The following is a 288,358-nucleotide window of genomic DNA, read 5'->3' as shown; positions in this document are numbered from 1 at the left end:
AAGTAAGTGAATGATGACAGGAGAGTGGAGTTGTGGAGGAATGCCTAGAAGCAAGTATATTGGCAATGCAGGTCAATGTACTGGGGTCTGGAGCCCCTGAGGACTGACCCGGCAAGATGGGAGGGAAATAGGTAGGTGGATGTGTTGCAGCATTTCTGCAGTTGGTCAAAAGGTGAAGGACCGCTGGGGGGGGGGGTCCTGCAAAATTTCAACTTTGAAACAGATTTATATTCAGCATTGGGGGGGGGGTGTCGTAACTTCGAACTTTTGTTGAATAGCCTGTTGTACCTCAAGGATTACCTGTACTACTTCTTTTCAAATCTTCTGCAACCATTTTGTAAACAATAAAACTTACACTGTCATTTGAATTTTACAGACAAAGATGATGTCAATGTAACAGTGGACAACAAACAACATTGAAAAGCAAAGCAAATTAAAGCAGAAATAAAAAATATTTTCCAATTCCTTCAGAAAGCCTATTGTGGGAAAAGCACAGAATTCAAATCAAAAGAGGATCCACACTGGAGAAAAGCCATATAAATACTCTGAATGTGGCAAAAGCTTTGGTCACAATAACTCCCTTGTGATTCATAGAAGTATCCACATAGGACAGATGTCCTACAACTGTTCCCAATGTGATAAATGCTTTAGCAAGCATGGCAACTTTGTGATACATCAACGGACTCACACCAGGGAGAAACCATACGAGTGTCCAGATTGTGGGAAAAGTTTCACTGAAAATTCCAGCCTGGTGAAGCATCAGAGGACTCACACAGGAGAGAAACCCTTTGAATGTTCTGATTGTGGGAAACAATTCAATCGCAATTCCCACCTAGAGATACACAAGAGGACTCACACAGGAGAGAAACCCTTTGAATGCCCTGATTGTGGGAAAGGTTTCAGTCTCAATTCCAGCCTGGTAAAACACCAGAGGATTCACACAGGAGAGAAACCCTTTGAATGTTCTGATTGTGCGAAACAATTCAGTCAGAGTTCCAGCCTGGTGAAACATCAGAGGACTCACACAGGAGAGAAACCCTTTGAATGTCCTGATTGTGGGAAAAGTTTCAGTCTCAATTCCAGCCTACTGATACACCAGAGGACTCACACAGGAGAGAAACCATTTGAGTGTCCAGATTGTGGGAAAAGTTTCCGTCATCATTTTAACCTGGTGAACCACCAGAGGATTCACACAGGGGAGAAACCGTACAATTGTCCAGAGTGTGTAAAAAGTTTCAGTCAGAGTTCCAATCTTGTGGATCACCTGAGAACTCATACAGGAGAGAAACCCTTTGAATGTCCTGATTGTGGGAGACATTTCAGTCAGAAATCCTCCTTGGTGAAACACCAGAGGACTCACACAGGAGAAAAACCTTTTGAATGTCCTGATTGTGGGAAAAACTTCAGTCTCAATTACAACCTGCTGATACACCAGAGGACACACACAGGAGAGAAACCATACAAGTGTCCAGATTGTGGGGAAAGTTTCATTTACCGTTCTATGCTGGTGAAACACCAGAGCACTCACAAGGGAGAGAAACCATATGAGTGTCCAGATCAGGCATGTCAAACACAATTTCATTGAGGGCCATATCAGGGTTGTGACTGACCTTGTGGGTGGGAGTGGCCAAAGTGTGGGTGGCTGAGGTGATGTCACATGGCCAGCTCGACATCTCTTGTGTCATGGGGCGCCTGTGGCGGCTCAGGCAGATCTGAGAGGATCCATTGTCTCCAGCACTGGAAGGCGAGACAATGGTGAGCACCAAATCCTTGTTCTTGCTGTCCTTCTCAGGCCATGCAAAGGACACCCATACAGCAGCACAGGCTGCCCAGCGCCCTGGGACCGTAAGCGCCCAGCCTAGCCCTCAAGCTCCCATTGTACTGGGACCCCACAGTCCAGCTCTGCTTCCCCGAGGGGGTGCCTGGCTGCGCTTACCTCCTCCTCAGGGCTGCTGCTGCTGTGTTCGCTCTCCTTGGGCACATTGCTCATGGTGTATGCAGGAAGGCAAAGTCAGAAGGAGGCCCACTCCCTCTCCATGCGAGGAGACCCGGCTTTGTAACCAAAGCATCCACACAAATAGGATGGGAGACCACCAGGAGAGGTCAGAAGGAGGGGACAAGGGGATGGCAAAAGGGTAGCTAGTGGCCAAGTGCTAAGGCAAGACTTTCCTCAGAATTTGACTCCCTCTCATTATAATCTCTCCTTTTCCTTTTCTTTCCTTTCCCTTTTTCCCTTTTATTCTTTTTGCTTCCATCATTTTTTCCTTTCTTTCTTCTTTCTTCCCCTCTTTCCTTATATTCCCTTCCTTGCTCTCTTTCCTTCTTTTTCTTTGTATTTCCTGTCCCTTCTTGGATGCTGAAATGCAAAAGGGGAAACATTTCTCAATGCCTCCTTGCCTTGTGATCAAACGCCACTTTTGCTAGTAGTTTGTCGCCAAAAACTGAGAACAAACCAGGCTCAGTTTATCCCGTGCTTGCATTTAGTGGGAGAGTCCACAAACAACAGCAAAACTGTCAAAATGTTGGTTGTGATAGTTGATCAGAGCTCCTCTGTTTTTTATGTACAACAGCTTTAGCATTTAGGAACAGAGGTAAGTTAGTTGTTTTTCTACTAATACATAATCTTTAAAAGGGCTATCCTGTAGGAAGCCTGCCATGGTCTAATTCAGACTGGAAATATAGCAAAGGAAAATATTTTCCTCACTCTGCTTTGTCCTGTTTTTCCCACTGGAAATGGCTGTTTGCCACACACAAGGAAGGGATACTCATCTGCGCAGGACTGGACTAGATTTTAAATTTAACTTGGTTTTAATGGATTTTATCATGTATATTGTCATTTTTAATTATTTGGCCATTTGGAATAAGTTTTTTAACTGATGTTTTATTTTGTATTTATATGTACTTTTTTATCTGCCTGTGAACCGCCCTGAGTCCCTAGGGAGATAGGGCGGTATAAAAATATGAAAAATAAATAAAAAAATAAATACTTTCCTAAGAGCTCACAATTCAAGAATACCAATGTTAACTTGGATTGCCAATTAAGTTCTGTCTGTGACAAAACAGAACACAATATTTCTTTCTCCTTTGAACTGAGGCATCTCCAACCAAATTGCCTCTCCTTCCTTCCTTCCTTCCTTCTCATTCACAGAGTAGGGCATGGAGATGTGGGTGCAGCCGCAGCACTGATCTGTCATCTGGTGGCAGCAATCCGGGCTGGACCGCAAGGGCTGATGTTCCGGATGAAGGGCAGCACTCAGCATGCAGTGTCCAGTGATGCCAGGCCCTGCCTGCTTGCTGCCTCTTGTGCGCACATTGGGGGTGGGTGGGCGAGACAGTGCCACAGATCTAAGGCTGGCCGAGGTCCAGCCCGAATGTCTGCCACCAGGTGGCAGATCAGTGGTCGATCAGCTTGGGCCAGGCCAAGGCGCCGCAGGCCAATCCTTTGATATTTCCAGGGCAGACCCACAGGCAGGATCCAGCTTTGCATTTGACATCCCTGGTCCAGATTGTGGGAAAAAGTTTCAGTTATTATTCTAGCCTTGTTAGACACCAGAGGACTCACACAGGAAAGAAACCCTTTGAATGTCCTGATTGTGGGAAAAGTTTCAGTCAGAATTCCTACCTGGTGATACACCAGAGGTCTCACACAGGAGAGAAACCATACAAATGTCCGGATTGTGGGAAAGATTTCAGCATTAGGTCTAACCTTATAAATCATTTATTTTTACACACAGGGGAAAAACCTTTCTAATGTCCAGCCTATGAACAATGCTTTATGCAGGAGGAACCAGAAGCGTTGCAGCGAGACTGGCTGGAAAATAGCGAAGCTCCAACGAGCTTCGGGAAAGTCCAGCCAGAAAAACCGCTGTCGGGGAGTCTTTGAACCAGAACTGTCTTGGAGGGATGGTGAAGAAAGAGAGGCGCCTCGGAAGACGAAGAGGAACAGGCAAGTTCCTTGAAGGGTCGGAGGCAGCTCTTTGATCTGGTGGCTGGAGTAATGGTCATTAAAATGACCACTCTAAACTGGGGTAACCAGACTAAGATTTGTGCAGGAGCGATGTGTGAATGGAGTATTGTTACAGGATGAGTGATTTGGCCAATTTAAAGGTTAAAAGAAATTCCTTGGAAAAAGTTTAAAATAGGTCCCAGTGTGAAATGAATGGCTAATTGGCACTTTGGAATGTTAATTGGAGGGAAAAGAACAAAGAAGTAGTTAAAATACTAAAGCCCAAAAAAGAAAACTTTCTACCTGGATTTAAAATTGAATTTGGAGAAATTAGAAATAATTAAAAAAAAAGAAAACAGAGAAAATATTTTTAACAATAAAAGGAAAACAAATTGAAGAGAAAGTAGTAGGAAAATAATTAATTGATGTTGGAATAAGAAATTAGGAACAAATGAAAACAAGAGGTGGAAGGTTAATTAAGTTAAAAGTTTCAATGTAAAAATGCAATGAGTTGAAATACATAGTTAATAATTTAAAAATATGATGGGGACTTTGAAAAATATAGTTAATAAGTGGGGGGGAAATTGGGGTTGCCTGGATGCCACTGTGGAAAATATTGAATTGAAAATGAATACAACAATGGAAAGAAAATGGAAGGAGGAGTAGAGGGAAGAAGGAGAAGAGAGGAAGGAGAGAGAGGAATAGAAGGGAGAGGAAATAAAGAGAAGGAGAGAAGGTTAGAAAGGGAGGAAGGAATGGAGAAGAGGGGGAAGGAAGAGGAAATAGAGAAGGAGTAGGAGAGGAGGAAAGAGGAAAGTAGAAAAGGAGAGAAGAAGGGAAGGAACGGAAAGAGAGGAGAGGAGAAGAAGAATTGTTGTAAAACTAAGATGAAGAACAAATTAATATGAAAGTTAAAAGGGAATATAGATGATTAACAATGGATAAGATAACTAATTGAAATAATGTTAAGAAACTAGGATTTGAGGGTGAATGGTGATGCTGTTTATATAGTAAGTATAGAAGTATTAAGATAAGATAAAAATATGGAAAAAGAATGTTTTGGCAAAAATGGTAACTATGTAAAATGAAATTGGATATGATAAGTTGTATAAGATATGATACGGTCAATAGAAAATATGTCCTCTGTGTGTGTGAAAGAAATAAATCAATAAAACTTGGATTTAAAAAAAACCCACGTTTTATGCGTAAATCCTCTCTGATTGCTCACAAGAAAACGCACATGAGGCAAACATGGAAACGTTTTAGAGAAAGCTTGAAATCCATTTCTGATTTCCCATTCAGAGCGTAGATGATTACTGATTATTTAAATTGATTATTTGAGAAATTGATTATTTAAATTCTGGCCTTTTTCAGTCACCAGATCTCAGGATTAGACCTGTAGGTGGAGAGAGAGAAAAAATGGAAAATAGTAGTTTGATAAAGGCCATTTCTGATTATCAGCAGATGTTTCTGGATGGGTTTACGTTTGCAGAAGTGGTGGAATTTCTGCAAACAGGCTTTTGGGGTGATATTTTTTTATTATTGATTATGGAATTCCCACATGTGGAATTTAGGCCTTCTGGGCAGGGGTGGGTTTTACTTACCTTTACTACCGGTTTGCAATGGGATCCCCAGGACTTTCCTTCCCTCACAGAGTCTCCCCAGGCCTCTCTTTCCTAAAACAGGGCCCCTGTAGTCCTTAGGTCGAAGACCGACCCCACCAGGCCTCATAGCCTCCTCCTCTGTATCTTTTCAAGATGTCTGGACCTTATATTGGGGGAGGAGGGTAGGACGCAAATCTCTGGGCTGTATGACTATTTCATGGAAGCAGCCGTTATTTCCACTGTGCCTGGGATTCCTCCCTGGGCCTTGAGGTGGACTTGTGGAAGCGGCTGCCATTTTGTGACAACTGCCTCAAGGCCAAAATGGCTGCCGCTTCTGGGTCATTGTCATGCGGGAGAGAGAGAGAAATTGCTCGGTTTTGCTACCTTAACACTGTGCAGACCGCCTTAAGGAATTGTGGGTGCACTGAAAATGATGGCTGCTTCCATGAAAATTTAAGTGTTCGATGGGTGAGGGGCTTGTGGGGAGTAGGGCTGAGACCCAGTGAAAAAAAGCAGTGTAAAATTTCACATGTAGAGGCTGTTCTACCTTGCAGGTCAACCTGATGGAGAAGAGCGGTAGGAATATTGAGTTGAGGAGAAAAGGGATCGTCACTTTGATCACAGGATCTCCAGGTTTATTAGCAACTCTTGCTATGATCTCCTTTTCTAGAAGTTATCTGTTTCAATCGCTTTGATGGCTGCTGGGTGATAGCAGCACCATTTGCCGACGTATTTGTTGCATCCCCCTTTGTGGTGGGGATGTGAGAAAAAAATGTACAGTGGAAAACGTTTTATTTTTAAAAAATGCATGGTACAAGAAGAATAATTTTGACAAGGAAAAAATGGGTCGTGTCAGTATTGCTATTAGGATAAGGCGAGATGCTCAGACTCGCCTCAAATTGCGAGATGGGCAGCAAATAAGTTTATTAACAAATAAATGTAATAATAAAAAGGTAACTCTTGCTCAGTTGTAAGGTCTCCACACATACAGTAGGTTTTTAAAACACTACAATTGTTAACCTACTTGTACTCTGTCTCTTGTGCATTCTGCATCTCTAAATACCAATCTGTCTTCCTCAGCTTCCCTTCCCACTTCGGCGTAAATAAAAATTTTCAATCGTACATCAGTTCAGCCACGCTGTGGCTGTGATGATTTGAAAGTAGTGCCTAAATTTAGGATAACTTAGAATAGGCAGCGCAGAGACGTAATGCGTAGTTAATGATCCCTTGTGGCGCTGAATGAGGGAAATTTATGACCAGTCCTCAAAGTTCCAACCATCCCAGAATCCCCTGAACATTTGATTGCAATCCAATATATGGCAATCCATTCATACGACAAAACAACTAGACCCAAGGACAGTTTTTCCGCCCATGCCATCACTCTGCTAAACAATTCATTCCCACAACACTATCTTATGCCCTCAGATGTCAAATCACATAGTAGGTCTGTATTGCTATTATCCTTTCTATCTATTATCCTATTATCTATTTCTTTAGCATCTTATGACTATAACTTTCTTGTTTGTATCTTATGATTTATGTTGATTGCTTATTTAGTATCCTAATATGAGCCAGCAGGATGCGGCAGCAGCCAAAAAAGCTAATACAATCCTTGGTTGTATATACAGAGGCATAGAATCAGAATCACATGAAGTATATTAGTACTGCTTTATAAAGCCTAAGTAAGGCTACACTTGGAATACTGCATCCAGTTTTGGTCACTGCATTACAAAAAAAGATGTTGAGACTTTTGAAAAAGTGCAAAGAAGACCAACTAATATGATTAAAGGCCTGGATAAGGTACGAATGAAGAATGGTTGGAGGAGTGAGACATTTGTTAATGAGTTTTGCCCCATTTTAGGACCTTCCCTGCCTCGTTGTTAAGTGAATCACGTGTCATAAGCTAGTGACACAGTTGTAAAAGGAATCTGGCTTTCCCATTGATTTTGCTTGTCAGAAGGTTGCAAAAGGGGATCACATGACCCCTGGACACAGCAACAGTCATAAATACGAGTCAATTGCCAAGCATCTGAATTTTGATCAGATGATCACCTCCATGGGGAGTCTGCAAAGGTCATAACTATGAACAATTATCATAAGTCACTTTTTTCAGTGCTATTGTAACTTTGAATGGTCACTAAATGAACTGTTGTAAGTCAAGGTCTACCTATATTTATTGTCATGCACACTGCTGGAAAGTCCTTTGTACCTGAATCCAGCTTAAAGACATATTTTCAAAACCAGTTTAGGAGCAGTTCTGAACACTCTTTTGGTTCCAGTCATAACAAAGGCTAACTAAAGTTAATCCCTAGGAGAACTTATTCCAAAATGGAATTGTTATTGCAAATCCTTGGTTGTATATACAGAGGCATATAATCAAAATCACATGAAGTATAAGTACCACTTTATAAAATCTAACTAAGGCCACACCTGGAATACTGCATCCAGTTTTGGTTACCACATTACAAAAAAGATTTATTTATTTATTTTATTTATTTTGTCACATCATACAAAAAGATTATATAGTATATAAACATATATATGAGTAAATATTAGAAGGTATAAGCATATATATATATAGGAAGAAGAAAAGAAAAACAATAGGACAGGAACGGTAGGCACGTTTGTGCGCTTATGCACGCCCCTTATGGTCCTCTTAGGAATGGGGTGAGGTCAATAGTAGGAAATTTTTGGTTAAAGCTTTTAGGATTATGGGAAGAGACCACAGAATCAGGTAAAGTATTCCAAGCACTGATGATTCTGTTACAGAAGTCATATTTTCTGCAATCTAGATTAAAGCGGTTAACATTAAGGTCAAATCTATTGGTTGCTCTTGTATTATTGCAATTAAAGCTGAAGTAGTCTTTAACAAGAAGGACATTACAATAGATGATTCTGTGAGTTAAACTTAGGTCTTGTCGAAGGCGATGGAGTTCAAGTTTTCTAAGCCTAGGATTTCAAGTCTGGTGGGATAAGGTATTTTATTGTTTTCAGAGGAATGGAGAACTCTTCTTGTAAAATATTTCTGGACACGTTCAATTGTATTGATGTCAGAGATGTGGTGAGGATTCCAAACAGGCGAGCTGTATTCTAGAATTGGTCTAGCAAATGTTTTATATGCTCTGGTTAGTAGTGTAGTGTTTTTGGAAAAGAGGCTACGCAAGATTAGGTTTACAACTCTTAGAGCCTTTTTTGCTATGTAGTTACAGTGGGCTTTGGCACTTAGATCATTTGACATGAAACTCCAAGGTCTTTAAGGGATGGGGGTCATCTGTAAGGTAATGTCCATTAAGTATGTACTTAGTGTTTGGGTTCTTTTTTCCAATATGTAAGACTGAGCATTTGCTGGTTGAGATTTGGAGTTGCCAAGTTTTAGACCAAGCGGTTAGATGATCAAGGTCTTTTTGGATGATAGATGTATTGTCTGTGGTGTTAAATAGTTTGACATCGTCAGCAAAGAGAACACAATTACTTGCGATATGGTCACAAAGATCATTAATGTATAGTTTGAAGAGTGTTGGTCCAAGGACGCTGCCTTGAGGAACGCCACTCTTGACAGGAACAGGATTTGATAGAGCATTGCCAATTTTGACCACTTGTTGTCTGTTAGACAGAAAAGCAGATATCCATTTGTGAAGGGGTCCTGAAATGCCATAGGATTTTAGTTTCAGGAGAAGTTTATGAGACTTTGGGAAAAAGTGCAAAGAAGATCAACTAAGATGATTAAAGGCCTGGAGAATAAAACATACAGTATGAAGAATGGTTCAGGATTTGGGTTTGGCTAGTCTGGAGAAAAGAAGGACTGGGTGTGTGTGACATGATAGCAGTATTCCAGTATTCCAGAGGCTGCCCCAAAAAGGAAGGGATCAACTTATTTTCCAAAGCACCAAAGGTCAGGATAAGAAACAATGGATGGAAACTAATCAAGGAGAGAAGCTATCTGGAATTAAGGAAAAACTTCCTAACAGTGAGAACAATTAACCAGTGGAACACTTGCCTTCAGATGTTGTGGGTGCTTCATCACATCTTTTTAAGAAGAAATTGACAATCACTTGTCTGAAATGGTATAAGGCAGGGGTGTCCAAAGTTTTTTGAGTGAGGGCCAAATACAGAAAAATAAGCAAAGGCTGAAATTTTTTTGTACCAGTTCTTTGGGCGTGGCTTATTTTGGGGTGTGGCTTGGTGGTCATGTGACTGGTGGGCATGGCTAACTGCTCATGTGACTGAGTGGATGTGGCTATGGGCATAGAAACTACTCAGAGGGCTAAAAAAAGTAATTTTTGACCAGTCCTCACACTTATAACCATCCTCACGTTTATGCCCATTGCAGCATTTTTAACAACCATATCACTCATTTCACAACTGCTTCTCTTCACCACTGTTACAAGATAGGGTGCAAAATGTAAAGATAGTTGTAGGTGTGAGGACCAGTCAAAAGTGTGAGAACCTGTCAGAAATCACTTTTTTCAGCCGTCTGGGTAGTCCCTATGCACAGTTTAGGTTTAAGTATACTATATGTGTGTGAGTTATATATATGTGCATGTGTATCTCTATGTTTGTGTACGTGTGTGTTTGTGTTATGTTGATTTTTAATGTAATATTTTTAAATATAATTATTCAGAAAGGCATGCGGCTGGACAACAAACAGTATATAAGCCTAGTAAATTCATGTGTGGCCCGGGCCACACACAAGAGGTGACATATTGACACATGACTACTGTGTGTATTTCTAACTCGCCTATAATGTGAAGAACATTGCTCTCAGTGGGAGCAGTGATGCTGTCCTTTGGATTGAAGGATGGCTGGGATGTCAGGAGAAAGTTTGGTGGTTGAGACACGAAGGACTTCACAGAGATGGCTATCAGTCATTCTGGATCTCAGTCTGCTTTTGTTCTGATTTAACAGAGAAAATGTTTGTTCACATATGTATGTTGAGCGAACAGGCTCATCATTCTTTTGCATGGCGTCTCATCAGAGGAAACTTGGCATGATCCAAACTCTGATAGAAGTCAGGGAGAGAAGCTGGTGTTGACTCTTCAGAGAATCATCACATTGCATTTCAATCAGTTCTAACTGCAGACTCTCCTCCACTTCTTCTGCATCCACCAGGAAGGGGGTCGAGAACAGCTTGATTTGTTTTTCAATGACAGAAAAATCTTGAAAACGCTGGTTGAATTCTGTCACGAGAGATGTAATTACAGAAACATATTTCTCCTTTTTAGCAGAAAGGTCTGCCTTTGGAAAAGCAGACTTGATTTCAGACAGCGAGGGAAGTGTGCAGCATTAAAGCTTCAGAGTTGTGTCTCAAACAGGCGGAGCTTTACACAGAAGGCTTTCATGTGCGCATACAGGTGTGACACCAGCTGTTCTTTGCCTTGTAGGTTCTTGTTCAGTGTATTCAGATGATGAGTAAGATCAACTAAAATGCCAGGTCTGCCAGCCACAGAGGGTCACTCAGTTCATGAAGAGGTCGGTCCTTCTCTTTCAAAAAATTGTCGATTTCTGATCTCAGCGAATAAAACCGCTGCAGCACAGAGCCGCAGCTGAGCCAGCGCACATCAGAGTGGTAGAGTACATCCCCGTATTCAGCATCCACGTCAGATAAGAAAGCTTGAAATTCCCTGTGGTACAGTCCTCTAGCTCGAATTATGTTGACAGTTTTTACAACAGTGTTCATCACATCGCCCAGCTGCACAGTCTTGGCACACAGTGCTTCTTGGTGGATTATACAGTGCATCCTAACAGCCTCACCTCCGCTCTCTTGTACCTTGACGCACACCATGGATGCCATTCCTTTGCGCTCACCCGTCATGGCCGGAGCTCCATCCGTTGTTACTCCACAGAGCTTGTCCCATTTAAGCCCCATCTTTTCAACTGCCTCTGACACAGCGTCAAAAATATTTCCACCCGTCGTTGTGCTTTTAGGCTCATCATATCAAGCAGCTCCTCCGACAGCAAAATTATCATCGACTCCCGCAAAAAATTAAAAGCTGTGCGGTGTCTGTGGCGTCTGTGCTCTCATCGCATGCTATCGAGTAAAATCAAAAGCACAAGCTTTCTCTCAGCTGAAGTTTCAGGTTAGCTGACAAGTCCTCGATTCTCCGCACCACTGTATTTCTGGATAAGGTCACGTTGTTGAAATCCTGCACTTTTTCCGGGCACATTACTTCTGTGACTTTGATGAGGCACTGCTTTATGAAATCACCGTCTGAGAACGGTTTGCCATGCTGGGCAATAAGTTTTGCGACTTCATAGCTTGCTGCTGTGGCGTTTTCCTGTATTTTGTTAGCACGAAATAAAACTGTTGTTGAGCTTGCAGGCTAGCTGCCATTTGCTTGAATTTCTGTGCTCGTTTGGCACCTGTGTACGATGCGTAGCTCTGATGCTTGGTCTCATAGTGCCGACGGACATTATACTCTTTCATCACGGCAACATCTTCATTGCAAATCAAACAGACACACTTTCCGTTGATTTCTTTAAAGAAATATTCATTTTCCCACCGTGTTTGAAATCTTCTACACTCACTTGCTATCTTGCGTTTCTTCGGTGCTGCCATTTCTGATGACTCGTGGTAAATATTTAGGACTATATCAGAGGCCTGAAAACCTGGGACATTACAATACAGATGGATACAGTCAGTCTACTAAAAAGCAACAATATGTGGATATCATCTTCATTTAAGGGGGGAAAATGTTTCATATTCATTCATCTTGGCCAGGGGTGTCCAAACTTGGTCCCTTAAGACTTGTGGACTTCAACTCCCAGAGTCCCTCAGCCAGCAAAGCTGGCTGAGGAACTCTGGGAATTGAAGTCCACAAGTCTTAAAGAGACCAAGTTTGGACACCCCTGATCTTGGCTTTTGTTTTGTATTTGGTATGAACTTGAAACTCCCTTCGTTATTCCCTGCCCAAGGGGTGGAGGCGTGAGGAGCCTCACCAGGCGGCCCGAGGAAGGCGAGGATAGAACTGCTGGGGTCGGGCATGGCCAGCAGCCTCTTTCCCGCTTGCTGCCGCCTCCTCCGCCCCCTCCCTTCGTTATTCCATGCCCAAGGGGTGGAGGCGCGAGGAGCCTCACCAGGCGGCCCGAGGAAGGCGAGGCTAGAACTGCTGGGGTCGGGCACGGCCAGCAGCCACTTTCCCGCTTGCTGCTGCCTCCTCCGCCCCCTCCCTTCGTTATTCCATGCCCAAGGGGTGGAGGCGCGAGGAGCCTCACCAGGCGGCCCGAGGAAGGCGAGGCTAGAACTGCTGGGGTCGGGCACGGCCAGCAGCCACTTTCCCGCTTGCTGCTGCCTCCTCCGCCCCCTCCCTTCATTATTCCATGCCCAAGGGGTGGAGGCGCAAGGAGCCTCACCAGGCGGCCCGAGGAAGGCGAGGATAGAACTGCTGGGGTCGGGCACGGCCAGCAGCCTCTTTCCCACTTGCCGCCGCCTCCTCCGCCTCCCCGTTATTCCATGCCCAAGGGGTGGAGGCGCAAGGAGCCTCACCAGGCGGCCCGAGGAAGGCGAGGATAGAACTGCTGGGGTCGGGCACGGCCAGCAGCCTCTTTCCCGCTTGCTGCCGCCTCCTCCGCCCCCTCCCTTCGTTATTCCATGCCCAAGGGGTGGAGGCGCGAGGAGCCTCACCAGGCGGCCCGAGGAAAGCGAGGCTAGAACTGCTGGGGTCGGGCATGGCCAGCAGCCACTTTCCCGCTTGCCGCCGCCTCCTCCGCCCCCTCCCTTCGTTATTCCATGCCCAAGGGGTGGAGGCGAGGAGCCTCACCAGGCGGCCCGAGGAAGCGAGGCTAGAACTGCTGGGGTCGGGCATGGCCAGCAGCCACTTTCCCGCTTGCGCCGCCTCCTCCGCCCCTCCCCGTTATTCCATGCCCAAGGGGTGGAGGCGCGAGCCTCACCAGGCGGCCCGAGAAGGCGAGGCTAGAACTGCTGGGGTCGGGCATGGCCAGCAGCCTCTTTCCGCTTGCCGCCGCCTCCTCCGCCCCTCCTTCGTTATTCCATGCCCAAGGGGTGGAGGCGCGAGGAGCCTCACCAGGCGGCCCGAGGAAAGCGAGGCTAGAACTGCTGGGGTCGGGCATGGCCAGCAGCCACTTTCCCGCTTGCCGCCGCCTCCTCCGCCCCCTCCCTTCGTTATTCCATGCCCAAGGGGTGGAGGCGCAAGGAGCCTCACCAGGCGGCCCGAGGAAGGCGAGGCTAGAACTGCTGGGGTCGGGCATGGCCAGCAGCCACTTTCCCGCTTGCCGCCGCCTCCTCCGCCCCCTCCCTTCGTTATTCCATGCCCAAGGGGTGGAGGCGCGAGGAGCCTCACCAGGCGGCCCGAGGAAGGCGAGGCTAGAACTGCTGGGGTCGGGCATGGCCAGCAGCCTCTTTCCCGCTTGCCGCCGCCTCCTCCGCCCCCTCCCTTCGTTATTCCATGCCCAAGGGGTGGAGGCGCGAGGAGCCTCACCAGGCGGCCCGAGGAAGGCGAGGGTAGAACTGCTGGGGTCAGGCACGGCCAGCAGCCTCTTTCCCGCTCACCGCCTCCTCCGCCCCCTCCCTTCATTATTCCCCGCCCATGGGGAGGAGCCATATTAAATAATACTTTCAGAATTTGCTGCGGGCCAATAGAAACTGACCCGCGGGCCGCAGTTGGCCCGCGGGCCGTAGTTTGGACACCCCTGGTATAAGGTCTCCTGCTTGAGCAGAGGGTTGGACTAGAAGACCTCCAAGGTCTCTTCCAGCTCTATTCCGATTGATTGACTTATTGACTATCACCGAGAGTTGTATCTTATGATTTATGAGCATTATATTTTATTATTATGATAATGATTTATCACTTGTTACTTGTATGTACACTGAGAGCTGATGTACCAGATAAAAAATTCCTTATGTGTCCAAACACACTTGACCAATAAAGAATTCTGTCCCGTCCCGTCCCGTCCCATCCCATCCCATCCCATCCCATCCCAACCCATCCCATCCCATCCCATCCCATCCCATTCTATCCTATCCTTCTCCCATAGGTGGGGAATCACAATTTGCAATCTTCCCTGCTGACTTCCCGCAAGCAAGATCAATGAAGAAGCCAGCGGGAAAGTTCAAAAGTCACTCACACTCCTGCCACAGTCTCTCTTAAGGAGCACCCACAGCACCCGCTCTGCCCTCACTCCATAGTGCAGATCTACCTGCCTAGCCATGTGCTGGTGGTACCACAGTAGACACTGGTGGACACTCATACAGCAGGCGGCTTGCAGAACAATAGCCACTTATCTGCTTGCCAGTCTGTTTGCCAATTGCCTTAAGTCGGACTTGTGACTTCCTGTGACTTACTTGTTGCCTTTGCTTATTAGAAGCCAGCAGGAAGCTGCAATGAAGTCCTTGCTTAATGACAGCAGCAAGGACTCTTGAAATTGCCTATTTGTGGTCATGTGATACAGGTAGTCCTAAATTTACGACCACAATTGAGTCCAAGATTTCTGTTGCTAAGTGAGAAATTATTTAAGTGAGTTTTGCTCCATTTTACAACTTTTACTTGGCACAGTTAAGAGAATCATTGAACTTGCTAAATTAGTAACATGATTGCTAAGTGAATTTGTCTTCCCCATTGACTTTGCTTGTCAGAAGGTTACAAAAGGTGATCACATGACTCCAGGGTACTGTGACCATCATAAATATGAACCAGTTGTCAAGTGTCTTAATTTTAATCACATGACTATGGAGATGCTGCAAAGGTCATAACTGTGAAAAACAGTCATGTCATAAGTTTTTCAGCGCTGTTGTAACTTTCAAAGATCTAAACTAAATGAACTGTTGTAAATCGAAGTCTACCCGCATTTATTGTCATGCACACTGCTGGAAAAATCCTTTGTACCTGGATTCAGTTTAAACACACTTCCTCAAAACCACTTTAGGACCAGTTCTGAACAGTTTTTTGGATACAGTTATAACAAAGGTTAACTAAAGTTAATTTCTAGGAGAATTTATTCCAAAATGGAATTGTTATTGCAAATATATTTTTTGTTTCATGTTGCTTTAAATCTGTGCTGTAAAATGCTGTTCTGGTTGCTGAATTCTGCATCAGGAAGCAGGATTGGTTGGGAGATCATTTTACAACCGTGTTAGAGTGAAACTTCCCCCAAAGCTGAACGGGTTAAAAGCACAAAGTTCAGCAGCTAGAGTAGATCCATAAATGTAGACTCGCCCCCCCTCTTCCTCTTCCTGAATTCCTTTTCCTGTAGCTCCTTTGGATAAAACTTTTCGTTTGGTGTTGTCGTTGTAATTTTGCTGGGCGAATCTCAACAGTTCGGAAAGGGTAAGTTACATTTGAAACGTTCAGAAAAAGAAAAGATCAGAGAATAAGAAATCCAGGAAGGGGGAGGGGGGGGAGGTTAAAGGGAAATTATCCTTAAGTAAATAATTTATTTTTTTAAAAACCTGCACTTATTTAATTCTCTCCTGGTAAAGGAGAATATACAACAGTTGGTCCTTGCAGAGCTCACTATTCCTGTAGAAACTTGAACCTCCATGTTCAAGCATAGCACACAGCTCCGCAATGCAGGTGCGGGGAAAGGCATAAAAAGGGCGGCGTGGAGGCGTCACGAGTGGGGGAGACAAAAAGCGCATCGGGGCCGTTGAGTTGCAAGCGGCGTCTCTTCCTTCCCTGAATCTTGAGAAGGATCCCGCGGAGGTTCGAAAGGGGCGGGGCTGGCGGGAGGTCACGGCGACGCCTCTTTTGTCCTGTCCGTCAAAGCCTCGGATTTTGCAGAATAACAAGAGTTGGAAGGGATCTTGGAGGTCGTCTAGTCATTTAGCCTGACTAGGTGTCGATCAGAAAGGTCGGCGGTTCGAATCCCTAGTATAGGTCGTCTGCGTGAGCGGTGGGTTGGACTAGATGACCTCCAAGGTCCCTTCCAACTCTGTTACGGTTAGTCCAACCCCCTGCTCAAACAGGAGACCCTATATCATTTCTTTTTTTTTAATTGAAAAAGTTTTACAATAAATTTTTTTTACAATTATCTCCCCCCTCCAGCCTCCACCCTCTCCCTTCCCCTCCCCTTCCCCTTCCCCGACTTCCCAGAGCAAAATATAGAAAAGAATAGAATAGAATAGAATTTTATTGGCCAAGTGTGATTGGACACACAAGGAATTTGTCTTGGTGCATATGCTCTCAGTGTACATAAAAGAAAAGATACGTTCATCAAGGTACAACATTTACAACACAATTGATGATCAATATATCAATATAAATCATAAGGATTGCCAGCAACAAGTTATAGTCATACAGTCATAAGTGGAAAGAGATTGGTGATGGGAACTATGAAACGATTAATAGTAGTGCAGATTCAGTAAATAGTCTGACAGTGTTGAGGGAATTATTTGTTTAGCAGAGTGATGGCCTTCGGGAAAAAACTGTTCTTGTGTCTAGTTGTTCTGGTGTGCAGTGCTCTATAGCGTCGTTTTGAGGGTAGGAGTTGAAACAGTTTATGTCCAGGATGCGAGGGATCTGCAAATATTTTCACGGCTCTCTTCTTGATTCGTGCAGTATACAGGTCCTCAATGGAATATAGGGTATAACATCTAACAAGCATACGCTAGACTACTACAAAAATCATAACCCATGATCTCTTCTCTCCCTTTGCTCCTTTAACTCCCCTTTCCCTTTTAAAAAAATACACAAATACATTTCCTACCATCACTCATAAGCTATTTGATACTTTTTAGTCTGATACTTATTTTGAATATAATCAATCCATTTTCTCCATTCTACTATATATCGTTCTTGTGAATGATCTTTCAGGTACGCAGAAATTTTTGCCATTTCTGCTAAATTTGAAACTGAGTGTCCATTCTTCAATTGTAGGCCATTCTTCTTTCTTCCAATGTTGCGCCACCAAAAGTCTCGCTGCTGATATTAAGTTCAATATTAATTTAGTCTCTATTACTGTACAATCCGTAATTATACCTAATAAAAACAGTTGTGAAGTAAACTTTATCTTCTTTTTCAAGATATTCTGCATAATCCACCATATTTTAATCCAAAACGGTTTGATTTTTTTACAAATCCACCATATATGATAATAAGTAGCATCATCACAATCACATCTCCAACATTTAGGTTGCATATTTGGATACATACATGCCAGTTTTTTAGGATCTAAATGCCATCTATAAAACATTTTGTAAAAATTTTCTCTTAAATTTTGTGCTTGAGTAAATTTAACGTTCCTAACCCAAATTTTCTCCCACGTTTCCATCATTATAGGTTGTTGAATATTTTGTGCCCATTTTTTCATACAATCCTTAACTAATTCCGTTTCTGAATCTATTTCTATCAATACATTGTATAACCTCTTAATATGCATTTGACCTTGATCTCTAATTTGTTTTACCAAATTTTCCTCAATTGGGACAATACCAATTTTCTGGTCTATACTCCATCTAGATTGCAATTGTCCATACTGAAACCATGTATAATTTTTCCCTTCTTGTTTCAATATATTCAAAGATTTCAATTGTAATTTACCCTTTTCTACAAAAAGAAGCTCCTTATAAGTAATTTTCTCTTGTTTTTGTTCTATATTTATATTCTCTATCGCATGTCTAGGGATTGCCCATATAGGTGTCTTATTGTCTAACTTATATTGATACTTTTTCCAAACCCTTAACAAAGCATTCCTAAGAATATGACTTTTAAAAATATTATCTATTTTCTTATCATATACTAGATAAGCATGCCATCCATATAACAAATCATAACTTTCTATATTCAAAATTATTTCTTCTGTTAAATTAAACCAATCACTAATAACATAACATAACATAACATAACATAACATAACATAACATAACATAACATAACATAACATAACATAACATAACATAACATAACATAACATAACATAACATAACATAACAACAGAGTTGGAAGGGACCTTGGAGGCCTTGTAGTCCAACCCCCTGCCCAGGCAGGAAACCCTACACCATCTCAGTCAGATGGTTATCCAACATTTTCTTAAAAATTTCCAGTGTTGGAGCATTCCAACATAATCAATGACAAAACAACTGCTTCATAATATAATTTCAAATTAGGCATTTTTAAACCCCCTCTTTCATGTATATCCTGCATTATTTTTAACTTTATTCTCGGTTTTTTACCCATCCAAATAAAGTTGCTAATCCCTTTCTGCCACTCCCGCAAATTTACATCCTTTTTAAGTACTGGTATCATTTGAAACAAGAATAAACCTAGGCAAAACATTCATTTTTATTGCTGCTATTCTTCCCAGCAAAGATAATTGTAACTTCTTCCAATTCTCCATTTCCTTCTGTACCTTCTGCCACACCACCTCATAATTATTTTTATATAATTTCACATTTGAGGCTGTAATATATACTCCTAAATATTTGACTTTTTAAACTATTTCATATCTAGTAACTCTCTCTAATTCTTCTTTTTGATGTATATTCATATTTTTAGTTATCATCTTTGTCTTCTGTTGATTCATTTTAAAACCAGATACCTTACCATATTGATCAATTATATCTTTCAAATATATAGCTGACTGAATAGGTTGGGATAAAGTAACAACCAAGTCATCCGCAAACACTCTTAATCTATAATTTTGCTGTTTAATTTTTATTCCCATAAATAAAATACCACGTAATAAAATTTCTAAAATTTCTAAAATTAATATAAACAATAATGGAGACAAAGGGCATCCTTGCCTTGTTCCTTTTTTAATTCTAAAAGATTCTGTTAAACTACCATTAATTATTATTTATGCTGTTTGTTTCTGATATATTGTATAAAATAGTCTCCAAACTGCATCCTTTCTATGACTTTAAATAAAAATTGCCAGTTCAATCTATCAAAAGTTTTCTCAGCATCCAAAAAAAAGAACGCTGCGGGGACTTGGCTATTCCTTTCCAAATATTCCAATAGATCTACAATCTGTCTCATATTATATCTCATTTGTCTCCCTTTGATAAACCCTGATTGATCACTATGAATCGTTTGACTCATGACTGACATTAATCTATTTGCTAATACCTTAGCAAAAATCTTATCATCAGTATTTAAAAGCAATATTGGCCTATAATTTTCTGGTTTACTACAATCTTGTTCTTCCTTCGGTATCAGCGAAATAAAAGCCGTTCTCCTTGATGGAGGCACTTCTCCTCCAGATTGAATTCTGTTAAATAATTCCTTAAGCGGCTCTACCATTTCTTCTTGTAACTTTTTATAATAAACAGCCGTTAGGCCATCTGTACCTGGAGCTTTACCCATTTTCAACTGTTTAATTGCTAAAATTATTTCCTCTGTTGTTATAAGTTGATTCAATTCCTTTCTTTGCTCTGATGTAATTTCATAAATGCCTTCCTCTTGTAAATATCTATCTATATCTATTTCTTTAATTGAATCTCTAACATATAACTTTGTATAAAATTCCAAATAAACTTTTTGAATCAAATTCTGTTGATATACTTCTTTACCTCTATATTCTACCTTACCAATACTACGTAATTTCTGTTTTTTTCTTAATATATAAGCTAGCCACCTACCAGATTTACTGGCATTATTAAATGTATTATGTTTAGCATATTGTAAATTAGTTGCCACCTGATCTGCCACCATCATATTAAATTGCCCTCGTAATATATTTATTGACTCTTTTATTTTCTTATCTCCAGAACTTTTTATAAGTAACTGTTCTCTCTTTTTAATTTCCTCCTCTAATTCCATTCTCTTTTTCTGTAATTTACATCTATATTTGTTATTCATATATATTAAAACTCATCTCATATAGGCCTTGTTTGCATCCCAAACCATCTCCACAGAAGTACCCTTGTGCATATTCATAACAAAAAATTCTTTCATTTGTTTTTTACATTCTTTTACATTTTCTTCATATCTAAACAAATTTTCATTCAACCTCCACGATCTCCTAACACCTTTTCCCTGATCAAATTCTATCCACAGAGGACTATGATCAGTCAAAATCCTTGGACATCTCTTAGTCTTCTTCACCCTAAAAAGCAAATCATTGATAATTAATATAAAATAAATCCTTGAAAAGGATTGATGTCTGTCTGGAAAAAAAGTAAAGTCTTTTTCTTCATTATTCCGTTCTCGCCAAAAGTCTATTAATTCTAAGTCATCCATCATATCAAAAAAGACTTTAGGTAATTTCGCACGACTTGAAATATTTTGAGATACGCCTCTTTTATCTTTTCAAGTATTCAAAACTCCATTCCAGTCTCCCATTAATATATGCAATTTATATTCCCAATGTATTATTCTATTATGTAAAAAAATTTTAAAAAAATTCTTGTTGTTGATTGGGTGCATAAACTCCAATTATAACTATGTTTTCCTCTTCCCTTAAAAGTTCAATTGCAATATATCTTCCTTGAGTATCGGCCTCAATTAACTTTGCTATTAAGCCCTTCTTTAAATACACAACTATACCATTTTTTTTTCTCTGGAGTCGCTGCAACAAAATGTGTACCAAGTCTTGAGTTTATCAGATATTTTTGATCTGACGTTCTAATATGTGTTTCCTGTAGACAAATTACATCATTTTTAAATTGTTTCAAATAATAAAATATCTTCCATCTCTTACATGGTGAGTTTAAACCATTAACATTCCAAGATAAAAATCTAATTGCCATTTTTGGCAAATGGAAGCTTTTGGAGCATCAGCTGCCAATCCTTCCAGATCTTGAGCTGCCCTTGGAGTTTGTTGAATCTTTGCTTCTTCTTGCATACGCTTAGTGGCAGCTCTGGTCTGCCTTTGTTCTTTTGGACTTCCTGAAACTTGCAACAAATCTTCCTCCATGACTATAACCACAGAGTCATCACGTGCCATCTCTTTCCCCTTCTTTCTCTCATCAGAATCCCTTCTACTTCGTCTTTCTGGTGATGGTGGGCTTCCAGCTTTTAACACATTAACATAATAGTCTCTTGTTTTCGAAACTGTATTAAGTCGGTGTACTTTCCCTGCTTGAAAAACTATTATCCCAGCTGGAATGTCCCATCTGTATTCGAGCTGTCGTTTTCTAAGTTCATTTACCAGAAAGGCAAACTCCTTTCTACTTCTCAACATTTTAGGAGGAATTTCCTTCAATATTAAAATTTCTTGGCCAGCTACTTGTATTTTCCCTTTATAAGATGCCTGTAAAACTTGATTTCTGACTCTCCTAGTAGTAAAGTTAATAACCACATCTCGTGGCAGCTGTTTTTGTCTAGCAATCCATGAATTAACATGGTAAATTTTATCAATTTGAAGTGCCAAATCTGCTGGTTGTTCCCCCAAAATCTCTGCAAAGGCCTCTGAAAATATTTCTTTTAAGTTTTCTTGTTTATTTTCTTTCAGTCCTCTTATTCTTAAAGCAAATGCCATTGCCCTATATTGTACCAAAACAATTTTGTCGTCTGCCTTCTCTACCTTATTTTGAACCTCCATTTTATTTTCCAACTTGAAATTAGCTTGCTTAACTTCCTCCACACTTTCTTCTAACTGTATCATATTTGATACCAGACTTTGAACTGCTATATTAATTCCTTCTCTTATTACACCGCCCTGAGTCCTTCGGGAGAAGGGCGGTATAAAAATCAAATAAATAATAATAATAAATAATAATAAAAAAAATATTTTCCTTATTTCCTTCCTTAATTTCTGAAATCTCCTCTTTAATTTCAGAAATTTCCCCTACCATCTCTTTAAATTTCTCCTCAATAAGGGAGGCTTGTAAACCTAGAGACTCTTTCACAAAATTCTTCAGGTTGTCTTGTAATGTCTCTAAGCTTAATGTTTTTGTTTCAGCTGCATGAGCTGGGGATACCCCAGCACCCTTAGCAGAGCTTGCTTTTATTTGTTTAGTTGCCATCTCTAAATTTATATTTTAATCAAAGTCAATAAAAGTTATTAAAAATTCTTCAGTCTTCAACAACTATCATAAAGTCTCTCCTTTTTTCTTTCTTTTTTTATTTTTAAAAGCCCTCCGACAGTCTCTGGTGACACAGCACTTTAGACAATAGAAGTTTTCCCACTTTCATTTTCAGCCTGTTATTTCAATTGCTGCATTTCCGTTCTTGACTTTAATGAAAAACAAAGTATCTGGTAAGCTAAGGATTGTTACTTGCCACAGCTCGTCCTCCTGATTCTGCTCCTCCTGGTAAGCAATCAATTTGTAATCCAATATTGGTCCCAGGAGTGGACGTGGTGATTAGTTCTGCTAACAAGCAGAAAAGCCTTGGATCCGGAGTTCTTCGGGGTTTCCGGAGGGAGCCCTCCCCTCCAAACCCCTGGAATCGTCCCAGGGATTCTTGGAGTGCTCTACCTCTACCCCTTAACTCATCTTCCCCTGTTCTCCCGAGGGGAAGTTTTTCCGAATCGCTAGACAGCTGATTGGCGCTGTCTTAGCAATTCCATGCAATCCAAAGGCTGGCGGTCTAAAAGACCATCGCCATCACGAATGGAGCCACCCGGAAGTCTCTATATCATTTCTGAGGAATGGCAGTCCAGTCTCTTCTTGAAAACTTCCAATGATAAAGCTCCCACAACTTCTTGTTTTATTTATTTATTTTTATTTTAAAAAACAAAACAAATATAAAACATTCCTTCTTTCCTTATGCAGTGTGTCATATCTCTGTGCTACATCATTCATCACATCTTTCACATTAACATTTTATAATATGTTAAGTACATTACATATTTAAATATTGTAAAATTCCCCATTTTCTTCTTAGCATCTTTCAATAATAATAGCCTCTTAACAGCAAATATCATTATTCTCTTCATACATATACTAACACTTTTCATCTTACTTGTAACTCTTTCTTAACGTACTTTTTACTTATTTTTGGTCTCCTTCATTTCCAAACTCCATTTTTATTCTCCAACCATTGATAAAATACTTCCCATATCATATAATATTCAGTTTGCTCTTTCTCTTTAATAGGTAACGTTAATCTATTCATTTCTACACATTCTAATATTTTCCTTATCACCTTCTCTTCAATGGGAATCTCTCCACTTTTGGCCCCGAGACACTGCAACCATCATAAATATGAACCCGTTGCCAAGCATCTGAATTTTGATCACATGACCATGGGGATGCTGCAACGGTTGTGTGAAAAACGGTCATAAGCAGGGGTGAAATGCTTCCAGTTCGGACCAGCTCGCTCAATCCGGTAGCGATGGTGGCAAAAATTCCTGGCTCCGCCCCCCTGCCTCTGCTGAGCTGCACCATCAGCAGAAGTTTTTTTTTTACTTTTAAAAGCAGTTTTTCTTCAGCCGAAAACATGCCTTTAAAAGTGAAAAAAGCCTTTGAGGATCCCGCCCCTCAGCTGAGATCAGCAGAGCCTTTAAACTTAAAAAAAAAAAAATTAAAGGCTCCTCTGGCGATCTCACCTGAGTTCCTCATCAGCAGAATCTTAAAAAACATGTTTTCTACAAGTAAAGAAGAGATTCTAAGGCACTTATCTGATTACTGATCTAACACATGGCTTTCCCATCCCGAAAGCAGCAGTTTCACTTTCACCACCAGATAGAATCAGTTGCTAACTAATCTAATTCTTCAGCGAGCAACTATTGCTGGCTGGCTTTGGTGGCTGAGGAACTCTGGGAATTGAAGTCCACAAACCCTAAAGTTACTAAGGTTGGAGACCCCTGATCTAAAAAATATAAATAAAATAAAATAATAAAATAAAATATTTGTGCAGCTTTCTGATATTTGGTGTGTTTCTGTAGTGTTTCACTCTAACTACACAAACACACAAAATCTCACAAAGCTGTATGTGGCATTTTGTGTGTGTGTGTGTCAGTTGTGTTGTGTTATGTGTGTGTAAAGTATGAAAGTTGGTTTTTGAGCTTTTTGTGGCTGTGTGAGGTTCCTGCTTGTTGCAAGGGCCATTTTGTGTGAAGTGCAGCTGCTTTTGCATTGTGTGTGTGTCAGTTGTGTAGTGTTGTGTGTGTGTAAAGTGTGAAAGATGGTTTTTGGTACCACTTATTGTTTTGTATACTTTGTTTATTAGTTTTATTATTTATTGTTATCGGCCGCGCCCACCCAGTCATCTGACCACCAAGCCATGCCCACCAATTAAGCCACGCCCACAAAACCAGTAGGGAAAATTTTTAGATTTCACCCCTGGTCATAAGTCACTTTTTTCAGTGCAGTTGTAACTTGACCATTTTTCACACTTACAGCTGTTGCAGCATCTCAGTGGTCACCTGATCAAAATTCAGATCCTTGGTCATTGGCTCGTATTTGTGACAGTTGCAGAGTCCCGGGGTCACGTGATCACCTTTTGCAAACTTCTGACAAGCAAAGTTAATGGGAAGGACAGATTGACTTAACAACTGTGCTATTATCTTTAACAGCTGCAGTGACTCACTTAACAACCGTGGCAAGAAAGGTTGGAAAATGAGGTAAAACTCACTTAACAACTGTCTTGCTCAATTATGGATGTAAATCAAGGATTACCTGTATTGAGAACCTCCCATGTGCACAGAAGGTCTATCCCAACATTTCAATTTTGGGGGAAAGAATGAAACTGCTTGTTTACTGATTACAAAGGAAAACCTGATGCTAGCCGAAAGATGGCTTCTTAAAACTCCACTCCTATTTCACTATATTTGCCTATTTTCTAGGGAGGTTTCTCCGCTTGATAGCTTAGCTGTAACAAATATTTTTGATAGCTTAACAAAGGCTAGTTTGTTTTAATTTAGGTATAATAGTCTTAAGATGGTTTAATTATAGCTTACTGTTGCCTGCAGTGATAAAAATATGTATATGTATATGTATATAAAAGACATTCACGACAAACCCCTGGCTCAAGCTGATAAAGGGAGGAAAACTTGTGGCTCAGAGGTTAATACAACTGCCTAATATGCAGGCAGCCCAATCCAAGTAAGTGTATGGGAAAAAAAGAAAAGTTGGAGACTGAGAAGGACCTGGGAAATATAAGCTTTGCAAAAGAGGAAATCAAAAAATGCTTGATCAGTGTAAATTATGCTGACTGTGGAATTCTGGCAGTTGAAGTTTCCACATCTTTAAATTGCTAAGAATATAGAATCATAGGGCTGGAAGAGACCTTGAAGGTCTTCTACTCTAACTCCATGCCCAGGGCAGGAGACCTTATAGATCTGTCAAATAGTTGTCCAATCTATTTTTGAAAATCTTCAGTGACCCACAACTCCCCAGAGGCAAGATATTCCATTGATTAATTCTTCTCACCATCAGAAAATTCCTCCTTCCTTCTAGGGTGGATCTCTCTTTGACAAGCTTCCACCCATTACTTCTTGTCCTGCTCTCTGGTGCCCTAGAGAATAAGTCAACCCTGTGACAGATCCTCAAGGGTCCTGGAAGAGGAGTTATCACGTCCCCCTTAACCCTTCTCTTTGAGTCTAGGATACCCCTTGCTCTGCTTCCTGCCCCTTGGTTTCCCCAAAGCCCTATGGGTCTCCTCCATACTCCACCCCATCACCATTCGCTCACTTACATTTTGATGAGCTCAGGAAGTCAGAGTAGAGAAGGCCATTCCCTCGGTGGGCCATGTGGCACAATCAAGAAGAAGAAATCCAATCTCTTGTTTCCATGGCAAACCTTTCGCCCCAGCCAGCATAAACTACTATGATTTCTTCTTAGCTCCGCTGGCTCTAGTTTTATACTGCTGGCACTAAAAAGATATCAGAGTGGTTTACCCTGGCTGGGGAGGAAAGGATTGGCATGGAATGACCGGGCAACATGGGAGGGAAATAGGTGTGTGTGTGTGCTGAAGCATCTCTGCAGTTTGTCGTAAGGGTGAAGGACTCCGGGTTGGGGGGTTGGGGGGCTGCAAAAAGTCAACTTTGAAACGGATTTGTATTGGGGTGTGTATGTTGTAACTTCAAACATTCGTTGAACGGCCTGTCGTATCTCAAGGATTACCTATACTACTTTTTTTTCCACATCTTTTGCATCCGTTTTATAAACAATAAAACTTACACTTTCATTTGAATCTTACAGACAAAGATGATGCCGATTTACGCACACTGGACAACTGAGAATAACAAGCAAACCTGAAAAGCAAAGCAAATTGAAGCAGAAATAAAAATAGTTCCCAAATAAAAATAGTTCCCAAAAATAGTGGGAAAACACAGAGTTCAAACCAGAAGAGGATCCACACTGGAGAAAAGCCATATAAATACTCTGAATGTGGCAAAAGCTTTGGTCAGAATAGCTCCCTTGTGATTCATAGAAGGATCCACATAGGACAGATGCCCTACAACTGCCCCCAATGTGGTAAATGCTTTCGCAAGAATTGCAAATTTGTGATACATCAGCAGACTCACACCAGGAAGAAACCATACAAGTGTCCAGATTGTGAGAAACATTTCAGTTGCCATTCTAACCTGGTGCTACACCAGAGGACTCACACAAGAGAGAAACCTTTTGAATGTCCATATTGTGGGAAAAGTTTCAGTCACAATTCCAGCTTGGTCAACCACCAGAGGATTCACACAGGAGAGAAACCCTTTGAATGTTCTGATTGTGGGAAACATTTCAGTCAAAATTCCTGCCTGGTGACACACCAGAGGACTCACACAGGAGAGAAACCCTTTGAATGTCCTGATTGTGGGAAAAGTTTCAGTCACAATTCCAACCTGGTGACACACCAGAGGACTCACACAGGAGAGAAACCCTTTGAATGTTCTGATTGTGGTAAACATTTCAGTCACAATTCCTGCCTGCTGATACACCAGAGGATTCACACAGGAGAAAAACCTTTTCAGTGTCCAGATTGTGGGAAACGTTTTAGTCAAAATTCCTACCTGGTGCTACACCAGAGGACTCACACAGGAGAAAAACCTTTTCAGTGTCCAGATTGTGGGAAATGTTTCACTCAGAATTCCACCCTGGCAAAACACCGGAGGACTCACACAGGAGAGAAACCCTTTGAATGTCCAGATTGTGGGAAAAGTTTCAGTCAGAATTCCCACCTGGTGAACCACCAGAGGACTCATACAGGAAAGAAAGCGTTCGAGTGTCCAGATTGTGGGAAACATTTCCGTTACCATTTTAACCTGGTGAACCACCAGAGGATTCACACAGGGGAGAAACCGTACAATTGTCCAGATTGTGTGAAAAGTTTCAGTCGGAAATCCTCCTTGATGATACACCAGAGGACTCACGCAGAAAAACCTTTTGAATGTCCTGATTGTGGGAAAAGTTTCAGTCAGAATTCCCACCTAGAGATACACAAGAGGACTCACCCAGGTGAAAAACCATTTGAATGTTCTGATTGTGGGAAACATTTCAGTTACCATTCTAACCTGGTGATACACCAGCGGACTCACACAGGAGAGAAACCCTATGAATGTCCAGATTGTGGGAAACGTTTTAGTCAAAATTCCTACCTGGTGCTACACCAGAGGACTCACACAGGAAAGAAACCCTTTGAATGTCCTGATTGTGGGAAAAGTTTCAGTCAGAATTCCAGCCTGGTGACCCACCAGAGGACACACACAGGAGAGAAACCCTTTCAATGTCCTGATTGTGGGAAAAGTTTCAGTCAGAATTCCAGCCTGGTGGCCCACCAGAGGATTCACACAGGGGAGAAACCCTTTCAATGTCCTGAGTGTGGGAAAAATTTTAGTCACAGTTCCAGCCTGGCGATGCACCAGAGGATTCACACAGGAGAGAAACCCTTTGAATGTCCTGATTGTGGGAAAAGTTTTAGTCGGAATTCCCACCTAGAGATACACAAGAGGACTCACAAAGGAGAAAAACCTTTTCAATGTCCTGATTGTGGGAAAAACTTCAATCACAATTACAGCCTGCTGATACACCAGAGGACACACACAAGAGGGAAACCATACAAGTGTCCAGATTGTGGGAAATGTTTTGGTTATCGTTATACCCTGCTGAAACACCAGAGGACTCACACAGGAGAGAAACCATATGAGTGTCCAGATTGTGGGAAAAGTTTCAGTCAGAACTACAGTCTGGTGACCCACCAGAGGACTCACACAGGAAAGAAACCCTTTGAATGTCCTGATTGTGGGAAAAGTTTCAGTCAGAATTCCAACCTGGTGACCCACCAGAGGATTCACACAGGAGAGAAACCCTTTGAATGTCCTGATTGTGGGAAACGTTTCAGTCAGAATTACAACCTGGTGACCCACCAGAGGACACATACAGGAGAGAAATCCTTTGAATGTCCTGAGTGTGGGAAAAGTTTCAGTCAGAATTCCAACCTGGTGACCCACCAGAGGACTCACACAGGAGAGAAACCCTTTGAATGTCCTGACTGTGGGAAATATTTCAGTCAGAATTCCTACCTGTTGATACACCAGAGGATTCACACAGGAGAGAAACCGTTTGAATGTCTTGAGTGTGGGAAAAGTTTCAGTCAGAATTCCAGCTTGGTGACCCACCAGAGAACACACACAAGAGACAAACCATACAAGTGTCCAGATTGTGGGAAATGTTTCGGTTACCGTTCTAGCCTGGTGAACCACCAGAGGACTCACACAGGAGAGAAACCACATGAGAGTCCAGACCTGCGGGGTCAAACTATTTGATTGAGGGCCACATCAGGATTGTGGTTGACCTTGTGGGTGGGGGGACATCACATGGCCAGCTCGACATCTCTTGTGTTGTGGTGGCCCAGGCAGGTCTGGGAGGTTCCATTGTCTCCAGCTGAGAAAGGCAAGACCATGGTAAGAGCCAAAAACCTTGTTCTTACCATCCCTCTCCGGCCATGCAAAGGACCCCCGGACACCAGCATAAGCTGCCCAGACCCCAGGGAGTGTAAGCACTGAGCCTGGCCCTCAAGCTGCCATTGCATTGCGACCTCACAGCCCAGGCCCGCTTCCCGAGGGGCAGCCCGACTGCACTTACCTCTTTAAGGCTGCTGCTGTGCTCGCTCTCCTTGGGCACGTTGCTCATGGGGTATGCTGGAGAGCAAAGTGTGTGTCAGAGGGTGGCCCATTCCATGTGAGGAGCCCCAGCTTTGTAACTAAAGCATCCTCAGCAATCGGATGGGAGACCATCAGGAGAGGTCAGGAGGAGGGGACAAGGGGATAGTGAAAGGGCAGAAGGGCAGCTGTTTGCCAAGTGCTAAGTTAGGACTTCCCTCCGAATCTGACTCCCTCATTATAAACCTTCCTTTCCTTTCCTTTCCTTTCCTTTCTTTCTTTCCTTTCTTTTCTTCTTTTTCCTTTCCTTTCCTTTCCTTTTTTTAAGCTGCCAGAGGCTCCCAACAAAGGCTTCTCATTTTGACGCCTCCACCATCGCTTCACCATGGTTTTTAGCTCACATCTCCCAGACTGGTGCATGTGTATGGTTTTGTGTGTGTGTTCCCCTTGCAGCCCAGCCAGCGCTGTGATATTGGAGAGAAAAAGAAGATCGTGACAGGCTGGGGGTCGAGAAAAAGAAACAAGCATTGCAAAAAAAACAGCTTTTGTTATCTTTCAGCCTACAATCAGCTTGCAGGCTACAAGTGAGTGAGTGCAAGTGAGTGAGAACACCTCCCCCTGCGCCCCCCCTTCCACACACACACACACACACACACACACCTGTGTACAGGCAGGAGAGGTGAGCTGAGAGTCATGCAGCAATCCGTCAGGCGCAGAGGCAACAACAGGGGAAGGGGATCCAAATGGGAAGCCTCTGCCCATTTAAAAAAAGAAAACCCTGGGGAGCTTCTCTTTTTGTCCACCCTCCCCTCCGTTGCCTCCATGCCTGATGCTAAAAGGGAAATTCTGTTTCCTCCCCCACCCTGCAATGCCAGAAGCTGCAGGCCACCGTCGTTTGCCTTCCACGTCCCCCACAGACCCTGTGCAATATCCTACCGCCCATGCATGACATGCTGGCCGTACCGTGACCAGCCTTAGATCTGTGTCGGCGCCTTGGTCCAGCCCCCTGGCTCGGAGCGTGAGAAGGCTGGTGTCCTGGGTGAAGGGCAGTGCTCAGTCCCTAGGAACGCCAGGCCCTGCGCGCTCGCTGCCTGCTGTGCTCACACCCAGGGGGCTGGGCCGAGGTGGCGCCACAGGTCTAAGGCTGGGTGAGGTTCGGCCTGAAGGCAAATCGCACCTGGTCAACCTGGGCCAAGCCAAGGCATCACAGGCCGGTCCTTTAATGTTTCCAGGGCAGACCCAAGGGCCAGATGAAACCATCTTGCAGGCCGGATTCAGCCCGCGGGCCTTGACTTTGACACCCTGGTCCAGATGGAGGGAAAAGTTTTGGGTTGGTGATTGTTGTTTTTTTTGAATATATGTTTGAGTGGTACATTTTTCTTTTAAAAACATAAAAAGTTCCATGTCTATCTGAGCAGCGTGTTGTTGTTATTGTTAGTTGCGAAGTCGTGTCCAACCCATCGTGACCCCATTGAGAACGTTCCTCCAGGCCTTCCTGTCCTCTACCATCCTCTTAATGGACTTAAAGGAGTCCATTTAAGCTCACGCCTACTGCTTCAGTGACTCCATCCAGCCACCTCATTCTCTGTCGTCCCATTCTTCTTTTGCCCTCAATCTTTCCCAGCATTAGGCTCTTCTCCAGTGAGTCCTTCCTTCTCATTAGGTGGCCAAAGTATTTGAGTTGATGATTAGGCAACTCAGCTGGGATCGCCAGAGGAAAAAAAAGCTTTTAAAGGGTTCTGACGATCCCCGCTGAGCCGCGTGATCATCAGAGGAGGTTTTTTTTTACTTTAAAAGCATTTTTTCGGCCGAAGAAAAAATGCTTTTAAAAATAAAGGAATAAAGGCAGGGATTTTTGCTACCGGGGCTCCGAACCACCCGCCACCATCGCTACCAGATCGGGCGATCCGTTCCACACTGGGAGCATTTCACCCCTGGTTCAAAGGTCTCAGTTCTTTGGCACTCAGCCTTCCTTATAGCCCAACTTTCACAGCCATACATTGCAACTGGGAAAACCATAGTCTTGACCATACGCAGTTTTGTTGGCAGGGTGATGTCTCAGCTTTTTAGTATGCTGTCCAGCTTTGCCATAGCGTTCCTCCCTAGGGGCATACTTAATTGTTTCCAGTGTCTTTCTCCCCACATTGAACTGAACCCAGATGAATATTTCTTCCAACAACATTGTTAGTTTACAATTTCTATCCCACAGTGTCTGCCATTTATCTAATTGTATTGAATAACCAAAGTTTTTATCATTGTTTCTTTCACTTGCTCTTCTTCCATTTTAATACCCAGTAAGTAGCTATACATTTTTAAAATCAATTTTTCATCTGTTCCTAGTAATGTCTGGTCTAGCTCTGTTGGTTCTTTATAGAAACCATACATTCTTATATCTTCCTCATATCTTAATTGTATTTCCACATGTGGCCACCATGCTAAATCCCTTGATTAGTCCTTATTTAGATTTAAGTTCCCCTTTATCATTCAAAGTATTTGTATATGTTACAGTTTTTCCATATTAATCACATTTGGATGCCTCCATCGTGGAGAACCAGGCTGGTATTTTCATATAAGGTCTTTCTTTAATTTCCCCCCATACTAATAGTAGTGCATTTCTAACAAGGTGGTATTTTTTGTATATTGATTATGGATTTCCCACATGTGGAGTTTCAGCCTTCTATCTTGGTGAACTCCAGATGTTGAACCTCACAATTTTCCAGCCAATGTACAATTAGTCCTCGAGATATAACTGTCACCGGGCCTACCAATTACGGTTGCACCTTGCAACGGCTGTTAAGTGAGACTGCTTTGCTTAATTTCCCCTGAACCACCCTCGTTCTCTTTCGATGCAGCTGTTAAAGAAATGTGCAAGTTGTTAAGCGGAACACTGGCTACCTCAGGTTTAGGGGAAAGTCTTAGAGGCCTGGCGCAGGCCCAGGCTTTCCTTCCAAAGGCCACCCATAACCCATCTCTTAGGCCTCTCCTTCCTAAAACAGGGTCTGTGTAGTCCTCTGGTCTAAGTCTGACCCACCAGGCATCACAGCCGCCTCCTCTCTATCTTTTCAAGATGTCTGAACCTTCCCTTGGAGAAGGAGGGTAGGACGCACATCTGTGGGCTGCATGACTGTGTCATAGAAGCAGACGTTATTTTCAGTGTGCCCGTTATTCATCCCTGGGCCATGTGGTGGACTTGTGCAAGCGGCTGCCATTTTGCCACGACTGCCTCACGGCCAAATTGGCGGCTGCTTCTGAGTCATTGTCATGTGGGAGAGGGAGAAACTGCATGTATTGCCCCTGTCAGTCTGACTCTGAGATGGAGGAGGAACAGCTGACAGAGAGAGAGAGAATGGCTCCCTTGGCTGTGGAGCAAACTGGGGAAGGGCAAAGGGAGGCTGGGCAGAGCAGGGGAGAGTTAGAACAAGGGAGACGGGTTCTGATGAAGACCAAAGCCCACCCCCTCCTCATCCTAGGGCACGCAGGGAAGAACGGAGAGGAGGAGAGAGCAACGTGGGTTGCGTGCAGTGGTGGGATTCAATTGTTAAACAACCGGTTCTGTGGGCGTGGCTTATTTTGGGGTGTGGCTAGCTGGTCATGTGACTGGGTGACCATGGCTATGGGCATAGAAATTACTCAGAGGGCTAAAAAAAGTAATTTCTGACCAGTCCTCGCACTTTTGACCAGTCCTTGCACTTATGACCATCCTCACATTAATGCCCATTGCAGCATTTTTAGCAACCATGTCACTCATTTCACAACTGCTTCTCTTCACCACGGTTACAAGATAGGGGGCAAAATGTAAAATGTGAGGACAGTCGTAGGTGTGAGGACCGGTCAAAAGTGTGAGGACAGGTCAAAAATAACTTTTTCAGCCCTCTGAGTAGTCCCTATGCACAAAATGCTGCAAACAGGCATAAATGATGACCGGTCATAAGTGTGAGGACTGGTCAAAAGTGCGAGAACCGGTCAGAAACCACTTTTTTCAGCCCTCTGGGTAGTCCTTATGTGTAAGGGACTACTCAGAGGGCTGAAAAAGTTATTTTTGACCTGTCCTTGCAATTTTGACCAGTCCTCGCACTTATGACTGTCCTCACATTTTACATTTTGCACCCTATCTTGTAACCGTAGTGAAGAGAAGAAGTTGTGAAAGGAATGACACGGTTAAGAATGCTAGAACAGGCATAAATGTGAAGATAGTCATAAATGCTATGTCTGTTCAAAGGTGTCAGAACCTATCAGAAATCACTTTTTTCAGCCCTCTCAGAGGACTGAAAAAAGTGATTTCTGACAGGTTCTCACACTTTTGACCAGTCCTCACACTTATGACCAGTCATCATTTATGCCTGTTGCAGTATTTTTAATAGCCATGTCACTCATGTCACAACTGCGGTGCTTCATGTGACCGGGTGGGCGTGGGCAGGTGGTCATGTAACATAGCTTCTTTGCCCTAATGACAGTTTGCTGCAATGTTCGTAAGTGTGAAAAACGGTCATAAGTCACTTTTTCAGTGCCATGCTTGTTAAACCAATTACCAGAACAAATCCATTCTCCCTCCCTCTTTCTCTCCATCTTTCTCGCCCCCTTTCTCTCCTTCATCTTTCTCCCCCCTCTTTCTCTCAATCTTTCTCTCCTTAAACTCTCCTTCTCCCTCCTTCTGCCTTCCATTGAGGACCTGTATACTGCACGAATCAAGAAGAGGGCTGTGAAAATATTTACAGATCCCTCACATCCAGGACATAAACTGTTTCAACTCCTACCCTCAAAACGACGCTATAGAGCACTGCACAACAGAACAACTAGATACAAGAACAGTTTTTTCCCAAAGGCCATCACCCTGCTAAACAAATAATTCCCTCAACACTGTCAAAATATTTACTAAATCTGCACTACTATTAATCTTCTCATCGTTCCCATCACCAATCTCTTTCCACTTATGACTCTATGACTGTAACCTTGTTGCTGGCAATCCTTATGATTTATATTGATATATTAACCATCAATTGTGTTGTAAATGTTGTACCTTGATGAACGTATCTTTTCTTTTATGTACACTGAGAGCATATGCACCAAGACAAATTCCTTGTGTGTCCAATCACACTTGGCCAATAAAAATTCTATTCTATTCTATTCTTCTCTTTCTCTCCATCTTTCCCCCCCCCTTTCTCTCCTTCATCTTTCTCCCCCTTCTATCCTTCATCTCTCTTTCTCTCCCTCATCCTTTTCTGCCCCCCTCTTTCTCTCCATCACTCTTTCTCCAAATGGGGTAGGGTAGGCTGGCCCTGCCCTGGTATTCTAACATTTCTTGTCTGAGAATTTCCTGTATATAAATCCTGTTGTGGGGTCTCATAAAATGACACTGTTTTCCCAATCAAGCAGTTATGTACGATTTTTTATTTAAAATGCATCACAGTAATTGTCAATTACACTTGCCCAGAGAGTCATCTCAGTTCTTCCACAATTGGGATAGAGTTATCATATTGATTTGTGCTTTGTTGTCTTTGCAGTAATTGGTAAATTAGCCATTAGCTTTTGGGTATAAAAACGTATCTCAGAGTTATGGCTGCATTATAACCAAAAGAAATCTATGCTGCTCCTAAAAAAAATTCTCTTTAAAATTGGAGGGTGAGAGGTTGCATGTCCCATCTTACATTTGCTGGCAATATGGTAATTCTATTCTTTGTTTTGGGGGAAAAGATTGTCTTCAAGGTTTTTTTCTTTTCATTTAGCCATGGTATGAATGGGAACTGGAAAAGAGCAGTATATTTTTGATGCATACTTAAAACAGTTGAGCAAATGAACTCAAAATTAGGAGTGCACTATAGGCGTTTTGAGAATGAGCTGTGTCAACTTTGACACAGAAAGAGGATGGCACTATGAGCAATTTTATTCAGCTCAATATATTAGAAAAATAGAAGGAAGGAAGGATGGATGGATGGATGGATGGATGGATATTATTAATACGATGCCCAGTGATATTTTGGATAAAGCTCAACAAGGTGTCCATTTATTTAGGATATATATCCCAGAGGCTGGTTTCATTTCTGTATCTAGGGGCTATATTAATAAACCAGGATCCAAAGTCTGCCTTCTGTCTTGCAGCCCCTTTGTTGCAACTTTAAGATGCTAGTTTATTAGTACAGCAATCGTATTAAGTGACAGAGCCAGTGAGAACAAGGCTAAAACATTCAATCTTTTGCAGGGAGCTGGATTTTGGGCAGAAGGTGAAAAAATAGCTGTAGGGAGTCAAGTGTTGGCTGAATAAAACTATCCAGCGAGGTGCTTCAATGGGCTGGCTACAGAGACGCTTGGATGCAGGCAGGCTTCGGCCGGCAGCTGCGTGGCGCTCGGATTGGGAGGGCAGCCGAAGCCTGCCTGCATCCAAGCGTCTCGCTGGCCAGCCCATTGAAGCACCTCGCTGGCCAGCAAGACGCTTGGATTCAAGCAGGCTTCGGCCAGCAGCCGCCTGGGGCTCGGATCGGGAGGGCAGAGCTGCATAGATAGGTTGGTGGCCTCACTGTGCACCGGATCCAAGCGCCACGAGCCGCGGACAGACACTGGTAAGTAATGGAGGGGAGGGGAGGGGCATGGGGCGGGGTGAACCGGCAATTTAACAAATGGTTCTGCCGAACCGCCTAGAACCGGCAGAATCCCACCACTGGTTGCGTGGCTTATGACGGAGGAGGAGAGGGCCCCAATCCCCTTCATAAGATACACCTGGAGCTGGAGTTTAAAAGGAGAGGCAAATGGGAGGGGCTGTCATAAATATGAAACAGTTGCCAAGCATCTGAATTTTAATCTCATGACCATGGAGAAGCTACAAAGGTCATATCTCTGAAAAATGGTCCTAAGTCACTTTTTTCAGTGCCCTTGTAGCTTTCAACGGTCACTAAATCAGAGGTGGGTTTCAGCAGGTTCTGACCAGTTCTAGAGAACCGGGAGCAGAAATTTTGAGTAGTTCGGAGGAAAAAATTCTGTAGTAAAAATTCTGAACGCCCCCCCCATCTATTTTCTGCCACCCGAGTCCCAGCTGAAATACCGATTTTATAGTATCCTTCCCCTGGAGTGGGGTGGGAATGGAGATTTTACAGTATCCTTCCCCAGCCACGCGCACCAAGCCACACCCACAGAACAGGTAGGAAAAAAATTTGAAACCCACCACTACACTAAATGAACTGTTGTAAGTGGAGGTCTACCCGTATTTATTGTCATGCACACTGCTGGAAAAATCCTTTGTACCTGGATCCAGTTTAAACACACTTCCTCAAAACCACTTAAGGACCAGTTCTGAACCTTTTTTTGGATACAGTTATAACAAAGGCTAACTAAAGTTAATCCCTAGGAGAATTTATTCCAAAATGGAATCGTTATTGCAAATACACTTTCTGTGCTGTAAAATGCTGTTCTGGCTGCTGAATTCTGCATCAGGAAGCCGGATTGGTTGGGAGATCATTTTACAACCATGTTAGAGTGAAACGTCCCCCAAAGCTGAACGGGTTAAAAGCACAAAGTTCAGCAGCTAGAGTAGATCCAGAAATGTAGACTCTCCCCCCCTCTTCCTCTTCCTGAATTCCTTTTCCTGTAGCTCCTTTGGATAAAACTTTTCATTTGGTGTTGTCGTTCTTTAATTTTGCTGGGCGAATCTCAACAGTTCGGAAAGGGTAAGTTACATTTGAAACGTTCAGAAAAAGAAAAGATCAGAGAATAAGAAATCCAGGAAGGGGGAGTGGGGGGGGGAGGTTAAAGGGAAATTATCCTTAAGTAAATAATTTATTTTTTTAAAAAACCTGCACTTATTCAACTCTCCTGGTAAAGGAGAATATACAACAGTTGGTCCTTGCAGAGCTCACTATTCCTATAGAAAATTGAACCTCCATGTTCAAGCATAGCACACAGCTCCGCAATGCAGGTGCGGGGAAAGGCATAAAAAGGGCGGCGTGGAGGCGTCACGAGTGGGGGAGACAAAAAGCGCATCGGGGCCGTTGAGTTGCAAGCGGCGTCTCTTCCTTCCCTGAATCTTGAGAAGGATCCCGCGGAGGTTCGAAAGGGGCGGGGCTGGCGGGAGGTCACGGCGACGCCTCTTTTGTCCTGTCCGTCAAAGCCTCGGATTTTGCAGAATAACAAGAGTTGGCAGGGACCTTGGAGGTCATCTAGTCATTTAGCCTGACTAGGTGTCGATCAGAAGGGTCGGCGGTTCGAATCCCTAGTATAGGTCGTCTGCGTGAGCGGTGGGTTGGACTAGATGACCTCCAAGGTCCCTTCCAACTCTGTTACAGTTAGTCCAACCCCCTGCTCAAACAGGAGACCCTATATCGTTTCTGAGGGATGGCAGTCCAGTCTCTTCTTGAAAGCTTCCAATGATAACGCTCCTGCAACTTCTTTTTTATATATATATATTATTTTTTAAAAAACAAAATAAATATAAAACATTCCTTCTTTCCTTATGCAGTGTGTTTTGGGTACGTACATCTCTGTGCTACATCATTCATTTATCACATCTTTCACATTAACATTTTATAATATGTTAAATACATTACACATTTAAATGATCTTTGTGACCATATCTCAAGTAATTGTGTTCTCTTTGCTGACGATGTCAAACTAACACCACAGACAATACATCTATCATTCAAAACGACCTTGATCATCTAACCACTTGGTCTAAAAATTGGCAGCGCCAAATCTCAAATGCAAATGCTCAGTCTTACATATAGGAAAAAAGAACCCAAACACTAAGTACATACTAGATGGACATTACCTTACAGACGACCCCCACCCCGTTAAAGACCTTGGAGTTTTCATGTCAAATGATCTAAGTGCCAAAGCCCACTGCAACTACGTAGCAAAAAAAGCTCTAAGAGTTGTAAACCTAATCTTGCGTAGCTTCTTTTCCAAAAACACCACACTACTAAACAAAGCATATAAAACATTTGCTAGACCAATTCTAGAATATAGCTCGCCTGTTTGGAACCCTCACCACATCTCTGACATCAATAGGGCCGTAATAGCTCAGGCTTCTGAAGCCTGTTATTAGAACACAGTAGCCTGCAATTACTGCAGGTTCAAGCCCGGCCCGAGGTTGACTCAGCCTTCCATCCTTTATAAGGTAGGTAAAATGAGGACCCAGATTGTTGGGGGGGCAATAAGTTGACATATACAAATAGAATGAGACTATTGCCTTATACATTGTAAGCCGCCCTGAGTCTTCGGAGAAGGGCGGGGTATAAATGTAAACAAAAAAAAATGTAAACAAAAAAAAAATACAATTGAACGTGTCAAGAAATATTTTACAAGAAGAGTTCTCCATTCCTCTGAAAACAATAAAATACCTTATCCCACCAGACTTGAAATCCTAGGCTTAGAAAACTTCGTCGCCTTCGACAAGACCTAAGTTTAACTCACAGAATCATCTATTGTAATGTCCTTCCTGTTAAAGACTACTTCAGCTTTAATTGCAATAATACAAGAGCAACCAACAGATTTAAACTTAATGTTAACCGCTTTAATCTAGATTGCAGAAAATATGACTTCTGTAACAGAATCATCAGTGCTTGGAATACTTTACCTGACTCTGTGGTCTCTTCCCATAATCCTAAAAGCTTTAACCAAAAACTTTCTACTATTGACCTCACCCCATTCCTAAGAGGACCATAAGGGGCGTGCATAAGCGCACAAACGTGCCTACCGTTCCTGTCCTATTGTTTTTCTTTTCTTCTTCCTATATATATATATATATATATGCTTATACCGCCTTATATTTACTCATATATGTGTTTATATACTATATAATCTTTTTGTATGATACCTACATATATTGTTGTGACAAAATAAAATAAATAAAATAAAATAAATAAAATATTGTAAAATTCCCCATTTTCTTCTTAGCATCTTTCAATAATAATATCCTGTTAACAGCAAATATCATTATTCTCTTCATACATTTACTAACAATTTTCATCTTATTTATAACTCTTTCTTAATACGTTTTCTACTTATTTTTGGTCTCCTTCATTTCCAAACTCCATTTTTATTCTCCAACCATTGATAAAATACTTCCCATATCATATAATATTCAGTTTGCTCTTTCTCTTTAATAGATAACGTTAATCTATTCATTTCTGTGCATTCTAATATTTTCCTTATCACCTTCTCTTCAATGGCAATGTCTCCACTTCTCCAATGTTGTGCAAATACAATTCTAGCTGCAGTTAATACATGAATAATTAAATATACATTCTCTTTATTATAGATTTCCAATAAAAGTCCTAACAGAACTATTTCTGGTTTCAACTCAATATGTTGTTATATCATGTCTTCCAACCATGTCTTAATTTTTTTTTAATACCTCTTTGCTTCTTCACATGTCCACCACATATGATAGTAAGATCCAGCTAGTTAGTGATACTTCCAACCTTTAGCTGATTTATCTTTAAACATGATGATTAGGGGACTGGAGGCTAGAACATATGAAGAACGGTTTCAGGAACTGGGTATGTCTAGTTTAATAAAAAGAAGGACTAGGGGAGACATGATAGCAGTGTTCCAATATCTCAGGGGCTGCCACAAAGAAGAAGGAGTCGGGCTGTTCTCCAAACCACCTGAGAGTAGAACAAGAAGCAATGGGTGGAAACTGATCAAGGAAAGAAGCAACTTAAAACGAAGGAGAAATTTCCTGACAGTTAGAACAATTAATCAGTGGAACGACTTGCCTGCAGAAGTTGTGAATGTTCCAACACTGGAAATTTTTAAGAAAACGTTGGATAACCATCTGTCTGAGATGGTGTAGGGTTTCCTGCCTGGGCAGGGGGTTGGACTAGAAGGCCTCCAAGGTCCCTTCCAACTCTGTTATTATTATTATTATTATTAATATCTTTGGCAACCTCACCGGAGGTAAATCCCATCTGTAAAACATCTCATACAAATTCTCTTTATCTCAAATTCAATCCAGGTTCTTTTCTTGAAAGCTTCCAGTGATGAAACTCCCACAACTTCTGAAGGCAGTGTTGTGTCTGCGCCCACTGAACCGGCCCTGCTGCCAGAAAGTGACTTGGAGCCGGGCCTGCTGCCAGAAAGTGACTTGGGCAATGAGGGGGAAGGGCCGTCAGGACTTAGCTCAGGAGCACCAGCTTCCCTGGCTCAGCTCCACGAGCCAGAAGCAGGCCAAGTGAAAGAGATAACGAGGCCTCCTTCCCCTGACTTCTCCCCCCACCCAGGCCACGCCTGCAGACCCAGCTGACGGCAATCAGGCTTGATTGAACCCTAGGTTTTGTAGGCAGGAGAGGAGGGAACAACAGAAGCAAGGGTGGGGCAGGCCTTGAGCCCAAGTTTATGTTGCCAAGTGAAACATTTGTAAAGTGAGTTCCCCCCCCCCATTTTATGATCCTCCTTGCCACAGTTGTTAAGTGAATTGTTGCAGTGATTAAGTTAGTAATGTGGTTAAGTGAATTTGGCTTTCCCGTTGACTTTGCTTGTCAGAAGGTCACAAAAGGGGATCGCATGACCCCGGGACACTGCAACCATCATAAATATGAAGCCGTTGCCAAGCAACTGAGTTTTGATCACATGACCGTGGGGATGCTGCCACAGTTGTGTGAAAAACGGTCATAAGTCACTTTTTTCAGTGCAGTTGTAACTTGACCGTTTTTCGCACTTACAGCTGTTGCAGCATCTCAGTGATCACCCGATCAAAATTCAGATCCTTGGCCACTGGCTCGTATTTATGACAGTTGCAGAGTCCCGGGGTCACGTGATCACCTTTTGCAAGCTTCTGACAAGCAAAGTTAATGGGAAGGACAGATTGACTTAACAACTGTGCTATTAACAGCTGCAGTGACTCACTTAACAACCGTGGCAAGAAAGGTTGGAAAATGGGGTAAAACTCACTTAACAATTTTCGTGCTTAACAGTGGAAACTTTGGGCTCAATTGTGATTGTAAATCAAGGATTACCTGTATTGAGAACCTCCCATGTGCACAGAAGGTCTATCCCAACATTTCAATTTTGGGGGAAAGAATGAAACAGCTGGTTTACTGATTACAAAGGAAAACCTGATGCTAGCCGAAAGATGGCTTCTCAAAACTCCACTCCTATTTCACTATACTTGCCTATTTTCTAGGGAGGTTTCTCCGCTTGATAGCTTAGCTGTAACAAATATTTTTGACAGTTTAACAAAGGCTAGTTTGTTTCAATTTAGGTATTATAGTCTTAAGATGGTTTAATTATAGCTTACTGTTACCTGCAGTGATAAAAATATATATAAATATATATATATATTAAGACATTCACGACAAACCCCTGGCTCAAACTGATAAAGGGAGGAGGGCTTGTGGCTCAGAGGTTAATACAACTGCCTAATATGCAAGCAGCCCAAGTTCGAATCCGAGTAAGGGTATGGGAAAAAAGAAAAGTTGGAGACTGAGAAGGACCTGGGAAATATAAGCTTTGCAAAAGAGGAAATCAAAAAATGCTTGATCAGTGTAAATCATGCTGACTGTGGAATTCTGGCAGTTGAAGTTTCCACATCTTTAAATTGCTAAGAATATAGAATCATAGGGCTGGAAGAGGCCTTGAAGCTCTTCTAGTCTAACTCCGTGCCCAGGGCAGGAGACCGTATAGATCTGTCAAATGGTTGTCCAATCTATTTTTGAAAATCTTCAGTGATCCACAACTCCCCAGAGGCAAGATATTCCATTGATTAATTCTTCTCACCATCAGAAAATTCCTCCTTCCTTCTAGGGTGGATCTCTCTTTGACAAGCTTCCACCCATTACTTCTTGTCCTGCTCTCTGGTGCCCTAGAGAATAAGTCAACCCTGTGACAGATCCTCAAGGGTCCTGGAAGAGGAGTTATCACGTCCCCCTTAACCCTTCTCTTTGAGTCTAGGATACCCCTTGCTCTGCTTCCTGCCCCTTGGTTTCCCCAAAGCCCTATGGGTCTCCTCCATACTCCACCCCATCACCATTCGCTCACTTACATTTTGATGAGCTCAGGAAGTCAGAGTAGAGAAGGTCATTCCCTCGGTGGGCCATGTGGCACAATCAAGAAGAAGAAATCCAACCTCTGTTGTTTCCATGGCAATTCTTTCGCCCCAGCCAGCATAAACTGCTATGATTTCTTCTTAGCTCCGCTGGCTCTAGTTTTATACTGCTGGCACTAAAAAGTTATCAGAGTTGTTTACCCTGGCTGGGGAGGAAAGGATTGGCATGGAATGACCGGGCAAGATGGGATGAAAATAGGTGTGTATGTGTGCTGAAGCATCTCTGAAGGGTGAAGGCATAAGTGTGAAGGACTCCGGGTTGAGGGGTGGGGGGCTGCAAAAAGTCAACTTTGAAACGGATTTGTATTGGGGTGTGTATGTTGTAACTTCAAACGTTCATTGAATGGCCTGTCGTAACGTAAGGATTACCTTACTACTCTTTTTTCACATCTTTTGCAACCATTTTATAAACAATAAAGGTTGACTCAGCCTTCCATCCTTTATAAGGTAGGTAAAATGAGGACCCAGATTGTTCGGGGCAATAAGTTGACTTTGTATATAAATATACAAATAGGATGAAGACTATTGCTAACATAGTGACCGCCTGAGTCTTAGAAATGTAAACATTAAAAATAAAACTTACACTTTCATTTTAATCTTACAGACAAAGATGATGCCAATTTAAGCACACTGGACAACTGAGAAACCTGAAAAATGAACCAAATTGAAGCAGAAATAACAATAGTTTCCATTTCCTTCTGAAAGCCACACAATTCGTAGCTATTGTGGGAAAACACAGAGTTCAAACCATAACAGGATCCACACTGGAGAAAAGCCATATAACTACTCTGAATGTGGCAAAAGCTTTGGTCAGAATAGCTCCCTTGTGATTCATAGAAGGATCCACATAGGACAGATGCCCTACAACTGCCCCCAATGTGGGAAATGGTTTCGCAAGAATTGCAAATTTGTGATACATCAGCAGACTCACACCAGGAAGAAACCATACAAATGTCCAGATTGTGGGAGACAAACAGAGGAGACAAACCCTTTGAATGTCCTGAGTGTGGGAAAAGTTTCAGTCGCTATTCCAGCCTGGTGATACACCAGAGGATTCACACAGGAGAGAAACCCTTTGAATGTCCTGAGTGTGGGAAAAGTTTCAGTCAGAATTCCAACCTGGTGACCCACCAGAGGATTCACACAGGAGAGAAACCCTTTGAATGTCCTGATTGTGGGAAAAGTTTCAGTCGCAATTCCAACCTGGTGACACACCAGAGGACTCACACAGGAGAGAAACCTTTTCAGTATCCAGATTGTGGGAAACTTTTTAGTGAAAATTCCACCTTGGTGCGACACCAGAGGACTCACACAGGAGAGAAACCCTTTGAATGTCCTGATTGTGGGAAAAGTTTCAGTCGCAATTCGAGCCTGGTGATACACCAGAGGATTCACACAGGAGAGAAACCCTTTAAATGTCCTGAGTGTGGGAAAAGTTTCAATCGCAATTCCAACCTGGTGACCCACCAGAGGATTCACACAGGAGAGAAACCCTTTGAATGTCCTGATTGTGGGAAAAGTTTCAGTCGCAATTCCAACCTGGTGACACACCAGAGGACTCACACAGGAGAGAAACCTTTTCAGTATCCAGATTGTGGGAAACTTTTTAGTGAAAATTCCACCCTGGTGCGACACCAGAGGACTCACACAGGAGAGAAACCCTTTGAATGTCCTGATTGTGGGAAAAGTTTCAGTCGCAGTTCCAGCCTGATGATACACCAGAGGATTCACACAGGAGAAAAACCTTTTCAGTGTCCAGATTGTGGGAAACGTTTTAGTGAAAATTCCACCCTGGTGCGACACCAGAGGACTCACACAGGAGAGAAACCCTTTGAATGTCCTGATTGTGGGAAAAGTTTCAGTCAGAATTCCCACCTGGCGATACACCAGATGATTCACACAGGAGAGAAACCCTTTAAATGTCCTGAGTGTGGGAAAAGTTTTAGTGTGGGTTCCCACCTGGTGAGTCACCAGACGATTCACACAGGAGAGAAACCCTTTAAATGTCCTGATTGTGGGAAAAGTTTCAGTCGGAATTCCCACCTGGTGAGACACCAGAGGATTCATACACGAGAGAAACCCTTTAAATGCCCTGAGTGTGGGAAATGTTTCAGTCACAATTCCTTCCTGTTGATACACCAGAGGACTCACACAGGAGAGAAACCCTTTGGATGTCTTGAGTGTGGGAAAAGTTTCAGTCAGAAGTTCAGCCTGGTGACCCACCAAAGGACACACACAAGAGGGAAACCATACAAGTGTCCAGATTGTGGGAAATGTTTTGGTTACCGTTCTAGCCTGGTGAACCACCAGAAGACTCACACAGGGGAGAAACCATTGCAAGCATTGCAAAAAAACAGCTTTTGTTATCTTTCAGGCTACAATCAGCTTACAGGCTGTAAGTGAGTGATGCAAGTTAGAGATACCTCCCCCTGCCCCCCCCTTCCACACACACACACACACACACTCAAACAAACTTCTGTGATGGCAGGCTGCAAAATGCAAAGTAACGAAAACTGGTTTTTTATAACGCTTGTTTCTTTTTTTCAGCCCCCAGACTCTCCTGATCTTTCCCTTCTACAATGTCACAGCACTGGGCTCCAAGGGGGGAGACCTTATGTGGTCATGCGTGCGCGCACGCACACACACACACACACACACACACACACGTGTACAGGTAGGAGAGTTGAGCTGAGAGTCATGCAGAGATCCGTCAGGCGCAGAGGCAACAACAGGGGAAGGGGATCCAAATGGGAAGCCTCTGCCCATTTAAAAAAAGAAAACCCTGGGGAGCTTCTCTTTTTGTCCACCCTCCCCTCCGTTACCTCCATGCCTGATGCCAAAAGGGAAATTCTGCTTCCTCCCCCACCCTGCAATGCCAGAAGCCGCAGGACACCGTCGTTTGCCTTCCACGTCCCCCACAGACCCTGTGCAATATCCTACCGCCCATGCATGACATGCAGATCACCAGCCTTAGATCTGTGTCGGCGCCTTGGTCCAGCCCCCTGGCTCGGAGCGTGAGAAGGCTGGTGTCCTGGGTGAAGGGCAGTGCTCAGTCTCTAGGAACGCCAGGCCCTGCATGCTCGCTGCCTGCTGTGCTGACACCCAGGGGGCTGGGCCGAGGTGGCGCCACAGATCTAAGGCTGGGCGAGGTTCGGCCTGAAGGCAAATCGCACCTGGTCAACCTGGGCCGAACCAAGGCATCACAGGCCGGTCCTTTAATGTTTTCAGGGCAGATCCAAGGGCCAGATGTAACCATCTTGCACGCCGGATTCAGCCCGTGGGCCTTGACTTTGACACCCCTGGTCCAGATGGAGGGAAAAGTTTTGGATTGGTGATTGTTGTTTTTTGAATATATGTTTGAGTGGTACATTTTTCTTTTAAAAACATAAAAAGTTCCATGTCTATCTGAACAGCGTGCTGTTGTTATTGTTAGTTGGGAAGTCGTGTCCGACCCATCGTGACCCCATTGAGAACGTTCCTCCAGGCCTTCCTGTCCTCTACCATCCTCTTAATGGACTTAAAGGAGTCCATTTAAGCTCACGCCTATTGCTTCAGTGACTCCATCCAGCCACCTCATTCTCTGTCGTCCCCTTCTTCTTTTGCCCTCAATCTTTCCCAGCATTAGGCTCTTCTCCAGTGAGTCCTTCCTTCTCATTAGGTGGCCAAAGTATTTGAATTGATGATTAGGCAACTCAGCTGGGATCGCCAGAGGAAAAAAAAGTTTTAAAGGGTTCTGACGATCTCAGCTGAGCTGCGTGACCATCAGAGGAGTTTTTTTTTACTTTAAAAGCATTTTTTCGGCTGAAGGAAAAATGCTTTTAAAAATAAAGGAATAAAGGCAGGGAATTTTGCTACCAGTTGTCCGAACCACCCACCCCCATCGCTACTAGATCGGGCGATCCGGTCCGCGCTGGGGGCATTTCACCCCTGGTTCAAAGGCCTCAGTTCTTTGGCACTCAGCCTTCCTTATGGTCCAACTTTTACAGCCATACATTGCAACTGGGAAAACCATAGTCTTGAGTATACGCAGTTTTATTGGCAGGGTGATGTCTCAGCTTTTCAGTATGCTGTCCAGCTTTGCCATAGCGTTCCTCCCTAGGGGCATACTTAATTGTTTCCAGTGTCTTTCTCCCCACATTGAACTGAACCCAGATGAATATTTCTTCCAACAACATTGTTAGGTTACAATTTCTATCCCACAATGTCTGCTATTTATCTAATTCTATTGAATAACCAAAGTTTTTATCACTGTTTCTTTCACTTGCTCTTCTTCCATTTTAATACCCAGTAAGTAGCTATACATTTTTAAAATCGATTTTTCATCTGTTCCTAGTAATATCTGGTCTAGTTCTGTTGGCTCTTTATAGAAACCATACATTCTTATATCTTCATAATAGATGTAGATCTTCATAGTAGATGTACATCTACATCCACATAAATACATCTTAATTGTATTTCCACATGTGGCCACCATGTTAAATCCCTTCATTAGTCAGTTCTTGTTTAGATTTAAGTTCCCTTTTATCATTCAAAATGTCCGTATACCTTACAATTTTTTCCATGTTAATCACATGTGTGCCTCCATCGTGGAGAACCAGGCTGGTATTTTCATATAAGGTCTTTCTTTAATTTCCCCCCCATACTAATAGTAGTGCATTTCTAACAAGGTGGTATTTTTTGTATATTGATTATGGATTTCCCACATGTGGAGTTTCAGCCTTCTATCTTGGTGAACTCCAGATGTTGAACCTCACAATTTCCCAGCCAATGTACAATTAGTCCTCGAGATATAACTGTCACTGGGCCTACCAATTACAGTTACACCTTGCAACGGCCCTTAAGTGAGACTGCTTTGCTTAATTTCCCCTGAACCACCCTCGTTCTCTTTTGATGCAGCTGTTAAAGAAATGTGCAAGTTGTTAAGCGGAACACTGGCTACCTCAGGGTTGGGAGAAAGTCTTAGAGGCCTGGCGTAGGCCCAGGCTTTCCTTCCAAAGGCCTCCCATAACCCATCTCTTAGGCCTCTCCTTCCTAAAACAGGATCCGTGTAGTCCTCTGGTCTAAGTCTGACCCACCAGGCATCATAGCTGCTTCCTCTCTATTTTCTCAAGATGTCTGAACCTTCCCTTGGAGAAGGAGGGTAGGACGCACATCTGTGGGCTGCATGACTGTGTCATAGAAGCAGACGTTATTTTCAGTGTGTCTGTTATTCATCCCTGGGCCATGTGGTGGACTTGTGCAAGCGGCTGCCATTTTGCCACGACTGCCTCACGGCCAAATTGGCGGCTGCTTCTGAGTCATTGTCATGTGGGAGAGGGAGAAACTGCATGAATTGCCCCTGTCCGAGTCTGACTCCGAGATGGACGAGGAACAGCGGACAGAGAGAGAGAGAATGGCTCCCCTGGCTGTGGAGCAAACTGGGGAAGGGCAAAGTGAGGCTGGGCAGAGCAGGGGAGAGTTAGAAGAAGGGAGACGGGTTCTGATGAAGACCAAAGCCCACCTCCTCCTCATCCTAGGGCACGCAGGGAAGAATGGAGGAGAGATGAGGAGAGAGCAACGTGGGTTGCGTGGCTTATGACGGAGGAGAGGGGGGCCGATCCCCTTCATAAGATACACCTGGAGGTGGAGTTTAAAAGGAGAGGCAAATGGGAGGGGCCGTCATAAACATGAACCAGTTGCCAAGCATCTGAATTTTAATCACATGACCATGGAGAAGCTACAAAGGTCATAACTCTGAAAAATGGTCCTAAGTCACTTTTTTCAGTGCCCTTGTAACTTTCAACGGTCACTAAATCAGAGGTGAGTTTATTTATTTATTTATTACTTACATTTCTATACCGCCCTTCTCCGAAGACTCAGGGCGGTTTACAGCCAAGTTAAAAAGACATATACAAAAATTAAAACACAATATTTGAAATTTAAAAATTTGAAACCATAAGGCCGAATATTAAAATAACAAGAAATAAAACCACTCAATTAAAAATTACTCTTAGGCCAACCCTGCTCGTTGAAAGAAAAAAGTCTTGAGCTCGCGCTTAAAGCCCCGGAGGTCGGGAAGAAGGCGTAGCCCCAGAGGCAGTTCGTTCCATAGGGTAGGTGCCCCAACAGAGAAGGCTCTACCCCTGGGGGCCGCCAGCCGACATTGTTTAGCTGATGGCACCCTGAGGAGACCCTCCCTGTGGGAGCGCATAGGTCAATGGGAGGCTATGGCGGCAGTAGGCGGTCCCGTAAGTAACCTGGTCCTATGCCATGGAGCGCTTTAAAGGTGATCACCAACACCTTGAATTGCACGTGGAAGACCACCGGCAACAAGTACAGCTTGCGTAGGAGAGGTGTTATATGGAAGTCCGAGACGCTCCCTCTATCCCCCGCGCAGCCGCATTCTGTACCAGTTGAAGTCTCGGTGCTCTTCAAGGGGCCCCATGTAGAGCATTGCAGTAATCCAGGCGGGAGGTAACGAGGGCATGGTGACCGTGCATATCCCGGTCCAGGAAGGGCGCAGTTGGCGGATCAGGTGAACCTGATAAAAGCTCCTGGCAGCGGTCAAGTGTTCTTCCAACGACAGCCGTGCATCCAGGAAGCCTAAGCTGCGAACCAACTCCTGGGGCCAGTGACTCCCACACAGAGAACTAGCTGACTGTACCGGGACGCCGGCATCCACTGCAGCCACTCCGTCTTGGATGGGTTGAGTCGAAGTCTGTTCGTCCCCATCCAGACATGAACGGCTTCAAGGCACCGGGACATCACATCAAGTTTCAGCAAGTTCTGACCAGTTCTGGAGACCCAGAAGCAGAAATTTTGAGTAGTTCGGAGAACTGGTAGTAAAAATTATGACCGCCCCCCCCCCATCTATTTTCTGCCACCCGAGTCCCAGCTGAAATACTGATTTTATTTTTATTTATTTATTTTATTATATTTATTTTATTTGTCACAACAGTATATATAGGTATAAGTATGTAATAACTATACGAATTGGATACAATCAAAGGGAACATTAGGACAGGAATGGTAGGCCTGCTGGTGCTCTTAGGCACGCCCCTTACAGACCTCTTAGGAATGGGGTGAGGTCAATAGTAGATAGTCTTTGGTTGAAGATTTGAGGATTTTGGGAAGAAACCACGGAGTCAGATAGTGCATTCCAGGCATTAATAACTCTGTTATTGAAGTCATATTTTCTACAATCAAGATTGGAGCGGTTCACTTTAAGTTTAAATATATTGCGTGCTCGTGTATTGTTGCGATTGAAGCTGAAGTAGTCTTCAACGGGAAGGACATTGTAGCAGATGATTCTATGAGTTAAACTCAGGTGATTCCCAAGGCGGCGGAGTTCAAAATTTTCTAAACCCAGGATTTCAAGTCTGGTGGAATAAGGTATTTTGTTGTGATCAGAGGAGTGGAGAACTCTTCTTGTAAAATATTTCTGGACATGCTCAATTGTATTAATGTCCGAAAGGAGGTGTGGGTTCCAGGCAGGCAAGCTGTATTCGAGAATAGGTCTAGCAAATGTTTTGTATGCTCTGGTTAGTAGTGTAATCTTTCTGGAGAACAAGCTACGTAACATTAACTTTACAACTCTTAAAGCCTTTTTGGCGATGTAGTTACAGTGGGCTTTGGTACTTAGATCGTTTATATTAATAATAACAACAGAGTTGGCAGGGACCTTGGAGGCCTTCTAGTCCAACCCCCTGCTCAGGCAGGAAACCCTGCACCATCTCAGACAGATGGTTATCCAACATTTTCTTAAAAATTTCCAGTGTTGGAGCATTCATAAATTCTGCAGGCAAGTCATTCCACATATTAATTGTTTTAACTGTCAGGAAATTTCTCCTTAGTTCTAAGTTGCTTCTTTCCTTGATCAGTTTCCACCCATTGCTTCTTGTTCTACCCTCAGGGGCTTTTTTAGCAGCTGCTGCACACTGCTGGCTCATATCTAAATGGTTGTCCACTAGGACTCCAAGATCCCTCTCACAGGTACTACTATTGAGCAAGGTACCACATATACGGTACCTGTGCATTTTTTTTTTGCCTAAATGTAGAACCTTACCTTTTTCACTGTTCAATTTCATTTTGTCAGATAGCGCCAATGTTCAAGTCTGTCAAGATCCTTCTGTAACTTGAGCCTATCTTCTGGAGTGTTAGCTATTCCTGCCAGCTTGGTGTCATCTGCAAATTTGATGAGTTCCCCATCTATCCCCTCGTCCAAGTCATTGATGAAGATGTTGAAGAGTACTGGGCCTAAAACAGAGCCTTGGGGTACTCCACTGCATACTTCCCTCCATGTGGATGTAGTTCCGTTGAGGACTACACGTTGAGTGCGGTTGGTCAGCCAGTTACGAATCCATCTGTTGGTGATGCTGTCTAACCCACATTTTTCTACTTTATCTAGTAGTAGGTTATGGTCTACTTTATCAAATGGTTTACTGAAGTCCAAGTAAATTATATCGACAGCATTCCTCTGGTCTACCAATTTTGCCACTTTGTCAAAGAATGCAATAAGATTAGCCTGTCATTTGCAATAAAATGATCTGTTTTTGACAAACCCATGTTGGCTTTTGGTTATTATTTTGTTTGCTTCTAGGTGTTCAGTGATTCGTTGCTTGATTATCTTTTCCAGAATCTTCCCCGGTATTGAGGTCAGGCTGATAGGTCAGTGGTTTCCTGGATCTGTTTTTTTTCCTTTTTTGAAGATGGGAACTACATCAGCTCTTTTCCAGTCCTCTGGCAGTTCCTCTGTGCTCCAGGATCTTTGAAAGATATAGTTAAGTGGTTCTGAGATCTCGTCTGCCAGTTCCTTCAAAACCTTGGGGGGTAATCCATCCGGTCCTGGTGATTTGAACTCATCTAGGGTAGACAGGTGTTCACTTACCATTTTCTTCCCGTTTGATATGAAAATTCCAAGGTCTTTGACGGGGTGAGGGTCATCTATAAGGTAATGTCCATCAAGCTTGTATTTAGTGTTCTGATTCTTTTTTCCAATGTGTAAGACAGAGCATTTGCTGGTTGAGATTTGGAATTGCCAAATTTTTGACCATTCTGACACAAAGTCAAGGCCTTTTTGAAGGGTAGCCGTATTGTTGGTAGTGTTAAATAGTTTAACATCATCAGTGAAGAGGACACAATTACTTATAATATGGTCACAGAGGTTGTTAATGTATAATATGAAGAGTGTTGGTCCTAGAACGCTGCCTTGGGGGACACCGCTATTGACAGGAGCAGAATTTGATAAGGCACTGCCTATTTTGACCACTTCTTGTCTGTTTGACAGGAACACTGTTACCCAATTATGGAGGGGTTCAGAGATGCCGTAGGATTTTAGTTTTAGAAGACGTTTGTCATGTACCACTGAGGCAAAAGCTTTACAGAAGTCTATGTAAATTGCATCCATTGCTTTGCCCTGATCAAGATTTATAGTCCGTATGTTTTTGCAGTGAAGACATTGTAAATTACAGGATAAATTTTTTCTGAAACCAAATTGTTTATTAGAGAGTAGGTTGTTTGTTTCTAGGTGGAGGGTGATGGATTGGTTGATGATTGATTCCATTACTTTGCAGGTGTCGCAGCATAAGGAAATTGGTCTGTAATTTTCAACTAGGCTGGGTTGTCCTTTTTTGAAAACAGGGATGACCGTGCCTAGTGACCATAGTTTGGGGAGGGAGCTGGTCCTAAAAGCTTTTTCAAAGATTATGCTTAGGGGTTCTGCTATAACAGTGGAGAGCTTTTTGAAGAAGTATGCACATAGACCCTCAGGTCCAATAGATAGAGATGGTTTCAGTTTGGGAAGGGCCTTTTCAACATTATCTTCTGTGAAATCTATTTGTGTTAGATTGTTGAAATTATTGTTGGTACAAATGGGGAATGTTGGGTATGAGCCATTACTCTTAACAAAGACTGAGCCGAAGAATGTGTTAAAGAGGTTTGCTTTAACTGTTTCATTTTATAGTAGATGAAGCTAAGGTGAAGCTAAAGTGAAGCTAAGCAAGATCACATCAAATACCTGTACAATTAGCACAGGGCCCCCCCAAGGCTGTGTGCTCTCCCCACTTCTCTTCTCTCTGTATACCAATGACTGCATCTCCAACGATCCATCTGCTAAGCTACTGAAGTTCGCAGATGACACAACAGTGATTGGTCTCATTCGAGACAATGACGAATCCGCATATAGACGAGAGGTCGAACGACTAGCCTTGTGGTGCAACCAAAACAATCTGGAACTGAACACACTCAAAACCGTAGAAATGGTGGTAGACTTTAGGAGAAACCCTTCCATACTTCCACCTCTCACAATACTAGACAACACAGTATCAACAGTAGAAACCTTCAAATTTCTAGGTTCTATCATATCACAAGATCTAAAATGGCCAGCTAACATCAAAAACATCATCAAAAAAGGACAACAAAGAATGTTCTTTCTGCGACAACTCAGTAAGCTCAAACTGCCCAAGGAGCTCCTGATTCAGTTCTACAGAGGAATTATTGAGTCTGTCATTTGCACCTCTATAACTGTCTGGTTCGGTTCTGCAACCCAACAAGAAAAACACAGACTTCAGAGGATAATTAGAACTGCAGAAAAAATAATTACTACCAACCTGCCTTCCATTGAGGACCTGTATACTGCACGAATCAAGAAGAGGGCCGTGACCCCTCGCATCCTGGACATAACATAAACTGTTTCAACTCCTACCCTCAAAACGACACTATAGAGCACTGCACATCAGAACAACTAGACACAACAACAGTTTTTTCCCGAAGACCATCACTCTGCTAAACAAATAATTCCCTCAACACTGTCAAACTATTTACTGAATCTGCAGTACTATTAATCGTCTCATAGTTCCCATCACCAATCTCTTTCCACTTATGACTGTATGACTATAACTTGTTGCTGGCAATCCTTATGATTTATATTGATATATTGACCATCAATTGTGTTGTGAATGTTGTACCTTGATGAACCTATCTTTTCTTTTATGTACACTGAGAGTATATGCACCAAGACAAATTCCGTGTGTCCAATCACACTTGGCCAATAAAATTCTATTCTATTCTATTCTAGTATTCTTCCCCTGGAGTCAGGTGGGAAATCCTTCCCTAGCCACGCCCACCAAGCCACACCCACAGAATAGAATAGAATAGAATAGAATAGAATAGAATAGAATAGAATAGAATAGAATAGAATAGAATAGAACAGGTAGTAAAAAAAATTGAAACCCACCACTGCACTAAATGAACTGTTGTAAGTGGAGGTCTACCCGTATTTCTTGTCATGCACACTGCTGGAAAGTCCTTTGTACCTGGATCCAATTTAAACACACTTCCTCAAAACCACTTTAGGACCAGTTCCGAACCTTTTTTTGGATACAGTTATAACAAAGGCTAACTAAAGTTAATCCCTAGGAGAATTTATTCCAAAATGGACTCGTTATTGCAAATCCATTTTTTGTTCCATGTTGCTTTAAATCTGTGCTGTAAAATGCTGTTCTGGCTGCTGAATTCTGCATCAGGAAGCAGGATTGGTTGGGAGATCATTTTACAACCATGTTAGAGTGAAACTTCCCCCAAAGCTGAACGGGTTAAAAGCACAAAGTTCAGCAGCTAGAGTAGATCCAGAAATGTAGACTCGCCCCCCTCTTCCTCTTCCTGAATTCCTTTTCCTGTAGCTCCTTTGGATAAAACTTTTAGTTCGCTGTTGTTCTTTAATTTTGCTGGGCGAATCTCGACAGTTCGGAAAGGGTAAGTTACATTTGAAACTTTCAGAAAAAGAAAAGATCAGAGAATAAGAAATCCAGAAAGGGGGAGTGGGGGGGGAGGTTAAAGAGAAATTATCCTTAAATAAATAATTTTTTAAAAAACCTGCACTTATTCAACTCTCCTGGTAAAGGAGAATATACAACAGTTGGTCCTTGCAGAGCTCACTATTCCTGTAGAAAATTGAACCTCCATGTTCAAGCATAGCACACAGCTCCGCAATGCAGGTGCGGGGAAAGGCATAAAAAGGGCGGCGTGGAGGCGTCACGAGTGGGGGAGACAAAAAGCGCATCGGGGCCGTTGAGTTGCAAGCGGCGTCTCTTCCTTCCCTGAATCTTGAGAAGGATCCCGCGGAGGTTCGAAAGGGGCGGGGCTGGCGGGAGGTCACGGCGACGCCTCTTTTGTCCTGTCCGTCAAAGCCTCGGATTTTGCAGAATAACAAGAGTTGGAAGGGACCTTGGAGGTCATCTAGTCATTTAGCCTGACTAGGCGTCGGTCAGAAAGGTCGGCGGTTCGAATCCCTAGCATAGGTCGTCTGCGTGAGCAGTGGGTTGGACTAGATGACCTCCAAGATCCCTTCCAACTCTGTTACAGTTAGTCCAACCCCCTGCTCAAACAGGAGACCCTATATCATTTCTGAGGGTTGGCAGTCTAGTCTCTTCTTGAAATCTTCCAATGATAAAGCTCCTGCAACTTCTTTTTTTATATATATATATTATTTTTTTTAAAAACCAACAAATATAAAACATTCCTCCTTTCCTTATGCAGTGTGTGTTTTGGGTACGTACATCTCTGTGCTACATCATTCATTTATCACATCTTTCACATGAACATTTTATTATATGTTAAATACATTACACATTTAAATATTGTAAAATTTCCCATTTTCTTCTTAGCATCTTTCAATAATACTGTTAACAGCAAATTTATTTATTTATTTATTCGATTTTTATACCGCCCTTCTCCCGAAGGACTCAGGGCGGTGTACAGCCAAGTAAAAATTCACTATATACACATTAAAAGAGATTAAAAAGAACATATTATAATGTGGCCGAAAATTTAAAACAATTTAAAAACCTTAAAATATAAATAACCCCAATAAAATTTTAATCCAGTTATCATTATTCTCTTCATACATTTACTAACAGTTTTCATTTTCTTTCTAACTCTTCCTTAATAACTTTATTTTTTATTTATTTATTATTTAAATTTTTATACCTCCCTTCTCCCGAAGGACTCAGGGCGGTTCACAGCCAGATAAAATAAACAATAATATTACAATATAAATACTATTAAAATACAATTAAAAGACTTATTCAATTGGCCGAGATTAAAAATTTAGAATAAATGATAAAAACCCATTAAAAACCCACAAATTTAAAAACTAATCCAGTCCTGCGCAGATGAATAAGTGTGTTTTAAGCTCGCGACGGAAGGTTCGGAGGTCCGGAAGTTGACGAAGTCCTGGGGGGAGTTCGTTCCAGAGGGCGGGAGCCCCCACAGAGAAGGCCCTTCCTCTGGGCGTCGCCAGACGACACTGTCTCGCTGACGGCACCCTGAGGAGTCCCTCTCTGTGAGAGCGCACAGGTCGGTGAGAGGTATTAGGTAGCAGTAGGCGGTCCCGTAAATAGCCCGGCCCTATGCCATGGAGCACTTTGAAGACGTTCACCAAAACCTTGAAGCGCACCCGGAAGGCCACAGGTAGCCAGTGCAGTCTGCGCAGGATAGGTGTCACACGGGAGCCACGAGGGGCTCCCTCTATCACCCGCGCAGCCGCATTCTGGACTAACTGAAGCCTCCGGATGCCCCTCAAGGGGAGCCCCATGTAGAGAGCATTGCAGTAATCCAGACGAGACGTCACGAGGGCGTTAGTGACTGTGAACAAGGCATCCCGGTCTAGAAAGGGGCGCAACTGACGCACCAGGCGAACCTGGTGGAAAGCTCTCCTGGAGACGGCCGTCAGGTGGTCTTCAAAAGACAGCCGTTCATCCAGGAGAACGCCCAAGTTGCGCACCCTCTCCATAGGGGCCAATGACTCGCTCCCAACAGTCAGCCGTGGATTCAGCTGACTGTACCGGGATGGAGGGATTGAGCTTGAGCCTGTTTCTCCCCATCCAGACCCGTACGGCTTCCAAACACCGGGACAGCACTTCAACGGCTTCGTTGGGGTGGCCCGGTGTGGAAAAGTACAGCTGGGTGTCATCCGCGTACAGCTGGTACCTCACACCAAAACCACTGATGATCTCACCCAGCGGCTTCATATAGATGTTGAACAGAAGGGGCGAGAGAATCGACCCCTGCGGCACCCCACAAGTGAGGCGCCTCGGGGTCGACCTCTGCCCCCCCGTCAACACCGTCTGCGACCGGTCGGAGAGATAGGAGGAGAACCACCGATAAACGGTGCCTCTCACTCCCAATCCCTCCAACCGGTGCAGCAGGATACCATGGTCGATGGTATCAAAAGCCGCTGAGAGGTCTAATAGGACCAGGGCAGAGGAACAACCCCTATCCCTGGCCCTCCAGAGATCATCCACCAACGCGACCAAAGCCGTCTCAGTGCTGTAACCGGGCCGGAAACCGGACTGGAACGGGTCTAGATAGACAGTTTCATCCAGGTGCAGGGGAAACTGATGTGCCACCATACTCTCTACAACCTTCGCCGCGGGTTGGAGACCGGACGATAATTACCTAAAACAGCCGGGTCCAGGGAAGGCTTCTTGAGGAGGGGCCTCACCACCGCCTCTTTCAAGGCGGCCGGAAAGACTCCCTCCAACAAGGAAGCGCTCGTAATCGCCTGGAGCCAGCCTCCTGTCACCTCCTGAGTGGCCAGCACCAGCCAGGAGGGGCACGGGTCCAGTAAACACGTGGTGGCATTCAATCTACCCAGCAACCTGTCCATGTCCTCGGGAGCCACAGGGTCAAACTTATCCCAGACAATATCACCAAGACTGCCCTCAGACGCCCCGTCTGAATCGCCGCAATTTTGGTCCAGACCGTCCCGAAGCTGAACGATTTTATCGTATAGATAACCGTTAAACTCCTCAGCACGTCCCTGCAACGGGCCATCCCGCTCCCCCTGGTGAAGGAGGCGGGTCACCAAACAGGGCGGCTGGGCTGCGCAATGAGGGAGGAGGCGTAGCAGCCTCCCTCAGTGCCACTAGGTAGGTCTAGTATAGGATCTAACTAGTGTCCGATCAACCTCTGAGCGGCTGGACCTCCAGGAACTCTCTAGGCGTCTTCTCCGGCGTTTCATCCCCTCAGCTCCTCGGAGAACCAAGGGCGGTTGGGATCTGCGCCGGGTCAGAGGCCGCAGAGGCACGACACGGTCTAAAGCCCCAGCCGCAGCCCGTTCCCAGGCTGCGGCTAGTTCCTCTGCCGTGCCATGAGCCAGACCCTCAGGAAATGGCCCAAGCTCCGTCCGGAACCTCTCCGGGTCCATCAGGCGCCTGGGACGGTACCAACGTAATGGTTCCGTCTCCCTGCGGTGTTGGGTAGCGGTCAGAAAGTCTAGGCGAAGGAGAGAGTGATCTGACCATGACAAAGGTTCTGTGACTATATCTCTCAAGTCCAGATCCTTCAACCACTGACCAGAGATAAAAATCAGGTCCAGTGTGCCTCCCCCGATGTGAGTGGGGCCATCCACTACTTGAGTCAGGTCCAAGGCTGTCATGGAAGCCATGAACTCCCGAGCCACTGTTGATGACGAGCCTGCAGATGGCAAGTTAAAATCCCCCATGACTAAAAGTCTGGGGGTCTCCATGGCCACCCCAGCAAGCACCTCCAGGAGCTCGGGCAGGGCAGCTGTCACGCAGCAAGGAGCCAGGTACGTGACCAGCAAGCCCATCTGACACCTATGACCCCATCTCACAAAGAGGGATTCACACCCGGCAATCTGAGGTACAGTGGTCTCCCTCGGCTCTAGACTCTCTTTAATAACAACCGCCACCCCTACCCTGGGCCCTCGGCTGATGAAATGCACGGAAGCCCGGTGGGCACATTTCGACCAGGGGCACGCCCCCTTCTGCGCCCAACCAGGTCTCCGTAACGCCTATAAGATCCGCGGCGCCCCCCTGAATAAGATCATGTATTAGGGGGGGCTTATTTGCCACGGACCGTGCGTTGCATAACATAAGCCGAAGGCCCAGGCTCTGAGGGTCTTGACCATCCGGGGAATGGGAAAAGTCAGAGGGATCGGGGCACGCGATCGCCTGCAAACATCGAGCGCGTGCCCCCCTAAACCGTGATCCCCCTTCCGCCATATCTGCCCCTCCCACTTACCGTGCAAATAGAACCACCCTCACAGAAAGGAACGCGTTCTCCCCCCTTAACCTCCAAACCCATTAAATAGTCGCTTGACACGCAGCAGGAACTGGTCTCCCTCCCGGCAGGCTACCCCAACCCTCCCCCGCCCCCACCCAAACCCGTCGGTTTCCCTCCCCCCCTTAAAATTTCCATTAAAACTCCCACTTAAAAAACGGTTAAAACAATTAATTAAAAATCCCCTAAGCCTCCTAGATTTAGCATGCCAACTCTCGGGGTTCCAAAACCCGTCCTCAAGGTGGGCCCTCGATACTGAGGAGGGCCAAACCTGCGAGAGAGGGGAGTCTCGCAGGGCAAGAAGGTCTGCAGTAGAAAATCTCCGCATAATAAAATTATGGTGCGATTAGCAGCCCATCCAGCCGGTCCAGATGTCATTACAGCAGAAGTTCCACGACCAGCAGCGTAGGCCATGGCTCCAGATAAGCTAGCCACTCTCCTCCAGTCCGAGCCAGTCCGTTCAGCCTAGATGTTAAAAAAGTTAATGTAGGCCTTGATGTTAAAAGACGATATGGACCAAAAACTCCATACCGAGCCACTCTGGTTCTTCAGGATTTGGTCTTAGTCTTAGTCTCAGTCTTAATGAGGGCCACCGCTACCACCATCTCGGGACAAACGGTAGAGGGTCTAAAAGAGGGCCAGCCACGCCTCCAACTCCCTCCTCAACGGGCTGGACCCTCCAGATGACTCATCAGACCCTCTACATCTACTTCTCCCACGTCCGATACTCTCCTCTCTGGTGTCGATGGAATAGCCCTCCGGCGCTGGTGAAAACACCTTCAGCCCCTGAAGTGGGGGGGGGGAGTCTGCGGCCGCCGCTGCCCCCGAACCCAGAAGCCATGCCGCGACCGCTGCGACCACCCCCCCAAACAGAAGGCCAAGGGAAACGCCGAGGGAGCACCATGGGAAAGTATCCAGCCATTTCCTGTCCGGCGACGCTGGGAAAGCCCGCAGCTCCTGGGGGGGCCCCGCAGCTCCTGGGGGGGGCCTCTGCCACCGCCGCCGCCGCCAGACCCAAAAACCATGCCATGCCGCGGCGGCCGCCCCAGCAAAAGCCGAGGGCAGCACCGAAGGAAACATTGTGGGGAAAGCGTCTGCCCATCCATTCTCCGGCGCCGTTGAAGAACCTTCAGCCCCTTCAACTCTTTCTTCATTTCTTCATTTCCAAACTCCATTTTTATTCTCTAACCGTTGATAAAATACTTTCCATATCATATAATATTCAGTTTGCTCTTTCTCTTTAGTAGGTAACGTTAATCTATTCATTTCTGTGCATTCTAATATTTTCCTTATCACCTTCTCTTCAATGGGAATCTCTTCCAATGTTGTGCAAATACAATTCTAGCTGCAGTTAATACATGAATAATTAAATATACATTCTCTTTATTATAGATTTCCAGTAAAAGTCCTAACAGAAATATTTCTGGTTTCAACTCAATATGTTGTTATATCATGTCTTCCAACCATGTCTTAATTTTTTTCTAATACCTCTTTGCTTCTTCACATGTCCACCACATATGATAGTATGATAGTACGATAGGTAGTTAGTGACACTTCCAACATTTAGCTGATTTATCTTTATTGGCAACCTTGCTTGGAGGCAAATGTCGTCTGTAAAACATCTTATACAAATTCTCTTTATATCTCAAATTCAGTCCAGTTTCTCTTCTTGAAAGCTTCCACTGATGAAGCTCCCACAACTTTTGAAGGCAGGCTGTCCAGAGTCTCGACATCTTGTCTACAGTGTGGCCACAAAAACTGGATGCAGTACTCTGTGTGTGGTCTTACTAAGGTTTTCTAGATTCTCTGCAAGTCTCTTGAGACGGAGTTGCAGGATGGACTTAAAAGAAAATCTAAGGATTTCCAGCCTCTGATTTCACTTGTCTGCCAGCCCGTCTTCCAAAAGCACACATGGTCAGAACGCAGCTTTTAAAAAAGAAATTGATTCCCCCACTTATGAAATTGTTCTTGGGAATAGTCTTGGACTTGTAACCACACTTGAGCCCAAATTTATGTTGCCAAGTGAAACATTTCTAAAATGAGTTCCCCGCCCCATTTTATGATCCTTCTTGCCACAGTTAAGTGAATCATTGCAGTGATTGTTAGTAACGTGGTTACTAACTTAAATAATTAACAATTACTTAATTGCTAACATAATTAACAATGTGGTCACACATTGCTCCTAGAAGCACGAAGCAGTAAACATCAGGCTGAAGATGACGAACGAGACTTCGTCGAAACGTTGCCAAGACAGTTCCAATTTTATGTGGGAGAAAACCTGAATAACCAAAGACCTACATACAAACCCCTGCGAAAACCTCAGAAAACAAATGTATCTATCTATCTATCTATCTATCTATCTATCTATCTATCTATCTATCTATCTATCTATCTATTAAGACATTCACGACATTCACGACAAACCCCTGGCTCAAGCTGATAAAGGGAAGAGAACGTGTGGCTCAGGGGTTAATACAACTGCCTAATATGCAGGCAGCTCAAGTTTGAATCCGAGTAAGGATATGGGGAAAAAAGAAAAGTTGGAGACTGAGAAGGACCTGGGAAATATAAGCTTTGCAGAAGAGGAAATCAAAAAATGCTTGATCAGTGTAAATTATGCTGACTGTGGAATTCTGGCAGTTGAAGTTTCCACATCTTTAAATTGCTAAGAATATAGAATCATAGGGCTGGAAGAGACCTTGAAGGTCTTCTACTCTAACTCCATGCCCAGGGCAGGAGACTTTATACATCTGTCAAATGGTTGTCCAATCTATTTTTGAAAATCTTCAGTGATCCACAACTCCCCAGAGGCAAGATATTCCATTGATTAATTCTTCTCACCATCAGAAAATTCCTCCTTCCTTCTAGGGTGGATCTCTCTTTGACAAGCTTCCACCCATTACTTCTTGTCCTGCTCTCTGGTGCCCTAGAGAATAAGTCACCCCTGTGACAGATCCTCAAGGGTCCTGGAAGAGGAGTTATCACGTCCCCCTTAACCCTTCTCTTTGAGTCTAGGATACCCCTTGCTCTGCTTCCTGCCCCTTGGTTTCCCCAAAGCCCTATGGGTCTCCTCCATACTCCACCCCATCACCATTCGCTCACTTACATCTTGATGAGCTCAGGAAGTCCGAGTAGAGAAGGCCATTCCCTAGGTGGGCCATGTGGCACAATCAAGAAGAAGAAATCCAATCTCTTGTTTCCATGGCAAACCTTTCGCCCCAGCCAGCATAAACTGCTATGATTTCTTCTTAGCTCCGCTGGCTCTAGTTTCATACTGCTGGCGCTAAAAAGATATCAGAGTGGTTTACCCTGGCTGGGGAGGAAAGGATTGGCATGGACTCACCGGGCAAGATGGGAGGGAAATAGGGGTTTGTGTGTGCTGAAGCATCTCTGCAGTTTGTCGTAAGGGTGAAGGACTCCGGGTTGGGGGGGGGGAGCTGAAAAAAGTCAACTTTGAAACGGATTTGTATTGGGGTGTTTATGTTGTAACTTCAAACATTCGTTGAATGGCTGTCGTAATGCAAGGATTACCTTATTACTGTTTTTTCACATCTTTTGCAACCGTTTTATAAACAATAAAACTTATATTTTCATTTGAATCTTACAGACAAAAATGATGGCAATATAAACACACTGGACAACTGAGAATAAGAAGCAAACCTGAAAAGCGAAGCAAATTGAAGCAGAATTAAAAATAGTTTCCATTTCCTTCTGAAAGCCACACAATTCGTAGCTATTGTGGGAAAACACAGAGTTCAAACCACAAGAGGATCCACACTGGAGAAAAGCCATATAAATACTCTGAATGTGGCAAAAGCTTTGGTCAGAATAGCTCCCTTGTGATTCATAGAAGGAGCCACATAGGACAGATGCCCTACAACCGCCCCCAATGTGGTAAATGGTTTGGCAAGAATTGCAAATTTGTGATACATCAGCAGACTCACACCAGGAAGAAACCATACAAGTGTCCAGATTGTGGGAAACATTTCAGTTACCATTATAACCTGGTGATACACCAGAGGACTCACACAGGAGAGAAACCTTTTCAGTGTCCAGATTGTGGGAAAAGGTTCAGTCACAATTCCAACCTCGTGACACACCAGAGGACTCACACAGGAGAGAAACCCTTTGAATGTTCTGAGTGTGGGAAAAGTTTTAGTCTGAGTTCCAACCTTGTGACACACCAGAGGATTCACACAGGAAAGAAACCCTTTGAATGTCCTGATTGTGGGAAAAGTTTTAGTCTGAGTTCCAACCTTGTGACACACCAGAGGATTCACACAGGAGAGAAACCTTTTGAATGTCCTGAGTGTGGGAAAAGTTTTAGTCTGAGTTCCAACCTTGTGAGACACCAGAGGATTCACACAGGAGACAAACCCTTCGAATGTCCTGAGTGTGGGAAAAGTTTCAGTCACAATTCCAGCCTTGTGAACCACCAGAGGATTCACACAGGAGAGAAACCCTTTGAATGTTCTGATTGTGGTAAACATTTCAGTCACAATTCCTGCCTGCTGATACACCAGAGGATTCACACAGGAGAAAAACCTTTTCAGTGTCCAGATTGTGGGAAACGTTTTAGTCAAAATTCCTACCTGGTGCTACACCAGAGGACTCACACAGGAGAGAAACCTTTTCAATGTCCTGATTGTGGGAAAAGTTTCAGTCAGAATTCCCATCTGGCGATACACCAGAGGATTCACACAGGAGAGAAACCCTTTGAATGTCCTGATTGTGGGAAAAGTTTTAGTGTTAGTTCCCACCTAGTGAGACACCAGAGGATTCACACAGGAGAGAAACCCTTTGAATGTCCTGATTGTGGGAAAAGTTTCAGTCGGAATTCCAGCCTGGTGAACCACCAGAGGATTCACACAGGAGAGAAACCCTTTAAATGTCCTGATTGTGGGAAAAGTTTTAGTCTGAGTTCCACCCTGGTGAGACACCAGAGGATTCACACAGGATAGAAACCATATGAGTGTCCAGATTGTGGGAAACGTTTTAGTCAAAATTCCAACCTCGTGACACACCAGAGGATTCACACAGGAGAGAAACCCTTTGAATGTCCTCAATGTGGGAAAAGTTTCTGTCAGAATTTCAGCCTGGTGACCCATCAGAGGACACACACAAGAGACAAACCATACAAGTGTCCAGATTGTGGGAAATGTTTTGGTTACCGTTCTAGCCTGGTGAACCATCAGAAGACTCACACAGGGGAGAAACCACACGAGTGTCCAGACCTGCGGGGTCAAACTATTTGATTGAGGGCCACATCAGGATTGTGGTTGACCTTGTGGGTGGGCATGATGGGGGGCCGTCACATGGCCAGCTCGACATCTCTTGTGTCGTGGTGGCCCAGGCAGGTCTGGGGGGTTCCATTGTCTCCAGCAGAGAAAGGCAAGACCATGGTAAGCACCAAAACCTTGTTCTCACCATCCCTCTCCGGCCATGCAAAGGACCCCCAGACAGCAGCACAGGCTGCCCAGACCCCTGGGACCGTATGCACTGAGCCTGGCCCTCAAGCTCCCATTGCATTGGGACCCCACAGCCCAGCCCCACTTCCTGAGGGGCTGCTCGGCTGTGCTTACCTCCTTAAGGCTGCTGCTGTGCTCGCTCTCCTTGGGCACGTTGCTCATGGTGTATGCAGGAGAGCAAAGTGTGTGTCAGAGGGTGGCCCATTCCATGTGAGGAGCCCCAGCTTTGTAACTAAAGCATCCTCAGCAATCGGATGGGAGACCACCAGGAGAGGTCAGGAGGAGGGGACAAGGGGATAGTGTAAGGGCAGAAGGGCAGCTGTTGGCCAAGTGCAAAGGTAGGACTTCCCTCAGAATCTGACTCCCTCATTATAAACTTTCCTTTCCTTTCCTTTCCTTTCCTTTCCTTTCTTTTTCCTTTCTTTTCTTTTTTTAAGCTGCCAGAGGCTCCCAACTAAAGTAAAATCCCTTATTATAAACCTTCCTTTCCTTTGGTTTCCTTCTTTCCTTTCTTTCCTTTTTTTCCTTTCCTTTGCTTTTCTTTTTTTAAGCTGCCAGAGGCTCCCAACAAAGGCTTCCCATTTTGACCCCTCCGCCATCGCTTCAGCATGGTTTTTAGCTCACATCTCCCAGACTGGTGCATGTGTATGGTTTTGTGTGTGTGTTCTCCTTGCAGCCCAGCCAGCGCTGTGATATTGGAGAAAAAAAGAAGATCGGGAGAGGCTGGGGGTTGAGAAAAAGAAACAAGCATTGCAAAAACACAGCTTTTGTTATCTTTCAGCCTACAATCAGCTTGCAGGCTGTAAGTGAGTGAGTATAAATGAGTGAGACACCTCCCCCTGCCCCCCCTTATACACACACACACACACACACACACACACACACTCTCACTCAAACAAACTTCTGTGATGGCAGGCTGCAAAGTGCAAACTAACGAAAGCTGGTTTTTTGTAATGCTTGTTTCTTTTTTTCAGCCCCCAGTCTCTCCTGATCTTTCCCTCTCCAGTGTCACAGCACTGGGCTCCAAGGGGGGAGACCTTATGTGCTCATACTTGTGTGTGCACACACACACACACACACACACCTGTGTACAGGTAGGAGAGGTGAGCTGAGAGTCATGCAGAGATCCGTCAGGCACAGAGGCAACAACAGGGGAAGGGGATCCAAATGGGAAGCCTCTGCCCATTTAAAAAAAGAAAACCCTGGGGAGCTTCCCTTTTTGTCCACCCTCCTCTCCGTTGCCTCCATGCCTGATGCCAAAGGGTAAATTCTGCTTCCTCCCCCACCCTACAATGCCAGAAGCCTCAGGACAATATCCTTTGCCTTCCACGTCCCCCACTGACCCTGTGCAATCTCCTACCGCCCATGCATGACATGCTGACCATAGCGTGACAAGCCTTAGATCTGTGTCGGCGCCTTGGTCCAGCCCCCTGGCTCGGAGCGTGAGAAGGCTGGTGTCCTGGGTGAAGGGCAGTGCTCAGTCCCTAGGAAAGCCAGGCCCTGCGCACTCGCTGCCTGCTGTGCTCACACCCAGGGGGCTGGGCCGAGGTGGCTCCACAGATCTAAGGCTGGGCGAGGTTCGGCCCGAAGGCAAATCAGCACCTGGGCAACCTGGGCCAAGCCAAGGCATCACAGGCCGGTCCTTTTAATGTTTCCAGGGCAGACCCAAGGGCCAGATGAAACCATCTTGTAGGCCGGATTCAGCCCGCGGGCCTTGACTTTGACACCCTGGTCCAGATTGAGGAAAAAGTTTTGCATTGGTGGTTGGTTTTTTTGAATATATGTTTGATTGGTACATTTTTCTTTTAAAAACATAAAAAGTTCCATGTCTATCTGAACAGCGTGTTGTTGTTGTTATTGTTAGTTGTGAACTCGTTTCCGACCCATCGTGACCCCATTGAGAACATTCCTCCAGGCCTTCCTGTCCTCTACCATCCTCTTAATGGACTTAAAGGAGTCCATTTAAGCTCACGCCTATTGCTTCAGTGACTCCATCCATCCAGCTCGTTCTCTGCCGTCCCCTTCTTCTTTTGCCCTCAATCTTTCCCAGCATTAGGCTCTTCTCCAGCGAGTCCTTCCTTCTCATTAGGTGACCCCATACTAATAGTAGTGCATTTCTAACAAGGTGGTATTTTTTGTATATTGATTATGGATTTCCCACATGTGGAGTTTCAGCCTTCTATCTTGGTGAACTCCAGATGTTGAACCTCAGAATTTCCCAGCCAATATACAATTAGTCCTCGAGATATAACTGTCACCGGGCCTACCAATTACGGTTACACCTTGCAACGGCCCTTAAGTGAGACTGCTTTGCTTAATGTCCCCCCAGCCACCCACCTCATTCTCTTTTGATGCAGCTGTTAAAGGAATGTGCAAGTTGTTAAGCGGAACACCGGCTACCTCAGGCTTTGAGAGAAAGTCTTAGAGGCCTGGCGCAGGCCCAGGCTTTCCTTCCAAAGGCCTCCCATAACCCATCTCTTAGGCCTCTCCTTCCTAAAACAGGGTCCGTGTAGTCCTCTGGTCTAAGTCTGACCCACCAGGCATCATAGCTGCTTCCTCTCTATCTTTTCAAGATGTCTGAACCTTCCCTTGGAGAAGGAGGGTAGGACGCACATCTGTGGGCTGCATGACTGTGTCATAGAAGCAGACGTTATTTTCAGTGTGTCTGTTATTCATCCCTGGGCCATGTGGTGGACTTGTGCAAGCGGCTGCCATTTTGCCACGACTGCCTCACGGCCAAATTGGCGGCTGCTTCTGAGTCATTGTCATGTGGGAGAGGGAGAAACTGCATGAATTGCCCCTGTCAGAGTCCTGATCCCCTTCATAAGATACACCTGGAGGTGGAGTTTAAAAGGAGAGGCAAATGGGAGGGGCCGTCATAAACATGAACCATTTGCCAAGCATCTGAATTTTAATCACATGACCATGGAGAAGCTACATAGGTCATAACTCTGAAAAATGGTCCTAAGTCACTTTTTTCAGTGCCCTTGTAACTTTCAACGGTCACTAAATCACAGGTGGGTTTCAGCAGGTTCTGACCAGTTCTGGAGAACCGAGAACAGAAATTTTGAGTAGTTCGGAGAAAAAAATTCTGTAGTAAAAATTATGACCGCCCCCCCGCCATCTATTTTCTGCCACCCGAGTCCCAGCTGAAATACTGATTTTATTTTTATTTATTTTTTTTATTTTATTTGTCACAACAGTATATATAGGTATAAGTATGTAATAACTATAGGAATTGGATACAATCAAAGGGAACATTAGGACAGGAATGGTAGGCACGCTGGTGCTCTTAGGCACGCCCCTTACAGACCTCTTAGGAATGGGGTGAGGTCAATAGTAGATAGTCTTTGGTTGAAGATTTGGGGGTTTTGGGAAGAGCCAGGTAGTGCATTCCAGGCATTAATAACTCTGTTATTGAAGTCATATTTTCTACGATCAAGATTGGAGCAGTTCACTTTAAGTTTAAATCTATTGTGTGCTCGTGTATTGTTGCGATTGAAGCTGAAGTAGTCTTCAACGGGAAGGACATTGTAGCAGATGCTTCTATGAGTTAAACTCAGGTCATGCCGAAGGCGGCGGAGTTCAAACTTTTCTAAACCCAGGATTTCAAATCTGGTGGAATAAGGTATTTTGTTGTGATCAGAGGAGTGGAGAACTCTTCTTGTAAAATATTTCTGGACACACTCAATTGTATTAATGTCCGAAATGAGGTGTGGGTTCCAGGCAGGCGAGCTGTATTCGAGAATAGGTCTAGCAAATGTTTTGTATGGTCTGGTTAGTAGTGTAATCTTTCCGGAGAAGAAGCTACGTAAGATTAAGTTTACAACTCTTAAAGCCTTTTTGGCGACGTAGTTGCAGTGGGCTTTGGCGCTTAGATCGTTTGATATGAAAACTCCACGATCTTTGACGGGGTGAAGGTCATCTATAGGGTAATGTCCATCGAGCTTGTATTTAGTGTTCTGATTCTTTTTTCCAATGTGTAAGACAGCATTTGCTGGTTGAGATTTGGAGTTGCCAAATTTTTGATCATTCCGACACAAAGTCAAGATCTTTTTGAAGGGTAGCCATATTGTTGGTAGTGTTTTTAGTTTAACATCATCGGAGAAGAGAACACAATTACTTATAATATGGTCACAGAGGTCGTTAATGTATAATATGAAGAGTGTTGGTCCTAGAACGCTGCCTTGGGGGACACTGCTATTGACAGGAGCAGAATTTGATAAGGCACTGCCTATTTTGACCACTTCTTGTCTGTTTGACAGTAACGCTGTCATCCAATTATGGAGGGGTCCAGAGATTCCGTAGGATTTTAGTTTTAGAAGAAGTTTGTCATGTACCACTGAGGCAAAAGCTTTACAGAAGTCTATGTAAATTGCATCTATTGCTTTGCCCTGATCAAGATTTGTAGTCCATATGTTTTTACAGTGAAGAAGTTGTAAATTACAAGATAAGTTTTTTCTGAAACCAAATGGTTTATTAGAGAGTAGGTTGTTTGTTTGTAGGTGGAGGGTGATGGATTGGTTGATGATTGATTCCATTACTTTGCAGGTGACGCAGCATAAGGAAATTGGTCTGTAATTTTCAACTAGGCTGGGGTGTCCTTTTTTGAGGACAGGGATGACTGTGGCTAGTGACCATAGTTTGGGGAGGGAGCTGGTCCTGAAAGCTTTTTCAAAGATTATGCTTAGGGGTTCTGCTATAACAGTAGAGAGCTTTTTTAAGAAGTATGCACATAGACCCTCAGGTCCAATAGCTAGAGATGGTTTCAGTTTGGGAAGGGCCTTTTCAACATTATCTTCTGTGAAATCTATTTGTGTTAGATTGTTGAAATTATTGTTGGTAAGACTGGGGAATGTTGGGTATGAGCCATTACTTTTAAAGACTGAGCAGAAGAATGTGTTAAAGAGGTTTGCTTTAACTGTTTCATTTTATAGTATCCTTCCCCTGGAGTGGGGTGGGAATGGAGATTTTACAGTGTCCTTCCCTAGCCACGCCCACCAAGCCACACCCACAGAACAAGTAGAAAAAATTTGAAAGCCGCCACTGCAGTAAATGAACTGTTGTAAATTGAAGTCTATCTGTCTTTCTTGTCATGCACACTGCTGGAAAGTCCTTCGTACCTGTATCCAGTTTAAAAACAATTCCTCAAAACCACTTGAGGGCCAGTTCTGAACCTTTTTTTGGATACAGTTATAACAAAGGCTAACTAAAGTTGATTCCTAGGAGAACTTATTCCAAAATGGAATCGTTATTGCAAATACATTTTTTGTTCCATGTTGCTTTAAGTCTGTGCTGTAAACTGCTGTTCTGGCTGCTGAATTCTGCATCGGGAAGCAGGATTGGTTGGGAGATCATTTTACAACCATATTACAGTGAAACTTCCCCCAAAGCTGAACGGGTTAAAAGCACAAAGTTCAGCAGCTAGAGTAGATCCATAAATGTAGACTCGCCCCCCCCCCCTTCCTCTTCCTGAATTCCTTTTCCTGTAGCTCCTTTGGATAAAACTTTTCGTTTGGTGTTGTCGTTGTTTAATTTTGCTGGGCGAATCTCAACAGTTCGGAAAGGGTAAGTTACATTTGAAACGTTCAGAAAAAGAAAAGATCAGAGAATAAGAAATCCAGGAAGGGGGAGTGGGGGGGGGGAGGTTAAAGGGAAATTATCCTTAAATAAATAATTTATTTTTTAAAAAACCTGCACTTACTCAACTCTCCTGGTAAAGAAGAATATACAGTATTTGGTCCTTGCAGAGCTCACTATTCCTGTAGAAAACTGAACCTCCATGTTCAAGCATAGCACACAGCTCCGCAATGCAGGTGCGGGGAAAGGCATAAAAAGGGCGGCGTGGAGGCGTCACGAGTGGGGGAGACAAAAAGCGCATCGGGGCCGTTGAGTTGCAAGCGGCGTCTCTTCCTTCCCTGAATCTTGAGAAGGATCCCGCGGAGGTTCGAAAGGGGCGGGGCTGGCGGGAGGTCACGGCGACGCCTCTTTTGTCCTGTCCGTCAAAGGCTCGGATTGAGAGAATAACAAGAGTTGGAAGGGACCTTGGAGGTCATCTAGTCATTTAGCCTGACTAGGTAGCTCAGTGGCTAAGACACCGAGATTGTCGGTCAGAAAGGTCGGCGGATTGAATTCCTAGCATAGGTCGTCTGCGTGAGCAGTGGGTTGGACTAGATGACCTCCAAGGTCCCTTCCAACTCTGTTACGGTTAGTCCAACCCCCTGCTCAAACAGGAGACCCTGTATCATTTCTGAGGGATGGCAGTCCAGTCCCTTCTTGAAATCTTCCAATGATAAAGCTCCTGCAACTTCTTTTTTATATATATATATTATTTTTTAAAAAAGAAAACAAATACAAAACATTCCTTCTTTCCTTATGCAGTGTGTGTTTTGGGCACATACATCTCTGTGCTACATCATTCATTTGTCACATCTTTCACATGAACATTTTATAATATGTTAAATACACATTTAAATATTGTAAAATTCCCCATTTTCTTCTTAGCATCTTTCATTTCCAAACTCCATTTTTATTCTCCAACCATTGATAAAATACTTTTCGTATCATAAAATATTCAGTTTGCTCTTTCTCTCTAATAGGTAACGTTAATCTATTCATTTCTGCACATTCTAATATTTTCCTTATCACCTTCTCTTCAATGGGAATCTCTCCATTTTTCCAATGTTGTGCAAATACAATTCTAGCTGCAGTTAATACATGAATAATTAAATATACATTCTCTTTATTATAGATTTCCAGTAAAAGTCCTAACAGAAATATTTCTGGTTTCAATTCAATATGTTGTTGTATCATGTCTTCCAACCATGTCTTAATTTTTTTCTAATACCTCTTTGCTTCTTCACATGTCCACCACATATGATAGTATGATAGTACGATAGGTAGTTAGTGACACTTCCAACATTTAGCTGATTTATCTTTAAACATCTTTGGCAACTTCGCCGGATGTAAATCCCATCTGTAAAACATCTTATACAAATTCTCTTTATATCTCAAATTCAGTCCAGTTTCTCTTCTTGAAAGCTTCCAGCGATAAAGCTCCCACAACTTCTGAAGGCAGGCTGTCCAGAGTCTCGACATCTTGTCTACAGTGTGGCCACAAAAACTGGATGCAGTACTCTGTGTGTGGTCTTACTAAGGTTTTCTAGATTCTCTACAGGTCTCTTGAGACGGAGTTGCAGGATGGACCTAAAAGAAAATCTGAGGACTTCCAGCCTCTGATTTCACTTGTCTGCCAGCCCCAGTCTTCCAAAAGCACACATGGTCAGAATGCAGCTTTTAAAAAAGAAATTGATTCCCCCACTTATGAAATTGTTCTTGGGAGTAGTCTGGGACTTGCAACCACACTTGAGCCCAATTTTATGTTGCCAAGTGAAACATTTGTAAAATAAGTCCCCCCCCCCATTTTATGATCCTCCTTGCCACAGTTGTTAAGTGAATCATTGCAGTGTTTAAGTCAGTAACGTGGTTAAGTGAATTTGGCTTTCCCGTTGACTTTGCTTGTCAGAAGGTCACAAAAGGGGATCCCATGACCCCGGGACATTGCGACCGTCATAAATATGAACCCATTGCCAAGCATCTGGATTTTGATCACATGACCGTGGGGATGCTGCAACGGTTGTGTGAAAAAGGGTCATAAGTCACTTTTTTCAGTGCAGTTGTAACTTGACCGTTTTTCACACTTACAGCTGTTGCAGCATCTCAGTGGTCACCTGATCAAAATTCAGATCCTTGGCCACTGGCTCGTATTTGTGACAGTTGCAGAGTCCCGGGGTCACGTGATCACCTTTTGCAAACTTCTGACAAGCAAAGTTAATGGGAAGGACAGATTGACTTAACAACTGTGCTATTATCTTAACAACTGCAGTGACTCACTTAACAACCGTGGCAAGAAAGGTTGGAAAATGGGGTAAAACTCACTTAATTGTCTTGCTCAATTATGGTTGTAAATCAAGGATTACCTGTATTGAGAACCTCCATGTTCACAGAAGGTCTATCCCAACATTTCAATTTTGGGGGAAAGAATGAAACAGCTGGTTTACTGATTACAAAGGAAAACCTGATGCTAGCTGAAAGATGGCTTCTTAAAACTCCACTCCTATTTCACTATACTTGCCTATTTTCTAGGGAGGTTTCTCCGCTTGATAGCTTAGCTGTAACAAGTATTTTTGACAGCTTAACAAAGGCTAGTTTGTTTTAATTTAGGTATAATAGTCTTAAGATGGTTTAATTATAGCTTACTGTTGCCTGCAGTGATATATATATATATATATATATATATTTGTTTTCTGAGGTTTTCACGGGTGTTTATATATAGGTCTTTGGTTGTTCGGGTTTTCTCCCGTGTAAAATTGGAAGTGTCTTGGCGACGTTTCGACGAAGTCTCATTCATCATCTTCAGGCTTCAGCTTCGTGCTTCTGGGAGCAATGTGTGATCTTGGCGATTTTTCTTCCTTTTAACTGCTAGTGGGGGTTTGAACTGATTGGGTGGGAGCTTGGCTGTGCTCTGATTGGGTGGGGGGGGGTTGTGCTCTGATTGGCTGGGGGGATGTCCTGTGTTGGTGGGGGCTTGGTTGTGCTCAGTTTAGTCTGTGTTGCAGGGGGATTTGAGCTGGTGAGCTGCATAGCTGTTGTTTGGCTTTGTGGTCGTGCTACATCTTCATAGTGGGTGTCAGTCTGCTGCATGTATGGATTGGAGGGGTTTGAAATGGCTAATGTTGCAGCTGCGGTCTGGCTTCTGGTCCTTGGTCGTGCTTCATGATCAGTGTGGGTTTGGGTCTGCTTTCTGGGTGGATGTGCGGTGGTGACATCCTGTGTGGACCTCGTGAGTGTGGGTCTGGTGTCATTCCTCGTGTTAGGGACTCGTTTGTCAATAAGGGCGGGTTTCCAAATGGCTGGTAGGCGGGAGGTGTCATCTCGTTTGTTCATGCTGCGTGGGCGTTTTTCTATCTCAATGGCTTCTCTGATTATTCTGTTGTTAAAGTGTTCAGTTTTGGCGATAGTTCTGGTCTTTTTAAAGTCAATATCATGTCCTGTGACTTTAAAGTGTTGGACCAGGGAAGAAGTTGGTTCCTCTTTTTTGACTGAGTTGTTGTGTTCTTCAATGCGTGCACTTATTCTTCTGTTGGTTTGTCCGATGTAAGTGGTGGGGGAGGCGGTGCATGGGATTTCATATACTCCTTGAGGATGTAGCACGACCACAAACACAAAGCCAAACAACAGCAATGCAGCTCACCAGCTCAAATCCCCCTGCAACTCAGACTAATCTGAGCACAACCAAGCCCCTACCCAAACAGGACACACCCCCAGCCAATCAGAGCACAAAAAAACAAAAAAAAACCCCCATCCAATCAGAGCACAGCCAAGCTCCCACCCAATCAGTTCAAACCCCCTCTAGCAGTTAAAAAGGATGAAACAGCTGCAATCACACATTGCTCCCAGAAGCACGAAGCTGAAGCCTGAAGATGACGAATGAGACTTCGTCGAAACGTCGCCAAGACACTTCCAATTTTACGCGGGAGAGAACCCGAATAACCAAAGACCTATATATATATATATATATGTATATATATAGTCCTGTTTCCCTCCCCCAATACTCCCAACAAAGAGTCAGTCAAAGGCCTTCTTTTCTAATTTATTTACATAGATAAATGTTCTGGCCACGTCTACCCACGGGCCTGCCAAGTCTCTGGAGATAACTAGGAAATTATAGATAAGGCCAGAGTTACTCACGAATATATTCTTCCCTCCATTGATAGAGTTTGCCCTCGCAAATTCACTGCTTTGTTCAAGACAAAAAACCAGGAAGTTCTGCCTCCTTTTTATAGTCACTGCAGATGTAACTGCATGACCATCATTCTTTGGCTTTGTCCCAACACTTCCTCTGCTGCGCGCGCCAGTCACGTCTGCGCAGTCTAGCATCACTCCAAAACTGTTCTTGGGGCGTTGCCAAATCAGAAGAAGGCCCGGGAGAATCAGGCCTTGCCGGCCCCTCCTCCTCCCTTTGGGTGGGTGCCAGGGAGGGAGAGGGCCCAAGAAAAGCAGGCCTTGCCAGGTCTTCTCCCTCACTTTCTGAATCATCCGAGTCCAGGAGTCCGGGTCCAGGAACCTGGGTCACAACACTATCCCTCACCGCAGGGCCCTTCCCCTGGGGCTGACGATCGGGATGCGGTCGGGCTGGGTTCTGCTCATGGAAGGCCTGCACCAGGTCAGGGACATGAAAGTCGGAGGCATCTACCCAGGAGAAATCAGTCCCGTATCCCTTCCACGCGATCAAGTATTGGAAACGACCCTTCAGCCAGCGGGAGTCTCATACACTGTGGACTTCGTATTCCTCCGACCCGTCCTCGGCAACAGTGACGGGTGCTGTTGGGCACCGAAGGGGACTCGGTGTGGCCTCAGGAACCAGAAGGGACCGGTGAAATACGGTGGTGGATCTGCATGGATCGTGGCAGGGTCAGTCGGTAGGCTACCGGGTTGATGACTGCCTCGACAGGGAACGGGCCGATGAATCGGTGATCCAACCTCTTTACTGGCCGGTCGGACGGGGGGTGTTTGGTGGAGAGCCACACCCGGTCTTCGACCGCCAGTGTGGGCGTTGCCCGTCGGGAGCGGTCGGCGGACCGTTTGTAGTCCTCCTTCGCCCGATCCAGCTGCTGACGTACCAACTGTTGGACCGCATGCAATTCCGTCAGGAAGGTCTGCGTTTCGGGAACAGGAGAGTCCGGTGGTGCCAGAGGGAAGATCCGCGGATGGTACCCCACATTGGCAAAGAACGGGGTCATCTGAGTAGAGGTGTGCTGAGAGTTGTTAAAAGCAAACTCCGCCAGGGACAGGTAATCGGCCCAGTGTCCTGCTGCTGGTTGATGAAGCAACGGAGATACTGTTCCAGGATACTGATGACCTTCTCTGTACCCCCGTCGGTCTCCGGATGGTGCGATGACGACAGACACACCTGCACCTCCAATGCAGCCATCAGGCTCTTCCAGAAGCGAGCTGTGAACTGAACTCCGCGGTCCGAAACCACCCTGTCCGGCAAACCGTGAAGGCGGAAGATATGCTGCAGGAAGAGATGGGCCATTTTGGTGGCTGTGGGCAGCCCGCGGCACGGGATGAAGTGTGCCATCTTGGTGAGCATGTCCACCACCACCAGCACCGTGGTGAACCCAGAGGATGGTGGCAGGTCCGTCAGGAAGTCCATGGAAATCGCCCCCCAGGGTCTGTCGGGTGTCGGCAAGGGCTGGAGGAGCACGGGAGGGGCCCCCGTGGCGGCTTTGGCTTGTTGGCACGGTACGCAGGATGTCACGTATGCATGTACATCATGCCGCACTCGGGGCCACCAAAAGGCGCTGCGCCTCTCACACCTGGGCCCACAAGTCCACCGCTTCCCGTGCTGCAGCCAAGGCTTCTGCCAGCAGCACCGTCCGTGGAGGAAGGGGGTCCTTGGCGCAGAGGTACTCTGGCTTGCGGGACAGGGCATCTGCCCTCCGGTTGTGACCGATGGGAATGTAGGTCACGCGGAAGTTGAACCGGGCAAAAAACAACGACCACCGGATCTGCCGCTGGTTCAACTTCTGAGCTGTGGTGAGGTGCTCGAGATTCCGATGGTCCATTTGGACCTCCACCTGATGTCGGGCCCCCTCCAGATGGTGTTGCCAAGCCTCGAATGCAGCCTTGATAGCCAGCAACTCTTTTTCCAGATGGTGTAGTTGCGCTCGGAAGGATTGAGTATCCGGGAGTAGTAAGCGCAGGGAAAAAGTGTGCCACCATTCGTCGGAGCCTGTAGCAGCACCGCTCCAAGAGCCACATTGGACGCGTCCGTCTCCACCACAAAAGGCCGGAGTGGGTCGGGATGCCTCAGGGCGGGTTCCGTGAGAACGGCTTTCTTGAGGGCTGTGAATGCTTCTTGCTGCGGGGGACCCCACCGGAACGCGACCTTCTTCCTGAGGAGCTGGGTAAGTGGAGCCGTCAGTGTGGCGAAGCCTGGGATGAAGGTCCGGTAGTAGTTGGCGAAGCCCAGCAGGCGCTGAATATCCTTCACCCGACGAGGGGCTTCCCAGCTACACAAAGCCTTTGCTTTGCGTGGGTCCATGGCTATGCCCTTGGGCAAGATGATATGCCCGAGGAATTCTATGGAAGTCCGGAAGAAGACGCATTTCTCCAGCTCCCGCAAGCGTTGCAGAACCAGACCGATGTGCCGAAAGTGGCTTTCCCTGGACCGGAAATAAATCAGGATGTCGTTGAGGTAGATCACCACGAACCAATCCAACATGTCTCGGAACACGTCGTTCATGAAGTGCTGGAAGACGGCGGGGGCGTTGGTCAACCCGAACGGCATGACGGTGTATTTGTAGTGTCCGTATCGGGTGCCGAATGCCGTCTTCCATTCGTCTCCCTCTCGCATCCGCACCAGGTTGTAGGCCCCCCGAGATCGAGCTTGGTGAAGATCGTGGCCTCCCGCAACCTCTCCAGCAGCTCCGGGATGAGTGGCAGAGGGTATCGATTCCGTACCATAATGGCATTTAGCTGGCGATAATCGCAGTACAGGCGCAAGTCCCCTATCTTCTTCTTTACGAAGAGGACCGGGGCTGAGAGAGGGGACTTCCAAGGCCGGATGAACCCTCGGGCCAGATTTTTGTCCAGGAAGTCCCTGAGGGTGGCCAGGGACTCCGACATGGAATACAGGCATCCCACAGGCAGCGGTGCGTTGGGCAGAAGGTACACGGGGCAATAGTAGGGCCAATGCGGGGGTAATCGGTCCGCCTCCTTCTCGCTGAACATGTCGGTCACAAAGGCCTGGTCCATAAAGTTTGTTGTGGCCCCTGAGTCCACCAGCGCATGCGCCTGGAGCCCGTCCGACTGGTTCCGCAACCATACCTGTGTGTCCAGAATCAGATGCCGAGGGGGCCCAGAGTCTACTTCCGCAACGTCCAGTGGGGGCTTAGTACGTGCCCGACCTAGGGTTTCCCCGAGATCAGGCCTGCTCCGTTTTCCGATTGGTCACGCTGTGATTCGGGGACCGGCGTGCGTGCCCCACTTCGCTTTCTGGGGCAAGAAGCGGCGAAGTGGCCGGTCTCCCCACAGCACATCCCCCTTGGCGCCTCCGGTTCCGCACCTGGGCTGTCAGGCGAGGTCTGGCCGCTCCCAACTCTATGGGCTCCTCCGCAGCGGTTACAAAGCGTGGGGCAACCCGGGGTGCTGGTGGCGCAGGAAGCGGGGATGCAGATGTTGTCGGCGGGTCCCGTGGGGGCGCGACGCGATGGTCGCTGTTGCAGACAGGCGTCGAGGTGGAGACAAAGGGGCACCAAGTTGTCGAGGGTCCGCGGTGCCTCCACCCAGTCCAGCTCGTCTTGCAGTTCCTCTGAGATTCCCTCCTGGAATACGTCCACCAGCGCTGCATCATTCCAGTCAGAGTCCTGGCACAAAAGACAAAATTTGGCGATGTACTCCTACAGGGGGCGGAGTTCTTTAAGGCGCCTGGTTGCTATCAGCGTCCGAACGGGGTCCTCGTACATGATGCGCAGGTGCTGCCAAAAACGCTGTTGGGCCACCAGCAGGGGGCTGTCCTGGAGCAAGAGGGGCGTGGCCTATCGGGCAGCCGAGCTGGAAAGAAGGTTAATCACGAAGGCCACCTTAGCCAGGTCGTCTGGAAAATCCTCTGGCCGCATAGCCATATAGAGCTGGCACTGTCTCAAGAACGTCGGGAACATCTCAGGCTGCCCACAAACTTATCCAGCACAGTTATCGGGCACTTGCGACGAGGAGGAGGAGTGGGAGGACGGGGGGGGGGGCTGCAAGCACATTCCCGGCAGCAAGTTGGCCTGCCAAGTGAGCCACTTGCTGCTGCAGCTGTTGATTAGCCGCTTGTAGCTGCTGTAACTGCTGCTGTACCTGCTGCTGATCCATCTTTGGTGGAAGATGGTTTAGTCGGGGTCTTGGACAAAATGTTCTGTTTCCCTCCCCCAATACTCCCAACAAAGAGTCAGTCAAAGGTCTTCTTTTCTAGTTTATTTAGATAGATAAATGTTCTGGCCACGTCTACCCACGGGCCTGCCAAGTCTCTGGAGATAACTAGGAAATTATAGATAAGGCCAGAGTTACTCACGAATATATTCTTCCCTCCATTGATACAGTTTGCCCGCGCAAATTCACTGCTTTGTCCAAGACAAAAAGCTAGGAAGTCCCGCCTCCTGCTTTTATAGCCTCTGTGTGTGTCACTGCGTGACTCATCATTCCTTGACTTTGTCCCAACGCTGCCTCTGCTGCGCGCACCGGTCACGTCTGCGCAGTCTTGCATAAAGCCAAAATTGTTCTTGGGGCGTTGCCAAATCAGAAGAAGGCCCGGAAGAATCAGCCCTTGCTGGCCCCTCCTCCTCCCTTTGGGCGGGTGCCAGGGAGGGAGAGGGCCCAGGAGAAGCAGGCCTTGCCAGGTTTTCTTCCTCACTTTCTGAATCATCCGAGTCCAGGAGTCCGAGTCCAGGAACCTGGGTCACAACATATATATATATTAAGACATTCATGACAAACACCTGGCTCAAACTGATAAAGGGAGGAGGGCTTGTGGCTCAGAGGTTAATACAACTGCCTAATATGCAGGCAGCCCAAGTTCGAATCCGAGTAAGGGTATGGGGAAAAAGAAAAGTTGGAGACTGAGAAGGACCTGGGAAATATAAGCTTTGCAGAAGAGGAAATAAAAAAATGCTTGATCAGTGTAAATCATGCTGACTGTGGAATTCTGGCAGTTGAAGTTTCCACATCTTTAAATTGCTAAGAATATAGAATCATAGGGCTGGAAGAGACCTTGAAGGTCTTCTACTCTAACTCCATGCCCAGGGCAGGAGACCTTATACATCTGTCAAATAGTTGTCCAATCTATTTTTGAAAATCTTCAGTGATGGATCACCCACAACTCCCAAGAGGCAAGATATTCCATTGATTAATTCTTCTCACCATCAGAAAATTCCTCCTTCCTTCTAGGGTGGATCTCTCTTTGACAAGCTTCCACCCATTACTTCTTGTCCTGCTCTCTGGTGCCCTAGAGAATAAGTCACCCCTGTGAAGATCCTCAAGGGTCCTGGAAGAGGAGTTATCACGTCCCCCTTAACCCTTCTCTTTGAGTCTAGGATACCCCATGCTCTGCTTCCTGCCCCTTGGTTTCCCCAAAGCCCTATGGGTCTCCTCCATACTCCACCCCATCACCATTCGCTCACTTACATTTTGATGAGCTCAGGAAGTCAGAGTAGAGAAGGCCATTCCCTCGGTGGGCCATGTGGCACAATCAAGAAGAAGAAATCCAATCTCTGTTGTTTCCATGGCAATTCTTTCGCCCCAGCCAGCATAAACTGCTATGATTTCTTCTTAGCTCCGCTGGCTCTAGTTTCATACTGCTGGCGCTAAAAAGATATCAGAGTGGTTTATCCTGGCTGGGGAGGAAAGGATTGGCATGGACTCACCAGGCAAGATGGGAGGGAAATAGGGAAATAGCGTGTGCTGAAGCATCTCTGCAATTTGTCGTAAGGGTGAAGGACTCCGGGTTGGGGTGGTGGGGGGCTGCAAAAAGTCAACTTTCAAACGGATTTGTATTGGGGTGTTTATGTTGTAACTTCAAACATTCGTTGAATAGCCTGTCATAACGTAAGGATTATCTTACTACTTTTTTTTCACATCTTTTGCAACCAATAAATATTATATTTTATAAACAATAAAACTTACACTTTCATTTGAATCTTACAGACAAAGATGATGCCGATATAAGCACACTGGACAACTGAGAATAACAATCAAACCTGAAAAGTGAAGCAAATTGAACAGAATTAAAAATAGTTTCCATTTCCTTCTGAAAGCCACACAATTCGTAGCTATTTTGGGAAAACACAGAGTTCAAACCACAAGAGGATCCACACTGGCGAAAAGCCATATAAATACTCTGAATGTGGCAAAAGTTTTGGTCAGAATAGCTCCCTTGTGATTCATAGAAGGAGCCACATAGAACAGATGCCCTACAACTGCCCCCAATGTGGTAAATCCTTTCGCAAGAATTGCAAATTTGTGATACATCAGCAGACTCACACCAGGAAGAAACCATACAAGTGTCCAGATTGTGGGAGACATTTCACTTGCCATTCTAACCTGGTGACACACCAGAGGATTCACACAGGAGAGAAACCCTTTGAATGTCCTGATTGTGGGAAAAGTTTCCGTAGCAATTCCAACCTGGTGACACACCAGAGGACTCACACAGGAGATAAACCCTTTGAATGTCCTGATTGTGGGAAAAGTTTCCGTAGCAATTCCAACCTGGTGACACACCAGAGGACTCACACAGGAGAGAAACCCTTTGAATGTCCTGATTGTGGGAAAAGTTTCAGTCAGAATTCCAGCTTGGTCAACCACCAGAGGATTCACACAGGAGAGAAACCCTTTGAATGTTCTGATTGTGGGAAAAGTTTTAGTCGCAATTCCTACCTGGTGATACACCAGAGGATTCACACAGGAGAAAAACCTTTTCAGTGTCCAGATTGTGGGAAACCTTTTAGTGAAAATTCCACCCTGGTGAGACACCAGAGGATTCACACAGGAGAGAAACCCTTTAAATGTCCTGAGTGTGGGGAAAGTTTCAATCGAAATTCCAACCTGGTGACACACCAGAGGACTCACACAGGAGAGAAACCTTTTCAGTATCCAGATTGTGGGAAACTTTTTAGTGAAAATTCCACCCTGGTGCGACACCAGGGGACTCACATAGGAGAGAAACCCTTTGAATGTCCTGATTGTGGGAAAAGTTTCAGTCGCAGTTCCAGGCTGGTGATACACCAGAGGATTCACACAGGAGAAAAACCTTTTCAGTGTCCAGATTGTGGGAAACCTTTTAGTGAAAATTCCACCCTGGTGCGACACCAGAGGACTCACACAGGAGAGAAACCCTTTGAATGTCCTGAGTGTGGGAAAAGTTTTAGTGTGAGTTCCCACCTGGTGAGTCACCAGACGATTCACACAGGAGAGAAACCCTTTAAATGTCCTGATTGTGGGAAAAGTTTCAATCTCAATTCCAACCTGGTGAGACACCAGAGGACTCACACAGGAGAGAAACCCTTTGAATGTCCTGAGTGTGGGAAAAGTTTCAGTCTCAATTCCAGCCTGGTGAGACACCAGACGATTCACACAGGAGAGAAACCCTTTAAATGTCCTGATTGTGGGAAAAGTTTCAGTCGGAATTCCCACTTGGTGACCCACCAAAGGACACACACAAGAGGGAAACCACATGAGTGTCCAGACCTGCGGGGTCAAACTATTTGATTGAGGGCCACATCAGGATTGTGGTTGACCTTGTGGGTGGGCATGGTGGGGGGACATCACATGGCCAGCTCGACATCTCTTGTGTTATGGTGGCCCAGGCAGGCACCTCCTCCTCTGGGAGGTTCCATTGTCTCCAGCAGAGAAAGGCAAGACCATGGTAAGCACCAAAAACCTTGTTCTCACCATCCCTCTCCTGCCATGCAAAGGACCCCCGGACACCAGCACAGGCTGCCCAGACCCCTGGGACCGTATGCACTGAGCCTGGCCCTCAAGCTCCCATTGCATTGGGACCCCACAGCCCAGCCCCACTTCCTGAGGGGCTGCTCGGCTGTGCTTACCTCCTTAAGGCTGCTGCTGTGCTCGCTCTCCTTGGGCACGTTGCTCATGGTGTATGCAGGAGAGCAAAGTGTGTGTCAGAGGGTGGCCCATTCCATGTGAGGAGCCCCAGCTTTGTAACTAAAGCATCCTCAGCAATCGGATGGGAGACCACCACGAGAGGCCAGGAGGAGGGGACAAGGGGATAGTGAAAGGGCAAAAGGGCAGCTGTTGGCCATGTGCTAAGGTAGGACTTCCCTCCGAATCTGATTCCCTCATTACAAACCTTCCTTTCCTTTCCTTTCTTTTTACTTTCTTTCCTTTTTTTAAGCTGCCAGAGGCTCCCAACAAAGGCTTCTCATTTTGACCCCTCCGTCATCGCTTCAGCATGGTTTTTAGCTCACATCTCCCAGACTGGTGCATGTGTATGGTTTTGTGTGTGTGTTCCCCTTGCAGGCCAGCCAGCGCTGTGATATCGGAGAGAAAAAGATCGGGAGAGGCTGGGGATTGAGAAAAAGAAACAAGCATTGCAAAAAAACAGCTTTTGTTATCTTTCAGCCTACAATCAGCTTTCAGGCTGCAAGTGAGTGAGTGCAAGTGAGTGAGACACCTCCCCCTGCCCCCTCTTACACACACAAACTCAAACAAACTTCTGTGATGGCAGGCTGCAAAGTGCAAAGTAACGAAAGCTGGTTTTTTGTAATGCTTGTTTCTTTTTTTCAGCCCCCAGACTCTCCTGATCTTTCCCTCTCCAATGTCACAGCACTGGGCTCCAAGGAGGGAGACCTTATGTGGTCATGCATGCGCGCGCACACGCGCACACACACACACACACACACACACACACACACACGCACACACACGTGTACAGGTAGGAGAGTTGAGCTGAGAGTCATGCAGAGATCCGTCAGGCACAGAGGCAACAACAGGGGAAGGGGATCCAAATGGGAAGCCTCTGCCCATTTAAAAAAAGAAAACCCTGGGAAGCTTCCCTTCTTGTCCACCCTCCCCTCCGTTGCCTCCATGCCTGATGCCAAAGGGAAATTCTGCTTCCTCCCCCACCCTGCAATGCCAGAAGCCACAGGCCACCGTCGTTTGCCTTCCACGTCCGCCACAGACCCTGTGCAATCTCCTACCGCCCATGCATGACATGCTGGCCGTACCGTGACCAGCCTTAGATCTGTGTCGGCGCCTTGGTTCAGCCCCCTGGCTCGGAGCGTGAGAAGGCTGGTGTCCTAAGTGAAGGGCAGTGCTCAGTCCCTAGGAACGCCAGGCCCTGCGCGCTCGCTGCCTGCTGTGCTCACACCCAGGGGGCTGGGCCGAGGTGGCGCCCCAGATCTAAGGCTGGGCGAGGTTCGGCCCGAAGGCAAATCGCACCTGGTCAACCTGGGCCAAGCCAAGGCATCACAGGCCGGTCCTTTAATGTTTCCAGGGCAGACCCAAGGGCCAGATGAAACCATCTTGCAGGCCGGATTCAACCTGCGGGCCTTGACTTTGACACCCCTGGTCCAGACTGAGGGAAAAGTTTTGGATTGGTGATTGTTGTTTTTTGAATATATGTTTGAGTGGTACATTTTTCTTTTAAAAACATAAAAAGTTCCATGTCTATCTGAACAGCGTGTTGTTGTTGTTATTGTTAGTTGCGAACTCGTGTCCGACCCATCGTGACCCCATTGAGAACGTTCCTCCAGGCCTTCCTGTCCTCTACCATCCTCTTAATGGACTTAAAGGAGTCCATTTAAGCTCACGCCTATTGCTTCAGTGACTCCATCCAGCAACCTCATTCTCTGTCGTCCCCTTCTTCTTTTGCCCTAATAATAATAATAATAATAATAATAATTTAATTTGTATACCGCCCTTCTCCTGAGGACTCAGGGCGCTGAACAGCCAGAATAAAAATACAAAAAGAATAACAAATACAACAATAAAAACAACCCTTAAAAAACTTAGTCCATTGGCCAAATTTAAAATACAATAATACCCTATAAAATTAACAAAAATTTAAAACCCATAAAATCAAAATTAAGATTCTAAAAATCAAGCGTCCAGCAAGATGAAATAGATACGTTTTAAGTTTGCGGCGAAAGGTCCCAAGGTCAGATAGTTGTCGAAGTCCAGGCGGAAGTTCGTTCCACAGGATAGGAGCCCCCACAGAGAAGGCCCTCCCCCTGGGGGCCGCCAGTCAACATTGTTTGGCTGACAGCACCCTGAGGAGTCCCTCTCTGTGAGAACGCACTGGTCGCTGGGAGATAGAAGACGACAGTAGATGGTCCCGTAAATATCCTGGTCCTAAGGCATGGAGCACTTTAAAGGTGGTAACCAATACCTTGAAGCGCACCAGGAAGACAACAGGTAGCCAGTGCAGTCTGCGCAGGATAAGTGTTACGTGGGAGCTTTGAACTGCTCCCTCAATAACCCGCGCAGCCGCATTCTGGACTAACGAGTCTCCGGGTGCTCTTCAGGGGGAGCCCCATGTAGATAGCATTGCAATAGTCCAAGCGAGAAGTAACGAGAGCATGAGTGACCGTGCATAGGGCATCCCGGGCTAGGAAGGGACGCAACTGGCGGATCAGGCGAACCTGATAAAAGCTCTCCTGGAGACCGTCGTCAAATGGTCTTCAAAGGACAACCAATCATCCAGGAGCACGCCCAAGTTGTGCACCCTTTGCATCGGGGCCAATGACTCACCCCCGACAGACAGCCGCATCTGCAGCTGACTGTACCGGGGTGCCGGCATCCACAGCCACTCCGTCTTGGAGGGATTGAGCTTGAGCCTGTTCCTCCCCATCCAGACCCGTACAACTTCCAAACACAGTACCTCGATAGCTTCATTGGGGTGGCCTGGGGTGAAAAAGTACAGCTGCGTGTCATCAGCGTACAGTTGGTACCTCACCCCAAAACCACTGATGATCTCACCCAGTGGCTTCATATAGATGTTGAACAAGAGGGGTGAGAGAATCGACCCCTGTGGCACCCCACACATGAGGCGCCTAGGAGCCGATCTCTGCCCCCCTGTCAACACCGTCTGCGTCTGGTCAGAGAGGTAGGAGGAGAACCACCGATAAACGGTGCCTCCCACTCCCAAACCCTCCAACCGGCGCAGCAGGATACCATGATCGATGGTATCAAAAGCCGCTGAGAGGTCTAACAGGACCAGGGCAGAGGAGTAACCCTTATCCCTGGCCCTCCAGAGATCATCCACCAGTGCGACCAAAGCCGTTTCAGTACTGTATCCAGGCCGAAAGCCGGACTGGAACGGGTCTAGATAGACAGTTTCATCCAGGTACTGGGGTAGCTGACATGCCACCGCACTCTCTACAACCTTTGCCGTAAAGCGAAGATTGGAGACTGGACGGTAATTTCCTAAAACAGCTGGGTCCAGGGAAGGCTTCTTAAGGAGAGGTCTCACCACTGCCTCTTTCAAGGCAGCGGGAAAGACCCCCTCCCGCAAAGAAGCATTTGTAATCCCTGGAGCCAGCCTCGTGTCACCTCCTGCGTGGCCAGCACCAACCAGGAGGGGCACGGGTCCAGTAAACGTGGTGGCATTCAACCTTCCCAGCAACCTGTCCATGTCCTCGGGAGTCACAGGGTCAAAACTATCCCAAACAACCTCAACAAGATGGGTCTCGTGGCTCTCGCCTTGATCTACCCAATTTTGATCCAGTCCATCCAGAAGCTGAACGATTTTATCGTATAGATAACCGTTAAACTCTTCGGCACGCCCTTGTAAAGGGTCCTCCCGCCCCTCCTGTTGAAGGAGAGAGCGGGTCACCTGAAACAGAGCGGCCAGGCGGTTATCTGTCGACGCAATGAGGGAGGAAACGTAGAGACGTTTCGTATCCCTCAATGCCACTAGGTAGGTCCTACTATAGGACCTAACTAGTGTCCGGTCAGCCTCGGAACGGCTGGATCTCCAGGCACTCTCTAGGCGTCTTCTCCGGCATTTCATCTCCCTCAGCTCCTCGGAGAACCAAGGAGCCAGTTGAGACCGGTGCCGGGTCAGAGGCCGCAAAGGCACGACACGATCCAAAGCCCCAGTCCTGTTCCCAGGACGTGACTAGCTCTTCAGTCGTGCCGCGGGTCAGATTCTCTGGAAACGGCCCAAGCTCCGTCAGGAATCTCGCTGGGTCCATCAGGCGCCTGGGACGGAACCAACACGTTGGTTCCGTCTCCCTGCGGTGGGGGGTAGCGGTCAGAAAATCCAGACGAAGGAGAAAATGATCTGACCATGACAGAGGTTCGACAACTAAATCGTTTAAAATCAGATCATTTAACCACTGGCCAGAGATAAAAATCAGATCTAGAGTGCCTCCCCCTATGTGAGTAGGGCCGTCAACTAGTTGAGTCAGGTCCATGGCCGTCATGGAAGCCATGAACTTCCGAGCCGCCGAGGACGCCACGCCAGTTGATGGCAGATTGAAATCCCCCATGACCAACAGTCTAGGGTTTTCAACTGCCAGCCCAGCCAGCAACTCCAACAGCTCGGGCAGGGCTGTTGTCATGCAGCAAGGAACCAGGTACGTGATCAACAAGCCCACCTGAGTCTTACGACCCCACTTCACGTAGAGGGATTCACATCCAGCTCTCTGAGGCACAGTGGTCTCCCTCGGTTCCAGACTCTCCTTAATAATAACCGCCACCCCGCCACCCCTACCTTGGGCCCTCGGCTGATGGAATGCTCGGAAACCTGGTGGGCACATCTCCATAGGGGACCCCCCCCTTCGGTGCCCAACCAGGTTTCCGTAATGCCCATAACGTCCGTTGTCCCCTCCTGAATTAGGTCTGAAATCAGGGGGGCTTTGTTAACCACGGACCTTGCATTGCATAGCATCAGCCGAAGGCCCAAGTCCCGAGAACTCTGGCCACTCGGGGAACGGGAAAAATCTGGGGGGCCGGAGCACGCGATCGCTCTTAAATAGCGAGGGCATACCCCCAAAACCTGATGTGGCCCCCCTCTTCCACCACATCTGCCTCTCCCACTTACTGTATCGATAGAACAACCCTGGTAAGTTGGAACGGAACCCTTCCCCACCACCTTCCGACCTCTTACCTTAACTCCGCGAACATACATTGGACTTGGCACCCTCCCCGACAGGTTTACCCCCCCCACCCGTCCTTGCCCTCCCCCCCTTTAAAAAACCCTTAGTTAAAAACTTATTTAAAAACCCCCAAAGATTCTTCTTATGCCACCTCTCTGGGTCTCAAGACCCTTCATTAAGGCAGGCCCTCAATAGTGTGGAGGGCCATTCTTGCGAGGCGGGGGCATCTCGCAAGCGAAGAAGTTCAAAAGGTGAATATCTCATGGGAAAAAAGGCGGCTAAAAGATGGTATAGCCCCAGAGCGGTATAGATGATAAGCAAGATCTTTTTCAGTCTCAATAAATCCATTTAGGGCCTGGTGCAAGATGGTAGAAGATAGAAACGTTTAAACAGTCTTTCAAGGCGAAAACACTGGTGAGCCCCTAGTGATGGAATTCAGATGGCTCCAGATGACAAATGACAGTCACACCGCTTCAAGCACACAGGAGTAAGATGACACAAACCATTTTAGGGGTAGACGCGAACATCAAGAATATCTCTCTCATCCCTCATCCCTATAGGAAAGCCGAAGTCTTTTTTTTCCGATCTTCCGATCTTCGGCCAAATCAGCTGGCCAAATCAGCTGGAATGTGCTGAAAAATGCCGCCCCTAAACGCCCAAAATGGACGCCGCCATAAACCGCTTGCCTCCCCGTCTCAGTTTTCAGTTTTCAGCGACCGAAGATCTTCCACGAGGCCCGAAGGTCTCAATCGGACGCCAAAGAAAACGTGAATCGAGTCGGGGGGCATAGTCGGCCAGGCAACGTCTCTAAATACCGCATCAATCCAGGGCTGTCCAGCCTACCATTTCTCAGGGCTCAAAACGCCGCCATTTTCGAGCATGCACAGAAGAATAAATAAAATAAATGCCCTCAATCTTTCCCAGCATTAGGCTCTTCTCCAGTGAGTCCTTCCTTCTCATTAGGTGGCCAAAGTATTTGAGTTGATGATTAGGCAACTCAGCTGGGATCGCCAGAGGAAAAAAAAGTTTTTAAAGGGTTCTGACGATCCCCGCTGAGCCGCGTGATCATCAGAGGAGTTTTTTTTTTTACTTCAAAAGCATTTTTTCGGCCGAAGAAAAAATGCTTTTAAAAATAAATGAATAAAGGCAGGGATTTTTGCTACCGGGGCTCCGAACCACCCGCCGCCATCGCTACCAGATCGGCCGATCCGTTCCGCACTGGGAGCATTTCACCCCTGGTTCAAAGGTCTCAGTTCTTTGGCACTCAGCCTTCCTTATGGTCCAACTTTCACAGCCATACATTGCAACTGGGAAAACCATAGTCTTGACCATACGCAGTTTTGTTGGCAGGGTGATGTCTCAGCTTTTTAGTATGCTGTCCAGCTTTGCCATAGCGTTCCTCCCTAGGGGCATACTTAATTGTTTCCAGTGTCTTTCTCCCCACATTGAACTGAACCCAGATGAATATTTCTTCCAACAACATTGTTAGGTTACAATTTCTATCCCACAGTGTCTGCCATTTATCTAATTGTATTGAATAACCAAAGTTTTTATCATTGTTTCTTTCACTTGCTCTTCTTCCATTTTAATACCCAGTAAGTAGCTATACATTTTTAAAATCGATTTTTCATCTGTTCCTAGTAATGTCTGGTCTAGTTCTGTTGGTTCTTTATAGAAACCATACATTCTTACATCTTCCTCGTATCTTAAATGTATTTGTATATAAGATCTTTCTTTAATTTCCCCCCATACTAATAATAGTGCATTTCTAACAAGGTGGTATTTTTTGTATATTGATATGGATTTCCCACATGTGGAGTTTCAGCCTTCTACCTTGGTGAACTCCAGATGTTGAACCTCAGAATTTCCCAGCCAATGTACAATTAGTCCTCGAGATATAACTGTCACCGGGCCTACCAATTACGGTTACACCTTGCAACGGCCCTTAAGTGAGACTGCTTTGCTTAATTTCCCCTAAAACACCCTCGTTCTCTTTTGATGCAGCTGTTAAAGGAATGTGCAAGTTGTTAAGCGGAACACCGGCTACCTCAGGCTTTGAGAGAAAGTCTTAGAGGCCTGGCGCAGGCCCAGACTTTCCTTCCAAAGGCCTCCCATAACCCATCGCTTAGGCCTCTCCTTCCTAAAACAGGATCCGTGTAGTCCTCTGGTCTAAGTCTGACCCACCAGGCATCATAGCTGCTTCCTCTCTATCTTTTCAAGATGTCTGAACCTTCCCTTGGAGAAGGAGGGTAGGACGCACATCTGTGGGCTGCATGACTGTGTCATAGAAGCAGACGTTATTTTCAGTGTGCCTGTTATTCATCCCTGGGCCATGTGGTGGACTTGTGCAAGCGGCTGCCATTTTGCCACGACTGCCTCACGGCCAAATTGACGGCTGCTTCTGAGTCATTGTCATGTGGGAGAGGGAGAAACTGCATGAATTGCCCCTGTCAGAGTCCTGATCCCCTTCATAAGATACACCTGGAGGTGGAGTTTAAAAGGAGAGGCAAATGGGAGGGGCCGTCATAAACATGAACCATTTGCCAAGCATCTGAATTTTAATCACATGACCATGGAGAAGCTACATAGGTCATAACTCTGAAAAATGGTCCTAAGTCACTTTTTTCAGTGCCCTTGTAACTTTCAACGGTCACTAAATCAGAGGTGGGTTTCAGCAGGTTCTGACCAGTTCTGGAGAACCGGGAGCAGAAATTTTGAGTAGTTCGGAGAACTGGTAGTAAAAATTCTGACTGGCCCCACCCCCATTTATTCTCTGCCTCCCAAGTCCCAGCTGAAATACTGATTTTATTTTTATTTTATTTCTTTATTTATTTTATTTTATTTTATTTGTCACAACAGTATATATAGGTATAACTATGTAATAACTATACAAATTGGATACAATCAAAGGGAACATTAGGACAGGAACAGTAGGCATGCTGCTGCTCTTAGGCACGCCCCTTACAGACCTCTTAGGAATGGGGTGAGGTCAATAGTAGATAATCTTTGGTTGAAGATTTGGGGGTTTTGGGAAGAGACGACAGAGCCAGGTAGTGCATTCCAGGCATTAATAACTCTGTTATTGAAGTCATATTTTCTACAATCAAGATTGGAGCAGTTCACTTTAAGTTTAAATCTATTGTGTGCTCGTGTATTGTTGCGATTGAAGCTGAAGTAGTCTTCAACGGGAAGGACATTGTAGCAGATGCTTCTATGAGTTAAACTCAGGTCATGCCGAAGGCGGCGGAGTTCAAACTTTTCTAAACCCAGGATTTCAAATCTGGTGGAATAAGGTATTTTGTTGTGATCAGAGGAGTGGAGAACTCTTCTTGTAAAATATTTCTGGACATGCTCAATTGTATTAATGTCCGAAATGAGGTGTGGGTTCCAGGCAGGCGAGCTGTATTCGAGAATAGGTCTAGCAAATGTTTTGTATGGTCTGGTTAGTAGTGTAATCTTTCTGGAGAAGAAGCTACGTAAGATTAAGTTTACAACTCTTAAAGCCTTCTTGGCGACGTAGTTGCAGTGGGGTTTGGCGCTTAGATCGTTTGATATGAAAACTCCACGATCTTTGATGGGGTGAAGGTCATTTATAGGGTAATGTCCATCGAGCTTGTATGTAGTGTTCTGATTCTTTTTTCCAATGTGTAAGACAGCATTTGCTGGTTGAGATTTGGAGTTGCCAAATTTTTGACCATTCTGACACAAAGTCAAGGTCTTTTTGAAGGGTAGCCGTATTGTTGGTAGTGTTTTTAGTTTAACATCATCGGAGAAGAGAACACAATTACTTATAATAAAGTAAGGTTCTACACTTAGGCCAAAAAAACAAAATGCACCAATACCGTATATGTGGTACCTTGCTCAATAGTAGTACCTGTGAGAGGGATCTTGGAGTCCTAGTGGATAACCATTTAGATATGAGCCAGCAGTGTGCAGCAGCTGCTAAAAAAGCCAACACAGTTCTGGGCTGCATAAACAGAGGGATAGCATCAAAATCACGTGAAGTGTTAGTACCACTTTATAATGTCTTGGTAAGGCCACACTTGGAATATTGCATCCAGTTTTGGTCGCCACGATGTAAAAAAGATGTTGAGACTCTAGAAAGAGTGCAGAGAAGAGCAACAAAGAGGATTAGGGGACTGGAGGATAAAACATATGAAGAACGGTTGCAGGAACTGGGTATGTCTAGTTTAACAAAAAGAAGGACTAGGGGAGACATGATAGCTGTGTTCCAATATCTCAGGGGCTGCCACAAAGAAGAGGGAGTCGGGCTGTTCTCCAAAGCACCTGAGGGTAGAACAAGAAGCAATGGGTGGAAACTGATCAAAGAAAGAAGCAACTTAGAACTAAGGAGAAATTTCCTGACAGTTAGAACAATTAATAAGTGGAACGACTTGCCTTCAGAAGTTGTGAATGCTCCAACACTGGAAATTTTTAAGAAAATGTTGGATAACCATCTGACTGAGATGGTGTAGGGTTTCCTGCCTGGGCAGGGGGTTGGACTAGAAGGCCTCCAAGGTCCCTTCCAACTCTGATGTTATGTTATGTTATAATATGGTCACAGAGGTCGTTAATGTATAATATGAAGAGTGTTGGTCCTAGAACGCTGCCTTGGGGGACACTGCTATTGACAGGAGCAGGCTTTGATAAGGCACTGCCTATTTTGACCACTTCTTGTCTGTTTGACAGGAACGCTGTTACCCAATTATGGAGGGGTTCAGAGATGCCGTAGGATTTTAGTTTTAGAAGACGTTTGTCATGTGCCACTGAGGCAAAAGCTTTACAGAAGTCTATGTAAATTGCATCCATTGCTTTGCCCTGATCAAGATTTATAGTCCGTATGTTTTTGCAGCGAAGACATTGTAAATTACAGGATAAATTTTTTCTGAAACCAAATTGTTTATTAGAGAGTAGGTTGTTTGTTTCTAGGTGGAGGGTGATGGATTGGTTGATGATTGATTCCATTACTTTGCAGGTGTCGCAGCATAAGGAAATTGGTCTGTAATTTTCAACTAGGCTGGGGTGACTGTGGCTAGTGACCATAGTTGCACGGTAAGTGGGAGGGGCAGATATGACGGAAGTGGGGGCTCATATCGTTCTTTGGGGGCGCGCGCTCGATGTCTGCAGGCGATTGCGCGCCCCGAGCCCCCAGACTTCTCCCGTTTCCCGGATGGTCAAGACTCTCAGAGCCTGGGCCTTCGGCTGATGCTGTGCAACGCACGGTCCATGGCCAATAAGGCCCCCCTAATTCATGATCTTATCCAGGGGGGTGCCGCGGACCTTATGGGCGTTACGGAGACCTGGTTGGGCGCAGAAGGGGGCGTGCCCCTTGTTGAGATGTGCCCACCGGGTTTCCGTGCATTCCATCAGCCGAGGGCTCAGGGTAGGGGTGGGGGGGTGGCGGTTGTGATTAGAGAGAGTCTGGAGCCGAGGGAGACCACTGTACCTCAGATTGCCGGGTGCGAATCCCTCCTTGTGAGATGGGGTCATAGGTGTCAGATGGGCTTGCTGGTCGCGTACCTGGCTCCTTGCTGCGTGACAGCTGCCCTGCCCGAGCTCCTGGAGGTGCTTGCTGGGGTGGCAGTTGAGACCCCCAGACTTTTAGTCATGGGGGACTTTAACTTGCCATCTTCCGGCTCGTCATCGACAGCAGCTCGGGAGTTCATGGCTTCCATGACGGCCTTGGACCTGACCCAAGTAGTTGATGGCCCTACTCACATCGGGGGAGGCACTTTGGATTTGATTTTTGTCTCTGGTCAGTGGTTGAGAGAGCTGGACTTGAAGGAAATAGTCATTGAACCTTTGTCATGGTCAGATCACTCTCTCCTTCGCCTGGACTTTCTGACCGCCATTCAACACCGCAGGGAGACGGAGCCGATACGTTGGTTCCGTTCCAGGTGCCTGATGGACCCGGAGAGGTTCCGGACGGAGCTTGGGCCACTTCCTGAGAATCTGGCTCACGGCACGGCTGAGGAACTTGTTGCGGCCTGGGAACAGGCCGCGGCGGGGGCCCTAGACCGTGTCGTGCCTTTGCGGCCTCTGACCCGGCGCAGGTCCCAACCGGCTCCTTGGTTCTCCGAGGAGCTGAGAGGGATGAAGCGCCGGAGAAGACGCCTAGAGAGTTCCTGGAGGTCTAGCCGTTCTGAGGCTGATCGGACACTAGTGAAGTCCTATAATAGGGCTTACCTAGTGGCATTGAGGGAAGCGAGGCGTAGCTACGCCTCCTCCCTCATTGCATCGGCAGATAACCGCCCAGCCGTCCTGTTTCGGGTGACTCGTTCCCTCCTTCACCAGGGGGAGCGGGATGACCCGCTGCAGGGACGTGCTGAGGAGTTTAACGGTTATCTATACGATAAAATCGTTCAGCTTCGGGACAGTCTGGACCAAAATTGCGGCGACTCAGGTGAGGCGTCTGAGGGTGGTCTTGGTGACATTTGGTGGAGGGAGTCTTCCCGGCCGCCTTGAAAGAGGCGGTGGTGAGACCCCTCCTCAAGAAGCCTTCCCTGGACCCGGCTGCTTTAGGTAACTATCGTCCGGTCTCCAACCTTCGCTTCGCGGCGAAGGTTGTAGAGAGTATGGTAGCATATCAGTTTCCCTTGCACCTGGAGGAAACTGTCTATCTAGACCCGTTCCAGTCCGGTTTCTGGCCCGGTTACAGCACTGAGACGGCTTTGGTCGCGTTGGTGGATGATCTCTGGAGGGCCAGGGATAGGGGTTGTTCCTCTGCCCTGGTCCTATTAGACCTCTCAGCGGCTTTCGATACCATCGACCATGGTATCTTGCTGCGCCGGTTGGGGGGATTGGGAGTGGAGGCACCGTTATCGGTGGTTCTCCTCCTATCTCCGATCGGTCGCAGACGGTGTTGACAGGGGGCAGAGGTCGGCCTGAGGCGCCTCACTTGGGGTGCCGCAGGGTCGATCCTCTCGCCTTCTGTTCAACATCTATATGAAGCCGCTGGGTGAGATCATCAGTGGCTTCGTGTGAGGTACCAGCTGTACGCTGATGACACCCAGCTGTACTTTTCCACACTGGGCCACCCCAACGAAGCTTGAAGTGCTGTCCCGGTGTTTGGAGGCCGACGGGTCTGGATGGGGAGAAACAGACTCAAGCTCAATCCTCCAAGACAGAGTGGCTGTGGATGCCGGCATCCCGCACAGTCAGCTGAGTCCACGGCTGACTGTCGGGGCGAGTCACTGGCCCCGGTGGAGAGGGTGCGAATTGGGCGCCCTCCTGGATGAACGGCTGTCTTTGAAGATCATTTGACGGCCGCCTCCAGGAGAGCTTTTACCAGGTTCGCCTTGCGCGCCAGTTGCGCCTTTCTAGACCGGGATGCCCTATGCACAGTCACTCACGCCTCGTGACGCCTCGCCTGGATTATTGCAATGTCTACATGGGGCTCCCTTGAAGGGCATCCGAGACTGCAGTTAGTTCAGAATGCGGCTGCGGGTTATAGAGGGAGCCTCGTGGCTCCGTGATGACACCTATCCCGCAGACTGCACTGGCTACCTGTGGCCTTCCGGTGCGCTTCAAGGTTTTGGTAACCACCTTTAAAGCGCCCATGGCATAGGGCCGGCTACTTACGGGACCGCCTACTGCTACCGAATACCTCTCACCGCCCGTGCGCCTCACAGAGAGGGACTCCTCAGGGTGCCGTCAGCTAGGCAGTGTCGTCTGCGGCCCAGGAAGGGCCTTCTGTGGGGCTCCCACCCTCTGGAACGAACTCCCCCCAGGACTCCGTCAACTTCCAGACCTCCGAACCTTCCGTCACGAGCTTAAAACACACCTATTTATCTGCGCAGGACTGGACTAGTTTTTAAATTTTATAGGGGTTTTAATTGGTTTTAATATTTATACTATTTTTAATAATTTGGCTCTTTGAATAAGTTTTTTAATGGTTTTCTTAATTTGTATATATATGTTTTTTATTTGCCTGTGAACCGCCCTGAGTCCTTCGGGAGATAGGGCGGTATACAAATACGAATAATAAATAAATAAATAAATAAATAAATAGTTTGGGGAGGGAGCTGGTCCTGAAAGCTTTTTCAAAGATTATGCTTAGGGGTTCTGCTATAACAGTAGAGAGCTTTTTGAAGAAGTATGCACATAGACCCTCAGGTCCAATAGATAGAGATGGTTTCAGTTTGGGAAGGGCCTTTTCAACATTATCTTCTGTGAAATCTATTTGTGTTAGATTGTTGAAATTATTGTTGGTAAGACTGGGGAATGTTGGGTATGAGCCATTACTTTTAAAGACTGAGCAGAAGAATGTGTTAAAGAGGTTTGCTTTAACTGTTTCATTTTATAGTATCCTTCCCCTGGAGTGGGGTGGGAATGGAGATTTTACAGTGTCCTTCCCTAGCCACGCCCACCAAGCCACACCCACAGAACAAGTAGAAAAAATTTGAAAGCCGCCACTGCAGTAAATGAACTGTTGTAAATTGAAGTCTATCTGTCTTTCTTGTCATGCACACTGCTGGAAAGTCCTTCGTACCTGGATCCAGTTTAAAAACAATTCCTCAAAACCACTTGAGGGCCAGTTCTGAACCTTTTTTTGGATACAGTTATAACAAAGGCTAACTAAAGTTGATTCCTAGGAGAACTTATTCCAAAATGGAATCGTTATTGCAAATACATTTTTTGTTCCATGTTGCTTTAAGTCTGTGCTGTAAAATGCTGTTCTGCCTACTGAATTCTGCATCAGGAAGCAGGATTGGTTGGGAGATCATTTTACAACCATATTATAGTGAAACTTCCCCCAAAGCTGAACGGGTTAAAAGCACAAAGTTCAGCAGCTAGAGTAGATCCAGAAATGTAGACTCGCCCCCCTTCTTCCTCTTCCTGAATTCCTTTTCCTGTAGCTCCTTTGGATAAAACTTTTCGTTTGGTGTTGTCGTTCTTTAATTTTGCTGGGGAATCTCAGCAGTTCGGAAAGGGTAAGTTACATTTGAAACGTTCAGAAAAAGAAAAGATCAGAGAATAAGAAATCCAGGAAGGGGGAGTGGGGGGGGAGGTTAAAGGGAAATTATCCTTAAATAAATAATTTATTTTTTAAAAAACCTGCACTTATTCAACTCTCCTGGTAAAGGAGAATATACAACAGTTGGCCCTTGCAGAGCTCACTGTTCCTATAGAAAACTGAACCTCCATGTTCAAGCATAGCACACAGCTCCGCAATGCAGGTGCGGGGAAAGGCATAAAAAGGGCGGCGTGGAGGCGTCACGAGTGGGGGAGACAAAAAGCGCATCGGGGCCGTTGAGTTGCAAGCGGCGTCTCTTCCTTCCCTGAATCTTGAGAAGGATCCCGCGGAGGTTCGAAAGGGGCGGGGCTGGCGGGAGGTCACGGCGACGCCTCTTTTGTCCTGTCCGTCAAAGCCTCGGATTGAGAGAATAACAAGAGTTGGAAGGGACCTTGGAGGTCATCTAGTCATTTAGCCTGACTAGGTAGCTCAGTGGCTAAGACACCGAGTTTGTCGGTCAGAAAGGTCGGCGGATCGAATTCCTAGCATAGGTCGTCTATGAGCTTTGGACCAGATGACCTCCAAGGTCCCTTCCAACTCTGTTACTTAGTCCAACCCCTGCTCAAACAGGAGACCCTGTATCATTTGAGGATGGCAGTCCAGTCCTTCTTGAAATCTTCCAATGATAAAGCTCCTGCAACTTTTTTTTATATATATATATATATATATAGAAATATATATATATATATATATATATATATATATATATATATATATATATATATATATATTTATATATATATTATTTTTTTAAAAACAAAACAAATACAAAACATTCCTTCTTTCCTTATGCAGTGTGTGTTTTGGGCAGGTACATCTCTGTGCTACATCATTCATTTGTCACATCTTTCACATGAACATTTTATAATATGTTAAATACACATTTAAATATTGTAAAATTCCCCATTTTCTTCTTAGCATCTTTGAATAATAATAGCCTCTTAACAGCAAATATCATTATTCTCTTTATACATATACTAACACTTTTCATCTTACTTGTAACTCTTTCTTAACAAATTTTTTACTTATTTTTGGTCTCTTTCATTTCCAAACTCCATTTTTATTCTCCAACCATTGATAAAATACTTTTCGTATCATAAAATATTCAGTTTGCTCTTTCTCTTTAATAGGTAATGTTAATCTATTCATTTCTGCACATTCTAATATTTTCCTTATCACCTTCTTCAATGAATCTCCATTTTTCCAATGTTGTGCAAATACAATTTAGCTGCAGTTAATACATGAATAATTAAATATACATTCTCTTTATTATAGATTTCAGTAAAAGTCCTAACAGAAATATTTCTGGTTTCAATTCTGTTGTATCATGTCTTCCAACCATGTCAATTTTTCTAATACCTTTTGCTTCTTCACATGTCCACCACATATGATAGTATGATAGTAGATAGGTAGTTAGTGACACTTCCAACATTTAGCTGATTTATCTTTAAACATCTTTGGCAACTAGGATGTAACCCATCTGTAAAACATCTTATACAAATTCCTTTATCTCAAATTCAGTCCAGTTTCTCTTCTTGAAAGCTTCCAGCGATAAAGCCCCACAACTTCTGAAGGCAGGCTGTCCAGAGTCTCACATCTTGTTCAAGTGTCCACAAAAACTGGATGCAGTACTCTGTGTGTGGTCTTACTAAGGCTTTCTAGATTCTCTACAGGTCTCTTGAGACGGAGTTGCAGGATGGACCTAAAAGAAAATCTGAGGACTTCCAGCCTCTGATTTCACTTGTCTGCCAGCCCCAGTCTTCCAAAAGCACAAAGGTCAGAACGCAGCTTTTAAAAAAGAAATTGATTCCCCCACTTATGAAATTGTTCTTGGGAATAGTCTTGGACTTGCAACCACACTTGAGCCCAAATTTATGTTGCCAAGTGAAACATTTGTAAAATGAGTTGCCCCCCCTCCATTTTATGATCCTCCTTGCCACAGTTGTTAAGTGAATCATTGCAGTGATTAAGTTAGTAACGTGGTTAAGTGAATTTGGCTTTCCCGTTGACTTTGCTTGTCAGAAGGTCACAAAAGGGGATCCCATGACCCCGGGACATTGCGACCGTCATAAATATGAACCCATTGCCAAGCATCTGGATTTTGATCACATGACCGTGGGGATGCTGCAACGGTTGTGTGAAAAAGGGTCATAAGTCACTTTTTTCAGTGCAGTTGTAACTTGACCGTTTTTCACACTCACAGCTGTTGCAGCATCTCAGTGGTCACCTGATCAAAATCCAGATCCTTGGCCACTGGCTCGTATTTGTGACAGTTGCAGAGTCCCGGGGTCACGTGATCACCTTTTGCAAGCTTCTGACAAGCAAAGTTAATGGGAAAGCCAGATTGACTTAACAACTGTGCTATTAATGTGAATGGCGCAGGCTGGTAAGGCCTGTTATTAAGAACAGCCTGTTATTAAGAACACAAAGCCTGCAATTACTGCAGGTTCGAGCCCGGCCCAAGGTTGACTCAGCCTTCCATCCTTTATAAGGTAGGTAAAATGAGGACCCAGATTGTTGGGGGGGCAATAAGTTGACTTTGTAAAAAATATACAAATAGAATGAGACTATTGCCTTATACACTGTAAGCCGCCCTGAGTCTTTGGAGAAGGGCGGGGTATAAATGTAAACAAAAAAAAAAAAAAAAGAACCCAAAATGTCCTGCTGCAGGGTTGTCGTGGCACTGGGTCATGACGAGGGCTCGGAGTGGTCCTGTGGGCACGTGTAATCGCCCCTGAAACTTGAGTAAGTCCTCCTCCAAGGTCCAAGGAGACGCGGGGCCCACGTCCGCTCTCCTTTGTTGCGACCAGGCGTCCTGGCGCTGCGCCTCTCACACCTGGGCCCGCAAGTCCACTGGTTCCCGTGCTGCGGCCAAGGCTTCTGCCAGCAGCACCGTCCGTGGAGGAAGGGGGTCCTTGGCGCAGAGGTACTCTGGCTTGCGGGACAGGGCATCCGCCCTCCGGTTGTGACCGCTGGGAATGTAGGTCACGCGGAAGTTGAACCGGGCAAAAAACAACGACCACCGGATCTGCCGCTGGCTCAACTTCCGAGCTGTGGTGAGGTGCTCGAGATTCCGATGGTCCATTCGGACCTCCACCTGATGTCGGGCCCTCTCCAGATGGTGTCGCCAAGCCTCGAATGCAGCCTTGATAGCCAGCAACTCTTTTTCCCAGATGGTGTAGTTGCACTTGGAAGGATTGAGTTTCCGGGAGTAGTAAGCACAGGGAAAAAGTGTGCCACCATTCGTCGGAGCCTGTAGCAACACCGCTCCAAGAGCCACATTGGACGCGTCCGTCTCCACCACAAAAGGCCAGAGCGGGTTGAGATGCCTCAGGATGGGTTCCGTGACAAAGGCTTTCTTGAGGGCTGTCGTGTCCCACTCCTCCGCTGACAGCCGGGTCAGGGAAATCTGAATCAGGCTTGCCTCTGCAGCTCTGCCCAAAGTCCTAGCAAAGTCCTCAGAGCAGGCAGGAGACCAGAAAGTGACTTCAGCAAGATAAGTTCGACTTTGCCTGACTCAGAGACTGCCAGAAAGCAGATCCTTTATATAGGCCATGGGGTGTGGCTCCATGACTCAGCACTCATTAAGGCCTGCCCCTCCCTTCCTTCTGTTGCCTCCGCCTATCCAATCTTCTGATGCGAGGGTCACTCCAATCAGCAGCTGTTGGAAATAAACTTTCCTCAGGCTCACATGCTGTGGAGGAGGGGGAGGGGTCTAGCTGCTCCGTTTGCCTGGGCATGGAGCCAGGGCTGGGGCCGGGGGATGCTCCCTCCTCTGCAGCCTGCTTGGGCATGGAGCCAGGGCTGGGACCGGGAGATGCCCCCTCCTCTTCAGCTTGTCTGGGCATGGAGCCAGGACTGGGGCCGGGAGGCATACATTCCTCCGTGTTCGGGAGCAGGGAGGCATACATTCCTCCGGGAGGCATACATTCCTCCGTGTTCGGGAGCAGATAAGAAGGCTGCTGTGAGAGCGGACAAGACACAACAAGGGCTGTGAATGCTTCTTGCTGCGGGGGACCCCACTGCGGGGGACCCCACTGAAACGCGAACTTCTTCCTGAGGAGCTGGGTAAGTGGAGCCGTCAGTGTGGCGAAGCCCGGGATGAAGGTCCGGTAGTAGTTGGCGAAGCCCAGCAGGCACTGAACATCCTTCACCCGACGAGGGGCTTCCCAGCTACACAAAGCCTCTACTTTGCGTGGGTCCATGGCTATGCCCTTGGGCGAGATGATATGCTCGAGGAATTCTATGGAAGTCCGGAAGAAGACGCATTTCTCCAGCTTCGCATTGAGTTGTTGCTCCCGCAAGCATTGCAGAACCAGACCGATGTGCCGAAAGTAGCTTTCCCTGGACCGGGAATAAATCAGGATGTCGTTGAGGTAGATCACCACGAACCGATCCAACATGTCTCGGAACACGTCGTTCATGAAGTGCTGGAAGACGGCGGGGGCGTTGGTCAATCCGAACGGCATGACGGGGTATTTGTAGTGTCCGTATCGGGTGCCGAATGCCGTCTTCCATTCGTCTCCCTCTCGCATCCGCACCAGGTTGTAGGCCCCCCGGAGATCGAGCTTGGTGAAGATCGTGGCCTCCCGCAACCTCTCCAGCAGCTCCGGGATGAGCGGTAGTGGGTATCGATGCCGTACCGTAATGGCATTTAGTCGGCGGTAATCGCAGTACAGGCGCAAGTCCCCTATCTTCTTCTTTATGAAGAGGGCCGGGGCTGAGAGAGGGGACTTCGAAGGCCGGGTGAACCCTCGGGCCAGGTTTTTGTCCAGGAAGTCCCTGAGGGTGGCCAACTCGGGCTCCGACATGGAATACAGGCATCCCACAGGCAGCGGTGCGTTGGGCAGAAGGTCCATGGGGCAATAGTAGGGCCAATGCGGGGATAATCGGTCCGCCTCCTTCTCGCTGAACATGTCGGCGAAGTCCGTCAGCTCAGGAGGCAAGAAGATGGCAGGGGTGGGGACGTTCTGGCCGGCACAGGTGTGGCGGATGTGGTCGACGCACTGCAGACTCGGGAAAGAGATGGCGTTCCGCGACCAGGCCACCTGAGGATCGTGGGTCTGAAGCCAGGCCAAACCAAGGACCAAGGCAAAATGAAGGTCCGCCGTGATATAAAACTGGATCGCCTCCTCATGGTCCCCAATAGCCAGGCACAAAGGCTGGGTGGCGAATTTAATGGGGCCGGACACCAGTTCTCATCCATCAATTTTCTCTACCCGCATCGGAGGGTCCACCGGATTCACGGGGACTGCAAACTGGGTCACAAAGGCCTGGTCCATAAAGTTTGTTGTGGCCCCTGAGTCCACCAGCGCATGCGCCTGGAGCCCGTCCGACTGGTTCCCCAACCATACCCGTGTGTCCAGAATCAGATGCCGAGGGGGCCCAGAGTCTACTTCCGCAACGTCCAGTGGGGGCTTAGTACGTGCCCAACCTAGGGTTTCCCCGAGATCGAGCCTGCTCTGTTTCCCGATTGGTCACGCTGTGATTCGGGGACCGGCGTGTGTGCCCCATTTCGCTTTCTGGGGCAAGAAGCGGCGAAGTGGCCGGTCTCCCCACAGCACAATGTTGATGGCGGGTCCCGGAGGGCGCGACGGGATGGTCGCTGTTGCAGACAGGCGTCGAGGCGGAGACAAAGGGGCACCAAGTTGTCGAGGGTCCGTGGCGCCTCCATCCAGTCCAACTCGTCTTGCAGTTCCTCTGACAGTCCCTCCTGGAACACGTCCACCAGCGTTGCATCATTGCAGTCAGAGTCCTGGCACAAAAGACGAAATTGATGCTCCTGCAGCGGAGTTCCTTAAGGCGCCTGGTTGCTATCAGCGTCCGAACGGGGTCCTCGTACATGATGCGCAGGTGCTGCCAAAAACGCTGTTGGTCCGCCAGCAGGGGGCTGTCCTGGAGCAAGAGGGGCGTGGCCCATCGGGCAGCCGAGCCAGAAAGAAGGTTAATCACGAAGGCCACCTTAGCCAGGTCGTCTGGAAAATCCTCTGGCCGCATAGCCATGTAGAGCTGGCACTGTCTCAAGAACGTCGGGAACATCTCAGGCTACCGAGAAAACTTATCCGGCACAGTTATCGGGCACTTGTGACGAGGAGGAGGAGTGGGAGGACGGGGTGGGGTGGGGCTGCAGGCACATTCCCGGCAGCAAGTTGGCCTGCCAAGTGAGCCACTTGCTGCTGAAGCTATTGATTAGCCGCTTGTAGCTGCTGTAACTGCTGCTGTACCTACTGCTGGTCCATCTTTGGTGGAAGATGGTTTAGTCGGGGTCTTGGACAAAATGTTCTGTTTCCCTCCCCCAATACTCCCAACAAAGAGTCAGTCAAAGGTCTTCTTTTCTAGTTTATTTAGATAGATAAATTTTCTGGCCACGTCTACCCACGGGCCTGCCAAGTCTCTGGAGATAACAGTTTGCCCGCGCAAATTCACTGCTTTGTCCAAGACAAAAAGCCAGGAAGTCCCGCCTCCTGCTTTTATAGCCTCTGTGTGTGTCACTGCGTGACTCATCATTCCTTGACTTTGTCCCAACGCTTCGCTGCGCATCTCACGTCTGCGCAGTCTTGCATCAAGCCAAAATTGTTCTTGGGGCGTTGCCAAATCAGAAGGAGGCCCGGAAGAATCAGCCCTTGCTGGCCCCTCCTCCTCCCTTTGGGCGGGTGCCAGGGAGGGAGAGGGCCCAGGAGAAGCAGGCCTTGCCAGGTTTTCTTCCTCACTTTCTGAATCATCCGAGTCCAGGAGTCCGAGTCCAGGAACCTGGGTCACAACATATATATATTTTAAGACATTCATGACAAACACCTGGCTCAAACTGATAAAGGGGGGAGGGCTTGTGGCTCAGAGGTTAATACAACTGCCTAATATGCAGGCAGCCCAAGTTCGAATCCGAGTAAGGTTATGGGGAAAAAGAAAAGTTGGAGACTGAGAAGGACCTGGGAAATATAAGCTTTGCAGAAGAGGAAATCAAAAAATGCTTGATCAGTGTAAATTATGCTGACTGTGGAATTCTGGCAGTTGAAGTTTCCACATCTTTAAATTGCTAAGAATATAGAATCATAGGGCTGGAAGAGACCTTGAAGGTCTTCTACTCTAACTCCATGCCCAGGGCAGGAGACCTTATACATCTGTCAAATAGTTGTCCAATCTATTTTTGAAAATCTTCAGTGATCCACAACTCCCAAGAGGCAAGATATTCCATTGATTAATTCTTCTCACCATCAGAAAATTCCTCCTTCCTTCTAGGGTGGATCTCTCTTTGACAAGCTTCCACCCATTACTTCTTGTCCTGCTCTCTGGTGCCCTAGAGAATAAGTCAACCCTGTGACAGATCCTCAAGGGTCCTGGAAGAGGAGTTATCACGTCCCCCTTAACCCTTCTCTTTGAGTCTAGGATACCCCATGCTCTGCTTCCTGCCCCTTGGTTTCCCCAAAGCCCTATGGGTCTCCTCCATACTCCACCCCATCACCATTCGCTCACTTACCTTTTGATGAGCTCAGGAAGTCAGAGTAGAGAAGGCCATTCCCTCGGTGGGCCACGTGGCACAATCAAGAAGAAGAAATCCAATCTCTGTTGTTTCCATGGCAATCCTTTCGCCCCAGCCAGCATAAACTGCTATGATTTCTTCTTAGCTCCGCTGGCTCTAGTTTTATACTGCTGGCGCTAAGAAGATATCACAGTGGTTTATCCTGGCTGGGGAGGAAAGGATTGGCATGGACTGCCCGGGCAAGATGGGAGGGAAATAGGGGTGTGCGTGTGCTGAAGCATCTCTGCAGTTTGTCGTAAGGGTGAAGGACTCCGGGTTGGGGTGGTGGGGGGCTGCAAAAAGTCAACTTTGAAACGGATTTGTATTGGGGTGTGTATGTTGTAACTTCAAACATTCGTTGAATGGCCTGTCATAACATAAGAATTATCTTACTACTTTTTTTTCATATCTTTTGCAACCAATAAATTTTATATTTTATAAACAATAAAACTTACACTTTCATTTGAATCTTACAGACAAAGATGATGCCGATATAAGCACACTGGACAACAGGAGAATAACAATCAAACCTGAAAAGTGAAGCAAATTGAAACAGAATTAAAAATAGTTTCCATTTCCTTCTGAAAGCCACACAATTCGTAGCTATTGTGGGAAAACACAGAGTTCAAACCAGAAGAGGATCCACACTGGAGAAAAGCCATATAAATACTCTGAATGTGGCAAAAGCTTTGGTCAGAATAGCTCCCTTGTGATTCATAGAAGGATCCACATAGAACAGATGTGGTAAATGTTGTAAATGCTTTGGCAAGAATTGCAAATTTGTGATACATCAGCAGACTCACACCATGAAGAAACCATACAAGTGTCCAGATTGTGAGAAACATTTCAGTTGCCATTCTAACCTGGTGCTACACCAGAGGACTCACACAGGAGAGAAACCCTTTGAATGTTTTGATTGTGGGAAACATTTCAGTTACCATTATAACCTGCTGATACACCAGAGGATTCACACAGGAGAGAAACCTTTTGAATGTCCATATTGTGGGAAAAGTTTCAGTCACAATTCCAGCCTGGTGACACACCAGAGGACTCACACAGGAGAAAAACCTTTTCAGTGTCAAGATTGTGGGAAAAGTTTCAGTCACCATTCCCACCTGGTGACACACCAGAGGATTCACACAGGAGAGAAACCCTTTGAATGTCCTGATTGTGGGAAAAGTTTTAGTCTGAGTTCCAATCTGGTGAGACACCAGAGAATTCACACAGGAGACAAACCATTTGAATGTCCTGAGTGTGGGAAAAGTTTCAGTCACAATTCCAGCCTGGTCAACCACCAGAGGATTCACACAGGAGAGAAACCCTTTGAATGTTCTGATTGTGGAAAACATTTCAGTCACAATTCCTGCCTGGTAATACACCAGAGGATTCACACAGGAGAAAAACCTTTTCAGTGTCCAGATTGTGGGAAACGTTTTAGTCAAAATTCCTATCTGGTGCGACACCAGAGGACTCACACAGGAGAGAAACCCTTTGAATGTCTTGAGTGTGGGAAAAGTTTCAGTCTCAATTCCAGCCTGGTGATACACCAGAGGATTCACACAGGAGAGAAACCCTTTGAATGTCCTGAGTGTGGGAAAAGTTTTAGTGTCAGTTCCCACCTGGTGCGACACCAGACGATTCACACAGGAGAGAAACCCTTTGAATGTCCTGATTGTGGCAAAAGTTTCAGTCGGAATTCCAACCTGGTGACCCACCAGAGGATTCACAGAGGAGAGAAACCTTTTAAATGTCCTGAGTGTGGGAAATGTTTCAGTCACAATTCCTTCCTGTTGATACACCAGAGGACTCACACAGGAGAGAAACCCTTTGAATGTCCTGATTGTGGGAAAAGTTTCAGTCAGAATTCCAGCCTGGTGACCCACCAGAGGACACACACAAGAGGGAAACCATACAAGTGTCCAGATTGTGGGAAATGTTTTGGTTACCGTTCTAGCCTGGTGAACCATCAGAAGACTCACACAGGAGAGAAACCACATGAGTGTCCAGACTTGCGGGGTCAAACTATTTGATTGAGGGCCAAATCAGGATTGTGGTTGACCTTGTGGGTGGGCATGATGGGGGGATGTCACATGGCCAGCTCGACATCTCTTGTGTCATGGTGGCCCAGGCAGGTCTGGGAGGTTCCATTGTCTCCAGCTGAGAAAGGCAAGACCATGGTAAGCGCCAAAAACCTTGTTCTCACCATCCCTCTCCGGACATGAAAATGACCCCAGGACACCAGCATAACCTGCCCAGACCCCTGGGAGCGTATGCACTGAGCCTGGCCCTCAAGCTCCCATTGCATTGGGACCCCACAGCCCAGCCCCACTTCCCGAGGGGCTGCTCGGCTGCACTTACCTCCTTAAGCCTGCTGCTGTGCTCGCTCTCCTTGGGCACGTTGCTCATGGTGTATGCAGAAGGGCAAACTGTGTGTCAGAGGGTGGCCCATTCCATGTGAGGAGCCCCAGCTTTGTAACTAAAGCATCCTCAGCAATCGGATGGGAGACCATCAGGAGAGGTCAGGAGGAGGGGACAAGGGGATAGCGAAAGGGCAGAAGGACAGCTGTTTGCCAAGTGCTAAGGTAGGACTTCCCTCCGAATCTAACTGCCTCTATATTCTTTACGTATTCGTAAAGCAAGTTCCATAGCTCTATATTGTACCAAAACAATTTCATCATCAACTTTATCCACTTTACTTTGAACTACCTCAATCTTATTTTCCAATTTTAAATTAGCTTTCTTTATTTCTTTTACTTCCTGCTCCAGTAAAATCACATTTGATGCCAGACCCTGTACTGCTGACACCAAACCTTCTTTGACTTCTTTATTTCCAATTTGAATTTCTAGCATCTGTTTTTTCATCTCTGACATTTCTTCTGTAATTAATTTAAACTTATCTTCTATCTGAGAAGTTTGCCAATTCATAGCATCATTAAGAGATTCTTTCATAAAATCTTTCAGATTATCCTGAAGTGCTTCCAAATTTAGTGATTTTGTATCTGCTGTATGTGCTGGAGAGACTCCCGGTGTTGATGTTCCTGGGGTTTTTGTAACAGTTGTCTTTAATTGTTTTGCTGCCATCTCTTAAAATTTCTCTTTAACTTAATGTTACGTATAAATCTTCTAAGTCTTTTTTTAAAAAAAACAGTCTCAATATCTCTTCAATGTTTTAAAAAATCTCCAGCTGGCCTTCAGTAATAAACAGCAAACAGTGAGAATTGTAACACTTTCGTTTTCAGCTGCATAGCTCATTAAAGAACAACCGCCATTTTCGCTTTAAAGTCAACTCCAAAACTTAAAAAAAAAATAACAGGGAATTGATTAATTACTTGCCTTTATAGTTAGAGCTGTCCTGTTTCTGTTCAGTCCGGTATTTTCTTCTTTAAGTTAAAATTGGTCCCGGCAGTTGATCGCGGCAGTTAGGTCTGCTAAAGCAGGAAAAAAGCCTCAGATCTGGAGCGCTTTGAAGTTCTGAGGGGGCTTAACCCTTCGAGCCCCCTGGTGTCTTCCATGAGTTCTAGGGAAGCTCTACCTCTGCTTCTTCGCTCACCTCCTCTTCTTCGCCCAAAGAGGGGGAATTTCGAACCGCTGGACAGCTGATTGTCGCTGTCTTAGCAGTCCAACACGATCCAGAGGTTGGTGATCAAACAGAGATCACCTCCATTGCCAACGGAGCCAACCAGGAAGTCCCATTCAGGTCATCTGCCAGTTGTTGATTACCTTCAGCCTGGGAGCTACAGGCATGTTTTGACTGCACTGATTGGAATATTTTTAAAGATACCTCTGCAGACCTGGATGAACTCACAGATACTGTAACATCATATGTCAGCTTCTGTGAAGACCTATGTGTACCTACAAGGAACTTGCGAATATACAGTAACAACAAACCTTGGTTTACACCTAAACTTAAGCAGCTACGACATTCCAAAGAGGAGGCCTACAGAAAAGGTGATAAAATGCTGTACAATCAGGCCAGAAATGCACTAACAAGGGAGATCAGAGCAGCAAAAAGAAGCTACTCTGAAAAGCTAAAGAATCAGTTTTCAGCAAATGAACCAGCAAACATGTGGAAAACTCTTAAAAGTATCACCAGCTATGGCAAACCTCCTTCCCAGGCTGAAGGTAATCAACAACTGGCAGATGACCTGAATGAATTTTACTGCAGGTTTGAAAGGAAACTACAGCCACCTATCTCCACAACCCCCATCTCTGACACACCAACAACAGCCAAGCCTCCTACAACTGACCCCATTTCATTGGGTTCACAACCCCTAGTGATCACAGAAAAGGAAGTGCAGGACCTATTTCACAGACAAAAGACAGGAAAAGCTCCAGGCCCAGACAAGATAACTCCTTCTTGCTTAAAAGTCTGTGCTGACCAATTGGCCCCTATCTTCACCCATATTTTCAATAAATCACTAGAGAAGTGCTATGTTCCTTCTTGCTTCAAACGCTCTACCATCATCCCAGTGCCGAAGAAGCCCACCATCAAGGAACTGAATGACTACAGACCAGTTGTTTTAACATCTGTAGTCATGAAAACCTTTGAAAGGCTAGTGCTTTCCTACCTGAAAACCATCATGGATCGGCTGTTAGACCCCTTGCAATTTGCATACCAAGCAAATAGATCAACAGATGATGCTGTTAATATGGCTCTGCACTACATCCTACAACATCTTGAGTCTCCAAAGACCTATGCAAGGGTCCTTTTTGTAGACTTTAGTTCAGCATTCAATACCATCATTCCAGACATTCTTCTAACTAAGCTAAACCAGCTACAGGTACCGGAACAGACTTCTAAGTGGATCACAAGCTTCCTAACAAACAGGAAGCAGCAGGTGAAGCTAAGCAAGATGACATCAAATATCTGTACAATTAGCACAGGGGGCCCCCAAGGCTGTGTGCTCTCCCCACTTCTCTTCTCTCTGTATACAAATGACTGCATCTCCAATGATCCATCTGTTAAGCTACTGAAGTTCCCATCTCAGAGTTCCCATCACCAATCTCTTTCCACTTATGACTGTATGACTATAGCTTGTTGCTGGCAATCCTTATGATTTATATTGATGTATTGACCATCAATGTTGTACCTTGATGAACGTATCTTTTCTTTTATGTATACTGAGAGCATATGCACCAAGACAAATTCCTTGTGTGCCCAATCACACTTGGCCAATAAAATTCTATTCTATTCTATTCTATTCTATTCTATTCTATTCTATTCTATTCTATTCTATTCTATTCTATTCTATTCTATTCTTTCCTTTCCTTTCCTTTCCTTTCCTTTCCTTTCCTTTCCTTTCCTTTCCTTTCCTTTCCTTTCCTTTCCTTTCCTTTCCTTTCCTTTTTTTAAGCTGTCAGAGGCTCCCAACAAAGGCTTCCCATTTTGACCCGTCCGCCATTGCTTCAGCATGGTTTTTAGCTCACATCTCCCAGACTGGTGTATGTGTATGGTTTTGTGTGTGTGTTCCCCTTGCAGCCCAGCCAGCGCTGTGATATTGGAGAGAAAAAGAAGATCGGGAGAGGCTGGGGGTTGAGAAAAAGAAACAAGCATTGCAAAAAAACAGCTTTTGTTATCTTTCAGCCTACAATCAGCTTCCAAGCTGTAAGTGAGTGAGTATAAATGAGTGAGACACCTCCCCCTGCCCCCCCTTCCACATACACACACACACACACACACCTGTGTACAGGCAGGAGAGTTGAGCTGAGAGTCATGCAGAGATCCGTCAGGCACAGAGGCAACAATAGGGGAAGGGGATCCAAATGGGAAGCCTCTGCCCATTTAAAAAAAGAAAACCCTGGGGAGCTTCCCTTCTTGTCCACCCTCCCCTCCGTTGCCTCCATGCCTGATGCCAAAAGGGAAATTCTGCTTCCTCCCCCACCCTGCAATGCCAGAAGCCACAGGCCACCGTCGTTTGCCTTCCACGTCCCCCACAGACCCTGTGCAATCTCCTCCCGCCCATGCATGACATGCTGACCATAGCGTGACAAGCCTTAGATCTGTGTCGGCGCCTTGGTCCAGCCCCCTGGCTCGGAGCGTGAGAAGGCTGGTGTCCTGGGTAAAGGGCAGTGCTCAGTCCCTAGGAACGCCAGGCCCTGCATGCTCGCTGCCTGCTGTGCTCACACCCAGGGGGCTGGGCCGAGGTGGCTCCACAGATCTAAGGCTGGGCGAGGTTCGGCCCGAAGGCAAATCAGCACCTGGTCAACCTGGGCCGAACCAAGGCATCACAGGCCGGTCCTTTTAATGTTTCCAGGGCAGACCCAAGGGCCAGATGAAACCATCTTGTAGGCTGGATTCAGCCCGCGGGCCTTGACTTTGACACCCCTGGTCCAGATTGAGGAAACAGTTTTGGATTGGTGGTTGGTTTTTTGGAATATATGTTTGATTGGTACATTTTTCTTTTAAAAACATAAAAAGTTCCATGTCTATCTGAACAGCGTGTTGTTGTTATTGTTAGTTGCGAACTCGTGTCCGACCCATCGTGACCCCATTGAGAATGTTCCTCCAGGCCTTCCTGTCCTCTACCATCCTCTTAATGGACTTAAAGGAGTCCATTTAAGCTCACGCCTACTGCTTCAGTGACTCCATCCATCCAGCTCGTTCTCTGCCGTCCCCTTCTTCTTTTGCCTTCAATCTTTCCCAGCATTAGGCTCTTCTCCAGCGAGTCCTTCCTTCTCATTAGGTGACCCCATACTAATAGTAGTGCATTTCTAACAAGGTGGTATTTTTTGTATATTGATTATGGATTTCCCACATGTGGAGTTTCAGCCTTCTATCTTGGTGAACTCCAGATGTTGAACCTCAGAATTTCCCAGCCAATGTACAATTAGTCCTCGAGATATAACTGTCACCGGGCCTACCAATTACGGTTACACCTTGCAACGGCTGTTAAGTGAGACTGCTTTGCTTAATTTCCCCCCAACCACCCACCCCGTTCTCTTTTGATGCAGCTGTTAAAGGAATGTGCAAGTTATTAAACGGAACACTGGCTACCTCAGGGTTGGGAGAAAGTCTTAGAGGCCTGGCGCAGGCCCAGGCTTTCCTTCCAAAGGCCTCCCATAACCCATCTCTTAGGCCTCTCCTTCCTAAAACAGGGTCTGTGTAGTCCTCTGGTCTAAGTCTGACCCACCAGGCATCACAGCCGCCTCCTCTCTATCTTTTCAAGATGTCTGAACCTTCCCTTGGAGAAGGAGGGTAGGACGCACATCTGTGGGCTGCATGACTGTGTCATAGAAGCAGACGTTATTTTCAGTGTGCCTGTTATTCATCCCTGGGCCATGTGGTGGACTTGTGCAAGCGGCTGCCATTTTGCCACGACTGCCTCACGGCCAAATTGGCGGCTGCTTCTGAGTCATTGTCATGTGGGAGAGGGAGAAAATGCATGTATTGCCCCTGTCCGAGTCTGACTCTGAGATGGAGGAGGAACAGCTGACAGAGAGAGAGAGAATGGCTCCCTTGGCTGTGGAGCAAACTGGGGAAGGGCAAAGTGAGGCTGGGCAGAGCAGGGGAGAGTTAGAACAAGGGAGACGGGTTCTGATGAAGACCAAAGCCCATCTCCTCCTCATCCTAGGGCACGCAGGGAAGAATGGAGGAGAGAGCAATGTGGCTTTCGACGGAGGAGAGGGGGCCCGATCCCCTTCATAAGATACACCTGGAGGTGAAGTTTAAAAGGAGAGGCAAATGGGAGGGGCCGTCATAAATATGAACCAGTTGCCACGCGTCTGAATTTTAATCACATGACCATGGAGAAGCTACAAAGGTCATAACTCTGAAAAATGGTCCTAAGTCGCTTTTTTCAGTGCCCTTGTAACTTTCAACGGTCACTAAATCAGAGGTGAGTTTCAGCAGGTTCTGATCAGTTCTGGAGAATCGAGAGCAGAAATTTTTAGTAGTTCCGAGAAAAAAATTCTGTAGTAAAATTTCTGACCGCCCCCCCTCCCCCATCTATATTCTGCCACCCGAGTCCCAGCTGAAATACCGATTTTATAGTATCCTTCCCCTGGAGTGGGGTGGGAATGGAGATTTTACAGTATCCTTCCCTAGCCACGCCCACCAAGCCACACCCACAGAACAGGTAGGAAAAAAATTTGAAACCCACCACTACACTAAATGAACTGTTGTAAATTGAAGTCTACTGTATTTCTTGTCATGCACACTGCTGGAAAGTCCTTTGTACCTGGATCCAGTTTAAACACACTTCGTCAAAACCACTTTAGGACCAGTTCTGAACCTTTTTTTGGATACAGTTTTAACAAAGGCTAACTAAAGTTATCCCTAGGAGAATTTATTCCAAAATGGAATCGTTATTGCAAATCCATTTTTTGTTCCATGTTGCTTTAAATCTGTGCTGTAAACTGCTGTTCTGCCTACTGAATTCTGCATAGGGAAGCAGGATTGGTTGGGAGATCATTTTACAATCATGTTATAGTGAAACGTCCCCCAAAGCTGAACGGGTTAAAAGCACAAAGTTCAGCAGCTAGAGTAGATCCAGAAATGTAGACTCGCCCCCCCCCTTCCTCTTCCTGAATTCCTTTTCCTGTAGCTCCTTTGGATAAAACTTTTCGTTTGGCATTGTCGTTCTTTAATTTTGCTGGGGAATCTCAGCAGTTCGGAAAGGGTAAGTTATATTTGAAACTTTCAGAAAAAGAAAAGATCAGAGAATAAGAAATCCAGGAAGGTGGAGTGGGGGGGGAGGTTAAAGGGAAATTATCCTTAAGTAAATAATTTATTTTTTTTAAAAAACCTGCATTTATTCAACTCTCCTGGTAAAGAAGAATATACAGTATTTGGTCCTTGCAGAGCTCACTGTTCAAGCACAGCACACAGCTCCGCAATCCAGGTGCAGGGAAAAGCATAAAAAGGGCGGCGTGGAGGCGTCACGAGTGGGGGAGACAAAAAGCGCATCGGGGCCGTTGAGTTGCAAGCGGCGTCTCTTTCTTCCCTGAATCTTGAGAAGGATCCCGCGGAGGTTCGAAAGGGGCGGGGCTGACGGGAGGTCACGGCGACGCCTCTTTTGTCCTGTCCGTCAAAGCCTCGGATTAAGAGAATAACAAGAGTTGGAAGGGACCTTGGAGGTCATCTAGTCATTTAGCCTGACTAGGTGGCTCAGTGGCCAAGACACCGAGTTTGTCGGTCAGAAAGGTCGGCGGATCGAATCCCTAGCATAGGTCGTCTGCGTGAGCAGTGGGTTGGACTAGATGACCTCCAAGGTCCCTTCCAACTGTGTTACGGTTAGTCCAACCCCCTACTCAAACAGGAGACCCTATATCGTTATTGGAAGACACTTCCAATTTTACACGGGAGAAAACCCGAACAACCAAAGACCTATATATATATATAATTTATATATATATAAATTTTTAAAAAGCAAAACAAATATAAAACATTCCTTCTTTCCTTATGCAGTGTGTGTTTTGGGTACGTACATCTCTGTGATACTTCATTCATTTATCACATCTTTCATATTAACATTTTAGAATAGAATAGAATTTTTTCATATGCTCTCAGTGTACATAAAAGAAAAGATACGTTCATCAAGGTACAACATTTACAACACAATTGATGGTCAATATATCAATATAAATCATAAGGATTGCCAGCAACAAGTTAAAGTCATACAGTCATAAGTGGAAAGAGGATTGGTGATGGGAACTATGAGACGATTAATAGTAGTGCAGATTCAGTAAACAGTTTGACAGTGTTGATGGAATTATTTGTTTAGCAGAGTGATGGCCTTCGGGAAAAAACTGTTCTTGTGTCTAGTTGTTCTGTTGTGCAGTGCTCTATAGCGTCGTTTTGAGGGTAGGAGTTGAAACAGTTTATATCCAGGATGCGAGGGATCTGTAAATATTTTCGGCCCTCTTCTTGATTCGTGCAGTATACAATGGAAGGCAGGTTGGTAGCAATTATTTTTTCTGCAGTTCTAATTATCCTCTGAAGTCTGTGTTTTTCTTGTTGGGTTGCAGAACCGAACCAGACAGTTATAGAGGTGCAAATGACAGACTCAATAATTCCTCTGTAGAACTGAATCAGCAGCTCCTTGGGCAGTTTGAGCTTTCTGAGTTGGCGCAGAAAGAACATTCTTTGTTGTCCTTTTTTAATGATGTTTTTGATGTTAGCTGTCCATTTTAGATCTTGCGATATGATAGAACCTAGAAATTTGAGGGTTCCTATGTTGATACTGTGTTGTCTAGTATTGTGAGAGGTGGAAGTATGGAAGGGTTTCTCCTAAAGTCTACCACCATTTCTACGGTTTTGAGTGTGTTCAGTTCCAGATTGTTTTGGTTGCACCACAAGGCTAGTCATTCGACCTCTCGTCTATATGCGGATTCATCATTGTCTCGAATGAGACCAATCACTGTTGTGTCATCTGTGAACTTCAATAGCTTAACAGATGGATCATTGGAGATGCAGTCATTGGTATACGGAGAGAAGTGGGGAGAGCACACAGCCTTGGGGGGCCCCTGTGCTAATTGTACAGGTATTTGATGTGATCTTGCTTAGCTTCACCTGCTGCTTCCTGTTTGTTAGGAAGCTTGTGATCCACTTACAAGTCTGTTCCGGTACCTGTAGCTGGTTTAGCTTAGTTAGAAGAATGTCTGGAATGATGGTATTGAATGCTGAACTAAAGTCTACAAAAAGGACCCTTGCATAGGTCTTTGGAGACTCAAGATGTTGTAGGATGTAGTGCAGAGCCATATTAACAGCATCATCTGTTGATCTATTTGCTTGGTATGCAAATTGCAAGGGGTATAATATGTTAAATACATTACACATTTAAATATTGTAAAATTCCCCATTTTCTTCTTAGCATTTTCAATAATAATATCCTGTTAACAGCAAATATCATTATTCTCTTCATACATTTACTAACAATTATCATCTTATTTATAACTCTTTCTTAATGAATTTTTTACTTATTTTTGGTCTCCTTCATTTCCAAACTCCATTTTTATTCTCCAACCATTGATAAAATACTTCCCATATCATATAACATTCAGTTTGCTCTTTCTCTTTAATAGGTAACGTTAATCTATTCATTTCTGTGCATTCTAATATTTTCCTTATCACCTTCTCTTCAACGGCAATCTCTCCACTTCTCCAATGTTGTGCAAATACAATTCTAGCTGCAGTTAATACATGAATAATTAAATATACATTCTCTTTATTATAGATTTCCAGTAAAAGTCCTAACAGAAATATTTCTGGTTTCAACTTAATATGTTGTTATATCATGTCTTCCAACCATGTCTTAATTTTTTTCTAATACCTCTTTGCTTCTTCACATGTCCACCACATATGATAGTAAGATCCAGCTAGTTAGTGATACTTCCAACCTCTAGCTGATTTATCTTTAAACATGATGATTAGGGGACTGGAGGCTAGAACATATGAAGAACGGTTTCAGGAACTGGGTATGTCTAGTTTAATGAAAAGAAGGACTAGGGGAGACATGATAGCAGTGTTCCAATATCTCAGGGGTTGCCACAAAGAAGAGGGAGTCGGGCTGTTCTCCAAAGCACCTGAGGGTAGAACAAGAAGCAATGGGTGGAAACTGATCAAGGAAAGAAGCAACTTAAAACGAAGGAGAAATTTTCTGACAGTTAGAACAAGTAATCAGTGGAACGACTTGCCTGCAGAAGTTGTGAATGTTCCAACACTGGAAATTTTTAAGAAAACGTTGGATAACCATCTGTCTGAGATGGTGTAGGGTTTCCTGCCTGGACAGGGGATTGGACTAGAAGGCCTCCAAGGTCCCTTCCATCTCTGTTGTTATTATTATTATTATTAACATCTTTGGCAACCTCGCCGGAGGTAAATCCCATCTGTAAAACATCTCATACAAATTCTCTTTATATCTCAAATTCAATCCAGGTTCTTTTCTTGAAAGCTTCCAGTGATGAAGCTCCCACAACTTCTGAAGGCGGTGTTGTGTCTGTGCCCACAGAGCCGGCCCTACTGCCAGAAAGTGACTTGGAGCCGGGCCTGCTGCCAGAAAGTGACTTGGGCAGTGAGGGGGAAGGGACGTCAGGACTTAGCTCAGGAGCACCAGCTTCCCTGACTCAGCTCCATGAGCCAGAAGCAGGCCAAGTGAAAGAGATAACGAGGCCTCCTTCCCCTGACTTCTGCCCCCCCCCCCGGCCACGCCTGCAGACCCAACTGACGGCAATCAGGCTTGATTGAACTCTAGGTTTTGTAGGCAGGAGAGGAGGGAACAACAGAAGCAAGGGTGGGGCAGGCCTAGGAAGTGCTGAGTCATGGAGCCACACCCCACAGGATATAAAAGGCAGCGAGAGCTGCTGTGTCTCTTTGTAACAGGAAATCCATTGATTAAGAGCTGAAGTTTGTTTCTGGGTGACTCACTAGCGTCGTGGAAGATAACGGAGGCTCTTGGCAGACGCGGGCTATTCTGCAGGCAGAGCTGATAGTGCCGGCTAATTCAGCCATCACTCGGACAGAGGCGAGGGAGGACAGAACAGGCAGACTCTCTCGACATCTTTTTTTTTTTTTTTTTTTTTTTTTCTTCCAAAAAGTTTTTATTGGTCAAAAAAGGTTTATACAAATACATATCAGGTATGGTAAATTTTCATTTTTCTTATACAAGATAAGAATTTTACTCAAAATTTTAAACACATACAACAGCCATATGGCAAGCAGGTGATACGAAGTAGCTAAGTTTATCAATCTTACATACGCAATAAAGAAGGGTCAAGAATAATCAAAATATCATACAAAGGAGAATAAGGAAAACCAACACAATACCAAATATCATTGTCACTTCCTAGTTTTGGATCTCAGAACTCTGGGTTCAGCCTGACCCAACTCCAGGGCCGCAACAGCGGCAGCCGCCTCCCCATGGTCTATAACCTCCCTTCTTCAACTCCTGGATCATCTAATTCCAGGAGGGCTTTATCATTCCTCCACGTAGGCCGCAGCCTCCGCAATTGTACTAATTTTTTCGTAATGCCCTCCCGGAAAATCATCAATCCTCTGGCATCAGCCATCTGAAGCCTACTCCTTCTGGTACAATTTGCTTGACAAAAGTAATATTTCTTTCTCATTTCACGTACCTGTCTGGGAATCTGCCTCAGAATGGCTATCTCCTGCCCCTATAAGTCAGTGCCCCACTCCTATGTTTTCTAAGAATTTCATCTCTCGTCTCTCTTCTCACAAATTTGACATGAACCTCTCTAGGAACTGCATGCGTGTGCATATTTTGAATTAACTCTATAAGCTCGATCCACATCCCAATTCATAAAGTCAACACCTCTCCCAAGAAATTCTCCCAACAGTTTAGTCACAACATCTCTCAAGTCTTCTTGGTCCACTTCTTCCAGATTTTGAAACCTAAGGAAATAAGACATTTTATCCATCTGTAGTCCAAGCACAGCATTGCCTGTCGTCTCCTCTCTTTCTGCACTGCCCGATCTCCCTCCAGACCTTCCACTTTCTGCTTGTTTTCTGCTGAGACTTGTTGAGTGTCCTTTAAATCCTTTTGGATAGTCACAATTTCTGCTCTTATTTCATCCAGTTTCTTGTCCATATTAGATAACTTTTCCAAAATTCTCTCCATTTCTCCAGCAGTTGGTCTCTGACCTTTGCCATTTAAAAATTTTTAAAATCCTCAGGCAAGCACAGTATCCTTGTAATTTCCTCCGGATCCACCAGGGGCACTCACAGGAGCAACGAGTCCAGAGTACAGTTAGTCAACCAGGAAGCCGAAGGAAGTGATGTCATCAAGATTCTCATAGTGAAGGCGGAAGCTGGGCGCCACCATTGTTCCCCAGAGGAGGGGCCTCAAACCCTCCCTCCTAAATTTCTCCATCACCTCTTCTCTCCAGAGCTCCACAAAACCGGTAATCTTGTTATTTTAAGTTCTCCTCTCTCCAAAGTGATTCGTGCTCCTTCCAGTCGCAGGGAGAGAAACCCCCGCACTCCGGAGCACTCCACTCACATTTGCCGATATCTCCTTCCTTCTCCTTCCTCAATTCTTCTCCGTTCCCTGTTCGCCACCAGGCTGCTGCAATTATAAATCCAAAGCCCCGGTGTCACCGGGCACAGCGGCCCAGGCGACGACCAAAGTAATGGCCGCGGCCTGAGGCCTCCGAACCCCTCCGAGCCTAGGACGCGCCAGCATCGGTCCCCCCAGTCCTGTATGTCGGCTGGGAGACCCCTGGCGAGCCGTCCGTGCGGCAGGTGTCCTTTTCGGAACACCTGGCCCCTAAGGGCCTCGGAGGCGGCCGGATTCGGACACTGGAGGCAGGAGAGGCACCTCCAGATGTCCGTTGCCGCCGGATACCGGAAGTCGTCTTCACTCTCTCGACATCTTGTCTACAGTGTGGCCACCAAAACTGGATGCAGTACTCTGTGTGTGGTCTTACTAAGGCTTTCTAGATTCTCTACAGGTCTCTTGAGACGGAGTTGCAGGATGGACCCAAAAGAAAATCTGAGGACTTCCAGCCTCTGATTTCACTTGTCTGCCAGCCCCAGTCTTCCAAAAGCACAAAGGTCAGAACGCAGCTTTTAAAAAAGAAATTGATTCCCCCACTTATGAAATTGTTCTTGGGAATAGTCTTGGACTTGCAACCACACTTGAGCCCAATTTTATGTTGCCAAGTGAAACATTTGTAAAATGAGTCCCCCCCCCCATTTTATGATCCTTCTTGCCACAGTTGTTAAGTGAATCATTGCAGTGATTAAGTTAGTAACGTGGTTAAGTGAATTTGGCTTTCCCGTTGACTTTGCTTGTCAGAAGGTCACAAAAGGGGATCCCATGGCCCCGAGACATTGCGACCGTCATAAATATGAACCCATTGCCAAGCATCTGGATTTTGATCACATGACCGTGGGGATGCTGCCACAGTTGTGTGAAAAACGGTCATAAGTCACTTTTTTCAGTGCAGTTGTAACTTGACCGTTTTTCACACTTACAGCTGTTGCAGCATCTCAGTGGTCACCTGATCAAAATCCAGATCCTTGGCCACTGGCTCGTATTTGTGACAGTTGCAGAGTCCCGGGGTCACGTGATCACCTTTTGCAAACTTCTGACAAGCAAAGTTAATGGGAAGGACAGATTGACTTAACAACTGTGCTATTACCTTAACAGCTGCAGTGACTCACTTAACAACCGTGGCAAGAAAGGTTGGAAAATGGGGTAAAATTCACTTAACAATTTTCTTGCTTAACAGTGGAAACTTTGGGCTCAGTTTGGTTGTAAATCAAGGATTACTTGTATTGAGAACCTCCCATGTTCACAGAAGGTCTATCCCACCATTTCAATTTTGGGGGAAAGAATGAAACAGCTGGTTTACTGATTACAAAGGAAAACCTGATGCTAGCCGAAAGATGGCTTCTCAAAACTCCACTCCTATTTCACTATATTTGCCTATTTTTTAGGGAGGTTTCTCTGCTTGATAGCTTAGCTGTAACAAATATTTTTGACAGCTTAACAAAGGCTAGTTTGTTTTAAATTAGGTATAATAGTTTTAAGATGGTTTAATTATAGCTTACTGTTGCCTGCAGTGATAAATATATATATATATATATATTTTAAGACATTCACGACAAACCCCTGGCTCAAGCTGATAAAGGGAGGAGGACTTGTGGCTCAGAGGTTAATACAACTGCCTAATATGCAGGCAGCCCAAGTTCGAATTCGAGTAAGTGTATGGGAAAAAAGAAAAGTTGGAGACTGAGAAGGACCTGGGAAATATAAGCTTTGCAGAAGAGGAAATCAAAAAATGCTTGATCAGTGTAAATTATGCTGACTGTGGAATTCTGGCAGTTGAAGTTTCCACATCTTTAAATTGCTAAGAATATAGAATCATAGGGCTGGAAGAGACCTTGAAGGTCTTCTACTCTAACTCCGTGCCCAGGGCAGGAGACCTTATAGATCTGTCAAATGGTTGTCCAAACTATTTTTGAAAATCTTCAGTGATCCACAACTCCCAAGAGGCAAGATATTCCATTGATTAATTCTTCTCACCATCAGAAAATTCCTCCTTCCTTCTAGGGTGGATCTCTCTTTGACAAGCTTCCACCCATTACTTCTTGTCCTGCTCTCTGGTGCCCTAGAGAATAAGTCAACCCTGTGACAGATCCTCAAGGGTCCTGGAAGAGGAGTTATCACGTCCCCCTTAACCCTTCTCTTTGAGTCTAGGATACCCCTTGCTCTGCTTCCTGCCCCTTGGTTTCCCCAAAGCCCTATGGGTCTCCTCCATACTCCACCCCATCACCATTCGCTCACTTACATCTTGATGAGCTCAGGAAGTCCGAGTAGAGAAGGCCATTCCCTCGGTGGGCCATGTGGCACAATCAAGAAGAAGAAATCCAATCTCTGTTGTTTCCATGGCAATTCTTTCGCCCCAGCCAGCATAAACTGCTATGATTTCTTCTTAGCTCCGCTGGCTCTAGTTTTATACTGCTGGCGCTAAAAAGATATCAGAGTGGTTTACCCTGGCTGGGGAGGAAAGGATTGGCATGGACTCACCGGGCAAGATGGGAGGGAAATAGGGATGTGCGTGTGCTGAAGCATCTCTGCAGTTTGTCGTAAGGCTGAAGGACTCTGGGTTGGGGGGTTGGGGGGCTGCAAAAAGTCAATTTTGAAACGGATTTGTATTGGGGTGTGTATGTTGTAACTTCAAACATTCGTTGAATGGCTGTCGTAATGCAAGGATTACCTTATTACTGTTTTTTCACATCTTTTACAACCGTTTTATAAACAATAAAACTTACACTTTCATTTGAATCTTACAGACAAAGATGATGCCGATATAAGCACACTGGACAACTGAGAATAACAATCAAACCTGAAAAGTGAAGCAAATTGAAGCAGAAATAAAAATAGTTTCCATTTCCTTCTGAAAGCCACACAATTCGTAGCTATTGTGGGAAAACACAGAGTTCAAACCAGAAGAGGATCCACACTGGAGAAAAGCCATATAAATACTCTGAATGTGGCAAAAGCTTTGGTCAGAATAGCTCCCTTGTGATTCATAGAAGGAGCCACATAGGACAGATGCCCTACAACTGCCCCCAATGTGGTAAATGGTTTGGCAAGAATTGCAAATTTGTGATACATCAGCAGACTCACACCAGGAAGAAACCATACAAATGTCCAGATTGTGGGAGACAAACAGAGGAGACAAACCCTTTGAATGTCCTGAGTGTGGGAAAAGTTTCAGTCGCTATTCCAGCCTGGTGACACACCAGAGGATTCACACAGGAGAGAAACCCTTTGAATGTCCTGAGTGTGGGAAAAGTTTCAGTCGCAATTCCAGCCTGGTGACACACCAGAGGATTCACACAGGAGATAAACCCTTTGAATGCCCAGATTGTGGGAAAAGTTTTAGTCTGAGTTCCAACCTGGTGAGACACCAGAGGATTCACACAGGAGACAAACCCTTTGAATGTCCTGAGTGTGGGAAAAGTTTCAGTTACAATTCAAGCCTGGTGATACACCAGAGGATTCACACAGGAGAGAAACCATATGAATGTCCAGATTGTGGGAAATGTTTCATTGCAAATTCAGACCTGGTGGTACACCAGAGGACTCACACAGGAGAGAAACCTTTTGAATGTCTATATTGTGGGAAAAGTTTCAGTCACAGTTCCAGCCTGGTGACACACCAGAGGACTCACACAGGAGAAAAACCTTTTCAGTATCCAGATTGTGGGAAACTTTTTAGTGAAAATTCCACCTTGGTGCGACACCAGAGGACTCACACAGGAGAGAAACCCTTTGAATGTCCTGATTGTGGGAAAAGGTTTAGTGTGAGTTCCAACCTGGTGACACACCAGAGGATTCACACAGGAGACAAACCCTTTGAATGTCCTGAGTGTGGGAAACATTTCAGTCGTAATTCCTGCCTGGTGATACACCAGAGGATTCACACAGGAGAAAAACCCTTTGAATGTTCTGATTGTGGGAAACATTTCAGTCACAATTCCTGCCTGGTGATACACCAGAGGATTCACACAGGAGAAAAACCTTTTCAGTGTCCAGATTGTGGGAAACTTTTTAGTGAAAATTCCACCCTGGTGCGACACAAGAGGACTCACACAGGAGAGAAACCCTTTGAATGTCCTGATTGTGGGAAAAGTTTCAGTCTCAATTCCAGCCTGGTGACCCACCAGAGGATTCACACAGGAGAGAAACCCTTTAAATGTCCTGAGTGTGGGAAAAGTTTTAGTGTGAGTTCCCACCTGGTGAGACACCAGACGATTCACACAGGACAGAAACCCTTTGAATGTCCTGATTGTGGGAAAAGTTTCAGTCGGAATTCCAACCTGGTGAGACACCAGAGGATTCACACAGGAGAGAAACCTTTTAAATGTCCTGAGTGTGGGAAATGTTTCAGTCACAATTCCTTCCTGTTGATACACCAGAGGATTCACACAGGAGAGAAACCCTTTGGATGTCTTGAGTGTGGGAAAAGTTTCAGTCAGAATTCCAGCCTGGTGACCCACCAGAGGACACACACAAGAGGGAAACCCTACAAGTGTCCAGATTGTGGGAAATGTTTTGGTTACCATTCTAGCCTGGTGAACCACCAGAAGACTCACACAGGAGAGAAACCACATGAGTGTCCAGACCTGCAGGGTCAAACTATTTGATTGAGGGCCACATCAGGATTGTGGTTGACCTTGTGGGTGGGCATGGTGGGGGGACGTCACATGGCCAGCTCGACATCTCTTGTGTCGTGGTGGCCCAGGCAGGTCTGGGGGGTTCCATTGTCTCCAGCAGAGAAAGGCAAGACCATGGTAAGCACCAAAAACCTTGTTCTCACCATCCCTCTCCGGACATGCAAAGGACCCCCGGACAGCAGCACAGGCTGCCCAGACCCCTGGGACCATATGCACTGAGCCTGGCCCTCACGCTCCCATTGCATTGGGACCCCACAGCCCAGGCCCGCTTCCCGAGGGGCTGCTCGGCTGTGCTTACCTCCTTAAGGCTGCTGCTGTGCTCGCTCTCCTTGGGCACGTTGCTCATGGTGTATGCAGGAGAGCAAAGTGTGTGTCAGAAGGTGGCCCATTCCATGTGAGGAGCCCCAGCTTTGTAACTAAAGCATCCTCAGCAATCGGATGGGAGACCATCAGGAGAGGTCAGGAGGAGGGGACAAGGGGATAGTGAAAGGGCAGAAGGGCAGCTGTTGGCCAAGTGCAAAGGTAGGACTTCCCTCAGAATCTGACTCCCTCATTATAAACCTTCCTTTCCTTTCCTTTCCTTTCCTTTCCTTTCCTTTCCTTTCCTTTCCTTTCCTTTCCTTTCCTTTCTTTTCTTTTCTTTTCTTTCTTTCCTTTCCTTTCCTTTTTTTAAGCTGCCAGAGGCTCCCAACAAAGGCTTCCCATTTTGACCCCTCCGCCATCGCTTCAGCATGGTTTTTAGCTCACATCTCCCAGACTGGTGCATGTGTATGGTTTTGTGTGTGTGTTCCCCTTGCAGCCCAGCCAGCGCTGTGATATTGGAGAGAAAAAGAAGATCGGGAGAGGCTGGGGGTTGAGAAAATGAAACAAGCATTGCAAAAAAACAGCTTTTGTTATCTTTCAGCCTACAATCAGCTTGCAGGCTGTAAGTGAGTGAGTATAAATGAGTGAGACACCTCCCCCTGCCCCCCCTTCCACACACACACACACACACACACACACACTCTCTCTCTCTCACTCAAACAAACTTCTGTGATGGCAGGCTGCAAAGTGCAAACTAACGAAAGGTGGTTTTTTGTAATGTTTGTTTCTTTTTTTCAGCCCCCAGTCTCTCCTGATCTTTCCCTCTCCAGTGTCACAGCACTGGGCTCCAAGGGGGGAGACCTTATGTGCTCATACTTGTGTGCGCACACACACACACACACACACACACACACACACCTGTGTACAGGTAGGAGAGGTGAGCTGAGAGTCATGCAGAGATCCGTCAGGCACAGAGGCAACAACAGGGGAAGGGGATCCAAATGGGAAGCCTCTGCCCATTTAAAAAAAGAAAACCCTGGGGAGCTTCCCTTTTTGTCCACCCTCCCCTCCGTTGCCTCCATGCCTGATGCCAAAGGGGAAATTCTGCTTCCTCCCCCACCCTGCAATGCCAGAAGCCTCAGGACAATATCCTTTGCCTTCCACGTCCCCCACTGACCCTGTGCAATCTCCTACCGCCTATGCATGACATGCTGACCATAGCGTGACAAGCCTTAGATCTGTGTCGGCGCCTTGGTCCAGCCCCCTGGCTCGGAGCGTGAGAAGGCTGGTGTCCTAGGTGAAGGGCAGTGCTCAGTCCCTAGGAACGCCAGGCCCTGCGCACTCGATGCCTGCTGTGCTGACACCCAGGGGGCTGGGCCGAGGTGGCGCCACAGATCTAAGGCTGGGTGAGGTTCGTCCCGAAGGCAAATCAGCACCTGGTCAACCTGGGCCAAGCCAAGGCATCACAGGCCGGTCCTTTAATGTTTCCAGGGCAGACCCAAGGGCCAGATCAAACTAAGGTGGCCTGCAAAACCAGCTTGAGAATACAGGCCCCAAGCCTCTAGAACTTTGGTCAAGCATAACTTCCCTGCCTAAGGAAATGCCTTGTCAGCTATATTAAGGAAACTGCTTTCTCAGCTTGATGAATGGCCATATTGAGGCCAAGATACACCCCTAAATGTGCTGTGCTCAGATAGCCATATCCTGCTGTCTTGCAACAACTGCATTCTGTTATCGCTATAAACATTTGTGTTGCCTCCCCCATGTCTGGTATTGGTTCCCCAATATTCATTTCTTGGAAATATAGCCATATATGGAATGTAACATGCTAAGACAATGTATACGCAGCCTATACGGTATATAAAGCCCTGTTGGAAAACCCCTAACTTTGTTCAGACCCTCAGCTTTGTTCTGTATCCTGAACCTGCGCAATAAAGTACCTTTCCTTCCCAGAAGAGCTGGCTTGTGTCTCATCCTTCCACAACAAAACCATCTTGTAGGCTGGATTCAACCTGCGGGCCTTGACTTTGACACCCCGGTGCAGATGGAGGGAAAATTTTTGGATTCGTGGTGGTTGTTTTTTTTTGAATATATGTTTGATTGGTACATTTTTCTTTTAAAAACAATAGAATAGAATAGAATAGAATAGAATAGAATAGAATAGAATAGAATAGAATAGAATAGAATTTTTATTGGCCAAGTGTGATTGGACACACAAGGAATTTGTCTTGGTGCATATGCTCTCAGTGTACATAAAAGAAAAGATACGTTCATCAAGGTACAACATGGTCAATATATCAATATAAATCATAAGGATTGCCAGCAACAAGTTATAGTCATACAGTCATAAATGGAAAGAGATTGGTGATGGGAACTATGAGAAGATTAATAGTAGTGCAGATCTAGTAAATAGTTTGACAGTGTTGAGGAATTATTTGTTAATTATTTAAAAAGTTCCATGTCTATCTGAACAGCATGTTGTTGTTATTGTTAGTTGCAAAGTCGTGTCCGACCCATCGTGACCCCATTGACAAGGTTCCTCCAGGCCTTCCTGTCCTCTACCATCCTCTTAATGGACTTAAAGGAGTCCATTTAAGCTCACGCCTACTGCTTCAGTGACTCCATCCAGCCACCTCATTCTCTGTCGTCCCCTTCTTCTTTTGCCCTTCTTATAGTCCAACTTTCACAGCCATACATTGCAACTGGGAAAACCATAGTCTTGACCATACGCAGTTTTGTTGGCAGGGTGATGTCTCAGCTTTTTAGTATGCTGTCCAGCTTTGCCATAGCGTTCCTCCCTAGGGGCATACTTAATTGTTTCCAGTGTCTTTCTCCCCACATTGAACTGAACCCAGATGAATATTTCTTCCAACAACATTGTTAGGTTACAATTTCTATCCCACAATGTCTGCCATTTATCTAATTCTATTGAATAACCAAAGTTTTTATCATTGTTTCTTTCACTTGCTCTTCTTCCATTTTAATACCCAGTAAGTAGCTATACATTTTTAAAATCGATTTTTCATCTGTTCCTAGTAATATTTGGTCTAGTTCTGTTGGTTCTTTATAGAAACCATACATTCTTACATCTTCCTCGTATCTTAAATGTATTTGTATATAAGATCTTTCTTTAATTTCCCCCCATACTAATAGTAGTGCATTTCTAACAAGGTGGTATTTTTTGTATATTGATTATGGATTTCCCACATGTGGAGTTTCAGCCTTCTACCTTGGTGAATTCCAGATGTTGAACCTCAGAATTTCCCAGCCAATGTACAATTAGTCCTCGAGATATAACTGTCACCGGGCCTACCAATTACGGTTACACCTTGCAACGGCTGTTAAGTGAGACTGCTTTGCTTAATTTCCCCCCAACCACCCACCCCGTTCTCTTTTGATGCAGCTGTTAAAGGAATGTGCAAGTTGTTAAGTGGAACACTGGCTACCTCAGGTTTAGGGGAAAGTCTTAGAGGCCTGGCGCAGGCCCAGACTTTCCTTCCAAAGGCCTCCCATAACCCATCTCTTAGGCCTCTCCTTCCTAAAACAGGGTCCGTGTAGTCCTCTGGTCTAAGTCTGACCCACCAGGCATCATAGCTGCTTCCTCTCTATCTTTTCAAGATGTCTGAACCTTCCCTTGGAGAAGGAGGGTAGGACGCACATCTGTGGGCTGCATGACTGTGTCATAGAAGCAGACGTTATTTTCAGTGTGCCTGTTATTCATCCCTGGGCCATGTGGTGGACTTGTGCAAGCGGCTGCCATTTTGCCACGACTGCCTCACGGCCAAATTGGCGGCTGCTTCTGAGTCATTGTCATGTGGGAGAGGGAGAAACCGCATGAATTGCCCCTGTCCGAGTCTGACTCTGAGATGGACGAGGAACAGCTGACAGAGAGAGAGAGAGAGAATGGCTCCCTTGGCTGTGGAGCAAACTGGGGAAGGGCAAAGTGAGGCTGGGCAGAGCAGGGGAGAGTTAGAACAAGGGAGACGGGTTCTGATGAAGACCAAAGCCCATCTCCTCCTCATCCTAGGGCACGCAGGGAAGAATGGAGGAGAGAGCAATGTGGCTTTCGAAGGAGGAGAGGGGGCCGATCCCCTTCATAAGATACACCTGGAGGTGGAGTTTAAAAGGAGAGGCAAATGGGAGGGGCATCATAAATATGAACCAGTTGCCAAGCGTCTGAATTTTAAATCACATGACCATGGAGAAGCTACAAAGGTCATAACTCTGAAAAATGGTCATAAGTCACTTTTTTCAGTGCCCTTATAACTTTCAACGGTCACTAAATCAGAGGTGGGTTTCAGCAGGTTCTGATCAGTTCTGGAGAACCGGGAGCAGAAATTTTGAGTAGTTCCAAGAAAAAAATTCTGTAGTAAAAATTCTGACTGCCCCACCCCCAACTATTTTCTGCCACCCGAGTCCCAGCTGAAATACCGATTTTATAGTATCCTTCCCCTGGAGTGGGGTGGGAATGGGGATTTTACAGTATCCTTCCTTGGCCACGCCCACCAAGCCACACCCACAGAACAGGTAGTAAAAAAATTTGAAACCCACCACTACACTAAATGAACTGTTGTAAGTGGAAGACTACCTGTATTTCTTGTCATGCACACTGCTGGAAAGTCCTTTGTACCTGGATTCAGTTTAAACACACTTTGTCAAAACCACTTTAGGACCAGTTCTGAACCTTTTTTTGGATACAGTTATAACAAAGGCTAACTAAAATTAATCCCTAGGAGAATTTATTCCAAAATGGAAGCGTTATTGCAAATCCATTTTTTGTTCCATGTTGCTTTAAATCTGTGCTGTAAAATGCTGTTCTGGCTGCTGAATTCTGCATCAGGAAGCCGGATTAGTTGGGAGATCATTTTACAACCATGTTATAGTGAAACGTCCCCCAAAGCTGAACGGGTTAAAAGCACAAAGTTCAGCAGCTAGAGTAGATCCGTAAATGTAGACTCGCCCCCCCCCTTCCTCTTCCTGAATTCCTTTTCCTGTAGCTCCTTTGGATAAAACTTTTCTTCGTTTGGTGTTGTCGTTGTTTAATTTTGCTGGGCGAATCTCAACAGTTCGGAAAGGGTAAGTTACATTTGAAACTTTCAGAAAAAGAAAAGATCAGAGAATAAGAAATCCAGGAAGGGGGAGTGGGGCGGGGGGAGGTTAAAGGGAAATTATCCTTAAGTAAATAATTTATTTTTTAAAAAAACCTGCACTTATTTAACTCTCCTGGTAAAGGAGAATATACAACAGTTGGTCCTTGCAGAGCTCACTATTCCTGTAGAAAACTGAACCTCCATGTTCAAGCATAGCACACAGCTCCGCAATGCAGAGTGCGGGGAAAGGCATAAAAAGGGCGGCGTGGAGGCGTCACGAGTGGGGGAGACAAAAAGCGCATCGGGGCCGTTGAGTTGCAAGCGGCGTCTCTTCCTTCCCTGAATCTTGAGGAGGATCCCGCGGAGGTTCGAAAGGGGCGGGGCTGGCGGGAGGTCACGGCGACGCCTCTTGTCCTGTCCGTCAAAGCCTCGGATTAAGAGAATAACAAGAGTTGGAAGGGATCTTGGAGGTCATCTAGTCATTTAGCCTGACTAGGTGTCGATCAAAAAGGTCGGCGGATCGAATTCCTAGCATAGGTCGTCTGCGTGAGCAGTGGGTTGGACTAGATGACCTCCAAGGTCCCTTCCAACTCTGTTACGGTTAGTCCAACCCCCTGCTCAAACAGGAGACCCTATATCATTTCTGAGGGATGGCAGTCCAGTCTCTTCTTGAAAGCTTCCAATGAATGATAAAGCTCCTGCAACTTCTTTTTTTATATATATATTTTATTTTTAAAAAAACCAATAAATATAAAACATTCCTTCTTTCCTTATGCAGTGTGTGTTTTGGGCACGTACATCTCTGTGCTACATCATTCATTTATCACATCTTTCACATTAACATTTTATAATATGTTAAATACATTACAAATTTAAATATTGTAAAATTCCCCATTTTCTTCTTAGCATCTTTCAATAATAATATCCTGTTAACAGCAAATATCATTATACTCTTCATACATTTACTAACAATTTTCATTTTATTTATAACTTTTTCTTAATATGTTTTCTACTTATTTTTGGTCTTCATTTCCAAACTCCATTTTTATTCTCCAACCATTGATAAAATACTTCCCATATCATATAATATTCAGTTTGCTCTTTCTCTTTAATAGGTAACGTTAATCTATTCTTTTCTGTGCATTCTAATATTTTCCTTATCACCTTCTCTTCAATGGGAATCTCTTCCAATGTTGTGCAAATACAATTCTAATTGCAGTTAATACATGAATAATTAAATATACATTCTCTTTATTATAGATTTCCAGTAAAAGTCCTAACAGAAATATTTCTGGTTTCAACTCAATATGTCGTTGTATCGTGTCTTAATATTTTTTTAATACCTCTTTGCTTTTTTACCTGTCCACCACATATGATAGTAAGATCCAGGTAGTTAGTGACACTTCCAACATTTAGCTGATTTATCTTTAAACATCTTTGGCAACCTCGCCGGAGGTAAATGCCATCTGTAAAACATCATCCATGGGGGAGATCCATGGGAGAGATCATCCGTGGTTTTGGGGTGAGTTGTCAGCTGTATGCTGACGATACTCAGCTGTGCATTTCCACCCTGAACCACCCCAACGAAGGTCTCGATGTGATGACTCAGTGTCTTGAGGCCGTTCGGGTCGGGATGGGGACAAACAGACTCCGACTCAACCCATCGAAGACGGAGTGGCTGTGGATGCCAGCGTCCCGGCACAGTCAGCTTATCCCATTGCTGACTGTAGGGGGCGAATCGTTAGCCTCGAGGGAATCGGTGCTCAATTTAGGCGTTCTCCTGGACGCACGGCAGTCTTTAGTAGACCATCTGATGGCTGTCGCCAGGGGAGCTTTTTATCAGGTTCGCCTGATTCGCCAATTGCGCCCTTTCCTGGACCGGGATTCGTTATGCACAGTCATTCATGCCATCGTCACTTCCCATCTGGATTACTGCAATGCTCTCTACATGGGGCTCTCCTTGAAGAGTACCCGGAGGCTCTAACTAGTACAGAATGCGGCCACGCGGGGGATTGAGGGAGCACCGCATAGCTCCCATGTAACACCTCTCCTGCGCAGGCTGCACTGGTTGCCGATGGTCTTCCCGGTGCGCTTCAAGATGTTGGTCATCACCTTTAAAGCGCTCCATGGCATGGGACCGGGATATCTATGGGACCCCCTGCTGCCGCCAGTTACCTCCCATCGTCCGGTGCGTCCAGTGCGCTCCCACAGGGAGGGCCTCCTTAGGGTGCCGTCAGCCAACCAATGTCGGCTGGCGGCCCCCAGGGGAAGAGCGTTCTCTGTGCGGGCCCCGGCCTTGTGGAACGGGCTGCCGGTGGGAAGCCGTCTTCTCCCTGATCTTTGGACCTTTAAGCGCGAGCTCAAGTCCTTCTTTTTTCACCAAGCGGGGCTGGCCTGATTGATTTTAAATATTGCGGGTTTTTAGTGGGCTTTTAATAGGTTTTTTTTATTTTTCTATAATTTTTATTTAACTATTTTTAACATGCGGCGTTTAAATTAGATTTTTAAATTTGGTATTGTATTTTAAAACTTTTCTGGTTTATTGTTGTTTTATCTGCTACACTGCCCTGAGTCTTCGGAGAAGGGCAGTATAAAAATGTAAATGATAAATAAATAAATAAATCTTATACAATAGAATAGAATAGAATAGAATAGAATAGAATTTTTTTTTAGAATAGAATAGAATTTTTTATTGGCCAAGTGTGATTGGACACACAAGGAATTTGTCTTGGTGCATATGCTCTCAGTGTACATAAAAGAAAAGATACGTTCATCAAGGTACAACATTTACAGCACAATTGATGGTCAATATATCAATATAAATCAAGGCTTGTCTATATGCGGATTCGTCATTGTCTCGAATGAGACAAATTACTGTTGTGTCATCTGCGAACTTCAGTAGCTTAACAGATGGATCATTGGAGATGCAGTCATTGGTATACAGAGAGAAGAGAAGTGGGGAGAGCACACAGCCTTGGGGGGCCCCTGTGCTAATTGTACAGGTATTTGATGTGATCTTGCTTAGCTTCACCTGCTGCTTCCTGTTTGTTAGGAAGCTTGTGATCCACTTACAAGTCTGTTCTGGTACCTGTAGCTGGTTTAGCTTAGTTAGAAGAGTGTCTGGAATGATGGTATTGAATGCTGAACTAAAGTCTACAAAAGGACCCTTGCATAGGTCTTTGGAGACTCAAGATGCTGTAGGATGTAGTGCAGAGCCATATTAACAGCATCATCTATTGATCTGTTTGCTCGGTATGCAAATTGCAAGGGGTCTAACAGCGGATCCATGATGGTTTTCAAGTAGGAAAGCACTAGCCTTTCAAAGGTTTTCATGACTACAGATATTAGAGCAACTGGTCTGTAGTCATTCAGTTCCTTGATGGTGGGCTTCTTCGGCACTGGGATGATGGTAGAGCGTTTGAAGCAAGAAGGAACATAACACATCTCTAGTGATTTATTGAAAATATGGGTGAAGATGGGGGCCAATTGGTCAGCACAGACTTTTAAGCAAGAAGGAGTTATCTTGTCTGGGCCTGGAGCTTTTCCTGTCTTTTGTCTGTGAAATAGGTCCTGCACTTCCTTTTCTGTGATCACTAGGGGTTGTGAACCCAATGAAATGGGGTCAGTTGTAGGAGGCTTGGCTGTTGTTGGTGTGTCTGAGATGGGGGTTGTGGAGATAGGTGGCTGTAGTTTCCTTTCAAACCTGCAGTAAAATTCATTCAGGTCATCTGCCAGTTGTTGATTATCTTCAGCCTGGGAAGGAGGTTTTCCATAGCCGGTGATATTTTTAAGAGTTTTCCACATGTTTGCTGATTCATTTGCTGAAAACTGATTCTTTAGCTTTTCAGAGTAGCTTCTTTTTGCTGCTCTGATCTCCTTTGTTAGTGCATTTCTGGCCTGATTGTACAGCATTTTATCACCTTTTCTGTAGGCCTCCTCTTTGGAATGTCATAGCTTCTTAAGTTTAGGTGTGAACCAAGGTTTGTTGTTACTGTATATTCGCAAGTTCCTTGTAGGTACACATAGGTCTTCACAGAAGCTGACATATGATGTTACAGTATCTGTGAGTTCATCCAGGTCTGCAGAGGTATCTTTAAAAATATTCCAATCAGTGCAGTCAAAACATGCCTGTAGCTTTAATTTTGATTCCTCCGTCCAGGTCTTCACTGATTTAATTATTGGTTTTGTGGCTTTAAGTCTTTGCCTGTAAGCAGGTACAAGGTGAATCATGCAATGATCAGAGTGTCCTACAGCTGCACGTGGTAAAGACCGATAAGCATCTTTTAGTGTTGTGTAGCAATAGTCTAGAGTATTCTTGGCTCTGGTGGGACAATTGACATGCTGAAAGTATTTGGGTAGCTCTTTCCTTAAGTTTGCCTTGTTTAGATCTCCCAAAACAATGGCCAGTGAATCAGGGTGTTTTGCTTCAGCCTCCATGATTTGGTCAGCCAGAGTTCGTAATGCCTTGTTTACACAGGCTTGTGGTGGGACATAAACAGCAATTAGAAGAAATGAGGAAAATTCACGAGGCGAATAGTAAGGTTTGCAGTTGATAATTAGAGTCTCTAAATTATTGTCACAGAATTTGTAAATTATTTTAAAATCTTGATACCAGTTTCTGCTAATATATAGGCATAAGCCTCTTCCTTTCTTTTTACCAGATGTTTCTGGAATCCTGTCTGATCGTTCAATCTGAAACCCTGGAATGTTCAGGCTGCTATTTTCAATTGATTCATTTAACCAGGTTTCAGAGAAGCATAGGACTGCTGAATTGCGAAAATCAGAATAGTATTTGTTTAAGAGGAGTATTTCATCCATCTTATTTGCAAGTGAGCGTATATTTGTTTGGAAAATTGAGGGCAGAGGAGTTTTAATGCGACTTCTTAATCTGTTTAAGATCCCAGCTCATTTACCTCTCTTCCGTCGCTTTTGTCGTTTGTTTTTTTTTGGTAATCCATGGCTCCATGGGAATTGCCTCCTCCTGTATTAGAATCTCCTCCGTGTTTGTAAAGACAGGTGGGGGTGAGATCAAAGAAAGCTGCTCCTTAAAGAAATGTTCCTTAATTTTTAGCTGATGGTCTCGTGAGTAGGAAATCCGTAGTGAGGCACAGAGAACAGTTAGTAGAGAGCATTTCACCGAGGCAGCCTTCGTCGGCGCCATCTTGGGAAAACCAGTTTCTCTTTATATCTCAAATTCAATCCAGTTTCTCTTCTTGAAAGCTTCCAGTGATGAAGTTCCCACAACTTTTGAAGGCAGGCTGTCCAGAGTCTCGACATCTTGTCTACAGTGTGGTCACCGAAACTGGATGCAGTACTCTGTGTGTGGTCTTACTAAGGCTTTCTAGATTCTCTGCAAGTCTCTTGAGACGGAGTTGCAGGATGGACCCAAAAGAAAATCTAAGGACTTCCAGCCTCTGATTTCACTTGTCTGCCAGCCCCAGTCTTCCAAAAGCACAAAGGTCAGAACGCAGCTTTTAAAAAAGAAATTGATTCCCCCACTTATGAAATTGTTCTTGGGAGTAGTCTTGGACTTGCAACCACACTTGAGCCCAAATTTATGTTGCCAAGTGAAACATTTGTAAAGTGAGCCCCCCCCATTTTATGATCCTTCTTGCCACAGTTGTTAAGTGAATCATTGCAGTGTTTAAGTTAGTAACGTGGTTAAGTGAATTTGGCTTTCCCGTTGACTTTGCTTGTCAGAAGGTCACAAAAGGCGGTCACATGACCCCGAGACATTGCGACCGTCATAAATATGAACCCATTGCCAAGCATCTGGATTTTGATCACATGACCGTGGGGATGCTGCAACGGTTGTGTGAAAAAGGGTCATAAGTCACTTTTTTCAGTGCAGTTGTAACTTGACCGTTTTTCACACTTACAGCTGTTGCAGCATCTCAGTGGTCACCTGATCAAAATCCAGATCCTTGGCCACTGGCTCGTATTTGTGACAGTTGCAGAGTCCCGGGGTCACGTGATCACCTTTTGCAAACTTCTGACAAGCAAAGTTAATGGGAAGGACAGATTGACTTAACAACGGTGCTATTATCTTTAACAGCTGCAGTGACTCACTTAACAACCGTGGCAAGAAAGGTTGGAAAATGAGGTAAAACTCACTTAACTGTCTTGCTCAATTATGGATGTAAATCAAGGATTACCTGTATTGAGAACCTCCATGTTCACAGAAGGTCTATCCCAACATTTCAATTTTGGGGGAAAGAATGAAAAAGCTGGTTTACTGATTACAAAGGAAAACCTGATGCTAGCCGAAAGATGGCTTCCGAAAACTCCACTCCTATTTCACTATATTTGCCTATTTTCTAGGGAGGTTTCTCCGCTTGATAGCTTAGCTGTAACAAATATTTTTGACAGCTTAACAAAGGCTAGTTTGTTTTAAGTTAGGTATAATAGTTTTAAGATAGTTTAATTATAGCTTACTGTTGCCTGCAGTAATAAAAATATATATAAATATATATATATATATTAAGACATTCACGACAAACCCCTGGCTCAAGCTGATAAAGGGAGGAAAACTTGTGGCTCAGAGGTTAATACAACTGCCTAATATGCAGGCAGCCCAAGTTCGAATTCGAGTAAGGGTATGGGGAAAAAAAAAAAGTTGGAGACTGAGAAGGACCTGGGAAATACAAGCTTTGCAGAAGAGGAAATCAAAAAATGCTTGATCAGTGTAAATTATGCTGACTGTCGAATGCTGGCAGTTGAAGTTTCCACATCTTTAAATTGCTAAGAATATAGAATCATAGGGCTGGAAGAGACCTTGAAGGTCTTCTAGTCTAACTCCGTGCCCAAGGCAGGAGACCTTATAGATCTGTCAAATGGTTGTCCAATCTATTTTTGAAAATCTTCAGTGACCCACAACTCCCCAGAGGCAAGATATTCCATTGATTAATTCTTCTCACCATCAGAAAATTCCTCCTTCCTTCTAGGGTGGATCTCTCTTTGACAAGCTTCCACCCATTACTTCTTGTCCTGCTCTCTGGTGCCCTAGAGAATAAGTCAACCCTGTGACAGATCCTCAAGGGTCCTGGAAGAGGAGTTATCACGTCCCCCTTAACCCTTCTCTTTGAGTCTAGGATACCCCTTGCTCTGCTTCCTGCCCCTTGGTTTCCCCAAAGCCCTATGGGTCTCCTCCATACTCCACCCCATCACCATTTGCTCACTTACATTTTGATGAGCTCAGAAAGTCCGAGTAGAGAAGGTCATTCCCTCGGTGGGCCATGTGGCACAATCAAGAAGAAGAAATCCAACCTCTGTTGTTTCCATGGCAATCCTTTCGCCCCAGCCAGCATAAACTATTATGATTTCTTCTTAGCTCCGCTGGCTCTAGTTTTATACTGCTGGCGCTAAGAAGATATCAGAGTGGTTTACCTTGGCTGGGGAGGAAAGGATTGGCATGGACTCACCGGGCAAGATGGGAGGGAAATAGGGGTGTGTGTGTGCTGAAGCATCTCTGCAGTTTGTCGTAAGGGTGAAGGACTCCGGGGGGGGTGGTGGGCTGCAAAAAGTCAACTTTGAAACGGATTTGTATTGGGGTGTTTATGTTGTAACTTCAAACATTCGTTGAATGGCCTGTCATAACGTAAGGATTATCTTACTACTTTTTTTTCACATCTTTTGCAACCGTTTTATAAACAATAAAACTTAAACTTTCTATGACACATGCTTTCTGTTTTTTCCTTAAGTTATATGCCAGCCACCTCCCAGGTTTATTTGCATTACAAAAGGTATTATGTTTAGCATATTGTATATTCGTTGCCACCTGGTCTGCAATTAACATATTAAATTGACTCTGTAATATCTTTATAGCCTTTTTAAGTTTGTGGTCTTGTGGATTTTGAATTAATAATTGTTGTTTCTTTTGAATTTCTTCTTCCAAGTACCTACGCTGCCTTTGTTTATTATTCCTCTGCCTATTATCCAGATATATCAATATACCTCTAATAAAAGCCTTACTCGCGTCTCACACAGTTCCTATCGCTGTCCCCTTATGCATATTAAAATCAAAAAATTCCTTCATCTGTTTCTTACATTAATTTACATTATCCTCATATCTAAACAAATTTTCATTTAGCCTCCATGTTCTACCACCTTTTTTCCCTTGTAATAATTCCATCCATATTGGGCTATGGTCAGTTAAACACCTCGGATATATCTTCATTTTCTTCACCCTAGAAAGCAAGTCATTAGAAATTAAAATAAAGTCAATTCGTGAAAAAGATTGATGCCTATCGGGAAAAAAAGTAAAATCTCTCTCATCTGGATTCCGTAACCTCCATATATCTCTAAACTCAAAGTCTTCCATCATTTCAAAGAAGGATTTTGGTAGTTTTGCATGTATAGGTATCTTCTTAGAAGAGGTTCTCTTATCATTTCTTGTATCAATTACTCCATTCCAGTCTCCTAATAAAATAAACGAACTGTAATCCCAGAGGGTCAACCTCTCGGGTAACATTTTATAAAACTTTTCTTGTTGCTGATTAGGTGCATAAATACCTATCAGTAAAGTCTTTTTTGCATCTATCACCAGTTCAATAGCAATAAATCTTCCTTGAATGTCTGCCTCAATTAACTTAGCTGGTATATCCTTCCTGATATATACAACGATTCCATTTTGCTTCTTATCCAAAGCTGATGCAACAAAATGTTTATCTAATTTTGAGTTTATTAAGTATTTTTGGTCTGATAATTTGATATGTGTCTCTTGCAGGCAAATCACATCATTTTTAAATTGTTTCAAGTAGTGAAATATTTTCCTTCTTTTCTGAGCTGTATTCAAACCATTAACATTCCATGACAAAATTCTATTTGCCATTACTGGCCTCCTGAAGCTTTGAAGCAGACAACAGAAGATCCTCCTCCGGTATCTTCTGTCTAGCTCCTCCCACAGCTTCCATACTGGGGTCCTTACTTTTACTTTGAAGCTGTTGCTCTTCTTTACACTTAAGAGCTCCTCTTGTCACCCTTTGCTCTTGTGGCTCCTCTGATGCTGGCAGCAATGAAGCCTCTTGGATCACCACGCCTTCTTGGATCTCTTGAAGTTTTTCTATCACTTCTATTTCAACTTTCAAAACTGTAGAAAGAAAATCCTTTGCCTTTAAAACAGTTTCAATTCTATATCTCCTTCCTTGATAAAATACTGTCAGACCAACTGGCACTTCCCATCTAAATTGAAGCTGGTGTTTTTTAAGTTCTTGTGTAAAAAAAACAAATTCCTTCCTATCTCTTAACATCTTGGAAGGAATCTCTTTCAGGACCTTCAGCTCCTGTTCTCCAATTTTCAAAGTTGTCTGATATGCAGCTTGCAAAATCTGATTTCTCATAGTTCTTTTCACAAAATAAACCACAATGTCCCGAGGAAGCTTTCTCTGTCTTGCGATCCAAGAATTAACTCTATATATTTTATCAATTTGATAAACTACCTCTTGGGGTTCCACTTCAATAAATTCAACCAATGCTTCCAATATAAGTTTTCTTAGGTCCTCTCCTCTTAGAATATAAAAGTAAAGAGATATATTAACAGGATAAAATTAAAAAGGCCTTCTCAGAATTTTACACTACTTTATATGCGAAAGATAAAATACCGAATAGGGATATTTATGATTATTTGAAAGATTATAAGGTTAATACTTTAACATTAGAACGAAGGGAGGAGTTGAATCGGCCGATAGCTACTGGAGAAATAGTGGAGGCAATTAAACAATTAAAAATGGGGAAAACCCCCGGTACAGATGGACTTACACCAAGTTATTATAAAAAATTACAGGATGAAATATTAGGTCCACTTAAAGAATTATTTAATCAGATACAATTAGGAGAGGGAATACCCCCATCATGGAAAACATCTTTTATTTCACTGATGCCAAAAGAGGAGCAAGATTGCTCTAAACCCGGGAATTATAGGCCGATCTCACTTTTAAATAATGATTATAAGATTTTTGTTAAAATAATAGCAAATCGATTAATGTTAGTTTTACAACAAAGAATTCATACTGATCAATCTGGTTTTATAAAAGGGAGGCAGATGAGAAATAATGTTAGACAGATTATTAATATATTAGAATATTTGGAAAAGAAGAACACTCTGGCAGCACTTATTTTTTTGGATGCGGAGAAGGCCTTTGATCGATTGCATTGGGATTTTTTATTTAAATTAATAGAGAAAATGCAATTTGGGGACTGCTTTGTTAGAATAATTAAAGCGATTTATGGAGAGCAAACAGCTCAGATTATAATAAATGGTAGTTTGACAGAAGTTATTAAAATTGCGAAAGGAACGAGACAGGGATGTCCTTTATCGCCGCTATTGTTTGTTTTAACTCTGGAACCATTATTGGATAAAATACGAGAGTTAAAGAAGATAGAGGGGATTAAAATTAGACAATATGAGTATAAAGTTAGAGCTTCTGCAGATGATGTAGTGGTTACTTTAACAAATCCTATAATTTTAAGTATATCTTTGTTAGAAACAATTGATGAATACGGAAAGGTATCAGGATTTAAAATAAATCAGAATAAAACAAAAGTGATAATCAAAAATATGTCTAAACAACAGAAACAAAAATTAGAGGAAATAACAGGATATGAGGTGGTAAAAAAGGTTAAATATTTAGGGGTTTATATTAGCTCATTGAACAGGAAACTGTATAATAATAATTATGAGTTGTTATGGCAAAAAGTTCAGAAAGACATGAATGCTTGGAAAAAACTGCAACTATCGTTATTGGGGAGGATAGCGGTTATCAAAATGAATGTGTTACCTAGATTTCTGTTTCTGTTCCAGATGATACCAATAATCAAGAAAGATAAAAATTTGGAGGAATGTCAGATTGGGATTAATAAATTTATATGGCAAGGTAAAAAGGCGAGGGTTAAAATGAAAATAATTCAGGACTCACGGGAAAGAGGAGGCCTAAAAATGCCTAATTTTAAACTATATTATGAAGCAGTAGCCCTTTCAGTAATAAGTGATTGGTTTAATTTAACGGAGGAAAGAATTTTGAATATAGAAGGTTATGACATTATATGGATGGCATGCGTATTTATTTTACGAAAAAAAAGTGGATAGGGCTTTTAAGAGTCATGTGTTGAAAAGTGCTCTTTTGCGGGTCTGGAAAAAATATTCCTATAAACTAGACTATGAGATTCCTATATGGGTGAGCCCCAGACATGCAATAGAGAATATAAATATAGAACAGAAACAGGAAATGATTACTTATAAAGAACTTTTGTATGCTGAAGGAGATAGCTTGCAATTAAAATCATTACAGGTATTAAATGAAGAAGGGAGGAATTATACTTGGTTTCAATATGGGCAACTAAGTGCTAGATGGAAAGAAGATCAAAAAATTGGTATAATGCAAAGGGAGGAAAATTTAATAAAGCAAATTAGAAATCAGGCCCAGGAGCATATGAAGAGATTGTATAATGTGTTGCTTGAAATAGATTCGGAAAAGGATTTGGTAAAGGATTGTATGATAAAATGGGCACAGAATATTCAGGAACCAATAATGTTGGAAACATGGGAGAAAATCTGGGTTAGAAATATAATATAATATAATTAATATAATACAATGTAATATAATATAATATAATATAATATAATATAATATAATATAATATAAATATAAATATAATATAACAACAGTGTTGGAAGGGACCTTGGAGGCCTTCTAGTCCAACCCCCTGCCCAGGCAGGAAACCCTACACCATCTCAGTCAGATGGTTAAGAAAATGTTGGATAACCATCTGACTGAGATGGTGTAGGGTTTCCTGCCTGGGCAGGGGGTTGGACTAGAAGGCCTCCAAGGTCCCTTCCAACTCTGATGTTATGTTATGTTATCCAACATTTTCTTAAAACTTTCCAGTGTTGGAGCATTCACAACTTCTGCAGGCAAGTCGTTCCACTTATTAATTGTTCTAACTGTCAGGAAATTTCTCCTTAATTCTAAGTTGCTTCTTTCTTTGATCAGTTTCCGCCCATTGCTTCTTGTTCTACCCTCAGGTGCTTTGGAGAACAGCCCGACTCCCTCTTCTTTGTGGCAACCCCTAAGTTATTGGAACACTGCTATCATGTCTCCCCTAGTCCTTCTTTTTATTAAACTAGACATACCCAATTCCTGCAACCGTTCTTCATATGTTTTAGCCTCCAGTCCCCTAATCATCTTTGTTGCTCTTCTCTGCACTCTTTCTAGAGTCTCAACATCTTTTTTACATCGTGGCGACCAAAACTGGATGCAATATTCCAAGTGCAGCCTTACCAAGGCATTATAAAGTGGCACTAACACTTCACGTGATCTTGATTCTATCCCTCTGTTTATGCAGCCCAGAACTGTGTTGGCTTTTTTAACAGCTGCTGCACACTGCTGGCTCATATCTAAATGGTTATCCACTAGGACTCCAAGATCCCTCTCACAGGTACTACTATTGAGCAAGGTACCACATATACGGTACCTGTGCATTTTGTATTTTTTGCCTAAATGTAGAACCTTACTTTTTTCACTGTTGAATTTCATTTTGTTAAATTTGATGAGTTCCCCATCTATCCCCTCGTCCAAGTCATTGATGAAGATGTTGAAGAGTACTGGGCCTAAAACAGAGCCTTGGGTACTCCACTGCATACTTCCCTCCATGTGGATGTAGTTCCGTTGAGGACTACACGTTGAGTGCGGTTGGTCAGCCAGTTACGAATGCATCTGGTGGTGGTGCTGTCTAACCCACATTTTTCTACTTTATCTAGTAGTAGATTATGGTCTACTTTATCAAATGCTTTACTGAAGTCCAAGTAAATTATATCGACAGCAATGTTAAGTTTACACAAGCACAGAATTTAAGGGAAAATTTTTATAAGATGTTTTATAGATGGCACTTAGATCCTAAAAAATTATCATGTATGTATCCTGATATCCAAGCGAAATGTTGGAGATGTGACTGTGATGATGCTACATATTTTCATATTTGAATAGAATAGAATAGAATAGAATAGAATTTTATTGGCCAAGTGTGATTGGACACACAAGGAATTTGTCTTGGTGCATATGCTCTCAGTGTACATAAAAGAAAAGATACGTTCATCAAGGTACAACATTTACAACACAATTGATGATCAATATATCAATATAAATCATAAGGATTGCCAGCAACAAGTTACAGTCATACAGTCATAAGTGGAAAGAGATTGGTGATGGGAACTATGAGACGATTAATAGTAGTGCAGATTCAGTAAATAGTCTGACAGTGTTGAGGGAATTATTTGTTTAGCAGAGTAATGGCCTTCGGGGAAAAACTGTTCTTGTGTCTAGTTGTTCTGGTGTGCAGTGCTCTATAGCGTCGTTTTGAGGGTAGGAGTTGAAACAGTTTATGTCCAGGATGCGAGGGATCTGCAAATATTTTCACGGCCCTCTTCTTGATTCGTGCAGTATACAGGTCCTCAATGGAAGGCAAGTTGGTAGCAATTATTTTTTCTGCAGTTCTAATTATCCTCTGAAGTCTGTGTTTTTCTTGTTGGGTTGCAGAACCGAACCAGACAGTTATAGAGGTGCAAATGACAGACTCAATAATTCCTCTGTAGAATTGGATCAGCAGCTCCTTGGGCAGTTTGAGCTTACTGAGTTGGCGCAGAAAGAACATTCTTTGTTGTCCTTTTTAATGATGTTTTGATGTTAGCTGTCCATTTGAGATCTTGCGATATGATAGAACCCAGAAATTTGAAGGTTTCTACTGTTGATACTGTGTTGTCAAGTATTGTGAGAGGTGGAAGTATGGAAGGGTTTTTCCTAAAGTCTACCACCATTTCTACGGTTTTGAGTGTGTTCAGTTCCAGATTGTTTTGGTTGCACCACAAGGCTAGTCGTTCGACCTCTCGTCTATATGCGGATTCGTCATTGTCTCGAATGAGACCAATCACTGTTGTGTCATCTGCGAACTTCAGTAGCTTAACAAATGGATCATTGGAGATGCAGTCATTGGTATACAGAGAGAAGAGAAGTGGGGAGAGCACACAGCCTTGGGGGGGCCCTGTGCTAATTGTACAGGTATTTGATGTGATCTTGCTTAGCTTCACCTGCTGCTTCCTGTTTGTTAGGAAGCTTGTGATCCACTTACAAGTCTGTTCTGGTACCTGTAGCTGGTTTAGCTTAGTTAGAAGAATGTCTGGAATGATGGTATTGAATGCTGAACTAAAGTCTACAAAAAGGACCCTTGCATAGGTCTTTGGAGACTCAAGATGTTGTAGGATGTAGTGCAGAGCCATATTAACAGCATCATCTGTTGATCTATTTGCTCGGTATGCAAATTGCAAGGGGTCTAAGAGCGGATTCGTGATGGTTTTCAGGTAGGAAAGCACTAGCCTTTCAAAGGTTTTCATGACTACAGATGTTAGAGCAACTGGTCTGTAGTCATTCAGTTCCTTGATGGTGGGCTTCTTCGGCACTGGGATGATGGTAGAGCGTTTGAAGCAAGAAGGAACATAGCACATCTCTAGTGATTTATTGAAAATATGGGTGAAGATGGGGGCCAATTGGTCAGCACAGACTTTTAAGCAAGAAGGAGTTATCTTGTCTGGGCCTGGAGCTTTTCCTGGCTTTTGTCTGTGAAATAGGTCCTGCACTTCCTTTTCTGTGATCACTAGGGGTTGTGAACCCAATGAAATGGGGTCAGTTGTAGGAGGCTTGGCTGTTGTTGGTGTGTCTGAGATGGGGGTTGTGGAGATAGGTGGCTGTAGTTTCCTTTCAAACCTGCAGTAAAACTCATTCAGGTCATCTGCCAATTGTTGATTACCTTCAGCCTGGGAAGGAGGTTTGCCATAGCCGGTGATATTTTTAAGAGTTTTCCACATGTTTGCTGGTTCATTTGCTGAAAATTGATTCTTTAGCTTTTCAGAGTAGCTTCTTTTTGCTGCTCTGATCTCCCTTGTTAGTGCATTTCTGGCCTGATTGTACAGCATTTTATCACCTTTTCTGTAGGCCTCCTCTTTGGAATGTCATAGCTTCTTAAGTTTAGGTGTGAACCAAGGTTTGTTGTTACTGTATATTCGCAAGTTCCTTGTAGGTACACATAGGTCTTCACAGAAGCTGACATATGATGTTACAGTATCTGTGAGTTCATCCAGGTCTGCAGAGGTATCTTTAAAAATATTCCAATCAGTGCAGTCAAAACATGCCTGTAGCTTTAATTCTGATTCCTCCGTCCAGGTTTTCACTGATTTAATTATTGGTTTTATGGCTTTAAGTCTTTGCCTGTAAGCAGGTACAAGGTGAATCATGCAATGATCAGAGTGTCCTACAGCTGCACGTGGTAAAGACCGATAGGCATCTTTTAGTGTTGTGTAGCAGTGGTCTAGAGTATTCTTGCCTCTGGTGGGACAATTGACATGCTGTAAGTATTTTGGTAGCTCTTTCCTTAAGTTAGCCTTGTTTAGATCTCCCAAAACAATGGCCAGTGAATCAGGGTGTTTGGCTTCAGCCTCCATGATTTGGTCAGCTAGAGTTCGTAATGCCTCGTTTACACAGGCTTGTGGTGGGACATAAACAGCAATTAGAAGAAATGAGGAAAATTCACGAGGCGAATAGTAAGGTTTGCAGTTGATAATTAGAGTCTCTAAATTGTTGTCACAGAATTTGTAAATTATGTTAAAATCTTGACACCAGGTTGAATTAATATATAGGCATAAGCCTCCTCCTTTCTTTTTACCAGATGTTTCTGGAATCCTGTCTGATCGTTCAATTTGAAATCCTGGAATGTTCAGGCTGCTATTTTCAATTGATTCATTTAACCAGGTTTCAGAGAAGCATAGGACTGCTGAATTGCGAAAATCAGAATAGTATTTGTTTAAGAGGAGTATTTCATCCATCTTATTTGCAAGTGAGCGTATATTTGTTAGGAAAATTGAAGGCAGAGGAGTTTTATTTGGTGGACTTGTAAGAAAATTAAGGCCTTTTGGATAAGAATATGGTGGATTATTCAAAATGTCCTGAAGAAGAAGTTCCTGCCACAATTTTTCCTTTTGGGAATTATAACGGATTGTACAGTGACTGAGATTAAATTGATTTTGAACTTAATAACAGCAGCAAGGCTGTTGATTGGACAATATTGGAAGAAAAAAGAGTTACCTACAATAGAAGAATGGATATTGAAAGTTACTAACTTGGCTGAGATGGCTAAAATCTCAGCTTTTTTGAAAGACAATACGCAGGAAAGATATTCAATTGAATGGAAAACATGGATTGATTATTTATAAAACAGATATCAGATTAAGAAATATCAGATTGCCTTTGAATAATTAGAAAGTATTATTTTATATAATGGGGGGGTTAGGAAATGAAAAGATTTGGATGAGGTTAATTGGATTAGAAGGGAAAATTTTACTCTATGTTTGGTTTATGTATAACAATACCTTGTAATTGACCCGGGAAGCTGGGGGTGGTGGTGAAGGGAGGGGGGAAGCGGGTTTTGTGGGGGGGGGGGGAAAGGGGGAAAAATGTTTTTGTTTGTTAAAACTTTTTCAATTAAAAAAAAAACTTAAACTTTCATTTGAATCTTACAGACAAAGATGATGCCGATATAAACACACTGGACAACTGAGAATAAGAAGCAAACCTGAAAAGCGAAGCAAATTGAAGCAGAAATAAAAATAGTTTCCATTTCCTTCTGAAAGCCACAAAATTCGTAGCTATTGTGGGAAAACACAGAGTTCAAACCACAAGAGGATCCACACTGGAGAAAAGCCATATAAATACTCTGAATGTGGCAAAAGCTTTGGTCAGAATAGCTTCCTTGTGATTCATAGAAGGATCCACATAGGACAGATGCCCTACAACTGCCCCCAATGTGGTAAATCCTTTCGCAAGAATTGCAAATTTGTGATACATCAGCAGACTCACACCAGGAAGAAACCATACAAGTGTCCAGATTGTGGGAAACATTTCAGTTACCATTCTAACCTGGTGATACACCAGCGGATTCACACAGGAGAGAAACCCTTTGAATGTCCTGAGTGTGGGAAAAGTTTTAGTCTGAGTTCCAACCTTGTGACACACCAGAGGATTCACACAGGAGAGAAACCCTTTGAATGTCCTGAGTGTGGGAAAAGTTTTAGTCTGAGTTCCCACCTGGTGAGACACCAGAGGATTCACACAGGAGAGAAACCCTTTGAATGTCCTGATTGTGGGAAAAGTTTTAGTCTGAGTTGTAACCTGGTGAGACACCAGAGGACTCACACAGGAGAGAAACCTTTTGAATGTCCTGAGTGTGGGAAAAGTTTTAGTCTGAGTTCCCACCTGGTGAACCACCAGAGGATTCACACGGGAGAGAAACCCTTTGAATGTCCTGATTGTGGGAAAAGTTTTTGTCTAAGTTCCACCCTGGTGAGACACCAGAGGATTCACACGGGAGAGAAACCCTTTGAATGTCCTGAGTGTGGGAAAAGTTTTAGTCTGAGTTCCAACCTGGTGAGACACCAGAGGATTCACACAGGGGAGAAACCCTTTGAATGTCCTGAGTGTGGGAAAAGTTTCTGTCACAATTCCAACCTGGTGCTACACCAGAGGATTCACACAGGAGAGAAACCCTTTGAATGTCCTGAGTGTGGGAAAAGTTTCAGTCACAATTCCAGCCTGGTGAACCACCAGAGGATTCACACAGGAGAGAAACCCTTTGAATGTCCTGAGTGTGGGAAAAGTTTCAGTCACAATTCCAACCTGGTGATACACCAGCACGTTCACACAGGAGAGAAACCATATGAGTGTCCAGATTGTGGGAAACGTTTCAGTCAAAATTCCTTTCTGGTGCTGCACCAGAGGATTCACACAGGAGAGAAACCCTTTGAATGTCCTCAATGTGGGAAAAGTTTCCGTCACAATTCCAGCCTGGTGACCCACCAGAGGACACACACAAAAGACAAACCATACAAGTGTCCAGATTGTGGGAAATGTTTCGGTTACCGTTCTAGCCTGGTGAACCACCAGAAGACTCACACAGGACTCACACACGGAGAGAAACCACATGAGTGTCCAGACCTGCAGGGTCAAACTATTTGATTGAGGGCCACATCAGGATTGTGGTTGACCTTGTGGGTGGGCATGGTGGAGGGACATCATGTGGCCAGCTCGACATCTCTTGTGTCATGGTGGCCCAGGCAGGTCTGGGGGGTTCCCTTGTCTCCAGCAGAGAAAGGCAAGACCATGGTAAGCACCAAAAACCTTGTTCTCACCATCCCTCTCCGGCCATGCAAAGGACCCCAGGACACCAGCACAGGCTGCCCAGACCCCTGGGACCGTATGCACTGAGCCTGGCCCTCAAGCTCCCATTGCATTGGGACCCCACAGCCCAGCCCCACTTCCTGAGGGGCTGCCCGACTGCACTTACCTCCTTAAGACTGTTGCTGTGCTCGCTCTCCTTGGGCACGTTGCTCATGGTGTATGCAGGAGAGCAAAGTGGTGTGTCAGAGGGTGGCCCATTCCTTGTGAGGAGCCCCAGCTTTGTAACTAAAGCATCCCCAGCAATTGGATGGGAGACCACCAGGAGAGGTCAGGAGGAGGGGACAAGGGGATAGTAAAAGGGCAGAAGGGCAGCTGTTGGCCAAGTGCAAAGGTAGGACTTCCCTCCGAATCTGACTCCCTCATTATAAACCTTCCTTCCCTTCCCTTCCCTTCCCTTCCCTTCCCTTCCCTTCCCTTCCCTTCCCTTTCCTTTCCTTTCCTTTCCTTTCCTTTCCTTTCCTTTCCTTTTTTTAAGCTGCCAGAGGCTCCCAACAAAGGCTTCTCATTTTGTCCCCTCCACGATCACTTCAGCATGGTTTTTAGCTCACATCTCCCAGACTGGTGTATGTGTATGGTTTTGTGTGTGTGTTCCCCTTGCAGCCCAGCCAGCGCTGTGATATTGGAGAGAAAATGAAGATCGGGAGAGGCTGGGGGTTGAGAAAAAGAAACAAGCATTGCAAAAAAACAGCTTTTGTTATCTTTCAGCCTACAATCAGCTTGCAGGCTGTAAATGAGTGAGTGCAAGTGAGTGAGACACCTCCCCCTGCCCCCCCTTCCACACACACACACACACACCTGTGTACAGGCAGGAGAGGTGAGCGGAGAGTCATGCAGAGATCCATCAGGCACAGAGGCAACAACAGGGGAAGGGGATCCAAATGGGAAGCCTCTGCCCATTTAAAAAAAGAAAACCCTGGGGAGCTTCCCTTCTTGTCCACCCTCCCCTCCGTTGCCTCCATGCCTGATGCCAAAGGGAAATTCTGCTTCCTCCCCCACCCTGCAATGCCAGAAGCCACAGGCCACCGTCGTTTGCCTTCCACGTCCCCCACAGACCCTGTGCAATCTCCTACCGCCCATGCATGACATGCTGGCCGTACCGTGACCAGCCTTAGATCTGTGTCGGCGCCTTGGTTCAGCCCTCTGGCTCGGAGTGTGAGAAGGCTGGTGTCCTGGGTGAAGGGCAGTGCTCAGTCCCTAGGAACGCCAGGCCCTGCGCGCTCGCTGCCTGCTGTGCTGACACCCAGGGGGCTGGGCCGAGGTGGCGCCACAGGTCTAAGGCTGGGCGAGGTTCGTCCTGAAGGCAAATCGCACCTGGTCAACCTGGGCCAAGCCAAGGCATCACAGGCCGGTCCTTTAATGTTTCCAGGGCAGACCCAAGGGCCAGATGTAACCATCTTGCAGGCCGGATTCAGCCCGCGGGCCTTGACTTTGACACCCCTGGTCCAGATGGAGGGAAAAGTTTTGGATTGGTGGTGGTTTTTTTGAATATATGTTTGATTGGTACATTTTTCTTTTAAAAACATAAAAAGTTCCATGTCTATCTGAACAGCGTGTTGTTGTTATTGTTAGTTGGGAAGTCGTGTCTAACCCATCGTGACCCCATTGACAAGGTTCCTCCAGGCCTTCCTGTCCTCTACCATCCTCTTAATGGACTTAAAGGAGTCCATTTAAGCTCACGCCTACTGCTTCAGTGACTCCATCCAGCCACCTCATTCTCTGTCATCTCCTTCTTCTTTTGCCCTCAATCTTTCCCAGCATTAGGCTCTTCTCCAGTGAGTCCTTCCTTTCATTAGGTGGCCAAAATATTTGAGTTTCACCTTCAGGATCTGGCCTTCTAAAGAGCAGTCAAAATTGATCTCCTCTAGGACTGACCGGTTTGATCACCTTGCAGTCCAAGGGACTCACAGGAGTCTTCTCCAGCACAGCAGGGGTGAAATGTCAAATTTCATATTTCTGTGAAATGTTCTGTGGGCGTGGCTTGGTGAGGGAGGTAATGTGACTGGGTGGGCGTGGCCAACTTTTTTTTCCTTTTAAAAGCATTTAAAATGCTTTTAAAAGCCTGTGATGATCAGGCTACTCAGGTGGGATCGCCAGCGGGAAAAAAAGCTTTTAAAGGGTTCTGACGATCCCAGCTGTCCGCGTGATCATCAGAGGTTTTTTTGTTTTTTTTTTAACTTTAAAAGCAATTTTTCAGCCGAAGAAAAAATGCTTTTACAAATAAAGGAATAAAGGCAGGGATTTTTGCTACTGGTTCTCCGAACCAGCCGCCCCCCATCGCTACCAGATCGGGTGATCTGGTCTGTACTGGGAACATTTCACCCCTGGTTCAAAGGCCACAATTCTTTGGCTCTCAGCCTTCCTTATGGTCCAACTTTCACAGCCATACATTGCAACTGGGAAAACCATAGTCTTGACCATACGTAGTTTTGTTGGCAGGGTGATGTCTCAGCTTTTTAGTATGCTGTCCAGCTTTGCCATAGCGTTCCTCCCTAGGGGCATACTTAATTGTTTCCAGTGTCTTTCTCCCCACATTGAACTGAACCCAGATGAATATTTCTTCCAACAACATTGTTAGTTTACAATTTCTATCCCACAATGTCTGCCATTTATCTAATTGTATTGAATAACCAAAGTTTTTATCATTGTTTCTTTCACTTGCTCTTCTTCCATTTTAATACCCAGTAAGTAGCTATACATTTTAAAAATCGATTTTTCATCTGTTCCTAGTAATATCTGGTCTAGTTCTGTTGGCTCTTTATAGAAACCATACATTGTTACATCTTCCTCATATCTTAAATGTATTTGCACATGTGGCCATTGGCGGCCGGGTGGAACGGGACCGTTGGGGCATGGCGAATGCCCTGTTTGGCCAGGAAGGTCTGGAAGGGCGCCGAGACAAATTGGGGTCCATTGTCCCACACTACCACGTCGGGCAACCCATGGGTAGGGAACAGCTGCTCTAGGACCCTAATGGTGGCCTCTGCCATCCAACGGGAGTAGGCATCCACCAACACCAGAAAGGTCTGGCCTAAGAATGGGCCGACAAAGTCCAGGTGGACCCGCAACTACGGCGACCGGGGGACTTCCCAGTCCCTGACCGGGGCCACCGGGGGTGCTGGCCTGGATTGTTGACAAGCCTGGTACCTCGAAACCCAGAATTCTATGTCCTGGTCCATTTTGGGCCACCACATAGCTGCGGTCGAGTGCCTTCATGCGTACGATGCCGGGGTGGGCATCGTGGAGGCTGTTTAAAATTGGCGCCCTTAGTTTAGGCGGCACTACTACCTGGCTTCCCCACAAGAGGCACCCTTTCAGTGCTGACACCTCATGCTGTGTGTGCTGGAAGGTCAGGAATTCCGCCGGCACCACCGATTGCAGCCACCCCCTGCGTGAACCTCCATATTGCAGGTTGCATCCTCTAGATTTACTGAGAGGTAAATCTTGTTGGCATTGGATAGAACTGCGGAGGCATGGCTGACCGCAAAGTATTCTTCATGATGCGTGAGGAAATTTTTCTTCTTCGTACTTTTGGCGGGCTCCTGCCAGGCATTCTGGGATGGTAGGGTAGCCCGGCACACCTTGGCCAGGTGGCTTCTTTTACCGCAACGGCAGCAGATAGCCGTTTTAAAATGGCAGTCAGCCCTGTTGTGGCTTCCACCAAACCGGCCCAGTTGAGCGGAGTCTGTTTGGACACTGAAGTCCCTCTTTTGGGTGGAACAGTCTTGAGGCGACACACACTGTCGCCCTCATCTGAGGAGTCCGTCTGGTCAGAATCTCCATGGTGAACAGCAAGTACCTTAGCCGAGGGAGGCGTGTTTGCTGCGTGAAAACTTTGGATTTCACTCGCTGATCTGTCTGACATCTCCGCCGCTTGGGCTTCATCAAGGATTACCAACAAGCTTATTTCCTTTCGGGCCAATAGGCACGGTTTGAGTCTCAAGTCTTTCACCCCGCACACCAGCTGTTGTAACAGGGCATCGTCCAGGTCGTGAAACTTGCATGGTCCTGGGGCTGCGCACAAGGAGGCCATATAGTCAGCCACAGATTCCCCTTCCCTTTGGACCTGCTGGCAGAAAGCATGCCGTCAGGCAAGGTGAGGGGGTGTAGGGGCATAGTGGTCCTTTAATTTGTTTATGAGGACATCCCATGGCACATCCCTAAAGACCTCACGGTCGCACACACTGAGAAAATACCCCCGTTTACGGGAGTTGGACAATTCAGCAAAATCACTGGCTTGAAGGAAGCATTCAAAACGTTCGATGAATGTGTCCCAGTTCTCGGCGGCAGGCTCAAACGGGGAAAATGTGGGCTGAGATGCCATCCTTGCAGGGCTGTGACTTCTTGGTTTATTATTGCGTCTTGGCCCTCAGTATCCCACCCTTCGTCGCCAGTATTATGTACTGAGTGGGTGGACAACAAATTGAGGCGAGGCAGGCGGCAACATTTAAACCTTTTATTAAACAACGCAACTAGCGCTGTAACAACTGCAACTAGTTGAGGCAGGGATGAAATCTAAAAAAATTTGCTACCCACTCTGTGGGTGTGGCTTGGTGGGTGTGAGTGTCCTGTGACTGAGTGGGCGTGGCCAACTCAATGTCACTCACAGCCATGCCCACTCAGTCACAACCCCCCCCACCAAGCCACACCCACAGAACTCAGTAGGGAAAATAATTTCATTTCTATTCTGCCTTTTCCCTTTCCCTCGCCACCTGTTCTCCCTTCACCTAGGCCCCAGAACCGCCACCTGCCTCAACGGGGTCGGGGAATGTACCATTCCCCAACTCCGGCCTTTCTCCGGAGCTGCCGCCCACTCACTGCCTGCTCGCCGCCTGCTCGCCCTTTGCCTTTGGTCAGGGGCCGGGGCCCAGGGATGCCCCATTCCCTTAGGCCCCGGAGTCACCCCCTGCTCATCGCTTCCTCAACCGGGTCGGGGAATGCACCATTCCCTGACACCAGCCTTGTCCCGGAGCTGCCGCCCACTCTTTGTTCACCACATGGAATATACTTACTTTCTTCCAGCGGCTGGCTGCCAGGAAAGGCAAACGTCCAAAAGTTACCGGAGTTGCTCTCCTTGAATATGCCGCCTTGTTCTATGCGCTGGCTACGCTAGCGCATACCCAACTTGCTGCTGATAAATAAATGAAATAAATGGTGTGCGCTTGCACAGCCAGTGCATGGAACAAGCAGCAATGGCGGCGGCATATTCAAGGTGAGGGACTCCAGTAACATTTGGACACTTGCCTTTCCTGGCAGCCAGCTGCTGGAAGAAAGTAAGTATACGCTCCGTGGCGAAGGAAGAGCGGCCCGCAACTCCGGGACAAGCCTGGTGTCGGGGAATGGTGCATTCCCCGACCCAGTTGAGGCAGGCGACGAGCAGGGGGTTGCTCCGGGGTCTCAGGGGAATGAGGTATTTCTGGGCCCTGACCAAAGGTGAAGGGCGAACAGGCAGCGAGTGGGCAGCAAGTGAGTGAAGGAAGAGCGGGCGGCGGCTCTGGGGAAAGGCCAGAGCCGGGGAATGGTGCATTCCCTGACCCGGTTGGGGAAGGCGGTGGCTTCGGGGGCTCGGGGAATGGGCCCCAGCCCCTGACCTAAGGGCGAGCAGGTGGCGAGCTGCCTTCCCGGTGTCCCAGTGTCCAGCTTGCAAAGGCTGGACTGCGGACCGTGGAGTGGTTCGGGGGCGTGGCCAGCCAGTGATTGCTACCGGATTGACGAACCAGAACCAAACTCTGCTACCTACTCGCCCGATCTGGTCCGATCCGGTAGCATTTCACCCCTGAATTGAGGTGAAGCCCTGGAATAGCTATCTGACAGCTCTTATATACTTGAGCTGTCAGATGGCTGCTCCAATGACAACGCCTCAGATTTCCCCCTCGGGACCCAGCTCGCATCTTAACCAATCAGCAGCGACCTGCTGTTGGCAAGCCAAGAGCCGGGTCGTATCTCCGAGGACTCAAAAGACTCAACACTAAATCCCTTGATTAGTCAGTTCTTGTTTAGATTTAAGTTCCCCTTTATCATTCAAAACGTCCGTATACCTTACAATTTTTTCCATGTTAATCACATTCGGATGTATCAGTGCCTCCATCATGGAGAACCAGGCTGGTATTTTCATATAAGGTCTTTCTTTAATTTCCCCCCATACTAATAGTAGTGCATTTCTAACAAGGTGGTTTTTTTGTATGTTGATTATGGATTTCCCACATGTGGAGTTTCAGTCTACTATTCTCTGTCTCCCAATACTGATTTCTATTTTATTTATTTATTTTATTTTATTTATTTTATTTGTCACAACAGTATATATAGGTATAAGTATGTAATAACTATACAAATTGGATACAATCAAAGGGAACATTAGGACAGGAATGGTAGGCACGCTGGTGCTCTTATGCACACCCCTTACAGACCTCTTAGGAATGGGGTGAGGTCAATAGTAGATAGTCTTTGGTTGAAGATTTGGGGGTTTTGGGAAGAGACGACAGAGTCAGGTAGTGCATTCCAGGCATTAATAACTCTGTTACTGAAGTCATATTTTCTACAATCAAGATTGGAGCAATTCACTTTAAGTTTAAATCTATTGTGTCCTTGTGTATTGTTGCGATTGAAGCTGAAGTAGTCTTCAACAGGAAGGACGTTATAGCAGATAATTCTATGAGTTAAACTCAGGTCATGCCGAAGGCGGCGGAGTTCTAAATTTTCTAAACCCAGGATTTCAAGTCTGGTGGAATAAGGTATTTTGTTGTGATCAGAGGAGTGGAGAACTCTTCTTGTAAAATATTTCTGGACATGCTCAGTTGTATTAATGTCCAAAATGAGGTGTGGGTGCCAGGCAGGCGAGCTGTATTCGAGAATAGGTCTAGCAAATGTTTTGTATGCTCTGGTTAGTAGTGTAATCTTTCTGGAGAACAAGCTACGTAACATTAACTTTACAACTCTTAAAGCCTTTTTGGCGATGTAGTTGCAGTGGGCTTTGGCGCTTAGATTGTTTGATATGAAAATTCAAAGGTCTTTGACGGGGTGAGGTCATCTATAAAGTAATGTCCATCAAGACCAGGTTATTTATGGGACTACCTGCTGCCACTGATAGCCTCCCATCGATCTGTGCGCTCCCATAGGGAGGGCCTCCTCAGGGTGCTGTCAGTCAAACAATGTCGACTGGCGACCCCCAGGGGGAGGGCCTTCTCTGTGGGGGCACCAGCCCTCTGGAATGAGCTGCCTCCAGGGTTTTGACAACTCCCTGACCTCCGGACCTTTCGTTGCGAGTTGAAGACATCTTTGTTCTACCGCGCATTGTTGGCCTGAAGTAATAGTAATTTTAATAGGGGTTTTTTATAGTTTTATTGTTTTTTAAGTTTTAATTCGGCCAAATTGAATTAGTTTTTAATAGGTTTTTTAACATTTTTCTATTATATGTATAATTGTTTTATCTGGCTGTAAACCGCCCTGAATCCTTTGGGAGAAGGGCGGTATAGAAATCAAAGAAAGAAAGAAAGAAAGAAAGAAAGAAAGAAAGAAAGAAAGAAAGAAAGAAAGCTTGTATTTAGTGTTCTGATTCTTTTTTCCAATGTGTAAGACAGAGCATTTGCTAGTTGAGATTTGGAGTCGCCAAATTTTTGACCATTCCGACACAGTCAAGGTCTTTTTGAAAGCTTTTTCAAAGATTATGCGTAGGGGTTCTGCTATAACAGTGGAGAGCTTTTTTAAGAAGTATGCACATAGACCATCAGATCCAATAGATAGAGACGGTTTCAGTTTGCCAAGGGCCTTTTCAACATTATTTATTTATTTAATTTATTTATTTATTTTGTCACAACTTCATATAAAAAGATTATATAGTATATAAACATATATATGAGTAAATATTAGGAGGTATAAGCATCAATATATATATAGGAAGAAGAAAAGAAAAACAATAGGACAGGAACGGTAGGCACGTTTGTGCGCTTATGCACGCCCCTTATGGTCCTCTTAGGAATGGGGTGAGGTCAATAGTAGAAAGTTTTTGGTTAAAGCTTTTAGGATTATGGGAAGAGACCACAGAGTCAGGTAAAGTATTCCAAGCACTGATGATTCTGTTACAGAAGTCATATTTTCTGCAATCTAGATTAAAGCGGTTAACATTAAGTTTAAATCTGTTGGTTGCTCTTGTATTATTGCAATTAAAGCTGAAGTAGTCTTTAACAGGAAGGACATTACAATAGATGATTCTATGAGTTAAACTTAGGTCTTGTCGAAGGCGACGGAGTTCCAAGTTTTCTAAGCCTAGGATTTCAAGTCTGGTGGGATAAGGTATTTTGTTGTTTTCAGAGGAATGGAGAACTCTTCTTGTAAAATATTTCTGGACACGTTCAATTGTATTGATGTCAGAGATGTGGTGAGGATTCCAAATAGGCGAGCTGTATTCTAGAATTGGTCTAGCAAATGTTTTATATGCTCTGGTTAGTAGTGTAGTGTTTTTGGAAAAGAGGCTACGCAAGATTAGGTTTACAACTCTTAGAGCCTTTTTTGCTATGTAGTTACAGTGGGCTTTGGCACTTAGATCATTTGACATGAAAACTCCAAGGTCTTTAACGGGGTGGGGGTCATCTGTAAGGTAATGTCCATCAAGTACGTACTTAGTGTTTGGGTTCTTTTTTCCAATATGTAAGACTGAGCATTTGCTGGTTGAGATTTGGAGTTGCCAAGTTTTATACCAAGTGGTTAGATGATCAAGGTCTTTTTGGATGATAGATGCATTGTCTGTGGTGTTAAATAGTTTGACATCGTCAGCAAAGAGAACACAATTACTTGCGATATGGTCACAAAGATCATTAATGTATAGTATGAAGAGTGTTGGTCCAAGGACGCTGCCTTGAGGAACGCCACTCTTGACAGGAACAGGATTTGATAGACCATTGCCAATTTTATTTTATTTATTTTATTTATTTTTATACTTTTATACCGCACCATCTCCCGTAGGACTCAGGGCGGTTCACAGGCATATTAAAATAAGACAATATAATAAATAAGCATTAAAAACCCAATTAAAACTAAATATTATCATAGCCAAATCACTAAAAATGGTAAAAACCAATTAAAAACCCATTAAAATTTAGCTAAAACATTTTATTCTTAGGCTAGTCCAGCTTGCTGAAATAATAAAGTCTTCAGTTCACGTCTGAAGGTCCGGAGGTCGGGGAGTTGTCGTAACCCCGGAGGAAGCTCGTTCCACAGGGCCGGTGCCGCCACAGAGAAGGCCCTCCCGCTGGGGGTCGCCAACCTACATTGTTTGGTCGACGGCACCCTGAGGAGGCCCGCTCTGTGGGAGCGCACGGGTCGTTGGGAGGCAATTGGCGGCAGAAGGCGGTCTCGAAGGTATCCCGGTCCTAAGCCATGGAGCGCTTTAAAGATGGTAACCAAAACCTTGAATTGCACCCGGAAGGCTACCGGTAGCCAGTGTAGGCCGCGCAGGATGGGTGTTATATGGGAACAGCGCGGTGCTCCCTCTATCACATGCGCGGCCGCATTCTGGACTAACTGGAGCCTCCTGGTGCTCTTCAAGGGGAGCCCCATGTAGAGAGCATTGCAATAGTCCAGGCGGGAAGTGACGAGGACGTGAGTGACCGTGCGTAAGGCGTTCCGGTCAAGGAAGGGGCACAACTGGCAAATCAGGTGAACCTGATAAAATGCTCCCCTGGTGACGGCTGTCAAATGATCCTCTAAGGACAGCCGATCGTCCAGGAGAATGCCTAAATTGCGCACTCCCTCTCTGGGGATCAGTATTTCCTCCCCCACAGTCAGTGATGGTGTAAGCTGACTGTACCGGGATGCCGGAACCCACAGCCACTCTGTCTTGGAAGGGTTGAGTCGGAGCCTGTTCCTCCCCATCCAGACCCGCATGGCCTCAAGACACTGGCCCATCACCTCAACAGCTTCGTTGGGGTGGTTCGGGGTGGAAATGTACAGCTGAGTATCATCAGCGTACAGATGGTAATCCACCCCGAAACCACGGATAACCTCACCCAGCGGCTTCATATAGATGTTGAACAGGAGAGGCGAGAGAACAGACCCCTGAGGCACCCCACAAGTGAGGCGCCTTGGGGTCGACCTCTGCCACCCTGCCAACACCGTCTGCGAACGGTCAGAGAGATAGGAGGAGAACCACCGATAAACGGTGCCTCCCACCTCCAATCCCTCCAACCGTCGCAGCAGGATACCATGGTCGATGGTATCAAAAGCCGCCGAGAGATCTAATAGAACCAGGACAGAGGAACAACCCCTGTCCCGGGCTCTCCAGAGGTCATCTACCAACTCGACCAAAGCCGTCTCGGTGCTGTATCCGGGTCTGAAACCGGACTGGAACGGGTCCAAATAGACAGTTTCCTCCAGGTGTTGAGGAAGCTGATATGCCACCACACTCTCAACAACCTTCGCCAGAAAGCGAAGGTTGGAGACTGGACGATAGTTCGCTAAAACAGCCGGGTCCAGGGAGGGCTTCTTGAGGAGGGGCCTCACCACCGCCTCTTTCAAAGCGGCGGGGAAAACACCCTCCAACAAAGAAGCGTTGGTAAATCCCAGGAGCCAGCCTCGTGTAACCTCCCGTGTGACCAGTACCATCCAGGAGGGACACGGGTCCAATAAACATGTGGTGGAATTCAACCTACCCAACAACCTGTCCATGTCATCAGGAGTCACAGGATCAAACTCAGCCCAGATAACATTCTCAAGATTCGTCTCCGCCATCCCACCTGGATCTATCCAATCAGTGTCCAGGCCGTCCCGAATCTGAGCGATTTTATCAGACAGATACTGTACAAAATCCTCAGTACGTCCCTTTAAGGCAGGGGTGTCCAAACTACGGCCCACGGGCCAACTGCGGTCCGCAGGTCAGTTTTTATTGGCCCGCAGCAAATTCTGAAAGTATAATTTCATATGGCCCTTTTCACGCTGCGAGGCTCGCGGCTCCTCCCCATGGGCGGGGAATAATGAAGGGAGGGGGTGGAGGAGGCGGTGAGCGGGAAAGAGGCTGCTGGCCGTGCCTGACCCCAGCAGTTCTACCCTCGCCTTCCTCGGGCCGCCTGGCGAGGCTCCTCGCGCTCCCCATGTCGGACACACATGGCGGCAGTGACAGCCATCGAGAAACAGGTGAGGAGGCGGCAAGCGGGAAAGTGGCTGCTGGCCGTGCCCGACCCCAGCAGTTCTAGCCTCGCCTTCCTCGGGCCGCCTGGTGAGGCTCCTCGCGCCTCCACCCCTTGGGCAGGGAATAACGAAGGGAGGGGGCGGAGGAGGCGGCGGCAAGCGGGAAAGTGGCTGCTGGCCGTGCCCGACCCGAGCAGTTCTATCCTCGCCTTCCTCGGGCCGCCTGGTGAGGCTCCTCTCGCCTCCACCCCTTGGGCATGGAATAACGAAGGGAGGGGGCGGAGGAGGCGGCGGCAAGCGGGAAAGTGGCTGCTGGCCATGCCCGACCCCAGCAGTTCTAGCCTCGCCTTCCTCGGGCCGCCTGGTGAGGCTCCTCACGCCTCCACCCCTTGGGCATGGAATAACGAAGGGAGGGGGCGGAGGAGGAGGCGGCAAGCGGGAAAGTGGCTGCTGGCCGTGCCCGACCCCAGCAGTTCTAGCCTCGCCTTCCTCGGGCCGCCTGGTGAGGCTCCTCGCGCCTCCACCCCTTGGGCATGGAATAACGAAGGGAGGGGGCGGAGGAGGAGGCGGCAAGCGGGAAAGTGGCTGCTGGCCGTGCCCGACCCCAGCAGTTCTAGCCTCGCCTTCCTCGGGCCGCCTGGTGAGGCTCCTCGCGCCTCCACCCCTTGGGCAGGGAATAACGAAGGGAGGGGGCGGAGGAGGCGGCGGCAAGCAGGAAAGTGGCTGCTGGCCGTGCCCGACCCCAGCAGTTCTATCCTCGCCTTCCTCGGGCCGCCTGGTGAGGCTCCTCTCGCCTCCACCCCTTGGGCAGGGAATAACGAAGGGAGTTTCAAGTTCATACCAAATACAAAACAAAAGCCAAGATCAGGGGTGTCCAAACCTGGTCTCTTTAAGACTTGTGGACTTCAATTCCCAGAGTTCCTCAGCCAGCTTTGCTGGCTGAGGGACTCTGGGAGTTGAAGTCCACAAGTCTTAAAGAGACCAAGTTTGGACACCCTAACAAGATGAATGAATATGAAACATTTTCCCCTTAAATGAAGATGATATCCACATATTGTAAACTGCACACTTCCTCGCTATCTGAAATCAAGTCTGCTTTTCCAAAGGCAGACCTTTCTGCTAAAAGGAGAAATATGTTTCTGTAATTACATCTCTTGTGACAGAATTCAACCAGCGTTTTCAAGATTTTTCTGTCATTGAAAAACAAATCAAGCTGTTCTCGACCCCCTTCCTGGTGGATGCAGAAGAAGTGGAGGAGAGTCTGCAGTTAGAACTGATTGAAATGCAATGTGATGATTCTCTGAAGAGTCAACATCAGCTTCTCTCCTCCTGACTTCTATCAGAGTTTGGATCATGCCAAGTTTCCTCTGATGAGACGCCACATAAAGAATGATGAGCCTGTTCGGCTCAACATACATATGTGAACAAACATTTTCTCTGTTAAATCAGAACAAAAGCAGACTGAGATCCAGAATGACTGATAGCCATCTCTGTGAAGTCCTTCGTGTCTCAACCACCAAACTTTCTCCTGACATCCCAGCCTTCCTTCAATCCAAAGGACAGCATCACTGCTCCCACTGAGAGCAATGTTCTTCACATTATAGGCGAGTTAGAAATACACACAGTAATCATGTGTCAATATGTCACCTCTTGTGTGTGGCCCGGGCCACACATGAATTTACTAGGCTTATATACTGTTTATTGTCCAGCCGCATGCCTTTCTGAATAATTATATTTAAAAATATTACATTAAAAATCAACATAACACAAACACACACGTACACAAACATAGAGATACACATGCACATATATATAACTCACACACATATAGTATACTTAAACCTAAACTGTGCATAGGGACTACCCAGACGGCTGAAAAAAGTGATTTCTGACAGGTTCTCACACTTTTGACTGGTCCTCACACCTACAACTATCTTTACATTTTGCACCCTATCTTGTAACCGTGGTGAAGAGAAGCAGTTGTGAAATGAGTGATATGGTTGTTAAAAATGCTGCAATGGGCATAAATGTGAGGATGGTTATAAGTGTGAGGACTGGTCAAAAATTACTTTTTTTAGCCCTCTGAGTAGTTTCTATGCCCATAGCCACATCCACTCAGTCACATGAGCAGTTATCCATGCCCACCAGTCACATGACCACCAAGCCACACCCCAAAATAAGCCACGCCCACAGAACTGGTAGGAAAAAATTTCAGCCCCCCCCCCCCGGTGGCCCGGGCCTTTGCTTATTTTTCTGTATTTGGCCCTCACTCAAAAAACTTTGGACACCCCTGCTTTAAGGGGTCCTCCCGAGCCTCCTGCATAAGCAGGGAGCGGGTCACCCTAAACAAGGTGGCTGGGCGATTATCTGCCGATGCGATGAGTGCGGAGAAATAGTTATGTTTCGCCGCCCTGATCGCTACTAGATAGGTCTGAATATATGACCTCGCTAGTGTTCGGTCAGGTTCGGAGCGGCTGGACCTCCAGGCGCTCTCTAGGCTTCTTTTCCGGCGCTTCATCTCTCTCAGCTCCTCGTTATACCAAGGAGCTGGTCGAGTTCGTCGCCGGGTCAGAAGCCGCAAAGGCACGATGCGGTCTAAGGCGCCAGCAGCCTCCTCCTCCCAGGCGCCCGCCAGCTCCTCAGCCGAGCCGTGGGCTAACTCCCTCGGAAATGGCCCAAACTCCGTCAGAAACCTCTCAGGGTCCATCAGGCACCTGGGACGGAACCATTGGTTCCCTCTCCCTGCAGTGAGGTGTAGTGGTCCGGAAGTCTAGTCGAAGGAGTAAATGATCTGACCATGACAAGGGTTGAGATATTAATTCCCCTAACTCCAGATCATTTAGCCACTGTCCCGAGACGAAAATCAAGTCCAGTGTGTTACCCCCGACGTGGATGGGGACATCAACTACCTGGGTCAGGTCCAAGGCCGTCATGGAAGCCATGAACTCCCGAGCTGCCGTTGACGAATCGCCCGCCGACAGCAAGTTGAAATCCCCCATGACCATAAGTCTGGGGGTCTCAACCGCTGTCCCGGCTATCATCTCCAGCAGCTCGGGCAGGGCTGCCGTCACATAGCAAGGAGCCAGGTACGTAATCAGCAAGCCCACCTGCACCCCCCGGCCCCACCTCACGAAGAGGGTTTCACAACCAGCTGTCTGCGGGACAGCGACCTCCCTCAGATCCAGACTCTCGTTAATAATAACCGCTACCCCCCCACCCCTACCCTGGGCCCTCAGCTGATGAAACGCACGGAAACCTGGTGGGCACATCTCAGTGAGGGGAACCCCCCCTTCCGTGCCCAACCAGATTTTGACCACTTGTTGTCTGTTAGACAGAAAAGCAGATATTATCAGTCCTGGAAACCATACTAGGCCTTAGGGTTCCAGACGCTGCCACATTTTTCCCCTGAGGGAAGAAGGGGGGTTGAGGGGTACGGCAACATTCTTCAACCGGTCAAGGTCGGATGGTGTTCACATCTGCAGGAGGAGTGGTGGGAAGATATTCGAATGAACTGGGAGAATGTGGGACCATGTGACCAGCAAAGGGGTTAGGGGGGTGGGACTCTTGGGGTTTGTATAACTGGGAAAAGAATCCAGAAGTTCAGTTTTGGAATTTCACTCATCGTGTGCCAGTTTCCTTATGCTAGTAAAGAACTCTGAAAGACAATGGCTTCTGAGTTTTTTTTATGCACTATTCCAAAACTGCTAACTTTCTTTTGCTTAACGGTACTCTCTCCTCCGCTCGGAGGGGGCCCGTTAGGGGGGTGCTGGGCCCCAGGCTCCGCAACCTCCACAGCGGTGCAAAGACCCAGCAAAGATGGAAGGGCAGCAAGCTGAAAGCGTGGGAGGGGCGCAAAGGCTGGAATCTGAGGACGTGGTCGAAATCACCTACTTCCCATCGGAAGATATGACTCAAAAACCTGAAGTGGTAGAGCCTGCTTGTCAGCTTGGTGCACGGCCTAAAGACTCCAATTCATGGGTAAGCTGTCTTTCCGGCCAAACCCCTCCCCATCAATTGCAAGAAGTGAAGTCCCTGGGAGATAACATTTCCCCAGGGCGGAATGGAGAGCCCCTCCCTCTTCTCAACCTCAATGGAGGACAGTAAAAACCGGAGAATCAAGAGAGTCACTGGATTGGGACCTGAGAAACCCCCTGAAATCCCAGTCCCTGTTGGACTTCCCGGAAACTTTTGAGCGTTTGGAAGGCCTCGTATAAGCTCAGCTCACCTCACCCAGCTCGAGAGCCTTTGAGTTTAGCTCACCCTAATTCACCTTCCCTCCCAACAGAGAGGAAGAAATTACTGAAGCTCGAAGCCATTCCGATGAACGCAGAAGGACCTCCCTTCCCTCCTTCAGCCTGCAGTAATTGCAGGCTGCTGTGTTTTAATAACAGGCTATCTTACAGCCTGAGCCACCACGGCCCTTTGATTGATTGATTGATTGATTGATGTCCATATTGTTCAACGTAAGCCTCAATTCTGCTGAGAAAGTAAGCCAGGTGGTGTGGATTTCCATCAAAGGTTGGTTTGAAAGGGGGTGAGGCTAGGTGAGGGGGTGCAGGTGGGTTTAGCTGGCCTGCTTGCGGTTGAAGAGGGATTTGTGGGAGGTCTGTTGCTGCCGTGGCTGGTTGCTGAGTTGTAAAGGGGGGTGGAATTCCCCCTGGCTGCTGAGAAGGAAATCCTTGAAATGCTTCAACTGACGTGGGAAAACTCGGCCTGGGTCCCCCAGGAAAGAAAGCTGCTGAACTTGCTGGTTGCCATTGGTATTGAATCCATCCTTGTCCAGGATAAAATGCCCAACCGGGAGGAATAGAAGCAGCAGGAGGCAGCGTAGGCCTCTGTTGGCGGGAAAAGTCAATTGGAGGGGGGAGTTGTGATTCCCCCCAAGTCCCTGGTGCTGCCTGAACTCTTACCTAGCCAGAGGGTTCATTGAACCAGCAAAATCACCTGTAGCTGCGCCTGTGCTATTTAAACGATGCTATTTAAAAGATGATTAGGGGACTGGAGGATAAAACATATGAAGAACGGTTGCAGGAACTGGGTATGTCTAGTTTAACAAAAAGAAGGACCAGGGGAGACATGATAGCAGTGTTCCAATATCTCAGGGGCTGCCACAGAGAAGTGGGAGTTGGGCTGTTCTCCAGAGCACCTGAGGGTAGAACAAGAAGCAATGGGTGGAAACTGATCAAGGAAAGAAGCAACTTAGAACTAAGGAGAAATTTCCTGACAGTTAGAACAATTAATAAGTGGAACGACTTGCCTTCAGAAGTTGTGAATGCTCCAACACTGGAAATTTTTAAGAAAATGTTGGATAACCATCTGACTGAGATGGTGTAGGGTTTCCTGCCTGGGCAGGGGGTTGGACTAGAAGGCCTCCAAGGTCCCTTCCAACTCTGATGTTATATTATATTATAAACAAAAGAAAGATGGTTTGCTTAGATTGTGTATTGACTTCAAAAATATCAATGCAATTTGCATACAAAACACATACCCTTTACCACTTATGCACGATTTGTTGAACCACTTATCAAAAGGCAAAATTTTCACCAGATTGGATTTAAGGGAAGCCTATTACCGGGTCCGCATCAAGGAAGGTGATGAATGGAAAACGGCTTTCAACTGCCCCTTGGGCAGTTTCCAATACCGTGTCATGCCTTTTGGCCTCCAGGGGGCTCCAGCTGTTTTCATGCAACTAATTAATGAAACCCTGCACCCACATCTCTACAATGGGGTTCTTGTCTACTTAGATGACATTCTTATCTACACAAGCAATATCAAACCACACATCAAATTGGTCAGTCAAGTCCTTAAAAAACTCCTAGCGGCCAAACTATATGTCAAACTTTCCAAATGCGAATTCCATAAGGAATCCCTAGACTACCTAGGTTACCGGATATCAAACAAAGGTATCGAAATGGACCCAGGAAAAATGAAAGCGGCGTTGGATTGGCAACTGCCACGCACACATAAACAACTTCAAAGTTTCTTGGGATTCGCAAATTTTTACCGCAAATTCATTCCTTCTTTCGCAGAAGTAGCTCTACCATTAACAGAATTGCTAAAAACTGGGCCATTACCCACCAAACCCAAACCTAACCAACCCCTACCTTGGACAATGGACTGCCAACGTTCCTTTGAACACCTGAAAGGCCTATTCTCGATGGAACCAATTCTTCAACACCCGGATCCAAATAAATCTTTTGTGGTCCAAGCTGACGCAAGTGATGTAGCAGTAGCTGCTGTCTTATTACAATGGAATACCGACAACAATCTTATGCCCTGCGCATACGTTTCTAAAAAACTGACGGACACTGAACGCAGATGGGCAGTTTGGGAAAATGAAGCCTTTGCAGTGCTCTGGGCACTCCTCTCCTGGAGACACTTCCTTGAACGGGGAAAAGAACCATTCGAGGTGTGGACGGACCACAAAAACCTCAAATACTTAAAAACCCTCGAAAGCTTTCTCCCAAACAAGTTTGATGGGCTCAGTTTTTCAAATGGTTCCATTTCACCCTCAAATACATCCCCAGCGACCAAAATCTACTGGCTGACGCCCTATCTAGGAAACCGCAATTTGACAGCCAACGCGAAGAGGTAATACATGCGATGATTCCCGATAGCGAACCAGCCAGCCAAGCACTTACTTGACCGCGATCACACCGTGGTACTAACATCCCACCAAATAAACTACTAGCGGAATTAAAATCAGCACTCGCTAATGATGCTTGGTTTAAAGAAAACTTGCCAGACCTCACCTTAAGGGATGGAATACCCTGGAAGGGAACCAAGATTTATGTACCCGTCGCTATGCAGCTGCCTATACTACAGAGAAGCCACGACTCTCGCCTAGGAGGTCACTTTGGATTTTTGAAAACTCTCCACTTGGCTAGAAGACAATTCTGGTGGCCAAAAATGAAATCAGATGTCAAAGACTATGTACGGAGCTGTGCTACCTGCGCCACCATGAAGTCCAGACCAGGGAAACCCCCTGGACTCCTACAACCCATAGCCGAACCCACCAGACCCTGGGAAGAGATTGCCATGGATTTTATTGTTGAACTCCCACCTAGTGGGGGAAATATGGTGATATGGACCGTAGTGGATTTGTTCTCTAAACAGACCCCCTTCAATGCGTGCAGCAGATTGCCATCGGCGAGAAAATTAGCAAAGCTCTTCGTGAAACACATCTACAGACTGCATGGAGTTCCTAAAAGAATAATATCCGACAGGGGTGTTCAATTCACAGCCAAGTTCTGGAGGGAGTTCCTACGGTCCATTGGGTCATCTCAGGGACTTAGTTCTGGGTTCCATCCGGAGACCAATGGGACGGCTGAAAAATTGAACTCGATAGTGGAACAATACATACGGTGTTATGTAAATTACCAACAAGAAAACTGCTCAGATTTGTTACCATTTGCAGAGGTCGCATATAATAATGCTATACACAGCAGCACGGGGTTAACCCCTTTTCAAATAACCACCGGCATGGTGGTTATTTCGTTCCAATGCCTGAACTCCCCGTGCAACCCCCCACTTCCGTTTCCCTAACGGACTGGATGAGTTCGTTGAAAAAAGGGTGGGAAAATACAAAAAAGGCCTGTAACAGCTCGAAATTACAAAGCCCAAGCTGACAAACACCGTTCCCTTCAACCCCCTTTTCGCATTGGGGATAAAGTTTTTTTATCTAAGTATCTGAGGTTGAGAATACCCAACAGAAAATTCGGTCCAAAATTTCTGGGTCCTTTCCCCATTGTAAAGATTATTAATCCCGTTACCGTCCAACTCAAGCTCCCTCGAATGTTGGGGAAAATACACCCGGTATTCCATAGCAGCTTATTAAAACCTGCTAGACAATATGGACTGAGACCTCAATCTGCCGCTCCCCCCCCACCCTTGATAATCTAAGGTGAAACCCACTATGAGATCAAGAAAATCCTTGACTCTAGACTATACAGAGGTCAATTACAATATTTAGTCCACTGGAAGGGATATCCATTATCTGAATCTACTTGGGTCAAAAGTTGGAAAGTAAATGCAGACAATTTGATTAAACAATTTCACGACACTTTCCCTGACAAACCTAAAAAACCTCTTGGAGGGGGGAGAGGGGGGTAGAAGGGAAGTGGACCACTGACACTCTTCTTTATTAATTCTTTGTTTTCTTTCCTAGGATATAGCTTTTTTTCCAAGGGGGGACGCCTGTCAGGCCTGGAAACCATACTAGGCCTTAGGGTTCCAGACGCTGCCACATTTTTCCCCTGAGGGGAAGAAGAGGGGTTGAGGGGTATGGTAACATTCTTCAAGCGGTCAAGGTCGGATGATGTTCACATCTGCAGGAGTGGCGGGAAGATATTCGAATGAACTGGGAGAACGTGGGACCATGTGACCAGCAAAGGGGTTAGGGGGGGTGGGACTCTTGGGGTTTGTATAACTGGGAAAAGAATCCGGAAGTTCAGTTTTGGAATTTCACTCATCGTGTGCCAGTTTCCTTATGCTAGTAAAGAACTCTGAAAGACAATGGCTTCTGAGTTTTTTTTATGCAGAATAGGTTTTTCTGGAACCTTGACAGGTATCCATTTGTGAAGGAGTCCTGAAATGCCATAGGATTTTAGGATTTTAGTTTTAGGAGAAGTTTATCGTGTACTACTGAGTGTACTACTGAGTCAAAAGCTTTGCAGAAGTCTATGTAGATTGCATCTAATGTTTTGCCTTGATCAAGATTTGTAGTCCATATGTTTTTATAGTGAAGAAGTTGTAAGTTGCATGATAATTTTTTCCTGAAACCAAATTGTTTATTGGAGAGTAGGTTGTTAATTTCTAAGTGTGAGGTAATGGATTGGTTGATGATTGATTCCATGACTTTGCAGGTGACGCAGCACAGAGAGATCGGTCTGTAATTTTCAACTAAGCTGGGGTCTCCTTTTTTGAAGATAGGTATGATTGTGGCTAGTGACCAAAGTTTGGGAAGGGAACTGGTATTGAAAGCTTTGTCAAAGATTATGCTTAGGGGTTCTGCTATATTAGTGGAAAGTTTTTTTAAGAAGTACGCGCATAGTCCATCAAGTCCAATAGATAGTGACGGTTTCAAGTTATGAAGAGCTTTTTCAACATTATCTTCTGTGAAATCTATATGGGTTAAGTCATCATATTCAATGCTGGTGCGTTTATGGAATGTCGGATATGTGTTATTGCTGTTAACAAAAACTGAGCCAAAGAAAATGTTGAAGAGGTTAGCTTTAACTGTTTCGTCATTGTATTCTTTGTTGTTAGAATCTTTTAGTGGTGGGATGGATCTTGAGTCTTTAAGTTTATTGTTAATAAAATTATAAAAAGCATGATTGGAATTTGTGCGCAGAAGGTCCTCTTCTTGCTTGGTGTGGTAGTTTGTGCATTCAGTTTTTATTAGGTTTTTATATATTTTTGTAGCGGATTTTGAAATTTGCTACATAGCCTTTTTTTGTTTCTTTTCCAGAGGGATTTTTTTTTTGATTGAAGCTTTTTTATTGATATGGGTAGTTTGCTTTTCCTGGTCATGGTGGTCATTTGTGGTACATATAGTTTAATGACTTTATTGATTTCGAGTAGGAAAACTCTATAGTGGTCTTCAGCGGTTGTGCAGGTTGCAAACAGATTTTGCCAGTCCAGAAATGAAAGATCGTTGTTTATAAGATTGTAGTTGGCTTTTTTGAAGTTGTAGCTGGGAATACTATTGTTATTATGATTTAAGTATGGACGTATATTGAGACGAAAATCAATCATGCAGTGGTCACTGTTGGAAAAAGGTTCTTTAATTTGTAGTCCATAAATTGAGTTGGAGTTGTTGCAGAAGATGAGATCAAGGCAGTTGTTGAGTCTTGTATTGTTAGTTACAAGTTGTTCAAGACCTAGGTTTGTAACAGCGTTGAACAGTGTAGTATGGATTGGATCAGTTGTACAATCATTAGTTATCCAGTTTATGAGAGGTAGATTTAGGTCACCCAGGAAGATGAGAGGATATGGGCAAGAGGTAGCCCATGTTAGCAGTGAGGGTAGCATATTTGCATGGGTAATGTCATAGTCAGGGGCTCTGTAGCATAGTAAGAATCAAAGAGTAGTGTTAAGGGATAGGTCTCATACAATAGTTTCAGGAAGAGAAAGTTTTTGTGCAACTTGGATATTTTTAGGATTCAGTGTCTTTTTGTAAAAGATAGCCACTCCACCACCTCTTCGGTTTTCACGATCTGATCGATAAACTTGATATTCTTTGTTTGAGATAATGGAGTCAGGAAGGGATGAGTTCAGCCATGTTTCACAAACAAAAATAATATCTAATGTACCACTGTTTAACAAGAGGAAAATTCAGGTAATTTGTTAACAATGCTTCTTGCATTTATCAATTTGCATTTGAATTCTGTAGTAATTGGTGTTGCAGCGGTAAGGAGCGTGCATACCTAGTTTTGGATGTTTGTAGGTTGGGGGTTGTGCACAATAGGTGGTGGAATAGATGGTTGGATGGGTGGTTGGATGTTTTGTATTGAGATGTTTGGTTGAATGGTTATCTTCTGTGAAATCTATTTGTGTTAGATTGTTGAAATTATTGTTGGTACGACTGGGGAATATTGGATATGAGCCATTACTGTTAACAAAGACTGAGCCGAAGAATGTGTTAAAGAAGTTTGCTTTAACTGTTTCATTTTATAGTATCCTTCCCCTGGAGTCGGGTGGGAATGGAAATTTTACAGTATCCTTCCCTAGCCACGCCCACCAAGCCACACCCACAGAACAGGTAGTAAAAAAAATTGAAACCCACCACTGCATTAAATGAACTGTTGTAAGGGGAGATCTACCCATATTTCTTGTCATGCACACTGCTGGAAAGTCCTTTGTATTTGTACCTGGATCCAGTTTAAACATACTTCCTCAAAACCACGTTAGGGCCAGTTCTGAACCTTTTTTTGGATACAGTTTTAACAAAGGCTAACTAAAGTTAATTCCTAGGAGAATTTATTCCAAAATGGAATCGTTATTGCAAATTCATTTTTTGTTCCATGTTGCTTTAAATCTGTGCTGTAAAATGCTGTTCTGGCTGCTGAATTCTGCATCAGGAAGCCGGATTGGTTGGGAGATCATTTTACAACCATGTTAGAGTGAAACTTTCCCTAAAGCTGAACGGGTTAAAAGCACAAAGTTTAGCAGCTAGAGTAGATCCAGAAATGTAGGCTGCCCCCCCCCCTTCCTCTTCCTGAATTCCTTTTCCTGTAGCTCCTTTGGCTAAAACTTCGTTTGGCGTTGTCGTTGTTTAATTTTACTGGGGAATCTCAACAGTTCGGATAGGGTAAGTTACATTTGAAACTTTCAGAAAAAAAAAAAAGATCAGAGAATAAGAAATCCAGGAAGGGGGAGGGGGAGGGGGGAGGTTAAAGGGAAATTATCCTTAAATAAATAAATTATTTTTTAAAAAACCGGCACTTATTCAACTCTCCTGGTAAAGGAGAATATACAACAGTTGGTCCTTGCAGAGCTCACTATTCCTGTAGAAAACTGAACCTCCATGTTCAAGCATAGCACACAGCTCCGCAATGCAGGTGCGGGGAAAGGCATAAAAAGGGCGGCGTGGAGGCGTCACGAGTGGGGGAGACAAAAAGCGCATCGGGGCCGTTGAGTTGCAAGCGGCGTCTCTTCCTTCCCTGAATCTTGAGAAGGATCCCGCGGAGGTTCGAAAGGGGCGGGGCTGGCGGGAGGTCACGGCGACGCCTCTTTTGTCCTGTCCGTCAAAGCCTCGGATTTTGCAGAATAACAAGAGTTGGAAGGGACCTTGGAGGTCGTCTAGTCACGACTTGCCTTCAGAAGTTGTGAATGCTCCAACACTGGAAATTTTTAAGAAAATGTTGGATAACCATCTGACTGAGATGGTGTAGGGTTTCCTGCCTGGGCAGGGGGTTGGACTAGAAGGCCTCCAAGGTCCCTTCCAACTCTGATGTTATGTTATGTTATTTAGCCTGACTAGGTGGCTCAGTGGCCAAGACACCGAGTTTGTCGGTCAGAAAGGTCGGCGGTTCGAATCCCTAGCATAGGTGGCCTGCGTGAGCAGTGGGTTGGACTAGATGACCTCCAAGGTCCCTTCCAACTCTGTTACGGTTAGTCCAACCCCCTGCTCAAACAGGAGACCCTATATCGTTTCTGAGGGATGGCAGACCAGTTTCTCTTCTTGAAAGCTTCCAGCGATGAAGCTCCCACAACTTCTGAAGGCAGGTTGTCCAGAGTCCCAACATCTTTTTTACAGTGTGGTCACCAAAACTGGATGCAGTACTCTGTGTGTGGTCTTACTAAGGTTTTCTAGATTCTCTGCAGGTCTCTTGAGACGGAGTTGCAGGATGGACCTAAAAGAAAATCTGAGGATTTCCAGCCTCTGATTTCACTTGTCTGCCAGCCCCAGTCTTCCAAAAGCACAAAGGTCAGAATGCAGCTTTTAAAAAAGAAATTGATTCCCCCACTGATGAAATTGTTCTTGGGAGTAGTCTTGGACTTGCAACCACACTTGAGCCCAATTTTATGTTGCCAAGTGAAACATTTGTAAAATAAGTCCCCCCCCCATTTTATGATCCTCCTTGCCACAGTTGTTAAGTGAATCATTGCAGTGTTTAAGTCAGTAACGTGGTTAAGTGAATTTGGCTTTCCCGTTGACTTTGCTTGTCAGAAGGTCACAAAAGGGGATCCCATGACCCCGTAGCATTGCGACCGTCATAAATATGAACCCATTGCCAAGCATCTGGATTTTGATCACATGACCGTGGGGATGCTGCCACAGTTGTGTGAAAAACGATCATAAGTCACTTTTTTCAGTGCAGTTGTAACTTGACCGTTTTTCACACTTACAGCTGTTGCAGCATCTCAGTGGTCACCTGATCAAAATTCAGATCCTTGGCCACTGGCTCGTATTTGTGACAGTTGCAGAGTCCCGGGGTCACGTGATCACCTTTTGCAAGCTTCTGACAAGCAACGTTAATGGGAAGGACAGATTGACTTAACAACGGTGCTATTACCTTAACAGCTGCAGTGACTCACTTAACAACCGTGGCAAGAAAGGTTGGAAAATGGGGTAAAATTCACTTAACAATTTTCTTGCTTAACAGTGGAAACTTTGGGCTCAGTTTGGTTGTAAATCAAGGATTACTTGTATTGAGAACCTCCCATGTTCACAGAAGGTCTATCCCAACATTTCAATTTTGGGGGAAAGAATGAAACAGCTGGTTTACTGATTACAAAGGAAAACCTGATGCTAGCCGAAAGATGGCTTCTTAAAACTCCACTCCTATTTCACTATACTTGCCTATTTTCTAGGGAGGTTTCTCCGCTTGATAGCTTAGCTGTAACAAATATTTTTGACAGCTTAACAAAGGCTAGTTTGTTTTAATTTAGGTATAATAGTCTTAAGATGGTTTAATTATAGCTTACTGTTGCCTGCAGTGATAAATATATATATATATATATATTTTAAGACATTCACGACAAACCCCTGGCTCAAGCTGATAAAGGGAAGAGAACTTGTGGCTCAGAGGTTAATACAACTGCCTAATATGCAAGCAGCCCAAGTTCGAATTCGAGTAAGGGTATGGGGAAAAAAAAAAGTTGGAGACTGAGAAGGACCTGGGAAATATAAGCTTTGCAGAAGAGGAAATCAAAAAATGCTTGATCAGTGTAAATCATGCTGACTGTGGAATTCTGGCAGTTGAAGTTTCCACATCTTTAAATTGCTAAGAATATAGAATCATAGGGCTGGAAGAGACCTTGAAGGTCTTCTAGTCTAACTCCATGCCCAGGGCAGGAGACCGTATAGATCTGTCAAATGGTTGTCCAATCTATTTTTGAAAATCTTCAGTGACCCACAACTCCCAAGAGGCAAGATAGTCCATTGATTAATTCTTTATTTTTTTAAAGTTTTTATTTTCCATAATATATCCAACAATTTAACCAGTGTACAGTACAATCAATTATCCAACAGTTATTCCTTCCCTTAAATTGTACTCATTCGGGCCTGCCCAGCTGCCACTCCCTTCCTTAAACCTTTCTACCCTTCTCTACCTTCTTCTACTTTCCCCATCCTTCCTCCACCTCACTTTCCTACTTCTTCTCCTCCTTCCCACTTCTCACTTCCACCCTTTCTAACCCTCTCACTTCCCCTCCTTCTCCTCCTCCTATCCCTTCTTCCCCCTCCCTTCTTTCCTACCTACCTACCTACTTTCTTCCTTCTCTCTTCTCCTCTCTCCCTACCCTTTCCCTTCTGGAGTGGTTGCTGAGCAGCCCTGACTTTGCACCATTCCAACTTAATTAATTCTTCAATTATTCCTGTACATTGGCAATCAATCAGTTTGTAATCTTCCCCCCCCTTACCCCCCGCCCCGAGACTTCCCAGAACAGAATGCAGGGTATAATGTCTAACAAACATAATCTAAAATAAAACATAAAACATAATCCTCAATCACTCACACCTTCACACTATCAGTTCCCCTCTTTCTTAAACATACTAATACAAAACAAATCCTAACTTCACTCAAAAACTAATTGATATTTTTTTATCTGATACTTATTTTGAATATAATCAATCCACATTCTCCATTCCAAAATATATTTTTCTTGTGTATAGTCTTTCAAATACGCAGAAATTTTTGCCATTTCTGCTAGATTTGATACTTTACTTGTCCATTCTCCAATTGTAGGTAAATCTTCTTTCTTCCAATATTGTGCAATCAATAGTCTCGCAGCAGTTATTAAATTCAAAATCAATTTAGTCTCTATTGCTGTACAGTCTGGAATTATTCCTAATAAGAAGAACTGTGAAGTAAACTTAATCTTCTTTTTCAAGCTGTTCTGCATAATCCACCATATTTTAATCCAAAAAGCTTTAACTTTTTTACAAGTCCACCATATATGGTAATAAGTGGCATCCTCACAATCACATCTCCAACATACATGACAATTTTTTCAGATCTAATTGCCACCTGTAAAACATTTTATAAAAAATTTCTCTTAGGTTTTGTGCTTGTGTAAATTTAACATTCCTCACCCAAATTTTTTCCCATGTTTCTAACATTATAGGTTGTTGAAAATTTTGTGCCCATCTTACCATACAATCTTTAACCAACTCTGTTTCTGAATCAATTTCTACCAATACATTATATAATCTCTTAATGTGCTATTGGCCTTGGTCTTTTATTTGTTTTACCAAGTTATCATCACTTTGCCTAATAACAATTTTCTGATCTATTTTCTGATCTTGCTTGCAATTATCCATACTGAAACCACGTATAATTCCTCCCTTCGTCCCTCAGTTTATCCCTAGATTTTAGTTTTAATTCCCCCTTTTCTATAATGAAAAGTTCTTTATAAGTAACTACCTCCACTTTTTAAAGTATATTTATATTCTCTATCATACATCTGTGGATTGCCCATATTGGTATCTTACCATCTAACTTGTATTGATATTTTTTCCAAACCCTCAACAAAGCACTTCTAACTATATTATTCTTAAATGTCTTATCAATTTTCTTATCATACAGTACATATGCATGCCAACCATATAACAAACCATAACCTTCTATATTCAAAACCCTTTCCTCTGTTAAATTAATCCAATCAGAAATTAAGGATAAGACAACTGCTTCATAATACAATTTCAAATTAGGCATTTTAGACCCCCCTCTTTCCCTAATATCTTGCATTATTTTTAGCTTTATTCTTGCTTTTTTATCCTTCCATACAAAATTACTAATCCCTTTTTGCCATTCCTGTAAATTTGCATCTTTCTTCAATATTGGTATCATTTGAAACAAGAATAAAAATCTAGGCAAAACATTCTCTCTTTGACAAGCTTCCACTCATTCTTATCCATTCCCTCGGTGGGCCATGTGCCACAATCAAGAAGAAGAAATCCAATCTCTGTTGTTTCCATGGCAATCCTTTCGCCCCAGCCAGCTTAAACTGCTATGATTTCTTCTTAGCTCCGCTGGCTCTAGTTTTATACTGCTGGCGCTAAAAAGATATCAGAGTGGTTTATCCTGGCTGGGGAGGAAAGGATTGGCATGGACTGCCCGAGCAACATGGGAGGAAAATAGGGGTTTGTGTGTGCTGAAGCATCTCTGCAGTTTGTCGTAAGTGTGAAGGACTCCGGGTGGGAGTGGGGGGCTGCAAAAAGTCAACTTTGAAATGGGGTGTATATGTTGTAACTTCAAACATTCGTTGAATGGCCTGTCGTAACGCAAGGATTACCTTACTACTTTTTTTTCACATCTTTTGCAACCAATAAATTTTATATTTTATAAACAATAAAACTTACACTATCATTTGAATCTTACAGACAAAGATGATGCCGATATAAGCACACTGGACAATAAGCAACATTGAAAAGCAAAGCAAATTGAAGCAGAAATAAAAATAGTTTCCATTTCCTTCTGAAAGCCACAAAATTCGTAGCTATTTTGGGAAAACACAGAGTTCAAACCACAAGAGGATCCACACTGGAGAAAAGCCATATAAATACTCTGAATGTGGCAAAAGCTTTGGTCAGAATAGCTCCCTTGTGATTCATAGAAGGAGCCACATAGGACAGATGCCCTACAACTGCCCCCAGTGTGGTAAATGCTTTCGCAAGAATTGCAAATTTGTGATACATCAGCAGACTCACACCAGGAAGAAACCATACAAGTGTCCAGATTGTGAGAAACATTTCAGTTACCGTTCTAACCTGGTGATACACCAGCGGATTCACACAGGAGAGAAACCATATGAGTGTCCAGATTGTGGGAAATGTTTTAATCAAAATTCCCATCTGGTGATACACCAGAGGACTCACACAGGAGAGAAACCATATGAGTGTCCAGATTGTGGGAAACATTTCAGTCAAAATTTCAACCTGGTGAGACACCAGAGGATTCACAGAGGAGAGAAACCCTTTAAATGTCCTGAGTGTGGGAAATGTTTCAGTCACAATTCCTTCCTGTTGATACACCAGAGGACTCACACAGGAGAGAAACCATACAAGTGTCCAGATTGTGAGAAACATTTCAGCTACCGTACTAACCTGGTGATACACCAGCGGATTCACACAGGAGAGAAACCATATGAGTGTCCAGATTGTGGGAAACATTTCAGTCAAAAATTCAACCTGGTGAGACACCAGAGGATTCACAGAGGAGAGAAACCCTTTAAATGTCCTGAGTGTGGGAAATGTTTCAGTCACAATTCCTTCCTGTTGATACACCAGAGGACTCACACAGGAGAGAAACCATACAAGTGTCCAGATTGTGAGAAACATTTTAGTTACCGTTCTAACCTGGTGATACACCAGCGGATTCACACAGGAGAGAAACCATATGAGTGTCCAGATTGTGGGAAATGTTTTAATCAAAATTCCTACCTGGTGCTACACCAGAGGATTCACACAGGAGAGAAACCTTTTGAATGTCCTGATTGTGGGAAAAGTTTTAGTCAGAATTCCCACCTGGTGAGACACCAGAGGATTCACACAGGAGAGAAACCCTTTGAATGTCCTGATTGTGGGAAAAGTTTTAGTCTGAGTTCCAACCTGGTGAGACACCAGAGGATTCATACAGGAGAGAAACCTTTTGAATGTCCTGAGTGTGGGAAAAGTTTCAGTGACAATTCCAGCCTGTTGATACACCAGAGCATTCACACAGGAGAGAAACCCTTTGAATGTCCTGATTGTGGGAAAAGTTTCAGTCACAATTCCCACCTACAGATACACAAGAGGATTCACACAGGAGAGAAACCTTTTGAATGTCCTCAGTGTGGGAAAAGTTTCAGTCACAATTCCAGCCTGGTGATTCACCAGAGGATTCACACGGGAACAAAACCTTTTGAATGTCCTGCTTGTGGGAAAAGGTTCTGTAAGAATTCCAGCCTGGTGACGCACCAGAGGACACACACAAGAGAGAAACCATACAAGTGTCAAGATTGTGGGAAACATTTCAGTCAAAATTCCTCCCTGATGTTACACCAGAGGATTCACACAGGAGCAAAACCTTTTGAATGTCCTGCTTGTGGGAAAAGGTTCAGTCAGAATTCCAGCCTGGTGACGCACCAGAGGACACACACAAGAGAGAAACCATACAAGTGTCCAGATTGTGGGAAACGTTTCAGTCAAAATTCCTCCCTGGTGCTACACCAGAGGACTCATACAGGAGAGAAACCCTTTGAATGTCCTGAGTGTGGGAAAAGTTTCAGTCACAATTCCAGCCTGGTGAACCACCAGAGGATTCACACAGGAGAGAAGCCCTTTGAATGTCCTGATTGTGGGAAACATTTTAGTTACCATTGTAACCTGGTGTTACACCAGAGGACTCACACAGGAGAAAAACTTTTTCAGTGTCCAGATTGTGGGAAACGTTTTAGTCAAAATTCCTATCTGGTGCTACACCAGAGGACTCACACAGGACAAAAACCCTTTGAATGTCCTGATTGTAGGAAACGTTTCAGTCAAAATTGCTACCTGCTGCTACATCAGAGGATTCACACAGGAGAGAAACCCTTTGAATGTCCTGAGTGTGGGAAAAGTTTCCGTCACAATTCCAGCCTGGTGAACCACCAGAGGACACACACAAGAGACAAACCATACAAGTGTCCAGATTGTGGGAAATGTTTCGGTTACCGTTCTAGCCTGGTGAACCACCAGAGGACTCACACAGGAGAGAAACCACATGAATGTCCAGAGCTGCGGGGTCAAACTATTTGATTGAGGGCCACATCAGGATTGTGGTTGACCTTGTGTGTGGGCATGGTGGGGGGACATCACATGGCCAGTTCGACATCTCTTGTGTTGTGGTGGCCCAGGCAGGCACCTCCTCCTCTGGGAGGTTCCATTGTCTCCAGCTGAGAAAGGCAAGACCATGGTAAGCACAAAAAACCTTGTTCTCACCATCCCTCTCCGGACATGGAAAGGACCCCCGGACACCAGTATAAGCTGCCCAGACCCCTGGGAGCGTATGCACTGAGCCTGGCCCTCAAGCTCCCATTGCATTGGGACCTCACAGCCCAGGCCCGCTTCCCGAGGGGCAGCCCAGCTGCACTTACCTCCTTAAGGCTGCTGCTATGCTCGCTCTCCTTGGGCACGTTGCTCATGGTGTATGCAGGAGGGCAAAGTGTGTGTCAGAGGGTGGCCCATTCCATGTGAGGAGCCCCAGCTTTGTAACTAAAGCATCCTCAGCAATAGGATGGGAGACCACCAGGAGAGGTCAGGAGGAGGGGACAAGGGGATAGTGAAAGGGCAGAAGGACAGCTGTTGGCCAAGTGCTAAGATAGGACTTCCCTCAGAATCTGACTCCCTCAATACAAACCTTCCTTTCCTTTCCTTTCCTTTCCTTTCCTTTCCTTTCCTTTCCTTTCCTTTCCTTTCCTTTCCTTTCCTTTCTTTTCTTTTTTTAAGCTGCCAGAGGCTCCCAACAAAGGCTTCCCATTTTGTCCCCTCCACCATCGCTTCAGCATGGTTTTTCGCTCACATCTCCCAGACTGGTGCATGTGTATGGTTTTGTGTGTATGTTCCCCTTGCAGCCCAGCCAGCGCTGTGATATTGGAGAGAAAAAGAAGATCGGGAGAGGCTGGGGGTTGAGAAAAAGAAACAAGCATTGCAAAAAAACAGCTTTTGTTATATTTCAGCCTACAATCAGCTTTCAGGCTGCAAGTGAGTGATATAAATAAATGATGACACCTCCCCTGCCCCCTTACACACACACACACGTGCTAGGGTCGGACAGTTGAGCTGAGAGTCATGCAGAGATCCGTCAGGCACAGAAGCAACAACAGGGGAAGGGGATCCAAATGGGAAGCCTCTGCCCATTTAAAAAAAGAAAACCCTGGGGAGCTTCTCATTTTGTCCACCTTTCCCTCCGTTGCCTCCATGCCTGATGCCAAAAGGGAATTCTGCTTCTTCCCCCCACCTGCAATTCCAGAACCCGCAGGCCACTTTGCCTTCCACGTCCCCCACAGACCCTGTGCAATCTCCTACCGCCCATGCATGACATGCTGGCCGTAGCGTGACCAGCCTTAGATCTGTGTCCGAGCCTTGGTCCCTCCCCCTGGCTCAGAGCGTGAGAAGGCTGGTGTCCTGGGTGAAGGGCAGTGCTCAGTCCCTAGGAACGCCAGACCCTGTACGCTCGCAGCCTGCTGTGCTCACACCCAGGGGGCTGGGCTGAGGTGGCGCCACAGATCTAAGGCTGGGCGAGGTTCGTCCCGAAGGCAAATCAGCACCTGGTCAACCTGGGCCAAACCAAGGCATCACAGGCCGGTCCTTTTAATGTTTCCAGTGCAGACCCAAGGGCCAGATGTAACCATCTTGCAGGCCGGATTCAGCGGGCCTTGACTTTGACACCCTGGTCCAGATTGAGGAAAAAGTTTTGGATTGGTGGTTGGGTTTTTTGAATATATGTTTGATTGGTACATTTTTCTTTTAAAAACATAAAAAGTTCCATGTCTATCTGAACAGCGTGTTGTTGTTATTGTTGCATAGTGTCAACCCATCGTGACCCCATTGAAAAGGTTCCTCCAGGCCTTCCTGTCCTCTACCATCCTCTTAATGGACTTAAAGGAGTCCATTTAAGCTCACGCCTATTGCTTCAGTGACTCCATCCAGCCACCTCATTCTCTGTCATCTCCTTCTTCTTTTGCCCTCAATCTTTCCCAGCATTAGGCTCTTCTCCAGTGAGTCCTTCCTTCTCATTAGGTGACCCCATACTAATAGTAGTGCATTTCTAACAAGGTGGTATTTTTTGTATATTGATTATGGATTTCCCACATGTGGAGTTTCAGCCTTCTACCTTGGAGAACTCCAGATGTTGAACCTCAGAATTTCCCAGCCAATGTACAATTAGTCCTCGAGATATAACTGTCACCGGGCCTACCAATTACGGTTACACCTTGCAACGGCCCTTAAGTGAGACTGCTTTGCTTAATGTCCCCCCAGCCACCCACCCCGTTCTCTTTTGATGCAGCTGTTAAAGGAATGTGCAAGTTGTTAAGCGGAACACTGGCTACCTCAGGGTTGGGAGAAAGTCTTAGAGGCCTGGCGCATGCCCAGACTTTCCTTCCAAAGGCCACCCATAACCCATCTCTTAGGCCTCTCCTTCCTAAAACAGGGTCCGTGTAGTCCTCTGGTCTAAGTCTGACCCACCAGGCATCATAGCTGCTTCCTCTCTATCTTTTCAAGATTTCTGAACCTTCCCTTGGAGAAGGAGGGTAGGACGCACATCTGTGGGCTGCATGACTGTGTCATAGAAGCAGACGTTATTTTCAGTGTGCCTGTTATTCATCCCTGGGCCATGTGGTGGACTTGTGCAAGCGGCTGCCATTTTGCCACGACTGCCTCACGGCCAAATTGGCGGCTGCTTCTGAGTCATTGTCATGTGGGAGAGGGAGAAACTGCATGTATTGCCCCTGTCCGAGTCTGACTCTGAGATGGAGGAGGAACAGCTGACAGAGAGAGAGAGAATGGCTCCCTTGGCTGTGGAGCAAACTGGGGAAGGGCAAAGGGAGGCTGGGCAGAGCAGGGGAGAGTTAGAACAAGGGAGACGGGGTTCTGATGAAGACCAAAGCCCACCTCCTCCTCATCCTAGGGCACGCAGGGAAGAATGGAGGAGAGAGCAATGTGGCTTTCGACGGAGGAGAGGGGGCCCGATCCCCTTCATAAGATACACCTGGAGGTGGAGTTTAAAAGGAGAGGCAAATGGGAGGGGCCGTCATAAATATGAACCAGTTGCCACGCGTCTGAATTTTAAATCACATGACCATGGAGATGATACAAAGGTCATAACTCTGAAAAATGGTCCTAAGTCACTTTTTTCAGTGCCCTTGTAACTTTCAACGGTCACTAAATCAGAGGTGGGTTTCAGCAGGTTCTGCCCAATTCTGGTGAACCGGGAGCAGAAATTTTGAGTAGTTCGGAGAACCGGTAGTAAAAATTCTGACTGGCCCCGCTCCCATCTATTCTCTGCCTCCCGAGTCCCAGCTGAAATACTGATTTTATTTTTATTTTATTTAGATATTTTATTTATTTTATTTTATTTGTCACAACAGTATATATAGGTATAAGTATGTAATAACGGTACGAATTGGATACAATCAAAGGGAACATTAGGACAGGAATGGTAGGCACGCTGGTGCTGTTATGCACACCCCTTACAGACCTCTTAGGAATGGGGTGAGGTCAATAGTAGGTAGTCTTTGGTTGAAGATTTGAGGATTTTGGAAAGAAACCACGGAGTCAGGTAGTGCATTCCAGGCATTAGTAACTCTGTTACTGAAGTCATATTTTCTACAATCAAGATTGGAGTGGTTCACTTTAAGTTTAAATCTATTGTATTGTATAGTGTATTGTTGCGATTGAAGCTGAAGTAGTCTTCAACGGGAAAGACATTGTAGCAGATGATTCTATGAGTTAAACTCAGGTGATGCCCAAGGCGGCGGAGTTCAAAATTTTCTAAACCCAAGGTTTCAAGTCTTGTGGAATAAGGTATTTTGTTGTGATCAGAGGCGTGGAGAAGTCTTCTTGTAAAATATTTCTGGACATGCTCAATTGTATTAATGTCTGAAAGGAGGTGTGGGTTCCAGAGAAGTGAGCTGTATTCGAGAATAGGTCCAGCAAATGTTTTGTATGCTCTGGTTAGTAGTGTAATCTTTCTGGAGAAGAAGCTATGGAAGATTAAGTTTACAACTCTTAAAGCCTTTTTGGCGATGTAGTTGCAGTGGACTTTGGCACTTAGATTGTTTGATATGAAAACTCCAAGGTCTTTGACGGGGTGAGGTCATCTATAAGGTAATGTCCATCAAGCCTGTATTTAGTGTTCTGATTCTTTTTTCCAATGTGTAAGACAGAGCATTTGCTGGTTGAGATTTGGAGTTGCCAAATTTTTGACCATTCCGACACAAAGTCGAGATCTTTTTGAAGGGTAGCCATATTGTTGGTAGTGTTAAATAGTTTAACATCATCAGCGAAGATTATATTACTTAAAATATGGTCACAGAGGTCGTTAATGTATAATATGAAGAGTGTTGGTCCTAGAACACTGCCTTGGGGGACACCGCTATTGACAGGAGCAGGATTTGATAAGGCACTGCCTATTTTGACCACTTGTGGTCAGGAACGCTGTTTGACAGGAATGCCGTTACCCAGTTATGGAGGGGTCGAGAGATGCCGTAAGATTTTAGTTTTAGAAGACGTTTGTCATGTACCACTGAGGCAAAAGCTTTACAGAAGTCTATGTAAATTGCATCCATTGCTTTGCCCTGATCAAGATTTGTAGTCCATATGTTTTTGCAGTGAAGAAGTTGTAAATTACAGGATAATTTTTTTCTGAAACCAAATTATTTATTAGAGAGTAGGTTGTTTGTTTCTAGGTGGAGGGTAATGGATTGGTTGATCATTGATTCCATTACTTTGCAGGTGACGCAGCATAAGGAAATTGGTCTGTAATTTTCAACTAGGCTGGGGTGACTGTGGCTAGTGACCATAGTTTGGGGAGGGAGCTGGTCCTGAAAGCTTTTCAAAGATTATGCTTAGGGGTTCTGCTATAACAGTGGAGAGCTTTTTTAAGAAGTATGCACATAGACCATCAGATCCAATAGATAGAGATGGTTTCAGTTTGCGAAGGCCTTTTCAACATTATCTTCTGTGAAATCTATTTATGTTAGATTGTTGAAATTATTGTTGGTACGACTGGGGAATGTTGGGTATGAGCCATTACTGTTAACAAAGACTGAGCCGAAGAATGTGTTAAAGAGGTTTGCTTTAACTGTTGACCCGCTCTCTCCTTCAACAGGGGGTGCAGGATGATCCGTTGCAAGGGCGTGCCGAGGAGTTTAGTGGTTTATGTATACGATAAAATCGTTCAGCTTCGGGATGGCCTGGATCAAAATTGGGTGGATCCAGGTGAGAGGTCGGAGACCCATCTTGTTGAGACTGTTTTGGATGGATTTGATCCTGTGGCTCCTGAAGACATGGACAGGTTGTTGGGGAGGTTGAATGCCACCGCATGTTTACTGGACCCGTGCCCCTCCTGGCTGGTACTGGCCACGCAGGAGGTGACACGAGGCTGGCTCCGGGGGATTATTTTATTTATTTATTTATTTGATTTTTATACCGCCCTTCTCCCGAAGGACTCAGGGCGGTGTACAGGCAAAATAAAAACAGACAAGACAATATACAGTATAAAATGCAAGATTAAAAAACTTATTATAATTAGCCTAAAAATTTAAAATGTATAGAAAACTAAAACCCCATTTAAAATTAATAATAAAAATTATAAAATCAATAAAATTTAAGCCAGCCCCGCGCGAATGAAAAGATGTGTCTTCAGTTCGCGGCGAAAGGTCCGAAGGTCAGGTATTTGGCGTAAACCCGGGGGAAGTTCGTTCCAGAGTGTGGGAGCCCCCACAGAGAAGGACCTTCCCCTGGGGGCCGCCAGCCGACATTGCTTGGCGGACGGCACCCTGAGAAGTCCCTCTCTGTGAGAGCGTACGGGTCGGTGGGAGGCATGTGGTAACAGCAGGCGGTCCCGTAAGTACCCAGGCCCTAAGCCATGGAGCGCTTTAAAGGTCATAACCAAAACCTTAAAGTGCACCCGAAGGCCACAGGTAGCCAGTGCAGTCTGCGCGGAGGCGGTGTTACATGGGAGCTACGCGAGCTCCTCTATCACCAGCGCAGCTGCATTCTGGACTAACTGAAGCCTCGAGTGCACCTCAAGGGAGCCCCATGTGAGAGCATTACAATAATCCAGCGAGAGGTAGCAGTGCGTGAGTGACTGTGCACAAGGCATCCCGATCAAGGAAGGCGCAACTGCGAACCAGGCGGACCTGGTGGAAGGCCCCCTGGAGGCGGCCGTCAAATGATCTTCAAGCGACAGCCGCTCATCCAGGAGGACACCTAAGTTGCGCACCCTATCCTTTGGGGCCAATAACTCGCCTCCAACAGTCAGCTGCAGCTGCAGCTGACTGAATCGAGATGCCGGCATCCACAGCCACTCCGTCTTGGAGGATTGAGCTTGAGCCTGTTTCTCCCCATCCAGACCCGTCGGCTTCCAAACACGGGACAGCACTTCAACAACTTCATTGGGGTGGCCTGGGGTGGAGAAGTACAGCTGAGTGTCATCAGCGTACTGATGGTACCTCACCCAAAGCCACTGATGATCTCACCCAGCGGCTTCATATAGATGTTGAACAGAAGGCGAGAGAATCGACCCTGCGGCACCCCACAAGTGAGGCCCTCGCGGTCGACCTCTGCCCCCTGTCAACACCGTCTGCGACCGGTCGGAGAGATAGGAGGAGAACCACCGATACGGTGCCTCCCACTCCCAATCCCCCAACCGGCGCAGCAGGATACCATGGTCGATGGTATCAAAAGCCGCTGAGAGGTCTAATAGGACCAGGGCAGAGGAATAACCCCTGTCCCTGGCCTCCAGAGATCATCCACCAATGCGACCAAAGCTGTCTCCGTGCTGTATCCGGGTCGGAAGCCGGACTGGAGCAGGTCTAGATAGACGGATTCATCCAGGTATTGGGGTAGCTGTCGCCACAGCACTCTCTACAACCTTCGCAACAAAGCGAAGGTTGGAGACTGACGATAATTTCCCAAAATAGCTGGGTCCAAAGAGGCTTCTTGAGGAGGGTCTCACCACCGCCTCTTTCAAGGCGGCAGGAAAACCCTTCCAACAAAGAAGCATTGATAATCCTCTGGAGCCAGCCTCGTGTCACCTCCTGAGTGGCCAGTACCAGCCAGGAAGGACACGGGTCCAGTAAACATGTAGTGGCGTGGAGCCTCCCCAACAACCTGTCCACGTCCTCGGGAGCCACAGGGTCAAACTCATCCCAAACAGACTCAACAAGGCGTGCCTCCTCTCCCTCGCGTGGATCATCCCAATTTGGTCCAGACCATCCCGGAGCTGAGCGATTTTGTCGTATAGATAACCACTAAACTCCTCGGCACGTCCCTGCAAGGTCATCCCGCACCTCCTGATGAAGGAGGCGGGTCACCAACAGGCGGCCGGGCGGTTATCTGCCGGCGCAATGAGGGTGGGCGTAGAACGCCTCCCTCATTGCCACTAGGTAGGTCCTAGAATAGGACCTAACTAGTGTCCGATCAACCGGGCGACTGGACCTCCAGGTGCTCTCTAGGCGTCTTCTCCGGCGTTTCATCTCCCTCAGCCCCTCGGAGAACCAAGGGCCGGACGAGATCTGCGCGGGTCAGAGGCCGCAAAGGCACGACACGGTCCAAGGCCCCAGCCGCGGCCTGTTCCCAGGCCGCAACTAGTTCCTCAGTCGTGCCGTGGGCCAGATCCTCAGGAATGGCCCAAGCTCCGTCAGGAACCTCTCAGGGTCCATCAGGCGCCTGGGGCCGGAACCAACGTGTAGGTTCCGTCTCCCTGCGATGGTGGGTGGCGGTTCGGAAGTCTAGGCGAAGGAGAAAATGATCGGACCATGACATTGGTTCTATTACTAAATCATCTAATATCAGATCATTTAACCACTGACCAGAGATATAAATCAGATCCAGCGTGCCTCCCCCCATGTGCGTAGGGCCATCATTTACTCGAATCAGGTCCAAGGCCGTCATGGAAGCCTGGAACTCCCGAGCTGCAGTCGATAATAAGCCAGCTGATGGCAAGTTGAAATCCCCCATAACTATAAGTCTGGGGGTCTCAACTGCCACAGTGGCAAATAACTCCAGCAGTTCGGGCAGGGCTGTGGTCACGCAGCAAGGAGCCAGGTACGCGATCAACAAGCCCAACTGATTCCTATGGCCCCACCTCACATAGAGGGATTCACAGCCGGCAATCTGAGGAACAGTGGCCTCCCTCGGCTCTAGATCTTCCTTAATCAATGCTTCTTTGTTGGAAGGGGTTGTCCCTGCCGCCTTGAAAGAGGCGGTGGTAAGACCCCTCCTCAAGAAGCCTTCCCTGGACCCAGCTGTTTTAGGAAATTATCGTCCGGTCTCCACCCTGTGGCTCCCGAAGACATGGACAGGTTGCTGGGTAGGTTGAACGCCACCACATGTTTACTGGACCCGTGTCCCTCCTGGTTGGTGCTGGCCCCACAGGAGGTGACACGAGGCTGGCTCCAGGGGATTACGAATGCTTCTTTGTTGGAGGGGGTCTTTCCGGCCGCCTTGAAAGAGGCGGTGGTGAGGCCTCTCCTCAAGAAGCCTTCCCTGGACCCAGCTGTTTTAGGTAATTATCGTCCGGTCTCCAACCATCGCTTCGCAGCGAAGGTTGTAGAGAGTGTGGTTGCATATCAGCTACCCCAGTACCTGGAGGAAACCGTCTATCTAGACCTGTTCCAGTCCGGTTTTCGGCCCGGTTACAGCACTGAGACGGTTTTGGTCGCGTTGGTGGATGATCTCTGGAGGGCCAGGGATAGGGGTTATTCCTCTGCCTTGGTCCTATTAGACCTCTCAGCGGCTTTTGATACCATTGACCATGGTATCCTGCTGCACCGGTTGGAGGGATTGGGAGTGGGAGGCACCGTTCATCGGTGGTTCTCCTCCTATCTCTCCGATCGCATGACAGTGTTGACGGGGGCAGAGGTCGGCCCGGCGCCTCACTTGTGGGGTGCCTCAGGGGTCGATTCTCTCGCCCCTGTTGTTCAACATCTATATGAAGCCGCTGGGTGAGATCATCAGTGGTTTCGGTGTGAGGTACCAGCTGTACGCTGACGACACTCAGCTGTACTTTTCTACACCGGACCACCCCAACGAAGCTATCGAGGTGTTGTCCCGGTGTCTGGAAGCCGTACGGGTCTGGATGGGGAGAAACAGGCTCAAGCTCAATCCCTCCAAGACGGAGTGGCTGTGGATGCCGGCATCCCGGTACAGTCAGCTGCAGCCGTGGCTGACTGTTGGGGGCGAGTCATAGGCCCCAATGGAGAGGGTGCGCAACTTGGGCGTCCTCCTGGATGGACGGCTGTCTTTCGAAGACCATTTGACGGCCGTCTCCAGGAGAGCTTTTTACCAGGTTCGCCTGGTGCGTCAGTTGCGCCCCTTTCTAGACCGGGATGCCCTATGCATGGTCACTCATGCTCTCGTGACATCTCGTCTGGATTACTGCAATGCTCTCTACATGGGACTCCCCTTGAGGAGCACCCGGAGACTCCAGGTAGTTCAGAATGCGGCTGCGCGGGTGATAGAGGGAGCCCCTCGTGGCTCCCACGTAACACCTCTCCTGCGCAGACTGCACTGGCTGCCTGTGGCCTTCCGGGTGCGTTTCAAGGTTTTGGTAATGATCTTCAAAGCGCTCCATGGCATAGGGCCGGGTTACTTACGGGACCGTCTGCTGCCACCGAATGCCTCTCACCGACCCGTGCGCTCTCACAGAGAGGGACTCCTCAGGGTGCCGTCGGCCAGGCCAACTGGCGACACCCAGGGGAAGGGCCTTTTCTGTGGGGGCTCCCACCCTCTGGAACGAGCTTCCCCCAGGACTTCGCCAACTTCCTGACCTTCGAACCTTCCGCTGCGAGCTTAAGACACATCTATTTATCTGCGCAGGACTGGACTAGAATTTTTAAATTTTTAAATGTTTAAATTTTAAATCTGGTTTTAAATGGGGTTTTATTATTTATATCTCTATTTTAAATATTCGGCCTATGTAATAAGTTTTTTAAATTAATGTTTTACTCTGTATATATATATGTTTTTATATGGCTGTAAACCGCCCTGAGTCCCTAGGGAGATAGGGCGGTATAAAAGTGTGAATAATAAATAAATAATAAATAAATAATAAAAAAACCTTCGCTTTGTGGCGAAGGTTGTAGAGAGTGTGGTGGCACGTCAATTACCCAATACCTGGATGTAACTGTCTATCTGGATCCGTTCCAGTCCGGCTTTCGGCCCGGATACAGTACTGAGATGGCTTTGGTCGCGTTGGTGGATGATCTCTGGAGGGCCAGGGACAGGGGTTATTCCTCTGCCCTGGTCCTATTAGACCTCTCAGCGGCTTTTGATACCATCGACCATGGTATCCTGCTGCGCCGGTTGGGGGGATTGGGAGTGGGAGGCACCGTTTATCGGTGGTTCTCCTCCTATCTCTCTGACCGGTCAGTGTGTTGGGGGTGAGATCGAGACGCCTCACTTGTGGGGTGCCGCAGGGGTCAATTTTCTCGCCTCTCCTGTTCAACATCTATATGAAGCCGCTGGCTGAGATCATCAGTGGTTTTGGAGTAAGGTACCAACTGTACGCTGATGATACGTAGCTCATCTGTACTTCTCCACCCCAGGCCACCCCAACGAAGCTATCGAAGTACTGTCCCGGTGTCTGGAAGCCGTACGGGTCTGGATGGGGAGAAACAGGCTCAAGCTCAATCCCTCCAAGATGGAGTGGCTGTGGATGCCGGCACGCCGGTACAGTCAGCTGCAGCCGCGGCTGACTGTTGGGGGTGAATCACTGGCCCCGATGGAAAGGGTGCGCAACTTAGGCGTTCTCCTGGATGGGCGGCTGTCTTTTGAAGATCACCTGACGGCCATCTCCAGGAGAGCTTTCTATCAGGTTCGCCTGATTCGCCAGTTGCGCCCCTTTCTTGACCGGGATGCCCTATGCACGGTCACTCATGCTCTTGTTACCTCTCACTTGGATTACTGCAATGCTCTCTACATGGGGCTCCCCTTGAAGAGCACCCGGAGGCTCCAGTTGGTCCAGAATGCAGCTGCGCGGGTGATAGAGGGAGCCGCTCGTGGCTCCCATGTGACACCACTCCTGGGCAGGCTGCACTGGTACCTGTGGTCTTTCGGGTGCACTTCAAGGTGCTGGTTACTACCTTTAAAGCGCTCCATGGCATAGGGCCGGGCTATTTACGGGACCGCCAACTGCCACCAATTGCGTCCCACCGACCCGTGCGTTCTCACAGAGAGGGACTCCTTAGGGTGCCGTCCGCCAGGCAATGTCGGCTGGTGAGCTCCAGGGGAAGGGCCTTCTCTGTGGGGGCTCCCACCCTCTGGAATGAACTTCCCCCAGGACTCCGCCAACTTCCTGACCTTCGAACCTTTCGCCGCGAGCTTAAGACATATCTATTTATTCACGCAGGACTGGCGTAGGATTTTAGTTTTAAATTGGGGTTTTACTGTTTTAATGATATTTTAATTTAATTTAATTTAATTAAAAAACTAATAAGTTTTTTAAATATGATTTTTATCTTGTATTTATTCTTGTTCTATTTTACCTGGCTGTAAACCGCCCTGAGTCCTTCGGGAGAAGGGCGGTATAAAAATCCAATTAAATAAATTAATTAAATAAATAAATAAACTGTTTCATTTTATAGTATTCCTCCCCTGGAGTCGGGTGGGAATGGAGATTTTACAGTATCCTTCCCTGGCCACGGCCACCAAGCCACACCCACAGAACAGGTAGTAAAAAAATTTGAAACCCACCACTGCACTAAATGAACTGTTGTAAGTGGAGGATTACCTGTATTTCTTGTCATGCACACTGCTGGAAATTCCTTTGTATTTGTACCTGGATCCAGTTTAAACACACTTCCTCAAAACCACTTTAGGACCAGTTCTGAACAGTTTTTTGGATACAGTTATAACAAAGGCTAACTAAAGTTAATCCCTAGGAGAATTTATTCCAAAATGGAAGCGTTATTGCAAATACATTTTTTGTTCCATGTTGCTTTAAATCTGTGCTGTAAAATGCTGTTCTGGCTGCTGAATTCTGCATCAGGAAGCCGGATTGGTTGGGAGATCATTTTACAACCATTTTTCGAGTGAAACTTCCCCCAAAGCTGAACGGGTTAAAAGCACAAAGTTCAGCAGCTAGAGTAGATCCAGAAATATAGGCTGCCCCCCCCCTTCCTCTTCCTGAATTCCTTTTCCTGTAGCTCCTTTGGATAAAACTTTTCATTTGGTGTTGTCGTTTAATTTTGCTGGGCGAATCTGAACAGTTCGGAAAGGGTAAGTTACATTTGAAACTTTCAGAAAAAGAAAAGATCAGAGAATAAGAAATCCAGGAAGGGGGAGTGGGGCGGGGGGAGGTTAAAGGGAAATTATCCTTAAATAAATAATTTATTTTTTAAAAAGCCTGCACTTATTCAACTGTCTCCTGGTAAAGGAGAATATACAACAGTTGGTCCTTGCAGAGCTCACTATTCCTGTAGAAAACTGAACCTCCATGTTCAAGCATAGCATACAGCTCCGCAATGCAGAGTGCGGGGAAAGGCATAAAAAGGGCTGCGTGGAGGCGTCACGAGTGGGGGAGACAAAAAGCGCATCGGGGCCGTTGAGTTGCAAGCGGCGTCTCTTCCTTCCCTGAATCTTGAGGAGGATCCCGCGGAGGTTCGAAAGGGGCGGGGCTGGCGGGAGGTCACGGCGACGCCTCTTTTGTCCTGTCCGTCAAAACCTCGGATTAAGAGAATAACAAGAGTGGGAAGGGACCTTGGAGGTCATCTAGTCATTTAGCCTGACTAGGTGTCGATTAGAAAGGTCGGAATCCCTAGCATAGGTCGTCTGCGTGAGCAGTGGGTTGGACTAGATGACCTCCAAGGTCCCTTCCAACTCTGTTACGGTTAGTCCAACCCCCTGCTCAAACAGGAGACCCTATATCGTTTCTGAGGGATGGCAGTCCAGTCTCTTCTTGAAAGCTTCCAGCGATGAAGCTCTCACAACTTCTGAAGGCAGGCTGTCCAGAGTCCCAACATCTTTATTATTTATTTATTTATTTATTTATTTATTTATTTATTTGATTTCTATACCGCCCTTCTCCCGAAGGACTCAGGGTGGTGTATAGGCAAAAGTAAAACAAACAGTGCAATATATAATTTAAAATGCAATTAAAAAACTTATTTTAAAATTGGCCTGAAAATTAAAATATACAATGAGTTAAAAACCCCATTTAAAATTAGGTAATAAGAATTTTAAAAATTTGATAAAATTCAATTTAAGACAGCCCCGCGCGAATAAAAAGATGTGTCTTCAGTTCGCGACGGAATGTCCGAAGGTCAGGTATTTGGCGTAAACCCGGGGGAAGTTCGTTCCAGAGTGTGGAGCCCCACAGAAGGACCTTCCTGGGGCCGCCAGCCGACATTGCTTGGCGGACGGCACCCTGAGAAGTCCCTCTCTGTGAGGCGTCTGGTCGGTGGGAGGCATGTGGTAACAGCAGGCGGTCCCGTAAGTACCCAGGCCCTAAGCCATGGGCGCTTTAAAGGTCATAACCAAAACCTTAAAGTGCACTCGAAGGCCACAGGCAGCCAGTGCAGTCTGCACAGGAGCGGTGTTATATGGGAGCTACGGAGCTCCTCTATCACCAGCGCAGCTGCATTCTGGACTAACTGAAGCCTCCGGCGCACTTCAAGGGAGCCCCATGTAGAGAGCATTACAATAATCCAGCGAGAGAGGCGCATGAGTGACCGTGCACAAGGCATCCCGATCAAGGAAGGCGCAACTGCGAACCAGGCGAACCTGGTGGAAGGCCCCCTGGAGCGGCCGTCAAATGATCTTCAAACGACAGTCGTTCATCCAGGAGGACACCTAAGTTGCGCACCCTATCCTTTGGGGCCAATAACTCGCCTCCAACAGTCACGCGGCTGCAGCTGACTGAATCGGGGTGCCGGCATCCACAGCCACTCCGTCTTGGAGGGATTAAGCTTGAGCCTGTTTCTCCCCATCCAGACCCGTACGGCTTCCACGCACCGGGACAGCACTTCAACAGCTTCATTGGGGTGGCCTGGGGTGGAGAAGTACAGCTGGGTGTCATCAGCGTACAGCTGGTATCTCACCCCAAAGCCACTGATGATCTCACCCAACAGCTTCATATAGATGTTGAACAGAAGGGGCGAGAGAATCGACCCCTGCGGCACCCCACAAGTGAGGTCCCTCGCGGTTGACCTCTGTCCCCCTGTCAACACCGTCTGCGACCGGTCAGAGAGATAGGAGGAGAACCACCGATACACGGTGCCTCCCACTCCCAATCCCCCCAACTGGCGCAGCAGGATACCATGGTCGATGGTATCAAAAGCCGCTGAGAGGTCTAATAAGACCAGGGCAGAGGAATAACCCCTGTCCCTGGCCCTCCAGAGATCATCCACCAATGCGACCAAAGCTGTCTCCGTGCTGTAGCCGGACGGAAGCCGGACTTTTTTACAGTGTGGTCACCAAAACTGGATGCAGTACTCTGTGTGTGGTCTTACTAAGGCTTTCTAGATTCTCTACAGGTCTCTTGAGACGGAGTTGCAGGATGGACCTAAAAGAAAATCTGAGGACTTCCAGCCTCTGATTTCACTTGTCTGCCAGTCCGTCTTCCAAAAGCACAAAGGTCAGAACGCAGCTTTTAAAAAAGAAATTGATTCCCTCACTTGTGAAATTGTTCTTGGGAATAGTCTTGGACTTGCAACCACACTTGAGCCCAAATTTATGTTGCCAAGTGAAACATTTGTAAAGTGAGTCCCCCCCCCCATTTTATGATCCTCCTTGCCACAGTTGTTAAGTGAATCATTGCAGTGTTTAAGTCAGTAACGTGGTTAAGTGAATTTGGCTTTCCCGTTGACTTTGCTTGTCAGAAGGTCACAAAAGGGGATCCCATGGCCCCGGGACATTGCGACCGTCATAAATATGAAGCCATTGCCAAGCATCTGGATTTTGATCACATGACCGTGGGGATGCTGCAACGGTTGTGTGAAAAAGGGTCATAAGTCACTTTTTTCAGTGCAGTTGTAACTTGACCGTTTTTCACACTTACAGCTGTTGCAGCATCTCAGTGGTCACCTGATCAAAATTCAGATCCTTGGCCACTGGCTCGTATTTGTGACAGTTGCAGAGTCCCGGGGTCACGTGATCACCTTTTGCAAGCTTCTGACAAGCAAAGTTAATGGGAAGGACAGATTGACTTAACAACTGTGCTATTACCTTAACAGCTGCAGTGACTCACTTAACAACCGTGGCAAGAAAGGTTGGAAAATGGGGTAAAACTCACTTAACAACTGTCTTGCTCAATTATGGTTGTAAATCAAGGATTACCTGTATTGAGAACCTCCCATGTGCACAGAAGGTCTATCCCAACATTTCAATTTTGGGGGAAGGAATGAAACAGCTGGTTTACTGATTACAAAGGAAAACCTGATGCTAGCTGAAAGATGGCTTCTCAAAACTCCACTCCTATTTCACTATACTTGCCTATTTTCTAGGGAGGTTTCTCCGCTTGATAGCTTAGCTGTAACAAGTATTTTTGACAGCTTAACAAAGGCTAGTTTGTTTTAATTTAGGTATAATAGTTTTAAGATGGTTTAATTATAGCTTACTGTTGCCTGCAGTGATAAAAATATATATAAATATATATATATTTTAAGACATTCACGACAAACCCCTGGCTCAAGCTGATAAAGGGAGGAGAACTAGTGGCTCAGAGGTTAATACAACTGCCTAATATGCAGGCAGCCCAAGTTCGAATCCGAGTAAGGGTATGGGAAAAAAGAAAAGTTGGAGACTGAGAAGAACCTGGGAAATATAAGCTTTGCAGAAGTGGAAATCAAAAAATGCTTGATCAGTGTAAATCATGCTGACTGTGGAATTCTGGCAGTTGAAGTTTCCACATCTTTAAATTGCTAAGAATATAGAATCTTAGGGCTGGAAGAGACCTTGAAGGTCTTCTACTCTAACTCCATGCCCAGGGCAGGAGACCTTATAGATCTGTCAAATGGTTGTCCAATCTATTTTTGAAAATCTTCAGTGACCCACAACTCCCAAGAGGCAAGATATTCCATTGATTAATTCTTTTTTTAAAAAGTTTTTATTTTCCATAATATATCCAACAATTTAACCAGTGTACAGTACAATCAATTATCCAACAGTTATTCCTTCCCTTAAATTGTACTCAATCGGGCCTGCCCAGCCGCCACTCCCTTCCTTAAAGCTTTCTACCCTTCTCTACCTTCTTCTACTTTCCCCATCCTTCCTCCACCTCACTTTCCTACTTCCTCTCCTCCTTCCCACTTCTCACTTCCACCCTTTCTAACCCTTTCACTTCCCCTCCTTCTTCTCCTCCTATCCCTTCTTCCCCCTCCCTTCTTTCCTACCTACCTACCTGCTTTCTTCCTTCTCTCTTCTCCTCTCTCCCTATCCTTTCCCTTCTGGAGTGGTTGCTGAGCAGCCCCGACTTTGCACCATTCCAACTTAATTAATTCTTCAATTATTCCTGTACATTGGCAATCAATCAGTTTGTAATCTTCCCCCTTGTGTAAATTTAACATTCCTCACCCAAATTTTTTCCCATGTTTCTAACATTATAGGTTGTTGAAAATTTTGTGCCCATCTTACCATACAATCTTTAACCAACTCTGTTTCTGAATCAGTTTCTACCAATACATTATATAATCTCTTAATATGCTATTGGCCTTGGTCTTTTATTTGTTTTACCAAGTTATCATCACTTTGCCTAATACCAATTTTCTGATCTATTTTCTGATCTAGTTTGCAATTATCCATACTGAAACCACGTATAATTCCTCCCTTCGTCCCTCAGTTTATCCCTAGATTTTAGTTTTAATTCCCCCTTTTCTATAATGAAAAGTTCTTTATAAGTAACTACCTCCACTTTTTAAAGTATATTTATATTCTCTATCATACGTCTGTGGATTGCCCATATTGGTATCTTACCATCTAACTTGTATTGATATTTTTTCCAAACCCTCAACAAAGCACTTCTAACTATATTATTCTTAAATGTCTTATCAATTTTCTTATCATATAGTACATATGCATGCCAACCATATAACAAACCATAACCTTCTATATTCAAAACCCTTTCCTCTGTTAAATTAATCCAATCAGAAATTAAGGATAAGGCGACTGCTTCATAATACAATTTCAAATTAAGCATTTTAGACCCCCCTCTTTCCCTAATATCTTGCATTATTTTTAGCTTTATTCTTGCTTTTTTATCCTTCCATACAAAATTACTAATCCCTTTTTGCCATTCCTGTAAATTTGCATCTTTCTTCAATATTGGTATCATTTGAAACAAGAATAAAAATCTAGGCAAAACATTCTCTCTTTGACAAGCTTCCACTCATTCTTACCCTGCTCTCTGGTGCCCTAGAGAATAAGTCAACCCTGTGACAGATCCTCAAGGGTCCTGGAAGAGGAGTTATCATGTCCCCCTTAACCCTTCTCTTTGAGTCTAGGATACCCCGTGCTCTGCTTCCTGCCCCTTGGTTTCCCCAAAGCCCTATGGGTCTCCTCCATACTCCACCCCATCACCATTCGCTCACTTACATTTTGATGAGCTCAGGAAGTCAGAGTAGAGAAGGCCATTCCCTCGGTGGGCCATGTGGCACAATCAAGAAGAAGAAATCCAATCTCTGTTGTTTCCATGGCAACCCTTTCGCCCCAGCCAGCATAAACTGCTATGATTTCTTCTTAGCTCCGCTGGCTCTAGTTTTATATTGCTGGCGCTAAAAAGATATCAGAGTGGTTTATCCTGGCTGGGGAGGAAAGGATTGGCATGGAATGACCGGGCAAGATGGGAGGGAAATAGGGGTTTGTGTGTGCTGAAGCATCTCTGCAGTTTGTCGTAAGTGTGAAGGACTCCGGATTTCGGGGGGGAGCTGCAAAAAGTCAACTTTGAAATGGATTTGTATTGGGGTGTATATGTTGTAACTTCAAACATTCGTTGAATGGCCTGTCGTAACGCAAGGATTACCTTACTACTTTTTTTTCACATCTTTTGCAACCAATAAATTTTATATTTTATAAACAATAAAACTTACACTTTCATTTGAATCTTACAGACAAAGATGATGCCGATATAAGCACACTGGACAATAAGCAACATTGAAAAGCAAAGCAAATTGAAGCAGGAATAAAAATAGTTTCCATTTCCTTCTGAAAGCCACAAAATTTGTAGCTATTGTGGGAAAACACAGAGTTCAAACCACAAGAGGATCCACACTGGAGAAAAGCCATATAAATACTCTGAATGTGGCAAAAGCTTTGGTCAGAATAGCTCCCTTGTGATTCATAGAAGGAGCCACATAGGACAGATGCCCTACAACTGCCCCCAGTGTGGTAAATGCTTTCGCAAGAATTGCAAATTTGTGATACATCAGCAGACTCACACCAGGAAGAAACCATACAAGTGTCCAGATTGTGAGAAACATTTCAGTTACCGTTCTAACCTGGTGATACACCAGCGGATTCACACAGGAGAGAAACCATATGAGTGTCCAGATTGTGGGAAATGTTTTAATCAAAATTCCTCCCTGGTGCTACACCAGAGGATTCACAGAGGAGAGAAACCCTTTGAATGTCCTGAGTGTGGGAAATGTTTCAGTCACAATTCCTTCCTGTTGATACACCAGAGGACTCACACAGGAGAGAAACCATATGCGTGTCCAGATTGTGGGAAATGTTTTAATCAAAATTCCTACCTGGTGATACACCAGAGGATTCACACCGGAGAGAAACCATATGAGTGTCCAGATTGTGGGAAATGTTTTAATCAAAATTCCTACCTTGTGATACACCAGAGGACTCACACAGGAGAGAAACCTTTTGAATGTCCTGATTGTGGGAAAAGTTTTAGTCGGAATTCCCACCTGGTGAGTCACCAGAGCATTCACACAGGAGAGAAACCCTTTGAATGTCCTGATTGTGGGAAAAGTTTTAGTCTGAGTTCCAACCTGGTGAGACACCAGAGGATTCACACAGGAGAGAAACCCTTTGAATGTCCTGAGTGTGGGAAAAGTTTCAGTCACAATTCCAGCCTGGTGATACACCAGAGCATTCACACAGGAGAGAAACCCTTTGAATGTCCTGAGTGTGGGAAAAGTTTTAGTGTGAGTTCCCACCTAAAGAAACACAAGAGGATTCACACAGGAGAGAAACCCTTTGAATGTCCTCAGTGTGGGAAAAGTTTCAATCGCAATTCCAGCCTGGTGATTCACCAGAGGATTCACACCGGAGCAAAACCTTTTGAATGTCCTGCTTGTGGGAAAAGTTTCAGTCAGAATTCCAGCCTGGTGACGCACCAGAGGACACATACAAGAGAGAAACCATACAAGTGTCAAGATTGTGGGAAACATTTCAGTCAAAATTCCTCCCTGATGTTACACCAGAGGACTCACACAGGAGAGAAACCCTTTGAATGTCCTGCTTGTGGGAAAAGGTTCAGTCAGAATTCCCACCTAGAGATACACAAAAGGATTCACACAGGAGAGAAACCCTTTGAATGTCCTCAGTGTGGGAAAAGTTTCAGTCAGAAAATCAGCCTGGTGAGACACCAGAGGAATCACACAGGAGAAAAACCATATGAGTGTCCAGATTGTGGGAAAAGTTTCAGTCGGAATTCCAACCTGGTGACCCACCAGAGGACACACACAAGAGAGAAACCATACAAGTGTCCAGATTGTGGGAAACGTTTCAGTCAAAATTCCTCCCTGATGTTACACCAGAGGATTCACACAGGAGAGAAACCCTTTGAATGTCCTCAGTGTGGGAAACATTTTAGTTACCATTGTAACCTGGTGATACACCGGAGGACTCACACAAGAGAGAAACCATACAAGTGTCCAGATTGTGGGAAACGTTTCAGTCAAAATTCCTCCCTGATGTTACACCAGAGGATTCACACAGGAGAGAAACCCTTTGAATGTCCTGATTGTGGGAAAAGTTTTAGTCTGAGTTTCAACCTGGTGAGTCACCAGAGCATTCACACAGGAGAGAAACCCTTTGAATGTCCTGAGTGTGGGAAAAGTTTTAGGTTGAGTTCCCACCTAAAGAAACACAAGAGGATTCACACAGGAGAGAAACCCTTTGAATGTCCTCAGTGTGGGAAAATTTTCAATTGCAATTCCAGCCTGGTGATTCACCAGAGGATTCACACCGGAGCAAAACCTTTTGAATGTCCTGCTTGTGGGAAAAGTTTCAGTCAGAATTCCAGCCTGGTGACGCACCAGAGGACACATACAAGAGAGAAACCATACAAGTGTCAAGATTGTGGGAAACATTTCAGTCAAAATTCCTCCCTGATGTTACACCAGAGGACTCACACAGGAGAGAAACCCTTTGAATGTCCTGCTTGTGGGAAAAGGTTCAGTCAGAATTCCCACCTAGAGATACACAAGAGGATTCACACAGGAGAGAAACTTTTTGAATGTCCTCAGTGTGGGAAAAGTTTCAGTCAGAAAATCAGCCTGGTGAGACACCAGAGGAATCACACAGGAGAGAAACCATATGAGTGTCCAGATTGTGGGAAAAGTTTCAGTCGGAATTCCAACCTGGTGACCCACCAGAGGATTCACACAGGAGAGAAACCCTTTAAATGTCCTGAGTGTGGGAAATGTTTCAGTCACAATTCCTTCCTGTTGATACACCAGAGGATTCACATAGGAGAGAAACCCTTTGAATGTCCTGATTGTGGGAAAAGGTTCCGTCAGAATTCCAGCTTGGTGACCCATCAGAGGACACATACAAGAGGGAAACCCTACAAGTGTCCAGATTGTGGGAAATGTTTCGTTTACCGTTCTAGCCTGGTGAACCACCAGAGGACTCACACAGGAGAGAAACCACATGAGTGTCCAGACCTGCGGGGTCAAACTATTTGATTGAGGGCCACATTAGGATTGTGGTTGACCTTGTGGGTGGGGGGACATCACATGGCCAGCTCGACATCTCTTGTGTTGTGGTGGCCCAGGCAGGCACCTCCTCCTCTGGGAGGTTCCATTGTCTCCAGCTGAGAAAGGCAAGACCATGGTAAGCGCCAAAAACCTTGTTCTCACCATCCCTCTCCGGACATGCAAAGGACCCCCGGACAGCAGCATAAGCTGCCCAGACCCCTGGGACCATATGCACTGAGCCTGGCCCTCACGCTCCCATTGCATTGGGATCCCACAGCACAGGCCCGCTTCCCGAGGGGCTGCCCGACTGCACTTACCTCCTTCAGGCTGCTGCTGTGCTCGCTCTCCTTGGGCACGTTGCTCATGGTGTATGCAGGAGAGCAAAGTGTGTGTCAGAGGGTGGCCCATTCCTTGTGAGGACCCCAGCCTTGTAACTAAAGCATCCTCAGCAATCGGATGGGAGACCACCAGGAGAGGTCAGGAGGAGGGGACAAGGGGATAGTGAAAGGGCAGAAGGGCAGCTGTTTGCCAAGTGCTAAGTTAGGACTTCCCTCAGAATCTGACTCCCTCATTATAAACCTTCCTTTCCTTTCTTTTCTTTTACTTTCTTTCCTTTCCTTTTTTTAAGCTGCCAGAGGCTCCCAACAAAGGCTTCTCATTTTGTCCCCTCCGCCATCGCTTCAGTATAGTTTTTAGCTCACATCTCCCAGACTGGTGCATGTGTATGGTTTTGTGTGTGTGTTCCCCTTGCAGCCCAGCCAGCGCTGTGATATTGGAGAGAAAATGAAGATCGGGAGAGGCTGGGGGTTGAGAAGAAGAAACAAGCATTGCAAAAACACAGCTTTTGTTATCTTTCAGCCTACAATCAGCTTTCAGGCTGTGAGTGAGTGCAAGTGAGTGAGACACCTCCCCCTGCCCCCCCTTCCACACACACACACACACACACTGTCAGGCCTGGAAACCATATTAAACTTTAGGTTTCCAGACGCTGCCACATTTTTATCTTGAGGGGAGGAGGGGGGGTTGAGGGGTATGGTAACATTCTTCAAGCGGTCAAGGTCGAATGGCGTTCACGTCTGCAGGAAGAGTGGCAAGAAGTTACTCGAATGAACTGGAAGAACGTGGGACCGTGTGATCATCAGAGGGGTCAGGGGGGTGGGACTATTGGGGTTTGTATAACTGGGGAAACGAATCCGGAACTTCAGTTTTGGGAATTGCACTCATCGTGTGCCAGTCTCCTCATGCTAGTAAAGGACTCTGAGAAAAAGAAAAAATGCCTCTGAATCTCTTTTACGCAGAAGAGGTATTTCTGGAACCTTGACATTATTCCCAAAACTCTAAAAACTTCCTTTTGCTAACGGTACCCTCTCCTCCTCTCAGAGGGGGCCCGTTAGAGGGGTGCTGGGCCCCAGTCTCCGCAACCTCCACAGCGGTGCAAAGACCCAGTGAAGATGGAAGAGCAGCAAGTTGGAAGCGTAGAAGGAGCCATGAAACAGGATTCTAACGATTTAGTAGAAGTCACCTATTTCCCATCTGATGACAGGACCCGAAGCCCCGAAAAGGAAGAGCCTGCTTGTCCGCTTGGAGCACGGCCCAAGGACTCTGATTCATGGGTGAGCTGCCAGTCGGGAGAAAACATTTCCCCGGGGGGGAATGGAGAGCCCCCTCCCTCTTCTCAACCTCACTGGAGGGCAATAAAACCTGAAGAATCGGGAGAGTCCCTGGATTGGGACCTGAGAAACCCCCTGAAATCCCAGTCTCTATTAGACCTCCCTGAAACTTTTGAGCGGCTGGAGGTGAGACTTCGAGAGCCTTTAGCTCAGCCTAGATTCACCTTCCCTCCCACCAGAGAGAGAGAAATTACTGAAGCTCGAAGCCGTTCCGATGAGCAGAGAACCCCTCCCTCTTTCAAGCGGCAGGGAATTCAGGCAGCACCAGAAGCTTGGGGAGCAACTCCCCTCAATTGATCTTCCCGCCAGCAGAGGCCTACGCTGCCTCCAGCAGCTTCTATCCCGCCTGGGTGGGCGTTCTATCCGGGACAAGGGTGGATTCAGTATCAATGGCAACCAGCTAGTTCAGCCCCTTCCTTTCCTGTGGGCCTCACGCCGATGGTTGTTTCATCTGCTGAAGCGTTTCAAGGACCTTCTGCTCAGCAGCCAGGGGGAATGCCGCCCCCCTTTGCAGCCCAACAGCCAGCTACAACAGCAGCAGCCCCACCCCCGCAAATCCCTCTACGGCAGCAAGTAGGCCAGCTAAACAATGCACCCCCCCCACCAACCCCTCCCCCTTTCAAACCAACCTTTGATGGGAATCCACACCACCTGGCTTACTTTCTCAGCAGAATTGAGGCTTACGCTGAACAATATAGACATCTATACCCATCAGAAAGAAGCCTAATCAACGCCATCTCAGATGGAATGAATGTGGGGCTAGCTTCAGAGCGGATAGCACAGCTATACAATGAACATGCACCAGAACTGAATAATGTTCACGAAGTTATAACACTGCTTCGCAACCGGTTTCAAGATGACCTAATTGCAGAATGTGAAACCATCTTAAAAACAATGAAACAGGGCAACAAGCCGCTCAAACAATTTGTATGGGATTTCAGAAGAGTTGCTGGCAATCTTAGACATTGGCCAGAAGCCATTGTTCTTCATTACTTCAAAGACGCGATTGATCAAAACATCAGAAAAGCCTGCTCCACCAGAGGAATCCCAGAACAAACGAATGCCTGGTACAACGTGTCCATTGCTCTGGACAGAGAATTCAACCCCCTCCAAACCCAATCACCAACTACAGCTCCACAAAGACCACCTACAAGATCCTCCCCCTCCAGACCAACCACACCCTCCACCTTTCAACCTTCAACAATAATCAAATGCTACCGTTGTGGGAAACTAGGTCATCGGGCGTCAGTTTGCCTAGCCCCAACACCCCTCCCACAGTATCGACCACCAACTGCTACCCGACCACGCAAACCCCCTCGAAAGAATCCTAATACCAGTCGCTTCGCGAAGCAAGCCACAGACCTCCTCACTGACCTTCCATCGTCCAATTCGCCTGCCGACGACTCAACCCAACCAGAAAACGACCCAATGGTGAGTGCACCTATTCCTCCTTTTGCCATCAAAGTAAACTTAATAATTCCAGGGGGAGGAGCCAAAAAACTTTTAGACGCTATTGTGGACACAGGATGCACCAGATGCCTGATTTCAACCTCCACAGTCGCCCAACTGTTAATCCCGTAACCGTCCAACTCAAACTCCCTCGCATGTTGGGAAGAATACACCCGGTATTCCATACCAGCTTACTAAAACCTGCTAGACAATCCCGCCTAAGGCCTCACCCTACCGCTCCCCCACCCCCCTTGATAATCCAAGGTGAAACCCACTATGAAATCAAGAAAATTCTTGACTCTAGACTCTACAGAGGTCAATTACAATACTTAGTCCACTGGAAGGGATACCCATTATCTGAATCTACTTGGGTCAAAAGTTGGAAAGTGAATGCGGACAATTTAATTAAACAATTTCACGACACTTTCCCTGACAAACCTAAGAAACCTCTTGGAGAGGGGGGGGGGTAGAAGGGAATTGTGGACCATTGGCACTTTTCTTTATCGACTCTTTGTTTTTCTTTCCTAGGATATAGTTTCTTTTCCAAGAGGGGACGCCTGTCAGGCCTGGAAACCATATTAAACTTTAGGTTTCCAGACGCTGCCACATTTTTATCTTGAGGGGAGGAGGGGGGGTTGAGGGGTATGGTAACATTCTTCAAGCGGTCAAGGTCGGATGGCGTTCACGTCTGCAGGAAGAGTGGCAAGAAGTTACTCGAATGAACTGGAAGAACGTGGGACCGTGTGATCATCAGAGGGGTCAGGGGGGTGGGACTATTGGGGTTTGTATAACTGGGGAAACGAATCCGGAACTTCAGTTTTGGGAATTGCACTCATCGTGTGCCAGTCTCCTCATGCTAGTAAAGGACTCTGAGAAAAAGAAAAAATGCCTCTGAGTCTCTTTTACGCAGAAGAGGTATTTCTGGAACCTTGTCACACACAAACTTCTGTGATGGCAGGGTGCAAAGTGCAAACTAACGAAAGCTGGTTTTTTGTAATGCTTGTTTCTTTTTTTCAGCCGCCAGACTCTCCTGATCTTTCCCTCTCCAATGTGACAGCACTGGGCTCCAAGGAGGGAGACCTTATGTGGTCATGCGTGTGTGCGCACACACACACACACACGCTAGGGTCGGAGAGGTGAGCTGAGAGTCATGCAGAGATCCGTCAGGCACAGAAGCAACAACAGGGGAAGGAGATCCAAATGGGAAGCCTCTGCCCATTTAAAAAAAGAAAACCCTGGGGAGCTTCCCTTTTTGTCCACCTTTCCCTCCGTTGCCTCCATGCCTGATGCTAAAAGGGAAATTCTGCTTCTTCACCCCACCTGCAATGCCAGAACCCGCAGGCCACTTTGCCTTCCACGTCCCCCACAGACCCTGTGCAATCTCCTACCGCCCATGCATGACATGCTGGCAGGCTAAAGTGGCCAGGGTCTGAGGCCCTCTCCTTCCCACCTCTTCCTCCCTCCATGCACAGGTAGAGGCATTGGCAGAGGGAGAAATTTGCTTTCCCACATGGCGGCATCGTAGTCTCAGGGAAAGGCCAACGAACGGAGCATGGAGGTCCCGGTGCAGGTGTAGCACTGATTTACTTCCAGGCACCAGCCATCCGAGCCGTTCCGTGACCAGCCTTAGATCTGTGTCCGAGCCTTGGTCCCGCCCCCTGGCTCAGAGCGTGAGACGGCTGGTGTCCTGGGTGAAGGGCAGTGCTCAGTCCCTAGGAACGCCAGGCCCTGCGTGCTCGCTGCCTCCTGTGCTCACACCCAGGGGGCTGGGCCGAGATGGCGCCACAGATCTAAGGCTGGGCGAGGTTTGGCCCGAAGGCAAATCGCACCTGGTCAACCTGGGCCAAACCAAGGCATCACAGGCCGATCCTTTAATGTTTCCAGGGCAGCCCCAAGGGTCAGATGAAACCATCTTGTAGGTCGGATTCAGCCCGCGGGCCTTGACTTTTTATTATTATTATTATTATTTATTAGATTTTTATACCGCCCTTCTCCCGAAGGACTCAGGGCGGTGTACAGCCAATATAAAACAATAACAATGTAGAGTTAAAACAGAGAATTAAAAAACTTATTCAATAATTGGCCAAAATATTTAAAATGTTTAAACTTAAAAACCCTTAAAATTCATATAAATTACAACCCCAGTTAAAATTAATATTTAAAAATTAAAAATTAAGAATTTAAAAAGTTTAAGCCAGTCCTGCTCGAATGAATAAATGCGTTTTCAGTTCGCGGCAGAAGGTCCGAAGGTCAGGCAATTGACGCAAACTAGAGGGGAGTTCGTTCCAAAGGGTCGGAGCCCCCACAGAGAACGATCTTCCCCTGGGGGTCACCAGCCGACATTGCTTGGCGGACGTCACCCTGAGAAGTCCCTCTCTGTGCAAGCGTACGGGTCGGTAGGAGGCATGAGGTAACAGCAGGCAGTCCCGTAAGTACCCAGGCCCTAAGCCATGGAGCGCTTTAAAGGTAGTAACCAGAACCTTAAAGTGCACCCGAAAGACCACAGGCAGCCAGTGCAGTCTGCGCAGGAGCGGTGTTACATGTTACTTTGACACCCCTCGTCCAGATTGAGGGAAAGTTTTGGATTGGTGGTGGTGGTTGTTTTTTGAATATATGTTTGATTGGTACATTTTTCTTTTAAAAACATAAAAAGTTCCATGTCTATCTGAACAGCGTGTTGTTGTTGTTATTGTTACTTGCGAAGTCGTGTTCGACCCATCGTGACCCCATTGACAAGGTTCCTCCAGGCCTTCCTGTCCTCTACCATCCTCTTAATGGACTTAAAGGAGTCCATTTAAGCTCACGCCTACTGCTTCAGTGACTCCATCCAGCCACCTCATTCTCTGTCATCTCCTTCTTTTGCCCTCAATCTTTCCCAGCATTAGGCTCTTCTCCAGTGAGTCCTTCCTTCTCATTAGGTGGCCAAAGTATTTGAGTTTCACCTTCAGGATCTGGCCTTCTAAAGAGCAGTCTGAATTGATCTCCTCTAGGACTGACTGGTTTGATCGCCTTGCAGTCCAAGGAACTCGCAGGAGTCTTCTCCAGCACCATAGTTCAAAGCAGGGGTGAAATGTAAAATTTGTTACTATCGGTTCTGTGGGCGTGGCTTGGTGAGGGGGGTAATGTGACTGGGTGGGTGTGGCCAACTTTTTTTCTCTTTTTAAAAGCATTTAAAATGCTTTTAAAAGCCTGTGATGATCAGGCAACTCAGCTGGGATCGCCAGAGGAAAAAAAAGCTTTTAAAGGGTTCTGACGATCCCCGCTGAGCCCATGATCATCAGAGGACTTTTTTTTTTTTTACTTTAAAAGCATTTTTTTGGCCGAAGAAAAAAATGCTATTAAAAATAAATGAATAAAGGCAGGGATTTTTGCTACCAGGGCTCCGAACCACCCGCTGCCATCGCTACTAGATCATCGCTACTAGCTACTAGGGCGATCCGTTCCGCACTGAGAGCCTTTCACCCCTGGTTCAAAGGTCTCAGTTCTTTGGCACTCAGCCTTCCTTATGGCCCAACTTTCACAGCCATACGTTGCAACTGGGAAAACCATAGTCTTGAGTATACACAGTTTTGTTGGCAGGTTGATGTCTCAGCTTTTCAGTATGCTGTCCAGTTGTGCCATAGCTTTCCTCCCTAGGGGCATACTTAATTGTTTCAAGTGTCTTTCTCCCCACATTGAACTGAACCCAGATGAATATTTCTTCCAACAACATTGTTTGTTTACAATTTCTATCCCACAATGTCTGCCATTTATCCAATTCTATTGAATAACCAAAGTTTTTATCATTGTTTCTTTCACTTGCTCTTCTTCCATTTTAATACCCAGTACATTTTTAAAATTGATTTTTCATCTGTTCCTAGTAATATCTGGTCTAGTTCTGTTGGCTCTTTATACAAACCATACATTCTTACATCTTTCTCATATCTTAATTGCTAAATCCCTTGATTAGTCAGTTCTTGTTTAGATTTAAGTTCCCCTTTATCATTCAAAATGTCCTTATACCTTACAATTTTTTCCATATTAATCACATTTGGATGCCTCCATCGTGGAGAACCAGGCTGGTATTTTCATATAAGATCTTTCTTTAATTTTCCCCCGATACTAATAGTAGTGCATTTCTAACAAGGTGGTATTTTTTTCTATATTGATTATGGATTTCCCACATGTGGAATTTCAGCCTTCTACGTTGGTGAACTCCAGATGTTGAACCTCACAATTTCCCAGCCAATGTACAATTAGTCCTCGAGATATAACTGTCACTGGGCCTACCAATTACAGTTACACCTTGCAACGGCCGTTAAGTGAGACTGCTTTGCTTAATTTCCCCTGAACCACCCTCGTTCTCTTTTGATGCAGCTGTTAAAGAAATGTGCAAGTTGTTAAGCGGAACACTGGCTACCTCAGGGTTGGGAGAAAGTCTTAGAGGCCTGGCGCAGGCCCAGAGTTTCCTTCCAAAGGCCACCCATAACCCATCTCTTAGGCCTCTCCTTCCTAAAACAGGGTCCGTGTAGTCCTCTGGTCTAAGTCTGACCCACCAGGCATCATAGCTGCTTCCTCTCTATCTTTTCAAGATGTCTGAACCTTCCCTTGGAGAAGGAGGGTAGGACGCACATCTGTGGGCTCCATGACTGTGTCATAGAAGCAGACGTTATTTTCAGTGTGCCTGTTATTCATCCCTGGGCCACGTGGTGGACTTGTGCAAACGGCTGCCATTTTGCCACGACTGCCTCACGGCCAAATTGGCAGCTGCTTCTGAGTCATTGTCATGTGGGAGAGGGAGAAAATGCATGTATTGCCCCTGTCCGAGTCTGACTCTGAGATGGACGAGGAACAGCTGACAGAGAGAGAGAGAATGGCTCCCTTGGCTGTGGAGCAAACTGGGGAAGGGCAAAGGGAGGCTGGGCAGAGCAGGGGAGAGTTAGAACAAGGGAGACGGGTTCTGATGAAGACCAAAGCCCACCCCCTCTTCATCCTAGGGCACGCAGGGAAGAATGGAGGAGAGAGCAATGTGGCTTTCGACGGAGGAGAGGGGGCCCGATCCCCTTCATAAGATACACCTGGAGCTGGAGTTTAAAAGGAGAGGCAAATGTGAGGGGCCGTCATAAATATGAACCAGTTGCCACGCGTCTGAATTTTAAATCACATGACCATGGAGATGATACAAAGGTCATAACTCTGAAAAATGGTCCTAAGTCACTTTTTTCAGTGCCCTTATAATTTTCAACGGTCACTAAATCAGAGGTGGATTTCAGCAGGTTCTGACCAGTTCTGGTGAACCAGGAGCAGAAATTTTGAGTAGTTCGGAGAACCGGTAGTAAAAATTCTGATTGGCCCCGCTCCCATCTATTCTCTGCCTTCTAAGTCCCAGCTGAAATACTGATTTTATTTTTATTTTATTTTATTTTTTATTTTATTTTATTTTATTTGTCACAACAGTATATATAGGTATAAGTATGTAATAACGATACGAATCTGATACAATCAAAGGGAACATTAGGACAGGAATGGTAGGCACGCTGGTGCTCTTATGCACACCCCTTACAGACCTCTTAGGAATGGGATGAGGTCAATAGTAGATAGTCTTTGGTTGAAGATTTGGGGATTTTGGGAAGAGACCACAGAGTCAGGTAGTGCATTCCAGGCATTAATAACTGTTACTGAAGTCATATTTTCTACAATCAAGATTAGAGCGGTTCACTTTAAGTTTAAATCTATTGTATTGTATCGTGTATCGTTGCGATTGAAGCTGAAGTAGTCTTCAACGGGAAGGACATTGTAGCAGATGATTCTATGAGTTAAACTCAGGTGATGCCCAAGGCAGCGGAGTTCAAACTTTTTTAAACCCAGGGTTTCAAGTCTGGTGGAATAAGGTATTTTGTTGTGATCAGAGGCGTGGAGAACTCTTCTTGTAAAATATTTCTGGACACGCTCAATTTTATTAATGTCTGAAAGGAGGTGTGGGTTCCAGAGAGGCGAACTGTATTCGAGAATAGGTCTAGCAAATGTTTTGTATGCTCTGGTTAGTAGTGTAATCTTTCTGGAGAAGAAGCTATGTAAGATTAAGTTTACAACTCTTAAAGCCTTTTTGGCGATGTAGTTGCAGTGGACTTTGGCACTTAGATTGTTTGATATGAAAACTCCAAGGTATTTGACGGGGTGAGGTCATCTATAAGATAATGTCCATCAAGCTTCTATTTAGTGTTCTGATTCTTTTTTCCAATGTGTAAGACAGAGCATTTGCTGGTTGAGATTTGGAGTTGCCAAATTTTTGACCATTCCGACACAAAGTCAAGGTCTTTTTGAAGGGTAGCCGTATTGTTGGTAGTGTTAAATAGTTTAACATCATCGGCGAAGAGAACACAATTACTTATAATATGGTCACAGAGGTCGTTAATGTATAATATGAAGAGTGTTGGTCCTAGAACGCTGCCTTGGGGGACACCGCTATTGACAGGAGCAGGATTTGATAAGGCACTGCCTATTTTGACCACTTGTTGTCTGTTTGACAGGAATGCTGTTATCCAATTAGGGAGGGGTCCAGAGATGCCGTAGGATTTTAGTTTTAGAAGATGTTTGTCATGTACCACTGAGGCAAAAGCTTTACAGAAGTCTATGTAAATTGCATCCATTGCTTTGCCCTGATCAAGATTTGTAGTCCATATGTTTTTGCAGTGAAGAAGTTGTAAATTACAGGATAATTTTTTTCTGAAACCAAATGGTTTATTAGAGAGTAGGTTGTTTGTTTCTAGGTGGAGGGTGATGGATTGGTTGATCATTGATTCCATTACTTTGCAGGTGATGTGGCATAAGGAAATTGGTCTGTAATTTTCAACTAGGCTGGGGTGACTGTGGCTAGTGACCATAGTTTGGGGAGGGAGCTGGTCCTGAAAGCTTTTCAAAGATTATGGTTAGGGGTTCTGCTATAACAGTGGAGAGCTTTTTTAAGAAGTATGCACATAGACCCTCAGGTCCAATAGATAGAGAATGTTTGCGAAGGGCCTTTTCAACATTATCTTCTGTGAAATCTATTTGTGTTAGATTGTTGAAATTATTGTTGGTACGACTGGGGAATGTTGGGTATGAGCCATTACTCTTAACAAAGACTGAGCCGAAGAATGTGTTAAAGAGGTTTGCTTTAACTGTTTCATTTTATAGTATTCCTCCCCTGGAGTGGGGTGGGAATGGAGATTTTACAGTATCCTTCCCTAGCCACGCCCACCAAGCCACACCCTCAGAACAGGTAGTAAAAAAATTTGAAACTCACCACTGCACTAAATGAACTGTTGTAAGTGGAGGACTACCTGTATTTCTTGTCATGCACACTGCTGGAAATTCCTTTATATTTGTACCTGGATCCAGTTTAAACACACTTCCTCAAAACCACGTTAGGGCCAGTTCTGAACCTTTTTTTGGATACAGTTATAACAAAGGCTAACTAAAGCTAATCCCTAGGAGAATTTATTCCAAAATGGAATCGTTATTGCAAATACATTTTTTGTTTCATGTTGCTTTAAATCTGTGCTGTAAAATGCTGTTCTGGCTGCTGAATTCTGCATCAGGAAGCCGGATTGGTTGGGAGATCATTTTACAACCATGTTAGAGTGAAACTTCCCCCAAAGCTGAACGGGTTAAAAGCACAAAGTTCAGTAGCTAGAGTAGATCCATAAATGTAGACTCGCCCCCCCCCTTCCTCTTCCTGAATTCCTTTTCCTGTAGCTCCTTTGGATAAAACTTTTCATTTGGTGTTGTCGTTGTTTAATTTTGCTGGGCGAATCTGAACAGTTCGGAAAGGGTAAGTTACATTTGAAACTTTCAGAAAAAGAAAAGATCAGAGAATAAGAAATCCAGGAAGGGGGAGGGGGGGGGGAGGTTAAAGGGAAATTATCCTTAAGTAAATAAATTATTTTTTAAAAAACCTGCACTTATTCAACTCTCCTGGTAAAGGAGAATATACAACAGTTGGTCCTTGCAGAGCTCACTGTTCCTATAGAAAATTGAACCTCCATGTTCAAGCACAGCACACAGCTCCGCAATGCAGGTGCGGGGAAAGGCATAAAAAGGGCGGCGTGGAGGCGTCACGAGTGGGGGAGACAAAAAGCGCATCGGGGCCGTTGAGTTGCAAGCGGCGTCTCTTCCTTCCCTGAATCTTGAGAAGGATCCCGCGGAGGTTCGAAAGGGGCGGGGCTGGCGGGAGGTCACGGCGACGCCTCTCTTGTCCTGTCCGTCAAAGGCTCGGATTAAGAGAATAACAAGAGTTGGAAGGGACCTTGGAGGTCATCTAGTCATTTAGCCTGACTAGGTAGCTCAGTGGCTAAGACACCGAGTTTGTCGGTCAGAAAGGTTGGCGGTTCGAATCTCTAGTATAGGTCGTCTGGGTGAGCAGTGGGTTGGACTAGATGACCTCCAAGATCCCTTCCAACTGTGTTACGGTTAGTCCAACCCCCTGCTCAAACAGGAGACCCTATATCGTTTCTGAGGGATGGCAGTCCAGTTTTTCTTCTTGAAGGCTTCCAGCGATGAAGCTCCCACAACTTCTGAAGGCAGGCTGTCCAGAGTCCCAACATCTTTTTTACAGTGTGGTCACCAAAACTGGATGCAGTACTCTGTGTGTGGTCTTACTAAGGTTTTCTAGATTCTCTGCAAGTTTCTTGAGACAGAGTTTCAGAATTGACCTGACTTCCAGCCTCTGATTTCACTTGTCTGCCAGCCCCAGTCTTCCAAAAGCACACATGGTCAGAATGCAGCTTTTAAAAAAGAAATTGATTCCCTCACTTGTGAAACTGTTCTTGGGAAATAATAGGTAGTCTTGGACTAGCAACCACACTTGAGCCCAAATTTACGTTGCCAAGTGAAACATTTATAAAGTGAGTCCCCCCCCCCATTTTATGATCCTTCTCGCCACAGTTGTTAAGTGAATCATTGCAGTGATTAAGTTAGTAATGTGGTTAAGTGAATTTGGCTTTCCCGTTGACTTTGCTTGTCAGATTAGTCTGAGCTGCAGGGGGATTTGAGCTGGTGAGCTGCATAGCTGTTGTTTGGCTTCGTGTTCGTGGTCGTGCTACATCTTCATAGTGGGTGTCAGTCTGCTGCATGTATGGATTGGAGGGGTTTGAAATGGTTAATGTTGCAGCTGCGGTCTGGCTTCTGGTCCTTGGTCGTGCTTCATGATCAGTGTGGGTTTGGGTCTGCTTTCTGGGTGGATGTGTGGTGGTGACATCCTGTGACTCTGCCCTTGTAGGAATTTAGCACCACCCCCCTCCTAGAAGAATGAAATATTTTAGAAAATATTTAAAAAGGCAGAATATATGATATATATATGCATATATATGCAATCCTTATGATTTATATTGATATATTGATCATCAATTGTGTAGTAAATGTTGTACCTTGATGAACGTATCTTTTCTTTTATGTACACTGAGAGCATATGCACCAAGACAAATTCCTTGTGTGGCCAATCACACTTGGCCAATAAAAATTCTATTCTATTCTATTCTATTCTATTCTATTCTATTCTATTCTATTCTATTCTATTCTATTCTATTCTATTCTATTCTATATATTTCCCTGGATGAGAAATGGAGAAACATGTTTTAAAGACAAAGCAGCTCCCTGCAACTTCCTGCCCCCACCTTTGTCAATGGGTCAAAGGTAGAAACTCATCCTCCCCACCTTTGTCAATGGGCCATTAAAGCTTCAGCCAAGCTCACTCAATACCCCCACCTTCATCAATGGACCATCATTTGCAACACAATAGAACAGAAACTCACCACATGGCAAGGCTCAGGCAAGCTTGAGGGACAGCCTACAATGTTAGCTAAGACCCCTAGACCACCTGGGAGTTTGACAACCAATCAGGATACTCTTCCTGTGCCCCAGAAAGTTCAAAGCTCAGAAAAAGCATAAAGCCAGGGAGCACACAGGATCTCAGCCCTTTTCTGTTCAGGAACTCAAGCCATGTGATCCTGACCACCATTAAACCATCCTTCCAAGCAGTCTCCATGTTTCCAGTGTCTTTGTCCGCACTTGGAACTGAACCCAGATGGATATTTCTTCCAAGACCCTGATTTCCTGAACTTGTCAAAAATTAAGTAAGTGAATGATGACGCAAGTATATTGGCAAAGCAGGTCAATGTATTGGGGTCTGGGGCCTCTGAGGACTGACTGGGCAAACTGGGTGGGAAATAGGTGGGTGGGTGTGCTGCAGCATCTCTGCAGTTGGTCAAAGGGTGAAGGACCAAGAGGGAGGGGGCCTGCAAAATTTCAACTTTGGAACAGATTCGTATTTAGCATGGGGTGTGTGTGTTGTAACTTCGGACTTTCATTGAATGGCCTGTAATACCTCAGGGATTACCTGTACTACTTTTTCCACATCTTCTACATCCGTTTTTTAAACAATAAAACTTACACTTTCATTTGAATCTTACAGACAAAGATGATGCCAATATAACAACACTGGACAACTGAGAATAACAAGCAGACCTGAAAAGCAAAGCAAATTGAAGCAGAAATTAAAAAAAAAATATGCTCCATTTCCTTCAGAAATCCTATTGTGGGAAAAGCAGAGTTCAAATCACAGGAGGATCAGCCCTGGAGAAAAGCCATATAAATACTCTGAATGTGGCAAAGGTTTTGGTCACAGTAGCTCCCTTGTGATTCATAGAAGGATCCACTTAGGACAGATGCCCTACAACTGCCCCCAATGTGGTAAATGCTTTCGCAAGCATGGCAATTTTGTGATACATCAGCGGACTCACACCAGGGAGAAGCCATACAAGTGTCCAGATTGTGGGGAAAGTTTCATTGAAAATTCCCACCTGGTGAAACACCAGAGGACTCACACAGGAGAAAAACCCTTTGAATGTCCTGATTGTGGGAAACGTTTGGCTCAAAATTCCAGCCTAGTGAAACACCAGAGGATTCACACAGGAGAGAAACCCTTTGAATGTCCTGATTGTGGGGAAAGTTTCATTGCAAATTCCCACCTGGTGATACACCAGAGGACTCACACAGGAGAGAAACTCTTTGAATGTTCTGATTGTGGAAAACAATTCAGTCAGAATTCCCACCTAGAGAGACACAAGAGGACTCACACAGGGGAGAAACCCTTTGAATGCCCTGATTGTGGGAAAGGTTTCAGTCTCAATTCCAGCCTGCTGATACACCAGAGGACTCACACAGGAGAGAAACCATTTGAGTGTCCTGATTGTGGGAAAAGTTTCCGTTACCATTTAAACCTAGTGAACCATCAGAGGATTCATACAGGGGAAAAACCATACAAGTGTCTAGAATGTGGGAAAAGTTTCAGTCAGAGTTCCAACCTTGTGAATCACGTTAGGACTCATACAGGAGAGAAACCCTTTGAATGTCCTGATTGTGGGAAACACTTCAGTCAGAAATCCTCCTTGGTGTACCACCAGAGAACTCATACAGGAGAGAAATCTTTTGAATGTCTTGATTGTGGGAAACACTTCAGTCAGAAATCCTCCTTGGTGTACCACCAGAGAACTCATACTGGAGAAAAACCCTTTGAATGTCTTGATTGTGGGAAAAACTTCAGTCGCAATTACAGCCTGCTGATACACCAGAGGATACACACAGGGGAGAAACCATACAAGTGTCCAGATTGTGGGAAATGTTTCAGTCATAACTGCAGTCTGATTAACCACCAGAGGACTCACATAGGAGAGAAACCATATGAGTGTCCAGATCAAGGGGGTCAAAAGTAATTTCATTGAGGGCCGCTTCAGGGTTGTGGTTTACCTCGTGGGTGGGAGTGACCAAAGTGAGCATGGCCTGGGTAATTTTGCATGGCCAGCTTGACATCTTTCATGTTGTGGGTGCCTGTGGTGGCCTAGGCAGGTCTGGGAGGGTCCATTGTCTCCAGCAATGGAAGGTGAGACAATGGTGAATGCCAAACCCTTGTTCTCTCTGTCCCTCTGAGGCCATGCAAAGGACCCCAGACAGCAGCGCAGGCTGCCTAGAGCCCTGGGAGCGCAAGCGCCCGGCCTGGCCCTCAAGCTCCCACGGTAATGGGACCCCACAGTCCAACCCTGGTTCCCCGAGCTGGTTCCTGGCTGCGCTTACCTCCTTCTCAAGGCTACTGGAGGGGATACTTTCCTAAGAGCTCACAATTCAAGAATACCAATGTTAACATGGATTGCTAATAAAGTTCTGTCTGTGACAAAAGAGAACACAACATTGCTTTCTCCTTTGAACCGGGGCATCTCCACCCAAGTTGCCTCTCCTTCCTTCCTTCCTTCCTTCCTTCCTTCCTTCCTACTTCAGCATGGTTTTTAGTTCACATTTCCCAAACGTATATGTTTCTGTGAGTGTGTGTGTGTGTGTGTGTGTGTGTGTGCCCCTTGCAGCCCAGCCAGGGCTGTGATATTGGTAGGAGTGGGATTGAAATATTTTAACCACCGGTTCTCTGCCTGATTTTTTGGCGGGTGTAGCCATTGGAGCGTGGCCTAGTTGGCTTTCTGCACCATGGAGGCTTTCCTGGAGTCTCTAGGAGGTTGAAAACAGCCTCCCCTGGGCTCTGGAGGCTGGAAACAGACCTGTTTCCGGATTCCTGTACTTCCGATAGGACCATTTTTCGCCCTCCGTGCAGGTCCTGCACTTACCTGGCATCCAAAACAAGCCATATGGAGACTCCTGGGAGGAGAGGGGCGAGGTATTGGGGTCAGCCAGTCCTTCCAACTACTGGTTCAGTGAACCAGATTAAAATTAACAGCCGGTTTGCCTGAGCCGGTCTGAACTGGCTGGCTTAAATTTTATGGATTTTATAGTTTTTATTATTAATTTTAAACGGGGTTTTAATTTCTATATATTTTAAATTTTTAGGCAAATTATAATAAGGTTTTTAATGTTGTATTTTATAGAATATTGTCTTGTCTGTTTTTATTTGCCTGTACACCGCCCTGAGTCCTTCGGGAGAAGGGCGGTATAAAAATCAAATAAATGAAATGAAATGAATGAATGAACTGGCTGAATCCCACGCCTGGATATTGGAGAGGAAAAGATAGGGAGAGGCTGGGGGTTTAGAAAAAGAAACAAGCATTGCAAAAAACAGCTTTTGTTAGCTTGCAGCCTACAATGAGCTTGCAGGCTGCAATGAGTGTGACACCTCCCCCTGTTCCCCCCCCCCGTCCCCCCCTTCCCGCACACACAAACACACTCAAACAAACTTCTGTGAGGGTAGGCTGCAAAGTGCAAACTAACGAAAGCTGGGTTTTTTGCAATGCTTGTTTCTTTTTTTCAGTGCCCAGTGTCAGGCCTGGAAACCATACTAGACTTTAGGGTTCCAGACGCTGCCACATTTTTCCCCTGAGGGGAAGAAGGGGGGCTGAGGGGTATGGTAACATTCTTCAAGCGGTCAAGGTCGGATGGTGTTCACATCTGCAGGAAGAGTGGCGAGAACATATTCGAACTGGGAGAACGTGGGACCATGTGACCATCAAAGGGGTCAGGGGGGTGGGACTCGGGGTTTGTATAACTGGGAAAAGAATCCAGAAGTTCAGTTTTGGAATTTCACTCATCGTGTTCCAGACTCTCCCGATCTTTTCCTTCAATGTCGCAGCGCTGAGTTGCAATGGGGTGGGGGAACCTTATGTGTGCATTTGCACGGGTTGGAGAGTCAAGCAGAGATCCGTCAGGCACAAAGGCAACAACCGGAAGGGGATCAAAAGGGGAAGCCTCTCCCTATTTTTTTAAAAAAGCCAACAACCTGCAGGGCTTCCCTTTTTGTCCACCCTCTCCTCCATTGGCTGATGCCAAAAGGGCAGTTCTGCTTCTGCCCCTCCCCCCCTCAATGCCAGAAGCCGCAGGCTACTGCCGTTCACCTTCCATGTCCCACACAGAGCCCATGCAATCTCCGATCATCCATGGCGCGCTGGCAGGCAGAAGCGCCCTGGGTCCCATGCCCTCTCCTTCCCACCTCTTCCTCCCTCCACACACGGCTAGGGACGAGGGGAGGGGGAGAGATTGGCAGTGTGGCTTTCCCACATGGGGTTGGGGTGGTTCCAGGGAAAGGCCAGCGAGTGGGGCATGGAGGTGCCAGTGCAGGCACAGCACTGATCTGCCACCTAGTGCGGCCAACCTTAGATCTGTGGCGCTGCCTTGGCCCTGTTTCCTGGCCGAACATACAGGAGTCTCTGAGCATGCGAGGGCTGGTGTCCTGGGTGAAGGGCAGTGCTCATACTGTGTAGATACTCCTGTATGTACGCCCAGGGAGCAGGGCTGAAGCAGCACCATGGATCTAAGGCTGGCCATGGTCTGGCCTAAATGTCTGCCATCAAGTGGCAGATCAGTGCTCGGTAAGCCTGGGCCAGGCCAAGGCACCGCAGGCCGATCCTTTGATATTTCCAGGGCAGACCTGCAGGCAGGAATCCAGCCCACAGGCCTTGCGTTTGACACCCCTGGTCCTGATAATGGGAAAAGTTTCAATTATTATTCTAGCCTTGTTAGACACCAGAGGACTCCGGAGAGAAACCTGCTGAATGTCCTCATCGTGGGGAATGTTTTGCTTTGTGTTCCAACTTGGAGATACACCAGATATCTCACAAACGGGAGAAACCCTTTGAATGTCCTGATTGTGGGAAATCTTTCAGTAAGAATTCCAGCCTGGTGAAACACCAGTGGATGCACACAGTAGAGAAACCCTTTGAACGTTCTGATTTAATTGAAGAAATATTCTCTTTTTGTTCCCACTAATGCTTCTGGATAAACAAAAATGAGGGGCAACTGTAACTGAAGCCAGCATGGATTTGTTAAAAATAGATCATGCCGGACAAATCTTATTGCCTTTTAAAATAAAATAACTAAATTAGTTGATCGATGAAATGCTGTGGAAATAATATACTTGGACTTCAGTAAGACATTTGATAAAGTTGACCACTTCTTAGTAAGAGAAGCATGCAGTGGGATACCTCAAAGCTCAGTCTTGGGCCCAATAACATACAACAGCTTCATAAATGATTTAGATGAGGGATAGAAGGGGAACTCATCAAATTTACCGATGACACCAACTTGGGGGAGGGAAGAGCTAATAGTTTAGAAGGATCTTGACAGACTTGAGAATTGCGCCAACAGTATGAATGGATTTCCAGAGGAAAAACTGCAGACTACAGGAACCATCTTCACCTTTAACATTTGGAATTAACCACAGATATATTTTTTCAACTTCCAAAATATCTGAATAGCTTATATTTAAGCAAACTTTTCAAATTGTTTTTTCCTCCCAGGGTTACCTTCTCTTTTCCATTACCTGATTTGGGGGTCGGGGTGGGGAGACTGTATCACGTTTTTTTAAAAAAAAGAATACAGGGTTAGTTTTCTCTGCTTTAGTCTTTAGAATTGCTTTGTCTGTTTTAACAGTATAATCAACTGCGAAAGATATTTTTCACTTTTTTGAAAAAGTTCTCTTTTTTTTCAGTGTCATCGTAACTTTGAACAGTCAGTAAAAGAACTTGTAAGTGATGGACTGGCTGTATTAGCTTAGTTCCTTTCCAGATACACTGTTACGATTTTAATACCTGGGTAGCTTTTCGATGACCAGGATTAAACCAACGTGGGAAATGCCAGTAATCCTCGATTAACAACTGTAACTTAGCCTGCAATTACAGTCCTAAGTCATGATGGTCATTAATGGGTCACCACACAATGTGCCTAATTCTACAACCTATTTGGTGGCAGCGCATGCAGCCATGGTAAAACAAAACAGCCTGACTAGGTGGCTCAGTGGCTAAGACTTGCGATCAGAAAGGTCGGCAGTTCGGTGGTTCGCATCCCTAGTATAGGTCTCCTGCATGAGCAGGGGGTTGGACTAGATGACCTCCAAGGTCCCTTCCGACTCTTTTACTGTTACTAAGTGGTCAATGGGGCACTTGAATTTACTTCTGCATACCTGTCATGTCCCACCCCCCACTCCGATGAAAGAGTCAAGGAAGTCCGTGACAAACCTGGCAACGAAGCCTCTGCAGCTTGCCAAGTCCCTTCAAGGTTTATCAGGGCAGGCAGGAGTCCAAGTTGTGACTTCAGCGATAGGGTCCGGTATCAGCAAACTTGATAAGACTTTGCTTGACTCAAGGGTGGAATGCCAAAAGCAGGTTCTTTATATAGGCTGTGGGGTGTGGCTCCATGACTCAGCATTTATCCAGGCCTGCCCCACCCCTGCTTCTGCTGGTGTCACCTCTCAGATCTCCGGAAGTGAGGGTCCTCCTACACTGAATTGTCTTCAGCTGGATCTGCTGGCAGCTTCTGGGAAAGGGAGGGGTCAGAGGGAGTAGGGCCGAGTAATTCCAGCACCTGGCTGCCTTCCTGCTCTGACGGCTGGGCCAAAGGAACACACGCTGTACGAGTGAGGTTTATTGGGCTTGTCCTCCCACTCCTGGAATCCTCTCCGGGCATGGGGCCAGGGCCGGGGGCTGGAGGCATGACAGGCCGTTCATCTTCATTATCAGACTCGGAGTCTGATAAAAGGCCCGGTTGGAGACGGGAGGGGCCCGGCTGAGGAGAGGAGGGAGGACGAGTCACAACAATACCCCTTTTTCTGGTGACTCATAGATTCCATGCCCAACTGATTCAATTTCATTCAAACAATGCAGTTGTTAAGTGAACCCTACAATCATTACGCAAACCCATTGTTCATTAGGAATATAAGCATGGGTTTCTAGCAAAATGTAAATCATGATCATGTGCAGGATGCTATGAAAGGCCACAACTGTAGGCTGGTTGCCAAGCTCCCAAAATGTCATGTGACCCTGGGTGGAGTTCCCCACCCCAGTCCTCAGAAGTTCAAACCTGGCTCATAAGTTGTTTTTTGAATGGTTGCTAAATGGCTGGTCGTAAGACGAGGACTATCTGTAAGTCATAGGCTTAGTCTTGTCACAGTTCTGTGTCTACCATCTGCATAGGTATAGAATAGCAATATTTGCAAGAGGGATCTTGGAATCATTGTGGACAATCACTTAAATGTGATCCAGCAGTGTGTGGCAGCTGTTAAAAGAGCCTAGGCAGTGGTGGGCTGCAGTAATAGAGGCATAGAATCAAGATCACGTGAAGTATTATTATCGCTTTATAAAACCTTAGTAAGACCACACCTGGAATACTGCATCTAGTTTTAATCACTGTGATATAAAAAAGATTTTGAGACGCTAACAAAAGTGCGCAGAAAAGAGCAACAAAGTTTTAGGGGACCGGAGGCTAAAATATCTGATGAGCGGTTGGAGGAACTGGGTATCTGTAATTTAATACAGAGAATGGCTAAAGGTGACATTTTATTTTATTTATTTATTTTCATCAAGCATGTATTTTATGACAGATAAAAGTGTAAACATAATTATAAATACATGAAAAGGATACGAATAAAAGAAAACATTAGGACAGGGACGGTAGGCACGCTGGTGCGCTTATGCACGCCCCTTACAGACCTCTTAGGAATGGGGTGAGGTCTACAACAGACAGTCTAAGGTTAAAGTTTTGGGGGTTTGGGGCAGAAACCACAGAGTCAGGTAGTGAATTCCAGGCATTGACCACTCTGTTACTGAAGTAACATGATAGCAGTCTTCCAGTAGTTAAGGGGCTGACACAGAAAAGAGGGGGTCGACCTATTCCCCAAAGTGCCTGAAAGTAGGACAAAAAGTAACAGAGGGAGAATTATTTTTTTTAAAAAAGCCGACCTAGAATTAAGAAGAAATTGTCAGTGAGAACAATTAATCAGGGGAACAAATTGCAACCGCCACTTGTGGGTGCTCCATCAGTGGAGGCTTTCAAGAGGAGACTGGATAGCCATTTGTCCGGAATGGTATAGTGTCCCCTGCTTGGAGAGTTGGTCCCTTCCAACTCTTCCTCTGTAATTCTGTAAGAACTTCATAAACATTTAGTACTCAGCATGTAGCTAATCTTCAGGAACTTAAGTAGCTTCACATTTCACTATTTTACTTGGCTCTGTTGCAAAGATAGGTATCTAGGAGTCTAAAACAACTTGATAGCCTATAATCAATGACAACATCCTGCAAGCAACGTAGGCAGAGACGGGACAAGCGTGTTTTTTCGCCTCCTGTCGGGAGATGGCGGTCACTTCTGTGTCTACAGAGCCATCAATGCAGTAGTAGCGGCTTTTGTGGTTGATCCTTAAAGGAGTTAAAACCATCAAGTACTATATTGCTAGAAAGGATTGAGGAAGAAGCATAGAGGAACTTCCTTTACAGGATCACTCATGGGTGGAAGGTGGCTTGCAGAGCGGCTTTTGTGCTCTTCCAAAAGTTGAAACATCAGCTGGAAGGTGAGTTAAGGGAAAGTTGGCGAAGAGGCCAGAAGCAAGCTGGGCTATTTGGCTTGGATTCTGCCAACCGATGCACATTTATGATGGTCGCAACATCCAACCATTTTATTTATTTATTTATTTTTGTCACAACATCATATAAAAAGGATTATATAGTATATAAACATATATATGAGTAAATATTAGGAGGTATAAGCACCAATATATATATAGGAAGCAGAAAAGAAAAACAATAGGACAGGAACAGTAGGCATGTTTGTGCTCTTATGCATGCCCCTTATGGTCCTCTTAGGAATGGGGTGAGGTCAATAGTAGAAAGTTTTTGGTTTAAGCTTTTAGGATTATGAGAAGAGACCACAGAGTCAGGTAAAGTATTCCAAGCACTGATGATTCTGTTACAGAAGTCATATTTTCTGCAATCTAGATTAAAGCGGTTAACATTAAGTTTAAATCTGTTGGTTGCTCTTGTATTGTTGCAATTAAAGCTGAAGTAGTCTTTAACAGGAAGGACATTACAATAGATGATTCTATGAGTTAAACTTAGGTCTTGTCGAAGGCGACGGAGTTCCAAGTTTTCTAAGCCTAGGATTTCAAGTCTGGTGGGATAGGGTATTTTGTTGTTTTCAGAGGAGTGGAGAACTCTTCTTGTAAAATACCATCATGAGCCCCATTTTTGACCTTCCCAGCTAGTTTCTCATAGGCAAAGTAAGTGACGATGCCGGCAGGAAATTGCAAACCACAGTTATGTGAAATTGCCTTTAACAACCCACAGTGGTTTGCTTAACAACTGCAGAGGAACAGCTGTAAACTGGCAGTCACGTGACATCATGCTTCATGATCAGGCTGCTTAGTGACACAGATGCCAGTCCCAAATGTGAGGACTACTTGAATGGGGATGTCACCAGAGGAATTGTGGACAGTATATTCTGTTCTTGAGCTGAGGACTTCCATAGGTATAACTGGTGTTTCAAATTTTGCAGAGGCTTTAGGCATCATTTTATCAGTTAAAGCCCCCACATCTCTAAATTTAGCTCAGAAGATTTAACTATAACCATTTTTGAGACGTTTTTCAGGCTGAAGACATGGATTTTTCACATATATACATTTGTAGGTGTGTGTATTTGTAATTCTCTCTGCAGTTGGATAATCTGCAGTTGGATAATCTATCCCCAGCGCTTCCAGATATGCAGTCATGTGAAAAATAAAGTACACCCTAACATAACATAACAACAGAGTTGGAAGGGACCTTGGAGGCCTTCTAGTCCAACCCCCTGCCTAGGCAGGAACCCTACACCATCTCAGTCAGATGGTTATCCAACATTTTCTTAAAAATTTCCAGTGTTGGAGCATTCACAACTTCTGCAGGCAAGTCGTTCCACTGATTAATTGTTCTAACTGTCAGGAAATTTCTCCTTCGTTTTAAGTTGCTTCTTTCCTTGATCAGTTTCCACCCATTGCTTCTTGTTCTACCCTCAGGTGCTTTGGAGAACAGCCCGACTCCCTCTTCTTTGTGGCAGCCCCTGAGATATTGGAACACTGCTATCATGTCTCCCCAGTCCTTCTTTTTATTAAACTAGACATACCCAGTTCCTGCAACCGTTCTTCATATGTTTTAGCCTCCAGTCCTCTAATCATCTTTGTTGCTCTTCTCTGCACTCTTTCTAGAGTATCAACATCTTTTTTACATCGTGGAGACCAAAACTGGATGCAATATTCCAAGTGTGGCCTTACCAAGGCATTATAAAGTGGCACTAACACTTCACGTGATCTTGATTCTATCCCTCTGTTTATGCAGCCCAGAACTGTGTTGGCTTTTTTAGCAGCTGCTGCACACTGCTGGCTCATATCTAAATGGTTATCCACTAGGACTCCAAGATCCCTCTCACAGGTACTACTATTGAGCAAGGTACCACATATACGGTACCTGTGCATTTTGTTTTTTTGAGTTGTATGGTTTTATATATCAGGACATACTAAAAATCATCTGCTCTTTACAATCTTAAAAGTAGGTAAATACAACTTCAGATGAACAACAACACATGACATATTACATCACATCACCATCAGTGGTGGGTTTCACTTACCTTTGCTACTGGTTCACGTGCACGCACCACTTCTGTGCAGAGGGTATTTGATGATGTCCGGGCGGGTGGGCAAAGGATTCCGCCACCACTACTATCAGTTCGGCTGAACCAGAGTGAACCGTTATCAACCCACCACTGGTCACCATGTATTTTACAAAAGGGAAACCAAAATGGAGGAGCCACGTGTGAAAACTTTTTTTTTTTTTAAATTTACATTTATATCCCGCCCTTCTCCAAAGACTCAGGGTGGCTTACAGTGTGTAAGGCAATAGTCTCATTCTATTTGTATATTTACAAAGTCAACTTATTGCTCCCCCAACAATCTGGGTCCTCATTTTACCTACCTTATAAAGGATGGAAGGCTGAGTCAACCTTGGGCCTGGTGGGACTTGAACCTGCAGTAATTGCAGGCTGCTGTGTTTTAATAACAGGCTTCTTTACAGCCTGAGCCATCACGTCCCTTAACTTAAAACTTAACACCTTATGATTCAATATCTTATAGAACCAGCTTTAGCAGCCATAACTTCAAGGAATTGTTTTCTGTATGACCAAAAACAGTCTCTTACACTGTTGTGGAGGAATTTTGGCCCACTCTTCTTTACAACATTGTTTCAGTTCATAGAGGTTTGTGGGCATTTCTTTATGCCCAGCTCTTTAGAGGTCCCACCGCAGCATTTCAATTGGGGTGAAGTTTAGACTTTGCTATTGCAACACCTTGATTCTTTTCTTTTTCAGTCATTCTGTTGTAGATTTGCTGGTGAGCTTGGGATCATTGGCATGGAAACAAAAGAGATGGGGTTTCTTCTTTGCTTTACCACCGTAAGACTAGCATAAAGCTAGCACTGATAGAGCAAAGAAAACATTTGATCTCTTGTTTCAATGACAATCCTTTCCTCCCCAGCCAGGGTAAACCACGACAATATCTTCTTAGATCTCTTCACCAGCATAAAACTAGTGCCGGTGTAGCTAAGAAGAAATCATAGTAGTTTATGCTGACTGGAAAGAAAAGGATCGCAACGGAGGCAAAATAGGCATGATTTCTTCTTAGCCCTGCTAGCACTAGTTTATGCTAGTCTTGCGCTGGTAGAGCAAAGAAGAAATCTCATCTCTTTTGCTTCCATGGCAATCCTGTCCTCCTCAGCCAGGTTAAATCTCTAACGATTTATGCTGGCTGGAGTGAGAGGATTGCCACGGAAACAAAAGAGTTTGTATTTCTTCTTCTGGATTATGCCACGTGGCCCAGCTGACTTCCTGAGCTTATCAGAAATTTAATAAGTGAATGGTGATGGGGGAGTGGGGTTGGGGAGGAATGCATAGTATATTGCAAAGCAGGCTAACATACTGGAGTCTGGGGCCTCTGAGGACTGACTGGGCAAGATGGAAGGGAAATAGATGGGTGGATATGCTGCAGCATCTCTGCAGTGAAGGAGTCAAGGACCCCGGGGTGGGAGGTGCAGCAAAAATTCAACTTTGAAGCAAAGCATTTGGGGGAGTGTTGTAAATTCAAACATTCATTGAATGGCCTGTTGTACATCAAGGATTACCTGTACTTCTTTTTTTTTTTTACATCTTCTGCAATCCTTTCATAAACAATGCAACTTACACTTTCTTTTGAATCTTACAGACAGAGAGGATGCCAATATAAGCAAACTGGACAACTGAGAATAACAAGCAACACTGAAAAGCAAAGGAAACTGAAGCAGAAATAAAAAAATATTTTTTATTTCCTTCAGAAAGCCACAGAATTCGTCTACTGCATCAGTAGGTAATAGACAGAAAAGAGAAAATCATGAAGAGATTTGCAGCTGGAATAAGTAGATTATATAGAATTTAAGGATACGTTATTCGAAAAGGTCAAAGGAGATCATTTTTCCGTTCAGAAAAAGAGGGAAATATCTGGAAACCAGTGGGGCACAAAATGTCAATTGGATAGTCAGTCATGTATGGCAGCCAGTAATGTAGGAACCAACAAAATAAGGAATCACACATATTTTTGACCTTGTCAAGAATGTCAGTGATGGAAAAACTCCATAGATGTGCCTATTGTGGGAAAAGTGAAGAGTTCAAATCACAAGAGGATCCACACTGGACAAAAGCCATATAAATACTCTGAATGTGGCAAAACTTTAGTCAGAATAGCTCCCTTGTGAATCATAGAAGGATCCTCATAGTAGAGATACCCTGCAACTGCTCCCAATGTGGTAAATGCTTTTGCAAAGATGGTAACTTTGTGATACATCAGAGGACTCACACCATGGAGAAACCATATGAGTGTCCAGACTGTGGGAAAAGTTTCATTGCAAATTCCCACCTGGTGATACACCAGAGGACTCACACAGGAGAGAAACCCTTTGAATGTCCTGTTTGTGGGAAAAGTTTCCGTATGAATTCCCACCTAGTGATACACCAGAGGATTCACACAGGAGAGAAACCCTTTGAATGTACTGATTGTGGGAAACGTTTCAGTTGTACTTCCAACCTGGTAAGACACCAGAGGACTCACACAGGAGAGAAACCCTTTGAATGTCCTGATTGTGGGAAACGTTTCAGTGAGAATTCCAACCTGGTGATACACAAGGCAACACATATACAAGATAAACCGTATGAATGTCCAGAGTGTGGGAAAAGTTTCAGTTACTGTTCTCACCTGGTGATTCACCAGAGGACTCACACAGGAGAGAAACCCTTTGAATGTCCTGTTTGTGGGAAAAGTTTCCGTATGAATTCCAACCTGGTGAACCACCAGAGAATTCACACAGGAGACAAACCCTTCAAATGTCCTGATTGTGGGAAAAGTTTCAGTCAGAACTCCCACCTCATTATCCACCAGAGAACTCACACAGGAGAGAAACCCTTTGAATGTCCTGATTGTGGGAAAAATTTCAGCCAGAGTTCCCACCTCATTATCCACCAGAGGACTCACACAGGAGAGAAACCCTTTGAATGTCCTGTTTGTGGGAAAAGTTTCCGTAGGAATTCCAGCCTGGTGTTACACTGGAGAACTCACACAGGCGAGCAACCCTTTCAATGTCCTGATTGTGGGAAAGGTTTCAGCCAGAATTCCCAGCTAGTGATACACCAGAGGACTCACACAGGAGAGAAACCCTTTGAATGTCCTGAATGTGGGAAAAGTTTCAGTCGGAATTCCCACCTAGTGATACACCAGAGGACTCACACAGGAGAGAAACCCTTTCAATGTCCTTTTTGTGAGAAAAGTTTCCGTATGAATTCCAGCCTGGTGTTACACCAGAGAACTCACACAGGAGAGAAACCCTTTCAATGTCCTGATTGTGGGAAAAGTTTCAGTCAGAATTCCCACCTAGTGATACACCAGAGGACTCACACAGGAGAGAAACCCTTTGAATGCCCTGATTGTGGGAAAAGTTTCAGACAGAATTCCCACCTCATTATCCACCAGAGGACTCACACAGGAGAGAAACCTATTTAATGTCCTGATTGTGGGAAAGGTTTCAGTCTCAATTCCTACCTGGTGATACACCAGAGGACTCACACAGAAGAGAAGTCGTACAAGTGTCTGGATTGTGGGAAAGATTTCAGCATTACGTCTAACCTTTATGCACAGGAGAGAATCCTTTCAAATGTCCAGCTTGTGAACAATGCTTTAGGCGTAAATCATCTCTGTTCACAAGAAAATGGACATGAGGCAAATATTGAACAATTTAGAGAAAGCTTGAAATTCATTTCTGATTCCCTATTTGGAGTATAGATGAGAAATTGATTATTTAAATTCTGGCCTGATTCTTTTTAGTCAGGGGATCTCGGGATTAGACCTGTAGGTAGAGAGAGAAAAATGGAAAATATTAGTTTGATAAAGGCTAACTACCTGTTTCTGATTATCAACAATATATTCTGGATGTTTGCATTTGCAGAAGTCGTGGAATTTCTGCATACAGGCCTTTGGGTGGTATTTTTTGTATATTGATTATGGAATTCCAACATGCGGAGTTTCAGCCTTCTATCTTGGTTTCAGCCTTCTATCCAGATTTTCAACCTCACAATTTCCCAGCCAGCATACAAGTAATCCTCAAGATACAATTGTAATGAGAACTAACTATTATGGATGCATTTAGCAATGGTGACAGGGCTTGGTTAACAAACCCCATCCAATGCTTTCTGTTACGCAGCTATTAAATGAATGTGCAAGTTGCTAAATAGAACACTGGCTACCTCAGTGTTCGGGAAAACTCTTGGAGGCTTAGCCAGTGGTGAAATGTAAAACTTGTTACTACCGGTTCTGTGGGCTTGGTGGGGGGGGGGTGTAATGTGACTGGGTGGACGTGGCCAACTTTTTTTCTTACTTTTAAAAGCATTTTTTTTTACTTTTAAAAGCATTCTTCCAGAGGTTATTAAAAAAATGCTTTTAAAAGCATTTTTTCAGCAGAAGAAAAAATGCCTTTAAAAGTAAAAACAAACAAACTGATAATCACACGGCTCAGCTGGGCATGGGCAGGAGGTGGGGGCAGGGATTTTTGCTACCGGTTCTCCGAACCACCCACCACCATTGCTACCAGATCGCGCGATCCGGTCTAAACCAGGAGCATTTCACCCTTGGGCTTAGCCTAGGTCCAGGCTTGCCCCCTTCCCCCATAGGCATCCATAGGCCTCCTCCCCCGCCCACACCCAAGGCACTTATTGCTTTGGTTCCCAACCCTTGATTCTCCAAAGGCAGGGGTGAAATGCTACCAGTTTGCTTCAGTTCAGGCGAACCTGTAGTGATAAAAACTACGGTTTACCCGAACCGGTAGTGAAAAAAAAGCTACTGGTTCAGTCAAACCGGTAGTTTAAAAAAGCTACGATCTGATGATCACCTGTGCTGCATGGTTTAGCTTTGCTAGAAAGCAGGATTTTCTGATTCCCCCTCCCCTTGCTGTTCTACTTACCTTCCTAAGCCTCCTTTTGGTGCATACTGCTCATGCGCACATTTGATGCATACTATGCATGCAGCACACTCTTGGCACGCAGCGTACATGTGCAGCCAGCGAGCCAGTAGCAAACCGGTTCAGATTTCACCACTGCCCCAAGGCCTTTTCCTCCCTTACATCGTCCCACCAGGATTTTCCTTCCCCCCACAGGCCTTCCCACAGAGTACCCCCCTAGGCCGTTTCCCACTCCCACTGGCTCCCTGCAGGCCTTAGGCCATTCTGTCACGGGGCCTACCAATTACGATTACACCTTGCAGCTGCTGTTATACAAGACTGCTTTGCTTAATCGTAGACTTAGGCTTTCCTTCCAAAGGCCTCCCGTAACCCATCTCTTAGGTCTCCCCAGGACTTTCCTTCCCTCACAGAGTCTCCCCAGGCCTCTCCTTCCTAAAACAGGGTCCCTGTAGTCCTTAGGTCGAAGACCGACCCCACCAGGCCTCATAGCATCCTCCTCTGTATCTTTTCAAGATGTCTGGACCTTATATTGGGGGAAGAGGGTAGGACGCAAATCTCTGGGCTGTATGACTATTTCATGGAAGCAGCCGTTATTTCCACTGTGCCTGGGATTCCTCCCTGGGCCCTTGTGGAAGCGGCTGCCATTTTGCCACGGCTGCCTCAGGGCCAAAACGGCGGCTGCTTCTGGGTCATTGAAATGTGGGAGAGGAACAAATTGCTCTGTTTTGCTACCTTAATAAAATGACCAACTTTTTTACAATAAGAAGGAGGACACAAATAAATTGAAGAAAAAAAAATATCGTAAATAAAAGAAGCATACACTATAATATGATAAATGCATAATAAAAAACATTTGTAACAATAACATTTTACATTGTAATTAATGCTTACATGCCTATTAATTATTATTTAAATGAGTACTTTTCCATTGAACGAATATTTTTTGTCAATGTATCATCTTCTAACAATATATTGGAAATGTCTGAACAAGAAATATCCTTCATATTGAATTTTACGGCAAGTGCTGCAGCTAGACTATCAACATTCGATCTCGATTTCTCACTTTTCCAAAAATAATTAGCAACGGAATAAATAAAATTAATTATTAAAACTGAAACAATAGCATAAGTGAATAAACTTGTAAGTAAAATTATACATATTTGGAAATTATTAAATAGATAATGAATTAATAAAATGTGAATTATTGTGCTCATCTGTGTATTATTGAATATTCACTGAGAAAGAAGTGAGTCTAATGCTTGTGTGTGTGCCGTGTCGTGTTTTGGTAAAGCTACTTGCGAGCGCCGCACTTCTGCGTGCGGCGCACTCTCTCAAAACAATTCTCCTGTGCGGAGCACATGTGTCTCATAATTGCATCTTGCCGCACTGTACCGAACCTTGATGAATCATCATGTCAAATACAAATACGTCACATCACACGCAACAGATCGGATTGGCATCGATCGAATACGGAGATTTACAGATTAGTCTTCAAATATCGAAAAGGAGGACATGTAGGAGGACACTTTTTGAGAGACGACAGAACTTGCAAGAGAAGGACTGTCCTCTCTAAAGGAGGACGATTGGTCACCTTAACCTTAACACTGTGCAGATCACCTCAAGAAATTGTGGGTGTCCTGAAAATGTGGCTGCTTCCATGAGATCTTGAAAATTTAAGTGTTCGATGGGTGGGAGGGCTTGTGTAGAAATATTGAATTGAGGAAAAATGGGATCATGACTTTGATCACAGGATCTCCAGGTTTATTAGCAACTCCTGCTGTGATCGCCTCTTCTTGGAAATGCCTGCTTGTTACCCTTTGATTGGCTGCTGACTGACAGCAGCACCATATTGCTGACGTACATGTTACATTCCCCTTTGTGTTGGTAATATGAGGGGAAAAAATGTAGAATGGAAAATGTTTCATTTAAAAAAAGGCTGTGTAAGAACCATACTGTTGACAAGGAAAAATGGATAGTGTCAGTATTGCTATGAACAGTAGGGTAAGGCAAGACGCTCAGACTTGCCTCAAACTGTGAGATAGGCAGCGAATAAATTTATTAATAAATACATTTAATAATAAAAAAAGGTAACATAAACTTCTCTCAGTTGCAAGTTCTGCACACATATAGTAGTTTCTAACAAACTACAACAGTGGTGGGCTTCAAATTTTTTTTACTACCGGTTCTGTGGGTGTGGCTTGGTGGGTGTGGCTTGGTGGGCGTGGCAGAAGAAGGATACTGTAAAATCTCCATTCCTGCCAATCTCCAGTGGAAGGTTACTGCAAAATCCACATTTCCTCCCGATCAGCTGGCACTCGGGAGGCAGAGGATAAGGACAGGGCCAGTCAGAATTTTTACTACCAGTTCTCCGAACTACTAAAAAGTTCTGCTACCAGGTCTCCAGAACTGGTCAGAACCTGCTGAAACCGACCTTTGAACTACAATTGTTAATCTACTTGTGCATTCTGTATCTCTATGTGTTATGTATTCATGTTTGTACCTTTAAATATTTGAGCGGGAAATCAGCACGTTGCTGATTGGACGAAGCCTCCAGCAGAACTGTATAAAAGGAGAGGTTTTTCCCCCAGCCTGTTGCTGGGTTCACCCTATATTAAAGAGCTGTTGTCACTACCCTGGTCTCCAGCCTCGTTACTTCCAGAACTTAACATTGGCGACGAAGGTGGGATCTCGAGGCTAAGGAGAACCAGAACCGAGCTGAAGCACGCACGATAGAACCGAACCCAGCAATTCAGGGCAGAAAACGCGGAGATGGCCAGTTACACTCCGCCCGCACCGTTTGACCCAGCCAGAGAGAAATGGGGAACGTATATGACCCGTTTCGAAAGCTTTCTAGAAGCCAACGAACTGCAGGGAGTTCCAGATAACCGCAAAAGGGCTTATTTCTTAAGCCACTGTGGTCCGGAGGTCATCGATATTGCGGAAGCCCTGGCAGAGCCAACGCCGATACAATCGGTATCGTGGCCAACTCTGCAAACCCTATTAAAGAACCACTTCGCACCCACACCGTCCAAATCGTGCGGCGGTTTGAATTTGGAGGCGAAGGCAGATGGGCGAGTCCATTGGTGACTACATGGCCGCCCTAAGGAAGGCGTCAAGGACTGCGGATACGAGACCTGGGCGAGGTGCTGCTCGAGCAACTCATCCGAGGTCAAAGACATCCGTTTGCGGCGCGGCTGCTAGCGAAGAGCAACCTAACGCCACATAGGGGTCGAGTCCGTCGAATTCTTGGGCTACGGATAGACAAGAGAATTCACCCCACTGAGAGCAAAGTCAAGGCAATCAGAAAGGCTCCAGCGCCCAAAAACAAAGCAGAGCTGCAGGCATTCCTGGGGTTAGTGAATTTTACGGTTTTTTTAAAAAACAAAGCGACCGTTGCTGAACCGCTGCACAAACTTCTAGGAAAAAATACTGTTTGGTCTTGGGGAAAGTCGGAAAGTAGGGCTTTTGAAACAGTGAAAAACCTGCTTTCAAGCGATAGCCTGCTCATCCAATATCATAACTCATTGCCCCTAGTGCTGGTTTGCGATGCCTCCCCTTACGGGGTGGGGGCTGTGCTCAGCCACAGACTTCCAAACGGCACAGAAGCCCCTATAGCCTTCTACTCTAGAACAATGTCCCCCCCAGAAAGGAACTATAGTCAGTTAGATAAAGAAGCGCTAGCAATTGTGTCAGGGGTGAAGAAATTCCACGAATATGTATTTGGGCGGGATTTTGAAATTGTGACTGACCACAGACCGCTGTTAGGAATACTGGCAGGAGACCGCCCAACGCCTGTGGCACTTTCGCCACGATTGACTCGATGGACTATTTTCTTAGCCGCTTATTCGTACAAGCTGCAGCATCGGCCAGGAAAAGAAGTGGGGCATGCGGACGCTTTAAGCAGATGCCCACTACCAGAGGCGATCGAAGACCCCACCCCGGGGACGCCTGTCCTGCTGATTGACTCTTTGGACTCAGGCCCAGTCACCTCTAAGGAGGTGGCTCGGGCATCATACCGGGACATTGTGATAAGGACTGTACTCGGATGGGTACAAAGAGGGTGGCCCGCTGCGCCGGGCGAAAGGTTTAAGGAATTTGTTAAAAAGCGTGATGAGCTCTCGGCTCAAGGGGGGTGCCTATTATGGGGCGATCGTGTGGTGATTCCGGATAAATTAAGGGAAAAGGTATTGGACCTCCTCCACGAGGGTCACCCAGGGATCGTAAGGATGAAGGGGCTAGCAAGAAGCTATGTGTGGTGGCCACTCATGGATTCAGAAATTGCTGAGAGGGTAGGGAAATGCCAGGCTTGCCAAGAGTCCAGACCTCTACCACCAACGGCCCCAGTCAGGGAATGGGAAAACCCCAAGGGCCCTGGTCAAGAATCCACATTGATTTTGCTGGCCCTTCCACGGCCAAACCTTCCTAGTGGTTGTCGACGCATTCTCTAAATGGTTAGAAATCGTACTTATGAAATCCACTACGGCCGAGGCAGTAATCGCAGCCCTCGCCACCTATTCGCAACCCACGGGTTGCCTGACACTCTGGTGTCCGACAATGGTCCGCAATTCACGGCAGCCCAGTTTGAGAATACTTGGCAGAGGAGGGCATCCGCCATGCCCTCTCGCGCCTTTCCACCCTGCGTCGAATGGCCTTGCAGGCGTTCCGTCCGGGCGCTAAGGAGGCATTGTCCAGGCTCAAGCCAGGTGACTGGCAAACAAAATAGATTTCTTTCTGGCCATCCAGCACAGAACCCCAAGCACTGCTACAGGCAGAAGCCCAGCCGAACTCTTGATGGGTCGGAAGCTCCGGTGCCCACTTGACCGTTTGAATCCCCATTACACACCAGAGGGTTACAAGGGGAAATAGAAAAACGAGAGGAATGGGTATAGGTGACAGAGTGTGGGCCCGAACTATGGGGACGGCCCAAGTTGGCTCGCAGGGCAAATCATAAGCGACCGGTCCAAAGTCATACTTGGTGAGTTACAAGACAACCGAGTATGGAGGCGCCACATAGATCAGATAAGGAAGCGAATAACAGAGCAACCCGAACCAAACGAGACAGATAGTGACCAATCCTTATTTGAACCCACAGCTGACCATAACCGGGCGCAAGACTTAGCTGAGGTCCCGGAGGTCCAGCGACGCCATCAGGTTCGAGGGAATCGGCAGGAAAATCACAAAGTAATCCAAGGCCGGATGGCCAAGAAAAGAGTCTGCAAATAATCCAGGGCCCGTTGGCCTAGAGAAAGAGCTGGGAGGAAAACAGCCCTCCGACCAGCTCAAAACACCACCCAGAACTGAACCGCAGGTCTGAAAGAACTAGGAGACGCCCAGGTTATTTGCGTGACTACGTCAAATAAGGACATGTAAATAAAATGTAAATAGAGGCAAAGTGTTTTCTGGGAGGGGAGGAGTGTTATGTATTCATGTTTGTACCTTTAAATATTTGAGCGGGAAATCAGCACGTTGCTGATTGGACGAAGCCTCCAGCAGAACTGTATAAAAGGAGAGGTTTTTCCCCCAGCCTGTTGCTGGGTTCACCCTATATTAAAGAGCTGTTGTCACTACCCTGGTCTCCAGCCTCGTTACTTCCAGAACTTAACACTATGACTGATCTGTTTTCCTCGTCAGTGTAAATTTAAATTTAAATTTTCAATTTCAATTGTACATCAATCCAGCCACTCTGTGCCTCTGATGAGTGAGCTGCAAATATTGTGAAAGTTGAAGTCGCTGATTCCACTGGGCATTTTTCAAGTATCATAGGCAGATTTCAAAGTTTTTTTTAAATTAGTATTATTATGAGGGGTGCACTTCCTTATCTATAAGCTCTCTCCTTTTTTGGTTTTTACTATGCTAATAATGAACTTTACTGATTCTGGCATTTTCCAGCTCTTTCTTCCTGTCCAACTTGCAGAAAGGAGGGATGCATTTTTAAAAATGGCTTCAAACCAGGGGTGAAATGTTCTGAGTTTGGACTGGATCGCCCGATCCGGTAGCAATGGCGGCGGGTGGTTCGGAGAACCGGTAGCAAAAATCCCTGCCCCCCCACCCATGCCCAGTTGAGCTGTGCAATCATCAGAGGGTTGTTTTTTTTTTACTTTTAAAAGCATTTTTTCTTCGGCTGAAAAAATTGCTTTTAAAAGTAAAAAAAAAAGCCTCTGATGATTGTGCGGCTCAGCTGGGATTGTCAGAGGCTTTTAAAAGCATTTTTTCTGCAACCTCTTCGGGTGAGGTTTTAATTTTAATTTTATGATTATGGTAATGATTCATCATTTGTTACTTGTTGGTACACTGAGAGCTTATGTACCAAAGACAAATTCCTTGTGTGTCCAATCATACTTGGCCAATAAAGAATTCTATCCTATCCTTTCCCGCCCCTTCCCTTCCCATCCCATCCCATCCCGTGGTGAAATTCAATTTTTTTTACTACTGGTTCTGTGGGTGTGGCTTGGTGGGTGTGGCTATGTGGGGATGGCAGGGGAAGGATACTGCAAAATCCCCATTCCCTCCCCACTCTGAGGCCAGCCACAGGTGATTTTTGCTGGTTCTCCGAACTACTCAACATTTCCGCTGCTGGTTCTCCAGCACCTGTCAGGACCTGCTGGATTTCACCCCTGATCCCATCGCATCCCATCTTATTCCATCCCATCTTTCTCCCATCCTTCTCCCATGGTTGTGGAACCACAACTTGCAACCTTCCCTGTTGACTTCCCACAAGGAAGGTCAATGATTGGGGCCATGGTAGCTCAGGCTGTAGAAGTCTGTTATTAAAACACAGCAGCCTGCAATTACTGCAGGTTCAAGCCCGGCCCAAGGTTGACTCAGCCTTCCATCCTTTATAAGGTAGGTAAAATGAGGACCCAGATTGTTGGGGGGGCAATAAGTTGACTTTGTAAAAATATACAAATAGAATGAGACTATTGCCTTATACACTGTAAGCCGCCCTGAGTCTTCGGAGAAGGGCGGGATATAAATGTAAATTAAAAAAAAATATGAAGAAGCCAACAGGAAAGGTCAAAAGTTACTTACACCCTTATCACATTCTCTCTTAAGGAGCACCCACAGCACCGGTCTGCCCTCACTCCATAGTGCATATCTACCTGCCTAGCCACATAATGCAGGTACCACAGCAGGCACTGGGGTACACTCCTACAGTCGTTGGCAACCACTCCAGCTATCCTTGCAGAACAGCCACTTATCTATTTGCCAGCCTGTTTGCCAATTTCCCCAGGACTTGTAACTTCCTGATACTTACTTGTTGCCTTTGCTTATTAGAAGCCAGCGGGAAATTGCAATGAAGTCCTCACTTATGATAGCAGTAGGGAGTGCTGCAGGAAATTGCCGAAGTGAGGTACTCCTGATACAGATAATCCTTGATTTACAACCACAATTGAGGCCAACATTTCTGTTGCTAAGTGAGACTTTGTTAAGTCTGTTATTAGAACACAGAGCCTGCAATTACTGCAGGTTCAAGCCCGGCCCGAGGTTGACTCAGCCTTCCATCCTTTATAAGGTAGGTAAAATGAGGACCCAGATTGTTGGGGGGGAGCAATAAGTTGACTTTGTAAAAAATATACAAATAGAATGAGACTATTGCCTTATACACTGTAAGCCGCCCTGAGTCTTCGGAGAAGGGCGGGGTATAAATGTAAACCAAAAAAAAAAGTGAGTTTTGCCCCATTTTACGACTTTTCTTGCCACAGTTGTTAAGTGAATGACTGCACTTGTTAAGTTAGTAACACATTTGTTAAGTGAATTTGGCTTCTTCATTGACTTTGCTTATCAGGTTGCAAAAGGGGATCACATGACCCCTGGACACAGCAACAGTCATAAATATGAGTCAGTTGCCAAGCATCTGAATTTTGATCACATGACCATGGGGAATCTGCAAAGGTCGTAACTGTGGGAAAACGGTCACATGTCACTTTTTTCAATGCCATTGTAACCTTGAATGATCACTAAATGAACCGTTGTAAGTGGAAGACTACCCGTATTTCTTGTCATGCACACTGCTGGAAAGTCCTTTGTACCTGGATCCAGTTTAAAGACACTTCCTCAAAACCACTTTAGGGCCAGTTCTGAACAGTTTTTTGGATACAGTTATAACAAAGGCTAACTAAAGTTAATCCCTAGGAGAATTTATTCCAAAATGGAAATCATTATTACAAATACAATACTTTTTTTTTTTTTTGTTTCAATGTTGCTTTAAATCTGTGCTGTAAAATGCTGCTCTGGCCCCTGAATTCTGCATCAGGAAGCAGGATTGGTTGGGAGATCATTTTACAACCATGTTAGTGAAACTTTCCAAGAAACTGAACGGGTTAAACACACAAAGTTCAGCAGCTAGAGCAGATCCAGAAAATAGATTCCCCCCCCCTCTTCCTCTTCCTGAATTCCTTTTCCTGTAGCTCCTTTGGATAAAACTTTTAGTTCGCTGTTGTCGTTCTTTAATTTTGCTGGGCGAATCTCAACAGTTCGGAAAGGGTAAGTTACATTTGAAACTTTCAGAAAAAGAAAAGATCAGAGAATAAGAAATCCAGGAAGGGGGAGTGGGGGGGGAGGTTAAAGGGAAATTATCCTTAAGTAAATAATTTATTTTTTAAAAAACCTGCACTTATTTAACTCTCTCCTGGTAAAGGAGAATATACAACAGTTGGTCCTTGCAGAGCTCACTATTCCTATAGAAAATTGAACCTCCATGTTCAAGCATAGCACACAGCTCCGCAATGCAGGTGCGGGGAAAGGCATAAAAAGGGCGGCGTGGAGGCGTCAAAAAGCGCATCGGAGCCGTTGAGTTGCAAGCGGCGTCTCTTTCTTCGATGAATCTTGACATGATCCCGCGGAGGTTCGAAAGGGGCGGGGCTGGTGGGAGGTCACGCCTCTATTTTCATGTTCACCAAAGCTTCGGATTAACAGAATAACAAGAGTTGGAAGGGGCCTTGGAGGTCATCTAGTCTAACCACTACCACCACCATCCCGCGCCCAAGCAGGAGACCCTACATCATTTCTGACAAATGGCAGTCCAGTCTCTTCTTGAAAGCCTCCATTGATGAAGCTCCCACAACTTCTGAAGGCAAAGCTGTTTCACTGGTTTATTGTTCTCACTCAGAAAATTATTATTTCCAGGTTGAATCTGTCCTTGATCAGTTTCCATCTATTATCCCTTGTCCGGCCTTCAGGTGCTTTGGAAAATAGCCTGAACCCCTTCTCTCTGTGACAGCCCTTCAAATATTGGAACACAGCTATCATGTCTCCTCTGGTCCTCTTCACTAGACTAAGCCATGCCCAATTCACCAACTGGTCATCATATGTTTTAGCCTCCAGTCCTCTAATCCTCTTCGTTGCTCTTCTCTGCACTCTTTCTAGAGTCTGAGTATCTTTTTTATAGTGTGGTGACCAAAACTGGATGCAATACTCTTAAGTGTGGTCTTACTAAGGCTTTATAGATTCTCTGCAGGTCTCTTGAGACGGAGTTGTGGAGTTGACCTAAAAGAAAATCAGAGGATGTCCGGCCTTAGATTTCACTTGTCTGTAAGCCGTAGTTTTCCAAAAACTCAAATGGTCAGATTGCAGCTCTTTAAAAAAAAAATGATTTGCTTAGCAGTGGAAATGCTGTGCTCAATTGTGATTGTAAATCAAGGATTACCTGTATTGAGAACCTCCATGTTCACAGAAGGTCTATCTCAACATGTTGATTTTGGGGGAAAGAATGAAACAGCTGGTTTACTGATTACAAAGGAAAACCTGATGCTAGCTGAAAGATAGCTTCTTAAAACTCCACTCCTATTTCACTATACTTGCCTATTTCCTAGAGAGATTTCTCCACTTGACAGCTTAGCTGTAACAAATATTTTTGATAGTTTAACAAAGGCTAGTTTGTTTCAAGTTAGGTATATCAATCTCAAGATGATTTAATTATAGCTTACTGTTCCATGCAATGATCCCAGCCATTGTGTTTTCAAAATCATGGTTTATGGCTTAGAGTCAAAGTCAGAGGGGGCAGTCTTAAATCTGAAGATGGGGGTAACATTTTTGAACTTCTGTTTTTGCATTGAGAATGGGTGCTTATATGGGGAGGTGGTTAGAGGTTAATTTACATGCAACTGTAATGCTTGATCAGTGTAAATTATGCTGACTGTGGGATTTTGGCAGTTGAAGTCTCCACATCTTTAAATTGCTAAGAATATAGAAACATAGGGCTGGAAGAGACCTTGAAGGTCGTCTAGTCTAACTCCATGCCCAAGGTAGGAGACCTTATACATCTGTCAAATGGTTGTCCAATCTATTTTTGAAAATCTTCAGTGATGGATCACCCACAACTCCCAAGAGGCAAGATATTCCATTGATTAATTCTTCTCACCATCAGAAAATTCCTCCTTCCTTCTAGGGTGGATCTCTCTTTGACAAGCTCCCACCCATTACTTCTTGTCTTACCCTTTGGTGCCCTAGAGAATAACTCAACCCTCTCTTCTTTGAGACAAATCCTCAAGTGTACTGGAGCTATCATGTCCCTCTTAACCCTTCTCTTTCATAGCCTAGTCCTAGACATACCTCATTTAAGAAAAATTGAATTAAAGGATGCAGAAATACCCTCAGGTCTTCTGCTGAAGGGAATTTTCACAGACATGAGTCCAATTGAAGGGTTCAACCCTCTCAGTCTCCAACCCCCATATGTGGCCCCTGGAAGCCTGACATAGTACAAATAGCTAAAGGGACCTTGGAGTCCTAGCACACAATCACTTAAATATGAGCCAGCCGTGTGCTGCAGCTTCCAAAAAAGCCAATGCAGTTCTAGGCTGCATTAAGAATAGAATAGAAGAATAGAATTTTTTATTGGCCAAGTGTGATTGGACACACAAGGAATTTGTCTTGGTGCATATGCTCTCAGTGTACATAAAAGAAAAGATACGTTCATCAAGGTACAACATTTACAACACAATTGATGGTCAATATATCAATATAAATCATAAGGATTGCCAGCAACAAGTTACAGTCATACAGTCATAAGTGGAAAGAGATTGGTGATGGGAACGATGAGAAGATTAAGAGTAGTGCAGATTTAGTAAATAGTTTGACAGTGTTGAGGGAATTGTTTAGCAGAGTGATGGCCTTCGGGGAAAAAACTGTTCTTGTGTCTAGTTGTTCTGTTGTGCAGTGTTCTATAGCGTCGTTTTGAGGGTAGGAGTTGAAACAGTTTATGTCCTGGATGTGAGGGATCTGCAAATATTTTCACGGCCCTCTTCTTGATTCGTGCAGTATACAGGTCCTCAATGGAAGGCAGGTTGATAGCAATTATTTTTTCTGCAGTTCTAATTATCCTCTGAAGTCTGTGTCTTTCTTGTTGGGTTGCAGAACCGAACCAGACAGTTATAGAGGTGCAAATGACAGACTCAATAATTCCTCTGTAGAACTGAATCAGCAGCTCCCTGGGCAGTTTGAGCTTTCTGAGTTGGCGCAGACACATAGAATAGAATAGAATAGAATAGAATAGAATAGAATAGAATAGAATAGAATAGAATAGAATAGAATAGAATAGAATAGAATAGAATTTTATTGGCCAAGTGTGATTGGAAACACAAGGAATTTGTCTTGGTGCATATGCTCTCAGTGTACATAAAAGAAAAGATACGTTCATCAAGGTACAACATTTACAACACAATTGATGGTCAATATATCAATATAAATCATAAGGATTACCAGCAACAAGTTATAGTCATACAGTCATAAGTGGAAAGAGATTGGTGATGGGAACTATGAAACGATTAATAGTAGTGCAGATTCAGTAAATAGTCTGACAATGTTGATGGAATTATTTGTTTAGCAGAGTGATGGCCTTCGGGAAAAAACTGTTCTTGTGTCTAGTTGTTCTGGTGTGCAGTGCTCTATAGCGTCGTTTTGAGGGTAGGAGTTGAAACAGTTTATGTCCAGGATGCGAGTGATCTGCAAATATTTTCACGGCCCTCTTCTTGATTCGTGCAGTATACAGGTCCTCAATGGAAGGCAGGTTGGTAGCAATTATTTTTTCTGCAGTTCTAATTATCCTCTGAAGTCTGAAGTTTAACAGAGGGATAGAATCAAGATCACGTGAAGTGTTAATACCACTTTATAAGTCCTTATTAAAACTTAGAATACTGCATCCAATTTTGGTCACCACGATACAAAAAACATGTTGAGACTCTAGGAAAAAGTGCAGAGAAGAACAGTAAAGATGATTGGGACTAAAGGCTAAAACATATGAAGAACGGTTGCTGGAATTGGGCCTGTCTGGTCTAGTGAAAAGAAGGACTAGGGGTGACATGATAGCAGTCTTCTAAGGGGCTGCCACAAAGAAGAGGGGAGTCAATCTAATCTCCAGACCACCTAAAGGCAGGAACAAAAGCAATGAATGGAAACTAATGAAGGAGAGAAGCAATCTAGAACTAAGGAGAAATTTCCTAACTGTTAGACCAATTAATCGAGTGACTTGCCTCCAGAAGTTGTGGGTGCTGCAGCACCGGAGGTTTTTAAGATAAGATTAGACAACCATTTGTCTGAACTGATGTAGGGTTTCCTGCCTGAGCAGGGGGTTGGATTAGAAGAGCTCCATGGTCCCTTCCAACTCTGTTATTCCGTTATTCTGTTACATTTGTTGTTGTTGTTGTTGTTAGTTGCGAAGTCGTGTCCAACCCATCACAATCCCATGTTCCTCCAGGCCTTCCTGTCCTCTACCATCCTCTGGAGTCCATTTAAGCTCACGCCTATTGCTTCAGTGACTCCATCCAGCCACCTCATTCTCTGTCATCTCCTTCTTTTGCCCTCAATCTTTCCCAGCATTAGGCTCTTCTCCAGTGAGTCCTTCCTTCTCATTAGGTGGCCAAAGTATTTCAGTTTCATCTTCAGGATCTGGCCTTCTAAAAAGCAGTCAGGGTTGATCTCCTCTAGGACTGACCGGTTTGATCTCCTGGCAGACCAAGGGACTCACAGGAGTCTTCTCCAGCACCAGAGTTCAAAGGCCTCCATTCTTTGGCGCTCAGCCTTTCTTGTGGGCCAACTTTCACAGCCATACATTGCAACTGGGAACACCATAGCTTGACTATACCCACTTTTATTGGCAGGGTGATGTCTCTGCTTTTGCCTCTTGCCATAGCTTTCCTCCCCAGAAGCAAGCTTGAGAAGTACAGTTGAACTTTAGAAAAAAAAGAAAAAGAATTAAGGATCCAAGCCATCGACTATATCAGGGGTCTCCAACCTTGGCAACTTTAAGCCTGGAGGACTTCAACTCCCAGAATTCCCCAGCCAGCTTTGCATAAGCAAAGTCAATTCTGGGAGTTGAAGTCCTCCAGGCTTAAAGTTGCCAAGGTTGGAGACCCCTGGACTATATGATCTGTGTGGCCATAAATTCCTCTGAAAACAATAAAATACCCTATCCCACCAGACTTGAAATCCTAGGCTTAGAAAACTTGGAACTCCATCGCCTTCGACATGACCTAAGCTTAACTCACAGAATCATCTATTGTAATGTCCTTCCTGTTAAAGACTACTTCAGCTTTAATTGCAATAATACTAGAGCAACTAATAGATTTAAACTTAATGTCAACCGCTTTAATCTAGATTGCAGAAAATATGACTTCTGTAACAGAATCATCAGTGCTTGGAATACTTTACCTGACTCTGTGGTCTCTTCCCATAATCCTAAAAGTTTTATCCAAAAACTTTCTACTATTGACCTCACCCCATTCCTAAGAGGACCATAAGGGGCGTGCATAAGCGCACAAACGTGCCTACCGTTCCTGTCCTATTGCTTTTTTTTCTTTTCTTCTTCCTATATATATATATACTTATACCTCCTTATATTTACTCATATATGTGTTTATATACTATATAATCTTTTGTATGATACCTACATATATTGTTGTGACAAAATAAATAAATAAATAAATGGACCTCCTCTACTTTGCGGGTGCAGCCCCCACCCCACCCCAAGGAGACCCCTAAAACGCAAAGTGCACGGGGGGGGGGAGAGAGGGCGTTGTGGGCCCCTCTTTCAAACAGGAGACCCTCCTCCATTTATTCCTCCGGCCAAAGCAGAACTCGCCGCTGGTTTCGGCCTCTAAAGGGTGGAAACCATGAAGCTGGCGCGGCTAGAGGGGCAGGAGATTTCGGGGTGGGGTGGGAGAATAAGGGGAGAGAATTGGATCCCATAAATAAATACGGCACTTCCTGTCTGTCTGTCTCTGTCTCTCTCTTGCAAAAGTGAGGTTTTGAATGAAGCTTTGCGGGCGAGCGAAGGCAGGTGAGTGCCTGGCGCGGGGAGAGGAAAGGGGGGAGGGAGAGGCGGTGATTTGGGGAGGGGGAGAAAGAGAGGAAGGTGGGGTTTGTGTGCAGAGGAACCCCAAATTGCAAAGCGGGGTAGAAAAAGCCAGCCTAGAAATAAACAAGGCAGGAAACTGCGATCTCTGATCCTGGCAATGGGTAGGGAAGGCTGCCCGGGGCGCCCCTCCCTGCTGGTGTGTTTATTGTGGTTACAAAAAGCAACAACTTCCAAAAAAATAAAAAAAATAAATCAGATTTCCAATCCGACGTTTTGACTTTGATTGGTTCCTGTAGCTTTTCCTATCGGAGGAGGGATTTTTTTTAAAAAAATGTAGTCCCATTTTTCCTGGTTTTCCAAGCCTTTCCCACCTCTGGTAGCGGAAACATAAAAGTCGTGGGGATCTGTCATGGACTCTTTGGAGTCTTATCTTTAAATAGTGGGAGACTTGTTGTGGGTTGCGCTACCTTCGAAGTTGCCTGCCAGGCAAACTGCTGTCTGATGATTGTAAAATCGGTGGGTGTAGGTGTGCACACCTTGCACACATAACATCCACGACTAAGTATAGATGTATAATAGAGACCCAAAATGTGCACACCTACACGCACGAGACAGTACTGTAAAGAGGTTGAGTTCATGCCCTGGATAACAAAAGTTTTTGCTTCTGGATCACTTTTGGGTGTATGTGTATCTTATAGTTTTTTGGCTGTTAATCCTGAAACTAACCTGAAATTTAACCTATCACTTACCTTTTTATAGAAATCTTGTAGTTTTGTAATTTCTTCTTATGTAGATTTTAAGTTTACTGATTTTTGCTTTTGTTGTAAGATGCTTTGTGCAGCTCATGCATGTTCAGGCATGCACTGGGGCATATTTGCATAGCATTTGTGGAACTGGTACAGTTTTGGGCATGCCTAGGCAGGCTTAGGCTGAATGGACACTGCCTGGAAAGGCTCCCATGCACAGATGTTATCATTTTGTTGATGTCAATTTCCATGTATTTTGATGCACGGCAAAGCATTGTTGTTGTTGTTAGTTGCGAAGTCATGTCCGACCCATCGCGACCCCATGGACAACGTTCCTCCAGGCCTTCCTGTCCTGTACCATCCTCTGGGGCCCATTTAAGCTCACGCCTACTGCTTCAGTGATTCCATCCAGCCACCTCGTTCTCTGTCGTCCCCTTCTTCTTTTGCCCTCAATCTTTCCCAGCATTAGGCTCTTCTCCAGTGAGTCCTTTCTTCTCATTAGGTGGCCAAAGTATTTGAGTTTCATCTTCAGGATCTGGCCTTTTAAAGAGCAGTCAGAGTTGATCTCCTCTAGGACTGACTTGTTTGATCGCCTTTCAATCCAAGGGACTCTCAGGAGTCTTCTCCAGCACCATAGTTCAAAGGCCTCAATTTTTTGGCGCTCAGTCTTCCTTATGGTCCAACTTTCACAGCCATACAGTGCAACTGGGAAAACCATAGCCTTGACTATACGCACTTTTGTTGGCAGGGTGATGTCTCTGCTTTTTATTACGCTGTCTAGATTTGCCATAGCTTTCCTCCCCAGGAGCAAGCGTCTTTTAATTTCTTGGCTGCAGTCCCCATCTGTGGTGATCTTGGAGCCCAGGAAAATAAAATCTGTCACTACCTCCATTTCTTCCCCATCTGTCTGCCAGGAATTGAGAGGTTCCGGATGCCATGATCTTAGCTAATGTTGAGTTTCAAGCCAACTTTTGCACTCTCCTCCTTCACCCGCATCAAGAGGCTCTTTAGTTCCTCTTCGCTTCCTGCCATTAGAGTGGTATCATCTGCATTTCTGAGGATATTTCTCCCAGCAATCTTAATTCCAATTTTTGATTCATTTAGCGAGTGACATGAGTGACAAACGAGTCCCTAACACGAGGAATGACACGAGACCCACACTCACGAGCTCCACACAGGATGTCACCACCACACATCCACCCAGAAAGCAGACCCAAACCCACACTGATCATGAAGCACGACCAAGGACCAGAAGCCAGACCACAGCTGCAACATTAGCCATTTCAAACCCCTCCAATCCATACATGCAGCAGACTGACACCCACTATGAAGATGTAGCATGACCACGAACATGAAGCCAAATAACAGCAATGCAGCTCACCAGCTCAAATCCCCCTGCAACTCAGACTAATCTGAGCACAACCAAGCCCTCACCCAAACAGGACACACCCCCATCCAATCAGAGCACAGCCAAGCTCCCACCCAATCAGTTCAAACCCCCACTAGCAGTTAAAAAGGAAGAAACAGCTGCAATCACACATTGCTCCCAGAAGCACGAAGCTGAAGCCTGAAGATGACGAATGAGACCTATATATATATAGGTCTTTGGTTATTCGGGTTTTCTCCCGTGTAAAATTGGAAGTGTCTTGGCGACGATATATATATAAACTAACAGGTTTGGCAGCCTGAACAAGTTTGAAAACATCTGGTTTAAAGCATCTCCCGGGGAATGGAGAGAACTGTAAACAGAAAACTTTGCAAACAGAGAATTAAGCTATCAGAAGCACATTTAATGAATAACATCCCCGTCTGAAGAGATCTAATAAGAGCTGTAGAGTTTTCAGTGGTTGTGTGGATCTCAGCTGTCAGGCCCTAGAATTCAAAAAGAGCTTTTCCCTCATTTAAATGGGTGCTTATAATCTGCTAGAAGGATTGCAAGAAATGGGCCACTGATGTGCAGTGGATGATGGGGAATGGAGTTGATCCCAAAGGGATATATTATATATATTTTTTATTTTCTTTTAATAGAAACATTCCATCCTACATTAAACAGTGTGTCATCTGGGTATAAAATTCTTTATGTCTTAACAATTAAACTTACCACCATATTCATTTCTTACATTCATTCTTATATTAATAGTAAATAATAATAATAATACTGATAAAATAACATAAACCTAATATTTCTCTTCTTTACTTATCATTTTTACAATACATTGCTTTCATATTTATTCTCTAATCGTTGATAAAATAACTCCCATATATTATAATAATCTGATTCTTCTTTTCTTGAATTGCAAGTGTTAATCTATTCATTTCATTTCTGCACATTCTAATATTTCCTTAATCGCTTTTTCAGGGATCTCTTCACTTTTCCAATTTTGTGTAAAGACAATTCTATCTGCAGTTATTACATGAATAATCAAATATACAGTTTCTTTACTATAAATTCCTGGTAAAATCCCCAACAGGAACAATTCCGGTTTTAAATTGTTGTTGTTGTTGCATCATCTTCTCCAGCCATATACGAATTATTGCCTGTATTTTTTTGCTTCCCCACATAGAATAGAAGAATAGAATTTTTATTGGCCAAGTGTGATTGGACACACAAGGAATTTGTCTTGGTGCATATGCTCTCAGTGTACATAAAAGAAAAGATACGTTCATCAAGGTACAACATTTACAACACAATTGATGGTCAATATATCAATATCAATCATAAGGATTGCCAGCAACAAGTTATAGTCATACAGTCATAAATGGAAAGAGACTGGTGATGGGAACTATGAGAAGATTAATAGTAGTGCAGATTCAGTAAATAGTTTGACAGTGTTGATGGAATTATTTGTTTAGCAGAGTGATGGCCTTCGGGAAAAAACTGTTCTTGTGTCTAGTTGTTCTGGTATGTAGTGCTCTGGTGCATGTCCACCACAAATGATAATACAACTCTGGTGTCTGTTGACATTTCCAACGTTTAGTTGATTTATCTTTAAACATTTTTGCCAGTCTTGGTTTTTTTTTTCTTGAAGACGTTTCGTTTGTCATCCAAGAAACTTCTTCAGTTCTGGAGGTTCTGAAGAAGCTTCTTGGATGAGAAGCAAAAACATCTTCAAGGAAAAGAAACAAAGAAGAGAGGGTCAACTTATTCTCCAAAGCACCAGAAGGCAAGACAAGAAACAATGGATGGAAACTAATCAAGGAGAGAAGCAACCTGGAATTGAGGAGGAACTTCCTGACACTGAGGACAATTAACCAATGGAACAACTTGCCTCCAGATGTTATCAATGCTTCATCGCTGGAAGTTTTTAAGATGAGACTGGACAGTTACTTGTCTGAAATGGATGCTTGTCTGAAAAGCTCTCACGGGGTGCTTAGATCTGGCTTGCAGAAGCCGTGAAGGACCGGCCCACAGTGCCTCTGGCAGCGAAAATGCAGCCCTTCCGAGCTCCGTTTTTACTGACAGAGGGTTGCGGGAGGCCGTCCCAGATGAAAACTGAGTTCGGGAGCCCGATTTCGTTGGCAGAGCACTTGGGCCACCACAGGTACTCCTGATATGAGTGATGTTAAGCAGGCCACGCCCCCCCCTCCCAAGGTCAGATACAACCAGAGGTGGTATTCAGGTTCTGACCAGTTCTGGAGAACCAGTAGGGGAAATTTTGAGTAGTTTGGAGAACTGGTAAATACCTCCTCTGACTGGCCCCATCTATTCTCTACTTCCCGACTCCCAGCTGATCGAGAGGAAATGGGGATTTTTCAGTAAGCTTCCCCTGGAGTGGGGAGGGAATGGGGATTTTGCAGTATCCTTCCCCTGGAGTGGGGAGGGAATGGGGATTTTGCAGTATCCTTCCCCTGGAATGGGAGGGAATGGAGGTTTTACAGTATCCTTCCCCTGCCACGCCCACCAAGCCACGCCCACAGAACCGGTAGTAAAAAAAAATTGAATCCCATCACTGGATACAACCCTGATGCGGCCCTCAATTAAATCGAGTTTGACACCCCTGGTATAGGTTCTCTTCTTTGAGCAGGGGGTTGGACAAGAAGACCTTCAAGGTCCCTTCCAGCTCTATTCTGATTGATTGAAAAGCAAAAACAAACAAGCCAAAAACCCTCTACAGCTCTTATTAGATCTCTTCAGACAGGGTTGTTATTCATTAAATGCACTTTTGATCGGTTAACTCTCTGTTTGCAAAGCTTTCTGTTTACAGTTCTCTCAGATGCTTTAAACCAGATGTTTTCAACCATGTCCTGGATGACTCAGCATCTCCATAATGAACGGAGTTCATATTAATAGTTGATTAAACGTACATATCTCCTACCTCCCAGTGACTCTGGGAGAAATTTGCAAAAAGGTTTTTTTGTATTTTTGAAATTATTTTAGGTTTCTCTCTGGGTTTTGGTGTTCAAAAGGGCAATTCCCCACCCCCAGCCAGTTCCTGGAGTTTGTGATTTAAGCAAAAAGAAGGCACTGCCAAAAAAGGAGAGCGCAAGGTCAGGTAGCAGTGTGCCCTCAAATGACTCGTTGTGATTGCAAAAAAAATAACAACAGCCAGATTCAAATCTTCCCTCAGGTATAAAACTCACTACAGGTAATCCTCAATTTATGACCACAATTGAACCCAAACTTTCCGTTGCTAAGTGAAACAAGTGAATTTTGCCCTGTTTTACAACTTTTGTTGCCACGGTTGTTAAGTGAATCACTGCAGCTGCTAAGTTAGTAACACGGTTGTTAAGTGAATCCGTTTTCCCCATTAACTATGCGGGTCAGAAGGTTGCAAAAGAGGATCACGTGACCCCAAAACGCTACACAACTGTCATAAACGTGAGTCGGTTGACAAGCATCCGAATGTAAATCACGTGACCACGGGCGTGTGGCAACGTTCGTAAGGGCGAAAAATGGTCATAGGTCACTTCTTGCCGTTAGAACTTTGAACGGACACTAAGCAAACTGTTGTAAATCAAGGATTACCTGTAGGTCTCCAGTCTGAACTGCCTCACAAGAGTTATTCTGAAAATATTATAGTCCTGGAAGGACTCTAATTTAAGAGCAGTCTGTCTGCTTTACCTATAGAATTTGGCACTACTAATTGAGGTAATTAAAAATTCTGGACAGATGGATTTGCCTTATTAGTTTGATTCGGGCCTTGTATATTTTTACTTATTATTTATTCTAGCCTGTTATTCAGAGATATATTCCAGTGGAATCCGCAGGCTCCCTATAATCAAACTTGCTCATATATGAGTAGAGGGAACGGAAGGAAGTCTTCTAGTTCAGTGGTCACCAACTGGTGGTCCATGGACCACTGGTGGACCATGAGAAAATTTTGGTGGTCCACAGAAAAATTATTTGCATTTTTTATATTGCACTAAATCAGGGGTCCTCAAACTACAGCCCCTGGGACAGATACATGCAATGAAGGTTTGTGTTGCTGCAAAGAGTGTCCCCCTTCGGGGTCTTTTTGTGCAGGTTGGAGGGGGGCAGAAATTCCGACTTGGGGGTCTGCTTCAGCCTCCTGGTGCAGTGCTTCGGGCAAAGACTAGAGGGAAGTGACGCTGGTGGCGAAGAGCCGGAGGGCCTTGTTCCAGTGGGACTGCCTCATGGCCTGGAACTGGCTGACCATCTCAGCTCACTGAACCGCCAGGCGCCGGTACCTGGCCTTGCACTCCCGCAGGTCTTCCCTCTGCTTGGAAAGCCTATGCTTGTAGTCCTCAGTGAGGTGCTTCTGCTGAGCCTCCTTCTCGGTCAGATCCAATTTGAACTGAACCAGCTGTTTTGCCAACTCTTTCTCATGGTAACTGCTTAGCTCCAACAACTGCTTCCTATTGGGGCCCTAAGGAGCCCGAGCAGGGAGGTGAGGAGTGGCTGGAGGGGAGGGGTGAGTAGAAGCTGGCGCAGTGCCCTTCAAAATGAGTGACATCGAGTTGGCCACGCCCACCCAGTCACATGGTCACCTAGCTACGCCCCACCCAGCCGGTCATTAGGCAGATCATATTAGTGGTCCGTGGGATTTAGAATTATGAATTTAGTGGTCCCTGAGGTCCGAAAGGTTAGTGACCCCTAGTCTAGTCCAACCCCCTGGTCAAGCAGGAGACCTTATATCAGAGTTTCCCAACCTTTCTGGATTGGTGGCCTGGAGTGGGGGGAGGAGGAAAAGGGGATGATTTTGTGGGAGGGGCAAGCACATGTGTGCGCGTGTGTTTGTGTATGCAGTCCACAGTGATGTGCGAGTAGGACCGTGAGCGCCTGCCGACGTTTGTGCGAGTGGAATTGTGCAAAGGCGTGCACACTGGCCGGCCATTCACACGACCCGGTGTCAATTAGCCCGTGGCCCCCAGTTTGGGGGCCCCTATCCTATGCAATTTCAGACAAGTGGCTGTCCAATCTCTTCTTAAAAACCTCCAGTGATGAAGCACCCACAGCTTCTGAAGGCAAAGCTGTTTTCTAACTGTGCTATTTGCTAACTCTGGCATTTATTTATTTTTTCTGGAGGAAAGCAGCATTTTGAAAACCGATCTTTTGTTTTTCTGACTGCCTTCTTGATGGTTTGGCCGATGAGCGCAATGTGCTTGATTGGAGAGCACTCTGTATATTGCAATTACTCAGTTGGTCCTTTTATTAGATTAATAAAAGCAGGCCGTCTCCAGCTCTTTGTTAAGCGCAGCCATAAAGAATTAGGACAGCAGACATAAATGCACCAAGCCACATGGCTTTTGATTTTTATGTACACGAGTCTAGGATGATCCAGATATCTTCCCAGTTGCATTTCTTGTGTGTGGGGGGGAAACAAATGGGTCTCTTCTTAGACCCACCATAGAGATGGTTGGGTCACCTGTACTATTTCCTATACCTCTTGAGGCTATAAACAGAATTACTTCCTACCGCGACTCTTCATTTATGATCTATTCTAGATAGACGTGTAGCCAGTGTGTTTAAAATGGCCAGTGTAGGGAAGCTGATTGACTGCTGTAAAAAACAATATGACAACCCAAAACCTCAGGAAATAATGACGATCTTGAAGGTTCAGACAGTTTAAAAACAAGGATGATCGGATTCTTGGTGTCTCCTTTGAAAGGAAAGAGGGAGAGAAGGAACTTTGCTAGAAACCTTGGCCAAGTGATGTAGCGAGACAGTGGTCCATGCTTGGCTGGCTGTGGAGCATGGGCTCCATTGCGCATAGAAATAATAGCTGGTGGGAAGAGCTGCCTGCCCGATTGGGCAAGGTTGAGATATTCCATTGTTTTCCTATTTGGGTTAGATGCATTGTTGTTTTTTTTAATTGAAAAAGTTTTATAACAATTACATTTTTCCCCTCCCCTCCCCCTCTCCCTCCTTCCCCCCCCCCCCCGACTTCCCGGAGCAAACACAAGGTATAGTTCAATAAACAAACAGTCATGCATTAAATTTTTAAAATCTAACACAATTATAATCCTTCTCTCTCACATAACCTGACTTCTTCCATTAAAATCAAAAACAACGTCCTTCATTCAAAGGCAATCTGAAATTTCTTAATCTGATATCTATTTTGAATATAATCAATCCAATTCTTCCATTCATTGTTTTTTTTTTAAATGGTATCGGACATAATGGAAGGAGTTATGCTAAACTGTCCTGCATTTCTAATAGAAAATATTAATTGGGGGATTTAGTGTGAATTTTCCATGGCTTGTTCCCTTCTTTTTCAGCAGAGGTTCCTGTCTAAGTCATTGTCAATATCTTGCCATAATACTACTTTGATTTATTTATTTATTACATTTTTATCTCCTATAAAGTGACTCTGGGTGGCTTATACGGTAAGTTATAAAATAAGTAAAAAAATAATAATTAAAATATGAAAACTACACAGATTATGGCTGTCAAACTGTACTGACTCCAGAACCAAGAGAAAACATTATAGCTGGCATCTGTGCTAATTGATGCTTACATCATTATAGAGAGATAACCTATCTTTATTTAACTTCTACAATGGAAAACAATTTTAAACTTTCTGGTAACTCATCTTGATAAAATGGCAAGGACTGAAAATTGCCTTTTGGTTTAAGCCTTTCCATCGAGAAATATTGTCAACAAAATTCCCAGGTAAGTATGGAGTGTGTTGGTACAGCGGCCATTTTGACTTTTTTGACCTCTCTCCTGTGCCTCCTTGTATTGTGCTGAGCGTTCAGTTGAATTTTTTGTAGTCTCCATTTTGGGCCGTGTGTGTATGTGTGTCTTTGCATATGTGTTTTTTTTCTTAATGGTATCGGACATAATGGAAGGAGTTATGCTAAACTGTCCTGCATTTCTAATAGAAAATATTAATTGGGGATTTAGTGAATTTTCCATGGCTTGTTCCTTCTTTTCAGCAGAGGTTCCTGTCTAAGTCATTGTCAATATCTTGCCATAATACTACTTTGATTTATTTATTTATTACATTTTTATCTCCTATAAAGTGACTCTGGGTGGCTTATACGGTAAGTTATAAAATAAGTAAAAAAATAATAATTAAAATATGAAAACTACACAGATTATGGCTGTCAAACTGTACTGACTCCAGAACCAAGAGAAAACATTATAGCTGGCATCTGTGCTAATTGATGCTTACATCATTATAGAGAGATAACCTATCTTTATTTAACTTCTACAATGGAAAACAATTTTAAACTTTCTGGTAACTCATCTTGATAAAATGGCAAGGACTGAAAATTGCCTTTTGGTTTAAGCCTTTCCATCGAGAAATATTGTCAACAAAATTCCCAGGTAAGTATGGAGTGTGTTGGTACAGCGGCCATTTTGACTTTTTTGACCTCTCTCCTGTGCCTCCTTGTATTGTGCTGAGCGTTCAGTTGAATTTTTTGTAGTCTCCATTTTGGGCCGTGTGTGTATGTGTGTCTTTGCATATGTGTTTTTTTTCTTAATGCTGCTTGATGTTCTTAGTTTGTTAAGCTGCCCAGTGTCTCTGGACAGGGGCAGGCTAGAAAAACTGCCAAGTAAATTAATGAAATTTGAGCTGAAAGGAAATCAGCTTTTGGAAAAGATCCACCATTCTCTCCTGTTAGCATTTTGTGCATTTTTTGAGTGCTGGGCAGAAAGGCACAAGCCTGATTTCAGGGCTGCCCACTCGTAAAACCAGCAGACAAATGTGTTTAAAAGCTAAAAACAAAATCAGAGTCCAAGCCAAACGGTAATTTGGTTGTGGGTGACTAAGAGGCCAGAGAACGGGCCGGGAATCTAGCTTTTATTTATTTCTCTCATTTAATGGTCCTGTGCCTGGCTTTTCTTATACAGCCAACCAAAGGAGCTAGCAACGGTGAATAAACAGATTAAAGCAATCAATCATAAAGCAATAAAAGAGACAAAGCAAAGGATTGGAGTTAAAAGGAGGAGGCCGGATGTAGTCAGTTGTGGGGGGGTGGGAACCCAACAAAGGGGGAGGGTGCAGAAAAAGCAAAATGCCAGAAGCTGAGAAACAAGATCCCAATAGCTCAGAACAGAGATGGCCTTCCCCACAGGCCACATTTGTTAAGTGAATTGCTTCAGTTGTTAAGTAAATCACACGGGGGTTAAGCAAGCCTGTCGGAAACCGTCTGGGAAGCTTGCAAATGGTGATCATGTGATTCCAGGGCGTTTCATCCGTCGTCAACGCAATCTGGTTGCCAAGGGCCTGGATTCTGATCACCTGCCTGCGAGGATAATCGCAACGGTTGTTAAGCGGAAGACCTTTTTCTTAAGTCACTTTCTTCAGTGCCGTTGTCGCTTCAAACAGCTGCTAAGCGAATGGTTGTAAGTCGAGAACTACCTGTACAGTAAAATACAGGTAACCCTGTTGTGACCCAGGCCCAAATAGGTAGTACTTGGGTAGTACACTCAGTCAGTGAAAAAAAAAATTATTTGAACAGCTGAGAATTACTTCATTCTCAGCGCAGTTCAACTAAATTAAATCAAATTCCTCCCAACCAAATTTCTCAGTCCTATCACAATCCTTGGTCCAATTAGGCAAACTGCCAAAGGCCTTTCTTGGCAAACGTTCAGAAGACACTGATACAAAAATAAATGCAAGAAGACAAAGCTATTTTTTTTTTTTGTTTACATTTATACCCCGCCCTTCTCCGAAGACTCAGGGCGGCTTACAGTATATAAGGCAATAGTCTCATTCTATTTGTATATTTTTACAAAGTCAACTTATTGCCCCCCCAACAATCTGGGTCCTCATTTTACCTACCTTATAAAGGATGGAAGGCTGAGTCAACCTTGGGCCGGGCTCGAACCTGCAGTAATTGCAGGCTACTGTGTTCTTAATAACAGGCTTTACCAGCGTGAGCTAAACCGGCCCCTATCAAAGTTGTTTTCCGGCAAAGCTCAAAGGGCCTTCTCTGTGGGGGCTCCTACCCTGTGGAACGAGCTTCCCCCCCCCCCCGGGCTTCGACAACTACCTGACCTTAGGACCTTTCGCCGCGAACTTAAAACCTATTTATTCCATATGGCTGGACTGGCCTGATTTTAAATTTTAAATTTTAATTGTGGGTTTTAAATTGTGGTAATTTGTATGGGGTGTAATGTTATTTTAAATTTCTGGCATACTTGAATCAGTTTTTTAAGGGTTGTTTTAATTATGGTGTATGTTTCTGTTTGTATTTTATTTGCCTGTTCACCGCCCTGAGTCCTTCGGGAGAAGGGCGGTATACAAATGAAAACATTATTATTATTATTATTATTAAACGCCATTGCTGGCCTGTTTGAAGCCTTATGGGAGGGGCCAATCATCTCTTGGCCCTACTCCCGAGTTGTCCTCTTTGCTTGAGCTGCTCTTGCCTTCTGGCAGCTCTTCTCATGCGTGCATTAGGAACAGGCTCCTCCTGTTCCTCTGCCTCACTACTATCAGTCTCTGGAGGCTCTGGAGTCCGCACCTCACTCTCCGATGGCCCTGGCCCCACCTCAGCCTCCGACGCAGAGCCCTCATCCAGACCTTCCCCAGCCTCATCACTGTCCAGCTCCGTTGCCAGCTCCGCAGGCTGCTGGCGGACCGCAACACACCCACATACTGAAAGACAACTTTTTATGCATGCTTCAGAATACATCATTTTGAGGCTAGTGGTCTGAAACTCCATTTTGCAATGCATGGGGCATTTGCCGAACACCTTTTTATTTCTTTACAAGTGGTCCTCGACTTACATCCATTCATTTAGTGACTCTTTGAAGTTTCAATGGCACGTTTTTCACACACTTATTTATTTATTTTTCGCATTTTTATACCGCCCTTCTCCGAGGACTCAGGGCAGTGTACAGCCTAAGTAAAACACAAATACCATAAAAATTAAAATACAGTATTCAGTTAAAAATCTAATTCAATAAGCTGAGTGTTTAAAATAAGTGTCTAAACTTATAAAACTAGAGTAAACCCCTTAAAACCCCACTAAAAACCCTCGATTAAAATTTATCCTTAGGCCAGCCCTGCTTGATGAAAGAAGAAAGTTTTAAGCTCGCGCTTAAAGGTCCGCGTAACTTACGACTGTTGCAGTCTCCCAGGGTCATGTGATAAAAGATGCGTGGTGACTGGCATGTATTTATGACGGCTGCAGGGTCGTGTGATCCCTTTTTGCGACCGTCTGACAAGCAAAATCAGTGGGGAAGCCAGATTCATGTTATAATCATGTTACTAATAAAGGAGAATATTTGTCACTCAGGGTTGACGTGAAGGGACCTTGGTGCTCTCTGAACTTGTTTTCTTGTAGACATTTCATTAACTAGGTAATGCTAGCACTGCTGATGTTACCTAGTTAGGGAAATAGGAATAGAAATAGAAATAAACTATTTCAACTCCTACCCTCAAAACGACGCTATAGAGCACTGCACACCAGAACAACTAGACACAAGAACAGTTTTTTCCCGAAGGCCATCACTCTGCTAAACAAATAATTCCCTCAACACTGTCAGACTATTTACTGAATCTGCACTACTATTAATCGTTTCATAGTTCCCAACACCAATCTCTTTCCACTTATGACTGTATGACTTTAACTTGTTGCTGGCAATCCTTATGATTTATATTGATATATTGACCATCAATTGTGTTGTAAATGTTGTACCTTGATGAACGTATCTTTTCTTTTATGTACACTGAGAGCATATGCACGAAGACAAATTCCTTGTGTGTCCAATCACACTTGGCCAATAAAATTCTAAATTCTAAAATTCTAAATTCTAATAGAAATAGAAATAGAAATAGAATAGATGAATAGAACAAAAGAGAACAGAACATAATTCTTTATTGGCCAAGTATGATTGGACACACAAGGAATTTGTCTTTGGTGCATATGCTCTCAGTGTACATAAAAAGACAAGATACATTCATCAGGAATCATAAGGTACAACACTTAATGATAGAGTGCAGAGAAGAGCAACAAAGATGATTAGGGGACTGGAGGCTAAAACATATGAAGAACGGTTGCAGGAACTGGGTATGTCTAGTTTAATGAAAAGAAGGACTAGGGGAGACATGATAGCAGTGTTCCAATATCTCAGGGGTTGCCACAAAGAAGAGGGAGTCAAACTATTCTCCAAAGCATCTGAAGACAGGACAAGAAGCAATGGGTAGAAACTGATCAAAGAAAGAAGCAACTTAGAACTAAGGAGAAATTTCCTGACAGAACAATTAATAAATGGAACAACTTGCCTGCAGAAGTTGTGGATGCTCCAACACTGGAAATTTTTAAGAAAATGTTGGATAACCATCTGACTGAGATGGTGTAGGGTTTCCTGCCTGGGCAGGGGGTTGGACTAGAAGGCCTCCAAGGTCCCTTCCAACTCTGTTGTTATAATCAGTTTCCTGCTATGCTAATTGGAACAAAACAAAACAGGTATGAGTAATAGTCATAGGGTACAAATAAGCAATCAAATAATGCTAGGAAACAATACCAATATAAAGCGTAAGGATATAAGCAACAAAGTTATAATCACGCAGGCATAAGTGGGAGGCGATGGATGATAGGAACGATGAGAAGATGAATAGTAATAGTAAGGCAGCCTTAGTGAATAGTCTGACAGTGTTGAGGGAATTATTTGTTTAGCAGAGTGATGGCGTTTGAGGGAAAAAACTGTTCTTGTGTCTAGTTGTTCTGGTGTGCAGTGATCTATAGCGTCGTTTTGAGGGTAGGAGTTGAAACAGTTTATGTCCAGGATGCGAAGGGTCTGTAAATATTTTCACAGCCCTCTTTGAAACGTCTGCAAGAAAATGAATGAAACATCTGCAAGAAAACAAGCAAACTCGGAGAGCACCAAGGACCCCTCAGTTGTGGTTACTAACTTAACAACTGCAGTGATTCACTTTTAGGAAGTGTGCCAAGAAAGGTCGTAAAATGGGGCAAGACTCATTTACCAACTATCTCACTCAGCGACAGAAATGTTGGGCTCATTTGTGGTCATAAGTCGAGGACTACCTATACCTGGTTGTTCCCCCTCCCCCAAACTTAAGCAGAGTTGGATTTATTAGTACTTAATTATTGGATTGGAGACCATCAGGAAAAATAAGCAAGACAAATTACATCTCATAACATAACATAACATAACATAACATCAGAGTTGGAAGGGACCTTGGAGGCCTTCTAGTCCAACCCCCTGCCCAGGCAGGAAACCCTACACCATCTCAGTCAGATGGTTATCCAACATTTTCTTAAAAATTTCCAGTGTTGGAGCATCCACAACTTCTGAAGGCAAGTCGTTCCACTTATTAATTGTTCTAACTGTCAGGAAATTTCTCCTTAGTTCTAAGTTGCTTCTTTCTTTGATCAGTTTCCACCCATTGCTTCTTGTTCTACCCTCAGGTGCTTTAGAGAACAGCCCGACTCCCTCTTCTTTGTGGCAGCCCCTGAGATATTGGAACACAGCTATCATGTCTCCCCTAGTCATCTCCCCTAGTCATCTCAAAAGAAGGCACCCTGTATTTCACTCAGATTTTATATCACTCCAGTCATATCTAATTTAAAACGGTTTATGGATTAGTCTAGAGATTTTCAGTCATCCAGGTCATGGTTTTCCCAAAGGTGCTTTTTCAGGAGGAAACTGGACTTTCTTGTTTTTTTCTTTGGAGGCTTTTCTCTAAAGGACCCTTTAAAAGGATGTAAATGACCAGCTGTCTGCAAGGAATATAAATTCTTCCATTCCCCACTATCCTGTCAGACCTGAAGAAGCATCTTGGATGAAAAGCGAAACGTCTTCAAAGAAAAAAAAAACTCTGAGGAACTGAGGAAAGAGTTTTGAATATAGAAGGTTATGGTTTGTTATATGGGTGGCATGCCTATTTATTATATGATAAGAAAGTAGATAAAATATTTTAAAATAATATAATTAGAAATGCATTATTGAGGGTCTGGAGGAAATATCAATATAAATTAGATGGAAAGATTCCAATATGGGCAATCCCGAGACACATGATAGAAAATATAAATATATATCAAAAGATGGAGGTAGTTACCTATAAAGAACTTCTTTGTATGGAAAAAGGGGAATTACAATTAAAATCCAGAGAAAAGATGGGGGAAGAAGGGAAAAATTATACATGGTTCCAATATGGACAATTACAAGCTAGATGGAAATTAGATCAAAAAATAGGTGTTAAGCAAACTGAGGATAATTTGTTAAAACAAATGAGAGATCAAGGCCAACAGCATATTAAGAGGTTGTATAATGTATTAGTAGAAATAGACTCAGAGACTGAATTGGTTAAGGATTGTATGATTAAGTGGGCACAAAATTTTCAGCAACCAATAATGTTGGAAACTTGGGAAAGAATTTGGGTGAGGAATGTTAAATTTACACAAGTGCAAAATATGAGAGAAAATTTTTATAAGATGTTTTATAGATGGCATTTAGACCCCAAAAAGTTGTCATGTATGTATCCTAATGTACAGGCTAAATGTTGGAGATGCGATTGTGAAGATGCCACTTATTACCATATATGGTGGACTTGTAAAAAAGTTAAAGCATTTTGGATTAAAGTATGGTGGATCATGCAGAATATTTTGAAAAAGAAGATTAAGTTTATTCTGCAGTTCTTTCTACTAGGAATAATTATGGATTGTACAGCTATAGAGACTAAATTGATTTTGAACTTAATAACAGCCGCAAGGCTTTTGATTGCTCAATATTGGAAGAAAGAAGAATTACCTACAACTGAAGAATGGACACTCAAAGTATCAAATTTGGCAGAAATGGCAAAAATTTCTGCTTACTTGAAAGACTATACACAAGAAAAATATATTTTAGAATGGAAAATGTGGATTGATTATATTCAAAATAAGTATCAGATAAAAAAATATCGAATAGCATATGAGTAAATTTAGGAAATATTTTGTATTAGATTTATTTCTGAAGGAGAGGGGAATTGAGAGTGTGATTATGTGTGGAGTGACTAGAGATTATAATTTAGGAATTATTTTGGATTATGATTGTTAGTTTTGATACCCTGCATTTTGTTCTGGGAAGTTGGGGTTGGGGGTGGGGGGTAAGGGGGGGAAGTGGGGGGTTGAGGGTAGAGGATGGAATGATGGTTAATGTACAGGGATTATTGAAGATGTATAAATATAATTAATGTAGGGTCGGGTCTGCCCAGTTACCTTTTAGAACGGTGGGGAGGGAGAAAAGAGGAGAGAGTAGGAGGTAGGAAAGAGGAGAAGAGGAAGGAAGAGGGGTAGAAGAGGGAGAAGGAAGGTGTAGGGTGGAGGGAGGAGAGGATGTAGATAAGAGAAGGAGAGGAAGGTCTGGAAAGTAGAAGAAGGTAGAAGAGGGAAGAGTAAAAAAAAAATGTTTAGCCAGAAAACTGCATTTGAATTTTGAACATTGGCGTATGTCTACAGGTAGAAAATTCTGTGTAATCAACTTTTTAAAAATTCCTAACTTTTTGCATCCCAGAAAGCTACTTCTCATTAACTTCTTTTGAGCTAAAATACAATTTACAAGCAGTTTCATTTCTGAGCTCACTAATTGGATAATTGCACTTTTTTTTTAAATCTCATGGAGAAACATTGTTTTATAATGATCAGATTACCCTAAGCAATCTCACTGTACATTTGTTGTGCATTGACAATAAAGGTTTGAATCCTAAAAAGAAAAAAAAAAGTCCAGTTGCCTCCTGAAAAAAGCACCTTATGGGACAGCGTAAAGGTAAAGGTTCCCCTCACACCTCTGTGCTAGTTGTTCCCGACTCTAGGGGGCGGTGCTCATCTCTGTTTTAAAACCGAAGAGCCAGCGCTGTCCGAAGACGTCTCCGTGGTCATGTGGCCGGCATGACTCAATGCCAGAGGCACACAGAACGCTGTTACCTTCCCACCAAAGGTGGTCCCTATTTTTCTACTTGCATTTTTTACCTGCTTTCGAACTGCTAGGCTGGCAGAAGCTGGGACAAGTAACGGGAGCTCACCCAATTACGCGGCACTAGGGATTCAAACCGCTGAACTGCCGACTTTTCAATCGACAAGCTCAGCATCTTAGCCACTGAGCCACCGCATCCCTTTTGGGACAGCTTACGCATTACTAATTAAGCCTCCTTGTGCCTTAGCTTTTAGCAGGGTGTGAGAATCAGGTTTTGCTTTTGCACAAACAGATTTGGATCAAATATAAGTGAAATGCAATGAGTGTGTAAGGATGAATTCTGCAAAAAAAAAAAAAGTCCAGTTGCCTCCTGAAAAAAGCACCTTATGGGACAGCGTAAAGGTAAAGGTTCCCCTCACACCTCTGTGCTAGTTGTTCCCGACTCTAGGGGGCGGTGCTCATCTCTGTTTTAAAACCGAAGAGCCAGCGCTGTCCGAAGACGTCTCCGTGGTCATGTGGCCGGCATGACTCAACGCCAGAGGCACACAGAACGCTGTTACCTTCCCACCAAAGGTGGTCCCTATTTTTCTACTTGCATTTTTTACCTGCTTTCGAACTGCTGGGCTGGCAGAAGCTGGGACAAGTAACGGGAGCTCACCCAATTACGCGGCACTAGGGATTCAAACCGCTGAACTGCCGACTTTTCAATCGACAAGCTCAGCATCTTAGCCACTGAGCCACCACATCCCTTTTGGGACAGCTTACGCATTACTAATTAAGCCTCCTTGTGCCTTAGCTTTTAGCAGGGTGTGAGAATCAGGTTTTGCTTTTGCACAAACAGATTTGGATCAAATATAAGTGAAATGCAATGAGTGTGTAAGGATGAATTCTGCAAAAAAAAAAAAAGTCCAGTTGCCTCCTGAAAAAAGCACCTTATGGGACAGCGTAAAGGTAAAGGTTCCCCTCACACCTCTGTGCTAGTTGTTCCCGACTCTAGGGGGCGGTGCTCATCTCTGTTTTAAAACCGAAGAGCCAGCGCTGTCCGAAGACGTCTCCGTGGTCATGTGGCCGGCATGACTCAACGCCAGAGGCACACAGAACGCTGTTACCTTCCCACCAAAGGTGGTCCCTATTTTTCTACTTGCATTTTTTACCTGCTTTCGAACTGCTGGGCTGGCAGAAGCTGGGACAAGTAACGGGAGCTCACCCAATTACGCGGCACTAGGGATTCAAACCGCTGAACTGCCGACTTTTCAATCGACAAGCTCAGCATCTTAGCCACTGAGCCACCACATCCCTTTTGGGACAGCTTACGCATTACTAATTAAGCCTCCTTGTGCCTTAGCTTTTAGCAGGGTGTGAGAATCAGGTTTTGCTTTTGCACAAACAGATTTGGATCAAATATAAGTGAAATGCAATGAGTGTGTAAGGATGAATTCTGCAAAAAAAACAAACCCAAAACACTCAACCTTCCCCTCCCTTGAGGGGTTAAGGTTGAGATGGGCTGGAGTCTTTCTTTGGATTGTTTATTTCCAGCCTCTGAGGGAGTTCACTGTATAATTAAAACAATCCGTTACAGTTAAAACAATGGAAAAAAAGTAGAACACGGAGCCAGTGAGCTAAAGGACATAAAAATAAAACTTCAGCAAATTAAGCAAATACCGGCTAGGTGTTACCCAAAACAGGCTGAAGCTTTACAGGGGGAACTTTACAGGGGGAGACGCAAATTCAAAATAAGGGGGAATTCCTTGATTACAAGCCCTATTAACCAAGGGACCAACCAGCCTGTCTTTTGCAGACTTGGTCGTGGGAGATTTCCAAGCAAAGATTAAACAAGTCCTTTGCGCAGGATGATCTGATGATTTCTGCAGGGGGTCCCCAAACTCTTCATCCCCCTCCTCGATCCCTCATTAAGATTCAGGTTGTGCATTGTTGTCATTGTTCACCCTCCCCCCCAAGTCCAGTGGTGGGATTCAAAAAAATTTACTATTGGTTCTGTGGGTGTGGCTTGGTGGGCGTGGCAGGGCATGGCTTGGTGGGCGTGGCAGGGGAAGGATACTGTAAAATCTCCATTCCCTCCCCACTCCAGGAGAAGGATACTGCAAAATCCCCATTTCCTCCCGATCAGCTGGGACTCAAGAGGCAGAGAATAGATGGGGGCGGGACCAGTCAGAATTTTTACTACCGGTTCTCCAAACTACTCAAAATTTCCGCTACTGGTTCTCCAGAACTGGTCAGAACCTGCTAAAACCCACCTCTGACACACACACATTTATTACATGAAAACGTTACAGGTAATAAGACAATTAGGACCAGATTTTCCTTTGCTAAGCATGGCAATTGTGGAGTTGCACCCAAATTATATTGCTTTTCCTTTGTCCTGCGAAGGGCTGCAGTTAAGCGAGCCATGTGGTCGTTAAGGGGCCGGGATAGCTCAGGCAATAGAGAAGCCTGTTATTAGAACACAGAGCCTGCAATTAGTGCAGGTTCGAGCCCGGCCCAAGGTTGACTCAGCCTTCCACCCTTTATAAGGTAGGTAAAATGAGGACCCAGATTGTTGGGGGGGCAATAAGTTGACTTTGTAAAAAAATATACAAATAGAATGAGACTATTGCCTTATACATTGTAAGCCGCCCTGAGTCTTCGGAGAAGGGCGGGGTATAAATGTAAACAAAACAAAAAAAAGTGAATCCGACTTCCTCCATTCACTTTGGTTGTAGGAAGCCGGCTGGGCAGATGGCAAATGGCAATCACACGCCCTCCGGATGTTGCAACCGTTGTAAATACATGTCAGTTGTCAAGTACCCTGCGATGGTTATAAGTGTGAGGATCGGTTGTAAGTCACTATTAATTCAGTACCATTATAACTTCGAACTTGCTATGGTTGTAATTCAAGGACTCCTTGTAAAGGTTTTTTTCCCCTTTCCTATATGTATGTGCATTCATATCTATCCTCTATCCTCTACCAATAGCAGGGGTGAAATGCTCCCAGTTCAGACCGGATCGCCCGATCCGGTAGGGATGGCAGCGGGTGGTTTGGAGATCCAGTAGCAAAAATCCCTGCCCCCCACATGCCCAGCTGAGCCGCGCGATCATCAGAGTTTTGGGGTTTTTTTTACTTTTAAAAGCATTTTTTCTTCGGCTGAAAAAATGCTTTTAAAAGTAAAAAAAAAAAGCCTCTGATGGCTTAGGACCGGGATACCTTCGAGACCGCCTTCTGCCACCGATAGCCTCCCAACGACCTGTGCGCTCCCACAGAGTGGGCCTCCTCAGGGTGCCGTCGACCAAACAATGCAGGTTGGCGACCCCCAGGGGGAGGGCCTTCTCTGTGGCGGCACCAGCCCTGTGGAACGAGCTTCCTCCGGGATTACGACAACTCCCCGACCTGCGGACCTTCAGACGGGAACTGAAGACTTTATTATTCCAGCGTGCGGGACTAGCCTAAGAACAAAATGTTTTAGTTAAATTTTAACGGGGGTTTTATTGGTTTTTATTGTTTTAGTGATCAGGCCAGGATAATATTTATTTTTAACTGGGTTTTAATGGTTATTTATTATATTGTTTTAATATGCCTGTGAATCGCCCTGAGTCCTACGGGAGATGGTGCGGTATATAAGTTTGATAAATAAATAAATAAATAAAAAATTGTGTGGCTCAGCTGGGATCAGAGCTTTTTAAAAGCATTTTTTCTACAACCTCTTCGGCCGTAGAAAAAATGCTTTTAAAAGTAAAAAAAAAAAAGTTGGCCACGTCCACCCAGTCACATTACTCGCCCCCACCAAGCCACACCCACAGAACCAGTAGTAACAAATTTTACATTTCATCACTGACCAATAGGAATGATAGACTTAATCCTAGACTTACAACGGTTCATTTAGTGTTTGGAGTTACAACATCACTGGAAAAAGTGACTCATGACCATTTTTTCACACTTATGACCATCGCCCGCAGCCTCATGGTCATGTGACCAAGTTTTGGATGTTTGGCAACATTTAGGATGGCTGCAGTGTCCCTGGATCGTGTAAACACCTTTTGCAACCTTCTGACAAACGAAGTCAATGGAGAAGACAGATTTGCTTAACAACCGGGTTATTAACTTAACAACTGCAATGATTCACTTTTAACAACTGTGGCAAGAAAAGTCGTAAAATAGGGCAAAACTCACTTAATAGAATAGAATAGAATTTTATTGGCCAAGTGTGATTGGACACACAAGGAATTTGTCTTGGTGCATATGCTCTCAGTGTACATAAAAGAAAAGATACGTTCATCAAGGTACAACATTTACAACACAATTGATGGTCAATATATCAATATAAATCATAAGGATTGCCAGCAACAAGTTATAGTCATACAGTCATAAGTGGAAAGAGATTGGTGATGGGAACGATGAGAAGATTAATAGTAGTGCAGATTCAGTAAATAGTCTGACAGTGTTGAGGGAATTATTTGTTTAGCAGAGTGATGGCCTTCGGGAAAAAACTGTTCTTGTGTCTAGTTGTTCTGGTGTGCAGTGCTCTATAGCGTCGTTTTGAGGGTAGGAGTTGAAACAGTTTATGTCCAGGATGCGAGGGATCTGCAAATATTTTCACTGCCCTCTTCTTGATTCGTGCAGTATACAGGTCCTCAATGGAAGGCAGGTTGGTAGCAATTATTTTTTCTGCAGTTCTAATTATCCTCTGAAGTCTGTGTTTTTCTTGTTGGGTTGCAGAACCGAACCAGACAGTTACAGAGGTGCAAATGACAGACTCAATAATTCCTCTGTAGAACTGGATCAGCAGCTCCTTGGGCAGTTTGAGCTTACTGAGTTGGCGCAGAAAGAACATTCTTTGTTGTCCTTTTTTAATGATGTTTTTGATTAACAAATGTTTCACTTGGCAACATAAATTTTGGTTTTCCCTGAAGTTTGAAATCAAGCTCTTGGAAACCTCACCAGGTTGTTTTTTTGTGGGGACCATAGGAACTGGAAACTTTTGAGTTGTCCAAAATAAAGGTAGTGGTTGGATAATGACAACACAACAACAATAGTAGACGTGGCTGTAAGACATTGTCGATTCTCCCAATCTGGTCCAATTGCTTACACTTTGTATTTGGGCACATGGTGCATTTTGTGTGTTGGGGTGGGGAGGGGGAGAGAGGGAGGGAGGGGGAGAGAATATATATCATTTCACATTCAAGGGGCGTCGGAGTGTTCTTAATCATGTTTTTCATTGTGCTTTCATTTGCTTGTTATCTTTCCTGGTTCGCTCGGCTGGCAAACTCGACGCTCATATATATTTCATGGGCACAGAATAAATGAATCAATACAGCATTTTATGCTCTGGCGTCTCATCCATCAACCAACGTGTGCCTGCTCGCCTCTATGGGCAAGCTTGGGGAAAATGTAGATAAATTAACCACCCCTCCTCGCTACATCCTGCACTGCCTTCCCCTGAGATAGGCTGGGTTACAACATCCATCATCCCTAGCCAGCCTGCCCTTCTGCCAGATGGCCGTTCTGCTTTTAAAAACTGGGGATGGACAAATTTGGCTCCCGTTTTTTTGGGGTCTCTAACCTCGCTCGAGGAGTCTTGCTGGGAGCAACTTCGAGCCCTCTCCTCTCTGGTTTGCTGAAGGGTTAAGTTGAGCAAGTCCTGTCTTCCTAGAAAAGCGATGGAAATTTGATTCACAACTGGGAAGGGAGGCGGGTGGGCAGGCAGGCAGGCAGGCTGGCTTCTCCTCCCCTTCCCGCCCCGCCTCTTGCCTCTGGTGACATGAGAAACTGCCTTTCGCTTCTTGGTCCCCAATCCGGGAGCCATCAAAGAGCTGCGGCTGCAGCAGACACAAAGGCTGCAAGGCGGGGGTGAGTTTGGGCAGGCAAAAAAAAAAAGGGAGTGGGAAGCCCGCTGCAATGGAGGTGGGGGACCCAAGTGTTGGGGAAGGGACAAGGAAGGGGGAAGAGACCGAGAAACCGAGGCTGGAGGAAAGCGAGCGCCAGGACCACGGACAAACTTTAGCTGCACCCGTTAGATGGCACAGGAATAAATTGAAGACACTGGTCTAATAAATATACTGGTCCTTAAGGTGCTCTGTTGCTTTGCTGCAGTGGACCAGTCCTGCAATTGAGCTGGGAATTTTGAATGCCGGACTGCAGGCTGACCCTGGCGCACCGGCTGAGCTGGGGGTTGCTGCCCAGCTCCTGCAGATCAAAATCAGCTCCTGCAGATTTTGCCTGTAAAGGGACTCCTTGGGCACAAGGCCTCTGTTGGTGGGTCGCGGTGTCCTTGGGACTCCAGGTTAAGGGATGAGTAACGGTGGAGAGACTTCCCTGGAGAAGCGAGCCTGTAATTCTTCCTCTCCCCCCTGCTGATGTCTTTTAAGATGGAGCGTGACTAAGGTAGTCTCTTCATTTACTCCATAATGAGGAAAAGGATAGTCAGGACAGGGATCCAAAGGTGGGAGGGAACTTAAAGGAAGGATCCCCAGAACATTTCCCCAAATTTGGGAGGGTTCATAGTTGACATATTGAAAGTTTACAGCAGAAAAGGCAAAGTAGGGGGATCTAAAACAGTATTTTTCAACCCCGGGTACTTGAAGATGGGGGGACTTCAACTCCCAGAATTCTTCAGCCAGCCATGTTGGCTGGCTGAGGAATTCTGGGAGTTGAAGTCCCATCAATGGCCAAGGTTGAGAAACACTGCTCTAAACCTGGCCAAATGTCAGTTGCAGAGATTAAAAAAAAAAAAAAACTGGAGGGGAAGTTAAATACCCAGGTTTTGAAGGTCTACAATGGGACATATAGACGGCCTGTAGTTCCTGGGTGTTCATGTAAACAAGAATTTGTGGTTTAAATCCATGTGATTTCTGATGACACGAGTTGTTTGGCAGGGCCTTGCAAGAAAGCAAATACTTCTTTGCCAGAATATTCCTCTTTGGAGAAAGCTCCAATGTGACCTTACCAGCTTGTTCCAGGGATCTGCACAGGGCACTCATACTCAGAGTAGACCAACATTCTGCAATGCTAAGGATGCTTGATCAAAAAAAATTTACTTACTTGGATCGTCCTGCCCAAGTTATCTGATTAATGTCCTTTAAAATCCTGATTTTAATTTAGGCCTGATTATTGAAAGGAAATAGAATTTCAGAGTTGACCACTATTTTTAAAGTAAAGCAACTTTATTTTAAAAAAATATTCGGAAGCAGCATATGCCAGCATAGATAAATTAAGATTTTAAAACCCTGACAAAAAATGTAAAAGATTGGTATGGGTACTGAATTTTAAAAATAATTACAGCGTTTCTTGAAAAGGAATGGGCTAGGCAGGTGAGAGTTTCAGCAAACTAGGTAGTCCTCGATTTATGACCACATTTGAGCCCAACATTTCTGTTGCTAAGTGAGAGATTTATTAAGTGAATTTTGCCCCATTTTTGCAATCTTTTTGTTGTAGTTTGTTAAGTGGGAAACACGGTTGTTCAGTGAATCTGACCTTCCCATTGACTTTGCTTCGCAAAGATGACCCCCGGGACACTGCAACCGACATAAATATGAGTCAATTGCCAAGCGTTTGAGTTTTGTTCATATGACCGTGGAGACCGCTGCAACAGTCCACGTAACTCCAGGTAACTTCCACGTAACTCCCATGTAACACCTCTCCTGCGCAGACTGCACTGGCTACCTGTTGTCTTTCGGGTGCATTTCAAGGTTTTGGTTACCACCTTTAAAGCGCTCCATGGCTTGGGGCCTGGGTACTTATGGGACCGCCTGCTGTTACCTCATGCCTCCCACCGACCCGTATGCTCGCACAGAGAGGGACTTCTCAGGGTGCCGTCCGCCAAACAATGTTGGCTGGCGGCCCCCAGGGGAAGATCCTTCTCTGTGGGGGCTCCTACTCTTTGGAATGAACTTCCCCCTGGTTTACGCCAAATATCTGACCTTCGGACCTTTCGCCGCAAATTGAAAACATACTTGTTTGTTCGCGCGGGGCTTTCTTAGACTGTTTAGATTTTGAATTTAAATTTTATTTAAGTTTTAAATTGGGGGTTTTAGATTTTAAATATTTTAATTTTTCGGCCAAATTGTATAATAAGTTTTTTAATTTAGTTTTTAATTGTACATTGTTTATTTTTATCTTGGCTGTACTTGGCTGAGTCCTTCGGGAGAAGGGCGGTCTAAAAATCTAATAAAATAAAATAAATAAAATAAATAAAACAGTCGTAAGCTTGAAAAACGGTGATGAGTCACTTTTTTTTAGTGCCGTTATAACTTAGAATGGACACTAAACAAACTGTTGTCAGTTGAGCCTTAGCTGTAGTTTGGGTGTTCCTATCTGAACTTGGCTGACTGAGATTTGGACAGTCACTTATCTGGAACGGTATAGGGCAAGGGTCCCCAATCTTGGCAAATTTAAGCCTGGAGGACTTCAACTCCCAGAATCTCCAGCCAGATTTGCTGGCTGGGGGATTCTGGGAGTTGAAGTCCTCCAGGCTTAAAGTTGCCAACGTTGGAGACCCCTGGTATAGGGTAGTGACGGTGAACCTTTTCGGCTGAAAAGACCGTGCGGAAATATCACGCGTGCGTGCTCTCGTCAGGACTACGCTCCGGAAAGACCAAACTTCCAGGTTCTAGCACGCATGCACACCCGATGATCAGCTGGCTGGTGCACATGCGCGTGCCGGTTTTTGGCACTGCTGCGCGCACAAAGTGATCGCGCTCTGGAAAAGCCGAAATTCTAGGTTCCGGTGCGCATGTGCATATGACAATCAGCTGGCCGGTGCACATGCGCACCCGGTTTTTGGCACTGCTGCATGCATGGGGGACAGCTGATCATCTGGGAAGACAAATAGGCAAGGCTGTGAGTGCCGGGCGACATGGTTTTGCATGCTACTTTGGGCACGCGTGCCATAGATTCGCCATCACGGGTATAAGGTCTCCTGCTTGAGCAGGGGATTAGACTAGATGACCTCCAAGGTCCCTTCCAACTCTGTCATTCTATGTTCTAATGTGGAGATTAAAATAAAGTACATTTATAGTGACCCACACATCCCTAATCCATAATAGGCTAAATACAAGCTAAATTTTCAACGTTTATCCACTTTCTCTGTGATCACCCCATGTTTAACCAGCCATGTCTCAGTGTCCCTGCAGAATCCATCCACTTTTTCTCCTTCACTCTTCTCAGGGCTAAACGGAATGCCTCCTCAGAGAGCAGCCATGGGATTACCTCAGAACGTTTAATCGGTGTATTTTTCTTTTTTTAAAAAACCCCCATTTTCACTCATTTTCATCTTTTGTTTATTAAGTATATATATATATATTTTATTTACATTTATATCCCGCCCTTCTCCGAAGACTCAGGGCGGCTTACAGTGTATAAGGCAATAGTCTCATTCTATTTGTATATTTACAAAGTCAACTTATTGCCCCCCCAACAATCTGGGTCCTCATTTTACCTACCTTATAAAGGATGGAAGGCTGAGTCAACCTCGGGCCGGGCTTGAACCTGCAGTAATTGCAGGCTACTGTGTTCTAATAACAGGCTTCTTACCAGCCTGAGCTATTACGGCCCGTATATCTTTTAATAAAACCCTTTTTGCTCTTGGGATGGAGTGGTTAAGCCTAAAACGACTGACTTTTCTAACAACTCCCAGAGTGAAATTCTGCCCAGAGTTTGTATGGGGTGAGGGGGGGCTTACCCTGAGAATTGTATAGGCATCACCTTCACCGTAAGAATAGGTATCAGTCTGGTAGCGAATTCCACCCACAATGATCTTTGTAGGAGGCACACAGGGGTTCGTGTCGGGGTCTTCCAAGTTCTCACCTCTGTGGTAGAAGCCCGAGAGGTCTTTCAAAGGCAGCAGATCATAAACCTGAAAAGAATGGAAACCCCCGCCCCCAGTTCAGTACAAGTAGAATAGAATAGAATAGAATAGAATTTTTTATTGGCCAAGTGTGATTGGACACACAAGGAATTTGTCTTGGTGCATATGCTCTCAGTGTACATAAAAGAAAAGATACGTTCATCAAGGTACAACAGTAGTTCCTCAACTTACGACCAATTTCTCCCTTGACTTGACTTGTCGGAATGGCTGGCAATGAATGGGTTGGCGGCCCGGAGGGGAGGGAGGGAGGGAGGAAAGAAGGGATGATTTTGTAGGAGGGGCAAGCACATGTGCCCGTGTGCGTGTGCGTGTGCGTGTGTGCACGTGTGTGTGCATGAATGACGTTCGTGGTGACAGTCGTGCAAGTGGGGCCCAGTGGCAATTAGCCTGTGGCCCGGTAGTGGGCATGGCTAGCAGGTTGGGGACCCCTGGAATAGGGTCTCCTGTATGGAACGGTGGAAAATTAATCTACACCCTCTGCCCTGTGTGACATCTTTTTGAAGAGTGGATTCATATTATGTACTGAAAGACTGCCAGCATGATAAAAGGGCTTAAAGCAAGGGTAGCCCATACAGGGAGTCCTCAACTTATAACAGTTCGTTTAGTGACTGTTCAAAGTTAACAACAGCACTGAAAAAAGTGACTTATGTTTTAAGTATTTTTCACACTTAATGGCCTTTGCGACATCCGCCTGGTCAAGCGATCAAAATTCAGATGCTTGGCAACTGACTCATATTTATGACGGTTGCAGTATCCTGGGGTCTTGTGATCATCTTTTGTGACCTTCTGGCAAGCAGAGCCAGATTCACTTAACAACAGTGTCACTAACTCAACAACTGTAGTGATTCACTTAACACCTGTGGCAAGAAAGGTCGTAAAATGGATCAACAACGGTCTCACTCAGCAACAGAAGTGTTGGGCTCAGTTAGGGTCGTAAGTCGAGGACTACCTGTACTTGGTTGATCCCACTCCCCACCAAACCTAAGCAGAGTTGGATGTGGTTCATTAATTGATTAATTTTATTTGTCAACAAATACCAGAAAACAAGTAACAGAGTAGACACAGACATGGACACATGAAAAAATTTTGGCAACAAAAAAAAAAAAAGGATATAAATTGGCAAAACATAGCCATAAATGCAGAATGATTACATATAATTGGGAACAGTAGGACAGGGACGGTAGGCACGCTGGTGTGCTTATGCACGCCCCCTTATTGGATTATTGGATGGGAGACCACCAGGAAAAACAAGCTGGACAAATTACATCTCAGAAGAAGGCAACCATAGGCCACTTCTAGGTTTGCTTCTACGATAGAAGTCAAACTCAGTTCGAGGACTCCTAACCCAAAAGTTAAAGATGTTACCAGATGTGGCAGTAACTTCTGGAAATTGGGTTGACTTCTATATAGATCAGTTGTCCTCGTGTATCTATGAAGATGATCTGTCCCCATCCGCAGTCCGGGAGACACGAACGATGACTTAATTAGCCAGCAACTATCAGCTCTGGCAGCAAACTAGCGAGCGTATGCCAAGTGTCTCTGTTATCTCTCTTGATGCTGATGAGTCAGCCAGGAAACCAGGAACAAACAGGACTTCAGCTCTAATTCTCCCTCTAAGCAGTTGATTTGCTCGCCACGAAGTAGTATAGCAGCCCTTGCTGCTTTTATATCCTGTGGGGTGTGGTTCCATGACTCAGCACTTCCTAGGCCTGCCCACCCCTGCTTCTGTTGTTTCTGCCTCTCCTGCCTACGAAACCTAGGGTCCAGCCAGGCCTGATTGCCATCAGCCGGGTCTGGAGGCGTGGCCTGGGGGGGGAAAGAGTCAGGGGACGGAGGCCTCGTTATCTCCTCCACCTGGCCTGCTTCTGGCTCCTGGAGCTGAGCCAGGGAAGCCGGTGCTCCAGAGGTAAGTCCTGATGGCCCTTCCCCCTCACTTTCTGAGTTACTTTCTGGCAGGGGGCTCGGCTCGGGGGGGGGGGCGCAGATACAACAGAAGGTTCTCATTCATCCAGCTCATGGTTGTCCCAGAAGTGCTTTTATTTTAAAGTAGGGGTCTCCAACCTTGGCAACTTTAAGACTTGTGGACTTCAACTCCAAGAGTTCCTCAGCCAGCAAAGCTGGCTGAGGAACTCTGGGAGTTGAAGTCCACAAGGGCCGGGATAGCTCAGGCAGTAGAGAAGCCTGTTATTAGAACACAGAGCCTGCAATTACTGCAGGTTTGAGCCCGGCCCAAGGTTGACTCAGCCTTCCATCCTTTATAAGGTAGGTAAAATGAGGACCCAGATTGTTGGGGGGGCAATAAGTTGACTTTGTAAAAAAATATACAAATAGAATGAGACTATTGCCTTATACATTGTAAGCCGCCCTGAGTCTTCGGAGAAGGGCGGGGTATAAATGTAAACAAAAAAAAAAGTTGCCAAGGTTGGAGACCCCTGCTTTAAAGGATTCCCTACCAGTTAGAACTGAAGAAGCTTCTTGGATGAGAAGCGAAACATCTTAAAGAAAAGGTCAGGAAGTCCAGTTGCCTTTAAAATGCAGGTAGTCCTCGACTTACAACCGTTCGTTTAGCGACCGTTCAAAGTTACAATGGCAATGAAAAAAAGTGGCTTATGACCATTTTTTCACAGTTACGACCTTTGTAGCATTCCCCACGATCATGTGATCAAAATTCAGAGGCTCGTATTTATGACCTTGGTTGTGTCCCAAGGTCTTGTGATCCCCATTTGCCACCTCCTGACCAGCAAAGTCAGTTGGGGAAACCAGCTTCACTTAACAACCATGGCAAGAAAAGTCGTAAAATGGGGCAAAACTCCCTTTTAACAAATGTCTCACTTCACAGGCCAGAAATTCTGGGCTCAATTGTGGTCGTAAGTCGAGGACTATCTGTAAAAGCACCTTAGGGGCAGCTGTCCTCAGCTTGCCTGCAGTTCCTGAACGACTACAAACTTAGATAACATCTGTCTTCCCCAGACGTATTGCAACCGCAAGTTCCTGGAATTGTATTCCAATTGGGAAATTTGGATGTTGCCGTCTCATGTGTCTGGAGAAGTGAGACTTAATAAAAGCCCGGTCAAGACCACCTAAGACTCTTTTTTTTTTTTTTTTTGCATGCTTAATTTAGTTTGCGCCGTCCTTGCAGTCTGCTTTGGGGTGAAGTCTGGTTTTGGTATGTAGGCAGGGGTGAAATGCTCCTGGTTTGGATGGTGGTGGGTGGTTCGGTAGCAAAAATCCCTGCCCCCCCCCCCCATGCACAGCTGAGCCACACGATCATCAGAGGGTTTTTTTATTATTATTTTTAAAAGCATTTTTTCTTTGGCTGAGAAAATGCTTTTAAAAGTAAAAAAAAAAGCCTTTGATGATCGCACAGCTCAGCTGGGATCGCCAGAGGCTTTTAAAAGCATTTTTTTCTACAACCTCTTTGGCCGAAGAGGTTGTAAAAAAAAATGCTTTTAAAAGCCTCTGGTGATCCCAGCTGAGCTGCCTGATCATCGGAGGCTATTATAAAAGCATTTTTTTTTTACAATCTCTTCAGCCGAAGAGGTTGTAGAAAAAATGCTTTTAAAAGTTAAAAAAAAAAGTTGGCCACTCCCACCCAATCACATTACCCCCCAAGCCACGCCCACAGAACTGGTAGTAACAACAAATTTTACATTTCACCACTGTATGTAGGTAACCTGATTTTTCATTTTGAATGCAGGAGCTGGATTCAGAAACCCAAATGGAGGAACAGGAAGCTGCCGGAGCCGAATCACAGGAGGGTTTGGAAGGCAAAGCACCAGACCTTCGTGTGGTTCAGATTGGGACCGCCGGGGAGTTGCTGGAGGGGGCTGTGCCCCCCCAGCAGTTTAAGCAGGAGCCCGAGGACCAATGCTGGGAGAACCAACTCCAAGACTTCCTGAAGACCATGCAGCCTTCCCGTTCGGGGTGGAGGAACCCCCGGTCCCCTCACTATATGCTAGGGGAAGACCCCAAGTATTGCCCAACCTCCTTCAAGAGAGGAGAAGAAGACAACCAGTGGCCCAAAGTTGAATGCGTGTCTGAAAGCACATTGGGTGACAGTAAACCCTACGGGAGTAGCCAGGGTTCCCCCGTGAAGGTGAAGGAAGAGGTGCTGGAGGAAGATGCCGCCCACGTGGAAGTGCGGCGACAACGTTTCCGTCTTTTCTGCTACGAGGAAGCCGAAGGGCCGCGGGAGGTTTGTAACCAGCTCTGGGAGCTTTGTCATCAGTGGCTCAGGCCAGAAAACCACACGAAGGAGCAGATCCTGGAATTGCTCATCCTGGAGCAGTTCCTGACTGTCCTACCCCCCGAGATGCAAAGCTGGATACGGGAACAGGGGCCGGAAACCTGCACCCGGGCCGTCGCCCTGGCCGAACGTTTTTTGCAAGACTCCGAAGAGCCGGAGCAGAAGGTGAGAAGGGTGATGGCGTTGGGAGTTGGCAGCTGTGATCCTTTAAAAAGTGTGCCCTGCTTAATTACAGGTAGTCCTTGACTTACAACCAGGGGTGAAATGCTGCCGGCTCTATCCGGCTTGCGGGAGCCGGTAGCGCCGGTGGCGGGTAGTTCAGAAAACTGATAGCGCCGGTGGTGGGAGGCTCCCCCTCCCCAAACCAGGACGTTTGATGGTCCCGGTTTTGAGCATCTGTTGCATACACAGGAGGCTTTGTGCATGCTCAGATGATGGCGCACGCGGCGAGTGCACATCAGCAAGCCGGTAGGAAAGGTAAGTACATTTCACTCCTGATTACAACCATTTGTTTACTGATTATTCAAAGCTACAACAGTGCTGAAAAAAATGACTTATGACTGTTTCTCATCCTTACGACCATTGCAGCATTGTGGCATCCCCATGGCCATGTCATCAGGGGCCGTGGTAGCTCAGGCTGGTAAGAAGCCTGTTATTAGAACACAGCAGCCTGCAATTACTGCAGGTTCAAGCCCGGCCCGAGGTTGACTCAGCCTTCCACCCTTTATAAGGTAGGTAAAATGAGGACCCAGATTGTTGGGGGGGCAATAAGTTTACTTTGTAAATATACAAATAGAATGAGACTATTGCCTTATACACTGTAAGCCGCCCTGAGTCTTCGGAGAAGGGCGGGATATAAATGTAAATAAATAAAAAAAATCAACTTTTCTGTGCTTGGGGAAATGGTTCTTATTGATGATGGTTGAAAGGTCCCGTGATTTTACTTTTTGCGACCTTTTGACAAGCAAAGTTAATAGGGAAACCAGATTCACTTAACAACCGTTTCTCTAATTTAATGATTTCTAATTTAATGATTCACTTAACAACTGTGGCATGAAAAGTCAAAAAATGGGGCAAAACTCACTTAACGCATTTCTCACATAAATGTTGAGTTCAATTGTGGTCGTAAATTGAGGACTATCTGTAATCTGTCGTTCTGCTTAAACATCTTCTGAGTGATGCAGAAAAGCTGGAGGCACAAACCTTTTGCTGTTGCTACAGCAGAGAACTGTTCACTTTTTCGGTTTTAAAACATGCAGAGCCTCCATATCCAAGAGCAGCGGTTTATCTTTTCGGACCAAATGTTTGAGACTGTCAACAATTTTGATTAGGAGGCAAACGGGTCTCTGACCATTCTGTTTCTCCAATACTAACTATATTCAAAAGGCATTTTTTTGTTTTGTTTTTGTATTTGCATTTAGGTGTCAGGAACTTTAGAACAGGGGTTTAGCTCCCCCAAATCGGATCATTCTTCGTCTCATGTCCTGAAGGTGCAGCTCCCTTTGGAAAAGAAGCAGGAGGATGATTGGGAGGCCACTTTGTCAGGCAAGTCAGCTTGAACCCTTAGTTTTGTTGTTGTTGATGGTGTTAGGGTTAGGGTTCTGCTGTGGTTTCTTTGTGGTCTCTTTTCCCCCCCTCGTCCATCGTCCCTGCAGAGTTCCCAGGCAGGAGTGCAAGTTCCCTCCATTGGTTTTGCGACGTTCCTCCTTTAATTTCCCCAAACTCTCTAATAAAAGAATAACGGAGTTGGAAGGGACCTTGGAGATCTTCTAGTCCAACCCCCTCCACAAACAGGAAATCCTATAACGTTTCAGGCAAACCTGTTGTCCGATCTCGTCTTAAAAACCTCCTGTATTGGCGCAACCACAGTTCTCAAAGTCCCTTCTGATTCCTTAAGGTCATCATTCTGGGTAGCAGGAATTTCAGAGACACAGGGAACAAGTCGATGAGCAACAGTTAGCCTTGGCAAGGCGCTTACCCTCTCAGAGTTTTGTCGCTCTGACGGGCAAAGCATTTTCCCGGAACAAAGAATCTTGTTCTGGGTCAGTAAAGCGTCGAGGTGGGGATCAGCCAACTTAATTTGAGAAAAATAGGTCCCTGAACCTATACAGAGGAAGCCCCTTTTGTCAATTGAATCAAAGTGGTCTAGTTGCTTTATGGTCCTGCTTTGCCTACAAGTTTTCCTTTTCCAAAACAAAGCATCCACCATCACGCTGAGCGAGTATTTGCCCAGGAAGATTCCAAGGAGTTCTCCCAAATTCTGTTTTTTTTTTTAAAATTAGTTTATCAAAATATAAAGAAAAATTAGAATAGTGGGAAAGTAGGGGAGGAAAAGGAGAAGACAAAAAGGGGTAGGGAAAAGGGGGGAAAAAAGAAAAGAAAAGCAATGACTTCCAACTCCTTTTAGCGCAGGTTTACTCCCTGAATCGTAGCTGACTTTAGGGGATGGTGTTCATCTCCATTTCTTTAAGCCAGACATTTCCACGGTCATGTGGCCAGCTTGACAGCACGCTGCAGCACGAAGTGTAAATGGTACCTGTTTATCTACTCACATTTACATGCTGTCGAACTGCTATCGTATTTTCCCCAAAATAAGACCTAACTGGAAAATAAGCCCTAGCATATTTTTCAGGATGCTCGTAATATTAGCCTTACCCCCAAAATAAGCCCCAGTTAAGTTCATCAGCCAGATGGATACATTTAGTATGTCCGTTGCAACACACGATCGATGTATTGAATTATAAAATAGTAATATTAATACACAATTAAATATAAATAAATAATATTGTTGACATTAATACTTAAAATAAATGATAATATAAATTATAATTAAGTATTAGTAAATACCCAAGCGGGCACCTTTGGATGAGAGGTAAACGCCTATGCAAACACATGAACTCAAGACGTATTGCCGAATGGCCAATCAGAGTATAGACACAATGCACAAATAAAGTGCGCACTTGATAACGAACAGACGTGTTTCATAATTCAATACGTCGTGTTTTACAACGGACGTTGTTAATGCACTTTTATGAAATAAAGAAATGTTTTCTGAATTTTGGTACCCGCAATTTTTTGTTGCTTTTGTGTCGACCATCATTCTTATCTGTCATCATTTTTGTTTCCACTCCTGTCTCGTAAGTCTTCAATTAACACTTGATTTAATGGTAGATTTAAAGGGAATAATATTTTGACCCCTAGACAAGATGAGTGCAAAAAGAAAGAGCTATTCCGTCGAGTTCAAGAAAGGAATCGTGGAGGACTCTCAGAGCAAGAATCTGACAGCTTTCTGCAAAGAGAAGAAGTTGGATCTCCGTATGGTCCAAAAATGGCGAGCAGAGTATGATAACCTCAGTCAACAGGTACACAGGGAAAACACTAAGAAGTGCAAGTGTGGATCAGGTCGGCAACCATTATTTCCTTAACTGGAAGGCAACATCTGTGAATGGATTGCTGACAGGAGAGCAAAGACTTTGGTTGTACGCAGGGCTGATATTCAAGCATTTGCCCTTACAATGACACGACAGTTAGAAATACCCCCGGAAGAATTCAAAGCATCAAATCGTTGGCTGGATGGCTTCCTTCAGCGATATGAACTGTCTCTAAGAAGATCGACAGCGCTATTCAAGCTGGAAGATGCGGAACTTATTAAACGTGCGCTTGCATTCAAGTCCTTTGTTGATGGCATCGACTTTTCTAAATACCAACTCTCCAACATGATCGCTATGGATGAGACTGCAGTGTTTATGGGCCAAGGATATCAAATGACAATTGATCAGAGGGGGGCCTCGTCAATCTACATTCCCCCCACTGCTTACGAAAGCGCACGTGTTACCTGTATTTTGGCAATTCGTCTGGATGGAAAGAAAGCCCCACCACTAATCATCACTAAGGGCAAAAAAGAGACGATTGAACATGTGTCAGGCGTTTACGTTCTTGAAACTGAAAAAGCCTGGTGCACGCAAGCGGTTGTAAGGAAGTGGGTCGATTTAATGCTGCCGCTTGTTTTGCGGGATGGCCAAAGAGCTCTGCTAGTCTGGGATTCAGCCAGCACTCACCGCACTAAAGACATGAAGAACTTCCTTGCAGAGAGAAGAATAGATCAAATAATGATTCCCGCAGGAATGACGGCCTATCTCCAGACTCTTGACATTGCAATAAACAAGCCATTCAAGGACCATTTGCACATGGAAATCAATGACTACATTGAAAACAGAATGGAGAGAAATCAGTGTGGAAGCTTTGTGAAGCCTAGCCTGCAAGAGATTGTGACTTGGGTGAAGAAATCATGGGATAAAATCACCGACAGCTGCGTTGCCAATGCACTACGAGCAGGCTACATGGACAAGAAGTGCTCATTTAAGGAGAGCTCTATTGCTGAACATGAGAGATTGGGGCCCATGGTTCTACAGGAAATGAAGTTGCAGGAAATTCAGGCTGGAATTTGGGGTTTGGAGTGTTACGACGATGTTCCAGAAGAAGATGACATGACTGTATTTGAATAAATGTAGATTTCTGTACATAAATACATGTAGATTTTTTTTTTTTGCATGAATGAATGAATAAATGTAGAGTGTTGTACATGAAAGAAATAAGACATCACCTGAAAATAAGCCCTAATGCGTCTTTTGGAACAAAAAATAATATAAGACCCGATTTTATTTTCGGGGAAATACGGTAGGTTGACAAGAGCTGAGGCAAAGTGATGGGCGCTCACTCTGCCACAGGTTGGCAGGACTCAAACTGCCAGATTGTAGACCTTCCCTGGCTTTTAGTGCAGTAGATTAAGATTATAACATTACAGCCTCAACTTTTTACTTTTATATAATTATATATCCTAGCCATTTCCATAATAACAAATTTATCTAATCAGCAAAATTCCAAAGTCAAAGTTTCATTTTCTTCCACCTCAAGTACAAAGTCCAGTAGAGGTTTCCAAGTAGAAACAGTTAACTATATTTTTTCTTTGATTAAGGAAGTTAACTTAGCCATCTCTGCTAATACCATCCATTTTTCCAACCAGTCATCCACTGTGGAATTAAAATATATTTCCATTTTTGTACATAGAGCATTATTTGCTGCTGTCAGCATATATAATAAAAGTTCCTATTTTCCCTCCCCAAGATCTTTGTCCATTAAACCTAAATCTGGTTTTATCTTTATATTCACTTTAAGAATCTTCTTATTAAGATGTGAATCCTACTCCAGTTATTATTATTATTATTTTTTGCTTTGTCGCAAGTCCACCAGAGATGGTAAAAGGTTCTTCCTTGACCTTAACAGATTCCATGGACTCCTTGTACTACTGAAAGCCAAAGTGGGAGCAAAGCTTTTGTGCTTTCCAGATTTGATGAAGATAGAGAGACCTATCTTAACTTTTATCTGTTTTTGTCACCACAGGGAACGAGCAAATGCAGGAAGAGGAAGAGGAGGAGGAATCTTTCCAGCCCAATCATCCTGAACCAACAGTTAGTGGTGGGTTATCCCTGGAAAGAGCAACAGGGAAGGGTTTCCAAGGTTCCGAGTCGGACGAGAACCCCGAAGGTCCCTCTGAAAACCACCCTGGAAAGGTGACCAAACGCTTTGAGGAGAGCAGCAGAGGTGCACGTGAAAGCTCCTTTCAGGAAGGGATTTCCCGGCACGTCGACTCAGGAGAAAGTTCCTGCAAAAGTTTTGGCCCTCAGGAAATTCAGCCGATGGAGAAACCCCACAAGTGCTCATTCTGCGGGGCCAGTTTCTACGAGAGAACTCACCTCATCATCCACGAGAGGATCCACACCGGAGAGAAGCCGTACAAGTGTTCGGTCTGCGAGACGTGGTTCTCTCATCCCTCTGAGCTGATGCGGCATGAGGAAACCCATATGCCCGAGAAGCCGCACAAATGTGCCGTCTGTGGCAAAAGCTTCAATCAGAAAGCCTCCCTCATCACCCACGAGAGGACGCACACGGGGGAGAAGCCCTACGAGTGCTCCGAGTGCGGGAAGAGCTTCAGCACCAGCTCCCAGCTCATCACCCATAAAAGGGTCCACACGGGGGAGAAGCCCTACAGTTGCTCCTACTGCGGGAAGAACTTCAACCAGAAGGCCTCCCTGATCACGCACAAGCGGACGCACACGGGCGAGAAGCCCTACGAGTGCACCCTCTGCGGGAAGAGCTTCAGTGCCTGCTCCCAGATCATCAACCACATCCGGGTCCACACGGGAGAGAAGCCCTACGAGTGCCTGGAGTGCGGGAAACGTTTTGGCAGCAGCTCCCACCTGACCGATCACAAGCGGACGCACACGGGCGAGAAGCCATACAAGTGCCCCGACTGCGGGAAGAACTTCAGCCGGAGTTCCAACCTTACGGCTCACAGCCGGATCCACACAGGAGAGAAGCCATATATATGCTCAGGTTGTGGCAAGAGCTTCAGGCAAAAGGCCTCCCTCATCACACACAAGAGGACTCACACGGGGGAGAAGCCCTTCGAATGCGCCGAGTGTGGGAAAAGTTTCATTTCCAGTTCTCGTCTCGTCAGCCATAAACGGGTCCACACGGGGGAGAAACCCTATGAATGCTTAGAGTGCGGAAAATGCTTTATCTCCAGCTCCCACCTTCTAAGCCATAAAAGGGTCCATACGGGAGAGGAACCTTTGAAATGTTCATAAAGCGCAAAGCATTGCCCATGTGGCCCCGGGCTGGCTTCTATGTGACTCTGGCAGGGAATCCTATATCTCCAGGACGGCGTAGCATCTGTAGCTCTGAAGGCCGTTCCATGTCCTCGATGTACCATTGAAAAGTTTTGTTTGTTTATTAGTTTTAAAGAACTACTTTTTTTTTTTTTAAAATAAGCCCAGGGATGTTCCTGCAAGATCTACTTTCTGGTTTTCTCGGTAAGGTCACTCTGGCCATTACGTATCTCGGTGCATATCAGCATGTAGAAGATGCAGGCTTGGCTTGCGTGAAGAGTGCTCTCAACTTCCCGAAAGAGGCAGAAGAGATCGCCCATGGATGTGAACACCAAGTATGCAGGATACTTTCCAAGCCGGTGGGGCCAAAGGATTGACTAAAAAAAACAGTCTGCCTCACAGTGTCCCACATGACAGCTCTGCCAGTCTCAGTAGCTCATAGGGTGAACCAGCCGTGCTATAAGAGAGAGCAGGGTTGGGCAACTATGGCCCTTCTAGGACCCGTAGACTTCAACTCCCAGAATTCTGAGGCAGCCATGCTGGCTCAGGAATTCTGGGAGTTGAAGTCCACAGGTTGTAAAGAAGCGACAGTTGCCCATTCCTGAGATAGAGAATGGCTGAGGGGAAATTTGACAGATGATTGGAAAATGAAGAGATTTTTGTCTTTCTGCCTGCTTGCCATCAAGAGAACTTTTCCCTGTTTTCCCTATCAGAGAGAATTCTAAAAGGGTCCTTGAGTAGTCACTGCTCTGAATATTGTAAAAGATGTAGGAAATACTTAACCTGTGTATATTTTACACCCCTGCGCAAAGAGTTCCCCAGTTATTTCCCCCTGTCTGCCACGAAACTGCAGATTGTGAAATGTGGCCCAAGTAGATGCCGAGAACAGCTCAAGGCTGAGTTCAGATAACACTCTAAATCTATGTTTCTCAACCTTGGCAACTTTTAAGATGTGTGGACCTGATGTTGTGTCTGCGCCCCTCGAGCCAGGCACCCTGCCAGAAAGTGACTTGGAAAGTGAGGGGGAAGGGCCATCAGGACTTACCTCGGGAGCACCGGCTTCCCTGGCTCAGCTCCAGGAGCCAGAGGCAGGCCAGGTGGAGGAGATAATGAGGCCTCCGTCCCCTGACTCTTTCCCCCCCAGGCCACGCCTCCAGATCCGGCTGATGGCAATCAGGCCTGGCTGGACCCTAGGTTTCGTAGGCAGGAGAGGCGGGAACAACAGAAGCAGGGGTGGGGCAGGCCTAGGAAGTGCTGTGTCATGGAGCCACACCTCACAGGATATAAAAGCAGCAGGGTTGCTATACCACTTCGTGGCAAGCTAATCAACTGCTTAACTAGAGCTGAAGTACTGTTTGTTCCTGGTTGACTCATCAAGAGAGACAACAGAGACACTTGGCAGACGTTCGCTAGTTTGCTGCCAGAGCTGATAGTTGCCGGCTAATTAAGTCATCGCTCAGACTGAGGCAAGGGGAACAGAACACCTGAACTCCCAGAATTCTTAGCAATGGTGATGCTGCCTGGAGGATTCTGGGAATTGAAGTCCACACAACTTAAAAGTGGCCAAGATTGAGAAAGTAAAGTTAGCTAAATCCTAACTTCAGTCTGATAAAGCATAATTGCTCAATGTTATTCACTTAACACACCAAACAAGAAACTATAGCTTAATGAGATAGCCCAGTTCACTCAACTCTCCAAAACAAAGACAGATAACATGTAGTCCTTGACTTACAACCATAATGGAGCCTGCCCATTATCATCATAAATTGTGAAAAATCGTAAAGCAATGTTACGGCCTTTTTTCATAAAGCAAACATCATGGTAGTTAAGTAAACACTGAAGACTTTAAGCAAACCAATGGTTTACTATGGGCATGGTTTTCAGCAAAACTGTGATAAAATGTGGTCACATGACTGCCATAAATTCAGCCTTATTGCCAAGCACTCAAGGTATGGTCATGTGACTTCTTCTCCCTAACCCTAACTTCAAATTCGGGTCGTAAGTTGCAACACAGATCCATCTTAACTTTGAATGGTCGCTAAGCAACTGGTTGTATCTTGAGGACTACTTGTAGACCCACTGTAGCCTAATCTAGGTTTGTTGTGCAAACAGAGCCCAGATCAGGAATACTCCTAGGATACTTGGGCTCTTGTAATTGGCTGCTCTTGTATCTCTTATGCAGGGCTGGGAAACGATGGCCCCTTTATGACCGGTGAACTTCTGGCTGGCTCAGGAATTGTGGGAGTTGAAGTCCACAGTTCATAAAGGGTTGCCCACCCCTGCTCTTACATGTCAGCACTACAATCCTGTAATGTTTGGGGACTTACGGACTGAGATGCCATCAAGCTGTGTTTGATGGATGATGGGAAGCAGATTGCAGGTGTGAACTTGCAAAGCCGCTTTTCTTAATTATTATCATCTCTCCATATATATATATATATATATATATATATATATATATATATATATATATATATATATATATATATATATATATATATATATATATATATAGGTCTTTAGTTGTTGGGTTTTCTCCGTAAGATTGGAAGTTTCTTGGCGACGTTTTGAAGTCTCATTCGTCATCTTCAGGCTTCAGCTTGCTTCTGGGAGCTTTTTCAGCACGGCTGAAGCCTGAAGATGACGAATGAGACTTCGTCGAAACGTCGCCAAGACACTTCCAATCTTACACGGGAGAAAACCCGAACAACCAAAGACCTATATACAAACACCCGTGAAAACCTCAGAAAACAAATATATATATATATATATATATATATATATATGTATGTATGTATGTATGTATGTATGTATGTATGTATGTATATTTTCTCTGAGGTTTTCGCGGGTGTTTGTATGTAGGTCTTTGGTTATTTGGGTTTTCTCCCGCGTAAAATTGGAAGTGTCTTGGCGACGTTTCGACGAAGTCTCATTCGTCATCTTCAGGCTTCAGCTTCGTGCTTCTGGGAGCAATGTGTGATTGCAGCTGTTTCTTCCTTTTTAACTGCTAGTGGGGGTTTGAACTGATTGGGTGGGAGTTTGGCTGTGCTCTGATTGGATGGGGGTTTTTTTGTGCTCTGATTGGATGGGGGTGTGTCCTGTTTGGGTGGGGGCTTGGTTGTTACGACCACGAACATGAAGCCAAACAACAGCAATGCAGCTCACCAGCTCAAATCCCCCTGCAGCTCAGACTAATCTGAGCACAACCAAGCCCCCACCCAAACAGGACACACCCCCAGCCAATCAGAGCACAAAAAAAAACAACCCCATCCAATCAAAGCACAGCCAAGCTCCCACCCAATCAGTTCAAACCCCCACTAGCAGTTAAAAAGGAAGAAACAGCTGCAATCACACATTGCTCCCAGAAGCATGAAGCTGAAGCCTGAAGATGACGAATGAGACTTCGTTGAAACGTCGCCAAGACACTACCAATTTTACGCGGGAGAAAACCCGAATAACCAAAGACCTACATACAAACACCCGCGAAAACCTCAGAAAACAAATATATATATATGTATATATGGGGCAGTCCTGTACAAAATGGGAATCAGGAGAGATATACTTGCCATAATGTTTGTGCAAGAGAGAATTTTAGGGATATGTTGTGTTTTGGGGAGAGGAAAAAAAAACATTCTCACACGGTTCACACATGCGTGGGCTGCACACTTGAGCAACATTCTCATTGCAAAACATGGGGATTTGGATGAGATACGAGGTGGTGACATTGGTCTCCAGTCAACCATTTCACCCATATAAAGTCCTTATTTAAAGTTTCCTGCATCCAGCAAGCATGTAGTTTGCATGTCTGAACTGCTCCAGGGGGTGTTCTGTTTATGTTCTGGATAATGGGGTGTTGTCCCCACCCCCTGCCCATGCATGTGGGAAAATAGGGAAGAGAGGGGTCTGGATCCATTGGAAAGAAAGGAACTTATAGGCAAATAGGAAGGAAGAAGCTGGGGTGTGTTTATGTCAGTATCAAATGGGTGTGATGGAAAGGGCAACATACACTGGATATAGAAATTCTGCACACCCCTATTGAAATGCCAGATTTTTGAGATGTAAAAAAAATCAGACTAAGATAAATAATTTCAGAATTTCTTTGTCTACCTTTAATATAACATAAGCTGTTCAATTCATTCGAAAAACAAACCAAAATTATTTTGAGGTGGGGGAAACCTAGAATAATGTGGCTGTATAAGTGTTCACATCTTCTTATAAGTAAGGATGTGGCTATGTTCAGAAGTAACCAATCATTCAAACTGATAGTAGTACCTAAAAAGGTAAAGGTAAAGGTTCCCCTCGCACATACGTGCTAGTCATTGCCAACTCTAGGGTGCAGTGCTCATCTCCGTTTCAAAGCCGAAGAGCCAGCGCTGTCCGAAGATGTCTCCGTGGTTATGTGGCCGGCATGACTCAACACCAAAGGCGCACGGAACGCTGTTACCTTCCCACCAAAGGTGGTCCCTATTTTTTCTTGCATTTTTACGTGCTTTCGAAACTGCTAGGTTGGCAGAAGCTGGGAGAAGTAACGGGAGCTCACCCCGTTACACGGCAGCACTAGGGATTCGAACTGCTGAGCTGTCGACCTTTTGATCGACAAGCTCAACATCCTAGCCCCTGAGCCACCGCGTCCCTGATAGTAATACATACCTGCCATCAATTAAAATGACTCTGATCAAGCCCATTAATGTTCAGCTGTTCTAATAGGATTTTTCGCACATTCACTCAATTGCCTCTTACAACAAAAGCTTTGGTCTGCAAAGCGCTTACAAAGCGTCAAAGGGATCTTTTGTTGGAAGGTATCAATCAGGGAACAAATACAGAAACATTTTCAAGGCATTGGATGTACCATAGAACACACTGAAGACAGTCATCAACAGTGGAGAAAATACAGTACAACAGCAGGGTCATTACCAAGAACTGGATGTCTCAAATTTGATGAGAAGAGAAGACTAATCTGAGAGGCTGCCAAAAAGCCCTACGGCAACATTAAAGGAGCTGAAGGAATTTCCGACAAGTACTGGGTGTGTACTACATGTGAAAACAACCGTTACTTTTGAAGAACAATCGCCAAGCATCAACAATCGCCAAGCATCTAAAAAGCCAAAGGTTCCCCTCGCATATACGTGCTAGTCATTGCCAACTGTAGGGTGCAGTACTCATCTCCGTTTCAAAGCCGAAGAGCCAGCGCTGTCCGAAGACGTCTCCGTGGTTATGTGGTCGTCATGACTCAACGCCAAAGGCGCATGGAACGCTGTTACCTTCCCACCAAAGATGGTCCCTATTTTTTCTACTTGCATTTTTACGTGCTTTCGAAACTGCTAGGTTGGCAGAAGCTGGGAGAAGTAACGGGAGCTCACCCCGTTACACGGCAGCACTAGGGCACCATATTAATACAGGCACCATATTAATACCACACAAGAGAACAATCCAAAGCGCGCACACAACTAGAGAGAAGTTCCCTGAAGATGGGTCTTCAGAAGTCTTGGATGGAAAACAAAACTGGTCCCGGCGACTGACTCAGATTGGATCCGCCAACATTATCCTGGGACACGCGTATTTGCTTTCATTCATGACAATCTCTCGCATCCGTCGTATGTCTGGGTCAGGGTGGCAAGATGGAAGCCTTTTCTTATTAAAAAAAAAAAGCCTGACTATATTTTGCGAAAACCTACATTTCGTCTGACGAAACCATGTGTGGAAAATGTGTTCTGGTCTGATGAGATCAAGGTTGAACCTTTTGGCCATGAAATTGCAAAAAAAATACGTTTGACGCAAAAACAAAACACTGCCCATTATTACCAAAAACATGATGGTGGCAGCGTTAGGCTTTGGGGCTGCTTTTCTTCAGCTGGAGCTGGGGCTTTAGACAAGGTGGAGGGAATTACGAACAGTTCCAAATGTCAGTCTATTTTGGCACAAAACCTTCAGGCCTCTGCTAAAATGCTAAAGATGAAAATGAAGGCGGATTTTACCTTCCAACACAATGATCCAAACAAAGCATTCCTTTAAATCAATAAAGGAATGGCTTCACCAGAAGATGCAAGTGGCCCCAGTCCTGAATCTAATTGAAAATGTGGGGGGTGTAATTTGAAGAGGAGATGCCCTCACAATCTAACAGAGTAGGAACAATTTTACAAGGAAGAGTGGGCAAAAATTCCCAAGGCTCCTTCCCCAAAAGACTGCATGCTGTCAGAAAATCAAAAGGTGCATCGACAAAGTGTTTGCTTAAGGGTGTGCATCTCTATGCCCCTATGTTGTACTTTTTTATTGTTAAATTTTCCCTCTAGAAGATTTCAGTTTTTCAGTTGAATTGTGCAGCTTGCGTGTTACATTAAAGGTAGGGAAAAAAAATTCAGAAGCGATTTTTTTGGATCTGTTCTTTTTTTTTTTTAATGTGGCAAAACCTGGCATTTTACCAGGGTTGTGTAGATTTTTTTATATCCACTCTACATGTTACAATATAGAACAAGCCTTGAGCCAGAAAAGAGCTGCAATAACACATGTTCCCTTTTTAATACTCTTTCTTCCCCCCCCACTTTGCTCTCCAGATAAGGAGCACAAAGGTGAGGAAGCAACTCTAAAATGTTTCTTCTACTATTTGGGTCAGTGACATTGAAAACAGGGAGGATTCTGGGAAAAAGTGGAAGTTGAGGTTAGCCATCTCTTCCTTCCTAGCCCCTAATGTCTGGAAGCCAGGAATGTACCAAGCTATTTAGAAAATTAGTGGGTGGGTTTTTGGGCTTATGTTCTTCGGTAACACTTCCCCGATCTGTATTAACACCAATTTTAGCATTTAGGGCAGGGGTCTCCAACCTTGGCAGCTTTAAGCCTGGAGGACTTCAACTCCCAGAATCCCCCAGACAGCAAACCTGATTTAGGGCAATGTTTATCAAACTTGGCAAATTTTAAGACGCGTGGACTTCAACTCCCAGAATTCAAACATTGGTTTGGAGTTTCTCTCAGTCTTTCTCTGCTGGCTTACAAGGATTTGGGTTCACTTAGAAATTGGGAACATGGACTTTTAAAATGGTCCCATGCGGAACATAGTTGAGTAAAATTGATACTGGCCTACTCCATAAATGGTAACCTATTTTAGTATTTCGGGGCACCTTAATAGGAGTTGAGAAGGGGGAATCTTAACTATTCTTACAGTAATCCTGCAGCCAGGCTAGGCCAGGTTAGAAGGCACATTAAGGATCTATGAGGTTACTCTCTCCCGGTCAAGAAATGGGTTGAGAAAAGGAAGATTGATGGCAGTGTGGAGACTGACCAATAGAAGACAACACATCGCTAATCTAGTGTTGTGACGCCAGCCCCCGAACCTGGTCCCATGCCCGAGAGTGACTCCGAGAGTGAGGGGGAAGGGCCGGTAAGGCTTACCTCGGGAGCACTGATTCCTTTGGCCTGGCTCTAGGAGCCAGAACCAGACCAGTCGGAGGACGTAATGAGCCCGTCATCCCCCGTCATCCCCTTCCTCTGGCTACGCCTTCTGATCTAGTTGACAATAATAATAATCAAGCTTGGATCGACCCGCGCTTCAGAAGATTAGAGAGGCGGCATCATCAAAGGGAAGAGTGGGGCAGGAACTCCACCCCACAGGATATATAAGGAGCTTTGGGACTGCTCTCACTCCACAGGAAGCAAAAGTTTAGCTGAACCGTTTCAAAAAGAGCTGAAAGTCTTGCTACATGAGTCATTTGTTTGAACTTTGGCAGGCAGCTGCGATTTCTGTGCCAGGACTGAAAAGAGCCGTGAATCCACTGGCTGAAGGCCATCTCGTTAATCCGAAGTGGGGAAGGAGACAGAACACCTAGGTTGTTCTTGGAACAACTAAGCCGTGAACAGTCTTGGATGGGAACTTTTAGAAGATGCTAGGCCCGTGATGGAGAACCTATGGCACGCGTGCCACAGGTGGCACCTGAAGCCATATCTGTGGACACGCAAGTGTTGCCCTAGCTCAGCTCCAGTGGGTATGTGTGTGCTGGCCAGCTGATTTTCGGGCCCTCTGGGCCCACTGGAAGTCAGCAAATGGGCTGTTTCCAGCCTCTGGAGGGCCTCCGGTGGAGTGGGGAAGGCCATTTTTGCCTTCCCCAGGCTCCTAGAAAGCCTCTGGAGCCTGGAGATGGCAAAAAAGTGGCCTACCGGGCCCACCATGCCATCACATGCCAAAAGCGGGGGGGGAGAATAGGGGGGTCACACACATGCACAGGGGAGCAGGGCGCAATGAATTATGGGTGTGGGCACACGTGCGCATGACCAACTCCCCCCCTCCACTTTTGGCACGCACTGGCAAAAAGTTTAGCCATCACTGTGTTAGGCCGTCAGATTGAGAGAACAACCAGAGAGCGCTTCTGCACTCCTCTCAAAAAAACCTGCATAGACCTGCCCATGAAGTCCTCAGGAGTTGAGCCCATTTTGAAGGAGATTTGATAACATTGGGTAGACCATTCGAATAAAAGGTTGGGTTGGGTTTGGGATGTCCTTCTTTGTCTCTTTTATTGTTTTGACCCAAAATTATGCACAACCAGTGATAGGCCTGTGAGCCCAAGTTCAATCCGAATACTCTGCATTTGAGAAATCCTCCTTCAAACTAAGCCAGCATGAGTTGAGCCTCATTCATATGGAGTATATTTTAGTCTCGGCTGGCAGTTTTGCACTCGAGATATTTCTGAGTGAGAAGGTTCTGCAAATATTCTCTGTATTTGCTTGGTACTCTTGAAATTTCTAGTTGGGTGGCTGTAATAAATTTAAATAAATAGCGATAAATGACTGTGTAGGCATGCTGTCCCCTTGTAATCATAGGAGGTACTTTCGCCAATGCAAGAAGAAAAATGGAGATCCTCACACAAACAGCTCTGAGTCCCGTCCCATCTGATTTGGGGGTTCTGTTTCATGAGGCAGGAAAGATTTGAACACAGGTCTTGCCAGTCCAGGAGAAGTTACCCAAGAGCTTTGCCAACCTGGTGCCCTCAAGAAGGTTGGGCAGAAATTCTCACCACCCGGCTGGCATCCTCCAATGATGAGCATTATAATCTGATGCTGCTGGAGTGGTCCAGATTGAAGAACAGTTGGGCCAAGCCCACCTGCATCCCAGAATTCAAATTGTTTTAGTGTGTATCTAGCGAGAAGAAAATTGCTTTCTTTGATGAAAACAACAACAACATTCAATTATGGTCCTGATTAAGCCGCTGTGTCTCGGAATCTGCTTTTCTTTCAAGTCCAGATTAGCCAGTCCTTCCTTCTGAGATGCTGGTGATTCCACCTCCTTTTCTCCAGTCTTCTGGCTTTCTCTTTCGATGAAACTTCATCTTTCGCGCCCGCCTGTAGCCCCTCGATCTGTATGCATGCCGGCTTTATCCGCACAGAGAGGCACGGAGAGGGGCGAGCACTGCTTTCTTCCCGTGAACGTTTGTGATTCTGTAGTTGTAAATGCATTAAAAATTATCTTTAATTTATCCACGGGTGTTCCTCGTTGGTTATATCTTAATATTTTGTGTGTATGTGTATGGACTCCTGTTTCATTACCTCAGGGGTAGGAGAGACACCTGGCTCTGCTCTGTTGACTAATAAAACTGGCCTATTTTATGCTACACTTATTTATGGGGAGATGGCGATTTCTTAGAAGACTCGGCCCCCTGGGGCAGCCTGTGGCTTCTCTGCTACCCTGGTTTGAATGCACCCTTTAGAACAGGGGTTTCAAGCTCAATTTCATTGAGGGCCGCATCAGGATTGTGTTTGACTTTGGGGGAGCTGGGGTGTGTGTGTGGCCAAGTGCTAAGGCAGGATTTCCCTCAGACCCATCATCCCTCATTATAGCCTGCCTTCCTTCCTTCCCTCCTTCCCTTCCTCTTCATTCTCCTGTCTTCTTCCTTCCCCTCTTTCCTTCTTTTTCCTTCCTTGCTCTCTTTCCCTCTTTCCGTCTTTTTCTTTGTCTTTCCGCTTTCCTTTTCTCCTTTCCTGCCCCTTCTTGGATGCTCAACTGCAAAACGGGAAACGTTTCTCCTTTTGTTTCGTTTTTAGTTTGTTTTGCTAGCCCTCTGCCAGTAAAAACAGAGCCTAGCACACGGGCTCTCCCGAGCTCCATTTTCGCTCCCAGAGGCACCTTGGACCAGTCCTTCGCTGTTTCCAGGGCAGCACTCGGGCCAGATGTAAGCACCCTGTGGGTCAGGAATCCCGATCCCCCGTCCTTTTCCCGTTCCCCGGATGGTCATGACCCCCAGAGCCTGGGCCTTCGGCTGATGTTATGCAACGCACGGTCCGTAGTTAATAAGGCCCCCCTAGTATACGACCTTATTCAGGGGGGCGCTGCGGACCTTATAGGCGTTACGGGAACCTGGCTGGGCACTGAAGGTGTGCCCTTGTTGAGATGTCCCCGCGGGTTCCCCGTGCATCCCACCAGCCGAGGGCCCAGGGTAGGGGTGGGGGGGTGGCGGTTGTGATTAGAGAAAGTCTAGAGCCGAGGGAGACCACTGTACCTCAGATTGCCGGGTGCGAATCCCTCTTTGTGAGATGGGGCCATAGGTGCCAGATGGGTTTGCTGATCACGTACCTGGCTCCTTGCTGCGTGACAGCTGCCCTGCCCGAGCTCCTGGAGGTGCTGGCCGGGTGGTAGTTGAGACCCCAGACTTTTAGTCATGGGGACTTTAACTTGCCATCGTCCGCTCGCCATCGACGGCAGCTCGGGAGTTCATGGCTTCCATGACGGCCTTGGACCTGACCCAAGTAATTGATGGCCCTACTCACATTGGGGTGGCACCCTGGACCTGATTTTTGTCTCTGGTCAGTGGTTGAGAGATCTGGACTTAAAGGAAATAGTCATTGAACCTTTGTCATGGTCAGATCACTCTTCTTCGCCTGGACTTTCTGACCGCCATTCACCGCAGGGAGACGGAGCCGACACGCTGGTTCCGCCCCAGGCGCCTGATGGACCCGGAGGGGTTCCGGACGGAGCTTGGGCCATTTCCTGAGGGTCTGGCTCACGGCTCGGCTGAGGAACTTGTTGCTGCCTGGGAACGGGCCGCGCGGGGCCTTAGACCGGTCGTGCCTTTGCGGCCTCTGACCCGGCGCAGGTCCCAACCGGCTCCTTGGTTCTCCGAGGAGCTGAGGGGATGAAGCGCGGAGAAGACGCCTAGAGAGTTCCTGGAGGTCTAGCCGTTCGAAGCTGATCGGACACTAGTGAAGTCCTATACTAGACTTACCTAGTGGCATTGAGGAGGCGAGGCGAGCTACGCCTCCCTCATTGCATCGGCAGATAACCGCCCAGCCGCCCTGTTTGGGTGACCCGCTCCCTCCTACACCAGGGGAGCGGGATGACCCGCTGCAGGGACGTGCTGAGGAGTTTAACGGTTATCTATACGATAAAATCGCTCAGCTTCGGGATGGTTTGGACCAAGATTGCGGTGATACGGGTGAGACGGCTGAGGGTGGTCTTGGTGACATTTTATGGGATGAGTTTGACCCTGTCGCTCCGAGGACATGGACAGGTTGTTGGGGAGGCTGAATGCCACCACGTGTTTACTGGACCCGTGCCTCCTGGTTGGTGCTGGCCACGCAGGAGGTGACACGAGGCTGGCTCCAGGCGATTACGAGCGCTTCTTTGGTGGAGGTGTCTTTCCGGCCGCCTTGAAAGAGGCGGTGGTGAGGCCCTCCTCAAGAAGCCTTCCTGACCCGCTGTTTTAGGTAATTATCGTCTGTCTCCAACCTTCGCTT

The 288,358-nt window shown here is 45.1% G+C and overlaps 6 protein-coding genes and 2 pseudogenes across 17 annotated transcripts; all 8 read left to right on the top strand.

Moving 5' to 3' along the window:
- Positions 1-15,614: 15,614 nt before the first annotated feature.
- Positions 15,615-45,406, top strand: LOC131193102 (zinc finger protein OZF-like). Of its 6 annotated transcripts, none has more exons than XR_009153845.1 (3): positions 15,615-15,830; positions 26,531-29,226; positions 43,059-43,325. XR_009153845.1 is itself a non-coding variant. In XM_058172922.1 (3 exons), the coding sequence occupies exon 3, from the start codon at positions 26,782-26,784 to the stop codon at positions 29,086-29,088; it is 2,307 nt and encodes a 768-aa protein (XP_058028905.1). In that variant the 5' UTR covers positions 15,615-15,830; positions 24,904-24,951; positions 26,531-26,781; the 3' UTR covers positions 29,089-35,161. The 6 variants fall into 6 exon arrangements, 5 of the variants coding, with proteins under 5 accessions (XP_058028905.1, XP_058028909.1, XP_058028908.1 ...); XM_058172922.1 differs by lacking the exon at positions 43,059-43,325 and adding an exon at positions 24,904-24,951 and having other exon boundaries at positions 26,531-35,161; XM_058172926.1 differs by lacking the exon at positions 43,059-43,325 and adding an exon at positions 43,437-45,406 and having other exon boundaries at positions 15,624-15,830; positions 26,531-29,059.
- Positions 45,407-54,100: 8,694 nt separating this feature from the next.
- Positions 54,101-65,822, top strand: LOC131193123 (zinc finger protein OZF-like; annotated as a pseudogene).
- A 3,604-nt stretch (positions 65,823-69,426) lies between these two features.
- Positions 69,427-124,087, top strand: LOC131189574 (zinc finger protein 850-like). The gene is made up of 6 exons (XM_058165747.1): positions 69,427-69,552; positions 79,735-81,283; positions 81,596-81,731; positions 82,923-83,118; positions 103,918-105,201; positions 120,240-124,087. Exons 2-6 carry the CDS (start codon positions 79,996-79,998, stop codon positions 121,797-121,799), a joined length of 4,464 nt encoding a protein of 1,487 aa, XP_058021730.1. The 5' UTR covers positions 69,427-69,552; positions 79,735-79,995; the 3' UTR covers positions 121,800-124,087.
- A 2,984-nt stretch (positions 124,088-127,071) lies between these two features.
- Positions 127,072-181,207, top strand: LOC131193127 (zinc finger protein OZF-like). 3 transcript variants are annotated; one of them, XM_058173008.1, is made up of 4 exons: positions 127,141-127,208; positions 139,432-139,654; positions 143,781-147,287; positions 177,317-181,207. In XM_058173008.1, exon 3 carries the CDS (start codon positions 144,043-144,045, stop codon positions 145,270-145,272), a length of 1,230 nt encoding a protein of 409 aa, XP_058028991.1. In that variant the 5' UTR covers positions 127,141-127,208; positions 139,432-139,654; positions 143,781-144,042; the 3' UTR covers positions 145,273-147,287; positions 177,317-181,207. The 3 variants fall into 3 exon arrangements, with proteins under 3 accessions (XP_058028990.1, XP_058028991.1, XP_058028992.1); XM_058173009.1 differs by lacking the exon at positions 139,432-139,654 and adding an exon at positions 132,443-132,681 and having other exon boundaries at positions 127,153-127,208; XM_058173007.1 differs by lacking the exon at positions 139,432-139,654 and having other exon boundaries at positions 127,072-127,208.
- Positions 127,093-198,055, top strand: LOC131189569 (zinc finger protein 850-like). The gene is made up of 3 exons (XM_058165741.1): positions 127,093-127,208; positions 172,940-175,327; positions 193,429-198,055. Exons 2-3 carry the CDS (start codon positions 173,192-173,194, stop codon positions 196,159-196,161), a joined length of 4,869 nt encoding a protein of 1,622 aa, XP_058021724.1. The 5' UTR covers positions 127,093-127,208; positions 172,940-173,191; the 3' UTR covers positions 196,162-198,055.
- Positions 198,056-198,151: 96 nt separating this feature from the next.
- LOC131193133 (uncharacterized) lies at positions 198,152-202,393 on the top strand. Its single transcript, XM_058173024.1, has 2 exons — positions 198,152-199,274; positions 199,821-202,393. Exons 1-2 carry the CDS (start codon positions 198,282-198,284, stop codon positions 199,872-199,874), a joined length of 1,047 nt encoding a protein of 348 aa, XP_058029007.1. The 5' UTR covers positions 198,152-198,281; the 3' UTR covers positions 199,875-202,393.
- A 4,582-nt stretch (positions 202,394-206,975) lies between these two features.
- On the top strand, positions 206,976-227,571 carry LOC131193140 (zinc finger protein 850-like; annotated as a pseudogene).
- LOC131193106 (zinc finger protein ZFP2-like) lies at positions 207,020-276,799 on the top strand. Of its 5 annotated transcripts, none has more exons than XM_058172950.1 (4): positions 207,020-207,084; positions 269,430-270,143; positions 271,400-271,523; positions 275,379-276,799. In XM_058172950.1, the coding sequence occupies exons 2-4, from the start codon at positions 269,451-269,453 to the stop codon at positions 276,623-276,625; spliced, it is 2,064 nt and encodes a 687-aa protein (XP_058028933.1). In that variant the 5' UTR covers positions 207,020-207,084; positions 269,430-269,450; the 3' UTR covers positions 276,626-276,799. The 5 variants fall into 5 exon arrangements, with proteins under 5 accessions (XP_058028933.1, XP_058028930.1, XP_058028931.1 ...); XM_058172947.1 differs by lacking the exon at positions 207,020-207,084 and adding an exon at positions 232,971-233,044; XM_058172948.1 differs by lacking the exon at positions 207,020-207,084 and adding an exon at positions 238,710-238,832.
- The last annotated feature ends 11,559 nt before the right edge of the window (positions 276,800-288,358 follow it).

This window comes from Ahaetulla prasina, chromosome 2 (assembly GCF_028640845.1).
Source record: "Ahaetulla prasina isolate Xishuangbanna chromosome 2, ASM2864084v1, whole genome shotgun sequence".
Lineage (NCBI taxonomy): Eukaryota > Metazoa > Chordata > Lepidosauria > Squamata > Colubridae > Ahaetulla > Ahaetulla prasina.
This window is presented reverse-complemented; position numbering and strand designations above follow the sequence as displayed.

Excerpts from the sequence above, each read along its gene's own strand:
- LOC131189569 (XM_058165741.1), top strand. The coding sequence starts at position 173,192 with ATGCCCTACAACTGCCCCCAGTGTGGTAAATGCTTTCGCAAGAATTGC. Across the intron at positions 175,328-193,428 it reads CAGAGCTGCGGGGTCAAACT|TTTCCATTTCCTTCTGAAAG; the intron begins ATTTGATTGAGG and ends GAATAAAAATAG.
- LOC131193127 (XM_058173007.1), top strand. The coding sequence starts at position 144,043 with ATGCCCTACAACTGCCCCCAATGTGGTAAATCCTTTCGCAAGAATTGC.
- LOC131193106 (XM_058172950.1), top strand. The coding sequence starts at position 269,451 with ATGGAGGAACAGGAAGCTGCCGGAGCCGAATCACAGGAGGGTTTGGAA. Across the intron at positions 270,144-271,399 it reads CCGAAGAGCCGGAGCAGAAG|GTGTCAGGAACTTTAGAACA; the intron begins GTGAGAAGGGTG and ends ATTTGCATTTAG. Across the intron at positions 271,524-275,378 it reads TTGGGAGGCCACTTTGTCAG|GGAACGAGCAAATGCAGGAA; the intron begins GCAAGTCAGCTT and ends TTGTCACCACAG.
- LOC131193133 (XM_058173024.1), top strand. The coding sequence starts at position 198,282 with ATGGTTGTTTCATCTGCTGAAGCGTTTCAAGGACCTTCTGCTCAGCAG. Across the intron at positions 199,275-199,820 it reads AACCAGAAAACGACCCAATG|GATATAGTTTCTTTTCCAAG; the intron begins GTGAGTGCACCT and ends TTTCTTTCCTAG.
- LOC131189574 (XM_058165747.1), top strand. The coding sequence starts at position 79,996 with ATGCCCTACAACTGCCCCCAATGTGGTAAATCCTTTCGCAAGAATTGC. Across the intron at positions 81,732-82,922 it reads CAGAGGGTGGCCCATTCCAT|GGGGCTGGGCCGAGGTGGCG; the intron begins GTGAGGAGCCCC and ends GCTCACACCCAG. Across the intron at positions 105,202-120,239 it reads AGTGTCCAGACTTGCGGGGT|CAAGAATTGCAAATTTGTGA; the intron begins CAAACTATTTGA and ends TAAATGGTTTGG.
- LOC131193102 (XM_058172926.1), top strand. The coding sequence starts at position 26,782 with ATGCCCTACAACTGCCCCCAATGTGGTAAATGCTTTCGCAAGAATTGC. Across the intron at positions 29,060-43,436 it reads AGGAGAGAAACCACATGAGA|ACAAACCCTTTGAATGTCCT; the intron begins GTCCAGACCTGC and ends CAAACAGAGGAG.